Genomic DNA, 288,358 nt, shown 5'->3' with positions numbered 1-288,358 from the left:
CAAAATGGCTCAATGTTGATCTCATTTGTTTTTGTGTTGAGAGCAGTAGCGTACGCAGGGGGGGAGCAGGGGGAGCGGCCGCTCCCCCTCTGGCCATTTTCAGCAAAGTGGCGCCTTTTTGGAAACTTTTTAAACTCAAAGTTTTAAACAATGATATTTGTTAAAAAAATATTTTTGGTCGGCACATCGATGTAAATCACAAGATTTCTTTTCATGCAGCAATTAAGCATTATTGTACTAGTCTAGTAGTGTCTACGTTTACAACACGTATTAACAGCTACATCAGCTTGCCATTCTAAAAATAACCATTACGATACATTGCAATGTTTAAAAAACCTCTACGGTAGTACCACTTGGCAAGAGGGGTGTTAAGTTTAAGGCAACTGTATAATGTATTTGCTTACGAATAATTGAATTAGAAAATGTTATACATAAAACTTCACACATAATTACTTTATATATACAGTTTGAATCGTGTGATTAATTTTTAAAAAATTACAATACAGAAACAAATACAACTGATGTGGCACCTCTATTTAAATTTACTTATGAGCAAAATACGTAGTGGTGGGGACATTTTGACAAGGTCAAAAATGTCATCACGATGAAGTAGTAGTATTCTTACAGTTTGGGCGATAGTGATTATGATTACAAATTATATGAAACAATTACAACCCCCCCCCCCTCTCCCATGGACCCTTCTGTAAAAAAATATTGTCATAATACCACTGCTACTTATTTAAATCTATTTCTGTAATATATATGTGTGTAATATATATTTGTGTAATATATATGTATGTTTAGAACAGTCATCTAAAAACTGACGCTATGTTCACTCTGAGTTGGTGTAGAGCGACATTAATGTCACACCTAGGTATACGCTGGGTTGGATAATTGACCTAAAGTGAACGGACAGTGATGAATGAAGTTGAACCCCCCCCTCAACCCACCCTGAACTGATCTGTTAAGTACATGTAGAAAAACGCGTAATGATGTACCAACGTACCATGCCGCCAGAAAATTAGCTTTTAAACGTAAAACTCTGTGAATATTGTTTTTGCAATAACCAGTAAAAAGGTGTGTTATCAATACAGTGATCTAATTCATACCTATCACTATGTTAAAAAATGATCTTTAAAGTACACAAAGAAGCAGTAGTTAATTAAAAATATATTATCTGAACTAAAAGACCAATTACTAGTTAAATGCAGGATGTTATTCCGAATGTTTTTCTATTATCTTCTTCTTCTTGTTTGGGGTTTAAAGTCCGATTTCAAACTTACGATTATACGAAAAGCGTGGTTTTATACCAACTCTGAATTTAAAAACTGTTTTTATGCTGTAATACTTTAGCATTTATGATGACGATATATTAAATTTTGATTATAGACAAAAATATTTTGTAAACACGAATAGTGTTAAGCAATTTCATTATATACTAAAGTAATTATTTAATTTGTTGTGACATTTATAATTAAATGTGTAGATATATACATATTTATAGTAAGAGAGTGATAATTTCCCCTATTTCACTTGTCTTAATAATTTCCCAGGAATTATTATGTAAGAAATTTTTTTTACAAGAATTACAAAACAGATTATGGTACGTTCATTGTTTTTGGTTGTAATGTGTGAATATATTTATATATTATTTTTTGTTTAGATTGATACAATTTTTGTTTTGTCGGCCTACATTGTGTGTGTTTTCTTATTTCTTCAGAGTGCTACTTTCAATTTATTTTACATCATAGCGAAGTAATGACATACAGCTAGTAATATATATATATATATATATATATATATATATATATATATATATATATATATATATATATATATATATATATATATATATAATACACGTATATAGAATGTGTTAAAAATTCGGCGCCTTTTTTTGCTCTTTTCGCTCCCCCTACAACGAAAACCTGGATACGCCTCTGGTTGAGAGGATCTACTATGAACGTCAAAGTACATTTGTTTTGAATTGCTCAAATCTCAGTGAAACCATCCTTCATTTTGTTTATTGTAATGCTGAACTAATTAATGTTAATAGTTGCATTGGTTTCATCGCGGTATATATCCATGTTTTCATGAAAAAAGCAGGTAGTTATTTTCGAAACAAACCATTTCTTCAAGCAAGACATAGGCTGGGTTTAAATTTAGCTCGTTCCACATTTAGCTCGTTCAGTTCTTTGTGATATTCAACATGACGTTTAATGTTTTAATTCGGGATGGACTAATACTAGAAATGAAATAGGGAGTAACTAAATATTCTAATAGCATAACGGGTGTTTATTGTATATATTTATGTTCATTACCGACTGTTGCAGAACAATATTTTTATTAGTTTTAAAAATAATATAAAATATGTATTAATATTTGTGGATGGAGCTGAAGAGCCGCAACTTGGCATCAAAAGAGCCGTATGCGGCTCGCGAGCCGCAGGTTGCCGACCCCTGGACTAGATCAAAGTCTCTTAACAATATTTGTCTCTTTGTCCCTTGATTTCAAGGGATCCAAAATTTAAAAATGTTTGCAGTTTACTTAATTGTACATGATTTGCGGTGGTTTCATTCCTTACAAAAATTAGCAGGTCATTTACCTAAAGCTATCCTGAACGTTTTAAAGCAAATAAATTTTTCAAAATTAAAAAAAAAAATTACCAAGAGTGGACTTTGTCCTTCATTAAACCATATTAGTACTTGTGATTAGTATAATAATTTAAACTATTTTTTTTCAATTGCACTGTATATTAATTTTTGTTCTGTTGCAAAAAAAAAAAAAATTATTGTTGCGTCCCCTGTTTAAAAAGAATTTTTAATGGGAAACAACTAACGCAAAAAAATATTCTATGTAAATCGATACAATTTTTAACAATTCAATATATTATATATTATTTATTACACAGTGTTGTATTAAGCATATTATATTTATAACTATCGAGTTTGTTTATATGAACGTTTACTTTTACATTCTTGGTCGTCTTCTTTGTCGTCTTAAGTTTTTAATTTTAATTGTAATTGTGATTGTGATTTTGATTGTGATAAAGACACTTCATCAAACATTTTTTTATTAACATAAACCAGGGTATACTGCTAGTTATTATATAGCAATATAAAGAAAGTTTAATGGAGATCATTCCCGCTTTATATTTTTATTTTTATTTTCGCCTCGTTACTTTTAGCGTCAGTTAGCTAAAAGCGTTATTAGCTTTTGTATTGCTGTTTTCATCTAAGGCTTGTGAGGACTTCATTTATTTACAATAATATTTCTTTCTTTCTGACATAGACATATACATTCTTTCCCAAACATATATATTATACTTAATTGCTGAGTTTTGTCTGATGATGTTATTTCCTTGTTTGTTGTCATTTTTTTTGGCTGTCTGCCTTATGGCTGTCGGCCTTATGTCCTGTCGGCCTTTTTGCTGTCGGCCTTTTGTCCATGTCGGCCTTTTGTCCGTGTCGGCCTTTTGTCTTGTCGGCCTTTTGTCCTACACCCCATGAGACAGGCATCTATTAGATCTCGGTGAACTCAGAGATCCGAACTCGAGACGTTCTGGTTATTAGTTGAAAGCTCTTCGATTCGACCACACCGCCCCTTACTCTTAACTGAAGTAGAATATATACTCAAATGAATGGAATGCACTTACCTTTCTTAGCGTTTCTCTATAAAAATAGTTGTAACTGATCATGATGTGGCCATTTATGACATCTGTACATTACATTAGGAGAGTTTGTTATTTAATAAAACAGAAATTTTGCATATAGTGTTTACTATATTTTAAAAGGAGCTAGCGACACTCCAGCGGAGAGCTACGGAATGTAGGGAGAGGCAAAAAGTTTAACGTAAATGTTAACAATTTTTTTAGTTTTCGCATCCAATGTAGAAAAACGAATTAGTTTAAAAGTAACGTGTTTATGATTCCCCATTTAGAACTTTTATACAATTAAGGCAAATAACTTTTTATTGATTGGAGAAGTTAAAAGCCAACGGTAATAAAACAAAATTGTGAGTTATTTATTTTATTATTTTACAATACATGCGATTTAAAAATGTTTTATAATATGGTGTCAATATTTATGTTTAAAAAAAATCAAATTAATATTTATCTCAAATCTAAAAGTAAAAGGTGAGATGTTTTAAAAATGTTTTTTTTTTAATATGGAACGCTAAATGTTTATTAATGCAAATGTACATGCAATTGTAAAATTATTGTCTTAACGATATGTTCTTTTTCGGGAGGGATAAGGAGGGAACTCTAGCTTCCTACAGGGTTGGTAAGTAGGTCACCAACCAGTTCTATGGCTCAGGCAGGTTTTATTGACCGTAGAAGTTAGTAGAACTGGTTGGTGACCTACTTACCAGCTCTAAAGGACTTGTAGGTCTGCGGTCTCGAAATCCACTAGCTGGCAAGTACGAAAACGAAAAGTTGTGACCTACTTACAAGCCCTATAGCAGGCCTTGAGGTTCAATGAGTCCGACCTTATCGCGTCGGCCGCCCCTTGTCCTCACGTTACCTTGATATTACGGCAGACATAACATAAAACATATTTCAAAAACTCTACCCCCTTGTTTATGTGGTGGTAAATATTAACTTCTTTCATCGCTTTCAATGTCTCCGTGTTTTCTTTCTGTTAAATAAAATTAGATGGCCGCCGTAGCATGTGTTTGTAAATAGTGCTCTGTATATTTTCATTTTTAATGTGTTATTTGCGACAATTTTGTGATTTTTTTTTTTTTTTTTTTTGCATGCGGCTCTTTTGATGTCAATATGCGGCTTTCCAGATCATTGTACACATATTAATAGTTATATAATTTGATTTTCACAGGGCGGTGAGGTAGCCTACAAGTTTACCCTGCGTTCAGTAGGGTGGAATACAAGCCTAGTGAGAACCAAATGACAGAAGCGACCGATACACGGTAATCAAACCGATATTCAAGCCAGTTAGTCTGAGTTTGTCGTGTTGAGACCTTCCTAGCTAATGGGAGACACCTCCTGAGCCGGTGTTATTCATAAACAAAATTAAAAACAATAAACCGGGAGTGATCTCCTCTAAACTTTCTCGAATATTCTTATTTAAAACAACAGGGGATGGGAAATCGGGATAAAGACATGATTTTTAATCCATTTTAAATACTTAAACTTTTTAAAATAGAATGAAATCTCGTGGAAAAAGAATTGCACATCAAGTGAACGCCAAATAAAGATGTGCATAATAGTGCGCAATATTATTAGTATTATTAGTTATAAATTTACATGCGTTTTTTGAGAAATCGGAAATAGCGTAAATTAGTACTTCCGGTCAACGGAAATTACTCAAAATTTGTTAGAAGGTAGAGAATTAGATCTTTTACTAACATGTGAAATTTCATTTCTGATCTATGATTTTGATAAAATACTTATATTTGAAATTTCATTAACATAGCTGTAGCGGTACTCAAGTTATGGTGTTTACACACACACACACACACAGACACACATAAACACAGAGACACACAGACATACGGACAAGATTGCAAAATTATGTTTTTCCTTATCCGTGAGGCGTAAAACGTCGAGATTTGTAAAAATCTCGATTTTTTTTGGCACGATTACAAGACTTTCTCTATACTACGTATATACAGTATCTAAAGTGGATTGGGAATGGGATAGTATATTATTTGATTAATAATTTTTTTATTCTGGTGAAACATGTGTATGTTTTAAATGAATTATACATATATATATATATATATATATATATATATATATATATATATATATATATATATATATATATATATATATATATATATATATATATATATATATATATATATATATATATATATATATATATAAACGTAAGCAGTCTACAAATTAGCAAATCAGTAACTAATTAAGCCTAGTTTTCTATATAAGTTCCATTTCGTTCGGAGGTTGGAGGGGTGGTAAACTTTCTCCTTGGGGGGGGGGTGCGCCCCTGGAGGATGCCTGAAAGAATGGGCATTAGACCCAGCCCCACAACTGTGCTGTGTCCAACCCTGTGGCCATGGTCCCATGTTTTCCACTACCATAAAGCATACAAATGTCAGTGGCTATTACAATGTAGGAAATTTTGTATATTGTAACTTGGCTCGACCGTCTCAAAAAGGTTGCCGATCCCTGCTTTAGAATTACTTTCTCCTCAAATACTCAGACACTTTGTTGTTGTCCCTTGATTTCAAGGGATCCAAAATTTTTTTTTTTTTTTTTTAATACTTTTATTTGCAATTAAAACAAGTACATCAACATCACATTTTTTACATAGTTTCAAATGAAAACGAAAGGTTTTGAACATGTACATAATGGATATTTGCGTGATGTCATGTATATGATTATAACAAAAATTACAAAAGATGGCAGTAAAAGGGGTGAAGGTCAAATAAACGTGTCAGAAGTCTGGGTGGGGAGTGGAAAGGATATTTTTCCGAGAATGACAAAGGGCCAGTGGAGCATTTTCAATGTAGGGAAACAAATTAAGTTGACTAGTTAAAAGAGTGTTTATTTATGTACTGGTCGCATTGAGTTTTCAAAAGGTTGCTGTGTAAAACATGAGGGGAAAGAAACAAGATTTAGAACTTTAAAAAGTAAATGAATAGATATTCGAAATTGATGTTGGGGTGGGTGGTGGGGTCGTTGGAACAGTTAAAGGGAAAGTGGTGTTTTCATGTCTGAGGGTAAGTGGATAGAGGGGGAGAGGGGGGAGTGGGTAGCTGTGTCTGACGAGGCGTGGAGAGGGTGACTGCGTGTTTTAAGGCAAGCCAAGCGTCAAATTTTGTGCTGTGTTATCTGACTGCTGATGTGTTACCATTTGTAGTGTGTGTGGGTGGGGGGGGGGGAGGGTTTGACGAACAGATTGCTGTGTGAGCGAATTAGTGGGAGGGTGAAAGGTTGGTATGTTCAAGTCGGTGTTTATGTTTAGATGAATGTTAAGTACCGACAGGTTAGGGGTGGGTAGGCGTGTAGCTATCACGTGTAGGGATGCAGTGGAGTTTTATAGATAAAAAAAATTGGTGTTCACATAAAAGAGTTAGTAAAGTTAACGAAACAACTGTAAGTGTTAATTTGGTGATAATACAATGAATACAAAAGGAGTACGGGTCATTGGGGTCATTTGTACGTTGTGGACCAAAGTACCTTACATATATGATAATAGTAATATAGTAACAAATGATAGCTTTACAATGTTTGTAAGCTTTATAAATTAAACAATACACAAAAAGCAACAATAGGAAAATGAAATGCCAAATGATAAATGATGCGACACAGAGTGGGGACATGGGGGTTGAGGGGTGGGAGTTACATTGATGTTGTTAGGAATGTATTTGGATAATACATCATTGTCACTGTTTAACATAGTACTTCATCACAGGGGTGGTGGTGATGGGGACGAGGGGATGCAGTTTTGAGGGGAAATTTGATATTGGGATCATGAGGTTTAGGGGCGGGGGGGCGGAGAGGGTGTGATGAAAGGGGGATGTGTCAGTTCGATTAGGCGTTCCAGGTGGCAAAAGCAGTGTAATATGTTCTTTACGTTTTGGTGTTGTTAATTATGGTATATGTGTTTGAGTGCTGTCATTGTCGAGTCGTCTACGATAAATCAAGTCTAGTACGTGTCCCGTGAACTGTACCTTGTCGTGTTTTGCTTTTATTCTGCTGTTCCAAATAGTCTGTCTATATATAGCTACCGTCCTTGCTTTTTGCTCTAGGTCCGTCCTATCTCTTTGTATTGGGATTTTGTTTAGAGTTATGACTATATCGATATTGTAGGTCTCGTTTTTTATTATTTTGTTTTCTAGCGTCTTTTTCATGTTTTGTATGGTGGGGCATTCTAAATAGATGTGCGTTTCGGTTTCGGGTGTGTTTTGTCTGCATAGTGGGCAAAATGGTTTCTGTTGTTTTGCTAGGGGGGTTGAATTGTAGATGAGTCTGTAAGTTATTTCCCTGGCTTTGGGTGTGATGGTTTTGAGGTGTAGGTTTCTGAATGTGTCCATTGTGTCTGTTAGAGCGTATTTCCTACACCATTGAATTCTGTTGTATAGTGGAGTTGAGAGCTTTTGCACTAACTTTTTGTAAATGTTTTGTGACTTTTTGCTAACAAGTTTTTCGTTTTTTTTTTAATATTTGTAAACATTCTGTGTAAAAGGGACTGAGTTTTCCTCCTATGTAATGTGGAGTTGTATTATTGATTTTTGTAAGTTTGTTTAGCTGAATGCCTATATAGTAGTGAGCTAGAGGGTGAAAGTTTGGTTGGCTAATTATTCTGCTAATGTGTGTTAGTCTGAATGTATTGATTTTGGTCTGTATATCGTGCAAGTTTATTCCTCCATGAAGTTTGTTTTGTACTAAAGTGTTGTGGCTAATGTTTGAAATTGTGGTCTGAAATATGTACTCTCTAATGATTTTATTCAGATGTTTAATTGTTGGCTTTGGGATTGTTTTTGCCGTGGCTATATAGGTGATTTTTGGGATGACATACCTATTAATTATAGATGACCTAGCAAAAATTGTTGTTGAGCTAAATTTATAAAGTGCTATGGTGTTTTGGATTTTGCTTAAGACTTGTTTCCATTCATCATCGTTGTTGGTGTGTGTGTTACTATAGTGGGTTATGCCGTAAAGTTTTAGTTTGTTGGTACCTATCATGTTTAGTGGGTAATTGGGTTTGTTGATCCACCGTCCAAGTCCCATAATTTTGGTTTTCATTAGGTTAATTTTTGACCCGCTACCCAGCCCAAAGTCAAGGAACATGTCTGTTATTAGTATGATAGATTTTTCGGTTTGGAGCGTAAAGGCTGTATCATCAGCGTACGCTAGAATTTTTTTGTTTAATTGATTTGGGATGTCGATTCCTCTAATGTCTCTAGTGTTTCTAATGCATTCTAAAAGGGGTTCGAGTGTTAGTATATAAAGGATTGGAGATAGGGGACAGCCTTGTCTGACTGATTTATTTATTCTAAAGGGTTGGGAAATATTATGGTTTATCAGTAAGTGACTATGTGCATTAAAATAGATTATTTTTATCCATGTCGTAAAGTATTGTCCTAAATTGTTTGCTTCTAAGATTTTGTGAAGGTATTTGTGAGCTACCCGGTCGAAGGCTTTTTCTTGATCTAAACTGAGTATGCATTTATAGATTATAGATTCTATATATCTCTTAAACAGTCATAATATTATGCGTTTACTTCTCAATTTTAATAATTCAGGCAGTCAATAAACTAATGTTTTTATATATTTTAGAGCAAACAAATTATTTAAAATTCTAAAACATATCAAGAACGGACACAATACTACGGATAAACATATTAATTGCAGTATTATAATACAAAACTTAAAGCAATCATTTTAATTAATATTGTACAATTACTTTTTTTGTTTGCAACAATTGAAGAATATTTGTTGCTTCCCTTGGCTATTTTGAATTTTGAAATGGGAAACAATTAATACACATTAAATATATGTAAATCGATTCCATTTACAACAGTCAGCCATCGGTACCAGTTACAAGTAAATTACCTGTGTATTTTAATGATATTTGAGAAAAAATATTTTATTAAATAGTCATTGGCTAGGTCGGGTGTCACCCGGTGCGGAACTTTTTGGTGTCACCTCCACATTAGAACAATTAGAACAATTAAAATAAGATAATTCCTTGCCTTCATTACCAGTGCTGTATCAACCTCTGAATAAACGATGAAGACGTCGATTTTGGTTTGAACTTTTGAAATCTTTTGTGCTGAGAAAAAAACAATGCTACTAGATAGTATTCAACAAATAACTCATAAATATACATAACTTGTACTTAGTTTGAACACTCTTTTTAGCGGTAGGGAGCTAGATTGCTAACTCGAGAGTCTCGAGTTCGAATCCCGGTTCAAATAAGTGGAACGTCCTGAGTCGACCCAGCTCTGATAAGTACCTAACTCGAGTTAGGGAAACAAAGTTGAGCACATTATCCCCTTTAATTCCACGGTCATTGAAACAGAAAAAATGTACTTCATTTTACTTCTGTAAAGCTTTGCAAGGCAAATAGTCATCACACTTGGCTAATAGCTTGGTTACTGCTTGCCGTTACTAGCTACTGCAACATTATAATACTTTGCTCTGTCCGTGACTTAGTTCACTGATTACTATTTTACTTAACAATATTCCCGATAGAGAAGTGGCTCGGACCCTCCTACCGGTTGAATTCCATTATTTGAATATTTTATCAGTATTACGGTATTATTATTTTGACCCTTGACATCAGGGCTCTTAACCTTTTTACCGTTGACATCATCGTGTAAGATAGAATAGCGTCCCCATAATTAAATGCGATGTCTATCTCAATGTCTTGTTCATTGATCACTTTGATTTAATGAGTTTTAAATGCCGTGTTTCACGCTGTTGCCAATTATTTACCGCGTACAAAAGTTTCTTCAAATGTTCTGTTACTAATAATGTCTATATTAATTGACCTTTATAGCTTGACATTTTTTAATTAAAGCTAAACTTGGCCGTGTAGGCCATGCTGGTCTAGCAGTTTCTAGGGCAAAACAAAATAAAGCGGGAGTGATCTCCTTTAAACTTTCTCGTATATTCTTAAGTAACAATAAGGGTTCGGATGACAAAACTCTTTTTTTTAATATTTTATGCGAGTATGATATTTAGTTATCAAATATAATAATAAAAGTATCAAATTATGAAGTTTTTTTTAAGAAATCCGAAATACATAAGTATAATTTTGTCAACCAAACTTAAAAGGTACGCAAGATACATGCTTTTGATATAACGGACGTAAAGTAAGCAACTGTTACGCTAACTGGAAATCGTTTTAAAGCTCAGCGAAAACTACATATTTGCTATAACACTTATGTATGAAATTTTGACGAACTAACTGAAACGGACAGGATTGCAAAACTAAGTTTTTCAGGCTCCGTGTGGTTGTAAAACGTCGAAATTTGTACACATCTCGATTTACATTTTTTGTTCTTCATAATAGAAGATAAATACTGGTTGCAATTGAAAAATAGCAAATAATCTGCTTCGATTCCACTGCATTCTTATTCAGTGGCGGAACTAGAAAAAAATGGCCACCCCGCAAAAAAATTGTTTACCTCCCCATATATATATATATATATATATATATATATATATATATATATACATATATATATATATATATATATATATATATATATATATATATATATATATATATATATATATATATATATATATATATATATAAACACAAAATACGAACAGAGCATAGGATACTACTTACTGGCCTGTTCGGGTTTTGAAAAAGATGTTTTTTCTTAAATTAAAACAAATTACTACATCATGTCATGTGTGTAAGTGCATTAGTATGTTTTGAGAAAATTAGTTTTATTTTATCTGCTATAGGTTCTCTTAACATCAACCTGGCCAAAAGAATATAAAACATGAAATCTTTGTAGAAGTAATGGTGTCTCGTGTTATGATTATTTTTATGTTTTTATTGTATTTATATTATTAGTTTTAAACACATTTTCTATTTATACCAGGTCATTATTTAGTAAGTACTTTATGAAAAAATATTTTGTACAAGAAGTAATTACTTTTTAATTTGTTTAGTACAAATCTATTAAAAGGAGCCTATGAGCACCCCAATTTGACTATTTAAAAAAAGGGAAATAAGTCATTGAAGTGATTTGAACGTTTGCTTATCATTGTTAAGTTTAATTGTAGAAGAGAGCAGCGGCGTAGCGATGGGGGGGAGGGGGCAGGGGGGGACATATGTCCCCGGGCGCCGACCTCAGGGGGCGCCTAAATGGGTTGTAAAAACAAATTAAAGTGTCAATTTAGCAGCATTTTTGCAGTTTGAGAGGGGGGGGGGGGTGCAAATCGAAAATTTGCTCCCAAGGGGGGCGCCAAATTGAAAGTTTGTCCCCGGGCGCCGGGAAGGGTCGCTACGCCTCTGGAAGAGAGAGGACTTGGCTTTCACAGTGAAAAGAAAGGGAAAAAGAATATACAAGAATAAAGATAATCAAACCTCAGGTATGGTAATCGTTTTACAAAACAAACATCAAGTCAAAAATTGCAAGAAAATTAGATTTTTTAAAAACTATAATAAAAACTATTAGGGTCGGCCGTGGGCCCCTAAATGGCGTGCCCCCCCCCCCCCCCCCCCCGCATTGCGGGGTCTGGCGGCACTGTAGTTCCGCCCCTGGTCGTCATGTTTGTAATTGTAATGGAGATTGTGATTGTGATTGTGATTGCAATTGTAATTTTTTTTGTGATTTTGATTGTGTTAAAGACTTTTCGTTGAACATTTTTTTTATTTACAGAAAACTGGGTATGCTGCTACTTGTTATATTGCAAAGAAAATAATCGTATGGCGCCATGACATCTAAAATGAAGAATTCTACACATATCATGGATGTGTCTAGCAGTTATTCCTCTATCCTACAGTTGCTCGATAGCCACAATGTCTTCCTGTCTGTCGACAACTATGTGGATAAAGTGTGGCGGGTCTGCTACTCAGTTCTTTTGGTATCAGGACTATGGTGTAGGGGTTTTCATTTGTAGATTTTAAAACGTTTCGAACTGTGGCCGGCTCACAAAGTTCAGAGAGAGCGTCCTCTAATAGCTCCTTTAGTATATTTACGTACATCTACGAGTTCTTTGTATATAGTTGTTGTTTGCTGATATGTTTCACTTCAATGTTTAGCAATCTTTGCGCTTTAATTTTTGTTCTCAGTCGTTCTTACGGTAAAGACAGCTGCTTTGAGCAAATACTTTTTTAATATATTTTGTTTTAATTAACCATCTGTGACGGTAAAAAGTTATACCGCCATCGTGCCTTTGTCTATGACCCTTCCAGTTGCCCGCATTCTCATCTTCCCCCTCCCCCCACCCTCACCCCCACTTTTGATAAATTATTTCAGCACACAGATCGCTGGTCATGTTACATAGTGGCCCAAGTATGTCATAGGCTTGACCAACTCGTGTAAACATAAGACTTAAATTAATCATAGTATTAAATAATGATAATAAAAATAATTGGTGGCAAACTTCGAGTTCATCTACATGTCACACAATAACAACAACAGATAATTTTCATTTTCAACTTGTCCCTTGTTTTACAAGGGATCCAAAATTTCTTCTTCGTTCTTAACAAGGCAAAATGTGTAAGCGGTGGTTTCTCATCTGGACAAATGCAGCCAGTCATTGAGCTAATGCTTTTTCACATATTTTAGAGCAATTTTAATTTTCAGAAATCCAAAATTTGTCAAGAATAGATAGAACATTAGGTAAGAAAATATTAATAACGTTGTAATATATAATAAATAAAATAATCATTTTAGTTGATATTGTATTATTGCTTTTGTTCTCACATTCACATTTTTGATGTTTGTTACTTCCCCTGGATGGCATAAATTTTAATATGGGACACAACTCAGACAACAAAATATCCTTTTGTTTCTATTCTGTCCAGGGATGTGTTGCGATGTATTTCCCGTAAACTAATTGTATCCCGCCATGAAATCTAAAATGGATAATTCTACACTTGTCATGGAGCCGCATGCGGCTCTTTGGATGTCAATGTGCGGCTCTCCATTTTCATGCACACATTTTAATATTTATATTATTTCATTTCATTACTCTTAAAAAAGTATACTGTAAAAAAAAAAAAAAACAACTTTAACTTAAATAGAATAAACACACTAATGAGAGAAGATTGAGAATAGGTAAAATAGAAAGTATACGGACAGCTGACATCCGCTTGGGCAACAGGCCCAGCCCCACACCCGTGCTGTGTACAGCCCCGTGGCAACAATTCCATGCTTGTCACTGCCCGAGTGCCGACTTTTTCGAATAGCGTTAAATGGGGAATGTTATTCTATTCAGAATGCATTCCTCTACCTGTCAGTATGCATTAATTTGACCTGAGTGACGAAGTATTTTAGTTATTAGTTTCATACAGTTAAGACAGGTACTTGAATCTGGGTTCGTGTAGGGTGGAAGATAAGCCCAGTTAGAACCGAAGGACAGAAAATACCGATATACGGTAATCAAACCAATATCCAAGCCAGTTAGTCAAAGTTTGCCGTATTGAGGACTGCCTGGCTATAGGAGACACCTCCTGGGCCAGTGATGTCCGTAACTGGCTTGTAAAGTCGATTGGGATAGTCATATAGTTATATTATTTGATTACTAAATTTATCATAGCAGAGCTAGCTAAAACTGGGAAACATGTATGTATTTATATGCTTCAATATCAGTTCGTAATTAACGCTATTCATTTAAAATCATAAATCAAATTTATTTACCTAATGCTTCTCAACTATCATACGATTAAAAAAAAATAATGTAAGTGGCTCTTTAAAAACTAGGAAATTTTGTACATTGTAGCTTTCGGCTCTTCCGTCTCAAAAGGTTACTGATCCCTGGTCTAGCATTTGGGTACATTATTCCTCTATCTTACAGTAACAAGATAGCCATATTGTCTTCTTGTTTACCGATAATGATGTGGATGAGGTATGGCGTCTATGCCACAGAGTGCTTGGGTTTCACGATACTGATGTTGGAGTTTTCATTTGTAGATTTTAAAACGTTTCGGTCTGTGGCCAGCTTACAGTTCTAAGAGAGCGTTCATGAGTATATACACGTACATCTACGAGTTCCTTTTGTATAGTTGTTATTTTGTGATATGTTTTACTTCATAGTTTTGCAATCTTTGCTCGTTCTGAGGGCGACATAAGTTACTATAAGCAATTATTTTTTAATATTTTGTTTGACTTAATTATCTGGGACGTTAACCCATATTCTGCTAGCGTCCCACTTATGGGACGCTTGTAAAAAAAATTGCTAACATTTATTAATAACTAGTTAAAACACAAATTATGATTCATTGTATTTGAAAATGGTTAGACTATTTACTTTGTGTGTGTTTTGTGAAAAAAAAATTATTTAGAAAAATGTTATAGTGCCGGATTTGCAGGACTTGTCAAAATGGCGGAAAAAAGAAAACATGCGCACAGGAAAATGCATATCTTCTAAAATATTAATATTTTAAGTGCAAAATACATTTGAAACTTGTAGCAGTACCATATTTCTATCTGATAAAAATTTAAGAATAACAATTTTGTTTTACTACTTCGTTATATCAAGTGTACAACAAGCGTCCCATAAGTGGGACGCTAGCAACGAATGGCCCCATGTAGATTGTTACACAAACGTCACATTTATTTGACACTAGCGAGAAACACAGATGCAAATGTTTAGGTTAAATGGTTATTTATGGTGAAACAATTGCTGACTATGTTAACTGCTGACTTTAGGGTGTTAAGTAGTATTTATAAATATTTAAATATGACCTTGAGCTATATTTTCTTATATATTATTTTATTAAAAAAGTTCAAATATTGAAAAACTTACATTTTATTTTTAAGTTTTCAGAATTACACTTACTGAAGTATTTAATACCATTGAATACAAACTAATTTAGTATTGCTGTAAATTTACTAGCGCGTGATATTAAAATTATAACAAACCAGAATAATAACAATGGCCACGATTGAGGTGAAATGATTCAGTCAAGGGGGTTGGTTAACACACTTCATGTAAGAGAGCTCAAGCTACATATATCAGAAATGTGAATTATCTGTGTACAATTGTCATGCCCCAATAATATTCCCATCCAAAGGTTTCCGATACCAGTTTTACTTTGTTAACTTTTTAAGGAGATTCCTGGTGTTAGATTGGGAGCTGTTCGCATAGTGAGGTGCTTACATGGATGAGAGCCATGAACACTCAATACAAGCCCCCAGAGACAGATCCGTGCCCTAGAAATAAGATGTTTGATGTCCTAATGTACGCCCGTGAAGGGGGGGGGGGGGGAATAGCGAGGGTAACAAAAGAGAAGATGGCTGGATGACATCTGGGACTGGACCGGATCGTCTTTTGCAAATTCAATGAGGGCAGAGTTTCTTTCAGGCATCATTTCGGAGAGGGGTGGGGGGGGGGGGGGCTCTGCCCCCAGAACAAAATGGTATTGATATACAAAACATACTTTTACCAATGTCCACCCTTCCCCTGAAATTTAAGACCTCCCCCCCCCCTGAAAATTTCAAGTACGCCCCCCCAAAAAATCAATTATTTATATTTAATTATATTACATTTTCGATGAATAATAACAATATATGTGATCATGTGTGTATAATTAGATGTACTAGTCACAGCTTTACTTATTTCCAAGTGTTGTTCACTTTGATGGATGCTAGATTGAAAGAAAACTAGACTTTTGAACAAAATTTCTGCATTTTAGACCATGGTATGGCTAACCCAATTGATCATTATCTTTATTTTTAGTTGTCCTAAGCAATGTAATCATTGGTTTAACAATAAAAAATCAGTATAAAGCTTAATTTTCGCGTGATGAGCCATATTTCGTGATAAATGATTTTATTTTTCAATAAATGTACATGGGGCCGTTCGTTGCTAGCGTCCCATTTATGGGACGTTTTTTAAAAAATCGATATTTAAAAAAGTATTGATTTTAGAAAAAAATCCATAGTCATTCCTTCATTCAGTGCCCAAAAGCTAAACCATATAAAAAAATTATAAAAATTTGAGACCTTGGGATAATATGGGTTAAAAGTGTTAAGCCGCCATCTTGCCTTGCCTGTGCCCCCCACCAGATAACCGCATTCTTACCCCCCCCCCCCCACCTCACCCACACGTTTGGAAAGTTATGTCGGCACCCAGATCGTTGGTCATGTGACATAGCGACCAATCAAATGTTTGGGTTGACCATTACGCGTACACCTAACGTGATACGCAAAATGGAGGAAAACCTAAATCGCTTTTATTCTCTTTTTACTGGCTTTCGCACGCGGTGTGTAGGGCCATTATCGTGTAAGATAGTTAAGCGTCTCAAACACAAAAAATAAGATGTCTATCTCAATGTTTTGTTCATTGATCACATTACTTTACTGAGTTTTAAATTCCGTGCGTTATATTGTAGTCAATCATTACCGTGTACAAAAGTTACTTCATTCAACTGTTCTGTTACTAATGATGTTTATATTAAATTGACCATTATAGCTTGAGATATTTTAATTAAAGCTAAACTTGGCAGTGTCGGCCATGTTGGTCTAGCAGTTTCTGGGGCAAAACAAAATAAAGCGGGAGTTATCTCCTTTCAAATTTCAAAATAAAGCGGGAGTGATCTACGTTTGAACGTCAACATTTTCAAAATCTCTATTTAGATATTTTTGCGGGATTTGTATTACATCCTTTAAATTCCGTTAAAGTAGGGTGGTGTAAAAATGTCAAAATGTTATTACACGTGTGTGAACAATTACAATACTTTCTCTAGGCTCTGTATACGAGGAGGTACAATGGAACTTTCATTACAACCCACCTAGTGGATTTAACATTAAATGGAGAACGAAGGAGATGTCTAGAATAATGTACATAAGAAGAAAACAAGGTTTGTCGTTGAACCATGTAACATAAACGTTTTAAACAAGACTTAAATAAATTATTGTATTAAATAATGCTAATAAAAGAATTGTTTGCAAACTTCAAGTGCAGCTACATGCCACATAAGGACAGATAATTTTCATTTACATCTAGTCCCTTGGATTCTTTATTTTTAAAATCTTTATTGGCATTTTGAAACAAGTACATCCGTAGAAACATATAATACATAATTTGTACAATGTGGCATGTATATTTAATTATATGGAAAAGAAGACATAAGTAAATATGTTTAGAAAACAAGGTTTAACTTAATACAAATAATAACTTAAAAAGATTCAAATGTTAAGTTGATATTAAAATAAGATGAAATAGGGGTTAAAACAAAAAAGAAAATAGTGTATTAAAAAATATATGCACTAAAACAAAACTTCCAGCAAATTTAGAGAATAGTGCTCCAAATAAAATTTCGATTATAGGGTGACGTAAGGTCATGCCGAAAGGGGGTGGGGGGAGGGGGGATAGTTGCGTTGCTTGGAATTTTTGGCTGGGTGGAGTATTGTGTCAATTGCGTTGATTTAACTACACACGGAGCCAAGGGATATAACCTCTCCTAGTGTATAATGTGTTTATTTTATTTGTTGTTTCCCTTTGACCAGTCTTCTATCAGTCGCCGCATGTTTCCTAAGGTCATGTCCTCTGTAAGTCTTTAGTACATGTCGGTCGTTTACGCTCACCTTCCCATGGGTTGTCTGGCCTGTTGTTTAACTTTCCACACGTCCACTGTGCTGTGTCCTTCGTTCGTCCTTCCTTACCGTGTCGTCATCGTCGTCTCCTAAACTGTTGTGCTGTATTTGTTAGCAGTGTTTCTTCCAAACTTTTTTCTCCGGGGGGGGGGGGGGGGGGGCACTTGAAATTTTCGGGGGGGGGGGGGGGGCGGACACTGTTAAAAGTATATTTTCGTTCAGGGGGGGGGGGGGGCGAAGAGATGCCTGGAAGAAACTCTGTTTGTTAGGCTTCATGCTGTTTTCAGTTCCATTGTTTTAGGGTGGGGGATGGGGGAGGGGTTGTAGGGGTGAAAAAGTTTGTATATGTGTGTGGGTGGGTGTGGGTGGGTGTGGGGAGGGGTTAATAGGTATTACTTATACCGGCTTCCCGACAATTTAGTGAAGTTTTACGAGCTGAGCATTTTGTTCGAAATAGGGTTAAACAAGGTTATAAACATTATTTACTTCGGGGCGGGGGTGGAGGGGGGGATACTTGAAATTTTCGTGCGTGCGGTAGACTTTCTTCGGCGGGGTCCCCCCCCACCCCCCCTGGAAGAATCTCTGGTTATAAATATATAAAGAGCATTTCTGTGGTACACGACACATTTCCAACAAATTTGGTTCAATACAGAGATTGGATTAAAAAAAAAGAAATTTATAAAATAGGCTGAAACAAGGATCACCAAACATATACTAACAGAGCATTTTTTAAATACCTGTACGAAATGGGTGTGAGCTAACACAAATAAAATTTTGATGAGATTACTTTGAATACTTTTTTTAAAATGTAAAAACATGACAGTTCAATACATTTTCAAAATAGGTTTAGCTGGGAAAAAAAGCACATGAGTTGCGTAAACAAATAAAGAGCATTTTTGTGGTGTAGGAGTGCTTGTACATACCCCCACAAGATTGATTCAATACTAAAGTTTTTAAAACAGGGTGAACCAATCTCCCCTGATTTTCTTTTTTGTTTTCCTTTTTTTTTTTTTAAGTCGTCGTTGCTTCGTCAATTTCACAAATTAAAACAATTTATAGGTCGTTGAGCTAATGCTTTTGTATACAATTTAGAGCAGGGTAAATATTCTAAAATAAAACCAAAATTATCAAAAGTGACAAAATATTTCATAAAAATTATAAAATACATGTGATGAATATAAAAAATAAAGCAAACACTTTTGGTTGCATAGTATAATTATTTTTTTTTCTTCATCAAAAATTTAGCGTTTTAGTTGCTTCCCTTATTAAAAAATGAATAATTAAATGGGAAGCAACTGATACAAATAAATATTGCAAATAATTCAACAACGCAATATATTAGGGTTATTATTTTTAAACCGTGTTTTATTGCGCATCTTAAATTTATAACTTGCTGGTTTGTTTATTTACAAAGAATGAAACTAGAAGATCTTTTGTACTGATAATTGCATTGATATTAAATAAATGTAGTAGGCTTTTACGTAAGCAACATTTTTTTTTCTGATAATATGACAATCCATACGGAAATTATAAAAATCAAGATATACCAATTTATTCACAATGAGATTTTGTTTTTACTAAAGCTTCTAAATTATCAAACTTTTTTTAAAAGGTGAGAAATCAAAAAGTAATAGTATTTTACAGTTTTTCTAAACCGGTTGTAAAAATAACATGGCGGCTAGTTGTTGATACAACTCGCTTCACGTTTTTTTTTAAGATACCAAGAGTACCCACAAATCCAACATTTTACAAATAATATAATCAAATTAAGGACCTGTATGCTTCGGTAATTGAAATAACGTTTAAGACAACATGTTTCAAACTCGGATAAATTTTAACAGACGAACGCTCCTTTAAAAAACACAAATATATGTAAGCTACATTATATATATATATATATATATATATATATATATATATATATATATATATATATATATATATATATATATATATCTTTAAATAGAAATAATATCTATTCAAATAAATACAGACACATGTTTTGCAGAAAAAAAGTATTAACGTATTTTATCTAGCTCTGCTAGAATAATACAATCATTAATCAAAGCATATAACTTTAATAATTGAATACTATTTACAACAGTTTCGCCATGCATGCCTTTTAAAGTTTGGTTAGTTCTCATACCTTTATATCAGTTTCAAGCACTCCTATAGATTTGTATTTGTTAGGTGGCTTCTATACTTTGTACTATATTCATGCAAGAAAACGCTTGCTCCCATGAATATGTTGACCCGAAGATCGTCAGCACTCCAAATGCCAACTTCTTCACATTACTTTAGTATCCTGCAACAGTGGCGTAGCGAGGTCGGGTGTCACTCGGTGCGTCACTTAATGGTGTCACCCCCCCCCCCCCCCCCCAGAAGCGTTGCGACCCTTCCCGGGGACAAACTTTTTGCTATTTTTTGCCTTGGTGTCACCCCCCTAAATGGTGTCACCCGTGCGGTCCGCACCCCCGCCCTCCCCCCCCCCCCCCCCCCTCGCTACGCCCCTGTCCTGCAAGACTATTCCATGCGTCACATAATTTGGCCTCAAATTGCGGCATTATTTTTAGAGCTGTCCAGTTGTACAGTGAAAAGTGCTGATTTACTGGACCTCCAAATGATCTAACTTGCTCTTGAGATCTGTGAACTTACCGCTCCACAAATGTTTGGTTTTCAAATCTAGCAATTTAATTTGAAGCGAACCAGCATCAATTCCAAATAGCTCAAAGTTAATCTAATTTGTTTTTGTGTTGAGAGAATCTAATATGAACGTCAGAGTACTTGCATTTGTTTTGAATTGCTCAAATCTCTCAGTGAACACGTCCTTTATATTGTTTATAGTAATGCTGAAGTGATTCATGTTAATGGTAGCGTTGGTTTTATCATGATATTTTTTCAGGTTTTTCGAAATAAAGTAATTTACCGGTCTCCGTGTCTTCAACAAAATGAAGTAATTTTTTTTCGAAACAATCATCTTCTTTCCTTTCCATGCAGTTTTACATTTATTTCGTTTAGTTTCTTTGTGATATTCACCATGAAATTGAATGTTTCAATTTGGGATAGACAAGTTAATAGTAAGTACATTGAAATAAGGCGTAACTAAATATTCTAATGGAATAGCTAGTGTTTATTGTTTATGTTTATTTTTTTATCGTTTTTTCTCAGCGTTGCAGAACAATATTTTTATGAGTTTTGAAAATAAAATTATTAATTATTAAAATATTTTTTTGAGCCGCATGCGGCTCGCGAGCCGTAGTTTGCCGACACCTGCTCTTGTTCCGTCCTGTCAATTTGTCCCTTGATTTCAAGGGATCCAAAATTTGAAATTTTTCAACAATGGTATAATAGAATAGTCAGGTGGTGGTTTCATTCCTTAAAAAAATTCAGCAGGTCATTGAGCTAAATCTAAATTGAGCTAAAGCTAAATTGAGCTAAAGCATTCCTGCCTAATTTCTTAGGCAATAATCTGTCCATTCTTGATCATTTTGGATTTCTGAATAATCATTTGCTCTAAAATAAAAATAAAAGCATCAGTTCAATGACCTGCTGAAATTTTTAAGTTGGGTAATTACAGCTTTATCTCGTATTAAAAAATGTGGATCCCCAGAAATTAAGGGAGAATAGTAAAGTCTCTTCACAATTTTTGTCAATTTGTCCCTTGATTTCAAGGAATCCAAAATTTTAAATTTGTCTACGATTTAAGTGGTAGCAAGTGAGGCGGTGGTTTTATTTCTTAAAAAAATGAGTAGGTCATTTTCATAAAGCTATCCTGAACATTTTAAAGCAAATTATTTTTTTCAAAATTAAAAAAAATAATATCAAGAATGGATTATATCCTTAACTTAACCATATTAGTACTTTTGTATAGTATAATAATTTAAACTATTGTTTTCGATTGCAATGTATACTAATTTTTGTTAAGTTGCAAAAAAAAATATTGTTGCTTCCCCTGTTTTAAATGAATTTTTAAATGGGAAATAACTAACACAAAGAAATATTCTATGTAAATCGATAAAAATTTAAACAATTCAATATATTATATATTATTTATTACACAGTGTTGTATTAAGCATATTATATTTATAACTATCGAGTTTGTTTATATGATCGTTTACTTTTACATTCTTGGTCGTATTCGTTGTCGTCTTAATTTTTTAATTTTAGTTGTTATTGTGATTGTGATTTTGAATGTGATAAAGACATTTTATCAAACATTTAGAAAGTTTAGTGGAGATCTCTTCCGCTTTATAATGTATATTTTTATTTTTATTTTCGCCTAGTTACTTTTAGCGTCAGTTAGCTAAAAGCGTTTTTAGCTTTTGTATTACTGTTTTCATCTAAGGCTTGTGAGGACTTCATTTATTTACAATAATATTTCTTTCTTTCTGACATAGACATATACATTCATTCCCAAACATATATATTATACTTAATTGCTGAGTTTTGTCTGATGATGTTATTTCTTTGTTGTCATTTTTTGTTTGTTTATAAGTAGTTGAGATCACTACTGCTTTATGTTTTGAATTTTATTTTTACTTCAGACAAGTAATTCTTAGCGTCAGTTAGCTTATCACCTTGTTCGCATTTTTATTACTATTTTCTTCTTCAGCTTGTGAGGACTGACAATAATTTACAATAATATTTCTTTCTGACATATACTTTTATTCCCAATTATTTACCTAATATTTAATACAAAACGCCGCGGATTGCTAATTTTTTTACTGTTGATGTTTTTCCTAGTTTGTTTGCATTTTACTTTTTTTTTCCTTGTTTGAACTGAAATCGCCACTTTAGTTTTGATGCCGTCCAAAATTGTAAAGAACCCAATGTCTTGTCTCTATTCCGTCCAGGGGTCTGTCGCAATAAATTTTCCTTCAGCTAATTTTATGTTGCTATGAAATCTAAAATGGAGAATTTTACACATGTCATGGATTTGTCTAGCAGTTATTCAATGTCTTTTTGTCTGTCGATACTGTCTGTCGAAAAACGTTGGGACTCTGCCACTGAAAGCTTGGGTTTCACGATAATGATGTAGGAGTTTTCATCCGTAGATTTTAAAACGTTTCAATCTGTGGCTGGCTTATACAGTTCTGAGAGAGCGTCCTCTAACAGCTCCATGAGTATATCAACGTACATCTACAATTTTTTTTATACAGCTTTTATTTGCTGATTTGTTTCATTTAAATGTTTAGCAATTTCGTTCGATCTGAGGGCGACAAAATTTACAATAAGCAATTATTTTTTTTTATAAATATTTTTTGTTTGACTTAGTCATTTGTGACGGTAAAAGTGTTATGCCAACATCTTGCTTCGCCTGCGACCCCCACCAGTAAACCGCATTCTTATCCACCCCCCCCCCCCGTCACCCACACTTTTGGTAAGTTATGTCAGCACGCATATTGCTGTTCATGGACATAGCGACCAATCAAATCATTGGCTTCACCAACACGTGGACACCAAACGTTATACGTAAAGGGGAGGACAGCCTTAATCGATGTTATTATCTTTTTACTGGCTTTCGCACGCGCCGTTTAGGGCCAGTACAGTGTTTCTTCCAGGAATTTTTTTTCTCCGGGGGGGGGGGGGGGGGGTCGTACGATAAAGCGCAAGGTTAATAACTGAAAAGTTCGGTTCGAATCCTGCAATTCGTTTCATGTCATTGCGTCAGTCATGCTCTAATAATTGTCTGACTTAAGTCAATGAAAAAAGGCGGCAGAGCTTATCCGTTCAAATTCCAACGGTCAAAGTAAAAAAAAATAAATAAACTACTTCATATTTCTTATGAGCAGACTAGTTTAAAAATAACTACTCTATTCCTTTATTTTTTGATGTAATTAAACGATTTTAGATCCAATAATTCAGCACATGATCGTAGCATTGAGAGATTGATGATGATTATGTTTCACATTTTTTTAAAAAACAGAGAAAGTAATAAAACAAAATGTTTTCTTCCATTAACATTTTAACAAATCTGTTGATTTTTTTTATTAACAAAGCAATGACATAAAGTTATATTGCAATACTCTTAGTTTTATCTTTAGCAAAACAAATAAGATAGTGGTAGTCTCCCTTAGTTACATTGAATTTTGAATTTTGAGTCTCGTTTTCTCTCACTTAAAATTCGAAATCTCGTTAGCCAGTTAGAGATACAAAGTTTAAACTAAAATACTAGTTGTGAACATGATCTCCAAAAACATGGCAACTTAAAGATTTCAAAATACCAAGATAACCCAAATGTAACAATCATAAAATTTGTAATAATAATAAAATCAGAAAATACCGGTAGGTCGACATTAATAATTGTATTATTTTAATACTATAACTACGTTTAGGACAAGTTGTTGCAGGTTCGAATAAAGAATAACTAACTGGAAGCTGTTTAAAAAAAAAAACAATTTAACGTAAGCTATATTTTTTTCTAGGCTATCCTATATATTGTATTCTATTAAATATTATTGTTTACGATTTAAAATAACTTAACAACAGCGGAAGTAACTCGACTATTTATTTATGTTATCCGATGTAATAATAATATTCATGTTTAGTTTGAAAAATACTAGCCGTCAAGTACGAAAGCGAGAGGTTGAAGACCTACTTATAAGACGCACTAACTCAAACTATTTATTTATGGTAATAACAACAAAAAGTATTGGTATTACCACCAGCCTAAGGATGTTTTACTATTTTCCTGGATTCTACGTGAAGTGGACAATCCAGCATTTGCAGCTAAACTATGTAATTGGAAAAAAACAACGTTTGAAATGAGAATAAAACAAATCGTTTCATTTCATTTTGATAAAATAATTTTATTTGCAAACGGCTAAGTAATATAAACAATATGATCTTGTCCCTTGATTTCAAGAGAACCAAAATTTAATTATCGCTCACTCAGAAGACATAGCTATGATTATTCAGTAGTTTCATTTTTAAAATATTTAGCAAGTAATATAGGTAAATTTTTGTATACATTTTAAAGTACATTAATTATTCCAAAATCCAAAAAATAAACTAAAATGGACAAAATATTACCTTATATTATATTATTAGCTATGGTTATGTTATAATTAAAATAATTATTTTCGATTACATTGTATTATTATTTATGTCCGAATGCGAAAATGCATGTTATTGGTTGCTTCCCTTGGCTATTATAAATGTTTAAATGGGAAACAACTAACAAAATGAAATATTCTCTTACATCTATTCCTCTAAGGGAAATGCCGTGATAAATTGTCCGTCAGTTAATTTTACGTCGCAATTAGGGTTGCCAGATACCTTTTCCGAAAATACTGGACACCTTTCCATCATTCCTTTCTCATGTATGCCGCAAAGCAGAAGAAGGGGGGTAACAGAGTATTATTACATATACTTGTCCAGTATTTATATTTATTTTATCCTGGACAGTCTGCTCAAATACTGGACTGTCCAGTTCAAAACTGGACACCTGGCAATCCTAGTCGCAATGATATCTAAAACGGAGAATTTTAAGTTTGTCAAATATGCGTCTAGCAGTTAGGTCACATTATTCCTCTATTGTACAGTTAGAAGATAGTCACATTGTCGTCTTGTTTGTTGATAACGATATGGATGCTGTATGGCGTCTCTGCAACTGATGTAAGAAATGCTATCTATAGATTTTATGCATTATAAAAAAGTAATCTTAGAAAACGAATTTTGTTTCGCATTTTAGAAAACTGTTTTATAAATTGTAATAAAATACCCTATTTTGACAGAGTTCAGACACGATTTTGGAAAAATAATATCTATGTTTAAAAACAAATTCTACTGCAATTTTGAGGGGGGTTGTAAGCTGATGTGTGACGTCATTTTAGTGGGGTGGGTCTGGCTTTTTGTGACGATGTGTAACGGAGGGGAGGTTGGAGGAAAAAAATCGTCAAAAAGCGTTACGTCATTTATGGATGACCCCGAAATCAAAAAGAAAAAAGTTTTTTTTTGAGCTCCAATATTATTTAAAATGGATTTATTTTTGTTCCTTGATTTTCTCAAAGCAATGTATAAGATATAAAGAAACACGATTACTGAAGAAATCAACCTCTCGTTTAATATTTATATTTTCTTTTTAGTTTAATTAAACGCAGTTTTAAAAAAAAATCCTATTTGCACGAGATATTCTTTAGATAGCCGCCCCTTTTCTTCTTTCTTTTCAACTCACAGTGGAGTTAAGGCCAGTCACAACACCCCATCACGCCTTTTATGCTTTACTTTTTTTGTTTCGTTTCTATCCAAAACGTTTCCCTAATTTTTATATCTTTTACAGTTTTTCTAAACCGGTTGTTATTGGGACACCCACTTCTTCTTCATCCTTGTCGTTTTCATGGTTTGTATTGTCTGGATAGTCGCCACGCTTTTACTTTTTAAACACTTTGTAACAGACTGTACTTTTTATGTTGATGTTTGGAGTGATCTTTGAATAGCAGTAGAATGTCTGGCCAACGTAAAGGCATTCATGAGCGATTTACATAGCACTTACTCACGCCTCTCTTTTCACTAATCTGCGTCTCCCCTCGCACTATTCCACACTTCCACTAGACAACACCTTCCCCTAAGACTATTCAACACCTCCCCTGGTATTAGACCGCATCTCCCCTAGCACTCAGTTCCCGTCGATGTAGTAAAAAGCGCCTCTCAGATTGTAATGTGAAATGTCTGATTAGATAACAAGCTGGGTATTACTTAAATGTTTAGCAAGCTTTGAGGTTTTTAAACTTGCTAAACATTGACAACTACCTTCACGAGATACCCCATCCCCTCCCTACACGTATCCCGGCTAAAAAACAAAAGAAAACAAGAAAAACACGATAATGAAAGGTAACTACCTCATAACACATAGATGACGCAGGGTAAATGGAGGACATAAGAACATAAGACGTGACAAACTCAACTGATAGTTCAGATAAACTCGGGGAATGTCTGAGCTACAGTGGCCGAACTAAACTCATACACACAGATGACACGACCTTAGGGACAACGAGGCGACAACGACGAGCCTACGGCCAAGTTTACCCCCCCCCCCCACGGATAACAAGTCTGGAAGGAACACAGATGACAAGGCAGGGAACAAGCACGCAACACACCAAGCCAAACGACGACAAAGACATTATGTAGTTAAGGACTAATGAAGGACAACTACAAACACAACGTGACAGATTACATCAACAGTCTAGCAAAACCCGTGGAATGATGAGCTCCTGCGACCGACTTGTACCATCGACGTAGAGGACATGACCTTATGGACCACGAGACGACGAACACAAGACTGAAAGGGAAACAACAAGACGCAATACCACAAGCACTACAACAGTAAACATCTCAGAGCCATACCAAGTAGTCATGTAACCGCAAGTACTCCCCCTTCTTTGGGAAAAAAAAATGTTATACAGGGCCAGGTAAGGAGCCATGTCCGGCCACATTCTTTTGTTCTCCAACTGCACTTAAAACATAGGCACACAATTTGATTGTATTCTGTTGATTCATAAAGATCTTAAGAATTATTCATATGTAATTTACTCTGTCTTTATTCTATCTGCTTTGTTTCCGAAAAGGGGAAGCCATCAAGTAATTGCAGAGTCAGGCAGTAAGCCAGGACTGTCTCCCTTTATTCACTCCTTTACCATTTTATACCATTTATCACATTCTCTAAGTTTCTCTATGTTTTCTGTAATGCCTAATTTGAATTTTTTGTAATTATTTATGTTGATTTTCAAATATAAAATAATAGTAATAATATTATAAACAAAAAATAAAAAATAGAGGAGTGTGGTAGGTAGTAGGTGTAACTGAACAGTGTGAATTATACTTCTTCTTTTTAACAAAATAAAATTGTACATTATAATCATTGTCCCCCCTTCTTAAATACATGCTCTATTTCAGGGAATCCCAACCCCTACCTGAACCAGACCAACATTTTACACAGACAGCCTTTTTGTGTATTCCCTCCTCCCTACCGCCCCACACTCTCCCCTAAACACCCGATCTCACTGTGCCTTCGTTTTCTTTCAGGTAGAACAACTTGCTCCAGTAAACTTAATTAAAGACTCCCCAACATCCATAACACAATATTGTAGATGTATATTTATATACGAGAGTAAACAGGATTTCTAAAGATTACAAAACTATGCCTATACCAAACAACCGCTGACGAATAATGTATATTTAGAACTTGTCCTTTGTTTTCAAAGGATCCAAAATTATGTACTTCAAAACCATATTATGGAGAGTGAATTTTATAAGTGGGTTTACCTACTGAAACAATTCAACAAGTCATTAAACTAAGGCTTTTATCACCTTTTAGAGTCAACTATTTTTTTTTTACTCTACGAATTATCAAGAATAGATCATATTCTCCCTTCCATTATATAACTGTTTGTGTTTAATATTAAAGATGAGACAATCATTTTGGTTTTTTGTATTACTTTGTCCTTCTTTAGCTAAAAAAAAAAAGAGATGTTGGTTGTTTCCCCTGGTTTCAAAGACATTTTTCAAATGGGAAGCAACTAATACAAATAAATAACTAATGTTAATCGATTATATTTTTCAACAATACACTATATTAATGTAATATTTATTAAACAGTGTGTTATTTCGCATTTTATATTTATAACTAGCGAGTTTGTTTATTTACAAAATATACATCAAATCCCAGTACCATTTAGAGAATGAAGATCTTCTGTACTTTAAGTGGGTTGATACATTAAGGTATACAATTGATACATTCATATCTTCCCAAAACCCTCCAATCACAGTAACGTATTACTGTAAAAAATTTTAAGTTTCGTGAAGTAATACATGACTAAACGGTGCGTTTTATATATTTTGAATTGAATAAAATGAGACCTAACAGTCTATGTTTGTCGTCCACTGTCTAGGGATGTGTATTAATTTTATCCCGTCATTAAATTTAAAATGGTAAATTCTACACATGTAAGGGATGCAGGGGCGGAACTATAGTGCCGCCAGACCCGTAATGCGGGGGGTGGGTGGGGGCACGTAGTTTACTAGCCCACAGCTGACCATAATCTTTTTTTTAGTTAAAAAAAATAATATTCTTTTATTTTTGACTTGATGGTTGTTTTGTTAAAAGAATACTGTACCTGCGGTTGAATTATATTTATTCTATAGACTCCATCACACGCTCTTGTATAATTATTCTTTTTCCCTATGTTTTTAAACAATTGTGACTGATAGGCAATCGTTTAAACCCTTTCCATGACTTATTTCCCTTTTTAAAATTGTCAAACAGGTGTGCTCATAAGCACCTTTTCCACAATGATAAAATAACTAATGTTATTAGATTATTATAACTTAAACAGCAGCAACAGATCGATTAAACTCAAAGACTGAGTGAAAACGAACAATATGATCTTGCCCCTTAATTAAGGGATCCAAAATTGGAGTTTGATTTTTTAATGAGGTGGTTTCATTTCTAAAACATTCAGCAGGTCATTATTTTAAAGCAAATTAATTATTCAAAAAAATATAAAAATAAAATAATAGGAGAGGAGACAGTATGTTTCATAAAACATTATTATTACTATTGTTTAAGATAACAATTAAAACAATCGCTTTTCGTTTCCATTGTATTATAATTTTCGTTATGAAGCGAAAATCAGGAAATTGGTTGTTTCCCCTCCTTAAATTTAAAATTTACAAATGGGAAACAACCAAAACAAAGAAATATTTAATGAAAATCTATATAATTTTAAACAATTCAATATATTTTTTTATTATTTATTAAACGGTGATTCCTGATTATTTTTTTTTCTGAAGCTTCTTAAAGAATAGAAATGAAAAGGTAAATTGCTTTTCGAGCTTTAATATTCTATTTTATGGTTTAATTTGTGTTCCTTGTTTTTCCCAAATCAACGTTTCGGAAATAAAGAAACATGATTTAAGTTTCTAAAATGTTCTTTTTTTGTCAATTCGTTGATGTTCTTTAAATTTACAGAAGATTTTTTTTTATTGTGATAGAGACATTTCATAGAAAAAAAAATGTATTTCAAGAAACCCGGGTATGCTGCTAGCTGTTATATAGCAATATAAAGAAAACATGTTTTAATTAAAGCTAAATTTGGCCGTGTCGACCATGCTGGTCTAGCAGTTTCTTAGGCAAAACAAGATAAAGCGGGAGTGATTTCCTTTAAACTTTCTCGTATATTCTTAAAAAATAAGGGTTCGGATAACACTTAGAGTGCAGTCGGGCTATAGAAAATTAGTGACAAAACCCTCGTTTTTTATGCTGTATGTGAGTATGATATAAATTATCAAACGTGATAATAAAAGTATAAAACTATGAAGGTTTTTTTAAGAAATCCGAAATACAAAAGTATAATTTCGTTAACCAAACTTAAACTGTATGCAAGATATAGGCTTTTGATACACTAAAAGTAAAGTAATCACCTGTTACGCTTACCGAAAATCGTTCAAAAGTTTAGAAAAACATCAAATTTGCTATAATACGTGTACATGAAATTATGTCAAGCTAACTGAAACGGACATTATTGCAAAACTTTTTATTTGGGCTCCGGATGGTTGTAAAAATCCCAATATATCCCAATCCCGATTTAGATTTTTTAAATGAAATATCTTAATGCATCCTTTATATTCTGTATACGTTAAAGTAGGGATGTGTAAAACGGTACAAACTGTCAAAATTACATTGAAATTACAATATTTTCTCGATACTCTGTACACGAGAAGATACAAGAGTACTTGCATTACCACCCACCTAATTGATTCTTTATTTTAAATGGAGAACCGAGGAGAGTACTAGAATAACTTTACATAAGAGGTAAACAAGGTTTGCCGTTGAACAATTTATATAAGAAACGTTTTAAAACAGTCTTAAAAACAATCATTATATTAAACTTTTATTTTTAATTACATTTTCTGTTTGCAAACTTAAGGTGCAGCTACATGTCACCTAAACACAAGAGTGGATGATTTATATTTTGATATTGTCTCTTGATTTTTTATTTTTTTTTATTTTTATTTTACTAAATTTTATCATCTAATGAAACCATTTTTTTTTCAGATGAACGTATTAATAATAAGTATGTACATAGTTATCATATATGTTGTTATACACAACTTTAAGGGATAAGCAGTAAAAGGGATCAAGGTAAAATGAAAGTGTTGGAATCCGGATGAGGAGGGATTGACAAAACTCGTTTAAGGGGTGAGTACAACGTGTCATATTTGAAGAGTTATCATTCATTCTCGCTGTTTATGTTCTGTCGTCTGCATATATGTGAGAAATGGATCTGTCTGGGTTGAGGATGTAAAATATTTTATAATGGCAGAGGTCGTTGTCGGGGTGCTGGTCGTTGAGGTGTTTTTCTATTGTCGTATTTGGTGAATAAACTTGTTAGGCAGTATCCACACTGGAAGACGGCGTTGTCTGAGTATTTTAGTACGTATCTTGTCCCTTGATCTCAAAGGATCCAAAATTATTCTTTTTTATGTAAGGAATGTATACTCAAGCGCAGATTTTCTACTTTAAGCAAAACTGCAAGTCTTTAAGCTATTGCTTTTCATTACATTTAGAGACAAAAAAACATTATGAGAAATCCAAGTATTTTTAAAAAAAAAAAGGCAAAATATACCCTACATTTTTTAAATAAAACAATCCTTTATGTTTACATGGTTATTTTTATTGTCTTTCTTTTTTTCGCAAAAAAATGCATATTAGTTGTTTCCCTTGGTTTTTAAGACCTTTCTAAATGAGAAGCAACTACAAAATATATATATGGCGCAAATCTAATCATTATTCTTAAATGCATTATACTGAATGTCATGCATTAAAATTAAACCGTTTTTTATTTTTCTAAATCATATTTATAACTAGGGACTTTGTGTATTCACAAACAATGAATTAAATTTAGAGAATGAAACTCAAAGATCGTTTGTACTGTTAAGTGCGTTGATTTTAATATTACAAACTAATTTTAAGCAAAAATGTAGTATATTTCTTTTCAAAGTATGACGATGCTTGCACAAGAGATAAAAATCCATATATACAAATGTATTCACCCCAGTGGCGTAGCGAGGTCGGGTGTCACCCGGTGTGGCACTTAATGTTGTCATCCCCCCCCATCCCGTAACAAAAAAATATATTATATATGCTAGGCATACTGCCTTGCTTCGCTTGAGTTTTCAAAACACTTTTGAGAATTTGAATGGATACTTATTTGTTGATTGGCATTTATGTTGAGTGCTTAGGCCTAAGTATGAACAGTTTGAGTAATCTTCCGACGGGAATGATTTTTGTTACCCTCCAGTGTCAGTCTACGACCTCACATAATATCAAGGTGGGGGGAGGGGGTGGTTCGGCAAAAGTTTTTTCGTAATATAGCTCATATAAGGCGCCGGTCAGTCGAGGTAGGTTTTGACCCTCTCTTCGTGGACTTTGCGGCCAACCGGCACCGACCCCCGTGTTCTATTGCCCCAAGGCAGGTACCTGCCGAATTTGAAGCGCCTGCGGCGCCAGGAAGTGCCCTATGGCGCATCCGACCAATTTGCTATATATATATACATACATATATATGTATGTATGTATATTTATACATCAGTAAGTATGTATATACGCATATGTGTATATATATATATATATATATATATATATATATATATATATATATATATATATATATATATATATATATATATATATATAGTTGGTTATAAATACAGCTTGATGTAGCATGTTCTCTCTATCAATAGCAGGTTCACGTCTTGGTGTCACTCCCCCTCTCCACCCTTGTCGGGATTTGTCAAATTTGATCTTAAAAGACTATGTGACACTCTAATTAATCACTTAATTAAGTGGAATTATCATTTTTCTGTATACATTTTGCTATTTTGTGCCTTGGTGTCATCCCATCCCCTAAATGGTGTCACCCGGTGCGGTCCGCGCCCCCTTCACGCCCCCCCCCCCGATTTGTCGGGTCGTTTTGACGGGGCCGTTTTGTCATTGGCCGTTTTGACGCCGCACGTAATATTCCGCATTAAATTATGCACATTTTATTTGGCATTCACTTTGTGTGCAATTCCTTTTTTAAAGAAATTTTATTTTATTTTAAAAAGTTTAAGTATTAAAATGGATTAAAAATCATGTATATATCCCGAGTTGCCATCCCCTGCTGTTTCATATAAGAATATTCGAGAAAGTTTAGGGGAGATCACTCTCGGTTTATTTAAAATAATTATTTTTCAAACAATTTTATACTATTTTAAACATAAACAGAAAAAATTTAAATTGTAAATTAAAGTATGTATACTAATTAAACTGTAGAAATTAATTTTAAAAGTCAATGTAATATAAATTACGAGTTATACTGTTCAGGAAACCTCTGTAGTTGTAATTACCTTTTGATTTATATATAGCGAACACCCTTTCAATTTATCTAAAAACGAACTATAAACAACAAACAAAAACAATAAAAATTGCTCTAAAATGAGTCTAAAATTAGCATTACTGTTTAAACGTAAGCATTCCACAAATTAGCAAATTACTAATTAATTAAGCATTGAAATTGTCCCCGGAAGATGCCTGAAAGAATGGGCATTAGACCCAGCCCCACAACTGTGTCCAACCCTGTGACAATGGTTCCATGTTTTCCACTACCAAAGTGCATACACATGTCAGTGGCTATTTAAAATGTAGGAAATTTTGTATATTGTAACTTGGCTCGTCTGTCTCAAAAAGGTTGCCGACCCCTGCGATAGCATTACTTTCTCCTCAATTACTCAAACACTTTGTTGTTGTCCCTTGATTTCAAGGGATCCAAAATTTCAAAATATTATAGTTTCAATAGTAGTAAATGAAGCGGTTACTTCTCAATTTGAAAAATTCAGCCGGTCAATGATCTAATGCTTTTTATATATTTTAGAGCAAATAAATTATTTAAAAAACTAAAACATATCAAAAATAGACACAATATTACGGATTAACATATTATTTGCAGTATTAAAATTAATAACTAAAACAATCATTTTAATTTATAATGTATAATTCCTTTTTTTTGTGTGCAAAAATTTAAGATTATTTGTTGCCTCCCCTAGTTATTCTGAATTTTGAAATGGGAAACAACTAATACACATGAAATATATGTAAATCGATTCCATTTTCAACAGTCAACCATCGGTACCAGTTACACGTAAATTACCTGTGTATTTTAATGATATTTGAGAAAAAATATTTTATTAAATAGTCATTGGCTAGGTCGGGTGTCACCCGGTGCGGAACTTTTTGGTGTCACCTCCCCATTAGAACAATTAAAAAAAAAGATAATTCCTTGCCTTCATTACTAGTGCAGTATCAATCTCTGAATAAACGATGAAGACGTCGATTTTGGTTTGAACTTTTGAAATCTTTTATGCTGAGAAAAAAACAATGCCACTAGATAGTATTCAACAAATAACTCATAAATATACATAACTTCTACTTAGTTTGAACACTCTTTTTAGCGGTAAGGAGCTAGATTGCTAACCCGAGTCTTGAGTTCGAATCCCGTTTCGAATAAGTGGAACGTCATGAGTCGACCCAGGTCTGATAAGTACCTAACTCGTGTTAGGGAAACAAAGCTGACCACATTATCCATTTTTATTCCACGATCATTGGAACAGATAAAATGTACTTCATTTTACTTCTGTAAAGCTTTGCAAGGCAAATAGTCATCACACTTGGCTAATAGCTTGGTTACTGCTTGCCGTTACTAGCTACTGCAACATTATAATACTTTGCTCTGTCCGTGACTTAGTTCACGTGACAGTTGAATCAGATACTCACTGATTATTATTTTACTTTACAATATTCCCGGTAGAGAAGTGGCTCGGACCCTCCTACCTGTTAAATTCCATTATTTGAATATTTTATCAGTATTACTGTATTATTACTTTACCCTTGACATCAGGGCTCTTTTTATCGTTGACATCACCGTGTTCAATAGATTAACGTCCCCATAATTAAATGTGATGTCTATTTCAAGGTCTTGTTTATTGATCACTTTGTTTTATTCAGTTTTAAATGCCGTGTTTTACACATTGTAGTCAATCATTTACCGCGTACAAATGTTACTTCAACTGTTCTGTTACTAATGATGTCTATATAAAATTGACCATTATAGCTTGACATTTTTTAATTAAAGCTAAACGTGACCGTGTCGGCCATGCTGGTCTAGCAGTTTCTGGGGCAAAACAAAATAAAGCGGGAGTGATCTCCTTTAAAACTTTCTCGTATATTCTTAACAAACAATAAGTGTTCGGAATATAAAACCCTCGTTTTTTGTATCTTTTATGTGAGTATTAAATTTATTTATTAAATATGATAATAAAAGTATCTAATTATGAATGTTTTTTAAGAAATTTGAAATACATAAGTATTATTTCCTCAACCAAATTTAAACGATTAGCAAGATACAGGCTTTTGATAAACCGGAAGTAAAGTAAGCACTCTATACTCTATAAACGAGAGGGTACATTGGCACTTGCATTACCACCAAACTTGTGGATTCTCCATTTAATGGAGTACGAGGGAGAGTATTAGAATAATTTACATTAGAAGCAAACAAGGTTGACCGTTGAACCATGTAACGGAAACGTTTTAAACAAGGCTTAAAGAAATCATGGTATTATAGTATGCTAATAAAATAATTGTTTGCAAACTTCGAGTGTAGCTACATGTCACATAAGAACAACATCATATCATTTACATGTAGGCCGTGTTTCTTGTTTTTAAGTGTTTTTTTTTTTTTAGAAATTTTTATTAAGAGCAAGCTTGCATAGATACAAATAAAACATTATGTACACATTATCATGTCTTGTAACCAGTGTTACTTATATTACTATTACTTATATTACCTTTATACATTGTCATGTCTTATTACCAGTATTATTTTTATCATTTGCTAAAACAGCTTTGACAATAGGTAAAGTGCGTTTTGAATACATTGATTGATATGATTTCCTAGTGAGTGACAAATACAAAACGTCTAAACTAAACTGGTGTAGCAATTGATTAATGTTCATTGAGGGGTCTTCGGGTGGTGGTTCAATACGTTCATCTGGATGCCTTTTTCTAGTGGGAGGTTTATGTTGCAAATGCGGCAATCGTAAGTAGTCCGTCTTGTTGTTCTTGCCTGTAGTGCATTGTTATGTCGGTGTGTATTATTTTATCGTCACAGATGCTACACTGTTTGAGATTTGTTTTTGTCCCTTGATTTCAAGGTATCCAAAATTTGAAAGAGTTTTAACATATCCAGAATGTTACTATTAAAGCCGTGGTTTCATATGTTAAAAGAATCAGAAAGTCATTTAGCTGAAGCTTTCCTGCTAAATTTTAAAGAAAATTAACCCATATTATCCCAAGGTCTCAAATTTTTATAATTTTTTGATATGGTTTACCTTTTGGGCACTGAATAAAGGAATGACTATGGATTTTTTTTTAAAATCAATACTTTTTTAAATATCGATTTTTTAAAAAACGTCCCATAAATGGGACGCTAGCAACGAACGGCCCCATGTACATTTATTGAAAAATAAAATCATTTATCACGAAATATGGCTATTTACGCGAAAATTAAACTGTATACTGATTTTGTATTGTTAGACCAATGATTACATTGTTTAGGACAGCTAAAAATACTGATAATGATCAATTGGGTTAGCCATACCATGGTCTAAAATGCAAAAATTATGTTCAAAAGTCTAGTTTTCTTTCAATCTAGCATCCATCAAAGTGAATAACACTTGGAAATAAGTAAAACTGTGACTGGTGCTTATAATTAGACACACATGATCACAAATATTGTTATTATTCATCGAAACTGTAATATAATTAAATATAAATAATTGATTTTTTGGGGGGCGTACTTGAAATTGTCAGGGGGGTGACTTAAATTTCAGGGGAAGGGTGGACATTGGTAAAAGTATGTTTTGTATATAAATTCCATTTTGTTCTGGGGCAGAGCCCCCCTCCCCTCCTCCGAAATTATGCCTGAAAGAAACTCTGCCCTCAGTGAATTTGCAAAAGATGATCGGGTCCAGTCCCAGATGTCATCCAGCCATCTTCTCTTTTGTTACCATCGCTATCCCCCCCCCACCCCTCACAGGCGTACATTAGGACATCAGACATCTTATTTCTAGGGCACGGATCCGTCTCTGGGGGCTTGTATTGAGTGTTCATGGCTCTCATCCATGTATGCACCTCACTATGCGAACGGCTCCCAATCTAACACCAGGGATCTCCTTAAAAAGTAAAACTGGTATTGGGAACCTTTGGAGGAGAATATTATTGGGGCATGACAACTGTACACAGCTAATTCACATTTCTGCTATATGTAGCTTAAGCTCTCTGATATGAAGAGAGTTAACCAACCCCCATGACTGAATCATTTCACCTAAATTGTGGCATTGTTATTATTCTGGTTTGTTATAATTTTAATATCACGCGCTAGTAAATTTACAGCAATAGTAAATTAGTTTGTATTCAATGGTATTAAATACTTCAGTAAGTGTAATTCTGAAAACTTAAAAATAAAATGAAAGTTTTTCAATATTTGCAATGTTTTAATACAATAATATATAAGAAAATATAGCTCAAGGTCATAATTAAATATCTATAAATACTACTTAACACCCCAAAGTCAACAGTTAACAAAGTCAACAATTGTTTCACCATAAATAACCATTTAACATAAATATTTGCATCTGTGTTTCTCGCTAGTGTCCAATAAATGTGACGTTTGTGTAACAATCTGCATAAATATAGGTCAAGGTCATAATTAAATATCTATAAATACTACTTAACACCCCAAAGTCAGCAGTTAACAAAGTCAACAATTGTTTCACCATAAATAATCATTTAACATAAACATTTGCATCTGTGTTTATCGCTAGTGTTCAATAAATGTGACGTTTGTGTAACAATCTACATGGGGCCATTCGTTGCTAGCGTCCCACTTATGGGACGCTTGTTGTACACTTGATATAACGGAGTAGTAGAAAAAAATTGTTATTCTTAAATTTTTATCAGATAGAAATATGGTACTGCTACAAGTTTCAAATGTATGTTGCACTTAAAATGTTAATATTTTAGAAGATATGCATTTTCCTGTGCGCATGTTTTCTTTTTTCCGCCATTTTGACAAGTCCTGCAAATCCGGCACTATAACATTTTTCTAAATTAATTTTTTTCAAAAAACACACACACATTCAATAGTCTAGCCATTTTCAAATACAATGAAACATAATGTGTGTTTTAACTAGTTTTTAATAAATTTTAGCAATTTTTTTTACAAGCGTCCCATAAGTGGGACGCTAGCAGAATGTGGGTTAATTATTCAAAAGTAAAAAAAAAAATATCGAAATTGGACTTTGCTCTTCATAATAGCATATAAATACTGGTTGCAATTGAAAAATAGCAAATAATCTGCTACGATTCCACTGCATTCTTATTTTGTTCTGTAACAAAAAAAAACACGTTATTGGTTGCTTCCCTTGTTTACAACAAAAAGTTTAAAATGGGAAACAACAATAAAATAGTCTATGTAAAACGATACAATTTTTAACAATTCAATATATTTTATATTATTTATTACAGTGTTGCATTGAGCTCAGAGGCGTAGCGAGGGGGGGGGGGGGGCAGGGGGCGGGCAGGACATATGTCCCCGGTCGCCGACCTTAGAGGGGGGGGGGCGATAAAATTGGTTTGAAAAACAAATCGAAAGTTCGAGGGGGGGAGGGGAATGCAAATCGAAAGTTTGAGGGGTAGGGGGGGGGCGAGGGGGTGAAAATCAAAAGTTTGAGGGATGGGGGGGGCGAGGGGGGTGCAAATCGAAAGTTTGTCACCGGGCTCCGGGAAGGATCGCCTCTGATTGAGCATATTATATTTATAACTAGCGAGTTTGTTTATACGAACGTTTACTTTTACATTCTTGGTCGTCATCTTTGTAATTGTAATGGCGATTGTGATTGTGATAGTGATTCTGATTGTGATTGCAGTTGTAATTGTGTTTGTGATTTTGATTGTGATAAAGACTTTTCATTGAACATTTTTTTTTTATTTACAGAAAACTGGGTATGCTGCTACTTGTTATATTGCAAAGAAAATAATCGTATGGCGCCATGAAATCTAAAATGAAGAATTCTACACATGTCATGGATGTGTCTAGCAGTTATTCCTCTATCGTACAGTTTCTCGATAGCCACAATGTCTTCCTGTCTGTCGACAACTATGTGGATATAGTGTGGTGGGTCTGCAACTCAGTTATTTTGGTATCAGGACTATGGTGTAGGGGTTTTCATTTGTAGATTTTAAAACGTTTCGAACTGTGGCCGGCTCACAAAGTTCTGAGAGAGCGCCCTCTATTAGCTCCTTTAGTATATTTACGTACATCTACGAGTTCTTTGTATATAGTTGTTGTTTGCTGATATGTTTCACTTCAATGTTTAGCAATCTTTGCGCTTTAATTTTTGTTCTCAGTCGTTCTTACGGTAAAGACAGCTGCCTTGAGCAAATACTTTTTTAATATATTTTGTTTTAATTAACCATCTGTGACGGTAAAAACTTATACCGCCATTGTGCCTTTGTCTATGACCCTTCCAGTTGCCCGCATTCTCATCTTCCCCCTCCCCCCACCCTCACCCCCACTTTTGATAAATTATTTCAGCACACAGATCGCTGGTCATGTTACATAGTGGCCCAAGTATGTCATAGGCTTGACCAACTCGTGTACACATAAGACTTAAATTAATCATAGTATTAAAATAATGCTAATAAAAATAATTGTTGGCAAACTTCGAGTTCAGCTACATGTCACTCAATAATAACAGATAATTTTCATTTTCAACTTGTCCCTTGTTTTACAAGGGATCCAAAATTTCTTCTTCGTTCTTAAAAAGGCAGAATATGTAAAGCGGTGGTTTCTCATCTGGACAAATGCAGCCAGTCATTGAGCTAATGCTTTTTCACATATTTTAGAGCAATTTTAATTTTCAGAAATCCAAAATTTGTAAAGAATAGATAGAACATTAGGTAAGAAAATATTAATAACGTTGTCATATATAATAAATAAAATAATCATTTTAGTTGGTATTGTATTATTGCTTTTGTTCTCACGCACACATTTTTGATGTTTGTTACTTCCCCTGGATGCCATACATTTTAATATGGGACACAACTCAGACAACAAAATATTCTTTTGTTTCTATTCTGTCCAGGGATGTGCTGCGATGTATTTCCCGTAAACTAATTGTATCCCGCCATGAAATCTAAAATGGATAATTCTGCACTTTTCATGGAGCCGCATGCGGCTCTTTGGATGTCAATGTGCGGCTCTCCATTTTCATGCACACATTTTAATATTTATATTATTTCATTTCAAAACTCTTAAAAAAGTATACTGTAAAAAAACAAACAAAAAAACAACTTTAACTTAAATATAATAAACACATTAATGAGAGAAGATTGAGAATAGGTAAAATAGAAAGTATACGGACAGCTGACAGCCGCTTGGGCAACAGGTCCAGCACCACACCCGTGCTGTGTACAGCCCCGTGACAACAATTCCATGCTTGTCACTGCCCGAGTGCCGACTTTTTCGAATATCGTTAAATGAGGAATGTTATTCTATTCAGAATACATTCCTCTACCTGTCAGTATGCATTAATTTGACCTGAGTGACGAAGTATTTTAGTTATTAGTTTCATAAAGTTAAGACAGGTACTTGACTCTGGGTTCGTGTAGGGTGGAAGATAAGCCCAGTTAGAACCGAAGGACAGAAAATACCGATATACGGTAATCAAACCAATATCCAAGCCATTTAGTCGAAGTTTGCCGTATTGAGGACTGCCTGGCTATAGGAGACACCTCCTGGGCCAGTGATGTCCGTAACTCGCTTGTAAAGTCGATTGGGATAGTCATATTATTTGATTACTAAATTTATCATAGCAGAGCTAGCTAAAACTGGGAAACATGTATGTATTTATATGCTTCAATATCAGTTCGTAATTAACGCTATTCATTTAAAATCATAAATCAAATTTATTTACCTAATTCTTCTCAACTATCATACGATTAAAAAAAAAATAATGTAAGTGGCTCTTTAAAAACTAGGAAATTTTGAACATTGTAGCTTTCGGCTCTTCCGTCTCAAAAGGTTTCTGATCCCTGGTCTAGCATTTGGGTACATTATTCCTCTATCTTACAGTAACAAGACAGCCATATTGTCTTCTTGTTTACCGATAATGATGTGGATGAGGTATGGCGTCTATGCCACAGAGTGCGTGGGTTTCACGATACTGATGTTGGAGTTTTCGTTCGTAGATTTTAAAACGTTTCGGTCTGTGGCCAGCTTACAGTTCTAAGAGAGCGTTCATGAGTATATACACGTACATCTACGAGTTCCTTTTGTATAGTTGTTATTTTGTGATATGTTTTACTTCATCGTTTTGCAATCTTTGCTCGTTCTGAGGGCGACATAAGTTACTATAAGCAATTATTTTTTAATATTTTGTTTGACTTAATTTTCTGGGACGTTAAAAGTGTTAAGCCGCCATCTTGCCTTGCCTGTGCCCCCCACCAGATAACCGCATTCTTACCCCCCCCCCTCACCTCACCCACACGTTTGGAAAGTTATGTCGGCACCCAGATCGTTTGTCATGTGACATAGTGACCAATCAAATCATTGGGTTGACCAACACGCGTACACCTAACGTGATACGCAAAATGGAGGAAAACCTAAATCGCTTTTATTCTTTTTTTACTGGCTTTCGCACGCGGTGTGTAGGGCCATTATCGGGTAAGATAGATTAGCGTCCCAATAACATAAATGGGATGTCTATCTCAATGTTTTGTTCATTGATCACTTTGCTTTACTGAGTTTTAAATTATGTGCGTTATATTGTAGTCAATCATTACCGCGTACAAAGGTTACTTCAACTGTTCTGTTACTAATGATGTCTATATTACATTAACCATTATACCTTGACATTTTTTAATTAAAGCTAAACTTGGCAGTGTCGGCCATGTTGGTCTAGCAGTTTCTGGGGCAAAACAAAATAAAGCGGGAGTGATCTCCTTTCAAATTTCAAAATAAAGCGGGAGTGATCTACGTTTGAACGTCAACATTTTCAAAATCTCTATTTAGATATTTTTGCAAGATTTGTGATACATCCTTTAAATTCAGTTAAAGTAGGATGGTGTAAAAATGTCAAAATATTATTACATGTGTGTGCACAATTACAATACTTTCTCTATGCTCTGTATACGAGGAGGTACAATGGAACTTTCATAACAAACCACCTAGTGGATTTTACATTAAATGGAGAACGAAGGAGAGTTCTAGAATAATTAACATAAGAAGAAAACAAGGTTTATCGTTGAACCATGTAACAGAAACGTTTTAAACAAGACTTAAATAAATTATTGTATTAAATTATGCTAATAAAATAATTGTTTGCAAACTTCAAGTGCAGCTACATGCCACATAAGGACAGATAATTTTCATTTACATCTAGTCCCTTGGATTCTTTTTTTTTTAATCTTCGTTGGCATTTTGAAACAAGTACATCAGTAGAAACATATAATACATAATTTGTACAATGTGGCATGTATATTTAATTATATGGAAAAGAAGAAATAAGTAAATATGTTTAGAAAACGAGGTTTAACTTAATACAAATAATAACTTAAAAAGATTCAAATGTTAAGTTGATATTAAAATAAGATGAAATAGGGGTTAAAACAAAAAAGAAAATAGTGTATTAAAAAAATATATGCACTAAAACAAAACTTCCAGCAAATTTAGAGAATAGTGCTCCAAATAAAATTTCGATTATAGGGTGACGTAAGGTCATGCCGAAAGGGGGTGGGGGGAGGGGGGGGGGGGGATAGTTGCGTTGCTTGGAATTTTTGGCTGGGTGGAGTATTGTGTCAATTGCGTTGATTTAACTACACACGGAGCCAAGGGATATAACCACTCCTAGTGTATAATGTGTGTATTTTATTTGTTGTTTCCCTTTGACCAGTCTTCTATCAGTCGCCGCATGTTTCCTAAGGTCATGTCCTCTGTAAGTCTTTAGTACATGTCGGTCGTTGTCGCTCACCTTCTCATGGGTTGTCTGGCCTGTTGTTTAACTTTCCACACGTCCACTGTGCTGTGTCCTTCGTTCGTCCTTCCTTACCGAGTCGTCATCGTCGTCTCCTAAACTGTTGTGCTGTATTTGTTAGCAGTGTTTCTTCCACACTTTTTTCTCCGGGGGGGGGGGGGGGGGGGGCACTTGAAATTTTCGGGGGGGGGGGGGGTAAACTTTCTTCGGGGGGTGGGGGGCGGACACTGTTAAAAGTATATTTTCGTTCGGGGGGGGGGGGGCGAAGAGATGCCTGGAAGAAACTCTGTTTGTTAGGCTTCATGATGTCTTCAGTTCCATTGTTTTAGGGTGGGGGGATGGGGGAGGGGTTGTAGGGGTGAACAAGTTTGTATATGTGTGTGGGTGGGTGTGGGTGGGTGTGGGGAGGGGTTAATAGGTATTACTTATACCGGCTTCCAGACAATTTAGTGTTTTACGAGCTGAGCATTTTGTTCGAAATAGGATGTAACAAGGTTATAAACATTATTTTTTCTTCTTGGGGGGGGGATACTTGAAATTTTCGGGCGTGCGGTAGACTTTCTTCGGCGGGGCTTTCCCCCCCCCCCCCCCCCCCGAAGAGATGCCTGGAAGAATCTCTGGTTATAAATAAATAAAGAGCATTTCTGTGGTATACGACATATTTCCAACACATTTGGTTCAATACAGAAGTTGGATAAAAAAAAAGAATTGTTTAAAATAGCGTGAAACAAGGATCACCAAACATATATTAACAGAGCATTTTTCAAATACCTGTACGAAAGGGGTGTGAGCTAACACAAATAAAATTTTGATGAGATTACTCTGAATATTTTTTTTTTTTTTGTAAAAACATGACAATTCAATGCATTTTCAAAATAGGTTTAGCTGGGGGAAAAAAACACATGAGTTGCGTAAACAAATAAAGAGCATTTTTGTGGTATAGGAGTGCTTGTACATATTTCCCACTAGATTGATTCAATACTAAAGTTTCTAAAAAGGGTGAACCAATCTCCCCTGATTTCCAGGGATCCAAAATATTTTGCTTACAAATTAAAGAAGTCATTGATGCTGCGTCAATTTCACAAATTAAAAACATTTAGCAGGTCATTGAGCTAATGCTTTTGAATACAATTTAGAGCAGGGTAAATTTTCTAAAATAAAACAAAAACTATCAAAAGTGACATAATATTTCATAAAAATATATTAATACATGTGATGAATATAATAAATAAAGCAAACAATTTTGGTTACATAGTATAATTTTTTTTTTTCTTCATCAAAAACTTAGCGTTTTAGTTGCTTCCCCTAATTAAAATGAATGTTTAAATGGGAAGCAACTGATACAAATTAATATTGCAAATAATTCAACAACGCAATATATTAGGGTTATTATTTATTAAACCGTGTTTTATTGCGCATCTTAAATTTATAACTTACTAGTTTGTTTATTTACAAATATGCATCAAATCTCAGTGCCATCTAAAGAATGAAACTAGAAGATCTTTTGTACTGATAATTGCGATAATATTAAATAAATGTAGTAGGTCTATTACGTATGCCCCGTTTTTTTCTGATAATAAGACAATCCATACGGAAATTATGAAAATCCAGATAAACCAATTTATTCACGATGCGAGTTTTTTTTTTTTTTTACTTAAGCTTTTAAATTATCAAACATATGTACGTTCAAAGGCGAGAAATAAAAAAAAAATAGTCTTTTACTTTTTCTCTAAACCGGTTGTAAAACAACATGGCGGCTAGTTGTTGATACATCTCTCTTCAAGTTTTTTTAAGATACCAAGAGTACCCAAAATCCAACTTTTTACAAATAATAGAATCAAATTAAGGACCTGTTTGCTTCGATTATTGAACTTACGATTAAGACAACTTATTACAAACTCAGTGTTTCTTCTAGCCTTTTTTCTTGAAATTTTCGGGGGGGGGGGGGGGGGCGGTAAACTTTCTTCGGGGGGCGGACACTATTAAAAGTATATATTTTCTATATAAATTATATAAATTTCATTTCGTTCGGGGAGGGGGGGGGGGTGGGTACAAACTTGAATAAATTTTAACAAACGAACGCCCCTTAAAAAAACACAAATTTATGTAGGCTATATTTAGAGAAAACTACACATTTGCTGTAGTACTTATTATGAAATTTCGTCAAGCTAACTGAAACGGACAGCATTACAAAACTACGTTTCTCGGGTAACGGGTGGTTGTAAAAAGTCCAAATGTGTCCATATATCGATTTAGATTTTTTTTTCAAGATTTAATACATCCTTTATACGTTTGTTAAGGTAGGGTGTGAAAAACGGTACAAGCTGTCAACATTTATTTAAATTAGTGTGCACATTTACAATACTTTCTCTATACTCTATACGGTGAGGCAAAAGGGTACTTGCATTTGTGGATTCTCTATTAAATGGAGAACCGAGGAGAGTGCTAGAATATCTTTACATAAGAGGCAAACAAGGTTTGCCGTGGAACACTATATAAGAAACGTTTTAAATTAGGCTAAAACAAATCATGGTATTATTTTTTTAATTACATTCTTTGTTTGCAAACGTTAAGTGCAGCTACATGTTACCTAAAGAAGGGATCGGCAACCTAATACTATTTACTCATATAAAAACATACACATGTTTTGCACAAAACATAAAGTATTTAACTAGCTCTGCTAGGATGCTAGGATAACAAAATCAAATTATATGTAATTATAGCACTATTCCTACCCAATTTAGAAGATAATAACTAAAATACCATGTAACTAAAGTCAAAATAATGCACACTGACACATAAAAAAAATGTCTTCTGAATTAAATAGAATAAATACAATTGAAAATATTCGAAAAAAATGTGCACTTTGGAAGTGGAAAGTATGGAACTACAGCCACGGGGCTGGCTATATCAGTTGTGGAGGTGGGCCTAGTACCCACGCACCTTTCAGTACACACTCTACTCCACCAATTCGTAGTGTTTTTATCTTGTTTAAAGTTGTTTTTTTACAGCATCAAATTTTTATGAATTATGAAAAACAAAATAAGATAATTTTTTTTATGGAACTGGCGAGACGCATCCTGACATCAAAGGAGCCGTATGCTGCTCGTGTGCCGCAGGTTTCCGACCCCTAACCTGTTCAAAGAACTGATGATTTATACTTAGAAAATGTCCTTAGATTTTAAGGGATTAAAAAATTGTTCTTCGGAAATCATAACACCATCAGCTATTAAGCCGAAGTTTTTAAATATAAGCGAATCAGCAAGTCTTTAAGCTATTCGTTTTCAATACTATTTAGAGTCAAAAAACATTTTGTAATATCCAATCATTTTCCAAAATAGATAAACTATACCCAGCGACAATATTAATATTTATACTGAGATAAGTAAATGAAATAATCCTTTTTGTTTACATTGTATTATTATTTTCTTTCTTTATCAAAAACATACAATTTTTGTTGTTTCCCCTGAATACATCGACAATTCAAATGGAAAGCAACTATTACAAAAAAATAACTAATTCAAATCGAATCTATTTTTGTAATGCAATATATTTAATGTTATAATTTATTATTAAACAGTGTTTTATTTCACATATTATATTTAAAATTAGCGAATGTGTTTATTTACATATGCATCAAATCCACGTGCCATTTAAGGAATGAAACTCAAAGATCTTTTTGTAAGTGCGTTGATTTTAAAATAACAATCTAATTGTGTGCATAAATGTAGTATAATGTATGCACCATTTGATAGTATGACGATTCAAGCATAAGTGATGAAAATCAATATTCACCAATTTATTCACTGCCATTTTTTTACTAAAGTTTCTTAAGGATTAAAAATATGTAAGTTCAAAGGTAGAAAAAAAATGCTTTCCCAGCTTCAATACAGAGAAAAATATTCAGCACAAAAAAGAACGCATGCACGTTTCTGTCTAAAGACGTTACTTTTTAACCAACCACGGATCGGAACTTCTTTTCGAATCATTAAGTACATACAAATCATCGGACGGATCAAAAGTCATTACAGCACTAGTCTACACCTCCCCTAGCACTAGTCTACACCTCCCCTAGCACTAGTCTACTCCTCCCCTAGCACTAGTCTATACCTTCCCTAGCCCTAGCACTAGTCTATTCCTCCCCTAGCACTAGTCTACACCTCCCCTAGCACTAGTCTACACCTCCCCTAGCACTAGTCTACTCCTCCCCTAGCACTAGTCTACTCCTCCCCTAGCACTGGTCTACACCTCCCCTAGCACTAGTCTACACCTCCCCTAGCACTAGTCTACTCCTCCCCTAGCACTAGTCTATACCTTCCCTAGCCCTAGCACTAGTCTATTCCTCCCCTAGCACTAGTCTACACCTCCCCTAGCACTAGTCTACACCTCCCCTAGCACTAGTCTACTCCTCCCCTAGCACTAGTCTACACCTCCCCTAGCACTAGTCTACACCTCCCCTAGCACTAGTCTACTCCTCCCCTAGCACTAGTCTACTCCTCCCCTAGCACTAGTCTACTCCTCCCCTAGCACTAGTCTACACCTCCCCTAGCACTAGTCTATACCTTCCCTAGCCCTAGCACTAGTCTACACCTGCTATTCTGTTATAATATTTAGTTGCTTCCACTTTTAATGTACATTCTTGTATTCTAAAACTGAGTTATTTAATTCTCATCATGGTTTGCTTTGTCTGGATAGTCGTCACGCTTATACTTTTTAAACACTTTGTAACAGACTGTACTTTTTATTTTGATGTTTGGTGTGATCTTTGTATGGAAGTAGAATGTCTGGCCAACGGAAAGGCATGCATTAGCGATTTACTTAGCACTGTTTCGCACCTCGCTTATTACTAATCTGCGTCCCTCCTCGCAATATTCCACACTGCCACAAGACAGCACCTTCCCCTAAGACTATTCAACACCTCCCCTGGTATTAGACCGCATCTCCCCTAGCACTCGTTCCCGTCGATGCAGTAAAAGGCGCCTCTCAGTTTGTGAGGTGAAATGATTGATTAGATAACAAGCTGGGTATTACTTAAATGTTTAGCAAGCTTTGTGGTTTTTTAACTTACTAAACATTGACAACTACCTTCACGAGATCCCCTTTCCCCTCCCCACACATATCCAACTAAATAAAGAAACAAAAAACAAACAAAAAACACGACAAAGAAAGGTAATGACCTCATAACACATAGACGACGTAGTCGATACTGTAGCGAAGAGTAAATGAAAGGCATAATAACATAAGACGTGCCAAACTCAACTGATAGCTCAGATAAACTCGGGGAATGTCTGAGCTACGGCGACCGAACTAAACTCATACACACAGAGGTCACGACCGTAGGGACCGCGAGGCAACAGCGACGAGCCTAATGTAAGGACAACTACAAATAAAACGTGACAGATTACATCAACAGTCTAGCAAAACCCGTGAAATGATGAGCTCCTGCGACCGACTTGTACCATCGACGTAGAGGACATGACCTTATGGACCATGAGACGACGAACACAAGACTAAAAGGGAAACAACAAGACGCAATACCACAAGCACTACAACAGTAAACATCTCAGAGCCATACCAAGTATTAATGCAACCGCAAGTACTCCCTCTTCTTTGGGAAAATAAAATGTTATACAGAGCCAGGTACGGTGCCAAGTCGGCCCCGTTCTTTTGTTCACCAACTGCACTTAAAACACATACGTACACAATGTGCTTTTATTCTGTTGATGCATTAAAATCTTAAGGACCAGCGTGGCCTAGCGGTAGAGAGATGGACTTCTAAAACGTAAGTATCGAGTTTGAATCCGGGTTCAAGTCAGTAGACCCTCCCTGAGTCCACCCAACTATGATGGGTACCTAACTCACGTTAGGGAAAGTAAAGACGGCTGGGCTTAGTGCTGACCACACTATCTCTACAATTATGCCGAGGTCATATGAAACAAGTGAACTCTACTTCATTTGCCACATAGACCGTCAGGTTTGTAAGGGAATCTTTACTTTTACTTACTTTTATTAAAATCTTAAGAATTATTTAAATGAAATCTACTCTTTTTATTCTATCTGCTTTGTTCCCGAAAAGGGGAAGCCATCAAGTAATTGCAGAGCAGAGTCAGGCAGTAAGCCTGGACTGTCTTTCTTTATTCACTCCTTTACCTTTTTATACCATTTATCACATTCTCTACGTTTCCCATTGTTTCCTGTGATACCCAATTTGAATTCCTGTAATTATTTATGTTGATTTTCAAATATAAAATTATAATAATATTTTTTTTTAAAAGAGGACTGTGGTAGGTAGTAGGTGTAACTGAACAGGGTGAATGATGCTTCTTCTTTTAAAAAAATAAAACTGTACATTATAATCATTGTCCCGCCCTTCTAAAATACATGCTCTATTTTAGGGAATCCCAACCCCTACCTGAACCAGACCAACATTTTACACAGACAGCCTTTTTGTGTATTCCCTCCTCCCTACCGCCCCACACTCTCCCCTAAAAACCGGATCTCACTGTGCCCTCGTTTTCTTTCAGTTAGAACAACTTGCTCCAGTAAACGTAATTAAAAACTCACCAACATACATAACACAATATTGTGTATGTATATTTATGTACGAGAGAAAACATGATTGCTGAAAATTATAAAACTACACCAGTCCTCACATTTCGAATGATGAACAAAGTAATGTACGTTTAAGTGACCAGAATGAAGTGCAACGGAAAAGAGAGCAACGGAAAAAGTGAAAACCATTGCGCAACTATCAAATGAAGAACAAAGTAATGTACATTTATACTTTATCCCTTGCTTTCAAGGGATCCAAAATTAAGCTGAGAGTGTATATTTAACTTGGTTTAAAACGTAGGTTTAACTACTTAAACAATTTAGCATGTCTTTAAGCTAAACGTTTACAACACCTTTTTGAGTCCAATATTTTTTTTTAATTTCCAAGAATTTTCAAGAAAAGACAAAATTCTCCCTATCAATATATAAAACAGTTTGTTTAATATTAAAGATTAGACAATCGTTTTTGTTTTTATTGTAATCCTTTTTTCCTTCTTTAGCAAAAAAAAATATATATATATTGTTTTTTTTTCCCTTAGTTGTAAGACTTTTTAAATGGGAAGCAACTAATGCAAATACATAACTAATGTTATTAAATTATATTTTTCAACAATAGAATATATTTAATGTTAATATTTATAAAACAGTGTTTTATTTCGCATGTTATATTTATAACTAGCGAGTTTGTTTATTTATAAAATATACATCAAATCTCCATAGCACTTAGAAAATAAAGATCTGTACTAGTAAGTGCGTTGATTTTAAAATTACAAACTTATTTTGTGCATACATGTAGTATTACGCATGCGCCATTTCTTTTGATAGTGAGACGATTCATGCACACGAGATGAAAATCCATATTTACCAATGTATTCGCATTTCAATTTTTTTTTGCTAAAGTTTCTTAAATATTTAAAACCAGCCGACCCGCGGCGTAGTATACGCCGATATCTAGATGTTTTATTTTCTACATTTCAGTCATTCATTTTGCGAATTAGAAACTACTAGTCCTGCGACTGAAAGTATTTTTCTTTAAAACACTATCGGACGCTCGTTGAGGACGAATATCCTAACTCTCACTTTCCATACATTTCTCTTGTCCCTAGATTTCTAGGGATCCAAAATTATAACTAGAGTCAAAAAATAATATTGTAGAGCGGTATTTTTTACATCTTTAATAATTCGGTAGGTTTTTGAGCTAATGGTTGTCTACACATTTTAAGAGCAGAGTAATTATTCATAAATCTAAAATTCATCACAAAAAGACAGAATTTCACTTTAAATTATAATAATTACTCTTGATTTTAATAAATAAAGCAATCATTTTAATTTACATTCATTTATTGCTTTTGTGCTTATAAAATAAAATTCAGGATATTGGTTGCTTCCCCTGTTTGCTATGCACGTTAAAATGGGAAACAACTAAAAAAAAGGAAATATTCTCTTGTTGTATCTATTCCGTCCTTGGATGTGTATATCAACTTACATCTACGAGTTCCTTTTATATAGTTGTTCTGTCTGATAAGGTTCACTTAAATGTTTAACAATCTTTCCGTTTCTTCTCTCTCAGTCATTCTGGGGCGAAAACATCTACTATGAACAATTGTTTCCTCTATATTTTCTCTATACTCTGTATACGAGAAGGTAAAAATGTACTTGTATTACCACCCACCTAGTGGATTCTACATAAAATGGAGAACCGAGGAGAGTACTAGAATAACTTTAAATAAGAGGCAAACAAAATTGGTCGTTGAACAATATATAAGAAACGTTTGAAACAAGGCTAAAACAAATAATGGTGTTATTTATTATTTTTTAAGTACTTTGTTTTCAAACTTCCAGTGCAGCTGCGTGTCATCTAAACACAAGAACCGATGATTTACACGTTTAACTTGTCCCTTGATTTCAAGGGATCCAAAATTAATACCAAAAAGTTCAACCTTTGCAATATGGTCATACGGAGGTTTTTACACCTTGAGCAAATAAGCAAGTCTTTGTGCTAATGATTTTCAACACCATTTAGAGTCAAAAAACATTTTCTAAAATACAATCATTTTCATAAATGAAAAAAAAAAGCGATCAAAACATTAAAACCTGTGTCGATTGGAGTAATTATAACAATCATGTGTGGTTACATTTTATAATTAGTTTCTTTGTTTAGAAAAAAAAAAACAACTACTTAAGATATTGATTGTTTCACCTGGTTTGTTAGAAAGTTTAAATGGGAAGCAACTAATGCAAATGTATACATGTTACAAGTCGAATCTATTTTAACTATGCAATATATTTAAGATTTACTGTCATTATTTATTATATTTATAACTAGCGAGTTTTTTTTTTTTTTATTTACACAATATGCTTTAAATCAACGTGCCAATTAGAGAAAGAAACTCAAAGATTTTTTGTACTGGTAAGTGCGTTGATTTTAAAATAATCTAATTGTCTACATAAATGTAGTATTTCGTATTCACCACTTCCTTAGAAAGCATGATGATTCATGCGAAACTGATGGACATCCAGATTCATCAATTTATTCACACTGCGATTTATTTTACTAAAGCTTCTTAAATATTAAAAATAGGTAAGTGCAAAAAGTGGGGAAAAAAGTAAATTTGATTTCCGAGCTTCAATAATGGTTTAATTTTTGTTTCTTGAATTTCCCAAACCAATGTCTACGAAATAAAGAAACTTGATAACCGAAGAAATAGAAGAAATAGATCTCTTATTTATTTTTCAAAATTTTCTTCTTTGGCTAACTAGTTGTTGTTCATCAAATTTAAAGAAGACATTTTTATAATTTTACGAATGGTCTAATTTGCTTTTCGGAAACAGTGCGTTTTTTTAAATACTTTTTTCCTAGTCGTTTTTTTTTTGTTGTTGTCAACTCGTTTCTGTCCATTGATACGCGATACATAATCGTATAACTTCAGGTTTTGTTATTAAAAGCATTTTTCGTGTTAATGTGATCTTAACAATTAAAATCTATTTTATTCCATGGAACTTTTTCTATCCCGGTTCCTACACAGACACATATTTAGCAGAAAACGGAACGCTTGAACGTTTCTCTCTAAGGATTGTAGACTAAAGACGTTACTTTTTAACCAACTACGGATCGGAACTTCTTTTCGAATACATTAGTACATCTGACAGATCAAAAGTCATTAAATCTCTAACATTGCACAAATAGCCAGCTGAGATTAGCGATATGATCCTATCGTATGTTTTCGCGCTTATTCAGAGTTAGTCTACACCTACCCCGGCTTTAGTTCCCATCTTTCCTAGCCGTTAATCTTGTTTCTCTAAGTTCTAAACCAATATACTTGCCGTTAATCTTGTTTCTCTAAGTTCTAAACCTATATACTTGCCGTTAATCTTGTTTCTCTAAGTTCTAAACCTATATACTTGCCGTTAGTTTTGTTTCTCTAAGTTCTAAACCTATATACTTGCCGTTAATTTTGTTTCTCTAAGTTCTAAACCAATATACTTGCCGTTAATCTTGTTTCTCTAAGTTCTAAACCTATATACTTGCCGTTAATCTTGTTTCTCTAAGTTCTAAACCTATATACTTGCCGTTAGTTTTGTTTCTCTAAGTTCTAAACCTATATACTTGCCGTTAATTTTGTTTCTCTGATATCTTACCCTACCAGAGGCGTAGCGAGGGGGGGGTGTACATATGTCCCCGGGCGCCGACCTTAGGGGGGGGGGGGTGTGCAAATCGAAAGTTTGAGGGGGGTGCAAATGAAAAGTTCGAGGGGGGGGCGCAAATCGAAAGTTGGTCCCCGGGCGCCGGGATGGGTTCGCTACGCCTCTGTACCCTACACACATAATTAACTCATTGCAAATGTTTAATAATCGTTTAACTTTTTTAAACATGAAGGTTAACATAGAGTAATTTATTTGTGATATTAACCATGTAGTGGAATGTTTCAATTTGGGATAGACAAGTTAATAGGAATTACATTGAAATAGTAAATAGGGCATAACTAAATATTCTAATAGAATAGCGAATGTTTATTGTTTATGTTTCTTATTTTATCGTTCAATACCGAGTGTTGCAGAACAATATTTTTATGAGTTTTGAAAATAAAATAAAATAATTAATATTGGTGCATGGAGCTGAAGAGCCGCATCTCGGCTCACGAGCCATAGTTTGCCGACCCCTGCTCTTGGTCCGTCCTGTCAATTTGTCCCTTAATATCAAGGGATCCAAAATTTGAAAGATTTCAACCATTGTATAAGACATTTGTCCAGTGGTGGTTTCATTTCTTAAAAAAATATTAAGAGGTCATTTAGCTAAAGCTATAGTGCACGTTTTAAAGCAAATTAATTTTTCAAAATATAAAAAAAAATATAAAAAATGGACTTTTTCTTTCATTTAAATATATTATTTCTTGTGTTTAGTTTAAAAATTAAAACTATTGTTTTCGATTGCACCGTATATTAATTTTTGTTCTGTTGCAAAAGAAAGAATTATTGTTGTTTCCCCTGTTTTTTAATGCACTTTATAAATGGGAAACAACTAACACAAATACATATTCTATGTAAATCGATACAATTTTTAATAATTCACTATATTCTATATTATTTATTACACAGTGTTGTATTAAGCATATTATATTTATAACTATTGAGTTTGTTTATATGAACGTTTACTTTTTACATTCTTGGCCGTCTCTGTTGTCGTCTTCATGTTTATAATTTTAATTGTAATTGTCATTGTGATTTTGATTGTGATTTTGATTGTGATAAAGACATTTCATCAAACATTTTTTTATTTACATAAACACTGGTATGCTGTTAGCTGTTATATAGCAATATAAAGAAAGTTTAGTGGAGATAATTTCTTCTTTATATTTTTATTTTTATTTTCGCCTGAACCTCGTAACTTTTAGCGTCAGTTAGCTTATTGCGTTATTAGCTTTTGTATTACGATTTTCATCAACGGCCTGTGAGGACTTCATTAATTTACAATAATATTTCTTTCTGACATAGACATATACATTCATTCCCAAACATATATATTATACTTAATTGCTGATTTTTGTCTGATGATGTTATTTCTTTGTTTGTTGTCATTTTTGTTTTGTTTATACGTAGATGAGATCACTACTGCTTTATGTTTTTAATTCTATGTTTGCTTCAGACAAGTAATTCTTAGCGTCAGTTAGCTTATCACCTTGTTCGCAATGTTAATACTATTTTCTTCTTCAGCTTGTGAGGGCTGACAATTATTTACCATAATATTTCTTTCTGTTATATACTTTTATTCCCTATCATTTACATTATACTTAATACATGACTCCGCATATCGCTGATTTTTGAGTGGTGATGTTTTTCCTAGTTTGTTTTTAGCATCGTCAAGAGCCCCTCTATTTTTGTCAACTATGTCATGTTGTCTCTATTCAGTTCAGGGATGTGCCGCTATGTATTTCCTGTCATTTTATTTTACGCCGCTATGAAATTTAGAATGAAGAATTCTACACATGTCATAGATGTGTCTAGCAGTTAGGGCACATTATTCCTCTATCCTACAGTTGCTCTATAGCCACAATGTCTTCCTGTCTGTCGACAACTTTGTGGATAAAGTGTGGCGGGTCTGCTACTCAGTTCTTTGGTTTCAGGACTATGGTGTAGGGGTTTTCATTTGTAGATTTTTAAAACGTCTAGATATGTGACTGGCTCACGAAGTTCTTAGAGTGCGCCCTTTAACAGCTCAATGAGTATATCAAAGTACATCTACGAGTTCTTTGTATACAGTTGATATTTGCTGATGTTTTATTTCAATGTTTAGCAATCTTTGCGTTTTGTTTTTGTTCTCAGTTGTTCTTAGGGCGACACCAGCTGCTATGAGCAATTATTATTTTTTTTTTTTAATTGATTATCTGTGACGGTAAAAAGTTATACCGCCATCTTGCCTTTGTCTACGACCCTTCCAGTTACCCGCATTCTCATCTCCCCCTCCCCCCGTCACCCACACTTTTGCTAAGTTATTTCAGTGCACAAGTTGCTGGTCATGTGACATAGCGGCTAATTATATGATTGGCTTGACCAATTCGTGTATACATAACGCACTGTCTAAGACTTAAATAAATCATGGTATTAAATAATGCTGATAAAATTATTGTTGGCAAACTGATAAGTGCAGCTACATGTCGTATATGAACAACAACATATGATTTTCATTTTCATCTTGTCCCTTGTTTTCAAGGGATCCAAAATTTAATAATAGTTGTGTTTTTTGTGATCGTGTAAATCAATAGTGGTGGTTTTCCATCTGGAAAAATGCAGTCGGTCATTGAGCTAATGCTTTTCTACATATTTTAGAGTAACTTAATTATTCAGAAATCCAAAACTTATCAATAATAAACAAAACTGTAGGTGAGAAAATATTAATGTTTACGTTGTATATAATATTTAAAACAATCATTTTAGTTTATATTGTATTATTACTTTTAAACCCACAAATCTATTTTAAAATGTTTGTTGTTTCCCCTGGTAGCTTTACATTTTTATATGGGAAACAACTAAGATAACGAAATATTATTTTGTTTCTATTCTGTTCAGGGATGTGCCTCGATGTATTTTCCGTCAACTAATTTTAAGCCGCTATGAAATCTAAAATGGATAATTCTACACTTGTCACTGAGCCGCATGCGGCTCTTTGTATGTCAATGTGCGGCTCTCGATTTTCATGCACACAAATTAATACTAATAGTATTTCATTTCCAAAACTCATAAACAAGTATACTGTATAAAAGCAACTTTAACTTAACTAGAATAAACACACTAATCAGAGAAGATTGAGAATAGGTAAAATAGAAAGTATACGGACAGCTGACAGCCGCTTGGACAACAGGCCCAGCCCCACACCCGTGCTGTGTACAGCCCCGTGGCAACAATTCCATGCTTGTCACTGCCTGAGTGCCGACTTTTTCGAATATCGTTAAATGGGGAATGTTATTCTATTCAGAATGCATTCCTCTACCTGTCAGTATGCCTTAATTTGACCTGAGTGACGTAATATTTTAGTTATTAGATTCATACAGTTGAGCCAGGTACTGGACTCTGGGTTCGTGTAGGGTGGAAGATAAGCCTAGTGAGAACCGAAGGACAGAAAATACCGATATACGGTAGTCAATTCGATATCCAAGCCAGTTAGTCGGAGTTTGCCGTATTGAGGGTTGCCTGGCAATAGGAGACACCTCCTGGGCCAGTGGTGTCCGTAACTGGCTTCTAAAGTCGATTGGGATAGTCATATATTTATATTATTTGATTACTAAATTTATCATAGCAGAGCTAGTTAAAACCGAGAAACATGAATGTATTTATATGCATCAATATTAGTTCGTAATTAACGCTTTTAATTTCAAATCATAAATCAAATTTATTTACCTAATCCTTATCAACTATCATACGATTTAAAAAAAAAATAATGTAAGTGGCTCTTTAAAAACTAGAATGTGTGTGCATTGTAGCTTTTGGCTCTTCAGTCTTAAAAGGTTGCCGACTCCTGGTATAGCAGTTAGGTCACATTAGTCCTCTATCTTACAGCAGCAAGATAGCCACATTGTCTTCTTGTTTGCAGATAATGATGTGGATGAGGTATGGCGTCTATGCCACAGAGTGCTTGGGTTTCACGATACTGATGTTGGAGTTTTCATTCGTAGATTTTAAAACGTTTCGGTCTGTGGCCAGCTCACGGTTTTAATAAAGCGTTATTTAACATTTCCATGAGTATATACACGTACATCTACGAGTTTCTTTTGTATAGTTGTTATTTGGTGATATGTTTCACTTAAATGTTTAGTAATCTTTGTCTGTATTTTTTTTTCTCTGTCCGTGACTTAGTTCATGTGACAGTTGAATCAGATACTTACTGATTACTATTTTACTTTACAATATTCCCGGTAGAGAAGTGGCTCGGTCTCTCCTACCGGGGGAATTTCATTATTTGACATTTTTTTTTTATAATGGTATTATTATGTTTTCTTAACATGAGGGCTTTTTACCTTTACACCGTTGACATAATCGCTTGCAAAAGGTTAGCATCCCCATAAATAGATGTGATGTCTATCTCAATATCGTGTTCATTGGTCACTTTGATTTACTGAGTTTTGAATTCCGTGCTTCATATTGTTGTCAGTCGTCTGCCACGTACGGAGTTTTGACACGGTATCTTCCGGGGAGCGGAACCCCACAGATATAACGAAATGGAATTTATACCGAAAACATATACTTTTACCAGTGCCCACCCTCCTCCCCCCTAAACAAATGTTGTCTGCCCCCCCCCCCCCCTCCTACCCCGAAAATATCAAGTTCCTCCCCGAGAAAAAAAGTCTGGTAGAAACACTGGTACACAGTTTACTTCAACAGTTCTGTTACTAATGACGTCTATATTAAATTGTTCATGAGAGCTTGACATATTTTAATTAAAGCTAAACTTGGCCGTGTCGGCCATGCTTGTCTAGCAGTTTCTGGGGCAAAACAAAATAAAGCGGGAATGATCTCCTTTAAACTTTCTCGTATATTCATCAGTAACAATAAGGGTTTGGATTTAAAGTGCAATCGGGCTGTAGACACATAGATGTTTGCGACAAAGCATTCGTTTTTTAAGCTTAATGCGAGTATGAAATAAAATTATCAAATATGATAATAAAAGTATCAAATTATGAAGGTTTTTAAGACATCGGAAATACATAAGTTTAATTTCGTCAACCAAACTTAAACAGTACGCAAGATATAGATCTAGGTTTTTAATAAAATTGAAGTGAATTAAGTTCTGCTTACCGGAAGTAGTTCGTTTTTTTTTTTGCAAGACTGTAGTACATTCTTTATATTCCGTATACGTTAAGGTAGGGAGGTGTAAAACGGCGCAACCTATCAAAATATCATTTAAATTGTGTGCACAACTATAATACTTTCTCTATACTCTGTATACGAGAAGATAAAAAGGATCTTGCACTACCACCCACCTAGTGGATTATACATTATATGGAGAATCGAGGAGAGTACTAGCATAAAAACAGTGTTTCTTCCAGAATTTTTTTTCTAAAAAAAATAGGGGAGGGGGAGGGGGGGGGGGGGGGCGGTGGACACTATTAAAAGTAAATAATTTCCAATATAAATTCCTTGTTTTCGGGGGGCGGTAGACTTTCTTCGGGGGATGGGGTGGGGGGGGGGAGGTGGCTCCCGAAGTGATGCCTGGATGAAACTCTGATCCCGATATTTTTCTAAAAAAAATACATTTTTTTCTTGAAGACACGGAGAGCGGTAAATTACTTGATTAAGAAAAGTCTGAAAAAATATCGTGATGAAACCAATGCTACTATTAACAAGAATTACTTCCGCATTAAAATAAACAAAATGAAGGATGGATTCACTGAGAGATTTGAGCAATTAATAATAAATGCAAGTACTCTGACGTTCATAGTAGATTATCTCAACACAAAACCAAATTAGATTAACTTTGAGCTGTTTGGAATTGATGCTGGTTCCATTCAAATGTCGTTGCTGGATTTGAAAACGACACATTTGTGGAGCAGTAAATTCATAGAACTCAAGAGCAAGTAAACATAGTTGGAGGTCCAATAAAACATGCACGTTACGCTGCACAACTGGACAGCTCTAAAAGAAATTCCGCGAGTTGAGGCAATCAAACGTGACGCATGAAATAGTCTTGCAGGATGCTACAGTAAGGTGAAGAAGTTTGCATATGGAGTGCTGACGATTTTCGGTTCAACATATTCATGCGAGCAAAAAATTAAAGAAAGAAGGCAACTAACAAATAAAACGGATGCGTGATTGAAACTGTAAACAACAAGTTTTGAGCCAGATTTAACCGAACTTTCAAACGGCATGCAAGGCCACACCATTGTAAATATAATTTAATAATTACTTATATCATTTGATTACTGATTGTATTATCCTAGCTGAACTAGCTAAAATGCGAAACGTGTATGTTTTTATATGAATAAATATCTTTTCATATTTAAATCTACTTATTTTAAATTTATATATATATATATATATATATATATATATATATATATATATATATATATATATATATATATATATATATATATATATATATATATACAATCCTAATTAAATATTATAATTCATAATTTTGAAATAAAAATGATAGTGGCTCTTTAAAAACTGGGAAATTTTTAAAATTGTAGCTTTTGGCTCTTCCTCTCAAAAGGTTACCGACCCCTGACCTAGTGGATTCTACATTAAATTGAGAATCGAATAGAGTACTAAATAGTAGAATAGCTTTATATAGGAGGCAAACGAGGTTGGCCGTTGATCAATATATAATAAACGTTTTAAACAAGGCTAAAACAAATAATGGTATTAATTTTTTTTTTTAAATTACATTTTTTTTTTTGCAAATTTCGAGAGCAGTTACATGCCACCTTGATACACTCATGCACTTTAATCTTGTCCCTTGAGTTTCAAGGGATCCAAAATTTGTATATATGACCATGATATGTGCAATAATGAATAAAGTGGTGGTTTCACATCTTGAAAAATTCACCCTGTCATTAAGCTAATGCGTTTCTACATATTTTATAACAGATTGATTATTCAGAAATCCAAAAGTTATCAAAAATGGATAAAATATTAGGTAAAAATAAATAATACTTACGTAGATTATAATAAAAAATATAATAATTTAATGTATATTGTATTAGTGCCTTTGTTTTTACACAAAAATTTTAAGATGTTGGTTAGTTCCCCTGTTTTCAAAAATATAATATGGGAAATAAATAACAAAAACAAAATATACTGCTGTCTCTATTCCGTTCAGGGATGAGCCGCAATGTATTTCCCGTGAACTAATGTTACTAATTCTACAGATGTCAAAAATGTGTCTAGCAGTTATAGCGCATTTGATCTCTATCTTACAGTAGCAATATAGCCTCATCTTCCTTATTGTTTGTGGATAATGATGTGGATGAGGTATGGCGTCTATGCCACAGAGTGCTTGGGTTTCACGATACTGATGTTGGAGTTTTCATTCGTAGATTTTAAAATGTTTCGGTCTGTGGCCAGCTCACAGTTCTAAGAGAGCGTTCTCTAACAGCACCATGTGTCTATACACGTACATCTACGAGTTCCTTGTGTATAGTTGTTATTTGCTGAAATGTTTCACTTCAATGTTTAGCAATCTTTGCTCGTTCCGAGGGCGACAAAAGTTACTATACGCAATCATGTTTTAAATATTTTGACTTAATTATCTGAGACGTTAAAAGTGTTAAATCGCCGCCTTGCCTGCGACGCCCACCAGTTAACCGCAACTTTATCATGTACATAAAAAAAAAAGAAGTCACACCTCTTTTTATAATATTTTCTGAACTCGAACCTCATATAAATTATAAATGAATAGATTAATAAAGCTAACGTCAAACTAAAAATAATAGTGGATTAGAACCTATAGCGTGAGTGGATATTTCCCTTTTTACATTTTCAATGATGGAAATTACAAAAAAAATCACAATAATAACATTGGCTAGATGTGTTTCGAACTGGGTTGTATTCCTCGTTATTGGTAGATCTGTAGATCTCAGTATTTCTTCCAGACTTTTTTCTCCGGGGGGGGGGGGGGGGGGTACCTGAAAAATATTCGGAGGGGGGGGGGGGTAGACTTTCTTTGGGGGGGGGGGCGGACACTGTTAAAAAATATATTTTCTATATTAATTTCGTTTCGTCCGGGAGGTGGACTTTCTTGATAGTTAAACGAATAATCACTTTCATTTTAACAATGTATGTAATTGAATGAATGTGCCATACTATACTCAAGGAAGTTTGTTGGATGTTTTCAAAGCTATCCAGCTTGGAATTAGAAGGCGCTACTTAGGTCCGTTTGGAATCTAGCTACACCACTCTTTACCCCCTAGCCATTCTCACCGAAAGCCTGTCGTTTATCCATTAATTGTCAAAATTAGTACCGGTTATTTTTTTGGTCTAAATTCGTGAGCTTTTCTGTTCAACAATTAAATTATGATAATCCAACTGTAAGAGCTTTAAAGTAAAATTTTATCTCTTAGTGTTCTATGGATTACCTACTATCCCTAATGTAAAAAAAACACAATAGAGAATAATTAATGGTTTAATTTATTTGTACTTAATCATGTAACTTCTAAAGTTTTTGAAAATGCTGTAAATACCAAAAGATGCTCATCCTTTTCAATTGATGAAACTGAAAATATAATAATTACTCACTTTTATTATTACATACGTATAGTATAGTTATAATGAACTCATTTAAAATAATAATTATTCAATATGCTTAGGATATTTTAAAAAGTAACGAATTTTATAAATATAATCAATTTATTATATTTTCCCAAATCTGTTATGCTCGCAATTTTTTTTTTTAAATACATAGATTTTTGTTTAAAAAAACTGTACATAATGCTATGGTATTATGAATATATTATCTAACACAACATAGCGAAGCTTTTCGCTAAATCTAACCGAAAAAAAGCACATACCGTTATTTAATAATGCCATAGCCACTCACCATTCTGATTTTAATTCAATTCCTTGAAGACTGGTGGCTAACTTAATAACTAAGACACCTACACCACCCTCTTCCCGCCCAAACATGTCAAACTACATAGCTTGTATGGGCCTACTGCACTTATTTTAACTTATAACATAACATCTGGAAAATATATTTAAAACAAATTTCTCGTGTTTGGCTCAAAAGAACCTACCAAGGGAAATTAATTGGTTTCAGCTGTTAGATCCACATCCCAAAAGGGCGCTATACATCCCGTAAGGGCCAAACTCCCAAGCCATTTCGGACAACAAGTGTTCTACAGACTGACCACAGTCTTTTCGTACAGCATCTCTAAAGCATTGCTTGGCGTCTAGAAATATACTGGCGCACAGACACATTGTACACATATTAATTTGAGACAAAAAACTCATGATTCAAAATGCTTATTAAATACATATTTTAAAGCCAAATATAATTTAACAATTGACATTTTGGGTATCGGAAAAAATACTATTTTGGGAAAGATACTGAGAGATATAAACAGTTATCTCAGAGATAAGCACAAATATGCCAGTTTTAAAGAATTATAATTACATACATATAATTTAGGCTCCATGAAATTTAAAGATAACATGACAAAATTTACATTTTAAAAAATCGATAGACCAAGTCAGAGTTGGGTATAAGCAAAATGATATAAGCGTACGTCTACATCTGCACATAGTTATATACGTCAGTAAATTGAATATTATGTGAAAAAAGTGAGTAACATTTACACTGAAATTCGAAAGCTAAGCTCGTTATTATAATGTTTATACTTTATTAAAGAATTGAACGTTTTAATCACATAATACCCACAAAGCGTGTGTCTTACTTGCAGAATTCACCAATAGCCGAGTTAGAAAATTGATCACTGCACCTGTCGAGAGCACCAAAAATACGAAATGCCTTTTCCGGGTCAGATAGACAGATGAGATGATCAATCACTGGACACAGAAGTGGACAATTGCAAACTTTTAATTATTTATAACTTTGTAACTTATAACAGTCGACATTACAGCGGTGAGAGAGTTGGGGTGAGGAGTGTGTGGGGAAGAAAATACAGACAGTCCGTGGTCTCACTATATAATTATATTTTATAATATAAATACAATTTTGAAAAGCAAAAAACGAAAAAAAAAGAGAGCGTACGACGCTGATTGTGCTTCTTGTTTTTCATTTTAAAAAAAATGCACATTGCTTTGTTCATCATCTGAATTATCATGACTGGTAGAGGTCAGGAGTCTACAACCTTGTGCGACGAAAAAGCCAATAGTTACAAATCTTAAAATGTCCTTGATTTTGAAGAGACACTAACATTTTTAGTTCAATTTTTTTATATTTGATTAGAATTAGATAAATACTTTTGATTTTTTTTTTATTTGAAATATACTTAAATATGAAATATATATATATATATATATATATATATATATATATATATATATATATATATATATATATATATATATATATATATATATATAATTCTCTTCTGGGTGACGTTAGAAAACAAGCTGTAAGCGCGCCGAGCAGTCCCCTCTTTTCCTCTCTAGGCATATCGCAACCACCCCCACACCCACATGGTCTGGTGAGCTGTAGTTCACGCTAAATGTGTACATCGTAGAGCCGGGTTTAGTGACGGCTATTTAGTTGTTTTATTTTCTACTTTTCAGTAATTCATAATTTGTGAATTCGACAGTACCAATGCTGCCATTGAAAATATTTGCTTTAAAACACTAAAACCCTCCTTTCCCCTAACCCTTAAGCAACTAAGTCAAATAAAGAACTAATGTTATTTTTACATCTTTAATAATTTGGCATGTCATTGAGCTAATGCTTTTCTACACATTTTAGAGCAACTTAATAATTATTCAGATAACCTAAATTTATCAAGGATAGACAAAATAGTAACTAAGAACATAGTAATAGCTGTGTTGATTATAATTAATAAAACACTCATTTTATTGATACAGACATTTATCGTGTTAATGCGATATTAACTCTTAAGACCTATTTAAGACCTATTTCGTTCCATGTACCTTTATTTATGCCAGGCCCTACACACACACACACAAAATTCAGCACAAAACGGAACGCATGCACTTTTCTGTCTAAGGACTTAACTATTTATCGGAACTTCGTTCCGAATCACTAAGTACATAAAAATCATCTGACGGACAAAAGTCATTACAACGCTAACATTGTACATTGAGCCATTGGAGATAAGCGATATGATCCTATCGCACGTTTTCGCGATTATTCAGTACTAGTCTACACCTTCCCCATTACTAGTTCTCATCTTTCCTAGAACTAATCCGCACCTCCACGAGTCAACAACTCCTCTAGTCCACACCTCCACGAGTCCGCACCTCCACTATTCCACACCTCCACTAGTCCACACCTCCACTAGTCAACACCTCCACTAGTCCACACCTCCACTAGTCCACACCTCCACTAGTCCACACCTCCACTAGTCCACACATCCCCTAGCACTGTTTAAGATTGAGGAAATACATGACTAAACAGTGCTTTTTTGTCTTTTTTTTTTTTAAATGAAAAAACGAGCCCCAACAGTCTATGTCTGTCGTCCACCGTTTAAGCAACTGGATGTTGATGTTTCATTAGATTGATGAGTTTCTAGTAAAGTGTCCTCTAACAGCTATTTCTCTTTGTATGTGAATGTAAATTCTAAGTGTTTATTTTCCATAGTTCTTTTTGTTGATATGGGTTCATGTTATAGCAAATATCTTTTTTTTTTTAATTCTCAATAGTTTCTTAAGAGAAGAAATCATCAATTATTCTTATAATTATATTTTGTTTGACTTAATAACCGTGTGCCTTAGATTAGCGTCCCCATAATTCAATGAAACGACCGTGGGATAAGTGTCTCTGCAGTACACATAGTGATCTATCATTCCAAAACTTTCCATGACATAAAATTGACCCTTGGCAAAGAGGGCACGCTACCTTGAAAAATCCGCCAGTCCGGTTGAGTGGGGGGGAAGTGTGTGCGTGGGGGGGTGAGGTGTGTATCTCTTTATACCATTCAGGCTGTGCACTTTTAAAAACCTGGGATACAGAACACTGTTCTAATGTTAATTTACTTCAGGGCTGATCGAGTGATGTTTAGCTTGAGACTGTCGATATTAATTATGCATCTAGTTTATTTGCTTCTTCTGTAGTTCAAATGTTAGTTTCCTGTAAAAGTAGAATGTCAATATTGTGTTTATTTATTATGTTGTTTATATAATGTGTTTGTCCCTAGCCCCCCTGATGTTCAATGTTGCCAGAGTTAGCATGAATTATTTGGGGTTTTCTTTCGAACATCTGTTTCTGGAGGGCTGGATGGTGGTGGTCTTGTAACGCCAAACTTTCCAACCGCTGGTTTGCTATCCCGTTGGGCCCTGGTCACGACCCTTTGAGGTGGCTTTACTGTAGGTAATTGATTTTTACTTGAACTGATTGCTTGACTATATGACAGTTGACCTGATACCTTTGCTGCTGATATACTTTGTGAGCTTTTAATTTCCTTTAGCGGTTTCGTTATGTTTTCTGAACTAGTGTTATCTTGAAGAATATCCTTTATTGTTTCGTCGACAGCCTCCAAATTTTCTTGGTTTCCATCTTTTTGAGACCCCGTTACCTTGGAATTTCTGATCGCTATTGTCTCCATGGCTTCGGCCTCTATGGTGGTTTCTGTTACGCTTTCGTTAACTTGCTGTGATGCTGCAGTAGTATGATGTGTTTCAGTTTGACCATCTACTTCAAAGGCATCTTCTACCTCTCTATGCCTTGCTTCTCTAAGCATTTCATTTTGTAATTCAAAACTTATTAAACGTAGACAGAAGAAAAGGTAAAAAAATATTATTAACTACGTAATACATAATAATTTAAACAGTTATTTAGTTTATGTTGTATTTTTATTCTTATTTTCACGCAAAAATTTCAGAATTTTAGTTGTTTCCCCTGGTTAAACAAAAAATTGAATATGGGAAACAACTGAGAAAGATATAAATCTTTTGTTTCTATTCCGTTCAGGGATGTGCCGCTATGTATTTCCCGTCAACTAATTTTAGTTAGGGCACATTATTCCTATATCTTACAGTAACAAGATTGCCAGATTGCCTTCTGGTTAGCCGATAATGATGAGGATGAGGTATGGCGTCTATGCCACAGAGTGCTTGGGTTTCACGATACTGATGTTGGAGTTTTCATTTGTAGATTTTACAACGTTTGGTCTGTGGCCAGCTTACAGTTCTAAGAGAGCGTTCTCTAACAGCTCCATGAGTATATACACGTACATCTACGAGTTCCTTTTGTATAGCTGTTTTTCGGTGATATGTTTCAGTTCAATGTTTAGCAATCTTTGCCGCTTTTTTTTTCTTCCCAGTCGTTCTGAGGGCGACAAAACCTAATATAAGCAATTAATTTTAATATATTTTGTTTGACTTAGTCATGTGTGACGGTAAAAGTGTTATGCCGCCATCTTACCTTGCCTACGACACCCACCAGTTATCCGCATTCTTATACCCCCACCCCACTCACTTTTTGTATGTTATTTCAGCACCCAGATCGTTGGTCATCTGACATAGCGGCCAATCTTCTTCTTCTCTTCTTCTTCGTTCTTAATTTTTTAGTGTTGAAGGGGATCGAGATTTATCTGCCAGTGGGTTTGAACTTGAGACTTTTTCGAATTTATCAACCATGAGCTTTTTGCCGACTCGACCACGCCTCCAACACAATTAAGCGTTACGTGTCAACTGGTTATGCGCCATTGAGGCCATTGACTCCGATTTCAGCCTCCTTTTCTTTTTGGATTTGCTTCCATAGCCTTAGTCCAACCAAGAACAAGCTACACGGCAGCAGTTGTTTGATTTTGGAGTTGTCTCTCCTAGAAGAGTGGCTGTCCCCAGCTAACGAGCCTCATCTGCCCGAGGGTTCGAACTCGAGACTTTTCGGTTTAGCAACCATAAGCTTTACCGACTCGACAACGCCGACCCCATAGTGACCAATCATATCATTGGCTTGACCAACACATGGACACCTAAAGCACTGTCCAGTCAGGATGGAGGGACTAGCAACGTGATACACATAGTACAGTTGCATATTAAGGGAAAGTAATACATGATTTTTTGCTTTTACTCTCTTCTTACTGGCTTTTATACGTGGAGTTGAGGGCCGTCGTCCCTACTCCCACGTGCTCTTTGCTATTGTCTTATTTACTTAGTTCATTTTTATTTACTGTAAAACTTTTTATGTCATAAAATATTTATCAATCTTACTAAGTATTTGTTACAACTAATAAACGCACATGTAACCTACGCATGCAGTTAGCTTTGTGTTATATTGAGTAAACTGTGGACATTGGGTTGACCCAAGTCATCGGACCTGATTAATAATTTTAATTGCCGGCTGTAAACCCTTGCAAGACAAATGGTCATCAGACTTGGCTAATAGCTTTATAACTGCTTGCCGTTACTAGCTACTGCAACATTATAATACTTTGCTCTGTCCGTGACTTAGTTCACGTGACAGTTGAATCAGATACTTACTGATTACTATTTTACCTTACAATAGTCCCGGTACCTTCCTACCGGTTGAATTCAATTATTTGACTAATGTGTATCAGTATTTCGGTATAAATATTTTGACTCTTGACATGATGGCTCTTTACTTTTTACCGTTGACATCATCACTTTATCGGCTTTATAGGTATTTTGCTCGTTTGGGCCAAGTGTAATAAGAGTTTCTTCCAGGCATCTCTTCGGGGGAGGGGGGGGAAGGGGGTGAATAGAATTTATATAGAAAATATATACTTTTATCAGTGTTCGCCCTCCCCCCAGATTATTTTGTCCGCCCCCCCCACCCCCTTCCCCCCCCCCCCCCCCCCCCGAAAATATCTAGTGCACCCCCGGAGAAAAAAAAGTCTGGAAGAAACAGTGAGTGTAACAATTGTAAATAAACACAGTCCGTAAAGAGAATCTTTGAAATAATGTGGTTTTATAGCAGAAGGCATTATTTAACCACATAAGGCCAGCTTTAAGTAGACAAACATTCAATGTGTCAGAATAATTTTTTTATAAAGATAAAACTTTTAAAAGTTTCATTCAACTGATTATAATATCCCTTGCCATAATATTTATAAAACAGAAATGACTATAAAAGACTTTTCTTTATTCATGCATTCAGCAATATCTTCAGTTCTCCACTTTTATCTTTAGCAACAACATCATCTCCACCCCCAACTAATTTCTGATTGATAAACACTCTTGGTACCGATCTTGCGCCAGTAAGTTTTTGTAGGTAATCCTGAATATCAGAACAGTTGGTTAATTCGTTAATTTCAATAACTTCATAGTCATCATTCGAGAGAACGTTTCCTAAATATTTAGAAAACGTATTCTTCGCTTTGCTACAATACGGACAGCCCTGTTTAGAGAAAATCATTACTTTCTTGCTTGCAATTTTAGAATCCACAAATGATTTTGCATCACCCATTTTAAGCAGTTGATATAAAGCTTGCATCAGTTCTCAAGTGCCGAGTTCAGTCTCCGACCGCACCTATCATACATTTTGACCTTGTCCCTTGATTGCAAGGGATCCAAAATTTATACTTTAGATATATGATAATTATATCAATGAAGAGTTTTCCCACATTTTAACAAATGCAGCCGGTCATTAATTTAATGCTTTGCAATATATTATAGAGCGTATTAATTTTTCAGAAATCCAAATCTTATCAAGAATGGACAAAATATTAGGTAAGGAAATAGTAATAGCAGCTTTAAGTATAATAAATAAAACAATCATTTTAGTTTGTGGTGTATTATAACTGTTGTTCTCTTACAAAAATTTCCTGATGTTAGTTGCTTCCCCTGGTTACTGTACATTTATATATGGGAAACAACTAATAAACGGAAATACACTTGTGTTTCTATTCAGTTAAGGGATGTGCCGCGATTTATTTCCCGTAAACTAATTGTATGCCGCCATCAAATCTGAAATGTGGAATTCTACACATGTGACGGTATTTCTAGCATTTAGAGCACATTATTCCTCTATCTTACAGTAGCAAGATAGTCACATTGTCTTCTTATTTGCCGATAATGATGTGGATGAGGTATGGCTTCTATGCCACAGAGTGCTTGGGTTTCACATTACTGATGTTGGAGTTTTCATTCGTAGATTTTAAAATGTGGATCTGCCAATACTCTTTTTTAAGGTCGAACAGCTCCTTTGTATCTGGAATGGGTTCCGCGTCGTAGACTGTGACCGCGTTAAGTCTCTATAGATACACAGAATCTTGTCGACCCATCTTTTTTCTTAAATAGTACCACTGGTGCACCGAAGTCGGAGTCGTACCTCTCTATTATTCCCAGCCTCTCCATATCATCCATCTCTTTCTTCATAAGCTCTCTTGGGGCGTACGGTATGCAGTAGGGTTTCGTTCTTATCGCTCTGGTATTGGTCAGCTTTATTTTATGCTCTAGTAAATTTGTTTTTCCTGGTAAGTTGTGTACTCTTGGATAATTCTGTTTAGGTCCGTCCGTGGAGTTTTTGTCAGGGTGTCTACTATTTTGATATCACTTAACTTAGTTTCTTCCAGTATGTCGGGTGTTTTTATTGTGTCCTATGGGATACCCGGTTCCATGTCCTCCTCATCTCTTAGTGATTCTTGGTTTTCTTCTTCATCTTCGTTCTTAATTTTAGTGTTAGAAGGGATCCCCTAATCACAACTAATTATGCGTGCCAACTCGTTATGCGCCATTCAGGCCATTGACTTCGGTTTCAGCATGCTTTTCTTTTAGGATTTGCTTTCCATAGCGTTTGTCCGACCAAGATCAAACTACAATGAGTTGGCTCTCCTAGAAGAGTGGTTGTCACCAGCTAACGACCCTCATCTGCCGAGGGGTCGAACTCAAGATTTTCCGGTTTAGCAACCATGAGCTTTACCGACTCGACCACGCCGACCCTCTAATTCTAGATTATTCTAATCTTTTTCTATGTAACTTACAACTGCCCCATAACATCGTGTTTGGTTTAAAAGAACTTACCAAGGGGAATTAATTGGTTTCAGCTGTTAGATCCACATCCCAAAAGGGCGCTATACATCCCGTAAGGACCAAACTCCCAAGCCATTTCGGACAACAAGTGTTCTACAGACTGACCACAGTCTTTTCGTACAGCATCTCTAAAGCATTGCTTGGCGTCTAGAAATATACTGGCGCACAGACACATTGTACACATATTAATTTGAGACAAAAAACTGACGATTCAAAATGCTTATTAAATACCTATTTGAAAGCCAAATATAATTTAGCAATTAACATTTTGGGCTATCGGAAATAATACATTTTTGGGAAATATCTACTGAGGGTATAAACAGTTATCTCAAAGTTAAGCACACATATTCCATTTTGAGTGAATTATATTTACATACATATAATTCAGGCTCCGTGAAAATTAAAGCTAACAATGACAAAATTTATATTAAAAAATCGATAGACAAAGTCAGAGTTGGGTATAAGCAAAATGATATAAGCGTACGTTTACATCTGTACATAGTTATATACGTCAGTAAATTGAATACTATGTGAAAAAAGTGAGTCACATTTACACTGAAATGTGAAATGTAAGCTCGATATTATAATGTTTATGCTGTATCAAAGAATTGTACGTTTTAATCACATAATACACACAAAGCGTGTGTCTTACTTGCAGAATTCACCAATAGCCGAGTTAGAAAATTGATCACTGCACCTGTCGAGAGCACCAAAAATACGAAATGCCTTTTCCGGGTCAGATAGACAGATGAGATGATCAATCACTGGACACAGAAGTGACAATTGCAAACTTTTAATTATTTATAACTTTTTAACTTAAAACAGTCGACATTACAGCGGTGAGAGAGGTGGGGTGAGGAGTGTGTGGGGAAGAAAATAAAGACAGTCTTAAGTCTCACTATATAATTATATATTATATTATAATAAAATATTGAAAAGCAAAAAAACTAGAGTGTGCTACGATAATTGTGCTTCTTGTTTTTCAAAAAAAAAAAAAAAAAAAAAAAAAAAAAAAATTAAGCGTAATGTTAGTGTTTTTACCCAAGTATTTATGAAGGGGGTTCTACTTGCAACAGGAATTATTTAAAGAGGCGGTTTTAATCGTTACGGAACTGTGTTGTAGGGATCCAAAACGAAAAGAACTTATTTCTCCGGAGTCGTAAAGACGGGATTCGTTTTTGTACGGAATCACATTTTCGGGAGCCGGTTTATCGGTAGCCAAAATAACGGGGTCAATTTGGCAATGTTTTGTGTCCCTTTGGTGAAAGCCGTTTTAAAGGAATCGTTTTGTCAATGGCCAGTAAGTCGCCGCACGACCAAACCCTTACATTCACCTACACCATTTTGGTTAATATTTTTGAATTGTGCATGGGATTTGTTATTGCATTTATGAAAAGTTAAGACCAGATATGAAAAGTGCTTTTCTTAGCAGAAATATGTTAAATGTACGTGTACACCATTTTCTGGCACTTTATTGTCATTATATTTGTGTGATTTATTATATTTTTAAATGGGTATTCTATATATGAAGTTGCGATTTTGTCAATGTTTGTAACACCACTTCCCCTCCCTCCTCTAGATTTGCTGCAGCTGATGTGATGTTTTATAACAATTTACTCAACGTCTTCATTAGATGTGACATAACAGGAAAAGCGACTATAACGTGTTACCAGCAATTCTCCCTTTTTAAACCAACACAACCAAACTCATCCTTTAAGGTACCTACTTTTTTGTTCGTCGCAGGAACACACCAACGTACCCAGCCTCAAGTTTTTCTGAACTTGCAATTTTTCCACTGGATCTTGACAATCGCCGATGTTGTTACTAATACAGGCTTGATAATCACTGAGATTGCTACAGTCAGCAACGTTATGCAGATGAAGCAAGAAAATAAAATAAAAATGTATTAATAGTCATAGCTTTTAGCATGCAAGTGCTGTACACATTTTAAAAATAAACTGGGAGTGATCTCCCCTAAACTTTCACGAATATTCTTATATAAAACAACATGGGGTAGGAACTCGGGATATAGACATGATTTTTAATCAATTTCAAATACTTAAACTTTTTAAAACAGAATAAAATCTCGTAGTAAAAAGAATTGCACACCAAGTGAACGCCAAATAAAATGTGCAAAATAGTGCGGAATATTGTTAGTACTTTATAAATTCACATGCGTTTTTGAGAAATTGGAAATAGCGAAAATTACTACTTCCGGTCAAAGAAAATTACTAAAAAACTGCAAGAAGGCAGAGAAATAAACCTTTCACTTACATGTGGAATGTCATTTATCTATCTGAAATAGTACTCAATTTATAAGCTTTTGAAAATTCAAAGTAGAAAAAGTTCCACTTCCGATTATTGGAAATCGCTCAAAAGCTGATATGGATCTACGATTTTTATAAAATACTTATATATGAAAGTTCATCAACCTAGCTGTAACGGTACTCAAGTTATCGTGTTTACAGACACACATACGCACACACACATACACGAACACAGACATACGGAGAATATTGCAAAACTATGTTTTTCCCACTCAGGGAGCTATACAACATCGAGATTTACAAAAATCTCGATTTTTTTTTTTGCACGATTACAAGACTTTCTCTATATTTCGTATATACGAGAAAGTTAAAATTTAAAAATGTAATGCAAGTGTAAACATTATAGGCTACATTCGACCGATCCCTTATGCTGAATATAAATGTTGAGGACGAATTGAATGTGTCAACGGCATGTTTTAGCACGCAAATACTTATTCTAGGAATGGAAATAGCGTTTGAGAAGGATAGTACTTATTGCAACTATCCAGTTAGTCGGAGTTTGCCGAGTTGAGGCCTGCCTGGCTGTGTCCGTAAAGAAAGAAAGAAAAAAGTTATTGGCTTCTTAAGATGATAGGGATAGTCGTATACATATAATTATTTTATTACTAATTTTATCATAGCAGGGCTAGTTAAAACATTTTTTGTTCAAAACATTATGTATGTTTTTATATGAATCAATATTAATTCATAAATAATGTTATTTATTTCAAATCAAAATCAAATTTATTTACCTAATCTTTATCAAATACCGAAATATTGAAACAATGTTAGTGGCTCTTTAATTAAAAACGGATATTTTTTGGCTCTTCCGTCTTAAAAGTTTGGCAACTCCTTTCAAATACTCATACACTTTAGTCTTGTCCCTTGATTTTCAAGGGATCCAAAATTTCTATTTTTAATTCATTATTAACACGGATAGAGGGTTGATTTCCCATCTGATAAAATGCAGCCGGTCAATGAGCTAATGCTTTTTTACATATTTTAGAGTAAATTAATTATTCACAAATCCAAAAATTATTTAAAAAATTGACAGAATTTTAAGTAATATTTGGTAAAAAATATTATTAGCTAGGTGGTATATAATACATTACAATCATTTAGTTTCTATTGTATTATTAGTTTTATTTTTACAAAAAAAAATCCCTATATTAGTTGTTTCCCCTGCTTTCAATACATTTTAACATGGGAAACAACTAACAAAAAGAAATGTTCTCTTGTTATCTCAATTCCGTTCAGGGATGTGCCGCTATGTATTTCCCGTCAACTAATTTTACGCCGCCATGAAATCTAAAATGGAGAATTCTACACATGTCTTGGATGTGTCTAGCAGTTAGGGCACATTATTCCTCTATCTTACAGTAGCAAGATTGCCACATTGTCTTCTTGTTTGCCATTCTTTCCGTGTTTTTTGTAACCAGTCGTTCTGAGGGCGACAAAAGCTAATATAAGCAATTAATTTTAATATATTCTGTTTGACTTAGTCATGTGTGTCGGTAAAAGTGTTATGCCGCCATCTTATCTTACCTACGACATCCACCACCCTCATTCTTAAACCCCCCACCCAATCACACTCACTTTTTGTATGTTATTTCAGCGTTAGATAGTTGGTCAGCTGATACAGCCACCAATCATGTTATTGTTTTGACGGACACCTGAATCGCTTTTATTCTCTTATTACTGGCTTACACATGGAGTTGAGGGCTGTCGTCCCTACTCCCAGGTGGTATTTGCTATTGTTTTATTTACTTAGATCATTTTTATTTACTGGAAAACGTTTTAACTGATAAATAAATATGAATGTTACCAAGTATTTGTGAAAACTAACACAACGCTCATGTGGCCTACGCTAGCACTTAACTCAACCACGTAGCAAGGTACGATGTCACCCGTTTCGGTACCTAATTGTGTCATCCCCTCCCCCCTCTTACATAAAATATAGTCTATCCATATATATATATATATATATATATATATATATATATATATATATATATATATATATATATACATTGTATATATGCACATGGTTGATTTCACCCCCCCCCCTTTCTATTTTTTCAGGGGCAGGGGGTCGGGGTGCTACGGGGTGAGATGCCTTAAAGAAACTCTGACGGTCCGGCTAATTAACCTAATTTGGCCGCCTGGTCTGAAGAGCTAAATGTACCATATGAACTGACCTAATCTACAGTTGGTGCTGTACCATATGAACTGACCTAATCTACAGTTGATGCTGTACCATATGAACTGACCTAATCTACAGTTGGTGCTGTACCATATGAACTGACCTAATCTACAGTTGGTGCTGTACCATATGAACTGACCTAATCTACAGTTGGTGCTGTACCATATGAACTGACCTAATCTACAGTTGGTGTTGTACCATATGAACTGACCTAATCTACAGTTGGTGCTGTACCATATGAACTGACCTAATCTACAGTTGGTGCTGTACCATATGAACTGACCTAATCTACAGTTGGTGCTGTACCATATGAACTGACCTAATCTACAGTTGGTGCTGTACCATATGAACTGACCTAATCTACATTTGGTGCTGTACCATATGAACTGACCTAATCTACAGCTGTACCATATTAACTGACCTAATCTACAGTTGGTGCTGTACCATATGAACTGACCTAATCTACAGTTGGTGCTGTACCATATGAACTGACCTAATCTACAGTTGGTGCTGTAGCATTTGAACTGACCTAATATACAGTTGGTGCTGTACCATATGAACTGCCCTAATCTACAGTTGGTGCTGTACCATATGAACTGACCTAATCTACATTTGGTGCTGTACCATATGAACTGACCTAATCTACAGCTGTACCATATTAACTGACCTAATCTACAGTTGGTGCTGTACCATATGAACTGACCTAATCTACAGTTGGTGATGTACCATATGAACTGACCTAATCTACAGTTGGTGCTGTACCATATGAACTGACCTAATCTACAGTTGGTGCTGTACCATATGAACTGACCTAATATACAGTTGGTGCTGTACCATATGAACTGCCCTAATCTACAGTTGGTGCTTTACCATATGAACTGACCTAATCTACAGTTGGTGCTGTACCATATGAACTGACCTAATCTACAGTAGGTGCTGTACCATATGAACTGACCTAATCTACAGTAGGTGCTGTACCATATGGACTGACCTAATCTACATTTGGTGCTGTACCATATGAACTGACCTAATCTACAGTTGGTGCTGTCCATGTATTTCTTGGACATACAGATCAGGACAACATCAGAGCTCTCCACCGCCTTGGCCATAGCGTCCAGTGTCGAGCATTTGATGTCGTAGATGTCCATCCAGGTCCGATAACCCGCGGCTTTCAATGTGTCGTACACCTAGCAATGTAAAGGTTGCGGCCATGTTTAAATTGTATGGTTTGGATGCATGTGCAAAAACTAGTCCTTTTGTATACAGGAACATTTTACTTTAATAGAGTTATTGAAGTAGAAACAAGTTAATAAAAAGTCTAGTGACAATTTAAGCGCAATTTCCTTAATTATTTTTTTTTTAAATGTGAAAAAATGATTATGCCTAGCGAAACAAAACCTTGTAATTGTAACTCCCTATCACTCTCATATAAATTATAAATAAATTAATAGGGTACAAAAATAACTTTTGAATTAATAAGTAAAAAAAAAGACAACTATATTAACCTATATCAACAATAGTTTTATTTTAACGAGTAGGCCTACAAGATGCTCAGTTTTAAAAAGTATTAAATATCATCCTAGGCCTACACGATGCTCAGTTTAAATGTTCTTAATTATTTTTTTGAGACCGAACGAAAGGATATTTTTGAAAACTTTCTTCGGCAATATTGGTCTAAATTATGGCAAGAATCGATTGGTAAATGTTTTAAGTCGCTAAGTCGTCTTGTTGCCGAGATATGGACCAAAAACTGCAATAGGTCGAGGTTTTTTGGCTTTTCCGGGAAATCCAGGAAGGAATTCCGGGAATTTTTTTGGCCCACAATCATCCTTGGAACTTGCTTAACATATTTGCTTTCGGAACTAGTCCTCGATATTGCTTCGTTGAGGAGGAGATACGACTTAAAGCTGCGGACACACATCCATCCATCCATCCATCCATCCATCCATCCAGAAATGACGCTTTATTAAACGCAATTGCCAGTATGTAAAAAAGCGCTAAAAAATGAGTTGCAAAAATAATGTATTCTATTATCCAAGGGAAGTAAACATGAAAAATCTAAGGAGCTTATGAAATATGTTTGTATTCAAAGGAAGTTACAGATAAAAATATGTCAATCGAATAAAAATAGTTGCAGAAAAACATTTTAAAATGTCTACTGATACAAGAATTCCCTCAAACACAATTAAGCATATGTGTCAACTTTTTATGCGCCGTGTAGGCAGCTGAATCGGATTTCAGCGATGTTTCATATTTAAAAAGTCACAGATAGAATTTATACTGAATATTGTTAACATTTTAGTGTCAAAAAATTATTCCAGATCCCAAAAATTATTTTAAAAAAATCATTAAAAAAACGTTTTAATAACACACCGTTATGTAATAATGCACTAAAAAGTAGAAAATAAATTATAGACTACTATTTAAATAAATATAAAGAAAAGCGTGGTTCACTTTAGTATCTATTGGATACCTTTACTAATGTTAAGGAAGACACCCACGCTTTTCTTTATAGTTATTTAAATAGTAGTCTATAATTTATTTTCTACTTTTTAGTGCATTATTACATAAAAGCTTGTTATTAAAACGTTTTTTAATGAATTTTTGTCAGTACTTTACATGTTTTATTTACAATAGAGTTATATGACTTAAAACCATTGCGCGTCTACTGAACGTAATGACTCAGCCATTGAACGTAATGGCGCAGCTATTGAACGTTATGACGCGTGTGGTGTGGTTGGATAGACATGCCTACTTCTTCTTCTTCTTCGTTCTTAATTATTAGTGTTGAAGGGGATCGAGATTTATCTGCCAGTGGGTTTGAACTCGAGACTTTTTGTTCGAATTTATCAACCATGAGCTTTTTGCCGACTCGACCACGCATCCAACACAATTAAGCGTTACGTGTCAACTGGTTATGCGCCTTTGAGGCCATTGACTCCGATTCCAGCCTGCTTTTCTTTTTGGATTTGCTTCCATAGCCTTTGTCCAACCAAGAACAAACTACAAGGCAGCATTTGTTTAATTTTGGAGTTGTCTCTCCTAGAAGAGTGGCTGTCCCCAGCTAACGAGCCTAATCTGCCCGAGGGTTCGAACTCGAGACTTTTCGGTTTAGCAACCATGAGCTTTACCGACTCGACCACATGCCTACTAATTCGGTCCAAATTTTGATTAATTCATAAAAAAATAATTAGGCATCCAATTAAGTCAAATTTAATTTCAGATTGCATTGTCTTCTGGTCTTGACCCACGTGCCAAGTGCGAACCGTATCGGTCAAGTAGAAGCGTCCGAAATTTCGCTCCGGCGTTTCGATCTAGAAAGACAGACAGACAGACAGACAGAGGATGTGAGTTAAATAAAACCTTGTAAAAAAAGAGATTTTAACATCCATTATCGTTTTTAAAAAGTGAGATGATTTAATAAACACAGCAGTGACGTGAGTTTTTATGGCAACACTCTTAGTTTTATCATTAGCAAAACAAATAAGATAGTGTTAGCCTCCCTTAGTTACCTTGAATGTTTGAATGGTAATTAACTAAAACATATTGTGGGACGGCGTGGTCTAAGCGTTAGAGCGCTAGGGTGCTAACGCTGAGTGGAAAAAAACACTGAAGGGTTCCTAACTCGGCAAATGAAAAGATGGTGTGGTCAGCACTATATCCAACATCCTTTACTTCCCCTAACGTGATTTAGGTACCCATTAGACATGGGTCGACTCAGGGACGTTCTACATACTTGAACCTGGATTCGAAGTTTGAACTTTCAAATTAGCATTCGCATGCTCAGTTCCATGAATCAGCGATTATTATTCATGTACTTTCTTTAGTTCCGTGTTTCACACTGGTGTTAATCATTTACCGCTTACAATAGTTACGTCAACATTTCTATTACTAATGTTGTCTATATTGAATTGAATTGATCTTTATTGCTTGAGATTTTAAAAATTTAAAGCTAAACATGGCCATATTGGTCTACCAGTATTTGTGGTAACAACAACAAAAAAGTATTTGTATTAACACCAACCTAAGGATGTTTTACTATTTTACTGGGTTCTACGCTAAGCAGACAATCCAGGGAAATAGTAGAGTGGGTTTGCATAAGAAACACACTTGATATGCAGCTAAACCATGTATTTTAAAAAAAAAAGTTTGAGTATTAAATAAATCGTGTGATTTCATTTTTATAATAAAATTACTTACACTCAAAGATTAAGTGTGATAAACCATATGATCTTGTCCCTTGTTTTCAAGGGATCCAAAATTTGATACACGATAGTAAAAATTAGTGCTGAATGATATGTAGTTTCACTTTATAAATTATTTAGCATGTAATACAGGTAAAGTTTTCTATACATTTTAAAGAACATTAATTATTCAAAATCCAATAAATAAGCTAAAATAAACAAAATATTACCTTATAATATATTATTAGCTGTGTTAAAAGTAATAATTAAAACAATTATTTTCGATTACATTATATTATTACTTATGTATTAATGCAAAAATTCAGGTTGTTTGTTGCTTCCCTTGGCTACAATGAATATTTAAATGGGAAACAACTAACAAAATGAAATGTTCTCTTGCATCTATTCCTCTCAGGGAAATGCCGGGATAAATTGTCCGTCAGCTAATTTTATGCCGCAATGATATCTAAAACGGAGAATTTCAAGTTTGTCATGGTTTGTCATTGATGTGTCTAGCAGTTAGGGCACATTATTCCTCTATTGTACAGTTAAAAGATAGTCACATTGTCTTCTTGTTTGTTGATAACGATATGGATGAAGTATGGCGTCTCTGTAACTGAGTCCTTGTGTTACACGATAATGATGTAAGAAATTCTATCCATAGATTTTAAGACGTTTCGATCTGTGACTGGCTCACAAAGTTCTGAGAGAGGAGCGACCCCAAACAGCTCCGTGAGTATATTAAAGTACTTCTGTGAGTTTTTTTTTTTTTTCAATTTAGTTTTTATTTGCTGATATGATTCACTTAGATATTTGGAAACCTTTTTTTAGTTCTCAGTCGTTCTGAGGCCGACAAAAACTCTGAGCAATTGTTTGTTTTAATTTTTTTACTTAAATATCTGTAACGTAAATGCGTAAACCGCCATCTTGCCTTTATCTATTACCCAAGCAGTTACCTCATTATTAATTAGCACCCCCCCCCCTTCACATTATGTATATTATATCAGCACCCATTTCGTTGGTAGTCTGACATAGGTTTTTTTTTCAAATCCGAAAGATCTAAAAAAAATATTTAAGACTAAATTAAAACAACAGTTATTTAATGACTTCCTCACAGACTCATTTCAACATTTCTTATTCATGTACTATATTCTTATTTTATCTACTTTGTATTATAACGGTGTAATATTATTTCTTTATTTGTGCTATGTAACTGCTAAGTCTTTTCTACACAATTGTTTTTTTAAATGCTGTTGTTAGGTTTTTGTTTGCTTGTTTTTTGTAAAACGGCCAATGTGAAAAAGGCATCCGTGTCTACTATTGTTACCGTTATTGAATAAATAAATAGATAAATACTTAGTTGCATTATACTCCTGCCCTAGCAGTTTTTAAGCATGAAGAAATACATGATCAAACCGTGCTATTATCTTTTTTCAATTGAATAAAAATGAGCCCCAAAAGTCTATGTCTGTCGTTCACCGTCTAGATATGTGTATACTAATTGTATACCGTAATCAAAGATAAAACGGGGAATTATACACATGTTAGGGATATGTTTGTGGGTCTAACAGTTAGGGCACATTATTCATGTAACCTACATTTGCTAAATAGCCACACTATATTCTTGTTCGTCGCTAGATATGTGAATGTAGTGTAGCATTTCTGTCACCGGGTGTTTAGGTTTCATCATAATGTAAAAGTGTTCACCGTGTTTTTGAAATGTTAAAAGTATAGCAGCTAAGCCACCGGATGTTGATGTTTCATGATAGAGATGAGTTTCCTCCGAAGATTTTGAAAAATTTTAATCTGTGATCGGGTTCACAAAGTGCTGGTAGAGCGTCCTTTCTCTATGTATGTGTACGTGAATTCTAAGAGTTCTTTTTACATCGTTCTTTTTTTTTTTTATATGGTTCATTTTTAGCAAACTACTTTTTAAAAAAAAAAGCTTTTTATATGAGTATAAACTAAAACATTTCATTACATTATTGGTAGTTTAAGTTAATTGCAAGCTCAATTAACAGAAAAGGATCGACTTTCATCGACTGAGTGAATATTGCAAAATGATCTTGTCCCTTGTTTTCAAGGGATCCAAAATTTGATACACGATAGTAAAAATTAGTGCTGAATGATATGTAGTTTCATTTTATAAATTATTTAGCATGTAATACAGGTAAAGTTTTCTATACATTTTAAAGAACATTAATTATTCAAAATCCAATAAATAAGCTAAAATAAACAAAATATTACCTTATAATATATTATTAGCTATGTTAAAAGTAATAATTAAAACAATTATTTTCGATTACATTATATTATTACTTATGTATTAATGCAAAAATTCAGGTTGTTTGTTGCTTCCCTTGGCTACAATGAATATTTAAATGGGAAACAACTAACAAAATGAAATGTTCTCTTGCATCTATTCCTCTCAGGGAAATGCCGGGATAAATTGTCCGTCAGCTAATTTTATGCCGCAATGATATCTAAAACGGAGAATTTCAAGTTTGTCATGGTTTGTCATTGATGTGTCTAGCAGTTAGGGCACATTATTCCTCTATTGTACAGTTAAAAGATAGTCACATTGTCTTCTTGTTTGTTGATAACGATATGGATGAAGTATGGCGTCTCTGTAACTGAGTCCTTGTGTTACACGATAATGATGTAAGAAATTCTATCCATAGATTTTAAGACGTTTCGATCTGTGACTGGCTCACAAAGTTCTGAGAGAGGAGCGACCCCAAACAGCTCCGTGAGTATATTAAAGTACTTCTGTGAGTTTTTTTTTTTTTTCAATTTAGTTTTTATTTGCTGATATGATTCACTTAGATATTTGGAAACCTTTTTTTAGTTCTCAGTCGTTCTGAGGCCGACAAAAACTCTGAGCAATTGTTTGTTTTAATTTTTTTACTTAAATATCTGTAACGTAAATGCGTTAAACCGCCATCTTGCCTTTATCTATTACCCAAGCAGTTACCTCATTATTAATTAGCACCCCCCCCCCCTTCACATTATGTATATTATATCAGCACCCATTTCGTTGGTAGTCTGACATAGGTTTTTTTTTCAAATCCGAAAGATCTAAAAAAAAATATTTAAGACTAAATTAAAACAACAGTTATTTAATGACTTCCTCACAGACTCATTTCAACATTTCTTATTCATGTACTATATTCTTATTTTATCTACTTTGTATTATAACGGTGTAATATTATTTCTTTATTTGTGCTATGTAACTGCTAAGTCTTTTCTACACAATTGTTTTTTTAAATGCTGTTGTTAGGTTTTTGTTTGCTTGTTTTTTGTAAAACGGCCAATGTGAAAAAGGCATCCGTGTCTACTATTGTTACCGTTATTGAATAAATAAATAGATAAATACTTAGTTGCATTATACTCCTGCCCTAGCAGTTTTTAAGCATGAAGAAATACATGATCAAACCGTGCTATTATCTTTTTTCAATTGAATAAAAATGAGCCCCAAAAGTCTATGTCTGTCGTTCACCGTCTAGATATGTGTATACTAATTGTATACCGTAATCAAAGATAAAACGGGGAATTATACACATGTTAGGGATATGTTTGTGGGTCTAACAGTTAGGGCACATTATTCATGTAACCTACATTTGCTAAATAGCCACACTATATTCTTGTTCGTCGCTAGATATGTGAATGTAGTGTAGCATTTCTGTCACCGGGTGTTTAGGTTTCATCATAATGTAAAAGTGTTCACCGTGTTTTTGAAATGTTAAAAGTATAGCAGCTAAGCCACCGGATGTTGATGTTTCATGATAGAGATGAGTTTCCTCCGAAGATTTTGAAAAATTTTAATCTGTGATCGGGTTCACAAAGTGCTGGTAGAGCGTCCTTTCTCTATGTATGTGTACGTGAATTCTAAGAGTTCTTTTTACATCGTTCTTTTTTTTTTTATATGGTTCATTTTTAGCAAACTACTTTTTAAAAAAAAAGCTTTTTATATGAGTATTAACTAAAACATTTCATTACATTATTGGTAGTTTAAGTTAATTGCAAGCTCAATTAACAGAAAAGGATCGACTTTCATCGACTGAGTGAAAATTGCAAAATGATCTTGTCCCTTGTTTTCAAGGGATCCAAAATTTGATACGCGATAGTAAAAATTAGTGCTGAATGATATGTAGTTTCACTTTATAAATTATTTAGCATGTAATACAGGTAAAGTTTTCTATACATTTTAAAGAACATTAATTATTCAAAATCCAATAAATAAGCTAAAATAAACAAAATATTACCTTATAATATATTATTAGCTATGTTAAAAGTAATAATTAAAACAATTATTTTCGATTACATTATATTATTACTTATGTATTAATGCAAAAATTCAGGTTGTTTGTTGCTTCCCTTGGCTACAATGAATATTTAAATGGGAAACAACTAACAAAATGAAATGTTCTCTTGCATCTATTCCTCTCAGGGAAATGCCGGGATAAATTGTCCGTCAGCTAATTTTATGCCGCAATGATATCTAAAACGGAGAATTTCAAGTTTGTCATGGTTTGTCATTGATGTGTCTAGCAGTTAGGGCACATTATTCCTCTATTGTACAGTTAAAAGATAGTCACATTGTCTTCTTGTTTGTTGATAACGATATGGTTGAAGTATGGCGTCTCTGTAACTGAGTCCTTGTGTTACACGATAATGATGTAAGAAATTCTATCCATAGATTTTAAGACGTTTCGATCTGTGACTGGCTCACAAAGTTCTGAGAGAGGAGCGACCCCAAACAGCTCCGTGAGTATATTAAAGTACTTCTGTGAGTTTTTTTTTTTTTTTTCAATTTAGTTTTTATTTGCTGATATGATTCACTTAGATATTTGGAAACCTTTTTTTAGTTCTCAGTCGTTCTGAGGCCGACAAAAACTCTGAGCAATTGTTTGTTTTAATTTTTTTACTTAAATATCTGTAACGTAAATGCGTTAAACCGCCATCTTGCCTTTATCTATTACCCAAGCAGTTACCTCATTATTAATTAGCACCCCCCCCCCCCCTTCACATTATGTATATTATATCAGCACCCATTTCGTTGGTAGTCTGACATAGGTTTTTTTTTCAAATCCGAAAGATCTAAAAAAAAATATTTAAGACTAAATTAAAACAACAGTTATTTAATGACTTCCTCACAGACTCATTTCAACATTTCTTATTCATGTACTATATTCTTATTTTATCTACTTTGTATTATAACGGTGTAATATTATTTCTTTATTTGTGCTATGTAACTGCTAAGTCTTTTCTACACAATTGTTTTTTTAAATGCTGTTGTTAGGTTTTTGTTTGCTTGTTTTTTGTAAAACGGCCAATGTGAAAAAGGCATCCGTGTCTACTATTGTTACCGTTATTGAATAAATAAATAGATAAATACTTAGTTGCATTATACTCCTGCCCTAGCAGTTTTTAAGCATGAAGAAATACATGATCAAACCGTGCTATTATCTTTTTTCAATTGAATAAAAATGAGCCCCAAAAGTCTATGTCTGTCGTTCACCGTCTAGATATGTGTATACTAATTGTATACCGTAATCAAAGATAAAACGGGGAATTATACACATGTTAGGGATATGTTTGTGGGTCTAACAGTTAGGGCACATTATTCATGTAACCTACATTTGCTAAATAGCCACACTATATTCTTGTTCGTCGCTAGATATGTGAATGTAGTGTAGCATTTCTGTCACCGGGTGTTTAGGTTTCATCATAATGTAAAAGTGTTCACCGTGTTTTTGAAATGTTAAAAGTATAGCAGCTAAGCCACCGGATGTTGATGTTTCATGATAGAGATGAGTTTCCTCCGAAGATTTTGAAAAATTTTAATCTGTGATCGGGTTCACAAAGTGCTGGTAGAGCGTCCTTTCTCTATGTATGTGTACGTGAATTCTAAGAGTTCTTTTTACATCGTTCTTTTTTTTTTTATATGGTTCATTTTTAGCAAACTACTTTTTAAAAAAAAAGCTTTTTATATGAGTATTAACTAAAACATTTCATTACATTATTGGTAGTTTAAGTTAATTGCAAGCTCAATTAACAGAAAAGGATCGACTTTCATCGACTGAGTGAAAATTGCAAAATGATCTTGTCCCTTGTTTTCAAGGGATCCAAAATTTGATACGCGATAGTAAAAATTAGTGCTGAATGATATGTAGTTTCACTTTATAAATTATTTAGCATGTAATACAGGTAAAGTTTTCTATACATTTTAAAGAACATTAATTATTCAAAATCCAATAAATAAGCTAAAATAAACAAAATATTACCTTATAATATATTATTAGCTATGTTAAAAGTAATAATTAAAACAATTATTTTCGATTACATTATATTATTACTTATGTATTAATGCAAAAATTCAGGTTGTTTGTTGCTTCCCTTGGCTACAATGAATATTTAAATGGGAAACAACTAACAAAATGAAATGTTCTCTTGCATCTATTCCTCTCAGGGAAATGCCGGGATAAATTGTCCGTCAGCTAATTTTATGCCGCAATGATATCTAAAACGGAGAATTTCAAGTTTGTCATGGTTTGTCATTGATGTGTCTAGCAGTTAGGGCACATTATTCCTCTATTGTACAGTTAAAAGATAGTCACATTGTCTTCTTGTTTGTTGATAACGATATGGATGAAGTATGGCGTCTCTGTAACTGAGTCCTTGTGTTACACGATAATGATGTAAGAAATTCTATCCATAGATTTTAAGACGTTTCGATCTGTGACTGGCTCACAAAGTTCTGAGAGAGGAGCGACCCCAAACAGCTCCGTGAGTATATTAAAGTACTTCTGTGAGTTTTTTTTTTTTTTTCAATTTAGTTTTTATTTGCTGATATGATTCACTTAGATATTTGGAAACCTTTTTTTAGTTCTCAGTCGTTCTGAGGCCGACAAAAACTCTGAGCAATTGTTTGTTTTAATTTTTTTACTTAAATATCTGTAACGTAAATGCGTTAAACCGCCATCTTGCCTTTATCTATTACCCAAGCAGTTACCTCATTATTAATTAGCACCCCCCCCCCTTCACATTATGTATATTATATCAGCACCCATTTCGTTGGTAGTCTGACATAGGTTTTTTTTTCAAATCCGAAAGATCTAAAAAAAAATATTTAAGACTAAATTAAAACAACAGTTATTTAATGACTTCCTCACAGACTCATTTCAACATTTCTTATTCATGTACTATATTCTTATTTTATCTACTTTGTATTATAACGGTGTAATATTATTTCTTTATTTGTGCTATGTAACTGCTAAGTCTTTTCTACACAATTGTTTTTTTAAATGCTGTTGTTAGGTTTTTGTTTGCTTGTTTTTTGTAAAACGGCCAATGTGAAAAAGGCATCCGTGTCTACTATTGTTACCGTTATTGAATAAATAAATAGATAAATACTTAGTTGCATTATACTCCTGCCCTAGCAGTTTTTAAGCATGAAGAAATACATGATCAAACCGTGCTATTATCTTTTTTCAATTGAATAAAAATGAGCCCCAAAAGTCTATGTCTGTCGTTCACCGTCTAGATATGTGTATACTAATTGTATACCGTAATCAAAGATAAAACGGGGAATTATACACATGTTAGGGATATGTTTGTGGGTCTAACAGTTAGGGCACATTATTCATGTAACCTACATTTGCTAAATAGCCACACTATATTCTTGTTCGTCGCTAGATATGTGAATGTAGTGTAGCATTTCTGTCACCGGGTGTTTAGGTTTCATCATAATGTAAAAGTGTTCACCGTGTTTTTGAAATGTTAAAAGTATAGCAGCTAAGCCACCGGATGTTGATGTTTCATGATAGAGATGAGTTTCCTCCGAAGATTTTGAAAAATTTTAATCTGTGATCGGGTTCACAAAGTGCTGGTAGAGCGTCCTTTCTCTATGTATGTGTACGTGAATTCTAAGAGTTCTTTTTACATCGTTCTTTTTTTTTTTTATATGGTTCATTTTTAGCAAACTACTTTTTAAAAAAAAAAGCTTTTTATATGAGTATAAACTAAAACATTTCATTACATTATTGGTAGTTTAAGTTAATTGCAAGCTCAATTAACAGAAAAGGATCGACTTTCATCGACTGAGTGAAAATTGCAAAATGATCTTGTCCCTTGTTTTCATTTTTTTTTTTTTTTTTTTTTTTTTTTTTTTTTTTTTTTTTTTTTTTTTTTTAACTTTTTTTACAATAATTTATTAATTAAATAATTGTACAACAGATAAACCATTACACTAAAACCTTGCAAGGTTAAAATAGACGATTTATAATTACATCACAAGGATGAAAGGAATATAATTGAATATTTACAGATGGTTAATTACTTTTTTTTAAAAATAGCGTTAATTAGCTCTACGGGCGGAATGTTATGAAGTTTAGACAACTCTGTCTGACACGCATGTTATCAATTACTTTGTTCTTTAAAAACTTTTTAAAAAGTAAGTAAGTGAAAATAATCGATAAAAACTGACAGTGAATAGTAAATATTTTTAGCATTTTAAGAAACTTCTGTAATTATCTCTTTATAGATGAAACATAAATGTTTATCTTATTATAAATTGTACTGGTTTTTAAGACATATGGTAAGGCACTTTAATTTAAATTAAAAAAATATCGTAAATAAAGAATCCTGCAGTATCTAAGTAAAAATTATATTTGGTGTGTCTAAACACCACCATTTCATGGTGTCATGGTGGTAGGTCTTAAGGTGTTTCCACATGCGTCCTTCTGTACTTGTGGTTGACTTTAAAAAAAAATGAAGTTGATTTTTTCCTAATGAAGTTGAGCGTTACTTTGATGTCATCATTTTGACGAATTCGTCGTAATTAACTTGACCGTCCCCGTCCGTATCCGCCTCCCGGATCATCTCGTCCACCTCCTCGTCCGTCAGCTTCTCCCCCAAGTTGGTCATCACGTGACGCAGCTCCGCGGCGGAAATGAACCCGTTGCCGTCCTTGTCAAACACGCGGAATGCTTCGCGGAGCTCCTCCTCCGTGTCCGTGTCTTTCATCAAGGGATCCAAAATTAGAGCATAAATATAGTTTTAGTCTGGGAGCCAATAGGTTCATATTCATTTTTAATATAATTTAGCAGGTCAATGCGCTAAAGGTTTTTTGTACATATTTCAAGCAAAATAAGTATTCAAAAATCAAAATTTATCAAACTCTGAGAGTAAGTTAAATAAATTACTTTTTTACTTTGTTTACTGTAATAAAATAAACACTTGTTTTGGATTTTACTGTATTCTAATGTTTATGTTTTTTCTGCAGCTAAAAGAAGATATTGGTTGCTTCCCCTGCTAACTATGAATTTTAAATGGGAAACAGAGAACACAAAGAAGTACTCTATGTAATTCGATACAATTTTTAACAATCCAATGTATTTTATATTATTTATTACACACAGGGGCGGAACTACAGTGCCACCAGACCCCGCAATTCGGGGGGGGGGGGCACGCCATTTAGGGGCCCAGAGCCGACCATAATAAAAAAAAATTATAGTTAAAAAAAAAAAAAATTTCTTTCATTTTTGACTTGATGGTTGTTTTGTAAAAAATTACCGTAGCAGCGGTTGGATTATCTTTATTCTATAGACACCACCCCACGCTCTTGTATCTTCTTTTTCCCTTTGTTTTTAAACAACTTTGAAAGCCGAGTCCTCTTTCTCCTACAATGAAACTTATCAAAGATAAGCACATGTTCAAACCACTTCCATGACTTATTTCCCTTTTTTAAAAATAGTCAAATAGGGGTGATCATAAGCTCATTTTAACAGATTTGTACTAAACAAATTAAAAAGCAATTACTTCTCTTAATTATTATCCTGTCTATGTGGATAAAGTGTGGCGGGTCTGCTACTCAGTTCTTTTGTTTCAGGACTATGGTGTAGGGGTTTTCATTTGTAGATTTTAAAACATTTCAATCTGTGGCCGGCTCACAAAGTTCTGAGAGAGCTTCCTCTAACAGCTCCATGAGTATATCAACGTACATCTACGAGTTCTTTGTATATAGTTGTTGTTTGCTGATAGGTTTCACTTTATTTTTTGTTCTCACTCGTTCTTAGGGCGATAACAGCTGCTATGAGTAATTATTTTTTTGATAAATGTTGTTTGAATTAATTATCTGTGACGGTAAAAAGTAATCCCGCAATCTTGCCTTTGTCTACGACCCTTCCAGTTACCCGCATTCTCATCTCCCCCCCCCCTTTCCCAACCTCACTTTTGATAAGTTATTTCAGCACACAGATCGCTGGTCATATGACTTAGCTTCCAATTATATCATTGGCTTGACCAAGTCGTCTACACATAACGCATTGTCCAAGGCTTACATTATTCATGGTAATAAATAATGCTAATAAATTAAAAGTTTGCAAACTTCTAGTGCAGCTAAATCTCACTTAGGAACAACAGCAGATAATTTTCATTTTCATCTTGTCCCTTGTTTTTTTTTTTTTTAAATTTACTTTTTTTTTTTTTTTAAATTATATTTTTTTACGTCTCAGTGTTGTAGATTTGTCTTTCAGCGCGCCCAGCCAATGAGTGGTGGCAGTAGCTGATTTTTACTACGTTCATCTTGCGACATAAGAAGACTGGTGCAGATTTACAATTTCAACTATTCCTGAAACTTTCATTCTCAAAATTGTACATATTATTTACAGAATAAAATTTGTATTTTAATGGGGTGGTTGTGGGGGGGGGGGGGGGGGGTTATTTCATGGGCCAAAAGTACTATGCTGTATCTGAAAAGTTATAATTGGGACAATATTTGGCTATAATAAATGGAAGTGGTGGGTTATATTAGGTTTTATATTAACGGAATTTTCTTCAAAGGTTGTTCTGGGCTTCCTAGAGCAGGGGAGGGGTACAAATAGTTATAACTGAAATATGCAAGAAAACCATGATATATTATGTACAATAGTTATTTGCATTCACCCTTTCCATTTGTACCTATTTCTGCAGACAGTCTTCATTTTTTTTTTTTTTTTAATTGTTTACATAATCAAAATTTTAAAATAATTAAACTTCAAAACAAACTTATTAATTAATTAATTGAGTTGGTAATGTACAGAGATGATCGTTAAATCACATATGTTGAACGTATTTGAATTACATGAATGGACACATTTATAAGAGGGAAACGGTGGTGGGTCAGTGAGGGGGTTGCTACGCTGAGTGAACAAAATTCGTTCACTGGGAAGTTTGGTTGGGGGGTGGGGGTTAGTTGGTTGTGGCAGGCCAGGCGCTGGGACTCCGAGTGTTGTTGCGTGAAATAAACGCTGTGGTGTTCTATTTATAGCGTCATGTTGCGTGACATGACTGCTAAAAGGGGGGGGGGGGGATAAACTCTCCCAGTCTCACGATAAGAGTATAAAACTAGTAACATCTTACTTAAACATTCACAGTGAAACACTACCAGTGGGTGAATTTCCGTGTATGGCAAATTAAACGGGTAGTGTAGTTACAAAGATTTCAAGTAACAGATTTTTACATCTTACTAAGTGGTTGGGGTAAAGAGGTGGGGTTGCAAAGTTTATTTATAAGCACGGTAACAAATAATTTATTTAAGGGGAGGTTTGAGTAAGGGGAGGGGGGGGGGGGAAGTTGGCGGGCCATGCACTGGGAGCGGTGTTGCGTGACCTAACAGCTGTGGCGTCTTATTTATAGTGTGTGTGTTCGTGTGTTTTCCATGTCAAGTCGTCTGTTAAATATCAAGTCCAAAGTCTGTCTGTTAAACTCTGTCTCGTTGTATTTTGCCCTCTATCTGCAGTTCCAAATTATTTGTCTGTATATTGCTACTGTTCTTTTTTTTTATTTTTTGTTCCAATATAGTCCGGTCTTGCTGTCTTGCAGAGTTTCTTCCAGGCATCTCTTCGGGGGGGTCTTTGCCCCCCCCGAAAATTTTTTACCGCCCCCCCGAACGAAATGAAATTTATATAATTTATATAGAAAATATATACTTTTAACAGTGTCCGCCCCCCGAAGAAAGTCTACCGCCCCCCCGAAAATGTCAAGTGCCCCCCCGGAGAAAAAAGTCTGGAAGAAACACTGCTGTCTTGGTACTTTGTTTAGCGTTATCCCTATATCAACGTTGAAGGTCTCGTTCTTATTTCTTATTTTGTTTTCTAACGTTTTCTTCATGGTCTGGGTGGTTGGGCAGTCTAGGTAGATGTGTGTTTCTGTTTCTGGAGTGTCTTGTTTGCATAGATGACATAGGAATTTTTGTTTGCGTGTCGCTAGTGGTGTGTTGGTCTTGTGTTGGTGTCCGTGTCTCAGTGCTGTTGTGTTGTAAATCAGTCTGTATGTTATTTCCCTTTCTTTAGGTGTTATTGTTTTGAAGTGGAGGTTTCTAGCATTACTTTCTCCTCAAGTACTCAAACACTTTGTTGTTGTCCCTTGATTTCAAGGGATCCAAAATTTCAAAATGTTCCTGTTTTGAAGAATTAAAATAAAGCGTTAACTTTTCGATTTTAAAAGTTCAGCCGGTCAATAATCTAATGCGTTTTTAAATATTTTAGAGCAAATTAATTATTCAGAAAATCCAAAATATATCAAGAATAGACACAATATTACGGATTAGCATATTAATTGCAGTATTAAAATTTATATATAAAACAATAATTTTAATTTATTTTGTATTATTACCTGTTTTGTGCAAAAATTGAAGAGTATTTGTTGCCTCCCCTAGTTATTCTGAATTTTGAAATGGGAAACAAAACAAATGAAAAAAATATGTTATTAAATAGTCATTGGCTAGGTCGGGTTTCATCCGGTGCGGAACTTTTTGGTGTCACCTCCTCATTATAACAATTAACAAAAAAAGATAACTCCTTGCCTTCATTACTAGTGCAGTATCAACCTCTGAATAAACGATGAAGATGTCGATTTTGGTTTGAACTTTTGAAATCTTTTGTGCTGAGAAAATAACACAATGCTACTAGATCAGGGGTCGGCAACCTTTTGGGACAGAAGAGCCAAATGTTCCAATTTACCAAATATCCCAGTTTTTAAAGAGCCACTAACATTTTTATTTCAATATTATGATATTTGATTAGGATTATATATATATATATATATATATATATATATATATATATATATATATATATATATATATATATATATATATATATATATATATATATAGCTTTAAATATGAAAAAAAAAATTATTTAAAAAAAAACATACACATGTTTCGCAGAAAAAAGTATTAAAGTATTTTATCTAGCTCTGCTAGAATAAGAAAATTAGTGACCAAATTATATAACTGTATTACTATTTACAACGTGACTCATAAATTGTTTTTCACTTTCAAACACGTCTCTAGATTTTATTTGTTAGTTGGCTTCTATACTTTGTATTATATTCATGCAAGAAAACTCTTGCTTGCATAAATATGCTGACCCGAAGATCGTCAGCACTCCAAATGCCAACTTCTTCACATTACTGTAGCATCCTGCAAGACTATCCAATGTGTCACATGAGTGCCTCAACTCGCGATATTTCTTTTAGAGCTGTACACTTGTGAGTGAAACGTGCATGTTTTACTGGACCTCCAAATAATCTAACTTGCTCTTGAGATCTGTGAACTTACCGCTCCACAAATGTTTGGTTTTCAAATCCAGCAATTTAATTTGAAGCGAACCAGCATCAATTCCAAGTAGCTCAAAGTTAATCTCATTTGTTTTTGTGTTGAGAGAATCTAATATGAACGTCAGAGTACTTGCATTTCTTTTGAATTGCTCAAATCTCTCAGTGAACACATCCTTCATTTTGTTTATAGTAATGCTGAAGGATTCTTGTTAACAGTAGCGTTGGTTTTGTCATATTTTTTTCGAAATAAAGCAATTTAATGCTCTCCGTGTCTTCGACAACATGAAGTAATTTTTGTTCGAAACAATCATTTTCTTCAAGCAAGGCATAGGCTGGGTTTTCCTTTCCTTGCAGTTTTACATTTAGCTCGTTTAGTTTCTTTGTGATATCCACCATGAAGTTGAATGTTTCAATTTGGGATAGACAAGTTAATAGTAAGTACACTGAAATAGCGAGTAACCAAATATTCTAATAGAATAGCGTTTGTTTATTGTTTGTTATTTTATTGTTCATTACCGACTGTTTCAGAAAAAATATTTTTATGAGTTTTGAAAATAAAATCTATATATATAATTCTCTTCTGGGAGACATTAGAAAACAAGCTGCAAGCGCGCCTTACAGTCCCCTCTCTTACTCTCTATCGCTACCACCCCCACCCCCTCACATGGTCTGGTGAGTTGTGTTCACGCTAAATGTTTACATTTTACAATCGTAGAGCCGGGTTTGGTGACGGCTATTTGGGGCAGATAATTTAGTTTGAAACGATTTTAAACTTAGAGGAGGCAACTAAGAGGAGGCTGCTTTCACGGGGGGGGGGGGGGTGTTATTGTTTTAAAGCAAATATTTTCAGTGGCAGCATTGGTACTGTCGAATTCACAAGTTATGAATTACTAAAAAGTAGAAAAAAAAAACAACTAAATAGCGGCGTATTATACACCGCGGGTCGGCTCGTTATTAATATTTATGCAAGGAGCTGAAGGGCCGTATCTCGACATCAAATGAGCCGCATGCGGCTCGCGAGCCGCAGGTTGCCGACCCATGTACTAGATAGTATTCAACAAATAGCTCATAAATATACATACATTTTACCTAGTTTGAACACTCTTTTTAGCGGTAGGGAGCTAGATTGCTAACCCGAGAGTCTCGAGTTCGAATCCCGGTTCCAATAAGTGGAACGTCCTGAGTCGATCCAGCTCTGATAAGTACCTAACTCGTGTTAGGGAAACAAAGCTGACCACATTATCCCCTTTAATTCCACGGTCATTGAAACAGATGAAATGTACTTCATTTTACTTCTGTAAAGCTTTGCAAGGCAAATAGTCATCACACTTGGCTAATAGCTTGGAAACTGCTTGCCGTTACTAGCTACTGCAACATTATAATACTTTGCTCTGTCCGTGACTTAGTTCACGTGACAGTTGAATCAGATACTTACTGAATAGTATTTTACTTTACAATATTCCCGGTAGAGAAGTGGCTCGGACCCTCCTACCTGTTAAATTCCATTATTTGAATATTTTATCAGTATTACGTTATTATTATTTTGACCCTTGACATCAGGGCTCTTTACCTTTTTACCGTTGACGTCATCGTGTAAGATAGACTAGCGTCCCCATGATTAAATGTGATGTCTATCTCAATGTCTTGTTCATTGATCTCTTTGATTTACTGAGTTTTAAATGACGTGTTTCACACTGTAGTCAATCATTTACCGCGTACAAAAGCTACTTCAACTGTTCTGTTACTAATGATGTCTATATTAAATTGACCATTATAGCTTGACATTTTTTAATTAAAGCTAAACTTGGTCGTGTCGGCCATGTTGGTCTAGCAGTTTCTGGGGCAAAACAAAATAAAGCGGGAGTGATCTCCTTTAAACTTTCTCGTATATTCTTAAGTAACAATAAGGGTTCGGATAGCAAAACCCTCGGTTTTTTTTTTGCTTCAATTCGAGTATGATATTAAATTATCAAAAATGATACTGGGAATGGTTCCAAAGTTTAGAGAAAACTACATATTTGCTATAATACTTATATATGAACCGTTGTCAAGCTAACAATAAAGGACAGGATTACACAACTACGTTTTTTTTGTGCTCCGGGTTGTTGTAAAATGTCCAGATTCGTCCAGATCTTGATTTAGATTTTTTTGGATAGATTGTAATACATCCTTTATACTGCGTATACGTTAAATTAGAGAGGTGTAAAACGGTACAAACTGTCAAAATTGTATTAAATTAGTGTGCATAATTACAATATTTTCTCTATACTCTGTCTACGAGAAGGTACAATACTACTTGTATTGGCACACACCTAGTTTATTCTTCATTAAATGGAGAACGGAGGAGAGTACTAGAGTAATTTACATAAGAAGCAAACAAGCTGGCTGTTAAACAGAAACGTATTAAACAAGGCTTTAATAAATCATGGTATTAAAATATGCTAATAAAATAATAGTTTGCAAACATCGAGTGCAGCTACATGCCACATACGAACAACAACATATAATTTACATTTTGACTTTTTTTTTTCCTTTTTTTTCGCCTCAGACATGTCATTTACAGCGTCAGTTGTGTGTTCGCTTTAGTTTTACAGTTTTATTTACATTTTGACTTGTCCCTTGATTTCAAGGGATCCAAAATTTCTATTTTAGTTGAAAATACGACACATTTTTTGCTGTAGTTTCCCATCTTAACAAGTACAGCCGGTCATTTATCTAATACTTTTCTACATATTTTAGAGCAAATTAATTAATCAGAAATCCAAAACTTATCAAGAATGGACTAAATATTTGATAAAAAAATAGTAGTAGCGCCGATAAATTTAATAAATAAAACAATAATTTAAGTTTGTATTGTATTATTACCGTTGTTCTCTTACAAAACGTTTAGTTTGTGGGTTGTTTCCCCTGTTTGAAGTAAATTTTTAATATGGGAAACAAAAAATAAATAGAAATATTCTCTTATTGTCTTGATTCAGTTCAGGGTTGTTAAACTTATTTTATGCCGCCATGAAATCTAAAATGGAGAGTTCTACACATGTCATAGATGTGTCTAGCAGTTAGGGCACATTATTCCTCTATCTTACAGTAACAAGATAGCCACATTGTCTTCTTGTTTGCCGATAATGATGTGGATGAGGTATGGCGTCTATGCCACAGAGTGCTTGGGTTTCACGATACTGATGTATGTTGGAGTTTTCATGCGTAGATTTTAAAATCTACAATTCTAATACAGCGTTCTATTGTAGTCAATCATTACCGTGTACAAAGGTTACTTCATTTAACTGTTCTGTTACTAATCATGTCTATATTTAATTGACCATCATAGCTTGAGATATTTTAATTAAAGCTAAACTTGGCCGTGTCGGTCATGCTTGTCTAGCAGTTTCTGGGACAAAACAAAAAAAGCGGTAGTGATCTCCTTTCAACTTTCAAAATAGAGCGGGAGTGATCTACGTTTGAACATCAACTTTTTCAAAATCTCTATTTAGATATTTTTGCAAGATTTGTAATACATCCTTTAAATTCCCTTAATTTAGGATGGTGTAAACATGTCAAAATGTTATTACATGTGTGTGCACAATTACAATACTGTATCTATGCTCTGTATACGAGGAGGTACAATGGAACTTTAATTACAACCCACCTAGTGCAGGGGTCGGCAACCTTTTGAAACGGAAGAGCCATAAGTTATAATTTTCAAAATTTCCCTGGTTTTAAAGAGCCACTAACATTTTTTTATTTAAAATATTGTATTTCTTTATTAAGATTAGTAGTATTTGTGCAAGGAGCTGGAGAGCCGCATCTTAATATCAAAAGAGCCGCATGCGGCTCGCGAGCCGCAGGTTGCCGACCCCTGACCTAGTGGATTTAATATTAAATAGAGAACGAATGAGAGTACTAGAATAATTTACATAAGAAGAAAACAAGGTTTGTCGTTGAACCATGTAACAGAAACGTTTTAAACAAGGCTTAAAAAAATCATTGTATTAAAATATGCTAATAAAATAATTGTTTCCAAACTTCAAGTGCAGCTACATGCCACACAAGGACAGATAATTTTCATTTACATCTAGTCCCTTGGTTTCTTTTTTTAATCTTTATTGACACTTTGAAACAAGTACATTAGTAGAAACATATAATACATAATTTGTACAATGTGGCATGTATATAATTATATTGAAAAGAAGACATACGTAAAAATGTTTAGCAAACAAGGTTTAACTTAATACATATAATAACTTAGAATGATAAAAATTCCAATTTTTAACTAAAAATAAGATGAAATAAGGGTTACAACAAAAAAGAAAATAGTATATTTAATAAAAAAATATGCTCTAAAACAAAACTTCCAGCAAATTTAGAGAATAGTGCTCTAAATAAAATGTCGATTATAGAGTGACGTAAGGTCATGGCGAAAGGGGGTGGGGGAGGGGGGAGGATACAGAGGCGTATCCAGGTTTTTGTTGTAGGGGGAGCGAAAAGAGCAAAAAGAGGCGCCGAATTTTTAACACGTTCTATATACGTGTATTATATATATATATATATATATATATATATATATATATATATATATATATATATATATATATATATATATATATATATATATATATATATATATATATATATATATATATATATACTAGCTATATGTCATTACTTCGCTATGATGTAAAATAAATTGAAAGTAGCACTCTGAAGAAATAAGAAAAAACAAGGCCGACAAAACAAAAATTGTATTAATCTATACAAAAAATATATATATACACACTACAACCAAAAACAATTAACGTAACACAATCTGTTTTGTAATTCTTGTAAAAAAAATTCTCACATAATAATTCCTGGGAAATTATTTAAGACAAGTGAAATAGGGGAAATAATCACTCTCTTAATATAAATATGTATATATCTACACATTTAATTATAAATGTCATAACAAATAAATAATGACTTTAGAATATAATGAAATTGTTTAACACTATTCGTGTTAACAAAATGTTTTTGTCTATAATCATAATTTAATATATCGTCATCATAAATGCTAAAGTATTACAGCATAATAAAAGTTTTTAAAATCAGAGTTAGTATAAAAACACGCTTTTCGATATAATAGAAAAACATTCGGAATAACAGTCTATAGCCTATATTTAACTAACTATCGGTCTTTAAGTTAAGATCATATATTTTAAATAACAACTGCTTCTTTTTGTTCTTTAAAGATCATTTTTAACATAGTGATAGGTATGGGTTATATCACTGTATTGATCACACACCTTTTTACTGGTAATTGCAAAAACAATATTCATAGAGTTTTACGTTTAAAAAAGCTAATTTTCTGGCGGCCTGGTACTTTGGTACATCATTACGTGTTTTTCTACATGTACTTAAAATCCTTTCGGGATGGGTTGGGGGGGGGGGGGGGAATTCAACTTCATTCACCACTGTCCGTTCACTTTAGGTCAATTATCCAACCCAGTGTATACCTAGGTGTGACATTAATGTCGCTCTACACAATTGTGGTGGTGATTTGTATGGGGGGGGGGGGGGGGGGAGATAACCAACTCAAAGTGAACATAGCGTAAGTTTTTAGATGACTGTTCTAAACATACATATATATTACACAAATATATATTATACAAATATATATTACACAAATATATATTACAGAAATAGATTTAAATAATTAGCAGTGGTATTATGACAATATTTTTTTTACAGAGGGGTCCATGGGGGAAGGGGGTTGTAACTGTTTCATATAATTTGTAATCGTAATCTCTATCGCCCAAACTGTAAGAATACTACTACTTGTCAAAATTTCCCCACCACTACGCAGTTTGCTCATAAGTAAATTTAAATAGAGATGCCACATCAGTTGTATTTGTTTCTGTATTGTATTTTTTTTTATTAATCACACGATTCAAACTGTATATATAAAGTAATTAGGTGTGAAGTTTAATGTATAACATTTTCTAATCCAATTATTCGTAAGCAAATACATTATACAGTTGCCGTAAACTTAACACCCCTCTTGCCAAGTGGTACTACCGTAGAGGTTTTTTAAACATTGCAATGCATCGTAATGGTTATTTTTAGAATGGCAAACTGATGCAGCTGTTAATACGTGTTGTAAACGTAGACACTACTAGACTAGTACAATAATGCTTAATTGCTGCATGAAAAGAAATCTTGTGATTTACATAGATGTGCCGACCAAAAATATTTTTTTAACAAATATCATTGTTTAAAACTGTGAGTTTAAAAAGTTTCCAAAAAGGCGCCACTTTGCTGAAAATGGCCCGAGGGGGAGCGGCCGCTCCCCCTGCTCCCCCCCCCCCCCCCCCCCTGCGTACGCTACTGGGAGGATAGTTACGTTGCTTGGAAAGTTGGGCTGGGTGAAGTATTTTGTCAATAGCGTTGATTTAACTACCGAGGGGGCCAAGGGATGTAATCTCTCCTAGTGTATAATGTGTGTATTTTATTTTTTGTTTCCCTTTGACCAGTCTTCTATCAGTCGCCGCATGGTTCCTAAGGTCATGACCTTAGGAACCTTCCCATGGGTTGTCTGGCCTGTTGTTTAACTTTCCACACGTCCACTGTGCTGTGTCCTTCGTTCGTCCTTCCTTACCGTGTCGTCATCGTCGTCTCCTAACTTGTTGTGCTGTATTTGTTAGGCTTCATGCTGCATTCTGTTCTATAGTTTTAGAGTGGGAGGGGGAGGGAAAGGGGGGGGGGGAAGGGGTTGTGGTTAAGAAAAAGTGTGTACATGAGTGGGTGGGTGGGGGGGGGGGGGTTAGTGGGTATTACTTATACCGGCTTCCCGACAATTTAGTGAAGTTTTACGAGCTGAACATTTTGTTCGAAATAGGGTGAAACAAGGTTGTAAACAGTATTTTCTCCTAAGGGGGGGAGGGGGGGGGGGGGGTTGGGGGGTACTTGAAATTTTCGGGGCTTCCCTTCCCCCCCCCCCCCCCTCCCGAAGATATGCCTGGAAGAAACTCTAGTTATAAACAAATAAAGAGCATTTCTGTGGTATACGAGTGCTTGTTGATATTTCCAACAAGTTTGGTTCAATAGAGAAGCTGGATAAAAAAAAAATAGTGTGAAACAAGGATCACCAAACATATATTAACAGAGCATTTGCCAAATACCTGTTCAAAATGGGTGTGAGCTTGCACAAATAAAATTTGGATGAGATTACTTGAAATCCTTTTTTTTTTAAAGTAAAAACATGACAATTCAATGCATTTTCAAAATAGGTTTAGCTGAAAAAAAAGCACATTAGTTGCGTAAACAAATAAAAAGCATTTTTGTGGTATAGGAGTGCTTGTACATATTTCCCACAAGTTTGGTTCAATACAGAAGTATTTAAAACCGGGTAAAACAACATCCTTTTTTTTTTTTTGAAGCAAAATCCCTTGATTATTAGGGATCCTAAATTTTTAGTTCAAAGTCTATGAAACGATGAAGTAGGTAATTCAAGCGTCTATTTTAAACATTTAGCAGGTCGTTGAGCTAATGTTTTCTATACAAATTTAGAGCAGGTTAAATATTCTAAAATAAAATATAATTTATCAAAAGTGACATAATTGTTCATAACAACATATTAATACATGTGATGAATATAATAAATAAAGCAAACAATTTTGTATACATAGTTTAATTTCTTTTTATCTTCAGGAGAAACTTAATGGTTTAGTTGTTTCCCCTAGGTACTATGAACGTTTCAATGGGAAGCAACTGATACAAATAAATATTGCAAATAATTCAACAACGCAATATATTAGGGTTATTATTTATTAAACCGTGTTTTATTGCGCATCTTAAATTTATAACTTGCTAGTTTGTTTATTTACAAATACGCATGGACTCTCAGTGTTTTATTGAGCATCTTATATTAATAGCGAGCAAGTTTGTTTATTTAAAAATATGCATAAAATCTCCGTGCCATCTAAAGAATGTAACTAGAAGATCGTTTGTACTGATAATTGCGTTGATATTAAATAAATGTAGTAGGCCTATTACGTATGCATAATTTTCTTTCTCATAATATGACAATTCATACGGAAATTATGAAAATCCAGATATACCAATTTTTTTTTTTTTTTTATTTTTTTTTTTTTTTTTTACTAAAGCTTCTAACTTATCAAACATATGCACGTTCAAAGATGAGAAATCAAAAAGAAATAATCTTTTACAGTTTCTCTAAACCGGTTGTAAAAACAAAATTGCGGCTAGTTGTGAACCAAGAGTACCCAAAATTCAACGTTTTACAAATAATAGAATCAAATTAAGGACATGTATGCATCGGTAATTGAAATAACGTTTAAGACAACCTATTACAAATTTGTATACATTTTAACAAAACCAACCTTCCATTAAAAACACACATTTATATAGGCTATATCTGTCTTTAAGCAAGCCTACACCTTGTAATCTGTCAATACAAAATAAAAGCAGAGGTATATTTTCTGTTTTTGTCTTTTTTACCGATTTAAAACAAAATAGTTTAAAAAATACTAGCTGGCACGTAAATCAACGAGAACTTGGTGACCTATTTACATTCCCTATGCTGTGGAATGTGTTGTTAGATAACGGGTAGGTGTGATGACGCTAGTTATAAATAAGTCAGAGGTCAAGCAGGCGAGAGGTAGAATGGCGTCGGTCAGGTAGATCAGGTAGACATTGGTCAGTCAAGGAGAACCAATAGAATTGTAGCAGGAGATGACCGGTCACGTGCGACGGTCAGCTGACCATTGACGTGTCGGCAGTTGATGATAGGTAGCGTTAGGAAAGAGTAGAGTGTTAGCGATTAGGCGTGATTAGGAAACAGTCGTTGTTAGATAGGGACAAATGATAGAATAAAATATTTTTAGATAGGAGTAATGAATATAGTAAAGATTAGTTGGAGAGGAGTAAAGGATATAGTAAAGATTAGTTAGATAGGAGTAAAGAATATAGTAAAGATTAGTTAGATAGGAGTAAAGGATATAGTAAAGATTATTTGAATAGGAATAAAGGATATAGTAGAGATTAGTTAGATATGAGTAAAGTGTATTGTTAACAGAGGCGTAGCGAGAGGGGGGGGGGGGCCGAGGGGACATATCATACGACGGTGCACACACTCCAACATTATCATGAAAAATCAATATCCGGTTGCTTGGATCATATACTTTTAACAGTTCAAAAACAACAGTCGTTTTTGAACTGTTAAAAGTTTTTAAAGTAAAATAAAATAATTATTAATATTTGTGAATGGTGCCGAAGAGCCGCATCTAGACATCAAATGAGCCGCATGAGGCTCGAGAGCCGTTGTTTGCCTACCGCTGCATTCATGTCAAAGTGCCCCTTGATTTCAAAGGATCCAAAATTTGAAATTTTGCAATCGAATGAAATGGTATTAGTTAAGTGGTGGATTCATTCCCTAACAAAATTAAATTAGCAGGTCACTGAGCTACAGCTTTCCTGAAAGTTTTAAAGCAAATTTATTTTTCAAAATTCAAAAAAATATCAAGATTGGACTTTATCCTTCATTATATCATATTAGTACTTGTGTTTAGTGTAAGTATTTAAACTATTGTTTTCGATTGCACTGTATACTAATTTTTGCTCTGTAGCAAAAAAAAAAAGAAAAGAATTATTGTTGCTTCCCCTGTTTTCAATGAATTTTTAAATGGGAAACAACTAACACAAATAAATATTCTATGTCAGGGGTCGGCAACCTTTTGAAGCGGAAGAGCCAAAAGTTACAATTTTCAAAATTTCCCTGGTTTTAAAGAGCCACTAACATATTTTTTATTTCAAATATTTTATTTTTTTATTAAGATTATTAGTATTTGTTCAAGGAGCTGGAGAGCCGCATCTTGATATCAAAAGAGCCGCATGCGGCTCGCGAGCCGCAGGTTGCCGACCCCTGTTCTATGTACATCGATTCATTTTTTAACAATTCAATATATTATATATTATTTATTACACAGTGTTGTATTAAGCATATTATATTTATAACTATCGAGTTTGTTTATATGAACGTTTACTTTTACATTCTTGGTCGTCTTCGTTGTCGTCTTAAGTTTTTAATTGTAATAATAATTGTAATTGCAATTGTGATTGTGCTTTTGATTGTGATAAAGACATTTCATCAAACATTTTTTATTAACATAAACCAGGGTATACTGCTAGCTGTTATATAGCAATATAAAGAAAGTTTAGTGGAGATCACTTCCGCTTTATATTTTTATTTTTATTTTCGCCTGAACCTCGTAACTTTTAGCGTCAGTTAGCTTATCGCGTTATTAGCTTTTGTATTACGATTTTCATCAGCGGATTGCGAGGACTTCATTTATTTACAATAATATTTTTTTTCTGACAGGCCTATACATTCATTCCCAAACATATATATTATACTTAATTGTTGAGTTTTGTCTGATGTTATTTCTTTGTTTGTTGTCATTTTTTGTGTGTTTATACGTAGTGGAGATCACTACTGCTTTATTTTTTAAATTGTATGTTTGCTTCAGACAAATAATTCTTAGCGTCAGTTAGCTTATCACCTTGTTTGCATTTTATTACTATTTTCTTCTTGAGCTTGTGAGGACCGACACTTAATTACAATAATTTCTGACATATACTTTTTTCCAAATTATTTACATTATACTTAATACATGACGCTGCGAATTGCTGATTTTTGCCTGGTGATGTTTTTCCTTGTTTGTTTGCATTTTACTTTTTTTTCCTGTTTGAACGAAAATCGCCACTTTAGTTTTAATGCCGTCCAAAATCGTAAAGAACCCAATGTCTTGTCTCTATTCCGTCCAGGGGTCTGTCGCAATAAATTTTCCATCAGCTAATTTTATGTCGCCATGAAATCTAAAATGGAGAATTTTACACGTCATGGATGTGTCTAGCAGTTATTTAATGTCTTCTTGTCTCTCGATAACGATGTAGACAAATGTTGCGAATCTATGTAGGAGTTTTCATCCGTAGATTTTAAAACGTTTCGATCTGTGGCTGGCTCACACAGTTCTGTGAGAGCGTCCTTTAACAGCTCCATGAGTATATCAACTTACATCTACGAGTTCCTTTTATTCAGCTTTTGTTTGCTGATTTGTTAAATTTAAAGTTTAGCAATTTTTGCTCGATCTGTGGGCGACACAATTTACGATAAGCAAATCTTCTTTTTTTAAATATATTTTGTTTGATTTAGTTATTTGTGACTGCGACAACCACCAGTTAACCGCATTCCTATTCAACCCCCCCCCCCCTCACCCACACTTTTGGTAAGTTATGTCAGAACGTAGATCGCTGTTCATGTGACCTAGCGACCAATCAAATCATTGGCTTAACTAACACGTAGACACCTAACGTTATACGTAAAGGGTAGGAAAACCTTAATCGATTTTATTATCTTTTTAGTGGCTTTCGCACGCGCCGTTTAGGGCCAGTACTGTGTTTCTTCCAGATTTTTTTTTCTCCGTGGGGGGGGGGGGGCATTTAAATTTGTTTTTTTTTTGTGTGGTAGTGTGGACATACTGATAAAAGTTTATTTTTTCTATATAAATTCCATTTCGCTCTGGAGGAGGTGGGGGGGGGGGGAGTTCCCCGTCACACAGCACTTTTAGATGAAAATAAACAAAAATATCTTGTCTCTTTTTCAAGGGAACCAAAATTTGATGTATTTGAAAATTTGATAACCTAGTTTATATAACGCATTAAGCTAGATCCTATTAACCCAACTAGAAACTTGTATTTTAATTTTTAAAAAGAACAAACGGACGGTTAAAATTACATGTCTGAGGCAAGAAAAATTATTAAAGTACTTGTTCTTACCAAAATCCTTTGAAAAATTACCCTATGCGCGACCAAACTACCCCACCTATTTAAACATGTTCCCCCTGACAAGCCACGTCACAACACATATTCCCTCTCAATGTATGTGTCTCCTCACTTGTCTGAACATGTTCTTTCTGAATGTCCGTGTCACCTCATCTGTTCCCTCTGAATGTACGTGTCACCTCACTTATAGTGAGACATTTTAAACGTGAAATTCACATCAGTTTATGTATTAAATCTTTATCACGCTTAAAGTGAGACATTTTAAACATGAAATTAACATCAGTTTATGTATTAAATTTTGACCACGATTAAAGTGAGACATTTTAAAAGTGAAATTCACATCAGTTTATGTATTAAATCTTGATCACTTGAGAGTTTAACAAATAATTCTTAAATCTTAATTTACTGACAAATTCCTTTATTCTCTCGAGACTAGCAGTCAATAGGGCAGTTGAAGTAGATTTTATCTGTTTTCGTGACCTCGGCACATGAAAGAATAGTGTTGTCTGTTCTATGTCAAGCCGTCTTTACTTTCCCTAACGATAATCAATTACCCATCAACCTCGTATGGACTCAGGAACGTTCTACTCTATAGGCTAGGAATCCAAACTCTTCCAACCACGCCGTGAATTTACACATAGTCTTGGCTATGTGGGACGGCCTGGTCGTACGATAAAACGCAAGGTTAATAACTGAAACGTTCGGTTCGAATCCTGCAATTCGTTTCATGTCATTGCGTCTGTCATGCTCTAATGATTGTCTGACTTAAGTCGATAAAAAAAGGCGGCAGAGCTTATCCGTTCAAATTCCAAAGGTTAAATAAACTACTTCATATCTCTTATGAGCAGACTAGTTTAAAAATTAACTTTTTTCCTTTATTTCTTGATGTAATTAAACGATTTTAGATCCAATAATTCAGCAAATGATTGTAGCATTGAGAGATTGATGATGATGATGTTTCACATTTAAAAAACAAACAAACAGGAAGTAATAAAACAAAGTGTTTTCTTCCATTAAAATTTTAACAAATGTGTTGTTTTTTTATTAACAGAGCAATCACATAAAGTTTTATTGCAATACTCTTAGTTTTATCGTTAGCAAAACAAATAAGATAGTGGTAGTCTCCCCTAATTACATTGAATTACAAATGGTAATAGGGCTTGTAAGTCTCGTTCTCTCTCACTTAAAATTCGAAATCTCGTTAGCCAGTTAGAGATACAAAGTTTAAACTAAAATACTAGTTGTGAACACGATCTCCAAAAACATGGCAACTTCAAGATTTCAAAATACCAAGATAACCAAAAATGTAACAATCATAACATTTGTAATAATAATAAAATCAGAAAATACCGGTAGGTCGACATTTTAATAATTTTATTATTTTAATATTATAACTACGTTTAGGACAAATTGTTGTGAATTCGAATAAAGAATAACGAAATGGATGCTCTTTAAATAAAAACAAACAATTTAATGTAAGCTATATTTTTCTTTAGGCTATCCTACATACTGTAGTCTATCAAATATTATTGTTTACGATTTAAAATAACTTAACAACAGCGGAAGTAACTTTTCTATTTATTTATGTTATCCGATGTAATAATAATATTCATGTTTAGTTTGAAAAATACTAGCTGGCAAGTACGAAAGCGAGAGGTTGGTGACCTACTTACCAGCCCTATTAACTCAAACAAATTGTGGAACGGCGTGGTCTAAGCGATAGAGCGCTAGCGTGATAACCCTGAGTAGAAAAAAGAAATTTAACTTTCAAATTAGCATTCGCATGCTCTACCATTCGACTGCTCAGTTCCAGGAATCAGCGATTATTATTCATACGAGCCGACCCGCGGCATATCATACGCCGCTATTTAGTTGTTGTTTTTTTCTACTTTTCAGTAATTCATAATTTGTGAATTCGACAGTACCAACGCTGCCACTGAAAATATTTCTTTAAAACACTATATATGTAGCTCGTTAAGGACGATACCCCCCCCCCCCCTCCTCTCCCTCCGTTAAAGTAAACTCTACTTTGTTACCCCCCCCCCCCCTTTACCCCCTACGTTTAAAATCGTTTCACACTAAATTATCGGCCCCTAATAGTCGTCACCAAACCCGGCTCTGCTTATAAACATTTAGCGTTAACCACAGCTCACCAGACCATGTAGGGGTGGGGGTGGTAGGGAGCGCGCTTACAGCTTGTTTTCTAGCGTCTACCAGAAGAGAATTATATATATATATATATATATATATATATATATATATATATATATATATATATATATATATATATATATATATATATATATATATATATTGTTTAGTTCCGTGTTTCACACTGTTGTTAATCATTTACCGCTTACAATAGCTACATCAACATTTCTGTTACTAATGTTGTCTATATTGAATAGATCTTTATTGCTTGAGATTTTTAAAATTTAAAGCTAAACATGGCCATGTTGGTCTACCAGTATTTGTGGTAACAACAACAAAAAAGTATTTGTATTAACAGCAACCTAAGGATGTTTTACTAGTTTCGTTGATTCTACGTGAGGTGGACAATCCAGGGAAATAGTAGAGTGGGTTTACATAAGAAACATACAAGGTTTGCCGCTAAACCATGTATTTTGAAAACGTTTGAAAATAAAGCTTGTCATTTCATTTTTATAAGATAGTATTATTTGCAAACTCAACGATTAAGTGAGATATGCGATATGATCTTGTCCCTTGATTTTCAAGGGATCCAAAATTAAAATTTTAACATGTGATAAGCTGATCTAATTGATATGTAGTTTTACTTTTTAAAATATTTAGCAGGTAATACAGGTAATGTTTTCAATACATTTTAAAGCACATAATTTTTTTTTAATTCCAAAAATAACCAAAAATGGACAGAATAATACCTTATCACATATTATTAGCTATGTTAAAAGTAATAATTAAAACAATTATTTTTGATTACACTGTGATATTACTTATGTTCTAATGCAAAAATTCAGATTCTTGGTTAATTCCCTTGGCTGGAATATTTAAATGGGAAACAACTAACAAAATGAAATATTCTTTTGCATCCATTCCTCTCAGGGTAATGCCGGGATACATTGTCCGTCAGATAATTTTACGCCGCAATGATATCTAAAACGGAGAATTTAAAGTTTGTCATGGTTTGTCATGGATGTGTCTAGCAGTTAGGGCACATTATTCCTCTATTGTACAGTTAAAAGATAGTCACATTGTCGTCTTGTTTGTTGATAACGATATAGATGAAGTATGGCGTCTCTGCAACTGAGTCCTTGTGTTACACGATAATGATGTAAGAAATTATATCCATAGATTTTAAGACGTTTCGATCTGTGACTGGCTCACAAAGTTCTGAGAGAGGAGCGCCCTCCAACAGCTCCGTGAGTATATTAAAGTACTTCTGCGAGTTTTTTTTTTTTTTTTTTTTTTTTGTTTGCTGATATAATTCACTTAGATATTTGGAGAACTTTTTTTTAGTTCTCAGTCGTTCTGAGGCCGATAAAAACGGCTATGAGCTATTATTTGTCTTAATTTTTTAACTTAATTATCTGTAACGCCACCTTGCCTTTGTCTATAACCCCAGCAGTTACCTCATTTTTAATCAGCACGCTCTATCGCTTCACTTATGTTATTTCAGCACCCAGATCGTTGGTCATCTGACATGGTGGCCAATCAAACCATTGGCTTCATTAAATGGAGAACGGAGGAGAGTACTAGAATAATTTACATAAGAAGCAAACAAGGTTGGCTGTTGAACAGAAACGTTTAATCAAGGCTTAAATAAATCATGGTATCAAATTATGCTAATCAAATAATTGTTTGCAAATATCGAGTGCAGCCACATGTCGTATACGAACGACAACATATAATTTACATTTTGACCTTGTCCCCTGATTTCAAGGGATCCAAAATTTTCTATAGGATGTCAAAGAAGTATCTATAAATCTATTGTTCGATGGTTTCCCATCTGGACAAATGCAGCCAGTCATTTAGCTAATGCTTTTCTGCATATTTTAGAGCAAATTAGTTATTCAGAAATCCAAACATTATCAAGAATTGACAAAAAATTAGGTAAGAAAATAGTAATAGCCGCGTAAATATAATAAATAAAACAATCATTTTAGAATGTATTGTACTATTACTGTTGTTCTCTAACACACATTTGAGTATGTGGGTTGCTTCCCCTAGTTGCAATAAATTTGAATATGGGAAACAACAAATAAAAAGAAATAATATCTTTTTGTCTCGATTCCGCTCAAGGTAGTTTCGCGCTGTATCTAACGTCAACTTATGTTACGCCGCTATATAATTTAAATGGAGAATTACACATGTCATAGATATGTCTAGCAGTTAAGGCACATTATTCCTCTATCTTACAGTAACAAGATAGCCACATTGTCTTACTGTTTGCCGATAATGATGTGGATGAGGTATGGCGTCTATGCCACAGAGTGCTTGGGTTTCACGATACTGATGTTGGAGTTTTCATTCGTAGATTTTAAAACGTTTCGGTCTGTGGCCAGCTCACAGTTCTAAGAGAGCGTTCTCTAACAGCTCCATGAGTATATACTCGTACATCTACGAGTTCCTTTTGTATAGTTGTTATTTGGTGATATGTTTTACTTAAATGTTTTGCAATCTTTGCTCGTTCTGAGGGCTACATAAGTTACTATAAGCAATTATTTTTTAAAATATTTTGTTTGACTTAATTATCTGAGACGTTAAAAGTGTTAGGCCGCCATCTTGCCTTGACTGCGAACCCCCCACCCCCCACCTCACCCACACTTTTGGTAACTTATGACAGCACCCAGATAGTTGGTCATGTGACATAGCGACCAATCAAATCATTGGGTTGACCAGGGTCAGATAAGGCTCGTTAGCTGGGAACAGCCACTCTTCTAGGAGAGACAACTCCAAAATCAAACAACTGCTGCCTTGTAGTTTGTTCTTGGTTTGACAAAGGCTATGGAAGCAAATCCAAAAAGAAAAGCAGGCTGAAATCGGAGTCAATTGCCTCAATGGCGCATAACCAGTTGACACGTATCCTTAATTATGATGGAGGTGTGGTCGAGTCGGCAAAAAGCTCATGGTTGATAAAATTCGAAAAAGTCTCGAGTTCAAACCCTCTGGCAGATAAGGTTAGATCCCCTCAAACACTAAAAATTAAGAACGAAGAAGAAAATACGCGAAATGGAGGAAAATCTAAATCGCTTTTATTCTGTGTTTACTGGCTTTTGCACGCGGTGTGTAGGGCCATTATCGTGTAGGACAGATTAGCGTCCCAATAACATACATGGGATGTCTATCTCAATGTCTTGTTCATTGATCACTTTGTTTTACTGAGTTTTAAATTCCGTGCGTTATATTGTAGTCAATCATTACCGTGTACAAAGGTTACTTCATTCAACTGTTCTGTTACTAATCATGTCTATATTAAATTGACCATCATAGCTTGAGATATTTTAATTAAAGCTAAACTTGGCCGTGTCGGCCATGCTGGTCTAGCAGTTTCTGGGGCAAAACAAAATAAAGCGGGAGTGATCTCCTTTCAACTTTCAAAATAAAGCGAGAGTGATCTACGTTTGAACGGTAACTTTTTCAAAATCTCTATTTAGATATTTTTGCAAGATTTGTAATACATCCTTTAAAATTCCGTTAAAGTAGGATGGTGTAAAAATGTAAAAATGTTATTACATGTGTGTGCACAATTACAATACTTTCTCTATGCTTTGTATACGAGGAGGTACAATGGAAATTGCATTACAACCCACTTATGGATTTTACATTGAATGGAGAACGAAGGAGAGTTCTAAAATAATTTACATACGAAGAAAACAAGGTTTGTCATTGAACCATGTAACAGAAACGTGTTAAACAAGGCTTAAATAAATCATTGTATTAAAATATGCTAATAAAATAATTGTTTCCAAACTTCAAGTGCAGCTACATGCCACATAAGGACAGATAATTTTCCTTTACATCTAGTCCCTTGGTTTCTTTTTTTTTTTAAACTTTATTGACACTTTGAAACAAGTACATCAGTAGAAACATATAATACATAATGTGTACAGTGTCTAATGTTTATATAATTATAAAGAAGACATAAGTGAATACGTTTAGTAAACAAGGTTTAACTTAATACATAAAATAACTTAAAAAGATTCAAATGCTAAATTTAACTTAAAATAAAATGAAATAAGGGTTACAACAAAAAATAAAATATTATATTAAAAAAAATGCTCTTAAACAAAACTTCCATCAAATTTAGAGAATAATGCTCTAAATAAAATTTCGATTATAGGGTGACGTAAGGTCGTGGGGAAAGGGGTGGGGGAGGGGGGAGGATAGTTGCGTTGCTTGGAATGTTGGGCTGGGTGAGTGAAGTATTGTGTCAATTGCGTTGATTTAACTAAGGTGGCCAAGGGATATAACCTCTACTAGTGTACACTGTGTGTTTTTTATTTGTTGTTTCCTTTGAACAGTCTTCTATCAGTCGCCGCTTGGTTCCTAAGGTCATGCCCTCTGTAAGTCTTGAGTACATGTCGGTCGTTGTCGCTCACTTTCCCATGGGTTGTCTGGCCTGTTGTATAACTTTCCACACGTCCACTGTGCTGTGTCCTTCGTTCGTCCTTCCTTACCGTGTCGTCATCGTCGCCTCCTAAATTGGTGTGCTGTATTTGTTAGGCTTCATGCTGAATTTTGTTCTATAGTTTAAGGGGGGGGGGGGGGGGTTGGGGTGAAAAGTGTGTAATTGTGTGTGTGTGGGGGGGGGGGGTTAATGGGTATAACTTATACCAGCTTCCCGACAATTTAGGGAAGTTTAAGAGCTGAGTATTTTGTTCGAAATAGGGTGAAATAAAGTTATAAACAAACAAAGAGCACATTTGTGGTATATGAGTGCTTATACAAATTGAATAAAAAAAAGGTTTAAAATAGGGTGAAACAAGGATTACCAAACAAATAATAACAGAGCATTATCCAAATACCTATTCAGAATAAGTGTAGGATTACAAAAATGCTGCAACTAAATTTTGAATAAGATTACTGTTAATTTTCCCTCGATTTCCTTTTTTTTTTGCCTCAGACATGTAATTTACGGCGTCAGTTGTGTGTTCGCTTTAGTATTACAGTTTTCATCATCGGATTGTAAGGACTGATACAGATTTAAAATAGTAATATTTATTTCTTACTTTTAGCCTACTTCCATTCGTTTAAGATGGTTTACTTATACATAGATCGAATACAAAACGTCTAAATATATAAAAAAAAAAAAGAAAAAAAAAAAAAAAAACCCTGAAAATGAACATGCGTAATTAAATGATGATTCAAGGGATTTTCCTTGATTTCCAAGGATCCAAAATATTGAGTAAGACACACATTTAGAAACTATCTTTAATCGTCAGTTTCACACATTAAAAACATTAGCAAGTCATCACGCTAATGCTTTTCTTTACATTTTAGAGCGAGTTAAATATTCTAAAATAAAAGAAAAATTATCAAAATGGATAAAATAGTTCATAACAACATACAGCACATGTGATAATCTAATAAATAAATCAAACAATGTACAAAAGAAGCAAACAAGGTTTGCCGTTAAACCATGTAACAGAAACGTTTTAAACAAGGCTTAAACAAATCATGGTATTAAATTATGCTAATAAAATAGTTGTTTGCAAACTTCAAGTGCAGCTACATGTCCCATAAGAACAACAACAGATAATTTACATTTTGCACTTGTCCCTTGCTTTTAAGGGATCCAAAATTAAGTATTGACTACAAATTGAAATGTATGTGAAGTGTAGGTTTTCGAAATAAAACAATTTAGCAAATCTTTATTCTAAAGCTTTTCAACACAATTTACAGTCAAATAATTATTTTCAAAACACAATATTTTTTTTAGAATAGACATTATGCATTACCACTACATTAATGCTTGTGTTTATATTAAGGATTAGACCATATTTTTTTTTGTATACATTTACCAATGTTAGATAAAAAAACAAGTTATTGATTGTTTCCCCTGGTTTTGAAGACTTTTTAAATGGTAAGCAAACTATTTCTGTGCATACATGTAGTATCACGCATGCTCCATTTCTTTTGATAGTAAGACGATTCATGCACAAGAGACAACAATACTTATTCACCAATGTATTCACTTTTCGATGAGGTGAGGGAGGCGTAAAGTAGGCAAGACACTTGTCATGTTGCGTTGTTTTCGGGGTGATTTTTGTGTTGCTGTCTGAGTTTAACTTAGTTATAAGGTGTTGAGCCTAAAGTGGGGCCTCAAAGTCGAAATATGGTTAGTAGTGTTACCATAAAAGGAAGGAAAAAAAAGGTTATGGAAAGTGGAAATAAATAATTTTTAAAAACTATTAAAGCTAAGTTTACAGTTTTATGTAGGCCTCCTATATCTTAAAAAAATCTATTTGAACCATTTTACAAATCATATATATACCATGTAGTCAAGGGGATGGTAAGTAAATACTGGTCAAGTCCCATAGAAGCCTAGCAAAATGAGTGGATCTGGATAAAAATTAAAATGTAGGGTGAAGGGTAGGGGTGGTGTGTCAGTCAGTAATACGTGTCGATATTAAGTATTTTTAGTTAGTCCCTTGATTTCATTTTTTTTTTAAATAGTAATATAATTTATTATTACAAAAAATTATGCAACTTTGTACACAAATTCTCCATTTTCATCATACACACTATTTCCTACTTGAGATTTTCCAGTACTTTTGTGACCGATCAATTTAGGAATGTGGCCTTGTCTCAGTATTTTGTCTGCCTCAAACTGAATGATTTTGTGATTTTTACTTAGCTTGTAGTTCTCGTTTTGAAGTTCAGGTTGATTTTCTTTTGGTATAATATCAGTGCTAAAGCTTTCTGCACTGTCTGAACCCATTTTAAATTTTGGTGAAACTGCTGCTAAAATAGTAGAAAGTTTATCAAGTTTATTTGCCAATTCCATCTTATTTTCAGCTGTAGCCTCATTTTTTTCATAACAATCTCTAACAAGTTTCTTGAACAAATACTAATAATCTTAATAAAAAAATAAAATGTTAGAAATAAAAAAATGTTAGTGGCTCTTTAAAACCAGGGAAATCTTGAAAATTGTAACTTTTGGCTCGTCCGCTTCAATAGGTTGCCGACCCCTGCGCTATCCTCATTAACTCATACACTTTAATCTTGTCCCTTGATTTTAAAGGGATCCAAAATTTGTAAACTGTTTTTACTTTTTTTGCATGCAATGTTTTGGTGGTTTCCCATCTGGTAAAATGCAGCTGGTCATTAAGCTAATGCTTTTCTACATACTTTAGAGCAAATTTATTATTCAGAAATCCAAAATTTATCAAAAACTGCCAATATTTTAGGTAAGAAAATATTAACTGCTGCTAAGTATATAATAAATCAAACAATAGTTTTTGTATTTATTGTATTATAACTTTTGTTCTCATAGAAAAGATTATAGATGTAAGTTGCTTCCCCTGTTTTAATATGGGAAACAACTAACAAACGGAAATATACTTTGGTTTCTATTCAGTTCAGGGATGTGCCTCGATGTATTTCCAGTCAACTAAATTAACGCCGCCATGAAATTAAAATGGAGAATTCTACACATGTCATATATGTATCTAGCAGAGAGGGCACATTATTCCTTTATCATACAGTAGCAAGATAGCCATATTGTCATCTTGTTTGCCGATAATGATGTGGATGAGGTATGGCGTCTATGCCACAGAGTGCTTGGGTTTCACGATACTGATGTTGGAGTTTTCATTCGTAGATTTTAAAACGTTTCGGTCCGTGGATAGCTCACAGCTCAAAGAGAGCGTTCTGTAACAGCTCCATAAGTATATCCACTTACATCTACGAGTTCCTTGTGTATAGTTATTATTTGCTGAAATGTTTCACTTCAAAATTTAGCAATCTTTGCAGTTTTTTTTGTTCCCAGTCGTTCTGAGGCCGACAAAAGCTAATATAAGCAATTAATTTTAATATATTTTGTGTGACGGTAAAAGTGTTATGCCGCCATCTTGCCTTGCCTACGACACCCACCAGTTACCCGCATTCTTATACCCCCACCCCATCACACTCACTTTTTGTATGTTATTTCAGCACCCAGATCGTTGGTCATCTGATTTAAAAAAAAAAAGTTTCCCTTTCAAGCCTAACGGTCTATGGGGCAAGTGAAGTAGAGTTCATTTGTTTCTTTGACCTCAGCACTATTCCCAGCCACCTTTACTGTCCCTAACGTGAGTTAGGAACCCATCAGAGTTGGGTGGAATCAGGGACGGTCTACTGACTTGAACCCGGATTCGAACTCGAGACTGTGTCCGGTTTAGCAGTCCAGCTCTCTACCGCTAGACCACTTCGTCCGTCATTCCACCAGGCATAGCGGCCAGTCAAATCATTGGCTTGACGAACACGTGGACACCTAAAGCACTGTCCAGTCAGGATGTGAGCATAGTCACGTGATACACATAGTAGAGGTGTATATTAAGGTGGTCGGGGGGGGGGATATATCGTCTTTACTCTCATCTTAGGACTTTACACGTGGAGTTGAGGGCCGCCGTCCCTACTACCACCTTCTCTTTGCTATTGTATTATTTACTTTGTTCATTTTTATTTACTCTACAACTTTTTAATCTCATAAAATATTTATCAATGTTACCAAGTATTTGTGACAACTAATAAACGCACATGTAGTTTACGCTTACAGTTAACTTTGTGTTTATTGAGTAACATATAATTTTACTACAGGCCGTAAACTGCGGACATTGAGTTGACCCGAGTCATCGGACCTGATTATTAATTTTACTTGCCGGCTGTAAACCCTTGCAAGACAAATGGTCATCAGACTTGGCTAATAGCTTTGTTACTGCTTGCCGCTACTAGCTATTGCAACATTAAAATACTTTGCTCTGTCCGTGATTTAGTTCACGTGACAGTTGAATCAGCTACTTACTGATTACTATTTTACTTTACAATATACCCGGTAGAGAAGTGGCTAGGTCCCTCCTACTGGTTAAATTACAGTATTTAATTTTTTTATCAGTACTAACGGTATTATTATATTACCTTTTTACCGTTGACATCATCGCTAACAAAAGATTAGTGTCCCCATAATAAAATGTGATGTCTATGTGAATGTCTTTTTCATTGATCACTTTGATTTACTGATTTTTAAATGCCGTGTTTCACACTTTTGTCAATCATTTACTGCGTATAAGTGTTACTTAAACTAAAAAGTAGAAAATAAATTATACACTACTATTTAAATTACTATAAAGAAAAGCATGGGTCTCTTCTCAAATATTAGTAAAGGTATCCAATAGGTACTAAAGTACTAAAGTGACCCACGCTTTTCTTTATAGTAATTTAAATAGTAGTGTGTAATTTATTTTCTACTTTTAAGTGCAATAGTACATACAAGCTTTTAATTAAAACTTTTTTTTATGAATTTTTTTGTATTTTCGCTTCCGACAATAACGATGTTGATGAGTTATGCCGTCTCTGCTACTGAGAGCTTTGGTTTAAAGATAAAGATGTAGGAGTTTTCATCCGTAGATTTTAAAATCGTATCGATATGTGGCCTGTTCACAGAGTTTCTTTCAGGCATCTCTTCGCTCCCTGGCCACACCCCCCCCCCTCACACACACATCCCCTTGAAGCATGTCTGGAACAAATGTATATAGAAAATATATATACTTCAACCAGTTTCCCCCCTCCCCCCAATCAACTCTCTGGCGGTTCCATGACAAATGATCTCAGACAAAATATCTCACGGACAAATGATCTCAGAACAAATGATTTCAGGATAACTGATCTCAGGACAAATGATCTCAAGGACAAATGATCTCAAAGACAAAAGATACCAGGACAAAATATATCAGGACGAATGATCTCAGGACAAATGATCTCAGGACAAATGATCTCAGGAAAAATGATCTCAAGGACAAATTATCTCAAAGACAAACGATACCAGGACAAAATATATCAGGGCAAATGATATCATGGACAAATGATCTCAGACGAAATATCTCACAGCAACATTTTGATAATCAGCACAATGATTTTAGTTGATTTGAACTTTTTTTAATTGAGTGTCAATATGGTTTTATTTACTTTTTTACGCATCATACTTGTGATTTAAATGAATTTGTTAAACGTAACAAACCATCAATGGATTTATTAAACCTAATCTTTGTAATAGCATTTGATTTGGAAAGGTAAAAATTAAAACAAACTTACTTCTTTAGCCTGAAACGTATGATAAATGATAATGTATAAAACAAAGTATCGGTAGCTATACAACATTAATTTTCAAAACACGCGAAATATTTTTCAAATGTGTTAATTGGTCTTCAGGTTTGTAACATAAAAATATTGTTTTTTGGCATCTTTAAAAAAAATGTTTTAATGACCCGCTTTTATGTAATAATGCACTAAAAAGTAGAAAATAAATCATACACTACTATTTAAATTACTATTTAGAAAAGTGAGTGTCTCTTCCTAAATATTAGACACTACTAATTAAATTACTATAAAGAAAAGCGTGGGTCACTTTAGTATCTTTTGAATACCTTTACTAATATTTAGAAAGAGACCCGCGATTTTCATTATAGTAATTTGAATAGTAGTGTCTAATATTTAGGAAGAGACCCACGCTTTTCTTTATAGTAATTTGAATAGTAGTGTCTAATATTTAGGAAGAGACCCACGCTTTTCTTTATAGTAATTTGAATTGTAGTGTCTAATATTTAGGAAGAGACCCACGCTTTTCTTTATAGAAATTATAATTGTAGTGTCTAATATTTGGGAAGAGACCCACGCTTTTCTTTATAGTAATTTGAATAGTAGTGTCTAATACTTAGGAAGAGACCCACGCTTTTCTTTATAGTAATTTGAATAGTAGTGTCTAATATTTAGGAAGAGACTCACGCTTATACGAACCGTAGCTGTCTGGTAGAAGTGACTGACGAAAGACAGAGGAAGTGAGTTAAATAAAAGCTTGTAAAAACGGAAATTTTGGGTTATTCAATCTCAAAAGGTTGCCTTCCATTGTCATAAACTCATACACTTTATTCTGTGTCCCTTGATTTTCAAGAGATCCAAAATTAATAACATAGGAATAACTCAGAACATCTATAAAGCTGTGGTTTCCCATATGGAAAAATGTTGCCGGTCATTGAGCTAATGTTTTTCTATTTAATTTAGAGCAAATTAATTATTCAGAAATCAAAATCTTTTAAAAAATGGACAAAAGTTTAGATAATATAAGTTAAGAAAATATTAATAACTATGTAGTATATAATACATTTAAAACATCATTTTAGTTTATTTTTTATTTTTAATTTTGTTTGCACACACAAAAATTCCCTAAATTGTTGCTTCCCCTAGTTGCTATACATTTTATTATGGGAAATAACTAACAAAAGGAAATATTATCTTGTTATCTCTATTCCGTTCAGGGATGTGCCGCTATGTATTTCCTGTCAATTAATTTTACGCCACCATGAAATGAAATAGGGAGAATTCTACACATGTCATAGATGTGTCTAGCAATTAAAGCACATTATTCCTCTATCTTACAGTAGCAAGATAGCCACATTGTCTTCTTGTTGGCCGATAATGATGTGGATGAGGTATGGCGTCTATGCCACAGAGTGCTTGGGTTTCACGATACTGATGTCGGAGTTTTCATTCGTAGATTTTAAAACGTTTCGTTCTGTGGCCAGCTCACAGTTCTAAGAAAGTGTTATTTAACAGATCCATGAGTATATACACGTACATCTACGAGTTCCTTTTGTATAGTTGTTATTCAGTGATATGTTACACTTCAATGTTTAACAATCTTTGCGGCTTTTTGTTTCAAGTCGTTCTGAGGCCACAAAAACTAATATAAGGAATTAATTTTAATATATTTTGTTTGACTTAGTCATGTGTGACGGTAAAAGTGTTATGCCGCCATCTTACCTTGACTACAATATTCTCGATAGATCAGTGGCTCGGACCCTCCTACCGTCTTAATTCCATTATTTGACATTATTTTGACAAGGGAGCTTTTTACCTTTTTACCGTTGACATCATTCTGTCCCGATAATTAATTGTGATATCTATCTCAATGTATTGTTCATTGATCACTTTGCTTTACTGAGTTTTAAACGCCGTGTTTCACACTGTTGTCAATCATTTACCGCGTAAAAAGGTTACTTCAACTGATGTCTATATTAAATTGACCTTTATAGCTTGAAATCTTTTATTTAAAGCAAAACTTGGCCGTGTCGGCCATGCTGGTCTAACAGTTTCTGTGGCAAAACAAAATAAAGCGGGAATGATCTCCTTTAAACTTTCTCGTATATTCTAGAGTAACAATAAGGTTTCTGATGACAAAACCCTCGTTTTTCGAATCTTTTATGCGAATATATTTAATTATCAAATAGGATAATAAAAGTTTCAAATTATTATTTTTTTTTTTAATCCAAAATACATAAATATTATTTCGTAAACCAAACTGTAACGGTACGAAAAATATAGACTTTTGTCAAACCGGAATTAAAGTAAGCACCAGTTACGCTTATTTGAAACCGTTCCAAAGTTTAGAGAAAACTATATATTTGCTATAATACTTGACATGATTACAAAACTACGTTTTTTTGTGCTCCGGGTAGTTTTAAAATGTCCACGTTTGTCCAGATCTTGATTTAGATTTTTTTTCGCTAGATTGTAATAAATCCTTTATACTGCGTATACGTTAAAGTAGAGAGGTGTAAAACGGTTCGAACTGTCAAAATTGTATTACATTAGTGTGCACAATTACAATAGTTTCTCTATACTCTGTGTACGAGAAGGTACAATACTACTTGTATTAGCATACAAATAGTTTATTCTTCATTAAATGGAGAACGGAGGAGAGTACTAGAATAATTTACATAAGAAGCAAACAAGGTTGGCTCTTGAACAGAAACGTTTTAACCAAAGCTTAAATAAATCATGGAATTAAATTATGCTAGTAAAATAATTGTTTGCAAACATCTAGTGCAGCGATATGTCACATACGAACAACAACATATAATTTACATTTTAATCTTGTCCCTTGATTTCAAGGGATCCAAAATTTCCATTTTTTCTAATTTTTAGATAATGTCATTATGCTAGTAAAATAATTGTTTGCAAACATCTAGTGCAGCGATATGTCACATACGAACAACAACATATAATTTACATTTTAATCTTGTCCCTTGATTTCAAGGGATCCAAAATTTCCATTTTTTCTAATTTTTAGATAATGTCAATTTAGCTGTGGTTTCCCATCTGGACAAATGCAGCCGGTCATTGAGCTAATGCTTTTCTACATATTATAGAGCAAATTAATTATTAAAGTTCCAGAAAGTATCAAAACTGGACAAAAATCTAATTTAGAAAATAGTAGTAGCGGCGTTAAGTATAATAAATAAAACAAAATTTTTAGAATTTATTGTATTATTACAGTTGTTCTCTCACAAAAATGTTATTATGTGTATTACTTCCCTTGTTTGTTATAAATTTAAATATGGGGAAACAACAAACAAAGAAATATTCTCTTGGTGTCTCGATTCTGTTCAGGGTAGTTCCGCGATGTATCTAACGTCAACTTATTTTATGCCGCCCATGAAATCTAAAATGGAGAATTCTACACATGTCATAGATGTGTCTAGCAGTTAGTGCACATTATTCCTCTATCTTACAGTAACAAGATTGCCACATTGTCTTCTTGTTGGCCGATAATGATGTGGATGAGGTATGACGTCTATGCCACAGAGTGCTTGGGTTTCACGATACTGATGTCGGAGTTTTCATTCGTAGATTTTAAAACGTTTCGTTCTGTGGCCATCACGGGTGGAACTACAAGGCCGCCAGATCCCGCAATGCGGGGTGGGGGGGGGGGGGGGGAAACAACGATAACAGGTGAGTGTCTGACTTTTTGTAAGTCGTTAAAAACCTGACGTCATTTGTGGATGGCAACACCCTATATCAGAAGGTTATCCGACGCGTGAGCTGGCCACATACAGTTGTACATGTGAAAAACATGATTCTGCCTTTTATGCATTACTGCATCATTTACCCAATCGCCATGAAAAGTTAGGAACGTGTTGAGTACAGCCCCGCAAAGATTTCTGTCATAGGCCTAACATTTTTTTTTTACATATTGGAGTGATTTAGCGCCACGAGATCCAGCATAAGCGGATGGGGTTACTACTTGAATCTACCGGCGGCACTTGATAATTTCGGTGGGCCGACTAAGAGATGCCTGGAAGAAACACTGTGTTGCACCCATCACCCGTGCATTAATGTAACCGGTAGCTCACAAGAGCCCCATGACTCTCCTGACACCTGGGCCGTCGCCGAGGGACTTGGCGTGTCTCGTTGGTAGTGTGGACAAAGCCGCGCCCCAACAAATAAGATCCAAGAAATGAACTGCCGACATTGTTCACATTTAATTCAACTTCTGGAAAACAGGGCACACGTCTACATATACACGATTGGTAACGTTTTGATGTAAGCCTCATAAAAATCGGCGTCAGTTTGATGTTTTGGAGTATATTTAGAGCGTGTGCTCGCGTGTTGGAAAAAAAATTATGGTAGGGGGGGGGGGAAGCTTTTTTTCTAGTTCCGCCAGCTGGTGGCCAGTTCACAGTTCTAAGACAGCGTTCTCTAACAGCTCCATGAGTATATACACGTACATCTACGAGTTCCTTTTGTATAGTTGTTATTTGCTGATATGTTTCACTTCAATGTAAAAATGGAGAATTCTACATGTATCTAGCAGTTATGGCATATTATTCCTCTATCCTACAGTTGTTCTATAGCCACAATGTCTTCCTGTCTGTCGACAACTATGTGGATAAAGTGTGGCGGGTCTGCTACTCAGTTCTTTTGGTGTCAGGACTATGGTGTAGGGGTTTTCATTTGTAGATTTTTAAAACGTCTAGATATGTGACTGGCTCACAGTTCTGAGAGAGCGTCCTATAATAGCTCCATAAGTATATATTAACTTACATCTACGAGTTATTTGTATATATTTGTTATTTGCTAATATATTTCTCTCCAATGTTTAGCAATCTTTGCGCTTTATTTTTTTAGCAATTATTATTATTATTTTTATATATTTTGTTTTAATTAACCTTCTGTGACGGTAACATATTATATCGCAATGGTCACTTTGTCTACAACCCTTCCAGTTACCCACAATATTATCACCCACTTTTTGAAAAGTTATTTCAGTACACAGATCGCTGGTCATGTGACATAACTGCCAATTATATCATTGGCTTGACCAACTCGTGTACACATAACCCACTGTCTAAGACTTAAAGTAATCATGGTAATAAATAATGCTAATAAAATAATTGTTGGCAAACTTCAAGTGCAGCTACATGTCACATAAAAACAGAGTTTCTTCCAGGCATTACAATTTTTACCGCACCCCCCCCCCCCCGAACGAAATGAAATGTATATAATTTATATAGAAGATCTATAGTTGTAACAGTGTACGCCCCCGCCCCACCCGAAGAAAGTCTACCGCCTCCCCGAAAATTTCAAGTGCCCCCCCCCCCCCCCCCCGGAGAAAAAAGAAACACTGCATTAAAACAACAACAGATAATTTACATTTTTAACTTGTCCCTTGTTTTACAAGGGATCCAAAATTTATTTATTTATTGTAACTGTTTTCTTTAATGGGTAAATCGGTGGTTTCTCATCTGGACAAATGCAGCCAGTCATTGAGCTAAGGCATTTCCACATATTTTAGAGCAAATTTATGTTTTTAGAATTCCAAAACTTATCAAGAATAGATAGAACATTAGGTAAAAAAATATTAATAACTTTGTCGTAAATAATAAATAAAATAATCAGTTAGTGTATATTGTATTATTACTTTTGTTCTCACATACACATTTTGCCATGTTTGTTGCTTCCCCTGGATGCAATAAATTCAAATATGGGAAACAACTAAGAACTAAGACAACAAAATATTCTTTTTTAATTTATCGTATAGAGAAAGTCTTGTAATCGTGCAAAAAACAAAAAAATCGAGATTTTTACAAATCTCGACATTTTACACCTCAATGATACGGAAAAATATAATTTTGCAATCTTGTCCGTATATCTGTGTGTCTGTGTGTCTTGTTTGTCTGTGTTTAAACACGATAACTTGAGTACCTTTACAGCTAGGTTGATAAAATTTCATATATAAGTATTTTATCAAAATCGTAGATCCTGATCAACTTATTAGCGATTTCCGATAACCTGAAGTGGTACTTTTTCTACTTTGAATGTTTCAAAAGCCTATAACTTGAGTACTATTTCAGATAGATAAATGAAATGATCTAATTCTCTGCCTTCTGTCAAATTTTGAGTAATTTTCGTTGACCGGAAGTACTAATTTACGTTATTTACTAATAATTTACTACTAATAATAATTTTACTAATAATATTGCGCACTATTATGGACATTTTGTTTTGGCGTTCGCTTGGTGCGCAATTCTTTTTTCTATGATATTCTATTCTATTTTTAAAAGTTTAAGTAATTAAAAATCATGTCTATATTTCATGTTATATAAGAATATTCGAGAAAGTTTAGGGGAGATCACTCCCGGTTTATTTATATTCTGTTCAGTGATGTGCCGCGATGTATTTCCCGTCAACTCATTTTATGCCGCCATGAAATCTAAAATGGAGAATTCTACACTTGTCATGGAGCCGCATGCGGCTCTTTGGATGTCAATGTTCGGCTCTCAATTTTCGTGCACAAATATTAATATTTATATTATTTCATTTTCAAAACTCATAAAAATTATACTGTGAAAAAACAACTTTAACTTAAATAGAATAAACACACTAATCAGAGAAGATTGAGAATAGGTGAAATAGAAAGTATACGCACAGCTGACAGCCGCTTGGGCAACAGGCCCAGCCCCACACCCATGCTTGCCACTGCCACTGCCCAAGTGCCGACTTTTTCGAATTTCGTTAAATGCGGAATGTTATTCTATTCAGAATGCATTCCTCTACCAGTCAGTATGCGTTAATTTGACCTGAGTGACGTAGTATTTTAGTTATTAGTTTCATACAATTGAGCCAGGTACTGGACTCTGGGTTCGTGTAGGGTGGAAGATAAGCCCAGTGAGAACCCAAGGACAGAAAATACAGATATACGGTCATCAATCCGATATCCAGGCCAGTTAGTCGAAGTTTGCCGTATTGAGGGCTGCCTGGCTATGGGAGACACCTCCTGGGCCAGTGGTGTTCGTAACTGGCTTCTAAAGTCCATTGGGATAGTCATATTGTTATATTATTTGATTACTAAATTTATCATTGGAGAGCTAGCTAAAACCGAGAAACATATGTATGTATTTATTTGCTTCAATATAAGTTCGTAATTAACGCTATTCATTTAAAATCATAAATCAAATTTATTTACCTAATCCTTATCAACCATCATAAGATTTAAAAAAAAGTGTTATTGGCTTTTTAAAACTAGGAAATTTACATCGTAGCTTTTGGATCTTCCGTATAAAATGGTTGCCGACCACTGGTCTAGCTGTTAGGGCACATTATTCCTCTATCCTACAGTAGCAAGATAGCCACACTGTCTTCTTGTTTGCCGATAATGATGTGGATGAGGTATAGCGTCTATGCCACTGAATGTTTGGTTTCACTATAATGATGTGTTTTCATGTATACATTTTAAACAGTTCCGGACTGTGATTGTCCTCTAACATCTCATCTTCGTACATCTACGAGTTCCACATATATATGTGTATATATATATATATATATATATATATATATATATATATATATATATATATATATATATATATATATATATATATATATATATATATATATTCTGAAGGCGACAAAAGCTGCTATGAGCAATTATTGTTGATATATATTGTTTGACTTAATCACCGTGTACGATAGCATCCTAATTTAATTCGCTGTCCATATCAACGCTATCTTCATTGATCAATTTGCTTAATGGAACCAACCGAGAAAGACCTCGAAATTATTTGAAAGGCCTATTAATTATTTTAAAATCATATACGATGATTCTAATAAAAATGTGGTTAGAAAAATCTGACTGTTTGATTTTTCTTGAAATTTACTAAAGATTGGATGTGTTGGATATTTTTAGTATTTTTTTTCAGTATGTAATTAATTATTTTTTTTTAAAGCCAAATCAATTTGTTTGTGTACAATGTATAACTGAAAATAACAAAAAAACATGTTTGAACTAGGACATGGGTGTAAAAAAAAAAAATATGAAAACAAATTGAATCGGCAAAGTTTTGAACACAAATTACTATATGATTTTTATGACGTGACGTTTTGGGAATATCGATCTCGGAGATCTTGTACAGCCAATCGAAATTTGTCTTACGAAAGTGGAAAATTAGGGTTATAACTTAGCCTTGATGAAAATAAATAGAAATGTAGCCTTAAACTGAAAATACATATTTTTAAGTTCTCTGGATTTGCAAATTTTGTAACAATTCTAAAAATATTATTCTTAAGTTGTTATTACTTTCTCGTATATACAAAGTATAGAGAAAGTATTGTAATCGTGCAAAAAAAAATCGAGATTTTTACAAATCTCGACGTTTTACATCTCACTGCAATCTTGTCCGTATGTCTGTGTGTCTGTCTGTGTGTCTGTCTGTCTGTGTGTGTGTGTGTGTAAACACGATAACTTGAGTACCGTTACAGCTAGGTTGATGCAATTTCATATATAAGTATTTTATCAAAATCGTAGATCCGTATCAACTTATTAGCGAGTTTCGATAACCGGAAGTGGTACTTTTCCTACTTTGAAATTTTCAAAAGCCTATAACTTGAGTACTATTTCAGATAGATAAACGAAATTTCACATGTAAGTAAAAGATCTAATTCTCTACCTTCTGTTAAATTTTGAGTCATTTCCGTTGAACGGAAGTACTAATTTACGCTACTTCCGATTTCTCAAAAAACTAATGTAAATTTTAAAAGTACTAATAATATTGCGCACTATTATGCACTTTTTTATTTAGCGTTCACTTGGTGTGCAATTCTTTTGTCTACGAGATTTTATTCTATTTTTAAAACTTTAAGTATTTAAAATGGATTAAAAATCATGTCTATAGCCCGGTTGGGGTTGGGGGAAAGGAGGGGGATATCGTCCTTAACGACCATCTGATAGTGTTTTAAACAAATATTTTCAGTGGCAGCATTGGTACTGTCGATCTCACAAATTATGAATTACTGAAAAGTAGAAAAAAAAACAACAACTAAATAGAGGAGTATGATACGCCACGGGTCGGCTCGTTACGTTTTTTAAATTCCGTGTTTCGCACTGTTGTCAACCATCTACCGCGTACAATCGTTACCTCAACTTTTCTGATACTAATGTTGTCTATACTGAATTGATCTTTATTGCTTGTACATTTTTTAAACAAAAAGCTCAACTTTGCAATATCGGCTATGTTAATGTACCAGTATTTGTCAAAAAATAAAAAAAGTATTTGTATTACCACCAACTTAATGTTTTTTTACTATTTTCCTGAATTCTACGTCAAGTGGACAATTCAGGGAAATAGTAGAGTAGGTTTACGTAAGAAATATACAAGGTTTATCGCAAAACCATGTATTTAAAAAAAACGTTTAAACGAGTAAAAAATAAATCATGTTATTAGATTATTATTATAAAATATTATTTGCAAACTCAAACTGCAGAAACAGCTCGATTCAATTCAAAGACTGTGAACCTGAACAATTTGATCTTGTCCGATGATTTCAAGGGATCCAAATTTTTAATAATGTTTTTGCTACTGAACACAGTGAGAGTTAAGCGGTGGTTTCATATTTATTTTAAAATATCCAGAAGGTCATATAACTAAAGCTTTCCTGAACAAGTTTAAAGCAAATTAATTATTAAAAAACCAAACAATTATCAAGAATGGAAAGTATTTTTCATTACAGTATATAATATGTGTACAGTATAACAAATTAAACATTTTATTTTCGTTTCCATTGCATTATAATTTTTGTTCTGTAGCAAAAACAAAATATTGACGTATATCATTCGTTTCAGTAAAAAAATTAAATTGTAAATTAAATTATTTATACTAATTAAACTGTAGAAGTTAATTTTAAAAGTCAATGTAATATAAATTATGAGTTACACTGTTCATGAAACCTCTGTAGTTGTAATTACCTTTTGATTTATATATAGCGAACATCCTTTCAATTTCTCTGAAAACTAACTAGAAACAACAAACAACAACAATAACAATTGCTCTAAATTTTGTCATTACTGTTTAAACGTAAGCACTCCACAAATTAGCAAATCACTAATTAATTAAGCATTTAAATTCTCAAATAGAGGTGGGGGGGGGGGGTGGTAGACTTTCTCCTGGGGGGGGGGGGGGTGCGCGCCTGGAGGATGCCTGAAAGAATGGGCATTAGACCCAGCCCCACATCTGAGTCCAACTCTGGGGCCATGGTTCCACTAAAGAGTGCATACAAATGTCAGTGGCTATTTAAAATGTAGGAAGTGTATATTGTATCTTATTTTCTCCCCAAATGGTCAAGCACTTTGTTATTGTCCCTTGATTTAAAGGGATCCAAAATTTGACAATTCAACTAATCAGATGCTATATTTTTAAGCGGTAACTTCTCAATTTGAAAAATTCAGCCCGGTCAATGATTGAAGGTTTGTGTATATATTTTAGAGCAAACAAATTATTTAGAATTCCAAAATATATCAAGAATGGGCACAATATTACGAATAAAAATATTAATTGCAGTATTAAAATTAATAAATAAAACAATCATTTTAATTTATATTGTATAATTACTTTTTTTATGTGCAAAAATTGAAGATTATTTGTTGTTTCCCTTAGTTGTTCTGAATTTTGAAATGGGAAACAACTAATACAAATGAAATATATGTAAATCGATTCCATTTTTTTCCCACGTTTTCTTTAACTTGCTTTCTCTGTGTCTTTCTGTGTTTGTTTGTCTTTCCAATCAAATCTTGCGATCAAAATTTCTGGCACTTCCCAGTTAGCTAGCGCGCTGAAATTTTCAGGGAAGCTTTCTTTTGGATGACCATTGAATATTCAATTGTTATTATTACTAAATTGATCAATGGAAACATTTTATTGAGCATTTTAGACCGCTATATAATCTATATATATAATTCTCCTCTGCGAGCCATTAGAAAAAAAACGAGCGACGCGTACCTCGCGCGCAGTGAAGCGAACGATCCCACATCGCCACAGGCTTAGGGGCAGATAATTTAGTTTGAACCGAGTTTAAAGTTACAGGAGGTAGGCCAGGGGGAGACGATATGGTCGAGTGGTTGGGCACACGATTGCTATCCCACTCGACACGGGTTCAAATCTATGTGTTAACACAACGTGTTTTTTACGAGTTGTCTTTTTACGAGTTGTCTTTTTACGAGTTGTCTTCGTTTACCCAAAAAAAGTGAAAAGATAAAATCGATAGCAAGATTTTAATGCAAACAAACAAAGACTAAAAAGTAAAAAATAATAATCATTAAAAAAGTTTTTAAAAAACCCACGTTTTCTGATTGAACTAAAAAGTAGAAAATAAACGCTATACATGACAATAATGCAAGCGATCACTCTACTATAAGCGATCAAAAACGTGGGGCGCCGTGATTTTCTTACAGTTTCTAATACTGTTGACTCTCTACAAGCTCCCTAATAAAAGTCAATAGTATTATCTAATCAATAGTAATATAACTTTTACTTCGGCGCCCCACGTTTTTCATCGCTTATAGTAGAGTGATCGCTTGCATTATTGTCATGTATAGCGTTTATTTTCTACTTTTTAGTTCAATCAGAAAACGTGGGTTTTTTAAAACTTTTTTAATGATTATTATTCAACAGTCAGTCTTCGGTACCAGTTACACGAAAATTACCTGTGTATTTTAACTTTCGTTATTTTATTAAATAGTCATTGGCTAGGTCGGGTGTCACCCGATGCGGAACTTTTTGGTGTCACCTCCCAATTAGAACAATTTAAAAAAAGATAATTCCTTGCCTTCGTTACTAGTGCAGTATAAACCTCTGAATAAACGATGAAGACAGCAATTTTGGTTTGAACTTTTGAAATATTTTGTGCTGAGAAAAAACAATTTTACTAGATAGTATTCAACAAATAACTCATAAATATACATAACTTCTACTTTGTTTGAACACCCTTTTTAGCGGTAGGGAGCTAGATTGCTAATCCGAGAGTCTCGAGTTCGAATCCCGGTTCAAATAATGGAACGTCCTGAGTCGACCCAGCTCTGATAAGTACCTAACTCAAGTTAGGGAAACAGAGCTGACCACATTATCCCCTTTAATTCCACGGTCATTGAAATAGATGAAATGTACTTCATTTTACTTCTGTAAAGCTTTGCAAGGCAAATGGTCATCAGACTTGGCTAATAGCTTTGTTACTGCTTGCCATTACTAGCTACTGCAACATTAACATACTTTGCTCTGTCCGTGACTTAGTTCACGTGACAGTTAAATCAGATACTTACTGATTACTATTTTACTTTACAATATTCCTGGTAGAGAAGTGTCTCGGTCTCTCCTACTGATTAAATTCCATTATTTGAATATTTTATCAGTATTACGGTATTATTATTTTGACCCTTGACATCAGGGCTCTTTACCTTTTTATCGTTGACATCATCGTGTTCAATATATTAACGTCCCAATAATTAAATGTGATGTCTATTTCAAGGTCTTGTTTATTGATCACGTTGTTTTACTGAGTTTTAAATGCCGTGTTTTACACTGTTGTCAATCATTGACCGCGTACAAAGGTTACTTCAACTGTTCTGTTACTATTGATGTCTATATTAAATTAACCATTATAGCTTGACATTTTTTAATCAAAGCTAAACTTGACCGTGTCGGCCATGCTGGTCTAGCAGTTTCTGGGCCAAAACAAAAATAAAACGGGAGTGATCTCCTTTAAACTTTCTTGTATATTCTTAAACAAGAATAAGGGTTCGGATGACAAAGCCCCCGTTTTTATGCTGTATGCGAGTATGATATTAAATGATCAAATATGATAATAAAAGTATCAAATTATCAAGGTTTCGTTTAAGAAATCCGAAATACAAAAGTATAATTTCGTCAACCAAACTTAACCTGCTACTCACGAGCCGCATGCGGCTCTTTTGATGTCAAGAGGCGACTTTCCTGTTCCATGCACAAATATTAATTATATATATTATTTTATTTATAAAATATTAAAAATATAATGAAAATAAATAATTTTAAACGTGATAAAAACACTCATCAGAGAACAATGAGTAGGTGCGTTAGAAAGTATAAGGACAGCTGACCGCAGCTCTGGCACCAGGCCTAGCCGCACAGCCGTTGGTGACGGTTCGATTCTTGCCACTGCCCAAGTGCCCACATTTTAAAAATATCGTTAAATGGGGAATGTTATTTTATTCAAAATGCACTTAATTAAAACTTAGATGTTGCCCCTGGTTTTCAGGGGAGCCAAAATTATGTTTTATGTTCGTAAAAAGAGAAAATGATTAAATGTAGGTTTACCTACTTAAACTGTTCAGCAAGTTTTTGAGCTAAAGCTTTTCTACACCTTTAGAAGTCAAATAATTATTTTGAAATCCAATAATTTTTAAGAATAGAGAAAATACTCTCTAGCGTTATACAAGTGCTTGTTTTTTTTAAGATTATATAATTTTTTTTGTTTTTATTGTATTAATTTTTTTTTTCTTCTTTAGCTAAATAGAAAGATTTAAGTTGTTTCCCCTGATTACAAAGACTTTACAAATGGAAAGCAACTAATACAAATAACTAACTAAGGTGAATCGATTCTATTTTTCAACAATACAATATATTTAATGTTAATATTTATTAAACAGTGTTTTTTTTTCGCAGGTTTTATTTATAACTAGCGAGTTTGTTTATTTATAAAATATACATCAAAACCCGGGTACCACTTAGAAAATAGAGATCTTCTTTACAAGTCAAAGTGAGTTGATTTAAAAATTACAAACTAATTTTGAGCATACGTATAGTATTACGCATGCGCCATTTCTTTTGATAGTAAGACGAAACATGCACAAGAGATGAAAATCCATATTCACTAATGTATTCACATTTCGATTGTTTTTTACTAAAGCATCTTAAATTTAAAAAAAACCAGCCGACCCGAAGCGTAGAATAGGCCGGTATTTTGATGTATTATTTTCTACTTTTCAGTGAATCATAATTTGTGAATTCGACACTACCAATGCTGTGACAGAAATTTTTTTGCTTTGAAACACTATCAGTAGTTCGTGAAGGACGATTATCCTCACCCTGTTTCCAACCCCAGCCCACCCCCCCCCCCATCCGCCCCATAAAAGCAGCCGTCCGTGACGACAGTTTACCGACGACAATGAAAAGATCAAGCATAACTTGTTATAAGGTAGACATTGGTCAGTCAAGGAGAACCAATAGAATTGTAGCAGGAGATGACCGGTCACGTGCGACGGTCAGCTGACCATTGACTTGTGGACAGTTGGAGATAGGTTGTTAAGAAGGAGTTGACCTGTAGAGTGTTAGAGGTTAGGCGTGATGAGAAGCAGTCATACTTAGATAAGAGTAAAGGATATAGTAAAGCAGTGGCATAGCTACCGTAAAGCTAGCGTAAGAAAGGCATAGAGTCCCAAGGTAAATAGGTGCCGTTTTCCCTCTTAAATAAATCGAAAACTTTTACATTGAAATTTTAATATGTTTTTAATAAAAATAATTTTTAAAAAAAGGAAATCCAGTTGTTTTTTTCTATATTAGAAATAATCAAAAGTTCCAAAAAGGCCACCAGTCGTTTCTTACTGTACAGGCAGTAGTATTCAGTGGTATTGCGTGGGTGGGGAGGGGGGGGGGGGTCGGAAGTGCCCATCCGTATTAATAACATTGTCGTACACGCCATTTGGAGAATGGAGAATTAACCTATAAATAAACTTGAACCTTGAATGTTTGTAAGATTGGCATCCAGCACCCGCAATTTTTCAAGCATCGCTACAAACCTCAATTAACTGGGGAAATTTTCTACCCCACCCCCACAAACTTGCACCCCCCCCCCCTCTAAACTCGCTGCCCTCCCCAAAATTCCATCCATCCATGATTACAGATTTTTGTTTGTCTGTCTGCCTATCGTTTATGCATTAATACACTAATCATCCACATCGCCATGGAACATTGGGAAGTTGTTTAGAATACTCCAGATAAACCTCAACTGACCATGACATTTCCTACCCCACCTCCACATATGAGGAGCTGCGATTCCCCCTCGAAGAGAAGCCAGAAACAAACTCTGGCTCCTATAACGTTTTTTGTCATTAAATATTTTTATTTCGTTCGGAGGTCAGCGCCTGGTAGTAAGGCGGTTCGGTTTGCCATCCCGAGTTTCCCAACAGCTTTCTTAGTACCTGGGGTCAGTTGATTGGGCGTCATGCACAAGGGGTCAGGGTTACTGCTAGATTGAACTGTCAAACTGCATAAGCAGCGTGTCCCCCCCCCCCCCCCCCCCCCCGTGAGGACTACGGCGCATATACTTGTTTTAATGAGATATGCCCTTATGGTCAGTAACTTGACCAGCTAAAATGGACCTCAAGGTAAATATTAATCATTTTGCAAACTTTAAAAAAGGAAAAGAAACAAATCTAAATAAATCAAAAGCAGCTTTTTAAAATATTTTTGTATCACCCTGTGCGTTTAGTGTGAGTTTTTGTCAGGGATGTCACGCCTAAACTGTTTCACTTGCACCCCCCCCCCCTAACATTGTGATGGTTACTTACTAGTCCTACTACATAATAATACCCTATAAATACGCAATTAGTACGTATAAAATACACACTTTACGGATTGACGAAGGGGCCCAATGATAATTTTTGCATAGGGGCCCGAAAATTCTAGCTACGCCACTGTAGTAACGATTAGTTAGATCGGAGTAAAAGATATAGTAAAGGATATTATATAGGAAAACAGTTATAGATTAGTTAGATAGGAGCAAAGGATAAAGAACATTATAGTTTTACCTTGAATTGAACTTTTTGTGTTTGTTTCCATCACTAAACTGTGTCAGGCTACATTTTAAAGAAGGCGATAACACGGTACGATCCCCGGACTTGATGTGTATTAAAGTATACATTACAGTATACAATTGATACATTCACATCTTCCCAAAACCCTCCCATCAAAGAAGGGTATTACGGTTATATTTGCGTAAGCATGAAGAAATACATGACTAAACTGTGCTTATTATCTTTTTTTTGAGTTGAATAAAAGCGGGCCGAAACAGTCTATGTCGTCCACCGTCAAGGGATGCGTATAATTATTTTTTTTTGGTGTAATTAAATCTAAAATGGAGAATTTTACACATGTTAGGGATGTGTATGTAGGTCTAGCAGTTAGGGCACATTATTCCTCTAACCTACAGTTGCAAAATAACTATACGATATTCTCGTTCATCGCTAGAAATGAGAATGAAATATAGCATCTTCGCCAAGGGATGTTGATGTTTCATGATAGTGATGAGTGACATCCGAAGATTTAGAACACTTTTGATCTGTAATCGGGCTCACAATGTTATGTAGATCGTCCTCTAACAGTTCTTTCTCTTTGTATGTGTAGTATGTGAACGTGTACTGTAAGAGTTCCCGTTACACAGCTATTTTAAATAAAAATAAACGAAAATATATAGTACCTTTTTCAGGGTATAAAAAAATTGAGTTATTTTAAAGTTAATACAATAATTTATGAAAAGCTATTTCAAATCTCTAAAAATTCAACTGGTTAATGTAGTAATGCTTTTCTTCACAATTTAGATAAATTAATTTATTCAGAAATTTAAATCGTATCAAGAATGGACAGAATATATCCTAACAACATATTGATACTTGTGTTAAATATAACAAACTAAACCAGGGGTCTCCAAACTTTTCAGTCCGAGGGCCGCATTAACTATCAAATTTCAGTTCGGGGGCCAGTTTCTTCCAGGCAGGTCTTTGATTTTTCTGGGCAAACTTTCTCAGCCATCACCAACAAACGTTTTTTTTTTCCGTGGACAAAAAGATCTCCGCGGGCCGGATGAGAGAACCTTGCGGGCCGTATCCGGCCCGCGGGCCGTAGTTTGGAGACCCCTGAACTAAACAATTACTTTCTTTTGCATTGTATTATTTTTAATTTCTCTTGCAACAACTTAGGATATTAGTTGCTTTCCCTGTTTAGTATGATTTTTTTTTTAATCGGAAACAACACAAATACATTTTCTATGTAAATCGATTCAATTTTCAACAAAGCAATATATTTTATATTACTTATTATAAAAAGTTGTATTGAGCATATTATATTTAAATAGCGAGTTTTTTATTATTTTTTTTATCAAGAACTCGTCTATTAGTGTCCATTATGTCATTTTTCTATATTTCGTCCAGGGAGGTGTCGCATTAATTTTCCATTAACTTATTTTATGCCGCCATTAATTAAAATATAATGAAATAAGATAGGTTTTAGATCGGTAAATGTATTACGATAGCAATAGGGTAATTGAAATGGGATAAGAAAAAGATAACGAAACGGATATGTGTAAAATAGGGAAAGGGATAGCAATAGCCATATCCTTATAAAAAGGCATAAGGATAATGATAATGATAATAGGAAAAGGGATAAGAGACAATGGGTTAGAGGTTAAGGGATAAAGGATAATGGATTAGCGGTTTAGGACGACGCCCAACTGGAAGCAATCCAAGGTAGGATGATCCGTCACGACACCATCGAACTTACGATAATCTCGACAAACTATACTCCACGATCAACTCAACTACTCAAATTTCACAACCTCTGGATTATTCATGTCTCGACAACGTAAATAACATTATCCCAATAAACTATTCTAAAAAAAAAAAAACGCTACCACTCGACAATCTCAACATGCGATACTCCAACACAAGATTAATCGACCCCATCTACAACGAATAAACTAAAGGGATCCAAAATTTTATTTAAATGTAATAGGATACATCAGGGGTCGGCAACCTTTTGAAGCGGAAGAGCTAAAAGTTACAATTTTCAAAATTTCTCTGGTTTTAAAGAGCCACTAACATTTGTTTATTTCAAATATTTTATTTTTTTGATTAAGATTATTAGTATTTGAGCAAGGAGCTAGAGAGCCGCATCTTGATATCAAAAGAGCCGCATGCGGCTCGCGAGCCGCAGGTTGCCGACCCCTGGGATACACCATATATTAATAATGCAGTATTTTGACATCTTAAAAATTCAGCAGGTCATTTGGCTAAAGGTTTTATACACATTTTGGAAGTAATTAATTATTAAGAAATCCCAACATTTTAAAAAGTAGACACAATTTACCTAAAATTAAATTAAAAACTACATTGATAATAATATATATATACAATAATTTTAGTTTATATTGTATTCTTGCTTTTGTGCCTATGCAAACATTTAGGATGTTAGTTATTTCTCCTATTTGCTATAAGTGTTTACATGGGAAACAACTAACAAAATGAAATATTTTACATCTATTCCGTCCAGTGATGTGTAGGGCCTATATAAACGTACGAGTTCCTTTTATATGGATGTTCTGTCTAATAAGGTTCAATTAAATGTTTAACAATCTTTGCCTTTTTGTTCTCTCTCTCAGTCATTCTAGGGCGACAATATCTACTATAAGCAATTGTTTCCTATACACTTTCTCTATACTCTGTATACGAGAAGGTAAAACGTTACTTGCATTACCACCCCCTAATGGATTCTACATTAAATGGAAAACCGAAGAGAGTACTAGAATAGTTTTACATCAGAGGCAAACAAGGTTAGCCGTTGAACAATACATAAAAAACGTTTTAAACAAGGCTGAAACAAATCATTGACATTTTTTTTTTGAAAATTTTTGAAAATTTGGTAATTTTGTAAATTGAATATTTCGGCTCTTCCGTCACAAAGGGTTGCGGACCCCTTCGATATCCTCATAAACTTACACACTTTAATCCAGCCCTTGATTTCAATTGTTTTTTTTTTTAAATAACACTTTTTTTGCAATTAAAACAAGTACATCAACATCACATTTTTTTAACATAATTTTGAACACCAAATGAAATCGAAAGGTTTTGCAAATGTACATAATGAATATTTACATGATGTCATGTATTTGATTATAAAAAAAAAATTGCAAAGGATGACAGTAAAAGGGGCGAAGGTCAAATGAAAGTGTCAGAAGTCTGGGTGGGGAGAGGAAAGGAAATTTTTCAGAGTGGGTCAATGGGACAGTGAAGCATTTTCTATTATATATATGTATATATATAATACTAAACAAATATCTTAAAATTGACATTAAAATGTTAGTGGCTCATTGAAAACATTGGTAAACTGTACCTTTTGACTCTTCCGTCACAAAAATTTCACACTCCTTCGCTATCATCATTAACTACAACACTTTACTTCTTGTCCCTTGATTCTCAAGGGATCCAAAATTTTGTAATTGGTAAGTTATTAGAATGTAAAGAATAAAGCGGTAGTTTCCAATCTGGTAAAATACAGCCGGTCATTGAGCTAATGTTTTACTACATATTTTAGAGCAAATAAGTTATTCAGAAATCCAAACTTACTCAAAATTGGACAAGTATTAGGTAAAAAATATTAAAAAATTGTGAGGTACTAATAAATAAAAACAATTGTTTTTGTATATATTGTATTATTACTTTTGTTCTCACATAAAAATTTAAGGATAAAAGTTGCTGCCTCTGGTTTCAATAAATAATTATATATGGGAAACAACTATTAAACGGAAATATACTTTTGTTTCTATTCAGTTCAGTGATGTGCCGCGATGTGTTTTCCGTCAACTAAATTTACGAGGCCATGAAATCTAAAATAGAGAATTCTACATATGTCATGGATGTATTTAGCAGTTAGGGCACATTATTCCTTTAGCGTATAGTAGCAAGATAACCATATTGTCTTCTTGTTTGCCGATAATGATGTGGATGAGGTATGGCGTCTATGCCACAGAGTGTTTGGGTTTCACGATACTGATGTTGGAGTTTTCATTCGTAGATTTTAAAACGTTTCGGTCTGTAGCTAGCTCACAGTTCTAAGACAACGTTCTCTAACAGCTGAATGGGTATAAACATGTACATCTACGAGTTCCTTTTGTATAGTTGTTATTTGGTGATATGTTTCACTTCATTGTTTAGCAATCTTTGCGGGATTTTTTTTTTGTTAGATTTAATTTGAATATGTAATGAAAAGCGTGATTTTATACCAACTCATATTTAAAAAAAAACTTTCATTATGCTGTAAGATTTTAGCATTTATGATGACACATATTTAATTATCATTGTAGACAAAATATTTTTGTAAAAACGAATAAAATTATGCTTCCATACTTACAGTTCCGGCGACAGGTTATTTAGCGCCCTAGACAAATCAAGGAAACTTGATTATAATATGTGTAATTGTTTCCGGCGTTCTTTTTTTTTTTTTAATTATTATTTATTCTATTAATTTGGAATTAATTTCTTTTTAAAGCTTAGTCATTTTAAGTTTTAGTTGGCTTAGTAAAAAAAAATATTTTAATTTGTTTTAACAGCACCCCGATCCGACTATTTAAAGAAGAGAATACTGAATAATTCATGGTAGTTTTTTTAAAGATTTGCCTATTTTTCATACTACAACTTATGTAGTTTTTTTTTTCTCTACGCAACCTTGTGTTCAGTGGCGGAACTAGAAAAAAAAAAGGGCCACCCCGCAAAGATAATTTGTTGGGCCCCCTATATATATATATATATATATATATATATATATATATATATATATATATATATATATATATATATATATATATATATATATATATATATATATTCATATATATATATTCATATATATATAATTGTATATATATATATATATATATATATATATATATATATATATATATATATATATATATACAATTATATATATATATATATATATATATATATATATATATATATATATATATATATATATATAATTGTATATATATATATATATATATATATATATATATATATACGAAAATACCAACATAGATTAGAATACTCATTTCGGCGAAGTTCGAGTTTAATACAAAGAATAATTAATTGCATTAAAAAGTAAAAACAAGTTACAACACGTCATTTGTGTGATTGCTATTAGTCTGTTTTGAAAATCTTATTTTTAACATGTTTGCTATAATGCCTCCTGTGAATAAGTCGGTTTAAATAATATGAAGCATGAAAGCTGTGTATGTGTAATGGTTTCTCGCCCTATGTTTATTTTTATGTTTTTTTTGTGTATTTATATTATTAGTTTTAAATACTTTTCCTTTTTATGCTTTGTCTTTCTTTAATATGCTTTTTTTTTTAAATAATAATTAAGAAAAGTAATTGCTTTTTAATTTGTTTAGTGCAAATCTATTAAAACGAGAAAAATGGCCCGTTGAGGAAGGGTACAACGGGCGCTAGGCTGATAGTGCTGTCTCTTTTCTCTAAACTAAAACCAACTCACCCCCCCCCACACACACACCACCCCCACCCCCCCCACCCACCCCCCACCCCCCACACACCCCCCCCCCCCCACACCGCCCCCCCACCCCCCCCCCCCCCACACACACCTGATAGTGCTGTCTCTTTTCTCTAAACTAAAACCAACCCACCCACCCCCACACACCCCCGCCCCCGAAAATTTCAAGTACCCCACCCCTCTCCGTGGAGGAAAAAGTCTAAACTAAAACCACCCCACCCCACACACAAACCACCCCACCCCACCCCACACACACACCACCCCCCCCCCACACCACACCTCCACCCCCCCCCCCCCACACACACACACCCCCTCCCCCCCCCCCACCCCCCCAAAAAAAAATTTCTACCGTCCCATTCAACGAAATATAATTATATACTTTTTCCAGTGTCCGCTCCCCTCCCCGAAAATTCTACCCCCGCCACCGAAAATTTCAAGTACCCCCCACCCCTCTCCGGGGAGGAAAAAGTCTGAAAGAAACACTGGTGTCGCGCTTAGCCACTACCCGAAGAATTGCATTAAAGAAATTGCAAGAAAACCACTTTTTAGATTAGACACATTAATTAGGCGGTAATTTTATTATAGAGTATCGATGAAGAAATTTCTTTTGAGTTGGGGAGGGGGGGGGGGGGCTCAGACGTTCTTACGCGGGGGGTGGAGCTTCGCCCCTACACGAAGAACTGTATGCAAGAAACTCTTCACGCAAACCATTTAGATTAGACAACATTTCCTTTTTATTCAATGTTAGCGCGAAAATCAATGACGTCATATAACTGTGAGCACTCTCTGGGTTTGAGATTATTTTCTACTCTATGCTAAATGTGTCGACGTCATACTTCGTTTTTCGAATTACTATGCATGTTTTTAAATTGCTTGTCTTTTCTCTAGAGCGTTCTTGTCAGACAGATAGATAGATAGATAGATAGATAGATAGATAGATAGATAGATAGATAGATAGACAGACAGCGAAACTATTATATAGAATGTGCTTAAGAGCACACATATTTGACTATTTAAAAAAGGGAAATAAGTCATGGAAGTGGTTTGAACGTTTGCGTATCTTTCACGCGATGGATTTTTTTTCAAAATAATTTTGCCGACAACAGCGTGTGCTTGATTGTAGGAGAAAGATGACTTGAGGTGATGTCTATAGAATAAAGACAATCCAACCTCAGCTTCAGTATTCTTTTTACAAAACAACCATCAAGTAAAAAATGCAAGAAGATTATTTTTTTTAACTGTAAAAAAAACTTATTATGGTCGGCTGCAGGCACCTGAATGTCCCGCGGCACTGTAGTACCGCCCCTGATACGAGTAAGATATTTAATGATCAAATAGGATAATAAAAGTTTCAAATTATAAAGTTGTATTTTTTTTTTAAATTCCGAAATATATAAATGTTATTTCGTAAACCAAACTTAAACGTTACGATAAATATAGGCTTTTGATAAACCTGAATTAAAGTAAGCACTTGTTACGCTTACTTGAAATCGTTCCAAAGCTTAGAGAAAACTACATATTTTCTATAATACTTTTATATGAATTTGTGTCAAGCTAACAATAACGGACAGGATTACAAAACTACGTTTTTTTTGTGCTTCTGGTGGTTTTAAAATGTCCAAGTTTGTCCAAGTCTCGATTTTTTTTTTTTGCTAGATAGTAATACATCCTTTATGCGTATACGTTGAAGTAGAGAGTTGTAAAACGGTACAAACTGTTAAAATTGTATTACATTAATGTACACATTTACAATGTTTTTTGTATACTCTTTGTACGAGAAGGTACAATACAATACTACTTGCATTAGCACACACCTAGTTTGTTCTTCATTAAATGGAGAACGGAGGAGAGTACTAGAATAATTTACATAAGAAGCAAACAAGGTTGGCTGTTGAACAGAAACGTTTTAAACAAGGCTTAAATAAATCATGGTATTAAATTATGCAAGTAAAATAATTGTTTGCAAATATCGAGTGCAGCCACATGTCACATACGAACAACAACATATAATTTACTTTTAGACCTTGTCCCTTGATTTCAAGTGATCCAAAATTATTATATTCATTGAAATTCAATACAACCAGGAATAAGCGGTGGTTTCCCATCTTGACTTATGCAGCCGATCATTGCGCTAATGTTTTTCTTCATATTTAAGAGCACATTATTTATTCAGAAATGCAAACATTATCAAAAATAGACAAAAAAATTAGGTAAGAAAATAGTAATAGCGGCGTTTAATGTATTAAATAAAACAATCGTTTTAGTTTGTATTGTATTTTGACTGGTGTAATCTCAGAAAAATGTTATTACTTAGGTTGCTTCCCCTAGTTGCAATCAATTTGAATATGGGAAACAAGAAATAAAACTAAATATTATCTTGTTGTCTCGACTCCGCTCAGGGAAGTTCCGCGTTGTATTTAACGTCAACTTACTTTATGCCGCCATGAAATCTAAAATGGAGAATTCTACACATGTCATAGATATGTCTAGCAGTTAGGGCACATTATTCCTCTATCTTACAGTAGCAAGATAGCCGCATTGTCTTCTTGTTTGCCGATAATGATGTGGATGAGGTATGGCGTCTATGCCACAGAGTGCTTGGGTTTCACTATACTGATGTTGGAGTTTCCATTCGTAGTTTCGGTCTGTGGCCAGCTCACAGTTCTAAGAGAGCGTTCTGTAACAGCTCCATGAGTATATACACGTACAACTTCGAGTTGTAAGAAACACACAAGGTTGGTCGCTTAACTATGTATAAAAAAAAAAAAAAAAAAAAAAAAAAACTTTTTTAAACGAGGCTAAAATTATTCATGGTATTCGATTTATATAATACAATACTAATTTGCAAAATCAAAGAGCAGTACACGGTCGTTGCGCGTCTTCGTATTCTTGGGTCAATTCCGTGGGAAGTGGTTGATCATCGTTTGTAGCGGCACTTCTTGGTGTCACCCACTATGTATATAGGTGTGTGTGTGTGTCGGCCTAACTAAGTCTTAATTTAAATATAGGCTGCATATACGTACATGCACGTGTAAAAGCATTAATCACTACAGACTTAATAGTAATGAGTGAATCTAAAGTCTATTGAATATAAAGATTAATTTTGTACATTTTGCAATTTCTTGCCTTGGTGTCACCCCCCCCCCCCCCCCCCTAAATGGTGTCATTCGGTGCGGTCCGCACGCCCGCCCCGCCCTAGCTATGCCTCTGGTTATTGGTTAAAACACAATGTGCTTTGCTTCACGTAAAAATAATTAAATAGCTAAAATTCCGACACATTTAAAATAACAGGCTATAAATATATATTAGAAAAAAAAATTATATACATACTTATTAGTCTATACACCACCATATTGAATGCAAACATTCATTGAGAGACTTAAATGATTCCGTTGAAAACCCGGTTGTTCAATGGTATTGATGTTTTTTTTTTTTTTTTTTTTTTTTTTTTTTTTTTTTTTTTTTTTAGGTAATGTGTATAACTTTTGGCCTAAAAAATTGCATACATTCATAGAGTACGTCTTGATAATGAATTAGTTCATTTCTTTATATTCTGAAATTGGAAGATGACGCCATTAGTTTAGTGTACTTTCCGTACTTTAAAAATGTGCCTCCCCCGAAAATGTCAAGTGCCCCTGGAAAAAAAAGTCTGGAAGAAGCCCTGCATATATACACCGCCAGGAAAAGTAAAATGGAGAATTCCTCTATCGCATTATTGCTGGATAGCCACATTGTTTTCTTGTCTGTCGATAACGATGTAGATGTAATGTGGCGACTCTGCCACTGAGTGCTTGGGTTTCACGATAATGATGTAGGTGTTTTCATCCGTAGATTTTGTAACGTTTCAATCTGTGGCTGGCTCACAAAGTTCTGAGATAGCGTTTTGTAACAGCTCTATGAGTATATCAATGTACATCTACGAGTTTCTTTTATGCAGCTTATATTTGATAATATGTTTTACTTCAATGTTTAGTAATTTTTGCTCGTTCTGAGGGCGACAAAAGTTACTATAAGCACATATTTTTTTTATATATTTTGTTTGACTTAATTATCTGTGCCCGTAAATGTGTTATACCGCCATCTTGCTTTGCTTGCGACCCTCACCAGTTATCAGCTTTGGCAAAATCTCGATTTGATTTTTTGCAATATTGCAATCTATCCTTTAAGTTTCTTTTACGTTAAAGTTTGAAGGTGTAAAACGGATCAAGCTGTCAAAATTTCATTACATATGTGTACACAAATATAATACTTTCTCTATACTCTGCATACGAGAAGGAAAAACGGTACTTGCATTACCACCAACCTAGTGGATTCTCCATATAGAGAATCGAGAAGAGTACTAGAATCGCATTTACATAAGAGGCAAACAAGGTTAGCCGTTGAAAAATATATAAGAAACGTTTTATACAAGGCTAAAACAAATCAACGTATTCATTTTTTATTACATTCTTCGTTTGCAAAATTGGAGTGCAGCTGCATGTCACCTAAACAGCAGAGTTGATGATTTATACTTTTAAATTGTCCCTTTGTTTCAAGGGATCCAAAATTAAATAAAAAGCCTTGTGACATTCATATTGCTGAGGCGGAAGCTTTTAAACTTAAACAAACCAGCAAGTTATTCCGCTGCTGCTTTTAAATACTATTTAGAGTCTTAAATCTTGTCCAAAATTTCAAGATTTTTCAAAAGTAGGCAAAATTTACCCTACATTATTAACACCAGTTTCAAGTATAGTAAATAAATCAATCCTTTGGTTTACGTTGTATTATTGTTATCTTTCTTCATCAAAAAATATAAAATGTTGGTTGTTTCCCCTGATAACAATGAAATGTTAAATGGGAAGCAATCAAAACAAATAATTAGCTAATGCAAATCTAATCTATTTTTCAACAATGCAATATATTTAATGTTATTATTTATTAAACAGTGTTTTATTTCACATATAATATTCATACTTAGCGACTTTGATTATATACATATGTATCAAATCCACGTGCCAGTTAGAGAAAGAAACTCAAAGATCTATTGGTAAGTGCGTTTTTTTTTTTTAAGTAACCATCTAATTGTGTGGTTACATGTATTATTACGTGTGTAGCTTTGATAGTTTGGCGATGCATGCACACCTGATGAAAATCCATATTACACTGCGTTTTTTTTTCTTAATACAGTGGAAACAAACAAAAATAATTATTTTGCTTTCCGAGCTTCAATATAGGGACAAAATACTCATCACAAAAAGGAACGCTTGCCCATTTCTGTCTAAGGATTAGCGACAAAAGACGTTACTTTTTAACCAACCACGGATCGGAACTTCTTTTCGAATAAATTAGTACATACAAATCATCTGACGGACAAAAGTCATTACATCGCTAACATTGTACATTGAGCCAGCGGAGATAAGCGATATGATGCTATCGTACGTTTTCGCTCTTATTCAGTACTAGTCTACACCTCCCCTAGCACTAGTCTACACCTCCCCTAGCACTAGTCTACTCCTCCCCTAGCACTAGTCTACACCTCCCCTACATATCCCCTAGCACTAGTCTACACCTCCCGTAGCACTAGTCTACACCTCCCCAGCACTAGTCTACACCTCCCCAGCTCTAGACTACTCCTCCCCAGCACTAGTCTACATCTCCCCAGCACTAGTCTACTCCTCCCCTAGCACTAGTCTACACCTCCCCTAGAACTAGTCTACACCTCCCCTAGCACTAGTCTACACCTCCCCTAGCACTAGTCTACTTCTCTCCTAACACTAGTCTACACCTCCCCTAGCACTAGTCTACTCCTCCCCTAGCACTTGTCTACTCCACCAGTAGCACTAGTCTACTCCTCCCCTAGCACTAGTCTACACCTCCCCTACATATCCGCTAGCACTAGTCTACACCTCCCTTAGCACTAGTCTACAGCTCCCCTAGCACTAGTCTACTCCTCCCCTAGCACTAGTCTACTCCTCCCCTAGCACTAGTCTACTCCACCAGTAGCACTAGTCTACACCTCCCCTAGCACTAGTCTACACCTCCCCTAGCACTAGTCTACACCTCCCCTAGCACTAGTCTACACCTCCCCTAGCACTAGTCTACACCTCCCCTAGCACTAGTCTACACCTCCCCTAGCACTAGTCTACACCTCCCTTAGCACTAGTCTACACCTCCCCTAGCACTAGTCTACACCTCCCCTAGCACTAGTCTACACCTCCCTTAGCACTAGTCTACACCTCCCCTAGCACTAGTCTACTCCTCCCCTAGCACTAGTCTACTCCACCAGTAGCACTAGTCTACACCCCCCCTAGCACTAGTCTACACCTCCCCTAGCACTAGTCTACACCTTCCCTAGCACTAGTTTACACCTCCCCTAGCACTAGTCCACATCTCCTCTATTGCTTGTCCACAACTCACTAGTACACAATCCGCAACTCCACTTGTCCGCACCACGACTAGTCCGCACCTCTATTAATCCACACCTTGACTAAACGGTGCTTTTTATCTTTTTTTTTAATTGAATAAAAGACAATAAAAACAGTCTATTTCTGTCGTCAACCGTCTAGGGATGTGTATACTAATTTTATGTCGTCATGAAATCTAAAATGGAGAATTCTACACATGTAAGGGATGTGTATGTTGAATCTAGCAGATAGGGAACATGATTCCTCGAACCTACGATTGCAAGTTAGCCACAATGTGAATGAAGTGTACCATGTATGAATTGGATCGACATTTATTGCTTGTACATGTTTTAACAAAATGCTCCATAAGGTTGTGTCGCCCATGCTAGACTACCAGCATTGGTTGCAAAAACCATTACCACCCACCTAAAGCTGTTTGACTATATTCTCATTGATTCTACAATGGACAATCCAGGACAATACTAGAGTAGCTTTACATAAGTAGCACACAAGGTTGGCCGCTAAACTATGTATAAAAAATTCTTTTTTAAACGAGGCTAAAAGTATTTCAGTATTCGATTAATATTATACAATACTTATTTGCTAATTCAAATAGCAGTTACGGGTCGCTTAAGCTCAAAGACTGAAAATAAACACTTTGATCTAATCTAGTCCCTTGATTTCATATTTTTAAAAATACGTTCAATGTTCATTGTAAAAATAATCACATCAAATTGTTAATATATATATATATATATATATATATATATATGTATATATATGTATATATATATATATATGTATATATATATATATATATATATATATATATATATATATATATATATATATATATATATATATATATATATGTATATATATATGTATATATATATATATATATTCCAAAACAAACACGTTCAACAATGTTATACACACCACGAGTGGCAGATAGGGAGGAATTAATAATTAAAGAGGAATAAACATCAGCATCATGACATGAACAAAAGGTGATACAATGTTAGTAGCCATACAACAAGAAATTTAGTTGAAGTAGGATGGGGCTGGAGTGAATTCTTTTTTTGGGTTTTGCCCCTTTATGTGGACAGTTAGTGAGTCGATATTTTAGATGTATATTTTGTAATGGACTATAATATATTTTCTAATGGGAAGGTGGAAAATCTTTAAGCAGTTTTTTTTTACATTTTATCTTTCATTATTTTTCCTATCCATAGTGTTTACTGTGTAAGTGATTATTTAAAACTGAATGAGAGGGAGAGGCATAGCGAGGGGGGGGGGAGGGATGACTTGGTGGAAGTTACATCAACTCAACGTTATATCCAGAAGAAAAAAAATATTTGAATACATATCCACATGCGTATACACAAACTCACAAGTGTATATGGAATATATATATATATATATATATATATATATATATATATATATATATATATATATATATATATATATATATATATATATATATTTTTTTTTTTTTTCTTTTCTTACTGGGGTGGAGGGAGAGTGACACCATTAGGTTCCGCACCGGGTGACACCCGACCTCGCTTCGCCACTTGTGAGAGGGTAGGGGTGATGTGTCAGTCAGTGAATCGTGGCATTCCTATGTTTAATTTTGTAGCATTTGTGACAGTTGAGTACAGGGGATGGAAGGCGTAAAGTAGGCAAGACACTTGTCATGTCCCGTTGAAGCCGAGCAAAGAGAGTGGTTCTTGATAAAAATTAAAGGGAAGGGCGAAGGGTAGGGATTGTGTGTCATAGTCAGTTGACCGTGTCGTTATAAGTATTTTTAGATAGTCGCTTGATTGCAAAGGATCCAAAATAATACACCAAAAGAAGAGCAGGAGCGTTGATATAGAGTCAGTTTTATATCTTTAAATATTTAGCAGGTCGTTAAGTTAAAGGTTTTCCATACATTTTAGAGCTGGTTAAATTTTCTAAAATAAAATATAATTTATCATGGGACAAAAAAAATCAATTCATATTTATTAATACCTGTGTTAAATACAACAAATTCCATGCACAGATTATGAAAATCCAAATTAACCAATTTATTCACACTGCAAGGTTTTTACTAAAGCTTCTTAAATATTAAAAAGAAATACTTTGTTTGATTCCTGAGCTCCAATATTCTTTATAATGGATTACTTTTTGATCTTTGTTTTTCTCAAAGCAATGTATAAGAAATAAAGCATCATGATTACTGAAGAAATATAATATTTCATATAATATTTACAATTTTCTTTTCTTTGAGTTTAGTTAAACGCAATTTTAAAAATATCCTTTTTGCGCGAGATATTCTTTAGATAACCACCCCTTTTCTTCTTTCTTTTCAACTCACAGTGGAGTTAAGGCCAGTTACAACACCACATCACACCTTTTTGTACTTTACTATTATTGCTCGTTTCTATCCAAAACTTTTCCATCATTTTCATATATTTTACAGTTTCTCTAAACCGGTTGTTACTGGGGCACCCACTTCTTCATCATTGTCGTTTTCATGGTTTGTTTTGTCTGGATAGTCGCCAGGCTTATACTTTTTAAACACTTTGTAACAGACTGTACTTTTTATGTTGATGTTTGGAGTGACTTTTGTATGGCAGTAGAATGTCTGGCCAACGGAAAGGCATGCGTGAGCGAGTAACCTAGCACTACTTCGCACCTCTCTTTAGGATGGAGGGGCTAGCTACGTGGGGGGGCCTTAATTTGTACTACTCTCTTCTTACTGGCTTTTACACGGGGGTTGAAAGCCGGCTACCCTACTAACTCTGTGCTATTGTTTTATTTACTTAGTTCGTCTCTATTTACTGTACAACTTTGTAAGTCATAAAATAGGTATCAATGCTACCAAGTATTTGAAAAGAACACTAAATTTACATGTAGCCTAAGCTATCAGTTAACTTTGTCTTTTATTGAGTAGTTCCTATAATTTTTCTACAGGCCGTAAACTGTGGACATTGGGTTGACCCGAGTCATCGGACCTGATTATTAATTTTACTTGCCGGCTGTAAACCCTTACAAGACAAATGGTCATCAGGCTTGGCTAATAGCTTTGTTACTGCTTGCCGTTACTAGCTACTGCAACATTATAATACTTTGCTCTGTCCGTGGCTTAGTTCACGTGACAGTTGAATCAGATACTTACTGACTACTATTTTACTATACAATATTCCCGGTAGAGAAGTAGCTCGGACCCTCCTAGCAGTTGAATTCCATTCTTTGAATTTTTTTTTTTATCAGTATTACGGTATTATTATTTTGACCCTTGACATCAGCGCTCTTTACCTTTTTACCGTTGACAGCATCGGTTGCAAAAGATTGACGTCCCCACAACTTAATGTGATGTCTATCTCAATGTCTTGTTCATTGATCACTTTGCTTTACTAAGTTTTAAATGCCGTGTTTCACACTGTTGCCAATCATTTACCGCGTACAAATGTTACTTCAACTGTTCTGTTACTAATGATGTCTATATTAAATTGACCCTTATAGCTTGACATTTTTTAATTAAAGCTAAACTTGGCCGTGTAGGCCATTCTGGTTTAGCAGTTTCTTTGGTAAAACAAAATAAAGTGATCTTCCTTAATCTTTACAACTGAAGTGGAAGTTATCTCCTTAAAACTTTCTCGCATATTTTTAAATAACAATAAGGGTTCGGATGGCACTTAAAGTGCAATCGGGCATTAGAAATATAGAATTTTGTGACAAAACCTTGTAGTTTATGATTTATGCGAGTATGATATTAAATTATCAAATAAAATAATGAAAAGTATCAAAGTATGAAGGTGTTTAAGAAATCGGAAATACATCCGTATAATTCCGTCAACCAAACTTAAACAGTACGCAAGATTTTTGATAGGTTTTTGATAAACCGGAAGAGAAGTGAGTATCTGTTCCGCTTACCGGAAAATCGTTGTTTTTTTGTTTTTTTTGCAAGATTGTAATACACCCTTTATATTCCGTAAACGTTAAAGTAGGGAGATGTAAAACGGTGCAAGCTGTCAAAATTTTATTAAAATTGAGTGCACAACTACAATACTTTTTAACACGTTTTTATTAACTCAGCTTCGCGTGTGTTTGTTGTTAAAATTGACATCGAAAATTAGCCCACTTCTGATTGCTCTATAGATCTGAAATTTGGCATATAGGCTACTTTCGCCTAACAATTTCAGATGCAATCATAAAAACTAGCAATTAGAGACCGTACTTAGCTTAATTTAAATACGCCCCAAGGACCATAAAATTGAGGACATGATTTCTAAAGATACCGACAAGACTGGAGGCCTATTGACACAGTTAGAAAATAAACTATATAAAAAACTTTTTTAAAAACCACGTTTTTCATGTGTAGCAACGGACTAAAAAGGAGAAAATAAAATACTTAAAAAAAAATTTAAAAAAAAACACGTTTTTCTTGTGGACTAAAAAGTAGAAAATAAATTTTCATACATTTGATGACAAAAAACGTGGGTCGGGCAGATGGGTCGGGAAATTTGATGGTGAACGTACCCACGTTTTTTGTCATCAAATGTATGAAAATTTATTTTCTACCTTTTAGTCCACAAGAAAAACGTGGTTTTTTAAAATGTTTTTTTTTAAGTATTTTATTCTATACTCTGTATACCAGAAGGCAAAAAGGTTCTTGCATTAACACCCACCTTGTGGATTCTCCATTAAATGGAGAACCGAGGAGAGTATTAGAATAGCTTTAAATAAGAGGCAATCAAGGTTGTCTGTTGAACAATAAATAAGAAACTTTTTAAACAAGGCTAAAGCAAATCATGGTCTTTAATTTTTTTTTTAAATTGCATTCTTTGTTTGCATACTTCGAGCTCAGCTACATGTCGCCGTATTAAAAAACTGATGATTTATAATTTGAACTTGTCCCTTGATTACAAGGGATCCAAACTTAACCGATAAAGACGTCTGGAATGGAATATATTTCAAGCGGAGGTTTTGAACTTAAGCAAATCAGCAAGTCTTTGAGCTAATGGTTTTAAAAACTATTTAAAGTCAAAATACATATTTTTAAACTCAATAATTTTCAATAACATACAAAATATACTATACACTAGTATTATTACATATGATGACTCTATTAATTAAACAATATTTCTTGTTTACATTGTATTTTTGTTTTCTTGCTTTTTCAAAAACATAAGATATTGGTTGTTTCCCTTGATAACAATGCAAATTTAAATGGAAAGCAACTAATACAAATAAATAATTCATGCAAATCGAATCTGTTTTTAAACAATGCAATATATTTTACGTATTATTTATTAAACAGTGTTTTATTTCACAAATTATATTTATAATTAGCGATTGTGTTTATTTACATAAGCATCAAATCCACGTACCAATTAGAGAATGAAACTCAAAAGTCTTTTGGTAAGTGCATTTGTTTTAAAATAAGAATCTAATTGTGTGCTTTAAATGTAATATTACGTGTACACCGTTTGATAGCATGACGATGCATGCACAATTGATGAAAATCCATATTTACTCGCGATTTTTTTCTTACTAAATTGGAAACAAAAGAAAAATAATTTGCTTTCCGAGCTTCAATACCGGGACACATATTCAGCAAACAAAGGAACTCATGCCCTTTTCTGTCGAAGGTTGTCGACAAAAGAAGTTACTTTTTAACCAGCCACGGATTGGCACGTCTCCGAATCACTAATTACATACACATTATCTAGCGCAGGGGTCTCCAAACTACGGCCCGCGGGCCGGATGCGGCCCGCGTAGTCCTCTCATCCGGCCCGCAGAGATCTTTATGTCCACGGAAAAGATTTTTATTGGAGGTGGCTGAGGAACTTTGCCAAGACTATTCAACATAATTTGAAAATGTAGCATTGGTTGCAAATACCATTGCCCGCCGTGTTGCAGACATTGGTGAAAACATCGCTACTCAAATAGCGAAAAATGCAAGCGTTACGCCATTTTTCAATTGCAATGGACGAGTTGCTGGACAGCTGTTCCATCTCTCAACTGCTTGTGTTCCTTAGAGGTGTAGATGAAGACATTAACTTAACACAAGAGCTGGCTTCCCAACATAGCATGTATGGCACTGTTACCGGAGAGGAGATATTCAATAAGTTAAAAAAAAATTGCTGATTATAATTTGGAGTGGACTAGCCTCAGCTGAATGTTGATGGAGGAAAGTACATGAGTGGCATAACGAAATGCTTGGTTAGACAAGCGAATGAGAAAAATATTCTACAACTAGTGTTCCGGCACTGTATTATTCACCAGCAAGCTTTGTTTGCTAACTATATGGACATTACCGGTGTACCGAATCCTGTGGGCTCAACCATAGACGGATCAAAATCATGTTGAAAGATACAGACACGCAACATTTACCATATTATACAGTCGTAAGATGGCTAAATTGTGGGAAAGTTCTGAGCAGAGTATTTAAGTTAAGCAAGGAAATAGGTGACTTCCTGGAAAGTAAAGGGTATAGAAATTGGCCTTTGCTACAGTCATAACTAGTGATTTAAATGTTCTGAACCTAGAACTACAAGGAGAGTAAAATGTAGTTTCTGTTTTATACACCCATCTAAAGGCTTTCAGATCCAAACGTCTTGTTTTTGAAACAAGTACAGGCCATAACTTGACGCACTTTCAGCAGTGCAAGGTCTTCATGGCTGAAGCAACAGCTCAGTCATTTAATTGCAAAATCATCAAAGACCTCCAGTTGCAGTTTCAGTAGCGGTGTTTTGACTTGGATTTAAAGGCAGAAGAAATGAAACTGTTTCAAAACCAATTTGAAGTAAATTTCGCCAGTTGCCCAGATGAACTGCAGTTTAAGGTCATTAAATTGCAAGCAAATGACCTCCTTAGACACAAGTTAAAAGAAGGGTGGGTGGATTTTTATGAGGTTTTTAAAAAAAAGGTTTTTGCCCAAGGAAGACTTTCCTAATATTAAAACTTTAGCATCATAGTACCTTTCAAATTTCGGAACTACTTTTTCAAGAATGAAGTACATTAACAACAATTTGAGAACAAACTTGGATCTTGAGTGTGTTGTCGGCCCCCGAGAGTGTTTCTTTCAGAAATTTGTATGTATTTCTAAATCAATTATTCTTTGTTGGGGGGGGGGTGACGTTCTTTGGGGGGGGGGGGAGATTCGACAACTAGAAGAAATTCCTGGAAGAATCTCTGGCCCCCGAACTGATATTTTACAGTTAATGCGGCCCTCGGGCTGAAAAGTTTGGAGACCCCTGATCTAGCGAATCAAAAGTCATTACATCGCTAACATTGTACAATGAGCAGTGCCGGCACCAGGCTCACAAATTTCTGGTAGAGCGTCCTCTAACAGCTCTTTCTCTATGTATGTGAACGTGGATTATAAGAGTTCTTTTTGCATATTTCGTTTTGTTGATATGGTTCCTTTTTTAACGTCTTTTAAAATTCTCAATCGTTTCTGGGAAGAAAAAAATCATCAATGACTGTTAATATATTTTATTCGACTTAATCACCGTGTCAATAAATTACCGTCCCCATAATTAAATATGCTGACCATCTAAATGTTTTGTTCATTGATCTATTTGCTTAATTGCGTTTTGAATAAGAAAAATCTAATAAATTAGATACTTATATAATTTAAAATGGTGCTATAATAATAACGTGGTCGTTTCGCGTCTTTGTATTCTTGGGCCGATTCTTCCATTTGAACTATCTTCAGTGGGTAGTGGTTGATCTTTGTTGGTAGTTGTAGCTGGGTTGTTCTGAAGTCTTGAAGTGGTGTCATTTGGTTTGTAGTTTTGTGTGAAGTGGTAGTGTCTATTGAACTAGTGTCGCTGAGCTAGTATCGTAATGATGATGTAGCGGGCTGTTGAGGTATCGTAGATAGCTGTAGTCTTTGTCGTTGATGGTAGATTTGATCCTAGGAAGTGTAGCTTGGAACTATTTTCGATTTTTCAGCTAGACGACGCCTACCTGCAAGCAATCCTAGGTAGGATGATCCGTCACGACACCATTGAACTTACGATAATCTCGACGAACTATACTCAACGATCAACTCGACTAGTTAAATTTCACATCCTAAGATTATTCATCTCTCGACTACTCAAATAGCATTATCCAAATAAAATAAAGATAAAATAAACATTATTCAAAAAAAATAGATTTAAGACTATCCAACCCTCCACCATTACGCTATTCTCACATACTCAAACACTTTGAGCTAGTCCCTTGATTTTAAGGGATCCAAAATTTTACTTTTCGGAAAAACTATCTAAGATTACAATTGAGGTATTTTCACATCTTCAATAATTCAGCAGCTCATTGACCTAATACTTTATTACGTATTTTAGAGGTAATTAATTGTTTAGAAATCCAAAAACTACCAAGAGGCAAAAAAGGTTGACCGATGAACTATGAAAAAGAAACCCTAGGCTTAAATAAATAATGATATTAAATTATGTTAATTAAATAACTGTTTGCATTCTTCGAGTGTTGCTGTATTTCACATATAAAGAACAACAGATAGTATACATTTAGATTTTGCCCCTTGTTTTCAAGGGATCCAAAATTTAATTTGTTAACTATATTAATTATATAAAGCAATAATTTTTAAGAGGGTTAACTACTTAAGCGATTTAGCAAGTCTTTAATCTGCAGGTTTAGCCAACATATTTAGAGTCAAATAATTATTTTAAAATCCGAGAATTTTCGAAAATATACATTATTTTCCGTATAGTTTTAATAATTTTTGTGTTTGATTTAGAAGATAAAACAATTTTGTTTGTTTTTATTCTATTGTTTTTCTTTAATTAGAAACGAAAATAAGGTATTGTTTGTTTCCCCTGATATCAAAGACTTTAAAATGGGAAGCAACTAATACACATACATAACTAATCCAAATCGATTAGATTTTTCAACAATGCAATATATTTAATGTTATTATTTATTAAACAATGTTTTATTTCGCTTAATATATTTATATCTATCGCGTTTGTTTGATTAAAAAATAAGCATCAAATTCCCGTGACAATTAGTGAATAAAACTCATAGATCTTTTGTACTGGTGAGTGCATTAATTTTAAAATTATAAACTTATGCTGTGCATAATTGTACAATTACGTATGCACAATTTATTTTGATAGAAAGACGATTCATGCACAAGAGATAAAAATCCTTTTCACTAATCTATTCCCTCTTCGAGTTTTGTTTTGTTTTTTAATTTTTTTACTAAAGCTTCTTAAATACTAAAAATACTTAAATTCAAAACTGAAAAAGCTCCATAATTCTGTTTAATGAATGAAGTGATTTTTGTTCCTTGATTTTCCACGTGTCTACGAAAAAAAGAAACATGATTAGACATAAATAAACCTCATTTTAAGCTTTTAAAATGTTCTTTAAACTTAAAGATATTTTTTTTAATAATTTCCCGCATGTTCTAATTTACTTTTCTGTAATAGTGCAGGTTTAAAAAAAAAATATCTTTGTAGACCTTGTTTTCGTTAACTCGTTTCTCTCGATTGATACGTGCCGTACGATCGTGCTGTACGATCGTGCCGTACGATCACATGACTTCAGGTATTGTTCAGTGGCGGAACTAGAAAAAAAAGGCCCCCCCGCAGAATTTTTTTTTGGGCCCCTATATATATATATATATATATATATATATATATATATATATATATATATATATATATATGGAAAACAAAGGTCGCACTAAATTTAAAAAAAAAATGTATCCGGTACCCGAATAAATCAGAGGTTTTCCAACACACGAGCTGGCCCTATTCAGTTTTCCATGTGAGAAGCACGGACTCTCTAAATCTAGTCCAACACTCCAAACTGACGCCGGTTTTTATGAGGCTTTCATCAAAACGTTACCAACCGTGTGCCCTGTTTTCCAGAAGTTGAATTAAAAGTTAACAATGTCGGCAGTTCATTTCTTGGATCTTAGGGCGCGGGTTTGTCCACACTACCAACTAGACACGCCAAGGCATGCTGTAAGTCCCTCGGCGACGACCCAGGTGTCAGGGGAGTCACGGGGCTCTTGGAGCTACCGGTTACATTACGGCACGGGTGATGGGTGCAACACATTGTTTCTTCCGGCAGAGCTCCCCCTCCCCCACCCCTCCTCCGAAAACAGTCTACCCAGGAAGAAACATTGGTGCGACACCTAATTAGATGTAGTCATCGAGTGTTGTAGCGAGACTTATTCCTAGTGTTGTGGGAACTTTTAAACGACTGTCTGTGGGAGGCCAACTTGCTCATATGTGATGCGCTCAGGATGACACTGACGCCGGTTGTATTCAAGTAGTAACCTCATCCGTTTATGCAGGATCACGGGGCGCTAAATCACATATTTCCGTTAGGAGTCCCCACTCCAATATGTACAAATGTTAGGCCTATGACAGAAACTTTTGCGGGGCTGTACTCAACAGTTTCCCAAGTTTTCATGGCGATTGGGTGAATGATGCAGTAATGCAAAATAGACAGAAAAATGTTTTTCACATGTACAACTGTATGTGGCCAGGTCACGCGTTGGATAACCTTCTGATTTAGGGGAGGGGGGGGGGACTAACAAAAAGCCAGACCCTCACACACCCCCACCTCAATGACGTCATTTATAAATAGTAATTGACTATTAATAATGTTCAATTAATTCTAAACGTAATTAATTTCTAAATAATTATATAAAAATAATCTTACCTGCCCTGTTTTGTGAATTATATGTGCCTAATACTATGAAAGTAAATTAATATCTGTTGACTAGATCTAGATCTAGTGCTGTCTAGTGTCTGACAAAATGTGATGAAGTGTTGAATCGTACGGTTAGGAAGTAGTTCATAAACGATACATTCATCTCCTCGATACTTGTGAGGTTGAGAAAGAGGGGTGGGATAGGGGTCGGCTCGGGAAAAAAACTTGAAAGCGACATCAAAACGCCTTGATCTATGTACGTCAGCATTGCCCATTGTAAAACTTACTCAGGGGAGAATATTCCAAGTATAGACTTTAAAAGTTTACTATGATATTTCTCGTAAAAGCAAAAACAAGTAACCGTATATAAAACTGAAGTTTCTAGTATAGTATTATATTATTTTTTTTATTATTTGTAGGATGCAAGATACAAATTCAACCACTATCACAAACACATTAACATTGAAAAATGTACAAAGGATTTCGGGTCCCTTACCAATGCCGCAAAGACGAAAGCCCACTTCATATGTAGCGGCTTTTCGTGCTATGGACTTTGTTGTTTTTTAAAAAGAATTTAGCCGACGACAGCGTGTGTTTGATTGTAGGGAAATAGAACTCGGCCTTGACAATGGTTAAAAAATACAACTATATATAACTGTTTAAAATATGTAAAAAAAATTCGACAATTTTTGAACCCCCTTTTTGGTCCCCATCCCCTGCCTAATCCGCGACAGTACACTTTGGAGGATCGGTTAAACAGTTACGTGTCCTCTATTTAGCTATTAAAGAGGTGGGGGCAACGAGTCAAAGAAGTCATTCAAATTTGAAGAGTTGCCTATATTTTACACTGTAGTTTGTGTAATGGATTTTATCTGTTGCGGAAGAGCGTGGTATAGTGACTGTAAAATAAAGATAATCGTACCGCAGCTAGTGTTTTTCTTTTACAAACCAAATATTAAGGCAAAAATGCACGAAAATTAAATTCAAAATTTAAAAAAATATTAATTTTGGTCAGCCGTGGACCCCTAAACGGCGTGCCCCCCCCCCCCCCCCCCGCGCATTGCGGGGTCTGGCGGGACTGTAGTTCCGTCGCTGTTCATCAGGTAAATGAACAACTACTGACTAGTGTCTTTAACAAAATGTGCAGGAGTGGTCAGTTTACAGTTCAGTAGTTCATAGACGGTTCGTTAATCTATGCATTACATCTTATTGTAAGATTAAGGGTGTGGTGAGGGGTAGAGGTGAGGGGTAGGGGTGAGAGGGGGCAGGGGAGAGAGTTGGGAAGGTTCATTGGAAGGGGACAAGAAAGCGCCGATGAACATCTACATCAATAGTGCCGACTTTTTCCGGTCGTCTAGAAGACCAGGATAGTCGCCGCAACATTTCCCCAGCCCGATTTCAAAGTGTACCGGCACAGTCAAATTTCAGTTGCTTCGCTGAAGGGAGATAACTTAAACTTTTACAAGTTTATTGATACAGTTGTTAAAGTAAAAATGAACGCAATTATAAATGTACGAGATCGAAATAAATAATTATATTTTTTGTAGAATTCAGGCCAGTAGTTTAAACACACAATCATAGATATGTATTTTAATAATGTAAACAATATAACAATGCTTATTTGTTCTCCTAGTCGACGCCACTAAAAAGAACGGTAGGCTGCGTCTTTGAAGTTGACTTTATGTCTGGCGGTCTCTCGAGCTATATAGTCTGTGCATTTTTATCAAAGACGTTTGCCGACTATCGTGTTTGTTTGTAACTGTAGAAGAAAGATAACTTGACCTCCACCTAATTTTTTTTTTTAATTTTTTTTTAAATAATTTAGCCAGGATTTTTGGGCCCCCAATCGGTCTGGGCCCCCCCGCATTGCGGGGTCTGGCGGCACTGTAGTTCCGCCCCTGGTATTGTTAATAAAGACATAGCTCATGTGATGCGATATTAACTTTTAAGACCTATTTCGTTCTATGGACTTATTTTTATGCCAGTTTCTACACAGAAAAATATTCAGCACAAAACGGAACCCATGCACTTTTATGTCTAAGGACTTAACTTCGTATCGAAACTTCTTTCCGAATCACTAAGTACATACAAATCATCTGACGGACAAAAGTCATCACATCACTAACATTGTACATTGAGCCATTGGAGATAAGCGATATGATCCTATCGTACGTTTTCGCGATTATTCAGTCCTAGTCTACACCCTCACCATTACTAGTTCTCATCTTTCCTAGAACTAATCCGCACCTCCACGAGTCAACAACTCCTCTAGTCCACACCTCCATTAGTCCACAAATCCCCTAGCACTGATTAAGGGTGAATAATTACATGACTAAACGGTGCTTTTTATCTTTTTTTTTTTAATTGAAAAAAAAAACGTTTCTAGTAGAGTGTCCTCTAACACCTATTTCTCTGTGTTCGTGAATGTGAATTCTAAGACTTATTTTTACATAGTTATTTTTATTGATATGGTTCATTTTTTTGCAAACTGCACTTTATAAAAATTGTTTAAGTGTGAAGAATTACATAACTAAACGGTGCTTTTTATTATCTTTTTTTTTTAATTGAAAAAAAAAAACGTTTTTAGTAGAGCGTCCTCTAACAGCTCTTTCTCTATGTACGGGAATGTGAATTCTAAGAGTTGTTTTTACATAGTTCTTTTTGTTGATATGGTTCATTATTTTTATTGCAAACTGCATTTTTTTTACATTCTCAATAGTTTCTGGGGAGACGAAATCATCAATTATTCTTCATAATTATATATTTTTTTTTACTTAGTCACCGTGTAAGTTAGATTAACTTCCACATAATTCAATGTGCCGCCCATCAGAATGTCTTGTCCATTGATCAATTTACTTAATTGCGTTTTGAATTCCGTGGTTCCAACTTTTCTGTTACTAATGTTGTATTAGGGACGGAGAGGTCTAGTGATAGAGAGCTGGACTGCTAACCCGTAAGTCTCGAGTTCGAATCCGGGTTCAAGTCAGTAGACCGTTCCTGAGTCCACCCAACTCTGATGGGTACCTCACTCACCTTAGGGAAAGTAAAATCGGCTGGGCATAGTGTTGGGCATAGTGCAGACCACACTATCTCTTCATATGCCGAGGTCACAGAAACAGGTGAACTCTACTTCACTTGCCCTATTGACCGTCAGGTTTAAAAGGGAACTTTTTACTATTTGACTTTTCTCATTGATTCTACAATGGACAATTCAGGACAATATTAGAGTAGCTGTACATGAGAAGCATACAAGGTTAGCCGCTAAACTATGTATAAAAAAATATTTTTTTTTAAACGAGGCTAAAAGTATTTAAGTATTCGATTAATATTATTCAATACTTATTTGCTAATTCAAATAGTAGTTACGGGTCGTTTAAGCTCAATGACTGTAAATAAAAAAAAAAATGATCTAGTCCCTTGATTTTATATTTTTGAAAATACGTTCAATGTCAATTGTAAAAATAATCACATCAAAATTGTTAATATATATATTCCAAATCAAACACGTTCAACAATGTTATACACACCACGAATGGCAGATAGAGAGGAATTAATAATTAAAGAGGAATAATAAACATCAGCATCATGACATGAACAAAAGGTGATACAATGTTAGTAGCCATACAACAAGAAATTTAGTTGAAGTAGGATGGGGCTGGGATGAATTTTTCTTGGGTTTTGTCCCTTTACGTGGACAGAAAGTGTTTCGATATTTTAGATGTATATGTTGTAATGGCCTATAATATTTTGTCTAATGGGAAGGTGGAATATTTAACAAGTTTTTTTTTTCAATTTTATCTTACACTATTTTTCACTCCAGAGTGTTTACTGTGTAAGCGATTATTTAAAACTGAATGAGAGGGTAGGGGTGATATGCCAGTCAGTGAATCGTGACATTTCTATGTTTATTTTTGTAGCATTTGTGACTGTTGAGAACAGGGGAGGGGAGGCGTAAAGTAGGCAAGACACTTGTCATGTTGCGTTGTTTTCGGGATGATTTTTGTATTGTTGTCTGAGTTTAACTTAGTTATAAAGTGTTGGGCCTACAGTGGGGTCTCAAAGTCGAAATATGGTTAGAAGTGTTCCCATAAAAGGAAGGAAAAAAAAGGTTATGAAAAGTGGAAATAAACAAATTTTAAACCATTGAAGCTGAGTTTACAGTTTTATGTAGGCCCCCTATATCTAACAAAAATCTGTTTGAACCATTTTACAAAACATGTATATGCCATGTAGGCAAAGGGATAGTACGAAAGAGCTGGTCATGTTCCATCGAAGCCTAGCAAAGGGAATGGTTCTTGATAATATTAGAAGGAAGGGCGAAGGGTAGGGATGGTGTGTCAGAGTCAGTATACCGTGTATTTATTTTCATTAAGTATTTTAAGTTGGTCGCTTGATTTCAAAGGATTAAAAATAATTCTCGTAAAAGTGTGGTTAACGTATGTTAAAGTGTCAGTTTCACTTCTTCAAAAATGTAGCAGGTCATTAAGCTAAAGCTTTCCTATACATTTTAGAGCAAGTTAAATTTTCTAAAATAAAATATAATTTATCAGGTGACAAAAAAAATCAATTCTTACTTATTAATACCTGTCTAAATATAACAAATACAGTAATCAATTCAGTTTACTTAGTATTATTTTTTTTTCTTTAGCAAAAACTTAGCTTGTTAGTTGCTTCCCCTGGTGCAAAAAAATGTACAAATGGGAAGCAACTAATACAAATTAATATAGCAAATCTATTATATTTTTCAAACACGCAATAAAGTCAGTGTTATTATTTAATAAACAATGGTTTATTGTGCAACTTATATTTATAACTAGCGAGCTTGTTTATTTACAAATATGCATCAAACATACGTGCCAATTAAATAATGAAACTCGAAGATCTTTTGTACTGATAATTGCGTTGATATTAAATAAATGTAGTATTACGTATGCACCATCTTTTTTTGATAGTGAAATCAATGCACAAATTATGAAAATCCATATTCACACTGCGAGTTATTTACTAAAGCTTCTTAAATATTAAAATATGTAGGTCTAACTTCAAAAGTGAGAAATCAAAAAGAAACATTTGTTTGAGCTCCAATATTCTTTATAATGAATTAATTTTTGTTCCGTGATGTTTTCAAAGCAATGTATAAGATGTAAAGAAATATGATTACTGAAGAAATAAACCTCTCTATTAATATTTACATTTTTTAGCGCAATTTCCATTCTGGAGAATTGCGTTTATTAACCCGTCATTTCTGGATGTATGAATGTATGAATGAGTGGATGGATGTGTGTCCGCAGCTTTAAGTCGTATCTCCTCCTTAACGAAGCAATATCGATGACTAGTTCCAAAAGCAATTATGTTAAACAAGTTACGAGGATGAACATAGGCCATAAAAATTCCGGGTTTCTTTCATGTATTTCCCAGAAAAGCCAAAAAACCTTTTAAAAAAGCAGTTTTTGGCCCATATCTCGGCAACCAGACCACTTAGCGACTTGAAACATGTACCAATCGATTCCTGCCATAATTTAGAACAATATTGCCGAAGAAAGTTTTCAAAAATATCCTTTCGTTTGGTCACAAAAATTTTTTTTAATTAATTAAAATTTGGACCGAATTAGTAGGCATTTTTTCCAACCACACCACACGCGTCATCACGTTCAATAGCTGCGCCATCACGTTCAATGGCTGCGTCATCACGTTCAGTAGCTAGGCGCGCAATGGTTTTTAGTCATGTAACTCTATTGTAAATAAAACATGTAAAATACTGAATTATTTTTAATAAAAAACGTTTTAATAACTAACCAATGGTTTTACTAACCCTGCTCTTGATTTACGCTACGACAGAGCTATTTTTAGATAACATAAGGAAATTGCGCTAAAATTGTCACTAGACTTTTTAATTAACTTGTTTGTTTCTTTGAGTTTAATTAAACGCAGTTTTAAATAAAAATCCTATTTGCACGAGATATTCTTTAGATAGCCACCCCTTTTCTTCTTTCTTTTCAACTCACAGTGGAGTTAAGGCCAGTTACAACACCCCATCACGCCAATTGTGCTTTACTATTTTTTTTTCGTTTCTATCCAAAACTGTTCCCTAATTTTCATTTCTTTTACAGTTTCTCTAAACCGGTTGTTATTAGGACACCCACTTCTTCTTCATAATTGTCATCATGGTTTGCTTTGCCTGGATAGTCGCCACGCTTATACTTTTTAAACACTTTGTAACAGACTGTAATTTTTATGTTGATGTTTGGAGTGATCTTTGTATGGCAGTAGAATGTCTGGGCAACGGAATGGCATGCATGAGCGATTAACCTAGCACTACTTCGCACCTGTCTTTTTACTAATCTGCGTCTCACTCCGAACTATCCCACACTTCCACTTGACAGCACCTTCCCCTAAGACTATTCAACACCTCCCCTGGTATTAGACCGCATCTCCCCTAGCACTTGTTCCCGTCGATGCAGTAAAAGGCGCCTCTCAGTTTGTAAGGTGAAATGTTTGATTAGATAGCAAGCAGGGTTTTACTTAAATGTTAAGCAAGCTTTGAGGTTTTTAAACTTACTAAACATTGACAACTACCTTCACGAGATCCCCCTTTCCCTCCGTACATGTATCCCGACTAAAAAAACAAAAAAAAAAAAACAAGCAAAAAACAAAAACAAAACACGAAAATGAAAGGTAATGACCTCATAACACATAGACGACGAAAACGATACTGTAGCGAAGGGTAAATGAAGGACATAAAAACATAAGACGTGACAAACTCAACTGATAGCACAGATAAACTCGGGGAATGTCTGAGCTACGGTGACTACAGTCATACACACAGAGGCCACGACCTTAAGGACCACGAGGCGACAGCCACGAGCCTACCGCCAAGTTACAACCCTCCCCCCCATTTTAGACCACAAGCTGTGTTTCTTTCAGGCATCTCTTCGGGGGGGGGGGGTGGGGCTAAGATAATATATATATATATATATATATATATATATATATATATATATATATATATATACTTTTATCAGTGTTTGCCCCCCCTCCCCCGAAGATGTCAAGTCCCCACACTGCCCACCCCCCCCCCCCCCCCCGAAGAAAAAGTCTGGAAGAAACAATGACAGGCACACAACACACCAAGCCAAAATACGACCAAGACATTATGTAGTCAAGGACTAATGAAGGACAACTACAAATAAAACGTGACAGATTACATCAACAGTCTAGCAAAAACCCGTGGAATGATGAGCTCCTGCGACCGACTTGTACCATCGACGTAGAGGACATGACCTTATGGACCACGAGACGACGAACACAAGACTGAAAGGGAAACAACAAGACGCAATACCACAAGCACTACAACAGTAAACATCTCAGAGCCATACCAAGTAGTCATACAACCGCAAGTACTCACCCTTCTTTGGGAAAAAAAAATGTTATGCAGGGCCAGGTAAGGAGCCAAGTCCGGCCACATTCTGTTGTTCTCCAACTGCACTTAAAACATACGCACACAATTTGTTTGTATTCTGTTGATTCATAAAGATCTTAAGAATTATTCATACGGAATCTACTCTGTCTTTATTCTATCTGCTTTGTTTCCGAAAAGGGGAAGCCATCAAGTAATTGCAGAACAGAGTCAGGCAGTAAGCCAGGACTGTCTCCCTTTATTCACTCCTTTACCATTTTATAAAATTTATCACATTCTCTACGTTTCCCTTTGTTTCCTGTGATACCCAATTTGAATTCCAGTAAACGTAATTAAAAGCTCCCCAACATCCGTATAACACAATATTGCAGAGGCGTAGCGACCCTTCCAGGCGCCTGGGGACAAACTTTCGGTTTGCACCCCCTCGAACTGTTCATTTGCGCCCCCCCCCCCCCTTAAACTTTCAATTTGGCGCCCCCGCCCTCCCTCGCTACGCCTCTGCAATATTGTATATGTATATTTATATACAAGAAAAAACAGGATCAGTGTTCTATCAGACTTTTTTTCTCACGAGGGGGGGGGTTAAATTTACGGGAGGGGGGGGGGGGGCGTTCAACATTTTCCGGGGGGGGGGCGGACACAAGTAAAAGTGTATGTTTACTATATAAAATCCATCTCGTTCAGGGGGGGGGGGGTGGGGGCCCGAAGAGATGCCTGCAGGAAACTCTGAACAGGATAGCTATAGATAATAAACCTATACCAGTCAAACGCTGTCGAATGATGAAGAAAGATATTTATATTAGAACTTGTTCCTAATTATCAAGAGATTCAAATCTAAGTTCACAAAGTGAACAGTGCTGATTTTAAAAGGTTTACCTACTTAAACAATTCAACCCATCCTTAAACTAAGGTTTTTGAAGCCTTTACAGTCAATTTGTTTTAATCTACGAATTATTAAGAATAGACAATATTCTCCCTTCCATTATATGAATGATTGTATTTAATAATAAAGATAAGACAATCATTTTGTTTTTTGTATTACTTTGTCCTTCTTTAGCTAAAAAAAAGAGATATTGGTTGTTTCCCCTGGTTTAAAATATTAGTATCTAGTAGTGTCTAGTAGTTAGGGCACATTATTCCTCTCTTACAGTAGCAAGATAGCCACAATGTCTTCTTCTTTATCGATATCTACCGAAAGCTTGGGTTTCACAATCATCATGTGGGTGTTTTCATCCGTATATTTTAAAACGTTTCAATCAGTGGCCGGCTCACACAGTTCTGAGAGCGCGTTCTCTATCAGCTCCATGAGTATATCAACGTACATCTACGAGTTTCTTTTATTTGCTGAAATGTTGTACTTCAATGTTTAGCAATATTTGCATTTTTGTTATTTTCTTTTTCTCAGTTGTTCTTAGGGCGACAACAGCTGCTATGAGCAATTTTTTTTATACATATTTTGTTTGAATTAATTGTCTGTGACGGTAAAAAGTTATACCGCCATTTTGCTTTTGTCTACGACCCTTCCAGTTACCCGCATTCTCATCTCCCGTCCCCCCCCCCCACCACCCCTCACCCCCGCTTTCGATACGTTATTTCAGCACACTGATCGCTGGTCATGTAACTTAGCTTCCAACTAAATCATTGGCTTGACCAACTCGTGTACACATAACGCACTGTCTAAGGCTTAAATTAATCATGGTTTAAATGATGATGATAAAATACTTGTTGGCAAACTTCAAATGCAGCTACATGTCACATAAGAAGAACAACCGATTTTCATTTTCATCTTGTCCCTTGTTTTCAAGGGATCCAAAATTTAATATTAAACACAAGTGTAAAGGTAATCGATAAAGCTGTGGTTTCCCATCTGGAAAAATGCAGCGGGTCATTGAGCTAATGATTTTCTATTTATTTTAGAGCAACTTAATTATTCAGAAATCCAGAAATTATCAATAAAAAACAAAACATTAGGTAAGGAAATATTAATAACTACGTTGTATAAAATAAATAAATAATCATTTTAGTGTGTATTGTATTATTACTTTTGATTTTACACACTTATTTTACGATGTTTGTTGCTTCCCCTATTTGCAATACATTTTTATATGGGAAACAACTGATAAACGAAATATTCTTTTGTTTCTATTCAGTTCAGGGATGTGCCGCAATGTATTTCCCGTTAACTAATTTTATGCCGCCATGAAATCTAAAATGGATAATTCTACATTTGTCATGGAGCCGCATTGAGAATAGGTAAAATAGAAAGTATAATGACAGCTGACAGCCGCTTGGGCAACAGGCCCAGCCCCACTCCCGTGCTGTGTACAGCCCCGTGGCAACAATTCCATGCTTGTCACTGCCCGAGTGCCGACTTTTTCGAATATCGTTAAATAGGGAATGTTATTCTATTCAGAATGCATTCCTCTACCTGTCAGTATGCATTAATTTGACCTGACTGACGAAGTATTTTAGTTATTATTTTCATACAGTTGAGCCAGGCACTGGACTCTGGGTTCGTGTAGGGTGGAAGATAAGCCCGGTGAGAACCGAAGGACAGAAAATACCGATATACGGTAGTCAAACCGATATCCAAGCCAGTTAGTCGAAGTTTGCCGTATTGAGGGCTGCCTGGCTATGGGAGACAACTCCTGGGCCAGTGGTGTCCGTAACTGGCTTCTAAAGTCGATTGGGATAGTCCTATAGTTATGTTATTTGATTACTAAATTTATCATGCCAATGGTAGCTAAAACCGAGAAACATATGTATGTATTTATATGCATCAATATCAGTTCGTAATTAACGCTATTCATTTCAAATCATAAATCAAATTTATTTACCTAATCCTTATCAACTATCGTAATATTAAAAAAAAAAATAATGTAAGTGGCTCTTTAATAACTAGGAAATTTTGTAAATTGTAAAGTTTGGCTCTTCTATCTCAAAAGGTTGTCGACTCATGGTCTAGCATTGAGGGCACATTATTCCTCTTTCTTACAATAACAAGATAACCACATTGTCTTCTTGTTTGCCGATAATAATGCGGATGAAGTATGACGTCTATGCCACTAAGTGCTTGGGTATCACGATAATAATTTAGATGTTTTTTAGCTCACAAAGTTCTGAGAGAGCGTCGTATAACAGCACCATGAGTATATCAACCTATATCTACGAGTTCTTTGTATATAGTTGTTGTTAGCTGATATGTTGCATTTAAATGTTTAGCGATCTTTACGTATTTGTTGTTTTTTTTGTTCTCAGTCGTTCCTATGGCAACAACAGCTGTTATGAGCAATACTTTTTTTTTGGTATATTATTGTTGAATTAATCATCTGTTGCGGTAAGAAGTTATACCGCCATCTTGTCTTTGTCTACAACACTTCCAGTTACCCGCATTCTCACCCCCCCCCCCCCTCAACCACACTTTTGATAAGTTATTTCTGTACACAAGTCGCTGGTCATGTGACTTAGCTTCCAACTATATCATTGGCTTGACCAACTCGTCTACACATAACGCACTGTCTAAGGCTTAACTTAATCATGTTATTAAATAATGCTTAAGAGAGCCACTCTTCTAGGAGAGACAACTCCAAAATCAAACAACTGCTGCCTTGTAGTTTCTTTGGAAGCAAATCCAAAAAGAAAAGCAGGCTGAAATCGGAGTAAATGGCGCATAACCATTTGACACGTATCCTTAATTGTGATGGAGGCGTGGTCGAATCGGCAAAAGCTCATGGTTTATAAATTCGAAAAAGAGTCTAGAGTTCAAACCCTCTGGCAGACAATGCGGATGATGCGTTCGTTTCACATCTTTAAAAAATGCAGCAGGTAATTGAGCTAATGCTTTTCTACATATTTTAATTAATTGTTCAGAAATCCAAAACTTATCAAGAAATGACAAGATTTTAGGTAAGAAAATATTAATAACTACGAGTTATATAATAAATAAAACAATCCTTTTAGTTTATATTGTTTTATTACTTTTATTCTCATAAAAAAATTTCAGGAGGTTGGTTGCTTCCCTTGGTTGCAATAAATTAGAATAAGGGAAACAACTAACAAAACGAAATATTATTTTGTTTCTATTCCGTTCAGGGATGAGCCGCAATGTATTTTCCGTAACTAATTTTAGGCTACCATGAAATCTAAAATGGAGAATTCTACACATGTCATAGATGTATCTAGCAGTTAGGGCACAGTATTCATCTATCTTACAGTAACAAGATAGCCATATTGTCTTCTTGTTTGCCGACAATGATGTGGATGAGGTATGGCGTCTATGCCACAAAGTGCTTGGGTTTCACGATACTGATGTCTACACCTCCCCTAGCACTAGTCTACACCTCCCCTAGTACTAGTCTACTCCTCCCCTAGCACTATTCTACACCTCCCCTAGCACTAGTCTACTCCTCCCCTAGCACTAGTCTACACCTCCCCTAGCACTAGTCTACACCTCCCCTAGCACTAGTCTACACCTCCCCTAGCACTAGTCTACACCTCCCCTAGCACTAGTCTACTCCTCCCCTAGCACTAGTCTACTCCTCCCCTAGCACTAATCTACACCTCCCCTAGCACTAGTCGACACCTCCCCTAGCACTAGTCTACACCTCAACTAGCACTAGTCTACACCTCCCCTAGCACTAGTCTACACATCCCCTAGCACTTGTCCTTGCCTCCAAAAGTCCGAACCTACCCCGACACTAGTCCATACCTCCACTAGTCCCCATCTTTCCTTGCAGTTATCAACCTCCACTAGTCCATACCTCTACTAGCACTAGTCCGCACTTCATCTAACACTAATCCGCAACTCCCCTAGCACTAATACTAGTCCGGACTTCCTTATGCTCTAATCCGCACCTCCTCTAGCATTACTCCACAGATCCCCTAGCACTGTTGAAGCGTGAAGAAATACATGACGAAACGGTGCTTTTTATCTTTTTTTTTTAATTGAATAAAAATGAGCCCCAACAGTCTATGTCTGTCGTTCACCGTCTAAATATGTGTGTACTAATTTTATGCCGTCATGAAATCTAACATGGAGAATTCTACACATGTAAGGGATGTGTATGTCGGTCTAGCAGTTAGGGCACATTATTCCTCTAACCTACAGTTGCAAAATATCCACACTAAATTTTTATTAGTTGTAGATATATGAATGAAATGTAGCATTTTGGTCACCGGGTGTTACGTTTTTTTGAACTGTCGTTTTCGAACTGTAAGAAGTGTAGCATTTAAGCGAGCGGATAATGATATGTCTTGAAATGTAAAAGTGTTCACCGTGTTTTTGAACTGTTAAAAGAATAGGTTCTAAGCCACCGAATGTTGATGTTTCATGATAGAGATGAGTTTCCTCATTTTGAAAAAAAAAGAAAGATTTTTGATCGAGCTCACAATGTTCTGATAGAGATTCCTCTAACAGCTCTTTCTCTTTGTATGTGAAAGTGAATTCTAAGATTTCATTTTACAAAGTTCTTTCTGTTGATATGTTTTATTATTTAGCAAACCGCATTTAAAAAAAAAAAAATCTCAATATTTCATGTGTAGACTAAATCATCTATTATTATTCATATATTTCTTTGATTTAATAAACGTTAATGATAGAGTCCCCAAAGTTCAATATGTTGTCGATCTCCGTCTCTATCATTGATCAATTTGCTAAATTGCGTTTTAAATTCTGTGTTTCCCACTGTTGTCAAACCTCTATCGCGTACAACTTTTCTATTTTTACTGTTGTCTGAATTGAATTGACCTTAATAGCTTGAGTTTTTTTGCAATAAACCTCAACTTGACCGTGTCGGCCTTGCTGGTCTACTGTAGTCTTTGTCTTTGATGGTAGATTTGATCCTAGCAAATGTTGCTTGGAACTACTTTCGATTTTTCAGTTACACGACGCCTACCTAGGAGCAATCCTAGGTAGGATGATCCTTCACGACACTATCGAACTTACGATAATCTCGACAAACTATACTCAACGATCAACTCGACTACTCACATTTCAAGACCTACGATTATTCATCTCTCGACTACTCAAATAGATTTATCCAAATAAAATAAGAATAAAATAAACATTATAAAAAAAAAAGAAAAATTTAAGTCTATCCAACCCTCCACCATTACGCTATTCTCACATACTCAAACACTTTGATCTAGTCCAGGGGTCTCCAAACTACGGCCCGCGGGCCGGATGCGGCCCGCAAAGTCCTCTCATCCGGCCCGCGGAGATCTTTTTGTCCAAGGAAAAAACGTTTGTTGATTATGGCTGAGGAACTTTGCGCATAAAAATCAAAGACATGCCTGGAAAAAACTGGCCCCCGAACTGAAATTTGATAGTTAATGCGGCCCTCGGACTGAAAAGTTTGGAGACCCCTGATCTAGTCAATAGTAGTCCCTTGATTTTAAGGTATCCAAAATTTTACTTTTCGCAAAAGCTATCTAACATTACAATTGTAGTAGTTTCATATATATATATATATATATATAAATATATATATATATATATATATATATATATATATATATATATATATATATATATATATATATATATATATATATATATATATATAAATTGTCCCTTGGTGTCAAAGGATCCAAAATTAATGTAATAATATGGTGGTGATGTATTTTAAAAGAGGTTTAACTACTTAAGCGATTCAGCAAGTCTTTGATCTATAGCTTAAGCCAACGTTTTAGAGTCAAATATTTATTTAAAATTCCAAGAATTTTCAAAAATAGACATTATTTACCATATAAATGTAATAATTATTTTGTTAGATATAAAATGTGAAACAATTAACTTTGTTTTTATTCATTATTTTTCTCTTTTATTAGAAAAAAATAATTAACGTTTTGGTTGCTTCCCCTGGTATAAAAGACTTTAAATGGGAAGCAACTAATACAAATAAACTAATCCAAATCAAGATTTTTTCAACAATGCAATATGTTTAATGTTATTACTTATTAAACTATTTTTTTCGCGTATTAGATTTATATATATATCGAGTTTGTTTGATTAAAAAATATGCATCAAATTCCCGTCACCATTTGTGAATAAAACTCAAAGTTCTGTTGTACTGGTGAGTTCATTAATTTTAAAATTATAAACTAATGTTGTGCATAATTGTACAATTACGTATGCACAATTTCTTTTGTTAGTAAGACGATCCATGCACAAGAAATAAAAATCCTTTTTCACTTATCAATTCACACTTCGAGTTTTTTTTTTTTTTTTTTTTTTTTTTTCTAAAGCTTCTCAAATATTAAAAAATACTTTAATTTAAATTGAAAAAAGCTCCATTATTCTGTTTAATGAATTGATTTTTTGTTCCTTGATTTTCCCATGTCTACGAAATAAAGAAATATGATTAGACATTAATAGACCTCACTTTAAGCTTCTAAAATGTTCTTTAAACTTAAAGATATATTTTTTTAACAATATTCCGAATAGTCTAATTTGCTTTTCGGTAATAGTGTGGGTTTTTTTTAAAATATCTTTGTAGACCTTGTTTTCGTCGCCTCGTTTCTCTCCATTGATACGTGCCGTACGATCGTGCCGTACGATCGTGCCGTACGATCATATGACTTCAGGTATTGCTAACAAAGACATGTCTCGTGTGAATGGGATATTAACTATTTCGTTCTATGGACCTATTTTTATGCCAGTTTCTACACAGAAAAATATTCAGCACAAAACGGAACGCATGCACTTTTATGTCTAAGGACTTAACTACGTATCGGAACTTCTTTCCGAATCACTAGGTACATACAAATCATCTGACGGACAAAATTCATTACATCCAGTGTTTCTTCCAGACTTTTTTCTCCGGAGTGGGGGGGGGGGGGCACTTGAAATTTTCGGGTGGCGGTAGACTTTCTTCGGGGAGCGGACAATGTTAAACGTATATATTTTCTATTTTCTTTATAAATTTCATTTCGTTCGGGGGCGGAGGGGGGTAGACTTTATTCGGTGGGCCGTGCCCCCCGAAGCGATGCCTGGAAGAAACTCTTATTACATCGTTGACTTTGTACATGAAGCCACTTGAGATAAGCGATATGATCCTATCGTACGTTTTCGCGATTATTCAGTCCTAGTCTACACCTTCCCCATTACTAGTTCTCATCTTTCCTAGGACTAATCCGCACCTCCACGAGTCAACAACTCCTCTAGTCCGCACCTCCACGAGTCAACAACTCCTCTAGTCCGCACCTCCACGAGTCAACAGCTCCTCTAGTCCGCACCTCCACGAGTCAACAACTCCTCTAGTCCGCACCTCCACGAGTCAACAACTCCTCTAGTCCGCACCTCCACGAGTCAACAACTCCTCTACTCCGCACCTCCACGAGTCAACAACTCCTCTAGTCCGCACCTCCACGAGTCAACAACTCCTCTAGTCCACACCTCCACGAGTCAAAAACTCCTCTAGTCCGCACCTCCACGAGTCAACAACTCCTCTAGTCCGCACCTCCACGAGTCAACAACTCCTCTAGTCCACACCTCCATTAGTCCACACATCCCCTAGCACCGTTTAAGCATGAGGAGTTACATAACTAAACGGTGCTTTTTATCTTTTTTTTTTTAATTGAAAAAAAAAAGTTTCTAGTAGATCGTCCTATAACAGCTCTTTCTTTCTGTACGTGAATGTGAATTCTAAGAGTTGTTTTTATATAGTTATTTTTGTTGATATGGTTCATTTTTTTTCGCCATCAGCATTTTTTAACATTTCTTAATAGTTTTTGGGGAGACGAAATCATCAATTATTCTTCATAATTATATATTTTTTTACTTATTCATCGTGCAAGTTAGATTAGCGTCCCCATAATTCAATGTGCCGGCCATCAGAATGTCTTGTCCATTGACCAATTTACTTAGTAGCGTTTTGAATTCCGTTCTTGGGGTGATGTTGCAGCCAGTGAATCGTGACATTACTATGTTTATTTTTTTCTGCATGTGTTACTGTTGGGTACAGGGGAGGGGAGGCATAAAGTATATAAGCAGCATGGATGATTGATATGTAGAGTAAAATGAGACATAACTAGTCATATTTTTTCCCCTTTCAATTACCTATGTCCAGAACAGTCATCCTATGTTTATTTGGTAGTTTTGTCGGTTGCCAAGACACAATACCTTTTCTTTTAATAACTATTAAGTTCTATATAACTATTAGGTTCTATTATAAACAATACTTTTTTCCGTTTTATGTCCCTTGATCTCAAAGGATCCAAAATATTTATTTAGCGATATAGGGAGAACATTTTACAGCTTCAGTTTCACATCTTTAAAAAATTAGCAGGTCATTGAGCTAATGCTTTTCTATACATTTTAGAGCAAGTTAAATATTCCGAAGAAAAATATAATTTATCAGGTGACAAAAAGATGTATTTATACTTATTGATACCTGTGTTATATATATCAAATACAGTAAGCAATTCAGTTTACTTAGTTTTATGGGGTTTTTTTTTAGCAAAAACTAAGTGTGCTAGTTCCTTCCCCTGGTTACCATAAATGTTCAAATGGGAAGCAACTTATTCAAATTTATAATGAAAATCTGTTATATTTTTCAAAAACGCATTATATTAAGTGTTATTATTTAATAAACAATGGTTTATTGTGCATCTTATATTTAAAACTAGTGAGTTTATTTATTTACAAATATGCATCAAACATACGTGTAAATTAAAGAATGAAACTCGAAGATCTTTTGAACTGATAATTGTGTTGATATTAAATAAATGTAGTATTACGTATACACCATCTTTTTTGATAGTATGAAAATCAATTCACCAATGTATTCACACTGCGAGTTTTTTTATTTTTTTTATTTTTACTAAAGCTTCTTAAATAATAAAAGTATGTAGGTCTATGTTCAAAAGTGAGAAATCAAAAAGAAAAAGTTTGTTTGAACTCCAATATTCTTATAATGGATTAATTTTTGTTCCTTGATTTTCTCAAAACAATGTATACGATATAAAGAAACATGATTACTGAAGAAATAAACCTCTCGATTAATATTTACATTTTTTTTTCTTTGAGTTTAATTAAACGCAGTTTAAAAATAATCATTTTTGCACGAGATATTCTTTAGATAGCCGCCCCTTTTCTTCTTTCTTTTCAACCCACAGTGGAGTTAAGGCCAGTTACAACACCCCATCACGCCGTTTTGTGCTTTACTTTTTTTTTTCGTTTCTATCCAAAACTTTTCCTAATTTTCATTTCTTTTACAGTTTCTCTAAACCTGTTGTTATTGGGGCACCCACTTCTTCATCATTGTCGTGTTCATGGTTTGTTTTGTCTGGATAGTCGCCACGCTTATACTTTTTAAACACTTTGTATCAGACTGTACTTTTTATGTTGATGTTTGGAGTGATCTTTGTATGGCAGTAGAATGTCTGGCCAACGGAAAGGCATGAATGAGTGATTAACCTAGCACTACTTCTCACCTCTCTTTTTACTAATCTGCGTGTCTCTTCGCACTATTCCACACTTCCACTAGACAGCACCTTCCTATAAGACTATTCAACACTTCCCCTGGTATTAGACCGCATCTCCCCTAGCACTCGTTCCCGTCGATGCAGTAAAAGGCGCCTCTCAGATTGTAAGGTGAAATGTTTGATTAGATAACAAGCTGGGTATTACTTAAATGTTGAGCAAGCTTTTCAGTTTTTAAACTTACTAAACATTGACAACTACCTTCACGAGATCCCCCTTTCCCTCCGTACATGTATCCCGACTAAAAAAAAAAAAAAAAAAAAAAAAAAAAAAAAACACTAAAATGAAAGGTAATGACCTCATAACACATAGACGACGAAAACGATACTGTAGCGAAGGGTAAATGAAGGACATAAGACGTGACAAACTCAACTGATAGCTCAGATAAACTCGGGGAATGTCTGAGCTACGGTGACCGAACTAAACTCATACACACAGAGGTCACGACCTTAGGGACCACGAGGCGAAAGCGACGAGCCTACCGCCAAGTTACAACCCTCCCCCCCCCCCCCATTTTAGACCACAAGCTGAGATTCTTTCAGGCATCTCTTCGGGGGGGGGCAAAGATAATATATATATATATATATATATATATATATATATATATATATATATATATATATATATATATATATATATATATATATATATATATATATACTTTTATCAGTGTTCGCCCCCCCCCCCGAAGATGTCAAGTCCCCACACTGCCCCCCCCCCCCCCGGAGAAAAAGTCTGGAAGAAACAATGACGACAAGATTGGGAACAAGCACACAACACACCAAGCCAAAATACGACCAAGACATTATGTAGTCAAGGACTAATGAAGGACAACTACAAATAAAACGTGACAGATTACATCAACAGTCTAGCAAAACCCGTGGAATGATGAGCTCCTGCGACCGACTTGTACCATCGACGTAGAGGACATGACCTTATGGGCCACGAGACGACGAACACAAGACTGAAAGGGAAACAACAAGACGCAATACCACAAGTACTACAACAGTAAACATCTCAGAGCCATACCAAGTAGTCATACAACCGCAAGTACTCCCCCTTCTTTGGGAAAATAAATGATATGCAGGGCCAGGTAAGGAGCCAAGTCCGGCCACATTCTTTTGTTCTCCAACTGCACTTAAAACACATACGTACACAATTTGATTGTATTCTGTTGATTCATAAAGATCTTAAGAATTATTCATACGGAATCTACTCTGTCTTTATTCTATCTGCTTTGTTTCCGAAAAGGCAAAGTCATCAAGTAATTGCAGAGCAGAGTCAGGCAGTAAGCCAGGACTGTCTCCCTTGATTCACTCCTTTACCATTTTATAAAATTTATCACATTCTCTACGTTTCCCTTTGTTTCCTGTGATACCCAATTTGAATTCCAGTAAACGTAATTAAAAGCTCCCCAACATCCGTATAACACACTATTGCAGAGGCGTAGCGACCCTTCCAGGCGCCCGGGGACAAACTTTCGGTTTGCACCCCCCTCGAACTGTTCATTTGCGCCCCCCCCCCCTTAAACTTTCAATTTGGCGCCTCCGCCCTCCCTCGCTATGCCTCTGCAATATTGTATATGTATATTTATATACAAGAGAAAACAGGATCACTGTTCTATCAGACTTTTTTCTCACGGGGGGGGGGGGGGGGGGAAGGGGGGGGCGGGGCTTTGAATTTTTTTTTGGGGGGGGGGGGGCGATCAACATTTTCCGGGGGGGGGCGGACACAAGTAAAAGTGTATGTTTACTATATAAAATCCATCTCGTTCAGGGGGGGGGGGGGTGGGGGCCCGAAGAGATGCCTGCAGGAAACTCTGAACAGGATAGCTATAGATAATAAACCTATACCAGTCAAACGCTGTCGAATGATGAAGAAAGATATTTATATTTAGACCTTGTCCCTAATTATCAAGAGATTCAAATCTAAGTTTACAGACTGAACAGTGCTGATTTAAAAGTAGGTTTACCTACTTAAACAATTAAACACTTAAACAATTTTTTAATCTACGAATTCTTAAGAATAGACAATATTCTCCCTTCCATTATATGAATGATTGTATTTAATAATAAAGATAAGACAATCATTTTGTTTTTTGTATTACTTTGTCCTTCTTTAGCTAAAAAAAAGAGATATTGGTTGTTTCGCCTGGTTTAAAATATTAGTATCTGGTAGAGTCTAGTAGTTTGGGCACATTATTCCTCTCTTACAGTAGCAAGATAGCCACAATGTCTTCTTGTTTATCGATATCGACCGAAAGCTTGGGTTTCACAATCATCATGTGGGTGTTTTCATCCGTATATTTTAAAACGTTTCAATCAGTGGCCGGCTCACACAGTTCTGAGAGCGCGTCCTATATCAGCTCCATGAGTATATCAACGTACATCTACGAGTTTCTTTTATTTGCTGAAATGTTGTACTTCAATGTTTAGCAATATTTGCATTTTTGTTATTTTCTTTTTCTCAGTTGTTCTTAGGGCGACAACAGCTGCTATGAGCAATTTTTTTTTATATATATTTTGTTTGAATTAATTATCTGTGACGGTAAAAAGTTATAGGCCTACCGCCATCTTGCTTTTGTCTACGACCCTTCCAGTTACCCGCATTCTCATCTCCCGCCACCCCACCCCTTCCTCACCCCCACTTTTGACAAGTTATTTCAGCACACAGATCGCTGGTCATGTGACTTAGCTTCCAATTATATCATTGGCTTTACCAACTCGTGTACACATAACGCAGTGTCTAAGGTTTAAATTATTCCTGGTATTAAATAATGATAATAAAATACTTGTTGGCAAACTTCTAATGCAGCTACCTGTCGCATATGAACAACAACAGATTTTTCATTTTCATCTTCTCCCTTGTTTTCAAGGGATCCAAAATTTAGCCTTAGTTGTGATTGCTGAACATATCTATAATGAGGTGGTTTCACATCTGGAAAAATGCAGCCGGTCATTAATCGATTGCTTTTCTACATAGTTTAGAGCAATTTAATTATTCAGAAATCCAGAACTTATCAATAATAAACAAAATATTAGGTAAGAAAATATTAATAACTGCGTTGTATATAATAAATAAAACAATCATTTTAGTTTGTATTGTATCATTACTTTTGAACTCACACATCTGTTTTAAGATGTTTGTTGTTTCCCTTGTTGTAATAAATTTTAATATGGGAAACAACTAACAAAACGAAATATTATTTTGTTTCTATTCAATTCAGGGATGTGCCGCGATGTATTTCCCGTTGACTAATTTTAGGAAATCTAAAATGGAGAATTCTACACTTGTCATGGAGCCGCATGCAGCTCTTTGGATGTCAATGTGCTCTCGATTTTCATGCACACATATTAATATTAAAATATTTAATTTCCAAAACTTATAAAAAGGTATACTGTAAAAAACAACAACTTTAACTTAAATAGAATAAACAAACTAATCAGAGACGATTGAGAATAGGTAAAATAGAAAGTATACAGACAGCTGACAGCCGCTTGGGCAACAGGCCCAGCCCCACACCCGTGCTGTGTACAGCCCCGTGCCAACAATTCCATGCTTGTCACTGCCCGAGTGCCGACTTTTTCAAATATCGTTAAATGTGGAATGTTATTCTATTCAGAATGCATTCCTCTACCTGTCAGTATGCATTAATTTGACCTGAGTGACGTAGTATTTTAGTTATTAGTTTCATACAGTTGAGCCAGGTACTTGACTGTGGGTTCGTGTAGGGTGGAAGATAAGCCCAGTGAGAACCGAAGGACAGAAAATACCGATATACGGTAATCAAACCAATATCCAAGCCAGTTAGTGGTGTCCAGAACTGCCTTCTAAAGTCGATTGGGATAGTCCTATATTTATATTATTTGATTACTAAATTTATCATAGCAGAGCAAGCTAAATTTGCGATCAAGTTGTATTTATTTATATGCATCAATATTAGTTTGTATTTAACGCTATTCATTTCAAATCATAATTCAAATTTATTTACCTAATCCTTATCAATTATTATAATATTAAAAAAAATAATGTAAGTGGCTCTTTAAAAACTAGGACATTTTTTAAATTGTAACTTTTGGCTCTTCCGTCTAAAAAGGTTGTCGACCCCTCGTCTAGCAGTTCGGGCACATTATTCCTCTTGATGTGGATGAGGTATGGCGTCTATGCCACAGAGTGCTTGGGTTTCACGATACTGATGTTGGAGTTTTCATTCGTAGATTTTTAAAACGTTTCGGTCTGTGGTCAGCTCACAGTTCTAAGACAGCGTTCTCTAACAGCTCACCGAGTATATACACGTACATCTACGAATTCCTTTTGTATAGTTGTTATTTTGTGATATGTTTCACTTCAATGTTTAGCAATCTTTGCGGTTTTTTTTATCCCAGTCGTTCTGAGGGCGAAAAAAGCTAATATAAGCAATTAATTTTAATACATTTTGTTTTACTTAATTATGTGTGGCGGTTAAAGTGTTATGCCGCCATCTTTTCTTATCGCCATGAAATCTAAAATAAAGAATTGTACACATGTCATGGATGTGTCTAGCAGTTATTCAATGTCTTCTTGTCTGTCGATATCGATCTAGAAAAATGTTGCGACTCTGCCACTGAAAACTTGAGTTTCACGATAATGATGTAGGTGTTTTCATTCGTAGATTTTGTAACTTTTCAATCAGTGGCTGGCGTCCTTTAACAGCTCCATTAGTTTATCAACGTACATCTACGAGTTTCATTTTATACTGTTGTTATTTGCTGATATGTTGCACTTCAATTTTTAGCAATATTTGAGTTTTTTTGTTATTTGCTTGTTCTCAGACGTTCTTAGGCTGACAATAGCTGCTATGAGCAATTATTTAAAAAATATATATATATTTAGATTGAATTAATTATCTGTGACGGTAAAAAGTTATACCGCCATCTTGTCTTTGTCTATAACCCTTCCAGTTACCCACATTCTCATCTCCCCCCCCCCCCACCCACACTTTTGCTAAGTTATTTCAGTACACAAGTTGCTGGTCATGTGACAGCGGCCAACTATATCATTGGCTTGACCAGCTCATGTACACATAACGCACTGTCTAAGGCAGGGGTTCCCAACCTTTTTTTACTCTAGAGCACATTCTAAAATATCGGTAGGGTGGCGGGCACCACCTATTTTAAATCGACAAACTCCTTCCAGAGGCGTAGCGACCCTTCCCGTCACCCGGGGACAAAACTTTCGATTTGCACCCCCCCCCCCTCAAACTTTCGATTTGCACCCCCACGCCCGTTCGGCGGGCGCCATGGCGCCCGCGGGCACGAGGTTGGGAACCCCTGGTCTAAGGCTTAATTTAATCATGGTATTAAATAATGCTGATAAAATACTTGTTGGAAAACTTAAAATGCAGCTACATGTCACATATGATCAACAACAGATAACTTTCATTTTCATCTTGTCCCTTGTTTTCAAGGGATCCAAAATTTTAATAATGATTATATTTTTTTTTGCAAATTATAATGAGGTGGTTACCCATCTTGAAATATGCAGCCGGTCATTGAGCTAATGTTTTCCTACATATTTTAGAGCAACTTTTTTATTCAAAAATCCAAAGTTTACCAATAATAAACAAAACATTAAGTAAGAAAATATTAATAACTACGGCGTATTTACTAAATAAAACAATCATTTTATTTTGTATTGTATTATTACTTTTGATCTCACACAACTATTTTACGAAATTTGTTTTTTCCCCTTGTTGCTATTAATTTTAATATGGGAAACAACTAAACCAACGAAATATTATTTTGTTTTTATTCTGTTCAGGGGTGTGCCGCGATGTATTTTCAGTCAAGTAATTTTATGCCGCCATGAAATCTAAAATGGATAATTCTACACATGTTATAGAGCCGCATGCGGCTATGTGGATGTCAATGTGCGGCTCTCGATTTTCATGCACAAATATTAATATTTATATTATTTCATTTTCAAAACTCATAAAAAAGTATACTGTGAAAAAAACAACTTTAACTTAAATAGAATAAACACATTAATCAGAGAAGATTGAGAATATGTAAAATAGAAAGTATACGGACAGCATACGGACAGCAGACAGCCGCTTGGGCAACAGGCCCAGCCCCTACACCCGTGCTGTGTACAGCCCCGTGGCAACAATTCCATGCTTGCCACTCCCCGAGTGCCGACTTTTTCGAATATCGCTAAATGTGGAATGTTATTCTATTCAGAATGCATTCCTCTACCTGTCAGTATGCATTAATTTGACCTTAGTGACGATCTATTTTAGTTTCATACAGTTGATCCAGGTACTTGACTGTGGGTTCGTGTATAGTGGAAGATAAGCCAGTGAGAACCAAAGGACCAACACGTGGACACTTAAAGCACTGTCCAGCCAGGATGGAGGGACTAGCCACGTGATACACATAGTACAGGTGTATAATAAGGGGGATGAAAACCTGAATCGCTTTTACTCTCTTCTTACTGGCTTTTATACGTGGAGTTGAGGGCCGTAGTCCCTACTCCCACGTGCTCTTTGCTATTGTATTATTTATTTAGTTCATTTTTATTTACTGTAAAGCTTTTTATCTCATAAAATATGTATCAATGTTACCAAGTATTTGTGACAACTAATAAACGCACGTGTAACCTACGCTTGCAGTTAACTGTGTGTTATATTGAGCAACATAGAAGTTTACTCCATGCCGTAAACTGCGGACATTGGGTTGACCCGAGTCATCGGACCTGATTATTTCTTTTACTTGCCGGCTGTAAACCCTTGCAAGACAAATGGTCATCAGACTTGGCTAAAAGCTTTGTTACTCCTTGCCGTTACTAGCTACTGCATCATTATAATACTTTGCTCTGTCCGTGACTTAGTTCACGTGACAGTTGAATCAGATACTTACTGATTACTATTTTACTTTACAATATTCCCGGTAGAGAAGTGACTCGGTCCCTCCTACCGTTTAAATTCCATAATTTGAATATTTTTATGAATATTACGGTATTATTATTTTGGCCCTTGACATCAGGGCTCATAACCATTTTACCTTTGATATCATCGAGTACAAAAGATTATCGTCCCAATAACTTAATGTGATGTCTATCTCAATGTCGTGTTCATTGATCATTTTGATTTACAGAGTTTTAAATTCCGTGTTTCACACTGTTGTCAATCATTTACCGCGTACAAAGGTTACTTCAAATGTTCTGTTACTAATGCGGTCTATATTAAATTGACCATTATAGCTTGACATTTTTTAATTAAAGCTAAACTTGGCCGTGTAGGTCATGCTGGTCTAGCACTTTCTGGGGCAAAACAAAATAAAGCGGGAGTGATCTCCTTTAAACTTTCTCGTATATTCTTACGTAACAATAAGGATTCAGATGACAAAACGCTCCTGTTTAATGTTTTATGCGAGTATGATATTAAATTATCAAACTATGAAGGTTCTTTTTTTTAAATCCGAAAGATCTGAAAAAAAATATTTAAGACTAAATTAAAACAACAGTTATTTAATGACCTTCCTCACTGACTCATTGAAACATTTCTCATTCATCTACTATATTCTTATTTTATATAATTTGTATTATAACGGTGTAATATTATTTTTGTATTCCACATATTTGTGCTATGATACTGCTAAGTCTTTACTACACAATTGTTTTTGTAATGCTGTTGTTAGGTTTTTGTTTGCTTGTTTTTTGTAATACGACCAATGTGAAAAAAGGCATCAGTGTCTACTATTGTTACCGTTATTGAATAAATAAATAAATAAATACATAGTTGCATTATACTCCTCCCCTAGCAGTTTTTAAGCGTGAAGAAATACATGACTAAACGGTGCTTTTATCTTTTTTTTTTTTAATTGAATAAAAGCGAGCGCCAACAGTCTATGTCTGTCGTCCACCGTATATTAATTTCATGCCATCATGAAATCTAAAATAAAGAATTCTTCACATGTTAGGGATGTGTATGTCGGTCTAGCAGTTAGGGCACATTCCCGTAGCCTACATTCGCTAAATAGCCACACTACATTCTTGTTCGTCGCTAGATATGTAAATGTAGTGTATCATTTCTGTTACTGGGTGTTTATGTTTCATCATAATGTAGCAGTGTTCATCGTCGTTTTTGAACTGTTAAAAGTATACCAGCTAAGCCACAGGATGTTAATGTTTCATGATAGAGATGAGTTTCCTCCGAAGATTTTGAACATTTTTAATATGTGATCTGGCTCACAAAGTTCTGGTAGAGCGTCATTTAACAGTCCTTTCTCTTTGTATGTGAACGTGAATTCTAAGAGTTCTTTTTACATCTTTCTTTATGTTGACAAGGTTCATTTTTTAGCAGACTGCATTTTTAACAATTCCTAATTGTTTCTTGGGAGACGAAATCATTAATTACTCTTTATAATTATATTTTGTTTGAATTAATCACTGTATACGTTAAATTAGTGTCCCCGTCAATGACCTGCTGAAATTTTTTAAGTTGGGAAACTACAGCATTATCACGTACATCTGTTTAAAAATTCGAATTTTTGGATCTCTAGAAATCAAGGGACAAGATCAAAGTCTCTTAACAATTTTTGTCTATTTGTCCCTTGATTTCAAGGGATCCAAAATTGATAATTTCTTTTCCAGTAGTGTTGTGCAATAGTTAAGCGGTGGTTTCAATTTAAAAAAAAATAGAAGGTGATTTACCTCAAGCTATCCTGCACGTTTTAAAGCAAATTAATTTTTTCAAAATAAAAAAAAAAATTATCAAGAATGGACTTTGTCATTAAACCATATTAGTACCTGTGTATAGTATAATAATACAAACTATTGTTTTCGATTACACTGTATACTATTGTTTGTTCTGTTGCAAAAAAAGAATTATTGTTGCTTCCCCTGTTTACATTGAATTTTTAAATGGGAAACAACTAGCACAAATAAATATTCTATGTAAATCGACACAATTTTTAACAATTCAATATACTATATATTATTTATTACACAGTGTTGTATTAAGCATATTATATTTAAAACTATCGAGTTTGTTTATATGAACGTTTACTTTTACATTCTTCGTCGTCTGTGTTGTCGTCTGAAGTTTTTAATTGTGATTGTGATTTGCTCTGGGTATGGAGGAGTATGTTAGGTCAGAATTCCACAAACATCCATTAACTATATAATTACAGGGTACACAGTAGGGATGGACAGTAGGTGACACGTTCAAAGGAGACTGACCGCTATGACACGACAATAGTAGTCTTTATACTGACCAGTGGCGAGGGTTGTTTGCGCCAGGGGGGATAATTTGTTAGGTCACAAGTTTTGAGCCCATTGTCCCATGGGAATAGCTAGGGGGTTAAGACAGGGGTATAAATACAGGCAGGTTAGTTAGTCTCTCTATGTTTTCTTCTGCTTCTGCTAGTTTATTTTCAGCCCACTCTAATAGTTTACTCCCTTGGCTAATTTTATACTTCTGGCCCAATGCCAAGTAATAGCCAAGCGACAGCTTATCTTCACCGCTCATTGTGTTTCCCTACTTCACAGTCACAGTGGGCATGTCGGGTAGTTTTTATTGGTCGAACTCAAAGACGAAGAATGTCAAGTAGTGGTCAGTGAAAGTCCAGGCACGTAACTAAGCGGAAGGGTAAATTGCGGTCCGTGTAGCGTGACCAGCGGGGGTGTACGTCTGACACTGACATGTCTTATTTAAATGTACGATCTATAGAGTCCTTGCAAACACGTGACCTAAATCACGTGATGCCTGTTATGTAAAGAACAGCACCCGCGGAAAAGGAAAAATACGTTAAAAAACTTGAACACTTAGGAATTGAAGATCCTTATACTGTTATTGGCAGTTTTGTGGATAATATAAATATGTGGCCGAAATTTCTAAATAAAAATACTGTTAGTAATACTGTTTGCGTTTAGAGTTTAAGTAGACGAATCTGATCAAATGCAGTAAGTAATATATTATAGGTTATCTAGATCTGGTTAATGTAGATTCTAGATTCTCTGTTAAGTACAAGATTTAGTAGCAATATATCTAGTACAACTACACTACTGTAGCAAACGTGAGACCACTTAACTCCTACAAAACCCACACTACAACGGCTAATATAATTCATGGGTAATAACCACTGCTGTTCTTAGATCTCAGCCAATCTGGGTAGCATGTTATACAATTTAAGACCCTTATAATCCAGCAGGGAAGTGATCATACACATTAATACTGATGTTCAAACCTCATGATGGCCAGCCCCCAACTTTTTCTAGCCCACTATAAAACCAAAGAGGAGTCAGTACCACTGCCTTCCCCTGAAAATGTCTCACCTCCGTGATACCCAGCCCCACAGAGATAGTATCTCTTATAGGTCGAGCATATTTGTTTTATTAATAGTTATCTTTTATTATTAAAATGAAGTTTATTATTTTACTATCCTTACCGGAAACAAAGTGTCGAGAACAGATTCGCATATTAATTGCCGCTGCTTCACTCACACCGCTGCGATAAATATTGGCTAAAATTTGACGGCGTCTACGTTATGTTAACTGTCGATCTCTATCATCTTGGTTTAATATAACCCTTGGCGGTCGAAATAAAGGAATCCCTTTAGATCTGCCACTTCGAGTATCACAACCTTTCACCGCACAGATCACCATTTTGAATGTAGATCTGTACACCGAGATGGCGGATGTTTACATTTACGAACGGAAGTGACGTGATATGAAAGGACTCTATTGTAACTACTGCGGTTAGGTTTACGCCCTCTACTACGCTAGTAGGTAACAACTGTTTGTGACGCTTACGCCGAGACTGCCGTGTATGCTTTATGTTAACGAAAAATTCCCAACTAGCCTACCTAGAAACCCCAATAATGGGGGCTATGGTTCCATGTTTTCCACTTTACAAATGTCAGTGGCTATTTAAAATGTAAGAAATGTTGTAGATAATAACTTGACTCTCCCGTCTCAAAAGAGTTGCATTACTTTCTTCTCAAATACTCTAACACTTTGTTGTTGTCCCTTGATTTCAAGGGATCCAAAATTTCAAAATTTAAATCATGTAAGATATAAAAAAAAACGGTAACATCTCAATTTTAAAATTTCAGCCGGTCAATTTTTTTAACGGTTTTTTATATATTTTAGAGCAAATTAATTATTCAGATATCCAAAAAAATATCAAGAATGGACACACTATTACGAATCAGCATATTAATTAAAGTATTATAGTTAATAATTAAACCAATCATTTTAATGTATATTTTATAATTATTTTTTTTTGTGAGCGAAATTTGGAAATTATTTGTTGCTTCCCTTAGTTATTCTGAGTTTTGAAATGGGAAACAACTAATACACATGAAATATATGTAAATCGATTCCATTTTCAGCAGTCAGAAATCGGCACCAGTTACACGTAAATTACCTGTGTATTTTAATGATATTTGAGAAAAAAATATTTTATTAAATAGTCATTGGCTAGGTCGGGTGTCACCCGGTGCGGAACTTTTTGGTGTCACCTCCCCATTAGAACAATTTAAAAAAAAAAGCTAATTCCTTTGATACATTACTAGTGCAGTATCAACCTCTGAATAAACGATGAAGACGTCGATTTTGGTTTGAACTTTTGAAATCATTTGTGCTGAGAAAAAAACAATGCTACTAGATAGTATTCAACAAATAACTCATAAATACTTAGTTTGAACACTCTTTTTAGCGGTAGGGAGCTAGATTGCTAACCCGAGAGTCTCGAGTTCGAATCCCGGTTCAAATAAGTGGAACGTCCTGAGTCGACACAGCTCTGATAAGTGCCTAACTCGAGTTAGGGAAACAAAGCTGACCAGACCACATTATCTCCTTTAATTCCACGGTCATTGAAACAGATAAAATGTACTTCATTTTACTTCTGTAAAGCTTTGCAAGGCAAATGGTCATCAGACTTGGCTAATAGCTTGGTTACTGCTTGCCGTTACTAGCTACTGCAACATTAAAACTTTGCTCTGTGCGTGACGTAGTTCACGTGACAGTTGAATCAGATACTTACTGATTACTATTTTACTTTACAGTATTCCCGGTAGAGAAGTGGCTCGGACCCTCCCACCTGTTGAATTCCATTATTGGCTGGTTTTTATCAGTTTTACGGTATTATTATATTGACCCTTGACATCAGGGCTCTTTACCTTTTTTACCGTTGACATCATGGTGTACGATAGATTAGCGTCCCCATAATTAAATGTAATGTCTATTTCAATTTCTTGTTCATTGATCACTTTGATTTACTGAGTTTTAAATTCCGTGTTTCACACTGTTGTCAATCATTTACCGCGTACAAAGGTTACTTCACTGTTCTGTTACTAATGATGTCTATGTTAAATTAACCATTATAGCTTAACATTTTTAATTAAAGCTAAACTTGGCCGTGCAGGCCATGGCGGTCTTGCAGTTTCTGGGCCAAATCAAAATAAAACGGGAATGATCTCCTATAACTTTCTCGTACATTATTAAGTAACAATAAGGGTTCAAATAGTATTCAAGTGCAATCGGGCTATAGACATATAGACGTTAGTGACAAACCCCGTGTTTTTATGCTTAATGCGAGTATGATATTTAATTATCAAATATGATGTCAAGTATCAAATTCTGATTTTTTTTTATAAATCTGAAATATATTTCCTGAACCAAACTTAAACGGTTCGCAAGAAAGAGGCGTTTGAGAACCCGGTAGTGAAGTACGTACAAGTTTCGATTACCGGAAATTCTTCCAAAGTTTTTAGAAAACTACACATTTGATTCAAGAATATTGATATATGAAAATTCGTAAAGCTAACTAAACGAACAGGATTGCAAAACTACGTTTTTCGGGCTCCGGATAGTTGTAAAAAGTCAGTATTTGTCTAGATTTAGATTTTTTTTTGCAAGATTGTAATACATCCTTTATATTCCGTATACGTCAAAGTAGGGAGTGGTAAAACGGCGCTAACTATCAAAATGACATTAACATTGTGTGCACAATTACAATACTTTTTCTATACTATATATACGAGAAGGTAAAAGGTTACTTGCATTACCACCCACCTAGTGGATTCTACATTAGATGGAGAACCGAGAAGTGTACTAGAATAGCTTTACATAAGAGGTAAACAACGTTGTTCGTTGAGCAATACTAATATATGTAGAATGTTTTAAATTGTATAAACTAAATTTTATTTAAAGAAAGGAAATAAAAATAAAGACATATTCGAATGTAGTAAAACATTTTAAGTTATCCAAACAGAAAATTGTTTATTATTGTGACATCAGCGTGTGCAATTAATATGGTATTGTGTTGATAAATAATGCATGTAATTTGGTTTTATTTTTTCTTACAAGATTGGTAGCCTATGTTATTTCAATTGTGTCGGATTTTTAGCTATTTATTTTTCAACAATATCGTTCAACATGTAGTAAATTACGTTGCGTTTTGACCAATACATATTTTAATAAAATATTTGTCTCATAGAAGTATAAAAATAAAATATGTATACGCCTATAATTCACGTGTAACGGGTAGCGACGGCTAGTGTGTGGAAAACGTTTTAAAGGAGACAATAAAATAAAATATTAAATACTTTGTATTGTTAGCAAACTTTGAGCGCAGAAACTTGTCACCCAATCACAAGAGCTGATGATTTATATTTTGAGATTGTCCCTTGATTTCAAGGGATCCAAAATTTAGACAATAGTATTGTTGAGATGAAATGTATTAAAGAGGAGGTTTAACAGCTTAACCGATTCATTAAGTCTTTGAGCTAATGTTTTTAATCACCAATTAGAATAAAATAATTGTTTGAAAATCAAAGAATATTCAAAAATGGAAAAATACACCCTATCAGCATAATAATACATACTTTAACTATTGTAAATAAAACAACCATTTTTTGGTTTTTATAGTAGTGTTATTTTATTTTATTAGCAATAACATAAGATGTTGGTTATTTCCCCTGGTAACAATGAATTTATACATGGGAAGAAACTAATAAAAATAAATGACAAATGTAAATTGAATCTATTTTTAAAAAGATGCTTTATATTTATTGTTATTGTTTATTAAACCGTCTTTTATTCTGCGTATTATGTCTATAACTGCCGGGTTTGTGTATTCACAAAATATGCACCATATCCACGTGTTAATTAGAGAATGAAACTCATAAATATTTTGGTGCGTACGTTGATTTTAAAATTACAAACTAATTTTTTGCATACACGTAGTTTTACGTATGCACCAATTTCTTTTGATAGTAAGGCGATGCATGCACCCGTAATGAAAATCGATATTCACCAATGCATTCACGTTACGATATTTTTTTACTAAAGCTTCTTAAATATTTAAAATATTTAATTTCAATGATAAAAACAAAAACAAAAATTATTTCCAAATACCAATATTATTTTAAATGATTAATTTTCAGTCCTTCAGTTTCTCTGGGCTATGTCTACGAAATAAAGAAACTTGACTACCGAAGAATAGTCCTCTCGTTTTGTTTTTAAAATATTTTTCTGTGGTCAACTCGTTGATGTTTCATTAAACTTAGAGAACACGTATTTATAATTTTAAGGAATTTGCTTTTCGGTTATAGTTGCTTTGTCATTTCGTTTCTGTCCATCGATACGTGCCGCACTATAGTATAACTTCATGTATATTTACTAAAGACATTTCTCGTGGTAATGCGAACTTTACATTTAAGATCTATTTCATTCCATGGACCTAACCTTATTTATGCCACGTCCTAATAAGACAAATGTTTGGCACAACACCTCACACCTGAACGTTTCAGTCTAAAGATTGTCGACAAAGGACATTACTTTTTAACCAACTACTGATTGGAACTTCTTTCCAAATCACAAACTACATACACATCATATGACGAAGAAAAGTCAATAAATCGGGAAATGTACATTGAACCATCGGAGATACGCGATATAATGTGTGTGAGGTAGTGGTATCAATGGAACTAGAATTGCTGAGCTGGTATCCTAATGATGATATTGCGGGCTGTTGAGGTATCATAGATAGCTGTAGCCTTTGTCGTTGATGGTAGATTTGATCCTAGGAAGTGAAGCTAGACTACGCCTACCTGGAAGCAATCCTAGGTAGGATGATCCGTCACGAAACATCGAACTATATCGAACGATAATCTCGACGAACTATACTCAACAATCAACTCGACTACTCAAATTTCACAACCTACGATTATTCATCTCTCGACAACTTTAAATAATATTATCCCAATAAACTATTCTAAGAAAACGCTACTACTCGACATTCTCAAAATACGATTTCCAACACACGATTAGTTAACCCCATCTACCAATCAACAATGAATCAACTCTCGGCAACGCTAACAAAATTTACTTCTAACTGGTCATCCTAAACTCTAGACATTTAAGACTACCCAACCCTCCATGAATACGATATCCTCACATACTCAAACATTTTGATCTTGTCCTTTGATTTCAAAGGGATCCAAAAATTTAAAATTGACAATAAGAGTAATATTGTCAAATTTAAAACTTTGGATCACTTTGAAATTAAGGAAGACTACACGGCAGTGGATAAAGCGTTAGTTTCCCATCTTTAATAATTCATCAGGTCATTGGGCTAATGCTTTTCTGCACATATTAGAGCAAATACATTTTTCAGAAATCCAAAATGTATCAAGAATATTCAGAGTATTACCTAACAACATATTAATAGCTGTGTTGATTATAATAAATAAAACAATCATTCTAGTTTATATTGTATTATTGCTTTTGTGCTTTTGAAAAAAAAATCCGGATATTTGTTGCTTCACCAAGTTGCATTGAATGATTAAATGGGAAACAACAAAAAAAAAAGGAAATTTTCCCTTGTTGTGTCTATTCCGTTCAGTGATGTGTATATTAACGTACATTTACGAGTTCCTTTTATATCGTTGTTGTTTTCTGATAAGATTCACTTAAATGTTTAAGAATCTTTGCTTTTTTTCTGTCTCAATATACTATGAGCAACTATTTCCTCCATACTTTCTCTATACTCTATATACGAGTAAGTAAAAGGGTACTTGCATTACAACCAATCTTGTGGAGAATATAGAATGGAGGAGAGTACTAGAATAGCTTTACATAAGATGAAAACAAGTTTGGCCGTAGAACAATATATAAGAAACGTTTCAAATAAAGCTAAAGTAATTCATGGTCTTAATTTTTTTTTTAATAGAATTATTTGTTTGCAAACTTCGAGTGCAGCTGCAGCTACAAAGAACTGATAAACTTTAAGATTCTCCCTTGATTTAAAGGGAACCAAAATTTGACACGAGAAGATTTAGTCCTACACCATTAAAAGCGGAGGGTTTAGAAATTCAACAAGTCTTTGAGCTAATGCTCTTCAAAAACATTTAGGCCTATAGTCCAAAAAAGTTTAATATAATCCAAGAATTTTCAAAAATAGACAAAATATATCATACCAATATATTAAAACTGATGTTAAGAGTTGTAAATAAAACAACATTTTTTGTTTACATAGTTTTATTATTTTCTCTCTTTATCAAAAACATAAGATATTGGCTGTTTCTCTGGATGCAACGAATTTTAAGATGAGAAGCAATTTATACAAATACATAACTAGTGCACATACTTTTTTTTAATGAATTATTTTTAATAATATTATTTAATAAACCGTGTTTTATTTCGAATAGAGAATTGTAAGAAGCTTACAATGAACTAGTCGCGTCATTTCTTAATACAACTGGCTAGAGAAATTGTACATTATGCGCTAATACAATTGTTTTTTTTTTCTAAGTGTTTAAAGAGTCATCTGCTCACCAATCCAGTGCAAATAACTTGCGATTTTTGTTCGCGAAACCCCCCCCCCCCCCCACTCTACACACACCTACCAACTATATTAGGCACATTTTGTAGAGCGGGTTTAAACGTAACTAACTTTAGTACAATTAGTTTCTTTTCTAAGTGTTAAAGGTAGTTTACTCAGAATCCAGTGTGATTTTGCGATTTTAGTTAGCCTATAAGCCCCCCCCCCCCCCTTGCACCATCTTGATAAAAGTTACGGTTAAACAATCGTACAATACGTTTAAATACAATTGTTTTTATAAGTGGTAACGTTTATCGCCTCACCAATCTAGTATAAATATTCAGATTTTTGCCTCGAAAAGCCCCCCCCCCCCCCCCTCCCAACCCCACATCCAGGAAAAGCTGGAAAGCGGTTTTGCCGGTCACATTTTCTTAAGAGAATTTGTTTTACAGTTAATAATCAAGGTAGAAAACAATTAAATCAGTATGTAAAGGCGTGTAGCCATTACTCTTCTTAATTTTTTCCCCACCCCATTTGGCGCCCCCCCTAGGGTCGGCGCCCGGGGTGCCCCCCCCCCCCCCCCCAGCTACACCTTTTACACTAAAATGATTTACTTTCATCTCGTCAACGCAAACTCTAGAGATTTTAGACAATCCAACCCTCCAGCATTACGATATTCTCACATACTCAAACACTTTGATCTTGTCCCTATGCAATGAATTTTAAATGGGAAACAACTAAAAAAGAATATTCTCTTGTACCTATTTCGTCCAGAGATGTGTATATCATCGTACATCTACGAGTTTCTTTTATATAGTTGTTATTTTCTTATAAGATTCACTTACATGTTTAACAATCTTTGCGTTTTTTCTCCCTGAGTCATTCTGAGGCGAAACAAATCTACAATAAGTAATTATTTTCTCTATACTTTCTATATGCGAGAATGTAAAAGGGTACTAGCATTACCACCCACCTAGTGGATTCTCCATTAAATGGATGACCGAGGAGAGCACTAGAATAATTTTAAATAAGAGGCAAATAAGGTTGACTGTTGAAAAATATATAAGAAACTTTTTAAACAAGGCTTAAACAAATCATGGTATTTTTTTACTTTCTCGTATATACGTAGTATAGAGAAAGTATTGTAATCGTGCAAAAAAAAAAATCGAGATTTTTACAAATCTCGACGTTTTACACCTCACTGATACGGAAAAACATAATTTTGCAATCTTGTCCGTATGTCTGTGTGTGTGTGTGTGTGTGTGTCTGTGTGTCCGTGTGTAAACACGATAACTTGAGTACCGTTACAGCTAGGCTGGTGAAATTTCATATATAAGTATTTTATCAAAATCGTAGATCCGTATCAACTTTTGAGCGAATTCCGATAACCGGAAGTGGTACTTTTTCTACTCTGAATTTTTCAAAAGCCTATAACTTGAGTACTATTTCAGATAGATAAATGAAATTTGATATGTAAGTAAAAGAGCTAATTATCTACATTTTGTCAAATTTTGAGTAATTTCCGTTGACCGGAAGTACTTATTTACGCTATTTCCGATTTCTCAAAAAACGCATGTAAATGTATAAAGTACTAATAATATTGCGCACTATTATGCGCTTTTTTATTTAGCGTTCACTTGGTGTGCATTTCTTTTTTCTACGAGATTATATTCTATTTTAAGAAATGTGAGTATTTAAAATGGATTAAAATCATGTCTAGAAGTCTATATCCCGAGTTGACATCCCCTGTAGTGTTATATTAGGATATTCGAGAAAGTTTAGGGGAGATCACTCCTGGTTTATTTTTTTTTTATTGAATTCTTTTGAAGCTGCATATCACCTAAACACAAGAACTTATAATTTACACTTTCGTCCTGTCCCTTTATTTCAATTTTTTGATTAGTTTAGTAGAAAATTTTAACGAATATCTCACTAAACATAACGTAAATTATCATAGTTATGGAAAAACATGTTTTGACGAAACAATTATGTGTTATCTTCATGTATGCAGCGTGTCTTGATGTCATGTTGGGATTTGTCTGATTGCCCCTCCAGCACATAATCTGTAGCTGTGTTTCCAACCTTGAGAACAGATGACCACTTCTCATTGGGGAACTTAGTCACTGCCCATTCAGTCTCCTTGAACATGAATGGCTGCCATATGCCTTGTGTGCTGGAGTGTCTGTGTGATCATTTTTAAATATTCTAACAATCTGAACACCTGGCCGGGTTCTCTGGTGTTCAGTCCACTTACAAATTTCAGGGGCTAATTTAGATGACATTCCCAGGATCTGCTTGACACCATTTAAATATTGACGGTTATCTGTTTTGTCTTGGTTGTAAATAAACAACAACTTCCTGATTGTTCTGTGCAGTGTTTCTTCCAGACTTTTTTCTCGGGGGAGGGGGGGGGGGGGGGCACTTGAAATTTTCGGGGTGGCGGTAGACTTTCTTCGGGGGGGGGGGGGGGTGCGGACACTGTTAAAAGTGTATATTTTCTATATAAATTATATAAATTTCATTTCGTTTGGGGGGCGGTAAAATTTTTTCGGGGGGGGGGCTTTGTCTCTCCCCCGAAGAGATGCCTTGAAGAAACTCTGGTTCTGTGTGAAATCAAGCAAATGATTCTTAATAAATTCACTCATTTGCTTACTTCCACCACGTGACTTGCAAAATCTGAAGGTTATTCGCTTAAGTTGACAAATACAGCGTCCAACACCATTATGCAGTACATTTTTCAATAAAGGTTTTGAAATAGCTTTGTTTGACATTTCCTTTTGTTTGTTTTTCAACTTACATTTCAATAACAGATGTATTTCGTAATCTGTCTCTTGATTTCAATTTTTTTTCAAATTGTGTATTATATATTTGTTGCTACACTATATTGTCTTAACATGCGTATAACTCGTTAATACTAAAAAGTATAAAAATAATAAATACATAAAAACGTTTATAATCACAAGCTTTTATAAATGCACTAAAAAAAAGAAAATAATACACATTTTATTAAATATAAAATAATTTTTAAAAATGTAATAAATCTGCGGCCACACTAAATATATAAAAAAAAATATTTTCCTTAAATATATCAATGCACCACCACCCATATCACTATAAACCAAAGCGTGGGCCGCTATAGTAATAAGTATTTAAACAAGCGGCCCACGTTTTTATTTACAGTGATATAAACAGTAGTGCACCAATATATTTAAGGAAAGCATTTTTTAATATTTAAAGTAAACGCAGATTTATTATATTTTTTATTGGATTTTTTTCCATAACCCTTGTCCAACCAAGAACAAACTACAAGGCAGCAGTTGTTTAATTTTGGAGATGTCTTTCCAAGAAGAGTGGCTGTCCCCCAGCTCCAGACTTTTCGGTTTAGAAACCATGAGCTTTTCCGACTCGACCACACCAACCCCTTCCTCTTAATAATTTTTATTTATTTTTTTGCTCTTGATAATTTAAGCGTTTAAAATTAAAACACGTTTTGTAGTTTAAATCACAACTATTAACAGTAGACCAAACTAGCATAGATAATATGATGTTTACCAAGTTAATAAATTCAGCAAGTCTTTGAGCTAATCCTTTTAAACACATCATATAGTCAAATAATATTAAAAGTATAAAAAAAATTTCAAGATAATAAATAATATCCCATATTAAAATATTAAAACACGTGTTGTTATTAATAAATAAAACAAGTTTTTTTGTTCACGTTATACTATTATTTTCTTGTCTTTATCAGAAACATAAGATACTGGTTATTTCCCCTGGTTACAATGTTTTTTAAATGGGAAGCAATTTAATGCAAATAAAAAACTAAGGTAAATGGATTCTATTTTTCAACTATGCCAGGGGTCTGCAACCTTTTGAAGTGGGAGAGCCAAAAGTTACAATTTGCAAGATCACCCAGTGTTTAAGGAGACACTTTCTCATTTTTTTTCAATAATACGGTATTTGATTGGGTTTAGGTAAATACTTTTAAAATAAATTGGTTTAAAATAATATGAATTCATATAAAAACATACACTTGTTTCGCACACATCATAATAAATTATTTTAGCTAGCTCTGCTAGGATAATAAAATAACTATAGCACTATCTCTACCCAATTTAGAAACTAGTAACTAAAAAACTATGTCACTCAAGTCAAATAAATGCACACATACACATACAAAAATGATTTCTGAATAAAATAACAATTTCTATTGAAAATATTTGAAAAAAAATAAATACTATGTGCACTTTAGTAGTGGAAAGCATGGCCAAGGGGATGACCACAACACAGTTGTGGGGCTGGGCCTTGTGCCCAAGCAACTGTCAGCAAACAATCTACTTCACCTATTCTTAGTGTTTTTATCTTGTTTAAAGTATTTTTACGGTATAATATTTTTATGAGTTGAGAAAATAAAATAATATAATTTTTATGGAACTGGCGAGCCGCATCTTGACATCAAAAGAGCGCAGGTTGCCGACCCCTGAACTATGCGATATATTTAATATTATTATTTATTAAACATTGTTTTATTGCTCATATATTATTATATTTATACCTTGCTAGTTTGTTTATTTACAAAATATACATCAAATTCCCGTGCCAATTAGAGAATGAAACTCAAAGACCTTGTATACTGGTAAGTTCGTTGATTTTAAAATCACAAACTACAAAGACAAATATTTAGCACAAAACGAAACGCTTAAACAATTCTAACGTTTGTTAGACTAAAGACGTTAATTTTTAACCAGCTACAGATCACAACTTGTTGAGATCAGACCTACCTTTCCGAATCAGCAAGTACATACAACACATCTGATGATGTGAAAGTCGGTATATAGCTAACATTGTACATTTAGCCATCAGAGATAAGTGATAGGATCATGACGTTGTACGTTTTGTACTTATTCAGTTCTAGTCTACACCTCTAAAAGTTGACGCATACCATTAAACTAGTCTACATCTCCCCTAGCACTGGTCTACAACTCCCCTAGCACTAGTCTACACCTCCCCAGCACTAGTCTACACCTTCCCCGGCACTTGTCTACACATCCCCCAGCACTAGTCTACACCTCCCCCAGCACTAGTCTACACCTCCCCTAGCACTAGTCTACACCTCCCCCAGCACTAGTCTACACCTCCCCCAGCACTAGTCTACATCTCCCCAGCACTTGTCTACACCTCCCCTAGCACTAGTCTACACCTCCCCTGGCACTAGTCTACACCTCCCCTAGCACTAGTCTACACCTCCCTAGCACTAGTCTACATCTCCCCCCCCCCAGCACTAGTCTACATCTCCCCAGGACTAGTCTACACCTCCCCCAGTACTAGTCTACACCTCCCCAGCACTAGTCTACACCTCCCCAGCACTTGTCTACACCTCCCCCAGCACTAGTCTACACCTACGATTATTCATCTCTCGACTACTCAAACAGCATTATCCAAATAAAATAAAGATAAAATAAACATTTTCCAAAAAAATAAAAAAAATAAATAAGATATGTAAGACTATCCAACCCTCCACCATTACGCTATCCTCACATACTCAAACACTTTGATCTAGTCCCTTGATTTTAAGGGATCCAAAATTTTACTATTCGCAAAAAGCTTTCTAACATTACAATTGCGGTAGTTTGACATCTTCAATAATTCAGCAGGTCATTGACCTAATACTTTATTACATATTTATAGGTAATTAATCATTCAGAAATCCAAAAAATATTTAAGAGGCAAAAAAGGTTGACCGATGAACTATGTTAAAGAAATAATAGGCCTTAAATAAATGAAGGTAATAATTTTTTTTAAATAATATAATTGTTTGCATTCTTCTAGTGTTGCTGTATATCTCAAAAACACATAGATCTAGTATAGGGGTCGGCAACCTGCGGCTCGCGAGCCGCATGCGTCTCTTTTGATATCAAGATGCGGCTCTCCAGCTCCTTGAACAGATACTAATAATCTTAATAAAAAAATAAAATATTAGAAATAAAAAAAATGTTTGTGGCTCTTTAAAACCAGGGAAATTTTGAAAATTGTAACTTTTGCCTCTTCCGCTTCAAAAGGTTGCCGACCCCTGATATAATATACATTTAGATTTTGTCCCTTGTTTTCAATTTTTTTTTTTTTTTTTTTTTTGTGTTATATAATTTGTTGTGTTTATTCAAAGCTGGAAATTTGTAAGCATAAAATGCACAATGAACACGATTTTAAAAACAATAAGACCAATACTTTAAAATCTGGCGTCGCTCAGTGAACATATCAAGTTTGCGAATAGTATATACATTAGATTTCTCCATGGGTTAAGTCCAATTATATATAACATCTGACATTCTGCACGAGTGAGTAAGACTCAAATCTTCCGAGAATTTAAAAATAATTTAAGCTGGTCTGGATGATAAGTGATACATGACTTGGTAACTATACTCAAAAAAAAAGTAAAAAAAAAATGATGACATTGCAACTTGGATGAAAATCTTGTGAGTCCTTGATGCTTTTATCTGCTGAAAATAGTTGAATAAATCACCAACCACGGCCACGATCGTTTCCATTAACAATTTCAACTCCAGCATCTTGAATAAGCCTTTTTGCTTCAGAAATAGCGTTTTTGCTCCCAGATAACTCAACAGAACTTCTACCAGATGAGTCGCCATCACGTGACACCTTTATCCGACAACCACTGTCTGCTTCCATGTCTCGTATTCTGCTTCCACCACGACCGATGATTCTGCCTACTTCAGATGACTCAACATAAATTGTTTCAGATTCGCCACCACCATCACCTCCAAAGCCTCTACCACCGCCGCCACCACCACCACGGCTTCCCCATCCATCGCCGCTATCACGTTCTCTTCTGCCATATCCTCCTCCACCACGTCCTCCACGCCCCCCGCCATATCCACCACGTCTACCTCCACCACCATTATAATCACCACCACTAAGGCATTTTTCAATTAGTCTCTTGGCATTTTCAATCTCTTCCGTTGTTCCACTGATTTCAACAGATTTCATTCCATCCTCATCCTCATCTCTGGATATTTTGATTCTGGCATTACTGTCTTGTTCTAGATCTCTGATTTTACTTCCACCACGACCTATGATCTTTCCCACATTTGAAGACTCAACCATCATTGTTGTTGAACTTACGCCGCCACCACGGCCTCCGCCAAAAGATCCGCTAAATGACATTTTGTCTAGATGTGTTTTGAACGCTACAACTCTGGAACTGCAATTCAAGGGATCCAAAAATTCTTAATTAATGTTGTTAAAATAATGATGGTATTCGGTAAATAGGTGGTTTCCCATCTGGTAAAATGAAGCCGGTCATTAAGCTAATACTTTTCTACATACTTTAGAGCAAATTAGTTATTCAGAAGTTCAAAACTTATGAAAATCGGTCAAAACATTAGATAAGAAAATATTAATATCTAAGTAGTATATACTTATCAAAACAATTGTTTTGTAATTATTGTATTATTACTTTTGATCTCACACACATTTTTAAAGATTTAAGTTGCTTCCCTTTGTTTCAATTAAAATGTTATATGGGAAACAACTACCAAACGAAAATAAACTTTAGTTTCTATTCAGTTCAGGGATGTGCCGCGATGTATTTTCCGTCAACTAAATTTACGCTGCCATAAAATCTAAAATGGAGAATTCTACACATGTCATAGATGTGTCTAGCAGTTAAGGCACATTATTCCTCTATCTTACAGTAACAAGATAGCCATATTTCTTCTTGTTTGCCGATAATGATGTGGATGAGGTATGGCGTCTATGCCACAGAGTGCTTGGGTTTCACGATACTGATGTTGGAGTTTTCATTTGTAGATTTTAAAACGTTTCGGTCTGTGGCCAGCTCACAGTTCTAAGACAGCGTTCTCTAACAGCTCCATGAGTATATACACGTACATCTACGAGTTCCCTTTGTATAATTGTTATTTGCTGATATGTTTCACTTGAATGTTTAGCAATCTTTGCGGCTTTTTTTTTGTTCCCAATCGTTCTGAGTGCGACAAAAGCTAATATAAGCAATTAATTTTAATATATTAAGTTTGACTTAGTCATGTGTGGCGGTAAAAGTGTTATGCCGCCATCTTACCTTGTCTACGACACCCACCAGTTACCCGCATTCTTATACCCCCACCCCATCACACTCAGTTTTTGTATGTTATTTCAACACCCAGATCGTTGGTCATCTGACATAGCGGCCAATCATATCATTGGCTTGACCAACACGTGGACACCTACATCACTGTCCAGTATTATTTACTTAGTTCATTTTTATTTCCTGTAAAGCTTTTTATCTCATAAAATATGTATCAATGTTACCAAGTATTTGTGACAAATAATAAACGCACATGTAGCCTACGCTTGCAGATAACTGTGTGTTATATTGAGCAACATAGAAGTTTACTCCATGCCGTAAACTGCGGACATTGGGTTGACCCGAGTCATCGGACCTGATTATTAATTTTACTTGTCGGCTGTAAACCCTTGCAAGACAAATGGTCATCAGACTTGGCTAATAGCTTTGTGACTGCTTGCCGTTACTAGCTACTGCAACGTTATAACACTTTGCTCTGTCCCTGACTTAGTTCACGTGACAGTTGAATCAGATACTTACTGATTACTATTTTACTTTACAATATTCCCGGCAGAGAAGTGGCTCGGACTGTATAAAACTGTATTACTGTATAAAAAGTTTTGCCCATGACATGGGGACTCTTTATCTTTTTACTGTTGACATCATGGTGTTCGATAGAATAACGTCTTCATAACTAAACGTGATGTCTATCTCAATATCTTGTTCATTGATCACTTTGTTTTATTGAGTTTTAAATGCCGTGTTTCACACTGTTGTCAATCATTTACAGCGTACAAAGGTTACTTCAACTGTTCTGTTTCTAATGATGTCTATATTACATTAACCATTATAACTTGACATTTTTTAATTAAAACTAAACTTGGCCGTGTAGGTCATGCTGGTATAGCAGTTTCTGGGCCAAAACAAAATAAAGCGGGAGTGATCTACGTTTGAACGTCAACTTTTTCAAAATCTCTATTTAGATTTTTTTTTTAAATTTGTAATACATCCTTTAAATTCCGTTAAAGTAGGATGGTGTAAAAAAAAAAGTCAAAAGGTTATTACATTTGTGAGCACAATTACAATACTTTCGCTATGCTCTGTATACGAGGAGGTACAATGGAACTAGCATTACAACCCACCTAGTGGATTTTACATTAAATGGAGAACGAAGGAGAGTTCTAGAATAATTTACATAAGAAGAAAAAAAGGTTTGTCGTTGAACCGTGTGACAGAAACGTTTTAAACAAGGCTTAAATAAATCATTGAATTAAATTATGCTAATAAAATAATTGTTTGCAAACGTCAAGTGCAGCTACATGCCACATAAGGACAGACAATTTTCATTTACATCTAGTCCCTTGGTTTCTTTTTTTTTTAAATCTTTATTGACACTTTGAAACACGTACATCAGTAGAGACATATAATACATAATGTGTACAATGTGGAATGTATATTTAATTATATAGAAAAGAAGACATAAGTAAATATGTTTAGCAAACAAGGTTTAACTTAATACATATACAAATTCAAATGCTAAATTCAACTTAAAATAAGATGAAATAAGGGTTACAACAAAAAAGAAAATAGTATATTAAAAAAAAATATGCTCTAAAACAAAACTTCCAGCAAATTTAGAGAATAGTGCTCTAAATAAAATTTCGATTATAGGGTGACGTAAGGTCATGGCGAAAAGGGGTGGGGGGAGGGGGAGGATAGTTGCGTTGCTTTTAATGTTGGGCTGGATGACGTATTGTGTCAATTGCGTTGTTTTAACTACCAAAGGGGCCAAGGAATATAACCTCTACTAGTGTAGAATGTGTGTATTTAATTTGTTGTTTCCCTTCGACCGGTCTTCTATCGGTTAACTATTTGTTAGGCTTCATGCTGCATTCTGTTCTTTAGTTTAGGAAGGGGGGGGGGGGGGGGGGGGGTTGGGTAGTTGGGGTGAAAAGTGTGTATGTGTGTGTGTGTGGGGGGGGGGGGGGTTAATGGGTATAACTTATACCAGCTTCCCGACAATTTAGGGAAGTTAAAGAGCTGAGTACTTTGTTAGAAACAGGGTGAAATAAGGTTATAAACAAACAAAGAGCATGAATATATGAGTGCTCATACATATTTCTAACAAATTGAATAAAAAAGTTTTAAATAGTGTGAAACAAGGATCACCAAACAAATAATAACAGAACATTTTCAAAATACCTATTCAAAGCAAATGTGAGCTTACACAAAGCCTCTAACACAAGTTTGGATGGGATTACTGTAAATAATTTTTAAATGTAAAGGCATAACAATTTTATGCGTTTTCAAAGTAGGTTTAGTTAAAAAGAGCATTAGTTGTGTATAGAGTTTAAGAGCTGAGCACTCCGTTTGAAACAGGGTAAAATAAGGTTATAAACAAAAAAGGGCATTTTTGTAGAATATAAGTGCTTGTACATATGTCTAATAAATTTAGTCCAGTACAAAAGTTGAATTTTTTATTTTTTTTTTAAATATGGTGAAACAAGGATCACCAAACAAACAATAACAGAGCATTATCTAAATATCTATTCAGAGTAAGTGTAGGATTACACAAATGCTGCAACTAAATTTTGAATAAGATTACTGTTCATTTTCCCTTGATTTCCTTTTTTTGCCTCAGACATGTAATTTACCGCGTCAGTTGTGTGTTCGCTTTAGTATTACAGTTTTCATCATTGGCTTGTGAGGACTGATACAGATTTACAATAGTAATATTTCTTTCTTACTTGTAGCCTACTTTCATTCAAGGTGGTTTACTTATACATAGCTCTAATACAAAACGTCTTAATATAAAAAAAAATAAAAAATATAAAAATAAAACAACCTGAAAATGCAAACGTGTAATTAAATGGTGATTCAATGGATTTTCCTTGATTTTCAAAGATTCAAAAGTTTTATTAAGACACTTACCCAAAATATATCATTTGGCGTCAGTTTCACCAATAAAAAAAATTAGCAAGTCATCAAGCTAATGGTTTTCTTTTACATTTTAGAGCAAGTTAAATATTCTAAAAGAAAAGAAAAATTATCAAAATGGACAAAATAGTTCATAACAACATACACTACATGTGGTAATACAATAAATAAATCAAACAATTTCGTTATGTAGTGTAATTATTTTTGTTATTGTTCAGCAAAACTGTGTGTATTAGTTGCTTCCCCTACTTAAAATAAATATAAAAATGGTAAGCAAATGGGAAGCAACTAATAGAAATAAATAATGCAAATAATTCAACAACGCAATATCTTTAAGGTTATTATTTATTAAACAGTGTTTAATAAACAGGGTTTGTCCCCCCCCCCCCACCCGAAAATTCAAGAATAGACAAAAATGCCCAATAATTGTATAATTGATTGTGTGTATATTGAAGATTAGACACTCGTTGTTTTTTTTGTTTTTTTTTTTTTTGTATTACTTGTTTCCTTCTTTAGCTAAAAAGAGATATTGTAGTTGTTTTCCTTGGTTCAAAGACTTTTCCACTGACATCATATGCAAGGACTCTATAACAATAGACAATAGCATTAACCTAGGCCTAAACAGCCATTCCCAGTCATTTACATTGTACTTAATTTCAGAGTTTTGTGTGGTATTGCTATTGCATTGTTTGTCTTCATATTTTTTGTTTATTCCCTCTGTGAGCTGAAACTTACGACGTGTGTTCAGCTGCCGACCAAAATCGTCAAGAACCCGTCGTTTAGTCTCCTCTATGTCATGTCGTCTATGTTCCGTCGAGGGATGCGTCGCATAAATTTTCCGTCAACTAGATTTACAGAGATTGTGATGGATGAGTCTAGCAGTTATTCTTCTATCCTACAGGTATAAGATAGCCTCATTGTCTACTTGTTTGCCGATAACGATAAGGGTGAAGTGTGGAGATTCTGCCACGGAGTGCTTTGGTCTCACGAGAATGATGCAGGCGTTTTTTTTTTGTCACACAATATCTAAGAGAGCGTCCTCTAATAGCGCTTTGAGTATATTATTATCAACGTACAGTAACGAGTTCCTTTTAAATAGTTGTTATTTGCTGATATGTTTAACTTACATGTTTAGCAATCTTTGCTGTTTTTTTCTTCTCGGTCATTCTAATGGCGATAACTAGTAATATAATCATTTTTTTTTTAAATATATTATGTTTAACAAAATCGTCTTTGACGGTAAAAGTGTTAAACCACAATCTTGCCTTGCCTTTGACTCCACAAGTTACCAGTATTCTTATTATTAAGTACCTGTTACGCTTACCTGAAATCGTTGTAAAGTTGAGAGAAACTACTAATGTGATATAATTTAATGATATTTCGTCAAGCTAACTGAAACGGACAGGAATACAAAACTACGTTTTTCGTGCTCTGGATGGTTATAAAAAAGTCCAAATTTGCCCAAATCTCGATTTAGATGTTTTCTATTTTTTTATATGTATATGTATATATATATATATATATATATATATATATATATATATATATATATATATATATATATATATATATATATATATATATATAAATATGTATATATATATATATATATATATATATATATATATATATATATATATATATATATATATATATATATATATATATTTATATATATATATATATATATATATATATATATATATATATATATACATACATACATACACACATATATGTATATATATATATATATATATATATATATATATATATATATATATATATATATATATATATATATATAAGTAGCCCGCTCGTCTAAATTTTAAATAGTGTATTACCTGAGTATTTTAATCAATTTTATAGCAATGTATAACCACTCTGAGATAACGAGCCAGACAACAAAGTCAACAATAAGTCCGAACTCATTTCGAGCCCGTAATAATCGTGTTTTACAAATGATTGTATTACGCCAGGGGTCGGCAACCTTTTGAAGCGGGAGAGCCAAAAGTTACAATTTTCAAAATTTCCCTGGTTTTAAAGAGCCACAAACATTTTTTTAATTTCAAATATTTTATCTTTTTATTAAGATTATTAGTATTTGTTCAAGGAGCTGGAGAGCCGCATCTTGATATCAAAAGAGCCGCATGCGGCTCGCGAGCCGCAGGTTGCCGACCCCTGTATTACGCCTATGGTTACCGAAATATGCCAAATAATGTTGGCTGGTCAAAATTATATAAACACGTAAGCTTGATTTTGCAATGGTTTCTCGCGTTATGTTTATTTTTATGATTTTTTGTATTTATATTATTAGTTTTGAATACATTCATTTTTATAGCTATAGAATTCTTTAGTATGCCTCATTTAAATAATAAATAAGAGAATAAATGGCTCTTTAATTTACATAGTACAAAACTATTTAAATGAGCTTTATGGGCACTTGTGTTTTAATGAAGGGCAGTAAGTTATGGAAGTAGTGTGAACGTCTGCCTATCTTTCAAAGCAGAGCTCTTGTAGATTTTATATTTTTCTACGCATCAGTGTGTGTTAGTTACTGTAGAACAATCACTGCTATAGTAGACCTGTTTGTTTTTTACGAAACCACTATCAAGGTGCACGAAAAACATTATTTATGAAAAGAAAATTCATTGTTTTTTTTTGTCGGAATTGGGCCCCTAAACGTCGTGCCCCCCCCCCCCCCCCGCATTGCGGGGTCTGGCGGCACTGTAGTTCCGCCCCTGGTTTTGTCCCTTTATTTGGACAGAAAGTTTTTCGATATTTTAGATGTATATTTTGTAATGGCCTATAATATTTTTTTCTAAAGGAAAGTTGGCATATTAAAGCAGTTTTTTTTTTCCATTTATCGTACACTATTTTTCTCTCCAGAGTGTTTGCTGTTTAAGCGATTATTTAAAACTGAATAAGAGGGAGAGGGTAGGGGTGATGTGTCAGTCAGTGAATCGTGACATTTCTATGTTTAGTTTTGCAGCATTTGTGACTGTTGAGTACAGGGGAGGGGAGGCATAAAGTAGGCGAGACACTTGTCATGTTGTGTTGTTTTCGGGGTGATGTTTGTGTTGTTGTCTGAGTTTAACTTGGTTATAAAGTGTTGGGCCTACAGTGGGGTCTCAAAGTCGAAATATTGTTAGAAGTGTTCCCATAAAAGGAAGAAAAGAAAGGTTATGGAAAGTGGAAATAAATAAATTTTAAACCATTGAAGCTGAGTTTACAGTTTTATGTAGACCCCCTATATCTAACAAAAAAAATATGTTTGAACCATTTTACAAAACATTTAAATGCCATGTAGGCAAAGGGATAGTACGTAAATATTAGTCATGTCCCGTCGAAGCCGAGCAAAGGGAGTGGCTCTTGATGAAATTAAAGGGAAGAGTTAAGGGTAGGGATTGTGTGTCATAGTCGGTAGACCGTGTCGTTATAAGTATTTTTAGATGGTCGCTTGATTGCAAAAAATCCAAAATAATGCACGAGAAGAAGCGCTGCAACGTCGTAAAGGTGTCAGTTTTATCTCTTTTAATATTTAGCAGGTCATTAAGCTAAAGGTTTTCTATATATTTTAGAGCAGAATAAATTTTCTAAAATAAAACATAATTTATCAGGTGACAAAAAAACAATTTATATTTATTAATACATGTGCTAAGTATAACAAATACAGTAATCAATTCAGTTTACTTAGTATTATTTTTTTTTCTTTAGCAAAAACTTAGTTTGTTAGTTGCTTCCCTTGGTAACAATAAATGTACAAATGGGAAGCAGCTAATACAAATTAATATTGCAAATCTATTATATTTTTCAAAAACGCAATAAACTCAGTGTTATTGTTTAATAAACAATGGTTTATTGCGCAACTTATATTTATAACTAGCGAGCTTATTTATTTACAAATATGGATGAAACATACGTGCCAATTAAAGAATGAAAATCGAAGATCTTTTGTACTGATAATTTTCGCTGATATTAAATAAATGTAGTATTACGTATGCACCATCTTTTTTTTTGATAGTATGAAAATCAATGCACAAATTATGAAACTCCATATTCACTCATTTATTCACACTGCGAGTTATTTACTAAATCAAATAAGTAGGTGCTAACTTCAAAAGTGAGAAATCGAAAACAAAAAGTTGTTTGAGCTCCAATATTCTTTATAATGAATTATTTTTTGTTCCGTGATGTTTTCAAAGCAGTGTATAAGATGTAAAGAAATATGATTACTGAAGAAATAAAGCTCTCGTTTAATATTTACATTTTTTTTTCTTTGAGTTTTATTAAACGCAGTTTTAAAAAATCCTATTTGCACGAGCTATTCTTTAGATAGCCACCCCTTTTCTTCTTTCTTTTCAACCCACAGTGGAGTTAAGGCCAGTTACAACACCCCATCACGCCTTTTATGCTTTACTATTTTTTGTTTCGTTTCTATCCAAAACGTTTCCCTAATTTGTATGTATTTTACAGTTTCTCTAAACCGGTTGTTATCGGGACACCCACTTCTTCATCATTGACTTTTTCATGGTTTGCTTTGTCTGGGTAGTCGCCACGCTTTTACTTTTTAAACACGTTGTAACAGACTGTACTATTTATGTTGCTGTTTGGAGTGATCTTTGTATGGCAGGAGAATGTCTGGCCAACGTAAAGTCATGCATGAGTGATTCACCTAGCACTACTTCGCACCTCGCTTTTTACTAATCTGCGTCTCTCCTCGCACTATTCCACACTTCCACTAGACAGCACCTTCCCCTAAGACTATTCAACACCTCCCCTGGTATTAGACCGCATCTCCCCTAGCACTCGTTCCCGTCGATGCAGTAAAAGTCGCCTCTCAATTCAAAAGGTAAAATATCTGATTAGATAACAAGCTGGGTACGACTTAAATGTTTAGCAAGCTTTGAGGTTTTTAAAATTACAAAACATTGACTACTACCTCCACGAGATCCCCCATTCCCAACCCACACGTATCCCGGCTAAAAGAAAATCAAAACAAAAAACAACACGATAATAAAAGGTAATGACCTGATAACACATAGACGACGAAGACGATATTGTAGTGAAGGGTAAATGAAGGACATAAGAACATAGGACGTGACAAACTCAACTGATAGCACAGATAAACTCGGGGAATGTCTGAGCTACGGTGACCGAACTAAACTCATACACACAGAGGACACGACCTTAGGGACCACGAGGCGACAACGACGAGCCTACGGCCAAGTTACAACCCCCCCCCCTCATTGTAGATGACAAGGCAGGGAACAAGCACACAACACATCAAGCCAAACGACGACCAAGACATTATGTAGTTAAGGACTAATGAGGGACAACTACAAACAGAACGTGACAGACTACATCAACAGTCTAGCAAAACCCGTGGAATGATGAGCTCCTGCGACAGACTTGTACCATCGACGTAGAGGACATGACCTTATGGACCACGAGACGACGAACACAAGACTGAAAGGGAAACAACAAGACGCAATACCGCAAGTACTACAACAGTAAACATCTCAGAGCCATGCCAAGTAGTCATACAACCGCAAGTACTCACCCTTCTTTGGGAAAAAAATGTTATACAGGGCCAGGTAAGGAGCCAAGTCCGGCCACATTCTTTTGTTCTCCAACTGCACTTCAAACACTTACGCACACAATTTGAGTTTTATTCTGTTAATAAATTAAGAACTTAAGTATTATCTATATGGAATCACTCTTTATTCTAGCTATTTTGTTCTTGTGAAGGGGAAGCCATCAAGTAATTGCAGAGCAGAGTCAGGACTGTCTCCCTTTATTCTGTGGTAGGTAGTAGGTGTGACTGAACAGGGCAGGGGTCGGCAACCTTTTAAAGCGGAAGAGCCAAAAGTTACAATTTTCACAATTTCCCTGGTTTTAAAGAGCCACTAACATTTTTTAAAATTTCAAATATTTTATTTTTTGTATTAAGATTATTAGTATTTGTTCAAGAAGCTGGAGAGCCGAATCTTTATATCAAAAGAGCCGCATGCGGCTCGCGAGCCGCAGGTTGCCGACCCCTGGAACAGGGTGATTTATACTTCTTTTTTTTAACAAAATAAAAATGTACATTATAATCATTGTCCCGTCCTTCTTAAATACATGCTCTATTTTAGGGAATCCCAACCCCTACCTGAACCAGACCAACATTTTACACAGACAGCCTTTTTGTGTATTCCCTCCTCCATACCGCCCCACACTCTCCCCTAAAAACCCGATCTCACTGTGCCTTCGTTTTCTTTCAAGTAGAACAACTTGCTCCAGTAAACGAAATTAAAAACTCCGCAACATTCATAACACAATATTGTATATGTATATTTATATACGAGAGAAGGCAGGATATCTAAAGATTATAAGCCTGTACCAGTCGACACTATCGAATGATGAACAAAGATGTTTTTTTTTTTATACCTTGTCCCTTATTTTCAAGGGATTTAAAATTAAGTTCCTAAAAGAGTTCACCTAATTGATTATTTAAAGTAGGTTTACCTAGTTAAACAATTCAACAAGTCTTTAAGCTATGGCTTTTAACACCTTTTAGCGCCAAATAGTTATTTTTTAAATCTACGAATTTTCAAGAATAGACACATCTCTCCCTTTCATTATATAAATGCGTGTGTTTAATATTAACGTTAAGAATATCATTTTGTTTTTTTTTATATTGCTTTGTCCTTCTTTGGCAAACAAAAAAGATATTGGTTGTTTCCCTTGGTTTCAAAGAATTTTTTTTTCAAATGGGAAGCAACTAATACAAATAAATAACTAATGTTAATGGATTCTATTTTTCAACATTACACTATATTTAATACTAATATTTATTAAGCAATGTTTTATTTCGCATTTCATATTTATAACTAGCGAGTTTGTTTGTTTACAAAATATACATCAAATCACAGTACCATTTAGAAAATGATCTTCTGTACTGTAAGTGAGTTGATACATTAAGGTATACAATTGATACATTAATAAATACCCAAAACCCTCTAATCACAGTAAGGTATTACTGTTAAATTTGCTTAAGTTTCGTGAAGTAATACATGACTAAACGGTGCGTTTTAAATATTTTGAATGGAATAAAATGAGACCTAACAGTCTATGTCTGTCGTCCACTGTCTATGGATGTGTACTAATTTTATGCCGTCATTAAATCTAAAATGGTAAATTCTACACATGTAAGGGATGCAGGGGCGAACTATAGTGCCGCCAGACCCCGTAATGCGGGAGGGGGGGGGCGTCGTTTAGAGGCCCCAAAGCCGACCATAATCTTTTTTTTTAGTTAAAAAAAAAAATTCTTTTATTTTATACTTGATGGTTGTTTTGTTAAAAGAATACTGTAGCTGCGGTTGGATTATATTTATTCTATATACTCCATCACACGCTCTTGTATAATTATTCTTTTTCCCTATGTTTTTAAACAATTGTGATAGATAGGCAAACGTTAAAACCCCTTCCATGAGTTATTTTTCTTTTTAAAATAGTCAAACAGGGGTGCTCATAAGCACATTTTCAGTTATGATAAAATAAGGCATGTTATTAGATTATTATATACAATATTATTTGCAAACTTAAACAGCAGAAACTGATCGGTTAAACTCAAAGACTGAGTGAAAACGAACAATATGATCTTGTCCCTTCATTAAGGAATCCAACATTTTTTGTTGATTTTATAATGTGTTATTTAAATATGCGGTGGTTTCATTTCTAAAAACATTGAGCAGGTCATTGTGCTTAGCTTTCCTATATATGTTAAAGCAAATTCATTATTAATTAATAAATCAAAATAAAAAAAAATAAGAAGAAGCTTAAATATTCTATTTTATGGTTTCATGTGTGTTCCATGTTTTTCCTAAATCAAAGTTTCGGAAAAACAGAAACATGGTTGCCTATAAATAGAACTCTTTTTAAGTTTTTTAAAATGTTCTGTTTTGGTCAATTCGTTGATGTTCTTTAAACTTACAGAAGATTTTATGTTATTGTGATAGAGACATTGCATCGAAACAAAAATGTATGTAAAGAAACCCGGGTATGCTGCTAGCTGTTATATAGCAATATAAAGAAAACATGTTTTAATTAAAGCTAAATTTGGCCGTGTCGGCCATGCTGGTTTAGCAGTTTCTGAGGCAAAACAAAATAAAGCGGGAGTGATCTCCTTTAAACTTTCTCGTATATTCTTATATAACAATAAGGGTTCGGATGACAAAGCTCCCGGTTTTTATGCTGTATGCTAGTATGATATTAAATGATCAAATATAATAATAAAAGTATCAAATTATTAAGGTTTCTTTTAAGAAATCCGAAATACAAAAGTATAATTTCGTCAACCAAACTTAACCTGCTACTCACGAGCCGCATGCGGCTCTTTTGATGTCAAGAGGCGGCTTTCCTGTTCCATGCACAAATATTAATTATATATATATTATTTTATTTTTAAAACATTAAAAATTTAATGAAAATAAATAACTTTAAACGTGATAAAAACACTCATCAGAGAACAATGAGTAGGTGCGTTAGAAAGTATACGGACAGCTGACCGCAGCTTGGGCACCAGGCCTAGCCGCACAGCCGTTGACGACGGTTCCATTCTTACAACTGCCCAAGTGCCGACTTTTTAAAAATATCGTTAAATGGGAAATGTTATTTTATTCAAAATGCATTTCTCTATCCGTCAGTAATCATTAATTTGACGTGAGTGACGTAGTTTGTTTTGGTTATTAACTTCCTACTTTTGAGCCGGGTACTGGACGGTGTGGTACGAGTTTACCCTGCGTTCAGAGGGGTGGAAGCCTGGTGAGAACCAAAGGACAAAAGCGACAGGTACACGGTAATCAAACCGATATCCAAGCCAGTTAGTCAGAGTTTGTCGTCTTGAGGCTTCCTGGCAAGTTATTGGCTTGTAAAGTGGATTGGGGTAATCCTATAGTTATATTATTTGATTACTAATTTCATCATAGCGGAGCTAGATAACATTCTTTAACATGTTTTGTGCGAAATATTAATGGGTTTTTTTAATATAAATATTCTTTCATATTTAAAGCAATTTATTTCGAATCAAAAATCATATTTAAATGTCTAATCCTAATCAAATGCCAAAATATTGAAAAAAAATGTTAGTGGCTCTCTAAAACTGGGAACTTTTGTAAATTGTAATTTTTGGCTCTTCCGACTCAAAAGGTTGCCGATCCCTGGCGTAGTAACTACGCCGTAGTTATTAAGTTTTTTTAGTCCCCTGATTTCGAGGGATCCAAAATATGTAGTTAGAGATACCAATCAAAACGTTGTTTTATTGTCAGTTTCACGACTTAAAAATGTATTAGGTCATTGAGCTAATGCTTTTCTAAACATTTTAGAGCAAGTTAAATATTCTAAAATAAAATAAAATTATCAGAATTGGACAGAATAATACATAAAAACATATTAATACATGTGTTGTATATAAAAAATAAAATAAGTAATATCGTTCACATAGTATTATTATTTTGGTTCTTCAGCAACAACTTAGTGTACAAGTTGCTTCCCCTACTTACATTGAATGTTTAAATTGGAAGCATCTAATAGAAATAAATAATGAACATCTTTTATATCTTTCAAAAATACAATACATTTAGGTTATTATTTATTAAAACGTGTTCTATTGCGCATCTTATCTTATATTTATAACTAGCGAGTTTGTTTATTTATAAATATGCATCAAATCTACGTGCCAATTAAATAATGAAACTCGAAGATATGTTGTACTGATAATTGCGTTGATATTTAAAAAAATGTAGTATTACGTATGCACCATCTTTTTTGATAGTATGAAAATCAATGCACAAATTATGAAAATCCATATTCTCCAATTTATTCACACTGCGATTTATTTACTAATGCTTCTTAAATATTGAAATATGTAGGTCTAAGTTCAAAAGTGAGAAATCAAAAAGAAAAAGTTTGTGTGAGCTCCAATATTCTTTCTAATGAATTAATTTTTGTTCCATGATTTTCTCAAAGCAATGTATAAGATATACAGAAACACGATTACTGCAGAAATAAACCTCTCGATTAATATTTACATTTTTTTTTCTTTAAGTTTAATTAAACGCAGTTTTTAAAACAAAATTCTATTTGCACGAGCTATTCTTTAGATAGCCACCCCTTTTCTTCTTTCTTTTCAACTCACAGTGGAGTTAAGGCCAGTCACAACACCACATCACGCCTTTTTTTGCTTGACCTTTTTTATTGTTTCTATCCAAAACGTTTCCCGAATGTTCATATATTTTACAGTTTCTCTAAACCGGCTATTATTGGGACACCCACTTCTTCTTCATCATTGTCGTTTTCATGGTTTGTTTTGTCTGGATAGTCGCCACGCTTATACTTTTTAAACACTTTGTAACAGACTGTACTATTTATGTTGCTGTTTGGGGTGACTTTTGTATGGCAGGAGAATGTCTGGCCAACGTAAAGGCATGCATGAGCGATTTACCTAGCACTACTTAGCACCTCGCTTATTACTAAATGGAGGCGAGCGAGTTGACGAGATTCCTTCCATAATGTTGTTGTCATGGAATAAAAACGTGCTTTTTAGATTTAGACCGTAAAAAAAATAAATAAATAAAAACTTAAGCCTAAAATTAATTTAGAAATTTTATATTTTTAGAATAAATGCTATAAAAGTTGCAAATCCAGAGAACTTGAAAATAATTTGTTGAGTTTAAGGCTACATTTCTATTTATTTTCATCAAGCCTAAGTTATAACCGGATGTTTCACTTTCGTAAGACAAATATTGATTGGCTGTACAGTAACTTAGTGATCGATAACTATTTGTTTACAAAACTTTGCAGATCAAGTTTTTAAATAAATATGCAAATTTAAAACCCATGACCTAGTTTTCTATTTTTAGCTTACAATGTGTACAATAAAATCAATGGCGGCCTATCCAATAGCAGGATGCCATTGTTTATGTCGCCATTACACGTGAAAACCAAATTGTTTTTGCTTTTTTTTTAATTTTTATTTAGTTACCGAAAATATTATAAACATCAAATACATCCAATCTTTAGTAAAGTCCGAAAAAAACCAGACAGACAGGATTTTATAACCATATTAATTGTAACTACGCTGTGCATGATTTTTAAATGAATTTATACACCTCTCAAATACCTTTGAGACTTTTCTCGCTCGTGTCCATTGCGTCTCCCCTAGCACTATTCCACACTTCCACTAGACAGCACCTTCTCCTAAGACTATTCAACACTGTTATAACTGGGTTTTATATGTGTAGCACAGTTAAGCAGTGAGAGGGTAGAACTACTTGATCCAATATTATAGTCCGATACCACTACCATTTTATTATGTCTATCCGGTTACTAGCTCATCTTGAAACCCGACGACATCAACGCATACAAATGACTCGACAGAATGACATTATTTACTGCTTCTATTTATTGCACTATAAGAAAAAAAACATCAGGCGACTTGAACAATCGATACTAAGACTGGACAACCTAAACCTAACATAACACGAACGGCAACAACGAACTCACACTAAAACGTCACTTTCTTGCGTACCGCGTCACACTTTCACTCGTTCAATATTATCGCTTCGCACCAGCATGCATGCGCACCAATTAATCTAGTCAAACATACATCATAACAAACACCTCCCCTGGTATTAAACCGCATCTCTCCTAGCACACGTTCCCGTCCTTGCAGTAAAATGCAGTAAAATATAGAAAATACATACTTTTGACAGTGTCCGCCCCCCCCCCCCACTCCTCCCCTCCCCCCGAAAATTTCAAGTGCACCCACGGAGAAAAAAGTCTGGAAGAAACACTGCAAGCCAAACGACGACCAAGACATTATGTAGTCAAGGACTAATGAAGGACAACTACAAATAAAACGTGACCGATTACATCAACAGTCTAGCAAAACCCGTGGAATGATGAGCTCCTGCGACCGACTTGTACCATCGGCGTAGAGGACATGACCTTATGGACCACGAGACGACGAACACAAGACTGAAAGGGAAACAACAAGACGCAATACCACAAGCACTACAACAGTAAACATCTCAGAACCATACCAAGTAGTCATGCAACCGCAAGTACTCCAACTTCTTTGGAAAACAAAATGTTATGCAGGGCCAGGTAAGGAGCCAAGTCCGGCCACATTCTTTCGTTCTCCAACTGCACTTAAAACACATACGCACACAAAAATTCGTTTTCTTTCAGGTAGAACAACTTGCTCCAGTAAACGTATTTAAAAATCTCTCAACATCCATAATACAATATTGTATATTTATATTTATATACGAAACAAAATAGGATATGTAAAGATTATAAGCCTCTACCAGTCAAGCGCTGTGGAATGAAGAGGAAGGATATGTATATTTCAGGGGTCGGCAACCTTTTGAGACGGAAGAGCCAAAAGTAACAATTTTCAAAATTTCACAGTTTTTAAAGAGCCACTACCTTTTCATTTCAATATTTTATTATTTTGATTAGGACTAGGTAGCATAAATAAATGTGATTTGTTATTTAAAATAAATAGCTTTAAATATGAAATAATATTTATTCATATAAAATCATACACATGTTTCGCCAGAATAATAAACTTAGTAATCAAATATAATTATAGGACTATCCATCACTATCCCAATCCACTTTAGAAGCTGTTAAATTTTCCCCTTCTTTATGGATATCACCGGCTCAGGAGGTGTCTGCCATTAGCCAGGCAGGCCTCAACACGGCGAACTCCGGCTAACTGTCCTTTAGTATAGGTTCTATTACAGTGTATCTGTCGCTTCTGTTCTTTGGCTCTCACTAGGCTTATCTTCCACCCCACTGAACACAGGGTAAACTAGTACCCCACTGTCCAGCACCCGGCTCAACAGTAGTAAGCTTATAGCTAAAAAAACAACTACGTCACTCATATCAAATTAATTATTACTGATATATAGAGAAATGCATTCTGAATAAAATAACATTCCCCATTTAAAGACATTTGAAAAAGTCGGCACTTGGGCAGTGGCAAGCATGGAATAGTTACCACGACGGGGCTGTGAGGCTGGGCCTTGTGCCCAAGCTGCTGTCAGCTGTCCGTATACTTTCTACTGCACATATAATAACTGATCTCTGTTTAGTGTTTTAATTCTGTTTAAAGTTGTTTTTCTTTACAGTATGATATTTGATATGAATTTTGAAATTGAAATAATTTAACTAATAACTATCAAATAACAAGGAGATGGATGGCCGCATCTTGCTGCAAAAGAGCCGTATGCGGCTCGCGAGCCGCAGGTTGCCGACCCCTGGTATATTTAGATCATGCCCCTTGTTTTCAAGGGATTAAAAATTAATTCTTTCAATATCATTTGAAAAGTAAATGTTTAGAGTAGGTTTACCTACTCAAGCAATTCAACAAGTTCTTAAGCTAAGGCTTTTACCACTTTTTAGAGTCAGCAATTTTTTTTTTTATTTCTACGAATTTTCAAGAATAGACACATTTTTCCCTTCCATTATACACATGATTGTGTTTAATTATAAAGATGAGACAATCATTTTTTTGTTATATTACTTTGTCCTACTGGATCTAAAAAATAAAAAGGGATATTGGTTGTTTCCCCTGATTTCAAAGACTTTACAAATGGGATGCAACTAATACAAATAAATAACTAATGCTAATCGATTCTATTTTTCAACAATGAAATATATATAATGTTAATATTTATTAAACAGTGTTTTATCTCGCATTTTATATTTATAACTAGCGAGTTTGTTTATTTACAAAATATACATCAAATCCCAGTACCATTTAGAGAATGAAGATCTTCTGTACTGTAAGTGAGTTGATACATTAAGGTATACAATTGATACATTCATATCTTTCCAAAACCCTCCAATCACAGTAAGGTATTACTGTTAAATTTGTTTAAGTTTCGTGAAGTAATACATGACTAAACGGTGCGTTTTATATATTTTGAATGGAATAAAATGAGACCTAACAGTCTATGTCTGTCGTCCACTGTCTAGGGATGTGTACTAATTTTATGCCGTCATTACATCTAAAATGGTAAATTCTACACATGTAAGGGATGCAGGGGTGGAACTATAGTGCCGCCGGACCCCGCAATGCGGGGGGTGGGTGGGGGGCACGCCGTTTAGGAGCTCACAGCCGACCATAATCTTTTTTTTTAGTTAAAAAAAATATTCTTTTATTTTTTACTTGATGGTTGTTTTGTTAAAAGAATACTGTACCTGCGGTTGGATTATCTTTATTCTATAGACACCATCACACGCTCTTGTATAATTATTCTTTTTCCCTATGTTTTTAAACAATTGTGAAAGATAGGCATACGTTTAAACCCTTTCCATGACTTATTTCCCTTTTTAAAATTGTCAAACAGGTGTGCTCATAAGCACCTTTTCCACCATGATAAAATAACTAATGTTATTAGATTATTAGAACTTAAACAGCAGAAACTGATCGATTAAACTCAACGACTGGGTGAAAACGAACAATATGATCTTGTCCCTTAATTAAGGGATCCAAAATTTGATATTATTTTTTTAATGAGGTGGTTTCATTTCTAAAACATTCAGCAGGTCATTGTGCTAAGCTTTCCTATATATTTTAAAGCAAATTAATTATTAAAAAAAAATAAAAATAAAATAAGAGGAGAGGAGACATTATGTTTCATAAAACATTATTTGTATTGTTTAAGATAACAATTTAAACAATCGTTTTTCGTTTCCATTGTATTATAATTTTCGTTATGAAGCAAAAATCAGGAATGTGTTGTTTTTTTCCCTTATTAAATTTAAAATTTACAAATGGGAAACAACCAAAACAAAGAAATATTTAATGCAAATCTATATACTTTTTAACAATTCAATATATTTATTTTTATTCTTTATTAAACGGTGATTCCTGTTTTTTTCTTTCTAAAGCTTCTTAAAGAATAGAAATGAAAAGATAAATTGCTTTTCGGGCTTACCTATTCTATTTTATGGTTTAATTTGTGTTCCTTGTTTTTCCCAAACCAGCGTTTCGGAAATAAAGAAACATGATTACACATAAGTAGACCTCTTTTTAAGTTTCTAAATAAACTTACAGAAGATTTTGTTTTTTATTGTGATAGAGACATTTAATAGAAACATTTTTTTTTAAAGAAACCCGGGTATGCTGCTAGCTGTTATATAGCAATATAAAGAAAACATGTTTTAATTAAAGCTAAATTTGGCCGTGTCGGCCATGCTGGTCTAGCAATTTCTGAGGCAAAAGAAAATAAAAGGGAGTGATCCCCTTTAAACTTTCTCGTATATTCTTAAAAAAATAAGTGTTCGGATAACACTTAAAGTGCAGTCGGGCTATAGAAAATTAGTGACAAAACCCTCGTTTTTTATGCTGTATGTGAGTATGATATTAAATTATCAAAAACGATTATAAAAGTATAAAAATTAAGAAGTTTTTTTTAAGAAATCCGAAATACAAAAGTATAATTTCGTCAACCAAACTTAAACGGTTCACAAGATATAGGCTTTTGATAAACCGGAAGTAAAGTAAGCACCTGTTACGCTTACCGGAAATCGTTCAAAATTTTAGAAAAACATCAAATTTGCTATAATACTTATACATGAAATTATGTCAAGCTAACTGAAACCAACATTATTGCAAAACTTTTTTTTGGGCTCCGGATGGTTGTAAAAACCCAATTTATCCCAATCTTGATTTAGATTTTTTTAATGAAATATTTTAATACATCCTTTATATTCTGTATACGTTAAAGTAGGGAGGTATAAAACGGTACAAACTGTCATTACATTAAAATTAGTGTGCTATATTACAATACTTTCTCTGTATACGAGAAGGTACACGAGTACTTGCATTACCACCCACCTAATCGATTCTTCATTTTAAATGGAGAACCGAGGAGAGTGCTAGAATTGCTTTACATAAGAGGTAAACAAGGTTTGCCGTTGAACAATTTATATAAGAAACGTTTTAAAACAGTCTTAAAAACAATCATTATATTAAATTTTTATTTTTTATTACATTTTCTGTTTGCAAACTTGAGGTGCAGCTACATGTCACCTAAACACAAGAGTTGATGATTTATATTTTGATATTGTCCCTTGATTATTTTTACTTTCTCGTATATACGTAGTATAGAGAAAGTATTGTAATCGTGCAAAAAAAAAAAATCGAGATTTTTGCAAATCTCGACGTTTTACACCTCACTGATACGGAAAAACATAATTTTGCAATCTTGTCCGTATGTCTGTGTGTGTGTGTGTCTGTCTGTCTGTCTGTCTGTCCGTGTGTAAACACGATAACTTGAGTACCGTTACAGCTAGGTTGATGAAATTTCATATATAAGTATTTTATCAAAATCGTAGATCCGTATCAACTTTTGAGCGATTTCCGATAACCGGAAGTGGTACTTTTCCTACTTTGAATTTTTCAAAAGCCTATAACTTGAGTACTATTTCAGATAGATAAATGAAATTTCACATGTAAGTAAAAGATCTAATTCTCTACCTTCTGTTAAATTTTGAGTAATTTCCGTTGACTGGAAGTAGTAATTTACGCTACTTCCGATTTCTCAAAAAACTAATGTAAATTTTTAAAGTACTAATAATATTGCGCACTATTATACGCGTTTTTATTCGGCGTTTGCTTGGTGCGCAATGTTTTTTTTATGAGATTCTATTCTATTTTTAAAAGTTTAAGTATTTAAAATGGATTAAAAATCACAACTATATCCCCAGTTACCACCCCCTGTTGTTTTATATAAGAATATTCGAGAAAGTTTAGGGGAGATCACTACCGGTTTATTTTTTAAATTTTTTTTTTACTAAATTGTATCATCTAATGCAGGGGTCTCAAAACTTTTCAATCCGAGGGCCGCATTAACTATCAAATTTCAGTTCGGGGGCCAATTTCTTCATGCACAAGAGATGAAAATCCATATATACAAGTGTATTCACCCCACTGGCGTAGCGAGGTCGGGTATCACCCGGTGCGGCACTTAATTGTGCCCCCCCCCCCCCACCGTAACAAAAAATAAATTAAAAAAAAAATAATAATAATTTATAATATATATATATATATATATATATATATATATATATATATATATATATATATATATATATATATATATATATATATGTGTGTGTGTGTGTGTGTGTGTGCTAGGCATACTGCCTTGCTTCGCTTGAGTTTTCAAAACACTTTTGAGAATTTGAATGAATAATTACTTGTGGATTGGCATTTATGTGGAGTGCTTAGGGCCTGAGTATGAACAGTTTGAGTAATCTTCCAACAGGAATGTTTTTTTGTTACCCTCTAGGGTCAGTCTACGACCTCACATAATATCAAGGTGAGGGGAGGGGGGTGGTTCGGCAAAAGTTTTTTTCGTAATATAGCTCATATAAGGCGCCGGTCAGTCGAGGTAGGTTTTGACCCTCTCTTCGTGGACTTTGCGGTCAACCGGCACCGACCCCCGTGTTCTATTGCCCCAATGCGGCGCCGGGAAGTGCCCTATGGCGCATCCGACCAATTTCCTATATAAATAAATAAATAAATAAATAAATATATATATATATATATATATATATATATATATATATATATATATATATATATATATATATATATATATATATATATATATATATTATTAGCAGGTTCACGTTATGGTGTCACCCCCCCCCCCCCCCCCTCTCCACCCTTGTCGGGATTTGTCAAATTTGCTCTTAAAAGATTATGTAACACTCTAATTAATCACTTACTTAAGTGGAATTATCATTTTTCTTTATACATTTTGCTATTTTGTGCCTTGGTGTCGTCCCTAAATGGTGTCACGCGGTGCGGTCCGCGCCCCCTTCCCGCCCCCCTCCCCCATTCGCTTACGCCACTGGTTCACCCTACGATTTTTTTTCTTACTAAATTTCTTAAATATTACAATATGTAAGTTCAAAAGGGGAAAGAAGAAAAATGTAAATTTGATTTGCGAGCTTCAATATTTGTTTAATGGATTTATTTTTGGTCCTTGACTTTCTCAAAGCAATGTCTCCAAAATAAAGAAACATGATTAGACATATATAGAGCTCTTTTTAAGCTTCTAAAATGTTCTGTCCATTGATACGTGTCGCACAACAGTATAACTTCGGGTATTGTTAATTAAGTGATCCAAAATAAAGCAGTAGATATGGGGTCAATCATTTATGACGTCCACAAAATTGGAACTTGGATAAGCGTGAAAACATACCGTGTGAATGAGAATGTGCTTAGACTATCTAAAATTGTTCTTTATTGAAAGAGTTATCGCGCTGGGACACTATACTGCTTCTAGCTTTTAAAGGCTTTTTTACCCACTATTTTTTTCATAAAGAGTCAGAGCTTTGCAGGTAGTCAACATTTGTTTTTTTTTTATTAAAGAAATTTCTAGTGTCATTTTTGGCTGCCTAACTATCAACGATTAAATGGGTTCGGGTAAATTTGGCTAATCAATATGACGTCATTATATTACTTATACCCATATTTACGCTACATGTGTTTCCATAACAAACCGCTTCTCCCCCTTTTTGAGGTCGCGCTGACCGTTCGACCTACACACCTGACCAAACGAACACATTATACACTCGCTGATATTTAAATATTTAATTGTAACGTTGTCTGGTGATGTTTTTTCTAGTTTGTTTGCATTTTACTTTTTTCAATCTTTGAACTGACATCGCCACTTGTGTTCTGCTGCCGTCCAAAATCGTCAAGATCCCGTCTATTTATGTCCAATATGTCTTATTGTCACTATTCCGTCCAAATGTGTCGCAATGAATTTCCCGTCATCTAATTGTACGCCGCAATGAAATCAAAAAAGGAGAATTCTACACATGTCATGGATGTATCTAGCAGTTAGGGCATATTATTCCTCTATCCTACTGTTGCTCTATAGCCACAATGTCTTCTTGTCTGTCGATAACTATGTGAATAAAGTGTGGCGGGTCTGCTACTCAGTTCTTTGGCTTTAACAGCTTTAACAGCTCAATGAGTATATCAAAGTACATCTACGAGTTCTTTGTATACAGTTGATATTTGCTGATGTTTTATTTCAATGTTTAGCAATCTTTGCGTTTTGTTTTTGTTCTCAGTTGTTCTTAGGGCGACACCAGCTGCTATGAGCAGTTATTTATTTTTATTTTTTTTTATTTTGATTGAATTAATTATCTGTGACGGTAAAAAGTTATAACGTACTGTCTAAGACTTAAATTAATCATAGTATTAAATAATGCTGTTAGAATTATTGTTGGCAAACTTAAAGTGCAGCTACATGTCGCATATGAACAACAACATATGATTTTCATTTTCATCTTGTCCCTTGTTTTCAAGGGATCCAAAATTTAATAAAAGTTGTATGCATTATGATCCAGTAAATCAATTGTGGTGGTTTCCCATCTAGAAAAATGCAGTCGGTCATTGAGCTAATGCTTTTCTACATATTTTAGAGTAACTTAATTATTCAGAAATCCAAAACTTATCAATAATGAACAAAACTATAGGTGAGAAATTATTAATAACTACTTTGTATATAATAATTAAAACAATCATTTTAGTTTCTATTGTATTATTACTTTTAAACTCACAAACCTATTTTAAAATGTTTGTTGTTTCCCCTCGTAACTTTACTTTTATATATGGGAAACAACTAAGATAACGAAATATTATTTTGTTCAGTCTGGATGGAGTAGCCACGTGATACACATAGTACAGGTGCATATTAAGGGGGGGGGGGGTCTACTATGAACGTCAGAGTACTTGCATTTGTTTTGAATTTCTCAAATCTCTCAGTGAATCCATCCTTCGTTTTGTTTGTTGTAATGCTGGAGCAATTCATGCAAATAGTTGCATTGGTTTGTAGATATTTTTTTTCAGATTTTCGAAATTACTGCTCTCCGTGTCTTCAACAAAAAAAAAGTATTTTTTGTTTCGAAACCTTCACTTCTCAAGCAAGGCAATAGGCATAGGCAGAGGCGTAGCGATGGGTGGAAGGGGGGTACATATGTCCCCGGTCGCCGACCTTGCGGGGCGCCAAAAATTGAAAATTTGCTCCCGAGGGGTGCGCCAAATTGAAAGTTTGTCCCCGGGCGCCGGGAAGGGTCGCTATACCTCTGGGCATAGGCTGAGTTTTCCTTTCCTTGCAGTTTTACATTTAGCTCATTTAGTTTATTTGTGATATCCACCATGAAGTTGAGTGTTTCAATTCGGGATGAACAATTTAGTAGGAAGTACATTGAAAATAGGGAGTACCTAAATATTTTAATAGAATAGCGAGTGTTTATTGTTTATGTTTATTATTATATAACTCATTACCGACTTTTGCAGTACAATACTTTTATGAGTTTTGAAAATAACATAAAACCATTATAAATATTTGTGCATGGAACCAGGGAGCCGCATCTTAACATCAAGGGAGCCGCATGCGGCGAGCCGAAGGTTGCCGACCCCTGGTGTAGGCCCACTTCAGCGATAGTTGAGCTTTTTTAAAAAAAATATATTAGCAGGTCATTGAACTAATGCTTTTCTACAAATTTTAGAGCTAATTATTTATTCAGAAATCCAAAACTTAGCAAGACTGGAAAGAATATTACCTAAAAACATATTATTAGCTGTGTTGAATATAATAATTCAACAATTGTTTTCGTTTACATTGTATTATTACTTTAGTTCTTATGTAAAAATTCAGGATAATGGTAGCTTCCCCTTGTTGCTATGAATGTTTAAATCTGAAACAACAAAAAAACTACTCAGTCTAGGGATGTGGATATCAACGTACATCTACGAGTTTCTTTAATGTATTTGTTATTTTCTGATAAGGTTCACTTAAATGTTTAACAATCTTTTGCGATTTTTCTCTCTAAGTCATTCTGGGCGACAATATCTACCATGAGTAATTATATTGTTAATACTTTCTTTATACTCGGTATATACGAGTAGGTTAAAGGGTGCTTGCATTACCACCCACCTAGTGGATTCTCCATTAAATGAAGAATCGAGGAGAGTACTAGAATAGCTTTACATAGGAGGCAAACAAAGCTGACTGTTGAACAGTATAAAAGAAACGTTTTAAACAAGACTAAAACAAAGAGGGGGTATTAATTTTTTAAATTACATACTTTGTTTGCAAACTACGATAGCAGCTACATGTAACCTACATAAACTCATACACTTTAATCGTGTCCCTTTAATTACAAGCGATCCAAAATGTCTACATTAATCCATAATCACAAACACTCGTGTAAGCGGTGGTTTCCCGTCTTGAAAAATGCACCCGGTCATTGAGCTAATGCTTTTCTACATATTGTATAACAGATTAATTATTCAGAAATCCAAAACTTATCAAAAACGACATAAAGTTAGGTAAGGAAATATTAATAGCTACGTAGTATATAATAAATGAAACAATCATTTAATTTATATTGTATTATTAATTTTGCTTTTACACCACAATTGCAGGATGTTAGTTGTTTCCCTGTCTATAATAAATTACAATATGGGAAACAACAAACAAAAGGGAATCTGCTTTTGTTTCTAATCCGTTCAAAGATGTGTCTAGTTTATTTCCCGTCAACTAAATTTATTCCGCAATGAAATCTAAAATGGAGAATTCTACACCATGTCGTAGATGTGTCTAGCAGTTAAGGCACATTATTCCTCTATCCTACAGTTTCTCGATAGCCGTAATGTCTTCCTGTCTGTCGACAACTATGTGGATAAAGTGTGGCGGGTCTGCTACTCAGTTCTTTGGTTTCAGGACTATGGTGTAGGGGTTTTCATTTGTAGATTTTTAAAATTTCGAACTGTGGCCGGCTCACAAAGTTCTGAGAGAGCTTCCTATAACAGCTCCATGAGTATATCAACGTACATCTACGAGTTCTTTGGATATAGTTGTTATTTGCTGATGTTTTATTTCAATATTTAGTAATCTTTGCGTTTTTTTTTTGTTCTCGGTTGTTCCTAGGTCGACACCAGCTGCTATGAGCAATTATTTTTTTTTAAATATTTTGTTTGATTTGATTATCTGTGACGGTAAAAAGTTATACCGCCATCTTGCCTTTGTCTACGACCCTTCCAGTTTCCCGCATTCTCATCTCCCCCTCCCCCGTCACCCACACTTTTGCTAAGTTATTTCAGTACACAAGTTGCTGGTCATGTGACATAGCGGCTAATTATATAATTGGCTTGACCAACTCGTTTACACATAACGCACTGTCTACGGCTTAAATTAATCATGGTTTTAAATAATACTAATAAATAAATGTTGGCAAACTTAAAGTGCAGCTACATGTCATATGAACAACAGATAACTTTCCTTTTCATCTTGTCCCTTGATGTCAAGGGATCCAAAATTTAATGTTTAAGTGGTGTTTGCGCCGGTGATTGAACTAATGCTTTTCTACATATTTTAGAGCAAATTATTTATTCAGATTCCAAAACTTATCAAAAATGGACCAAACTATTAGGTAAAAACTGTTAATAACTGCGTTGTATATAATAAATAAAACAATCATTTTAGATTTTTGTATATTATTACTTTTGTTCTCATCATCTCTTTTAGGATGTTTGTTGCTTCCCCTGGATTCAATAAATTTTTATATGGGAAACAACTGATAAACGAATTATTCTTTTGTTTTTATTCCGTTCAGGGATGTGCCGCGATGTATTTCCCGTCGACTTATTTTATGCCGTCATGAAATCTCAAATGGAAAATTCTACACATGTCATGTATGTAAAAAGTATATTGTAAAAAAATAACTTAAATAGAATAAATACACTAATCAGCGAAGATTGAGAATAGGTAAAATAGAAAGTATACGACAAGCTGACAGCAACTTTTGCAACAGGCCCAGCCCCACACCCGTGCTGTGTACAGCCCCGTGGCAACAATTCCATGCTTGTCAGTGCCTCAGTGCCGACTTTTTCATATATTGTTAAATGGGGAATGTTATTCTATTCAGGATGCATTCCTCTACCTATCAGTATGCATTAATTTGACCTGAATGACGAAGTATTTTAGTTATTAGTTTCATACAGTTGAGCCAGGTAATGGACTCTGGGTTCGTGCAGAATGGAAGATAAGCCCAGTGAGAGAAAATACCGATATACGGTAATCAAACCAATATCCAAGCCAGTTAGTCGAAGTTTGCCGTATTGAGGGCTGCCTGGCTATAGGAGACACTTCCTGGGCCAGTGGTGTCCGTAACTGGCTTCTAAATTTGATTTGGATCGTCATATAGTTAAATTATTTGATTACTAAATTTATCATAGCAGAGCTAGCTAAAACTGAGAAACATAAGCATGTAGCCTATTTATATGCACCAATATTAGTTCGTAATTAACGCTATTCATTTCAAATCATAAATCAAATTCATTTACCTAATCTTTATCAACTATCATAATATTAAAAAAAAAATGTAAGTGATTCTTTAAAAACTAGGAAATTTTGTAAATTTTAGCTTTTGGCTCTTCTGTCTCAAAAGGTTGTCGACCTCATGTCTAGCTTTTAGAGCACATTATTCCTCTATCTTACAGTAACAAGATAGCCTCATTGTCTTCTTGTTTGCCGATAATGATGTGGATGAGGTATGGCGTCTATGCCACTGAGTGCTTGGGTTTCACGATACTGATGTTGGAGTTTTCATTCGTAGATTTTAAAACGTTTCGGTCTGTGGCCAGATCACAGTTCTAAGAGAGCGTTCTCTAACAGCTCCATGAGTATACATACGTACAACTTTGAGTTCCTTTTGTTTAGTTGTTATTTGCTGATATGTTTCACTTCAATGTTTAGCAATCTTTGCCCCATTGTTTTTGTTCCCAGTCGTTCTGGGGGCGACAAAAGCTAATATAATCAATTAATTTTAATATATTTCATTTGACTTAGTCATGTGTGGCGATAAAAGTGTTATGCCGTCATCTTACCTTGCCTTACTTCCACCAGTTACCCGCATTCCTATAGCCCCACCCCATCACACTCACTTTTTGTATGTTATTTCAGCACTCCGATCGTTGGTCATCTGACATAGCTGCCAATCAAATTATTAGCTTGACCAACACGTGGACACCTAACGCACTGTACAGTCAGGATGGAGGGACTAGCCACGTGATTCACATAGTACTGGTGTATATTAAGGGGATGGAAAACCTAAAGATGGTGCGATATTTCTCTATATATTGTATATAAAAATAAAATTCAATTGCGGTTTCACATTGGTCATCCGATCGCCTTCAAAATTTAGGGAGTTGATTAAAACACTCCAGGTGAGGTTTCTGTAATAAAATATTTTTTTTATTTATTTTGCAAGTGTGTCGCCCCTGAGGAATTCTTCTATATATATAATGTATTAAAAAATGTCGGATGTTGTTCGACACCGTTTAGCTGAGTGTCATAAAAGTTTAGGTAGATGATGAATATTCCCGAGAAGGTCTCTAGGTGGCAAGGGGGGGGGGGGGTGGATTTAATTTCGCACTGGCGGCTCCCGGCAGGATGCGATTTGGCGCATGGGCCCCTGAAGGTCCTTTAAAACATTTTTTTTTTATAATCAGAAAAATTAACTAAGGTTAGATTATTAACTTGATTGTTTCCTTTTATCCGTAAAAAAATCCAAACAGTTTCGTCCCTTTGTAAATTATGCAATTAGCATCTATTTTTAGACGATCCAACCAGAAATTAAGATTGAGCTTCTAATAATACACCATTAGTACTGCTAACAAGATGCATTGTTTACATTTACATAACTCTGTTTTAGAACACAAGTTCAGGCTTCTAGGAATGTATGATTGGTAACGCATTGATAAAACCCTTCTTATGTATTTCGACAGAGTTTCTTCTATTCCCGCGGCAACGCGAGCGGGGATGGGTACCTACGCTAGTATGATATAAAAGTATTACAGTATGAAGGTTTTTTAAAGAAATCTAAAATGTATATTTGAAATTTTGTCAACCAATTTTAAACGGTAAGCAAGATGCAGGCTTTTGAGAACCCGGAAGTGGAGTATGTATATGTTCCTTTTACCGGAAATCGTTCCAAAGTTATAAGAAAACTGCACATTAGATTTAATACTTAAATATGAAATTTCGATAAGCTAACTGAAACGGACAAGATGTAACAAATTTCGTTTTTCGAGCTCAGGGTGGTTATAAAAAGTCAAAATTTGTCCACATTTTGATTTGGATATAAAGACCTGCAGCAGAATTGTTCTGCAGTGGATCCCGGGCCACTGCCAGATCCAGGGTAACGAGATTGCAGACCAGCTGGCAAAAATTGGGGGAAAGAAACCACAACCGGAAATTTCGCTACACCCAAAAGAAATAAAAAGAATAATAAAAAACAAACAAACGCAAATGTGGTCTGACACACACCCTCACTGCAATAAAGATGATGGCTATTATAACCTGACACGAAAACAACAATACATAATCTTTCGACTTAGAACAGGCCACAACAGACTAAATCAACACATGCACAAAAACTGAAGGTTGGGTGTGGCGAAATGTGCCCTTGTGGCAAGGCCCCGGAAAATACGGAGCACGTACTTCAGGAATGTACTTTGTATAGCCAGGCAAGAGGCAGACACTGGCCCCAGCGCACCCCACTCAGGGAAAAATTATATGGGGCACCTGCCAAACTGGAGACCACAGTCCGGTTTGTTCACGAAGTTGGACTTGTTGTCTGAATCCTCCACCATATTCTCAATTAAGAACGAAGAATGAAGAAGAAGAAGATGTGGATATTTTTTTTGCAATGTTATAATACATCCTTTATACTGCGTATACGTTAACATAGAAATGTATAAAACGGCGCAAGCAGCCAAAATTTCATGAAAATTGTGTGCACAATTACAATACTTTCTCTATATTCTGTATACGAGAAGGTAAAAGGGAACTTGCAGCACCACCAATCTAGTTGATGTTCCATTAAATGGAGAACGGAAGAGAGTAGTAGAATAATATACATAAGAGGTAAATGAGGTTCGCAGTAAAACAATAAATAAAATAAAAGTTGTTGACAAGTCTAAAACGAATATTCTTCCTAATATTTTTAAAAATTACACTCTATGTTTGAAAACTTCGAGTGCAGCTCCATGTAACCTACAGATTTGAGCTGATGACTTATACCAGGGGTCGGCAACCTTTTGATACGCAGAAGCCAAAAGTTACAATTTACAAACTTTCCCAGTTTTTAAAGAGCCACACCATTTTAGTTCAATGTTCGGTATTTAATTAGGATTGGTAAATAAAGTTGATTTGTTATTTAAAATAAATAGCTTTAAATATGAAACAATATTTATTCATGTAAAAACATAGACATGTTTCGCCAGAATAGTAAAATTAGTAATCAAATAATATTATTCTAGGACTATCTCAATCCACTTTAGAAGCTGTTAATTTTTATTTTATATTTTTCTTTACAGATATCGGCTCAGGAGGTGTCTACCATTAGCCAGTCCGGCCTCAACACGGCAAACGCCGACTAACTGGCTTGGATATCGGTTCTAATAATGTGCAGTGTTCGCTTCTATCCTTTGGTTCTCACCAGGCTTATTTCTCATCCCACTGAACGCAGGGTAAATTCGTCGTCCACCGTCCAGTAAACATGAAATTATATAAAACTATTATTATTTATGCAAGGAGCTGGAGAGCCGCATCTGTGCGTCAAAAGAGCCGCATGCGGCTCACGAGCCGCAGGTTGCCGACTTCTGTCTTATACATTTAAGTTGTCCCTTGATTTCAAGGGATCCAAAATTTATTATTAGGGATGTCTGAGGAGTTATTTAAGTAAGTGGAAGTTTTAAAATCTTAACCAAATCTGCAAGTCTATGAGGTATTGTCTTTCGATTTAGAGTCAAACACATTTTTTTTGTAAAATTAAAGAATTTTCAAAATTAGACAAAATATACACTACAAAAATAATAATACATGTGTTATCTATGGTATAAAAAGCAATGCTTTTTTGTTTACATTGTATTATTATTTTCACGCTTTATCAAAAACATAATATGTAAGTTATTTCCCTTTATAACATTGACATTTTAAAAGGAAAGCTATTATTATTAGAAAATGTTTCAAGCTTAATACTTTTTTATGGCCTCTATGATGTTAAAAATAACAACAAATTACCTTTATCCATAAGTACAATAATTATGTAGTTGATTCTCGTCAACTCGTCGATGTACATCAAACTCAATTAAAGAACACATTTTACAATTTTAACAAATGTAATAATTTGCTTTTCGGTAATAATGTGATTTGCCGCTACTGTGTAACGGTATGCGACATCTACTAATCAACAACGAATCAACTCTCGGCCACGCTAAAATGATTTACTTTAAACGTATCATCCCAAACTTAAGAGATCTAAGACTACCCAACACTCCAGCATTATTCTCTCCTCAAACATACTCAAACACTTTGATAATTTGATATTTTTCTTTGATCAAATGGGAGCCAAAATGTTATGGTTATTCTATAACTTTTAGGTGTAGGCCAGGGGTCGGCAACCTTTTGAGACGAAAGAGCCAAAAGTTGCAATTTACTAAATTTCCCAGTTTTTAAAGAGCCACATACATATTTATTTCAATATTATATTTTATTAGGAATATATATATATATATATATATATATATATATATATATATATATATATATATATATATATATATATAAATATAAATATATATATATATATATATATATATATATATATATATATATATATATGTATATATATATATATATATATATATATATATATATATATATATATATATATATATATATATATATAGGCCTATATATAATTTAAAATAAATAGCTTCTAAAATGAAATAATATTTATTCCTATAAAAACATACACATGAATAGCACAAAACATTTTAAGGTAAAATATCTAGCTCTGCTAGAATAATAAAATCAGTAATCAAATTATATAACAATAATTATTGATACTATTTACTCTGTGTCTTCAACAACAAAAAAAAAGTATTTTTTTTCTCGAAACAATCATCTTTTTCAAGCAAGGCATAGGCTGGGTTTTACTTTCCTTGCAGTTTACATTTAGCTCTTTTATTTTCTTTGTAATATCCACCATGAAGTCGAATGTTTCGATTCGGGATGGACAATTTAAAAAAAGTACATTGAAATAGGGAGTAACTAAATATTCTAATAGAATAACGAGTGTTGATTGTTTATATTTATTATTATATCGTCCATGTTGCAGAACAATATTTTTAAGAGTTTCGAAAATAAAGTGATATTTGTGCATGGAGCTGAAGAGCCGCATCTTGACATCAAAAGAGCCGCATGCGGCTCGCGAGCCGCAGGTTGCCGACCCCTGTGATATAACATTGATTAAGAAAAATGTCATTCACAACCTAATGATTTTAGTTAGTCCCTTGATTTCAAAGGATCCAAAATTTGTATTTACTGACATAATCAAATTAATTTTATAGTGTTAGTTTCAAATCTTTAAAAAAGTTAGCAGGTAATTGAGCTATTGGTTTTCTATGCATTTTAGAGCAAGTTGAATATTTTAAAATAAAACATAATTTATCATAATAAGTACAATAAATCATTCTTACTAATTAACAAATGTGTTTTATATATCAAATACAGTAATCAATTTAGTTTAATAAGTTTTTTTTTTTTTTTTGCTTCAGAAAAAAACGTAATGTGTTAGTTGCTTCCCGTGTTTAAAATAAATTATTAAATGGGAAGCAACTAATACAAATTAATAATGCAAAGCTGTTATATTTTTCAAAAATGCAAAATATTGAGTGTTATTATTTCATAAACAATGATCTTACAATGCGCATCTTAAATTTATAACTAGCGAGTTTGTTTATTTACAAATATACATCAAACATACTTGCCAATTAAAGAATGAAACTCGAAGATCTTTTGTACTGATAATTGCGTTGATATTAAGTAAATGTAGTATTACGTATGCACCATCTTTTTTTGATAGTATGAAAATCAATGCACAAATTATGAAAATCCATATTCACCGATTTATTCACACTGCGAGTTATTTACTAAAGCTTTTAAATATTTATATATGTAAATCTGAATTCAAAAGTGAGAAATCAAAAAGAAAAAGTTTGTTTGAGCTCCAATATTCTTTTTTACAAGCTTTTATTTAACTTGCTTCCTCTGTCGTCAGTCTAGACCGAAACGCAGGAGTGAAAATTCGGAAACTGGCTACTTGACCGATACAATTGACATTTGGCACGTAGGTCAAGACATCAAGACAATGCAATCTGAAACTAAATTTGACTTAATTGGATGCCTAATTAATTTGTTATGAATTAATTAAAATTTGGACCGAATTAGTAGGCATGTCTATCCAACCACACCACACGCGTCATCACGTTCCATAGCTGCGCCATCAGGTTTAATAGCTGCGCCATCAAGTTCAATAGACGCGCAATGGTTTTTAGCCATGTAACACTATTGTAAATAAAACATGTAAAGTACTGAAAAAAAAAATCATAAAAAAAACGTTTTAATAACAAGCTTTTATGTACTAATGCACTAAAAAGTAGAAAATAAAGTATAGACTACTATTTAAATAACTATAAAGAAAAGCGTGGGTCTCTTCTCAAATATTAGTAAAGGTATAAAATAGGTATTAAAGTACTAAAGTGACCCACGCTTTTCTTTATAGTTATTTAAATAGTAGTCTATAATTTATTTTCTACTTTTTAGTGCATTAGTACATAAAAGCTTGTTATTAAAACGTTTTTTTTTATGAAATTTTTTTAATGAATTAATTTTTTTCCTTGATTTTCTCAAAGAAATGTATAAGATATTTTTTTTTCATTTCTACGCAAAACTTTTCCCTAATTTTCATATCTTTTACAGTTTCTCTAAACCTGTTGTTATTGGGGCACACACTTCTTCATCATCGTTGTCATTGTCATGGTTTGCTTTGTCTGGATAGTCGCCACGCTTATACTTTTTAAACACTTTTTAACAGACTACTTTTTATGTTGATATTTGCAGCAGAGGCGTAGCGTGGGGGTGGAGCGGGGGTGCAGACACCATTTAGGGGGGAAACAACAAGGCAAATAAATAGCAAAATATATAGAGAAAAATTATAATTCCACTTATTAGTTTCAGAGGGGGGGGGGGGTGCAAATCGAAAACTGAAAGTTTGTTCTCGGGAAGGGTTGTTACGCCTCTGGGGGGTACACCATTAAGTGCCGCACCGGGTGACACCCGCCCTCGCTACGCCTCTGGTTTGGAGTGATCTTTGATTGGCAGTAGAATGCCTGGCTAACGGAAAGGCATACATGAGCGAGTAACCTAGCAGTACTTCACACCTCTCTTTTCACTAATCTGCGTCCCTCCTTGTACTATTCCACCCTTACACTAGACAGCACCTTCCCCTAAGACTATTCAACACCTCCCCTGGTATTAGACCGCATCTCCCCTTGCACACGTTCCCGTCGATGCAGTAAAAGGCGCCTCTCAGATTGTAAAGTGAAATGTTTGATTAGATAACAATGAAAGGTAATGACCTCATTACACATAGACGACAAAGACGATACTGTAGGGAAGGGTAAATGAAGGACATAAGAACATAAGACGTGACAAACTCAACTGATAGCTCAGATAAACTCGGGGAATGTCTGAGCTACAGTGACCGAACTAAACTCACACACACAGATTACACGACCTTAGGGACCACGAGGCGAAAGCGACGAGCCTACCGCCATGTTACAATCCCCCCCCCCCATTGTAGACGACAAGCTGAGCTTCCTCCAGGCATATCTTCGGGAGGGGGGGTAGGGGGAAGAAAATATATACTTTTACCTGTGTCCGCCACCCCCCTCCCCCAGAAAATGTTGACCGCCCTTCCCCCCCCCCCCGGAAATATCAAGCCCCCCCCCCGGACAAAAAGTCTGGAAGAAACACTGACGACAAGGCAGGGAACAAGCACACAACTCACCAAGCCAAACGACGACCAAGACATTATGTAGTTAAGGACTAATGAAGGACAACTACAAATAAAACGTGACAGATTACATCAACAGCAAAACCCGTGGAATGATGAGCTCCTGCGACCGGCTTGTACCATCGGCGTAGAGGACATGGCCTTATGGACCACGAGACGACGAACACAAGACTGAAAGGGAAACAACAAGATGCAATACCACAAGCACTACAACAGTAAACATCTCAGAGCCATACCAAGTAGTCATGCAACCGCAAGTACTCCCCCATCTTTGGGAAAAAAGTATTATGCAGGGCCAGGTAAGGAGCCAAATCCGGCCACATCCTTTTGTTCTCCAACTGCACTTAAAACATACGCACACAAAAATTAGTTTTCTTTCAGGTAGAACAACTTGCTCCAGTAAACGTAATTAAAGACTCCCCAACATCCATAGTACAATATTGTATATTTATATTTATATACGAGAGAAGGCAGGATATCTAAAGATTATAAACCTCTACCAGTCAACCGCTGTCGAATGAAGAGGAAGGATATGTATATTTCAGGGGTCGGCAACCTGCGGCCCACTTGTGGGACGCTTGTAAAAAAAATTGCTAAAATGTATTAAAAACTAGTTAAAACACAAATTATGTTTCATTGTATTTGAAAATGGTTAGACTATTGAATTGTGTGTGTTTTGTGAAAAAAAATAATTTAGAAAAATGTTATAGTGCCGGATTTGCAGGACTTGTCAAAATGGCGGAAAAAAGAAAACATGCGCACAGGAAAATGCATATCTTCTAAAATATTAACATTTTAAGTGCAAAATACATTTGAAACTTGTAGCAGTACCATATTTCTATCTGATAAAAATTTAAGAATAATAATTTTTGTTTACTACTTCGTTATATCAAGTGTACAACAAGCGTCCCATAAGTGGGACACTAGCAACGAATGGCCCATTTAGATTGTTACACAAACGTCACATGTATTTGACACTAGCGAGAAACACATATGCACATTTTTATGTTAAAATGTTTATTTATGGTGAAACAATTGTTGACTATGTTAACTGCTGACTTTGGGGCGTTAAGTACTATTTATAGATATTTAATTATGACCTTGACCTATATTTATGCAGATTGTTACACAAACGTCACATTCATTGGGCACTAGCGAGAAACACAGATGCCCATATTTATGTTAAATGGTTAATTATGGTGAAACAATTATTGACTTTGTTAACTGTTGACTTTAGGGTGTTAAGTAGCATTTATAGATATATATAATTATGACATTGAGCTATATTTTCTTATATATTATTGTATTTAAAAAATGCAAATATTGAAAAACTTATATTTTATTTTTAAGTTTTCAAAATTACGCTTACTGAAGTATTTAATACCATTGAATACAAACTAATTTAGTATTGCTGTACATTTACTAGCGCGTGATATTAAAATTATAACAAACCATAATAATAATGGCCACGATTTAGGTGAAATGATTCAGTCATGGGGGTTGGTTAACTCTCTTCATATAAGAGCTCAAGCTACATATAGAAGAAATGTGAATTAGCTGTGTACTAGTGTCATGCCCCAATAATATTCCCATCCAAAGCTTCCCGATACCAGTTTTACTTTGTTAACTTTTTAAGGAGATTCCTGGTGTTAGATTCGGAGCTGTTCGCATAGTGAGGTGCATACATGGATGAGAGCCATGACCACTCAATACAAGCCCCCAGAAATAGATCCGTGCCCTAGACATAAAATGTCTGATGTCCTAATGTACGCCTTTGAGAGGGGGGGGGGGATAGCGAGGGTAACAAAAGAGAAGATGGCTGGATGACATTTGGGACTGACCGGATCGTCTTTTGCAAATTCACTGAGGGCAGAGTTTCTTTCAGGCATCATTTCGAAGAGGGGGGAGGGGTGGGGCTCTGCCCCCAGAACAAAATGGAATTTATATACAAAACATACTTTTACCAATGTCCACCCTTCCCCTAAAATTTAAGCCCCCCCCCCCCTGAAAATTTCAAGTACGCCCGCCAAAAAATCAATTATTTATATTTAATTATATTACAGTTTCGATGAATAATAACAATATCTGTGATCATATGTGTATAATTAGATGTACTAGTCACAGCTTTACTTATTTCCAAGTGTTGTTCACTTTGATAGATGCTAGATTGAAAGAAGACTAGACTTTTGAACAAAATTTCTGCATTTTAGACCATGGTATGGCTAACCCATTTAAAAAAAAAATGATATTTAAAAAAAAATATTGATTTAAAAAAAAAATCTATAGTCATTCCTTCATTCAGTGCCCAAAAGCTAAACCATATCAAAAAAATATAAAAATTTGAGACCTTGGGATAATATGGGTTAAGGTATACAATTGATACATTCATATCTTTCCAAAACCCTCCAATCACAGTAAGGTATTACTGTTACATTTGTTTAAGTTTCGTGAAGTAATACATGACTAAACGGTGCGTTTTATATATTTTGAATGGAATAAAATGAGACCTAACAGTCTATGTCTGTCGTCCACTGTCTAGGGATGTGTATTAAATTTTATGCCGCATTAAATCTAAAATGGTGAATTCTACACATGTTAGGGATGTGTATGTCAGTCTATACAGTTTGGATATTATTCCTCTAAACAACAGTTGCAAAATAGCCACACTATATTCTTGTTCGTCGCTAAAGATGTGAATAAAGTGTAGTAATTCCGTTTACCGGGTGGTTAGGTTTCATCAAAATGTAGTAGTGTTCACTGTCGTTTTGAACTGTAAGAAGTGGAGCATTTAAGCGACCTGATCAGTGGCGGAACTAGAAAAAAATGGCCACCCCGCAAAATAATTTTTTTAGCCCCCCCCCCCCTATATATATATATATATATATATACACAAAATACGAACATAGGATACTCATTGCAGGCCTGTTCGGGTTTTAATTAAAAAAAAAAAATTTTTAAATAAAACAAATTACGACAACATGTCATGTGTGTAAGTGCATTAGTGTGTTCTGTGACAATCGGTTTTATTTTATCTCTGCTATAAGACCTCTAAACCTCTATAGTCGGTCAATAGAATATAAACCATGAAAGCTTTGTATAAGTAATGGTGTCTCGTGTTATGTTTATTTTTATTTTTTTGTTATTTATATTATTAATATTAATTACATTTCCTTTTTATACAGTGTCATTCTTTAAGTACTTTATAAAAAAAAATAATAATTCAGAGAAATAATTGCTTTTTAATTTGTTTAGTACAAATCTATTACAAGGAGCTTATGAGCTCGCCTATTTGACTATTTAGAAAAGGGAAATAAGTAATGGAAGTGGCGTGAACGTTTGCTTATCTTTGATAAGTTTGATTGTAGGAGAAAGAGGACGGCTTTCAGAGTGGTTTAAAAACAAAGGGAAAGAGAATATACAAGAGCGTGGGGTGGTGTCTATAGAATAAAGATAATCCAACCACAGCTACGGTAATCTTTTTTACAAAACAACCATCAAGTCAAAAATGCATGAACATTAATTTTTTTAACAATACAAAATTGATTATGGTCGGTTGTGGGCCCCTAAATGGCTTGCCCCCCCCCCCCCCCCCCCCGCATTGCGGGGTCTGGGGGCACTGTAGTTCCGCCCCTGGACCTGATATTGATGTGTTATGATAATGTAAAAGTGTTCACCGTGTTTTTGAACTGTTAAAAGTATAGGATCTAAGTTACTGATGTTGATGTTTCATGATAGATATGAGTTTGCTCCAAAAATTTTGAACATTTATTTTAATTGTGATCGGGCTCACAATGTATGTGAACGTGAATTCTAAGAGTTCTTTTTACATATTTCATTTTGTTGATATGGTTCATTTTGTTTTTAAAATTCTCAATAGTTCCAGGGGAGACGTAAATAATCTATTATTGTTCATACAATGTCTTTGACTTTATAACTGTTAATGATAGATTAATTCCCCAAAATTCAATTTCCGTCTTTATCATTGATACATTTGCTTAATTGCGTTTCAAATTCCGTGTTTCGCACTGTTGTCAAACATCTACCGCTTACAAAATGTTACTTCAACTTTTCTGTTACTAAATTTGTCTATTTTGATTTGCCTTTTATGGCTTGTTATTTTTTTATTTTCAGCTAAACTTGGACTATGTTGATGTACCAGTATATGACAATAAATGTTTTTTGCATTACCACCAACCTAAGGTTGTTTTACTATTTCCCTGTATTCTACTATTGTTTAAGATAACAATTTAAACAATCGTTTTTCGTTTCCATTGTATTATAATTTTCGTTCTGTAGCGAAAATCAGGAAAGTGGTTGTTTCCCCTTATTAAATTTAAACTTTAGAAATGGGAAACAACCAAAACAAAGAAATGTTAATCGCAAATCTATACAATTTTTAACAATTCAATTTATTTATTATTAATTATTAAACGGGGATTCCTGATTTTTTTGTTCTAAAGCTTCTTAAAGAATAGAAAAGAAAAGGTAAATTGCTTTCGAGCTTTAGTATTCTATTTTATGGTGTAATTTGTGTTCCTTGTTTTTCCCAAATCAATGTTTCGGAAATAAAGAAACATGATTACACATAAAAAGACCTCTTTTTAAGTTTCTAAAATGTTCTTTTTTGGTCAATTCGTTGATTTTCTTTAAACTTACAGAAGATTTTTTTTTATTGTGATAGAGACATTTCATCGAAACAAAAAAGATGTAAAGAAACCCGGGTATGCTGCTAGCTGTTATATAGCAATATAAAGAAAACATGTTTTAATTAAAGCTAAACTTGGCCGTGTCGGCCATGCTGGTCTAGATGTTTCTGGGACTAAAAAAAATAAAGCGGGAGTGATCGCCTTTAATTTTCAAAATAAAGCAGGATTGATCTCCTTTAAACTTTTTTTAAAAAAATGGTACAATTTGCCAAATCTCGATTTGATTTTGTTTGTAAGATTGCAATATATTCTTTGAATTCCCTTTACGTTAAAGTAGGGAGGTGTAAAACGGCTCAAGCTATCAAAATTTCATTAAAATTGTGTGCACAATTATAATACTTTCTCTTTACGAGAATGTAAAAGGGTACTTGCATTACCACCCACCAGGTGGATTCTCCATTAAATGGAAAACCGTGGAGAGTACTAGAATAGCTTTACATAAGAGAAAAACAAGGTAAGCCCTTGAACAATAAGGCTAAAATAAATAATGGTCTTATTTTTTCTTTTTAAATTTAATTACATTATTTGTTTGCAAACGTCGAGTGCAGCTTTGTGTTACCTACTCAAAACACTGATAATGTATACTTTAAAACTGTCCCTTGATTTAAAGGGATCCAAAATTAAACTCTAGGCGTTTTAAAGGCAGCACATGATAAGAGCGGAGGTTTTACATCTTAAGCAATTCAGCAAGTCTTTGAAGTAATGCTTTTCATTAGAATCAAAACAGTTTCCTAAAATTCAAGAATTTTCCAAAATAGACAAAATATACGCTATCAATATATTAATACTTAATGTGAGTGAATCAGCGGCAAAAAAAAAATCGAATATGTTCACGACACTTTGTTTTTGGTAGGGACAGTAAACAATACACTTCATTTTAATTAACAAACAACTGTTAATAAAACGGGTCTACGACAAATTCCCGAAATACACTTGCCCGAATGCCGTTTGCCCGAAGGCCGATTTCCCGAATGGACACTTGCCCGAATGCGACAAATGCCCGAATGGACACTTGCCCGAATGGGACAAATGCCCGAATGGACACTTGCCCGAATGCGACAAATGCCCGAATGGACACTTGCCCGAATGGGACAAATGCCCGAATGGACACTTGCCCGAATGCGACAAATGCCCGAATGCCACTTGCCCGAAGGCCGTTTGCCCGAAAAATGTTAACATTATATATTACTAAATAATCATTCGTAATCAATTTAAATTTAAAATGTTGGTAAACAAAACACATCTACGCAAAAAGAAAGTGAAATGATATAATTTCTTTGAGAAAACTATTTTATTAAATAGTTGTTGGTTAAACCGCAATGGGTTTTACTACACGTGAAAATAACTTAATAGTTAAGAATCCAACGCATTTAAAATAACATTTAGCTAGATCATATTAACTCAACTAGAAACTCGTATTTCAATTTATAAAAAAAAAAATAGAACAAACGGACGCTTGAAACTACATGTCTGAGACAAGAAAAAAATATTAAAGTACTTGTTCATACCAAAATCCTTTGAAAAATTACCCTATGCGCGACCAAACTACCCCACCTATTTAAACATGTTCCCCCTGACAAGCCACGTCACAACACATGTTCCCTCTCAATGTATGTGTCTCCTCACCTGTATGAACATGTTCCCTCTCAATGTATGTGTCTCCTCACCTGTCTGAACATATTCTTTCTGAATGTCGGTGTCACCTCACTTAAAGTGAGACATTTTAAACGTGAAATTCACATCAGTTTATGTATTAAATCTTGATCACTTCAGAGTTTAACAAATAATTCTTAAATCTTAATTGACACTTTCCTTTATTGTCTCGAGACTAGCAGTCAATAGGGCAGTTGAAGTAGAGTTATCTGTTTTCGTGACCTCGGCACATAAAAGGATAGTTTTGTCAGTTCTATGTCAAGCCGTCTTTACTTTCCCTAACGTTAATCAGCGGCCCATCAAACTCGTACGGACTCAGGAACGTTCTACTCTATAGGCTTATAGGAATCCAAACTCACAACTTTGAGTTATAATATGTGCTCTCTATCTTCCAACCACGCCGTGAATTTATACGTAGTCTTGGCTATGTGGTACGGCCTGGTCGTACGATAAAGCGCAAGGTTTGTAACTGAAAAGTTCGGTTCGAATCCTGCAATTCGTTTCATGTCATTGCTTCCGTCATGCTCTAATGATTGTCTGTACTAAGTCAATGAAAAAAAGACGGCAGAGTTTATCCGTTCAAATTCCAATGGTCAAGGTAACAAATAAATAAACTACTTCATATTTCTTATGAGCAGAGTGGATTAAAAATGAACTTACTCTATTCCTTTATTTTGTGCTGTAATTAAACGATTTTAGATCCAATAATTCAGCACATGATTGTAGCATTGAGAGATTGATGATGATGATGTTTCACATTTAAAAAAAAAACAGAGAATTTAATAAAACAAAATGCTTTCTTCCATTAACATTTTTACAAATGTGTTGATTTTTTATTAACAAAGCAATGACATAAAGTTATAATGCAATACTCTTAGTTTTATCTTTAGCAAAACAAATAAGATAGTGTTAGCCTCCCTTAGGTACATTGAATGTTTGAATGGTAATTAACTCAAACGTATTGTGGGACGGCGTGGTCTAAGCGATAGAGCGCTAGGGTGCTAGCCCGGAGTAGAAAAAAGCTCTGAAGGGTGCCCAACTCGGCATATGAAGAGATGGTGTGGTCAGCACTGTGCCCAACAGCCTTTACTTCCCCTAACGTGATTTAAGTACCCATCAGACCTGGGTCGACTCAGGGACGTTCTACATTCTTGAACCTGGATTCGAAGTTTGAACTTTCAAATTAGCATTCGTATGCTCTACCATTCGACTGCTCAGTTCCATGAATCAGCGATTATTATTCATATACTTTCTTTAGTTCCGTGTTTCACACTGTTGTTAATCATTTACCGCTTACAATAGCTACATCAACATTTCTGTTACTAATGTTGTCTATATTGAATTGATCTTTATTGCTTGAGATTTTTAAAATTTAAAACTTGGCCATGTTGGTCTACCAGTATTTGTGGTAACAACAACAACAAAGTATTTGTATTAACACCAACCTAAGGATGTTTTACTATTTTCGTGGATTCTACGTGAAGTAGACAATCCAGGAAAATAGTAGAGTAGGTTTGCATAAAAATATACAAGGTTTGCAGCTAAACCATGTATTTAAAAAAAATGATTGAAAATACATCGTATCATTTCATTTTTTATAAAATAATATTATTTACAAACTCAACGACTAAGTGAGATATACCATATGACAGGGGTCGGCAACCTTTTGAGACCGAAGAGCCAAAAGTTACAATTTATAAAATTTCCCAGTTTTTAAAGAGCCGCCAACATTTTTTTTTAATATTATGATCTTTATTTAGGATTTGGTATATATATATATATATATATATATATATATATATATATATATATATATATATATATATATATATATATATATATATATATATATATATATATATATATCAATGTTTGTGTGTGCGTGTGTGTCTGTTTTTCTTTTATGCATTACTACATCTTTCATCCGATCGCCATGAAACTTTGGGAAGTTGCTAAGAATGCACATGGAAAGGTTTCTGCGAAAAAAGTTTTTCAAACTCGCAGGATTGCCCCTCCCCCCCCCCCCCCACCCCCGGCAGCGCGCTATTCGTTTCTTCTCTATATTCTGTATATAAAAGTAAAGTCGTTTGCGGTTTGACACCGTTCATCCGATCGTCATGAAACCTTCCGGAGTTGACTAAAACACTCCAGGGGAGGTTTGTACAAAAAAAGAAAAAAAAATCATTTTAATTTTTTTATGGGCGGCGCCCGGGTGGTGTATTTTTTGTCAATACACCTTTTGGCGCCCAGAGTTCCGGAGCGGCTATGTTAGTACTTGGCATCCGTTTATCTTGCGTTCTGCATATCGGGTAAGGGGTACTACTATATTCAGAGGCAAAACTGCAACAGGTGCAACCACCGGCGCCTCGTCGATTGCGCGATCCGAAGCGCCCCGGGCTCACCTGCGAGCACTATGTCGCCTACGTTCATTTTAAAAAATAGGCTATACACTATAGACACGCGTTGATTTAGTCGCTTACAAAATCGAATCAGGCTCATCCTCCTGCTTCTCTGCAGGGTGCGATTTGGCGCCCAGGGCTATCCTGCGAGCACCAAGCGCCTTTCTTAGTTTTAAGGAGCACCCTACAATACGACATACGATGATTAAACCGAGCTAGGGGCCGCCACTGCGGTAGTGTAATCGGGTTCACGAGAGCGTCACTTTCCGTCCTCGACAATTAGGCGGTGAGTGATTAACTTACACTCAAGTCTTTCATACAGCACGCCATGGTGGTAGGCGGTAGTGTATGTAACCAGTGCCTCGATAAATAAAATAGCGAGTGTTTATTGTTTATATTTGTTATTATATCGTTCATTACCGAGTGTTGCAGACTAATAATTTTATGAGTTTTAAAAATAAAATAAAACGATTATTAATAATTGTGCACCGAGCTGAAGAGCCGCACCTTGAGACCAAAGGAGCCGCATGCGGCTCGCGAGCCGCAGGTTGCCGACCCCTGCCATATGATCTTGTCCCTTGATTTTCAAGGGATCCAAAATTTTATTTTCATTGTGAAACATGAAGCCCTGATTATCCTGTAGTTTCACGTTATAAAAAATTTAGCAAGTAATACAGGTAAAGTTTTGTATTCATTTTAAAGCACCTAATTTTTTTTTATTCCAAAAATAACCAAAAATGGACAGAATAATTCCTTATCACATATTATTAACTATGTTAAAAATAATATTTAAAACAATTATTTTCGATTACATTGTATTTATACTATTGTTCTAATGCAAAAATTCAGTTTCTTGGTTATTTCCCTTGTCTAGAATATTTAAATGGGAAACAACTAACAAAATGAAATATTCTCTTGCATCCATTCCACTCAGGGTAATGCCGGGATAAATTGTCCGTCAGCTAATTCTACGCCGAATTGCATCAAAACACTGTGCCAATTAGGAAATGAAACTCAATTATCTTTTGTACTGATTAGTGCGTTGATTTTAAAATTACAAACTAATTTTGAGCATGCATGTAGTATTACGTATGCACCATTTCTTTTTGATAGGGACAGTATACAATAAACTTCATTTTAATTAACATACAACTGTTAATTAAACAAATATGCTCAGCCTTTTTGATTGCTAATAGCATTAGACCTTTTTAATATGATAGATCAGTACGTGATTACAGAGACCCTTCTCCTACAGTCGTTTCTATTTCTGTCCATGGGTGGCTACAGTATGAACTTTTGACTCCGCAGCACACTAAACTAAGCAGTGAAGAGAAACCTAGTTTGCCCACCTTATTTTAATCTAGTTCTTATGCCATTTTATTTTTTCCCTTTGATTATTATATATGCAATTGATGTTAATTGTTCATGTCTTTGATGCTATGTAAAATCTATCAAATATATTATTATTACTGATTTAAATGTTTAAAACAATTGAATTAATAAAAATAAAAATAAATAAAAAATCTACCCCCTCCTCTCTCCCCCTCTATCCACTTTACCCCCAGACATGATAACCCCACAATCCCTTTAACTGTTCCAACGACCCCACCACCCACCGCAACATCAATATCCAGAACTTATTTAAAGTTCTAAATCTTGTCTCTTTCCCCTCATCATTAACACTGCAACCTTTTGAAAACTCAATGCGACCACTACAACACCCTTTCAACTAGTCAACTTAAGTTGTTTCCCTACATAGAAAATGCTTCACTGTCCCATTGACCCTCTCTGAAAAATTTCATTTCCTCTCCCCACCCAGACTTCTGACACTTTCATTTGACCTTCACCCCTTTTACTGTCATCCTTTGCAATTTTTTTTTATAATCAAATACATGACATCATGTAAATATTCATTATGTACATTTGCAAAACCTTTCGTTTTCATTTGGTGTTCAAAATTATGTTAAAAAATTTGATGTTGATGTACTTGTTTTAATTGCAAATAAAAGTATTAAAAAAAAAATAGCATTAGACCAATAACAAAAGTAATAATAAAATGTAATTGGAAGATTTTTAAAAATATTTCGATCAAGAATCTAGCTCTAAATTTAAATATGTTGTAAACGAAATTCTCAATCGTTTCTGTGGAGACAAAAATCAAAAATTAGTGTTTATATATTTTGTTTGAATTAATCACCGTGTACGATAGATTAGCGTCCCCTTAATTTAGTATGCTGTCAATCTGAATGTCTTGACCGTTGGTCAGTATTCTTTATTGCGTTTTGAATTCCATGTTTCGAACTGTTGTCAACCATTTACTGCGTACACTCGTTATTTCAGCTTTTCTGTTATTTATGTTGTACGTTTGTCTTACATTTCCTATAAAGTCATAACATCACTAAACAGTACATGGTCGTTTCGCGTCTTTGTATTCTTGGGTCAATTCTTGCATTTGAACAATCTTCAGTGGGTAGCGGTTGATCTTCGTTGGTAGTTGTAGCTGGGTTGTTCTGAAGTCTTGAAGTGGTGTTATTTGGTTTGTAGTTTTGTGTGAGGTGAGGGAGGGGGGTTTATGGAACTAGTGTTGCTGAGCTGGTATCGTAATAATGAAGTAGCAGGTTGTTGAGGTATCTTAGATAGCTGTAGTCTTTGTCGTTGATGGTAGATTTGATCCTAAGAAGTGTAGCTTTGAACTATTTTCGATTTTTTAGCTAGACGACGCCTACCTAGGAGCAATCCTAGGTAGGATGATCCATCACGACACCATCGAACTTACGATAATCTCGACGAACTATATCCAACGATCAACTCGACTACTCAAATTTCACAACCTACGATTATTCCTCTCTCGACTACTTAAATAACATTATCCCAATCAACTATTCTGAAAAACGCTACTACTAGACATTCTCAACACACGATTACTCAACCCCATCTACCAATCAACAACGAATCAACTCTCGGCCACGCTAAAATGATTTACTTTCAACTCGTCATCCCAAACTCAAGAGATTTAAGACTACCCAACCCTCCAGCATTACGCTATCCCAGGGGTCGGCAACCTGCGGCTCTCTAGTTCCATACAACATTTTAATAATTATAATATTTCATTTTCAAAACTCATACAAATATTATATTGTAAAAAAAAAAACAACTTCAACATAAACAGGACTAAAACACTCATCTGCGAATAGTGAGAATAGGTGCAGTAGAAAGTATACGGACAGCTGAGAGCTTTTTCGAATACCGTTACTGAACAGTGGGGTACGAGTAGGGTGGAAGAATAGCCTTGTGTGAACCGGAAGTGACCGATACAGTAATCAAACCGATACCAAAGCCATTTAGTCGGAGTTTGCCGAGTTGAGGTCTGCCTGGCTGTGTCCGTAAAGAAAGAAAGAAAAAGAATTAGCTTATAAAGGGGATAGGGATAGTCGTATAGTTATAATTATTTTATTACTAATTTTATAATAGTAGAGCTTGCTAAAACATTTCTGTGCGAAACATTATGTATGTTTTTATATGAATTGACGAGAAAAATGGCCCGTTGAGGAAGGATACACCGGGCGCTAGGTTGATAGTGCTGTCTCTTTTCTCTAAACTAAAACCAACCCACCCCCCCCACACACACACCACCACCCCCCCACCCCCCCCCACCCCACACCCCCCACACCACCCCCACCCCCCCCCCCCCCACACCCCCCACCCCCCGAAAAACATGTATACCGTCCCATTCAACGAAATATAATTATATACTTTTTCCAGTGTCCGCCCCCTCCCCGAAAATTCTACCCCCACCCCCGAAAATTTCAAGTACCCCCACCACTCTCCGGGGAGGAAAAAGTCTAAATTAAAACCACCCCCCCCCACTCACCCCCCTACCCCCCCCCCCCCCCCCTCTAAAAAAACATGTCTACCGTCCCATTCAACGAAATATAATTATATACTTTTTCCAGTGTCCGCCCCCTCCCCGAAAATTCTACCCCCGCCCCCGAAAATTTCAAGTACCCCCACCCCTCTCCGGGGAGGAAAAAGTCTGAAAGAAACACTGGTGTCGCGCTTAGCCACTACGCGAAGAATTGCATTAAAGAAATTGCGAGAAAACCACTTTTTAGATTAGACACATTAATTAGGCGGTAATTTTATTATAGAGTATCGATGAGGAAATTTCTTTTGAGTTGGGGAGGGGGGGGGGGGCTCAGACGTTCTTACGCGGGGGGTGGGGCTTCGCCCCTACTCGAAGAATTCTATGCAAGAAACTCTTCACGCAAACCATTTAGATTAGACAACATTTCCTTTTTGTCAATGTTTCAATGACGTCATTACATTACTGTGTGCACTCTCTGGTTTGAGATTATGTTCTACTCTACGCTAAATGTGTCGACGTCATATTTCGTTTTTCGAATTACTGTGCAGGTTTTTAAATTCCTTGTGTTTTCTCTAGAGCGTTCTTGTCAGACAGATAGATAGATAGATAGACAGACAGCGAAACTATTATTATAGACGAGAAAAATGGCCCGTTGAGGAAGGATACACCGGGCGCTAGGTTGATAGTGCTGTCTCTTTTCTCTAAACTAAAACCAACCCATCCCCCAAACACACCTACCCCCAACCACCAACCCCACCCCCCACCCACCCCACCCACCCCACCCCCACCCCCCAAAAAAACATGTCTACCGTCCCATTCAACGAAATATAATTATATACTTTTTCCAGTGTCCGCCCCCTCCCCGAAAATTCTACCCCCGCCCCCGAAAATTTCAAGTACCCCCCACCCCTCTCCGGGGAGGAAAAAGTCTGAAAGAAACACTGGTGTTGCGCTTAGCCACTACGCGAAGAATTGCATTAAAGAAATTGCGAGAAAACCACTTTTTAGATTATACACATTAATTAGGCGGTAATTTTATTATAGAGTATCGATGAGGAAACCACCCCACCCCACCCCCCCCCCCCCCACACACACACCACCCCCACCCCCCACCCCCACCCCCCACTCCCAAATAAAAAATGTCTACCGTCCCATTCAACGAAATATAATTATATACTTTTTCCAGTGTACGCCCCCCCTCCCCGAAAATTCTACCCCCGCCCCCGAAAATTTCAATTACCCCCACCCCTCTCCGGGGAGGAAAAAGTCTGAAAGAAACACTGGTGTCGCGCTTAGCCACTACCCGAAGAATTGCATTAAAGAAATTGCAAGAAAACCACTTTTTAGATTAGACACATTAATTAGGCGGTAATTTTATTATAGAGTATCGATGAGGAAATTTCTTTTGAGTTGTGGAGGGGGGGTGGGGGGGGGCTCAGACGTTCTTACGCGGGGGGTGGGGCTTCGCCCCTACCCGAAGAATTGTATGCAAGAAACTCTTCACGCAAACCATTTAGATTAGACAACATTTCCTTTTTTTCAATGTTTACGCGATAATCAATGACGTCATTTTACTGTGTGCACTCTCTGGTTTGAGATTATGTTCTACTCTACGCTAAATGTGTCGACGTCATATTTCGTTTTTCGAATTACTGTGCATGTTTTTATTTTGCTTGTGTTTTCTCTAGAGCGTTCTTGTCAGACAAAGCGTTCTTGTCAGACAGAGCGTTCTTGTCAGATAGACAGACAGCGAAACTATTAGTATTAATATTAATTCATAACTAACGTTATTTATTTCAAATCCAAAATCAAATTTATTTACCTAATCCTTATCAAATACCAACATATTGAACAATGTTAGTGGCTCGTTAATAAAAAACGTTTTAATAAAAAGCTTTTATGTAATAATGCACTAAAAAGTTGAAAATAAATTATTCACTACTATTTAAATTATTATAAAGAAAAGCGTGGCTCTCTTTCTAAATATTAGAAACTACTATTTAAATTACTATAAAGAAAAGCGTGGGTCACTTTAGTATCTATTGAATACCTTTACTAATATTTAGGAAGAAACCCACGCTTTTCTTTATAGTAATTTAAATAGTAGTGTCTAATATTTAGGAAGAGACCCACGCTTATGCGAACCGTACCTGTCAGATATAATTGCCTACAATTTCGTTTGGCCGTTTCGATCTAGACTGACGACAGACAGAGGAAATCAGTTAAAAGCTTGTAAAAACGGAAATTTTGGGCTCTTCTGTCTCAAAAGGTTGCCATCCCCTGTCATATACGTATACACTTTAATCTTGTCCCTTGATTTTCAAGGGATCTAAAATTTCTAACATAACTAATGTAAGGACATCGACAGAGCGGTGGTTTCCAATCTGGAAAAATGCAGCCGGCCATTGAGCTAATGTTTATCTGCATCTTTTAGAGCAAATCATTTATTCGGAAATCCAAAACTTATCAAAAATGGACAGAATTTTAGGTAGAATTATGTAAGACAATATTAGCAAAAGCGTAGTATATAATACATTTAAAAATGATTTTAGTTTATATTGTATTATAAGTTTTGCTCTCACACAAAAAAATCTAAAAATTATTGCTTCCCCTGGTAGCAATTCATTTTAATATGGGAAATAACTAACAAAAGGAGATATTTTCTTGTTATCTCTATTCCGTTCAGGGATGTGCCGCTATGCATTTCCCGTCAAATATGTTTACGCCACCATGAAATCTAAAATGGAGAATTCTACACATGTCATAGATGTGTCTAGCATTTAAGGCACATTATTCCTCTATCTTACACTAGCAAGATAGCCACATTGTCTTCTTGTTGGCCGATAATGATGTGGATGAGGTATGGCGTCTATGCCACAGAGTGCTTGGGTTTCACGATACTGATGTTGGAGTTTTCATTCGTAGATTTTAAAACGTTTCGGTCTGTGGCCAGCTTAAAGTTCTAAGAGAGCGTTCTGAAACAGCGCCATGAGTATAGCCTATACACGTACATCTACGAGTTAATTTGGTACATTTGTTATTTTGTGATATGTGTTACTTAAATGTTTTGCTATCTTTGCTCGTTCTGAGGGCGACATAAGTTACTCTAAGCAATTATTTCTTAAATATTTTGTTTGACTTAATTGGGACCCCTACCAGATAACCGCATTCTTACACACGGTGTGTAGGGCCATTATCGTGTAGGAAAGATTAGCGTCCCGATAACAAAAATTGGATGCCTATCTTAATGTCTTGTTCATTGATCACTTTGCTTTACTGAGTTTTAAATTCCGTGCGTTATATTGTAGTCAATCATTACCGTGTACAAAGGTTACTTCATTCAACTCTTCTGTTACTAATCATGTCTATATTAAATTGACCATCATAGCTTGAGATATTTTAATTAAAGCTAAACTTGGCGGTGTCGGCCATGCTTGTCTAGCAATTTCTGGGGCAAAACAAAATAAAGCGGGAGTGATCTCCTTTCAACTTTCTAAATAAAGCGGGAGTGATCTACGTTTGAACGTCAACTTTTTCAAAATCTCTATTTAGATATTTTTGCAAGATTTGTAATACATCCTTTGAATTCCGTTAAAGTAGGATGGTGTAAAAATGTCAAAATGTTATTACATGTGTGTGCACAATTACAATACTTTCTCTATGCTCTGTATACGAGGAGATACAATGGAACTAGCATTACAACCCACCTAGTGGATTTTACATTAAATGGAGAGAGTTCTAGAATAATTTACATAAGAAGAAAACAAGGTTTGTCGTTGAACCATGTAACAGAAACGTTTTAAACAAGGCTTAAATAAATCATGGTATAAAATTATGCTAATAAGATAATTGTTTGCAAACTTCAAGTGCAGCTACATACCACATAAGGACAGATAATTTTCATTTACATCAAGTCCCTTGGTTTCTTTTTTTTTTAAATCTTTATTGACACTTTGAAACAAGTACATCAGTAGAAACATATAATACATAATTTGTACAATGTGGCATTGTGGCATAACTTAGAAAGATTCAAATGCTAAATTTAACTTAAAATAAAATGAAATAAGGGTTACAACAAAAAAGAAAATAGTATATTAAAAAACAATATGCTCTAAAACAAAACTTCCAGCAAATTTAGAGAATAGTGCTCTAAATAACATTTTGATTATAGGGTGACGTAAGGTCATGGCGAAAGGGGATGGGGGGGGGGGGGAGGGAAGGGGGATAGTTGCGTTGCTTGGAATGTTGGGCTGGGTGAAGTATTGTGTCAATTGCGTTGATTTAACTACCGAGGGGACCAAGGGATGTAACCTCTCTAGTGTACCATGTGTGTATTTTATTTGTTGTTTCCCTTTGACGAGTCTTCTATCACCTTCCCATGGGTTGTCTGGCCTGTTGTTTAACTTTCCACACGTCCACTGTGCTGTGTCCTTCGTTCGTCCTTCTTTACCGTGTCGTCATTGTCGTCTCCGGCATTGGGGTGCTGTATTTGTTAGGCTGCATGCTGTCTTCAGCTCTATAGTTTTAGAGTGGGGGGGGGGTTGTTTGGGTGAAAAAAGTGTGTATATGTGTGTGTGGGTGGTGGGGTGTTAGTGGGCAGAAGCGGAACTACAGTGCCGCCAGACCCCGCAATGCTGGGGGGGGGGGGGAACATCGTTTAGGGGCCCACAGCCGACCATAATCAATTTTGTTTTTAGTTAAGAAAGTTAATTTTCTTTCATTTTTGACTTGATGGTTGTTTTGTTAAAAGAATACTGTAGATGCGGTTGGATTATCTTTACTCTATTGACACCAGCCCACGATTTTGCTCATTCTTTTTTCCTTCCGTCTCAAACAGGCCGCCGACCCCTGCTATAGCATTTCTTTTTCCTCATATACTGAAACACTTTGTTGATGTCCCTTGCTTTCAAGGGATCCAAAATTTCTAAAAGTCGAGATGATGTACCGTAAACTAAAATGGAAACTTCTCAATTTAAAAAATTCAGCCGGTCAATGACTTAATGCTTTCGTATAAATTTTAGAGCAAATTAATTTTTCAACAATCCAAAAATATCAAGAATGGACACAATATTACAGATAAAAATATTAATTGCAATATAAATATTAATAACTAAAACAATCATTTCAATTTATATTGTATAATTTCTTCTTTTGTTTGCAAAAATTGACGAATATTTGTTGCTTCCCCTAGTTGTTCTGAATTTTGAAATGGGAAACAACTAATACACATGAAATATATGTAAATCGATTCCATTTTCAACAGTCAGCCATCGGTACCAGTTACACGTAAATTACCTGTGTATTTTAATGATATTTGAGAAAAAATATTTTATTAAATAGTCATTGGCTAGGTCGGGTGTCACCCGGTGCGGAACTTTTTGGTGTCACCTCCCCATTAGAACAATTTAAAAAAAAAGATAATTCCTTGCCTTCATTACTTGTGCAGTATCAACCTCTGAATAAACGATGAAGACGTCGATTTTGGTTTGAACTTTTGAAATATTCTGTGCTGAGAAAAAACAATGCTACTAGAATGTATTCAACAAATAACTCATAAATATACATAACTTCTACTTAGTTTGAACACTCTTTTTAGCGGTAGGGAGCTAGATTGCTAACCCGAGAGTCTCGAGTTCAAATCCCGGTTCAAATAAGTGGAACGTCCTGCGTCGACCCAGCTCTGATAAGTACCTAACTCGAGTTAGGGAAACAAAGCTGACCACATTATCCCCTTTTGTTCCACGGTCATTGAAACACTTTACTTCTGTAAAGCTTTGGAATGCAAATGGTCATCAGACTTGGCTAATAGCTTGGTTACTGCTTGCCGTTACGAGCTACTACAACATTATAATACTTTGCTCTGTCCGTGACTTAGTTCACGTGACAGTTGAATCAGATACTTACTGATTACTATTTTACTTTACAATATTCCCGGTAGAGAAGTGGCTCGGACCCTCCTACCAGTTGAATTCCATTATTTGAATATTTTATCAGTATTACGGTATTATTATTAGCTTGACCATGGACATCAGGGTTCATAACCTTTTTTACCGTTGACGTCATCGTTTTCGATAGATTAGCGTCCCCATAATTAAATGTGATGTCTATATCAATGTCTTGTTCATTGATCACTTTGTTTTGCGGAGTTTTAAATGCCGTGTTTCACACTGTTGTCAATCATTTACCGCGTACAAAGGTTACTTCAATTGTTCTGTTACTAATAATGTCTATATTAAATTGACCATTATAGCTTGACATTTTTTAATTAAAGCTAAACTTGGCCGTGTCGGCCATGCTGGTCTAGCAGTTTCTGGGGCAAAACAAAATAAAGCGGGAGTGATCTCCTTTAAACTTTCTCGTATATTCTTAAATAAATATAATAGTTCATACGTCACTTAAAGTGCAATCGGGCTATAGAAATTTAGAAGTTAGTGACAAAGTCCTCTTTTTTATGCTGTGTGTGAGTATGATATTAAACTATCAAATATGTTAATAAAAGTATCATATTATGAAGGTTTTTTTTTAAGAAATTCAAAATACAAAAGTATATTTTCGTCAACCAAACTTAAACTGTACACAAGATATAGGCTTTTGAGAAAACATCTTATTTGTTATAATATTTATAAATTTTTATATATTCATTTTTTTCAAGCTAACTGAAACGGACAGAGTTACAAAACTATGTTTTTTGGGCTCCGGATGGTTGTAAAAAGTCCAAATTTGTTCAAATCTCGGTTTGGATTTTTTTTTTGCATGATTCTAATACATCTTTTATATTCAGTATACGTTAAAGTAGGGAGGTGTAAAACGGCACAATCTCTTAAATTAAATTAATATGAGCAATTACAATACTTTCTCTATATTCTGTAAGCGAGAAGGTAAAACGATAATTGCAGTACCACCCACCTAGTTGATTCTACATTAAATGGAGAACCGAGGAGAGTACTAGAATAGCTTTACATATGAGGCAAACGAGGTAGGCCGTTGAACAATGCATTAGAAACGTTTTAAACAAGGCTAAAACAAATAATGGTCCTAATTTTTTTATTACATTCTTTGTTTGCATGCCACCCTAATAAAGGAACTGATGATTTATACTTTAAACTTGTCCCTTGATTTCAAGGGATCCAAAATTAAAAGCAAAAATTATATACCACACCAAATTGTATAAGTGGAGGTTTTAATTCTTATGGAAATCAGCACGTCTTTGCGCTATAGCTTTTCTATACCATTTAGAGTTAAAAAAAAAGTGTTCTAAAATTAAAACATTTTCTTTATTAAACAAAATATACACTAAAAAATATTAGTACATGTGTGGAGCATAGCAATTAAAACAATCTTTTTTGTTTACATTTTTCTATTATTTTTTGCTTTATCAAAAGCATAAGGTATTGGTTGTTTCCCTTGAAAGCGATGCAATTTTAAATGGACAGCAACTAATACAAATGAATAACTAATGCAAATCAAATCTATTTTAAAACAATGCGATATATTAAACGTATTGTTTATTAAACAGTGTTTTATTTCATATATTATATTTATAATTAGCGAATTTGTTTATTTACATAAGCATTAAATCTACGTGCCAATAAGAGAATGAAACTCAAAGGTCTTTTGGTAAGTGCTATTTTTTTTAAATAACAATCTAACTGTGTGCTTACATCTAATATTACGTGTACACCGTTTGACAGCATGACGATGCATGTACAAGTGATGAAAATCCATATTTACTCGCGATTTTTTTCTTATTAAATTGGAAACAAAAGAAAAGTAATTTGTGTTCCGAGCTTTAATACCGGGACAAATATTCAGCAAACAAAGTAACGCATGCCCTTTTCTGTCGAAGGGTTGTCGACAAAAGAAGTTACTTTTTAACAATTCACGGATCGCCACGTTTCCGAATCACTAATTACATACAAATTATCTAGCGTATCAAAAGTCATTACATCGCTAACATTGTACAATGAGCAGCAGAGGCGTAGCGACCCTTCCCGGCGCCCGGGGAAAAACTTTTCGATTTGCACCCCCTCCCCTCAAACTTTCAATTTGCACCACCCTCCCCCCTCAACCTTTCAATTTATTTTTCCAACCCATTTTGGCGCCCTCTAAGCTTGGCGCCCGGGGACATATGTCCCCCCCCCCCCCCCCCGCTACGCTACTGATGAGCACCAGGCTCACAAATTTCTGGTAGAGCGTCCTCTAACAGCTCTTTCTCTATGTATGTAAACTTGGATTATAACAGTTCTTTTTGCATATTTCGTTTTGTTGATATGGTTCCTTTTTAGCGTCTTTTAAAATTCTCAATCGTTCCTGGGTAGAAAAAATCATCAATTACTTTTCATATATTTTGTTTGACATAATCACCGTGTAAATAAATTAGCGTCCCCCATAATTAAATATTCTGACTATCTAAATGTCCTGTTCATTGATAAATTTCCTTAATTTCGTTTTGAAAATAAAAATCTAATAAATTAGATACTTGTATAATTCATAATGGTGATATAATAATAACGCGGTCTTTTCGCGTCTTTGTATTCTTGGACTGATTCTTTCATTTGAACAATCTTCAGTTGGGTAGTAGTTAATCTTTGTTGGTAGTTGTAGCTGGGTTGTTCTGAAGTCTTGAAGTGGTGTCATTTGGTTTGTTGTTTTATTTGAAGTGGTAGCGTCTATGGAACTAGAGTTGCTGAGCTAGTATCGTAATGATGATGTAACGGGTTGTTGAGGTATCGTAGATAGCTGTAGTCTTCGCCGTTGACGGTAGATTTGATCCAAGGAAGTTTAGCTTGGAACTATTTTCGATTTTTCAGCTAAACGATGGCTACCTAGGAACAATCTCAGGTAGGATGATCCGTCACGACACCATCGAACTTACGATAATCTTGACGATCAACTCTACTACTCAAATTTCACAACCTATGATTATTCATCTCTTGACTACTCAAATAGCATTATCCAAATAAAATAAAGATAAAATAAACAGTATCCAAAAAAATAAAATAAATAAGAGATTTAAGACTATCCAACCCTCCACCATTACGCTATCCTCACATACTCAAACACTTTGATCTAGTCCCTTGATTTTAAAGGATCCAAAATTTTAATTTTCGCAAAATCTAAATAACATTGCGGTAGTTTGACAACTTCAATATTTCAGCAGGTCATTGACCTAATGCTTTATTACATATTTTAGAGGTAATTAATTATTCAGAAAATCCAAAAATTACCAATAGGCAAACAAGATTGACCGACGAACTATGTAAAAGAAACATTTGCACAAGGCTTTAAAAACAAATGATGATATTAATTGTGTTAATAAAATAACTGTTTGCACTCTTCGAGTGTTGCTGAATGTCACATACAAACAACAACAGATAGATCTAGATCTAGTACATATTTAAATTTTGTCCCTTGTTTCTTTTTTTTTTTTTTTTTTTTTTTTTTTTTTTTTTTTTTTTCAGTAATAATAATTTATTTGATAGATTTTACACGGCATCAAAGACATGAACATCAATTGCATATATAATAAGGGAGAAATAAAATGGCATAAGACCTAGACTAAAATAAGATGTGCAAACTAGGTTCCTCTTGACTGCTTAGGTTACTGTGCTCAGTCCTTAGCTGCGGTTTTCAAAAGTTCACATTGTAGCCACCCATGGACAGAAATAGAAACGACCATGGGAGAAGTGTCTCTGTAATACACATACTGATCTATCATTCCAAAACTTTCCATGACATAAAATTGACCCTGGGCAAATAGGGCACGCTACCTTGAAATATCCGCCAGTCCGGTTGAGTGGGGGGAAGTGTGTGTGTGTGTGTGTGTGTGGGTGTGGGGGGTTGAGGTGTGTATCTCTTTCTACCATTCAGGTTGTGCACTTTAAAAACCTGGGAAACAGAAGACTGTTCTAATGTTAATTTACTTGGGGGCTGATCGAGTGATGTTTGGCTCGAGACTGTATAAATTAAAATTAATACTTTATTTATTTCTTTCCTGTACATGGTTTTTTTTTTTTTTTTTTTTTTTTTTTTATATTCGAGTCTTTTATTTGCAATTAAAACAAGTACATCAACATCAAATTTTTTAACGTAATTTTGAACACCAAATGACAACGAAAGGTTTGCAAATGTACATAATGAATATTTACATGATGTCATGTATTTGATTATAAAAAAAAATTGCAAAGGATGACAGTAAAAGGGGTGAAGGTCAAATGAAAGTGTCAGAAGTCTGGGTGGGGAGAGGAAAGGAAATTTTTCAGAGAGGGTCAATGGGACAGTGAAGCATTTTCTATGTAGGGAAACAACTTAAGTTGACTAGTTGAAAGGGTGTTGTAGTGGTCGCATTGAGTTTTCAAAAGGTTGCAGTGTGAAAGATGAGGGGAAAGAGACAAGATTTAGAACTTTTAATAAGTTCTGGATATTGATGTTGCGGTGGGTGGTGGGGTCGTTGGAACAGTTAAAGAGATTGTGGGGTTATCATGTCTGGGGGTAAAGTGGATAGAGGGGGAGAGAGGAGGGGGTAGATTTTTTTTTTTTTTTTTTTTATTAATTCAATTGTTTTAAACATTTAAATCAGTAATAATAATATATTTGATAGATTTTACATAGCATCAAAGACATGAACAATGAACATCAATTGCATATATAGTAATCAAAGGGAAAAAAATAAAATGGCATAAGAACTAGATTAAAATAAGGTGTGCAAACTAGGTTTCTCTTTACTGCTTAGTTTAGTGTGCTGCAGGTCCATTTTTTTTTTTTTTTTTTTTTTTTTTTTTTTTCCCTGTAATAATAATTTATTTGATAGATTTTACACAGCATCAAAGACATGAACATCAATTGCATATATAATAATCAAATGGAGAAAATAAAATGGCATAAGAACTAGACTAAAATAAGGTGTGCAAACTAGGCCTCTCCTGACTGCTTAGTTTACTGTGCTCGGTCCTTAGCTGAGGAGTCAAAAGTTCACATTGTAGACAGAAATAGAAACCACCGTGGGAGAAGTGTCTCTGTAATACACATTACTGATCTATCATTCCAAAACTTTCCATGACACAAAATTGACCCCTGGCAAAGAGGGCACGCCACCCTGAAAAATCCGCCAGTCCGGCTGAGTGGAGGGAAGTGTGTGTGTGGGGGGGGGGGGGGGGGGGGGGAAGGGTGAGGTGTGTATCTCTTTCTACCATTCAGGTTGTGCACTTTTAAAAACCTGGGAAACAGAAGACTGTTCTAATGTTAAATTACTTGGGGGCCGATCGAGTGATGTTTAGCTTGAGACTGTCGATATTAATTATGCATCTAGTTTATTTGCTTCTTCTGTAGTTCCAATTTTAGTTTCCTGTAAAAGTAGGATGTCAATATTGTGTTTATTTATTCTGTTGTTTATATAATGTGTTTTGTTCCTAGCCCCCCTGATGTTCAATGTTGCCAGATTTAGCATGAATTATTTGGGGTTTTCTTTCGAACATCTGTTTATGGAGGGCTGGATGGTGGTGGTATTTTAATTCCAAACCTTCCAGCCGTTGGTTTGCTATCCCGTTGGGCCCTGGTCACGAACCTTTGAGGTGGCTTTACTGTAGGTAATTGATTTTTACTTGAACTGATTGCTTGACTATATGACAGTTGACCTGATACCTTTGTTGCCGATATACTTTGTGAGCTTTTAATTTCCTTTAGCGGTTTCGTTATGTTTTCTGAACTAGAGTTATCTTGAAGAATATTAGTTATTGTTTCGTCGACAGCCTCCAAATTTTCGTGATTCCCATCTTTTTGAGACCCGGTTACTATGGAATTCCTGGTTGCTATTGTCTCCATGGCTTCGGCCTCTATGGTGGTTTCTGTTTCGCTTTCGTTAACTTGCTGCGGTGCTACAGTAGTATGATGTGCTTCAGTTTGGCCATCTACTTCAAAGGCATCTTGTACCTCTCTGTGCCTTGCTTCTCTAAGCATTTCATTTTGTCTTTCTCCGTCAACATCATAACTGTCCCAATGCTTTAAGAAATTTCTATTGTTACTTAGATGCTCCCTAACTTCTTCTTTATCATTTGCATCCCAAGGCTCAATTGCCCTGTACTGTCCATCTACTAGCTGGACGCCGTCAAGAGCGCGAGTCCTCAAATGCTCACACATTTTAGGCAGGTGCCTGTCTGTGTTGCAGTGGCAACATTGCATCCTCCTCCCATTGAGGATTATAAGGACTCTGCTCTCCTTGTTGGCCTCATTTGTAAGTATAATATAGTGTGGGACACTCTCCACATCTTCTTTCTCCAGAGAGATGGTGAATTGAACCACATTTGATTGGTCTATTCTCTTAAATGTTGGTGTTGAGTCCTGACTGCTTATAGATTTCAGAATCGCCATTATATCATCGTCACTTGTCTTGGAAGGCAGCCATTTCAGCATGCCCCTTTGCCCAGATTTATCGGCGTGGGTTATTGATATTCTCTGCACTCTGTATCTGGATGTTACTCCAGGTGGCAAATCTCTGTGAAATTCTTTTAGGTGCATTTTCTCATATAATTCCTTTGATCTAATGGTGACATACCATTTACGCAGTGTCCCATAGTTATACAGACCTTCAAATTCAGCTGGTGATAGGCTACATAACATACATAGCTCTCTTTTTAGTTCGTCAGCTTTGAGAGTAGCTAAAGAAAACCCCTCTTCTATGAAAATCTCTAGAGTTTTTGGCGCATGTCCTGCCATGCCGAACTTAGGCAGGAATAGCCGTTTGATGTATTTTTCCGACATAGTTGTGCGTGAGGCCCACCCGGGGCCAGGCAACACACACACGAAATAAAAAAGAATAAAAAGTACTTAAAATGTATAAAATGTGAAGAAAAAAAAATAACACACACACAATGTTCCAAATGGAAATACACACGAGTTTAAATAAGTAGAGATGAAATTAATCCAAATGATATTGTCCCTTGTTTTCAATGGATCCAAAATTAGATTATAAATAAAGCTAATAGACCTGATTAAAGTTCGTATTCATTTTTGAAATAATTTAGCAGGTCAATGCGCTAAAGGTTTTTCGTACATATTTCAAGTAAAATAAGTATTCAAAAATCAAAATTTATCAAAAATTTACAGTAAGTTAAATAAATTACATTTTTTCTTTAGTTTCCTGTAATAAATCAACACTTGTTTTGAATGACTACTGTATACTAATTTTTTTTAGTGCAGCTAAAAACATATATTGGTTGCTTCCCCTGTTAACTATGAATTTTTAATGGGAAACAAAGAACACAAAGAAGTACTCTATGAATGTAATTCGATACAATTTTAAAAATCCAATGTATTTTATATTATTTATTACACAGTGTTGTATTGAGCATATTATATTCTTAACTATCGAGTTTGTTTATATGAAAGTTTACTTTAACATTCTTGGTCGTTATTGTGGTCATGGTCATGTTTGTAATTGTGATTGTGATTGTAATTGTGATTGCGATTTTGACTTAAATAAAGACATTTCATCGAACATTTTATTTATTTACAGAAACCCGGATATGCTGCTAGCTTTTATTTAGCAATATAAAAGAAAGTACAGTGGAGATCACTTCCGCTTTATATTCACATTTTTATTTTCGCCTCAACCACGTACATTTTAGCGTCAGTTAGCTTAGCACGTTATTTGCTTTTGAAATACGATTTTCATCAACGGCTTGTGAGGACTGACATTGATTTACAATAGTATTTCTTTCTCACACATTATTTTACTTCTTTCCCAATCATTAACATTATACTTAATCGCTGAGTTTTGTCGGGTGATGTTACTTCCTTGTTTGTTATCATTTTTTTTGTTTATTCGTAGTAAAGATCACAACCGCTATATATTTTTCTTTTCGCATCAGACGTGTTTTTTTATTTTAATCAACTTATTAACTTCTTCACTTTTGTATTAACATGTTCATCTTTGGCTTGTGAGGACAGAAAATTATTTACAATACTATTTCTTTATAACTTACACTTTTATTCTCAATCATTGTTACAGGACTCCGCGGATTGCTGATTTTTGACTGGTGATGTGTTTCCTAGTTTGTTTGCATTTTACTTGTTCTCCCTCTTTGAACTGAAATCGCCACTTGTGTTTTACTGCCGTCAATAATCGTCAAAAACCCGTCGATTGGTGTTCCAAATGTCTTGTTGTCTCTATTCCGTACATGGTTCTATCACAATAAATTTTCCTACAGCTAATTTTATGCCGCCATGAAATCTAAAATGGAGATTTCTACGCATGTCATAGATGTGTCTAGCAGTTAGGGCACATTATTCCTCTATCTTACAGTAGCAAGATAGTCACAATGTCCTCTTGTCTGTCGATAACGATGTAGAAAAAAGTTGCGACTCTGCCACTGAAAGCTTGGGTTTCACGATAATGATGTAGGTGTTTTCATCCGTAGATTTTGTAACGTTTAAATCTGTGGCTGGCTCACACAGTTCTGAGAGAGCGTCATTTAACAGCTCCATGAGTATATCAACGTACATCTTCGAGTTCCTTTTATACAGCTTTTATTTGCTGATATGTTTCACTGAAATGTTAGGCAATTTTTGCTCGATGTGAGGGCGACAAAATTTACGATAAGCAATTTCTGTTTAATATTTTTTTTTAATTAATTATATGTAACGGTAAAAGTGTTATGCCGCCATCTCACTTTGTCTACGACACCCACCAGTTAACCGCATTCTTACCCCCCCCCCCCACCTCACCCACACTTTTAGTAAGTTATGTCAGCACCCAGATCGCTGGTCATGTGACATAGCGACTAATCAAATCATTGGCTTAACTAACACGTAGACACCTAACGTGATACGCAAAGGGGAGGAAAACCTTAATCGATTTTATTCTATTTTTACTGGCTTTTGCACGCGCTGTGTAGGGTCAGTACAGTGTTTCTTCCAGACTTTTTTTCCGGGGGGGGGGGCATTTAAAATTGTTTTTTGTGGGGGGGGGGGGACTCTGGTAAAAGTATATATTTTCTATATAAATTCTATTTCGCTGTGGAGGAGGGGGGAGGCGGTAGATGTTCTTCGGGGGCGGGGGGGGGACGTTCCCCGTTACACAGCTCTTTTAGATGAAAACAAACGAAAATATCTTGTCTCTTTTTCAAGGGACCCACAATTTGATGTATTTGAAACTTTGATAACCTAGATTATATTTCGCATTTAGGTAGAAACTAGAAACTAGTATTTTATTTAAAAAAATAATAGAACAAACGGACGCTTGAAACTACATGTCTGAGGCAAGCAAAAAATATTAAAGTACTTGTTCCTACCGAATTTCTTTGAAAAATTACCCTTTGAGCGACCAAACTACCCCACCTATTTAAACATGCTCCCTCTGACAAGCCACTTCACAACACCTTTTCCCTCTGAATGTCCGTGTCACCTCACTTAAAGTGAGACATTTTAAAAGTAAAATTCAGAACAGTTTATGTGTTACATTTTTATCACGCTTAAAGACAGACATTTTAGAAGTGAAATTCACATCAGTTTATGTATTACATCTTTATCACGCTTAAAATGAGATATTCATTCTAAGTCAAGCCGTCTGTACTTTCCTTAACGATAATCAGTTACCCATCAACCTCGTATGGACTCAGGAACGTTCTACTCTATAGGCTAGGAATCCAAACTCACAACTTCGAGTTATAAATCGTGCTCTCTATCTTCCAACCACGCCGTGAATTTACACATAGGCTTGGCTATGTTGGACCGCCTGGTCGTACGATAAAGCGCAAGGTTAATAACTGAAAAGTTCGGTTCGATTCTTGCAATTCGTTTCATGTCATTGCGTCCGTCATGCTCTAATGATTGTCTGTACTAAGTCAATGAAAAAAGACGGCAGAGTTTATCCGTTCAAATTCCAACAATCAAAGTAACAAATAAATAAACTACTTCATATCTCTTATGAGCAGACTGGTTTAACAATGAACTTACTCTATTCCTTTATTTTGTTATGTAATTAAACGATTTTAGATCCAATAATTCAGCAAATGATTGTAGCATTGAGAGATTGATGATGATGATGTTTCACATTTTAAAAAAAAACGGAGAAAGTAATAAAAAGAAATGTTTTTTTCCATTAACATTTAAACAAAAGTGTTAATTTTTTATTATTAACAAAGCAATGACATAAAGTTATATTGCAACACTCTTAGTTTTATCTTTAGCAAAACAAATAAGATAGTGGTAGTCTCCCCTAGTTAAATTTAATTTTGAATGGTAATAGGGCTTGTAAGTCTTGTTGTCTCTCACTTAAAATTCGAAATCTCGTTAGCCAGTTAGAGATACACAGTTTAAACTAAAATACTAGTTGTGAACATGATCTCCAAAAACATGGCAACTTCAAGATTTCAAAATACCAAGATAACCCAAAAAATAACAATCATAAAAAATGTAATAATAATAAAATCAGAAAATACCGGTAGTTCGACATTAATAATTGTATTATTTTAATATTATAACTACGTTTAGGACACGTTATTGCGGATTCGAATAAAGAATAACTAATTAATTGATGCTCTTAAAAAAAAAAAAACAATTTAACGTTATCTTTATTTTTCTTTAAGCTATCCTACATATTGTAGTCTATCATATATTATTGTTTACGATTTAAAATAACTTAACAACAGCGGAAGTAACTTGTCTATTTATTTATGTTATCCGATGTAATAATAATATTCATGTTTAGTTTGAAAAATACTAGCTGGCAAGTACGCAAGCGAGAGATTGGTGACCTACTTATAAGACGCATTAACTCAAACAATTTATTTATGGCAATAACAACAACAACAAAATATTTGTATTAATACCAACCTAAGAATGCTTTACTATTTTCCTGGATTCTACGTGAAGTGGACAATCCAGGGAAATAGTTGAGTAGGTTTACATAGGAAACATACAGGATTTGCAGCTAAACTATGTATTTGAAAAAACGTTTGAAACGATAATAAAATAAATCGTATCGTTTCATTTTGATAACATATTTTATTTGCAAAGTTAGATAAACAATATGAACTTGTCCCTTGATTTCAAGGGATCCAAAATTTAAGTTTTTGCTTATTATGTTGAGAGTACATTATGAATAGGTATTTTTTTTTTTTTTTTAATATTTAGCAGGTAATACTGTTAAAGTTTTCTACTTATGTTAAAGCACACTATTTATGCAAAAATTCAAAAATAACCTAAATTGGACAATATTACCATATATAATTTTTATTAGCTGAGTTCACGTAAGATTTAAAACAATTTTTTTATTACATTGTATTATTACTTATGTCCTAATGCAAAGATTTAGGTTATATGTTGTTTCCCTTGGCTACAATAAATATTTAAATGGGAAGCAACCTACAAAATGAAATGTTCTCTTGCATCTTTTCGTCTCAGGTAAATGACGAGATAAATTGTCCGTCAGCTAATTTTATGCCTCAATGATATCTAAAACGGAGAATTTAAAGTTTGTCATGGTTTATCATGGATGTATCTTGCAGTTAGGGCACATTATTCCTCTATTGTACAGTTAAAAGATAGCCACATTGTCTTCTTGTCTGTCGATAACGATATGGATGAGGTATGGCGTCTCTGCTACTGAGTCATTGTGATACAAGATAATGATGTTAGAAATTCTATCTATAGATTTTAGGACGTTTCTATCTCTGACGAGCTCACAAAGTTCTGAGATAGGAGCGCCCTCAAACAGCTCCGTGAGTATATTAAAGTACTTCTGTGAGTTGTTTTTTTTTTTCAATTTAGTTTTTTTTTTTTTCACTTCAGCATTAATATAAACAAAATGAAGAATGATTTCATTGAGGGATTTGAGCTATTCAAAAAAATGCAAGTACTCTGACTTACATAGTAGATCCTCTCAACACAATTTCAAATGAGAATATCTCATATATTCAAAGCTATTTATTTTAAATTGTACACATATATATAGGATTATATACATACTACTAAACAAATATACTAGTGACATAAAATGTTAGTGGCTCTTTATAAACCGTGTAATGTTGTAAATTGACACTTTTAGCTCTTTCGTCTCTAGTGGTTGCAGAGCCCTGACTAAATGAGATAAACAATATGATCTTGTCCCTTGATTTCAAAGGATACAAAATATGAGCTCGCTGGTAGTACCAAACAGACTTAAAACTGTAGTTTCATTTTATAAAATATTTTTCAGGTAATGCAGGTAAAGTTTTCTATACATTTTAAAGCAAAATTAATTATTCAGAAATCCCAAAAAATTACCAAAATTGGAGCAAATATTACCTTATAACATATTTTAAACTGTATTAAATATTATAATTTAAAAAATTATTGTCGTTTACATTGTAATATTACTTTAGATCTTATGCACAATTTACTATATTTGTTGCTTCCCCTGACTATGAGGAATATAAAAATGGGAAACAACTAAAAAATGACATATTCTCTTTCATCTTCTATTCCTCTCAGGGAAATGCCGTGATAAATTGTCCTTCAATTAATTTTACGCCGCAATGATATAAAACGGAGAATTTAAAGTTTGTCATAGATGTGTCTAGTAGTTAGGGCAAATTATCCTCTATTGTAAAATAAAAAGATAGCCACATTGTCTTCTTGTTTGTTGATAACGATATGGATGAAGTATGGCGTCTCTGCAACTGAGTGCTAATGTTACACGATAATGATGTAAGAAATTCTATCTATAGATTTTAAGACGTTTCGATCTGTGACTGGCTCACAAAGTTCTGAGAGAGGAGCGCCCTCCAACAGCTCCGTGAGTATATTAAAGTACTTCTGCGCGTTGTTGTTTTTTTTTTTTCAATTTAGTTTTTATTTGCTGAAATAATTCACTTCGATATTTGGAAAAGTTTTTTTTAGTTCTCAGTCGTTCTGAGGCCGACAAAACCAGCCATGAGCAATTTTTTGTCTAAATTTATCTGTAACGGTAAAAGTGTTAAACCGCCATCTTTATCACGTACATCTGTTTTAAAATTTAATATTGTAGGATCACTAGAAATCAAAGGACAAGATCAAAGTCCCTTAACATTTTTTGTCTATTTGTCCCTTGATTTCAAGGGATCCAAAATTAAAACTTTTTTTAACAACTATGCAGAATAAAAGTTCAGTGGTGGTTTCATTACTTAAAAAAAATTAGTAAGTCATTTACCTAAAGCTATCCTAAACGTTTTAAAGCAAATTATTTTTTTCAAAACAAAACAAAAATAAAAATAAACCAAAAATGGACTTTGTCCTTCATTAAACCATATTAGTAGTTGTGTATAGTATAATAAAATAAACTATTGTTTTCGATTTCACTGTATACTAACTTTTGTTCTGTTGCAAAAAAAAAAATATTGTTGTTTCCCCTGATTCAAATGAATGTGTATATGGGAAACAACTAATGCAAATAAATATTCTATGTAAATCGATACAATTTTTAACGATTCAATATATTATATATTATTTATTACACAGTGTTGCATGAAGCATATTATATTTATAACTATTGAGTTTGTTTATATGAACGTTTACTTTTACATTCTTGGTAGTCTTCGTTGTCGTCTTAAGTTTTTAATCGTAATTGTGATTATGATTGTGATTATGATTTTGATTGTGATAAAGATATTTCATCAAACATTTTTTTTTATTAACAGAAACCCGGGTATACTGCTAGCTGTTATATAGCAATATAAAGAAAGTTTAGTGGAGATCACTTTCGCTCTATATTTTTATTTTTATTTTCGCCTGAATTTCGTAGCTTTTAGCGTCAGTTAGCTTATCGCGTTATTTGCTTTTGTATTACGATTTTCATCAACGACCTGTGAGGACTTCATTTATTTACAATAATATTTCTTTCTGACATAGGCCTATACATTCATTCCCAAACATATATATTATACTTAATTGCTGAGTTTTGTCTGATGATGTTATTTCTTTGTTTGTTGTCATTTTTTGTTTGTTTATACGCAGTGAAGATCACTATTGCTTTATTTTTAAAATTGTACTAGCCGTCCCGGCCAGGCCCTGCTCTGGCTTCTGTTTAAAACCTTTCTGTTAAAGACCATTATCTGTATGTTTAGCAATCATCATAAATCAGGTATTTCCCATCCAAACCACAACCAACCAAAACCAAAACAATAAAACGCAAACATAACGCTAACACAATAACAAATACAAACGAAAACAAAAACCTAACAACAAACACAACCACAACCACAAACACCAATACAAACACAAAGAAAAAACAAACAAAAAAGCAAACGAAAACAAAAACCTAACAACAAACCCAACCACAACCACAAACACCAATACCAACACAAAAAAAAAAACGAAAAAGCAAACGAAAACAAACCAAATCCAATCGCAAAACCAACCAAAAACACAAATACAAAGAAAAAAAAACACAAACAAAAACGAAAAACGAAAGAACAAAAACGAACCAAATCAAACCGCAACCACTAACGCAAACCTTACCTTAACACAACGAAAACACTAACGCGAACATAAACGCAAAGTGCTCACAGTCTAGCCCGGGGCGGAATCACCTGTTTTAGCTTAATGAACGACTATAGTACCCCAACTTATTCAAAGTCTTTTGCACTCACTTAAACGAACGCGCCTGTTTCAATTTAATGAACAATTTTAATACTCCAAGCTTATCCGTAAAAACTTCAACATTTGCACTTGATCAATCCCCGCTAATTATGTAATTATTTTTTTTTCCCAACACCAAAACAAAGTAATAAAAAGTAAATTCTTTTCCACTAATGCAATGGTTTTATAAAGGGAAGTAATTGTGTTTTCCTAATTTATCAAAGGGAAGTAAATGCTATAGAACTAAATAAAGACATAATTAGAATTTTTGTAAAAGATAATATTTTTTTAAAATTTGTGTTTAATGAACATGCCGAAAAGTATTACTTTCAGTTTGATAAATGAAAATTATTTCCCAAAACTTTCAATATAAATTTTTTAACTCATAAATTTAGACAAATGCGCACGATAATATTCTAACACTTTAATCCATCGAAGTATGTCAACGACAAACCTATTTATTTTTACATACAGAATTGAGCTTTATTTATTAGATGTTTGCTTCAGATAAAAACAAGATGGCCGAAACCAGACAGACACGACTTTCAAAAAACCTTAGCTGGCCTTCGCTCTGTCCTGTAGATAACACGGACACGTCGCAAACTACCAGCTGGCCTGTGTCAACACCCGTAACGGATACATATCCAAATGAAACTGTAAATGTTCTTGAAAGTGGAAGAAAAATCGGAGATGTGTTACAAAGGAGAGAACTGTCCCTGTACCTGTAAGTACACTCTTCAAAAAAATTACGCTTACGGGGTCCGCACCTGGGCGGCATCCCAAAAACACGCTACGTGTGTTGATTAAAGGAAAAAAAGAACGTCGACTCGATGAATTTATCTTAGAAGACTTGTTTACTTGTGAATTGAACATTAACCGTTCACAAATTATTAATGTCTACAACTTAGGTAAACCAAGCGAATGGTATATCTCACTGAAATCTGATGAAATCTATAACTCTCTACATCTGGTAGTAATATGCGAACACTCAGATTATTGTAGCAGCATGTTGCTGTTACATGTTGACAAAAATGGTCAGAGGGGTCACCTGAAATGGGTACCCCCTACCATTACTCAGAATATGATCAACAAAATTATGATTGAAATATCTGAGCCAGATACAATCGTGTCATCTTTAAAAATTGGCAAAAGCGACAAGTGGGCAGTCGATTTTTGCCCAAACGCTCCCCTAAAGGACCTACCCCACTATATTGATCTTGAAATTGGTGGAGAAACTTACACCCTGCTATTACAACTAAACGGCAGGAGATCGATATGCCCCCTTTGTGGCACGACCAAACATGGACCGGCCGCCTGCCGAAGCCCCTATGTAAGGGAGAGAGACAATATATATATAGACAACGATGGAAATTATTACGACAATGATCTACTTATTGACGACAGCGAAGATGTGTCTGACGACGCCGCTGAAATTGAACCAGCCCAAGAACCAGCTACAACTACTGCCCCTACCACAGAAGGTGAATGGACAAAAGTTCAGGGAAAAAGAAATAAGCTTTCACGGAAAAAAAAGAAAGATAGTTTACGAAGCAAAGAAAACGAACACATCATTGAAACCGACACCATACAGAGCCCTACACGACCAACCCCAACACGCCCAACCGCAAAAGACAGGACCACAACAAAAAGGAAAACTTTCACACCCCCTCCACTAATCCCAAAACAGACTAAGGCGGACCAGGTTTTAAAGGCAGTGTAAGTAACCACACAATTATAACCCTCAACATACAAAGTACAAGATACAAAGACAAGTATTTAAGACAATTAATCGACAAACATAAACCTGACTTCATTTTATTACAAGAAACAAATTTCAAAAATAAATACACAGCAGACAAATTCACTTACAACTTAGGGTTAACTCAAGCACACCACAGCTACAGCTCACTAATCACGGGAAGCGGGTCAACAATTTTTAACACATCAAACAGGTTCAACATAACAGACACGCACGCCGACTCTGAGGGAAAATTAGCAATAGTTACAATCGAGGGACAAGAGGGAAAACTAAGCATAGTCAATGTACACGGACCACATAGACCAAAAGACAGTAAATTTTATGAAAACCTGGAACATTTATTAACTAACAGATACAACCAACATGACATCATTTTGGCCGGGGACTTCAATTTCGTGGAAGACGGATTAGACATTTTAGGACCAAAAGACATAATTCGAAACCGTTTAACCGCAGACAAACCACACGCCAACTCAATCAACAACATTAAAACATATTTCAATTTAGTCGACACATACAGAGCGCAATATCCACACACCATACAAACCACCCACGGAAGTAACACATCTGGGAATAGATTCCGTCTAGACAGAATTTACGCCCCATCGAACATGAAAATCAACAAAGTAGAACACCTATTCTCAACACTACAGTTTAGCGACCATACAGCAGTTCTGACAACTTTAAAAAACGAACAAACACAAAACAAACCCAAACACAACACATATTGGAAATTCAATAATACACTCTTACTAGACGAGCGCTACATTAACACTATAAAAGACTTAATAAAATTTTACACGCAGTCATCACCAAAATTTAACAAAATCCAACATTGGGAAGATTTAAAACAAGACATTAAGCGGGTATCTATCCAACATGCATGTAGCATTAATAGCGTAAGGGCCCACATAGAAACTAAATTAGAAAAACAACTAAGTATACTGAAAGGATTCAATAATAACAAAGAACAAATAGACGCAACAGAAACAGAACTTTTTAAAATACAAGAGCACAAATATAGAGGGGCGCAAATTAGAAGTAGAATCGAACAAATAGGCTCGGAAAATCCCACACACCACACCTTAATTTTAGAACAAAGCTTTCAGAGGGCAAAACAAATCACACATCTCATAGATAACAACAACCAAGAGACGACTGACCCTGAAAAAATTCAATCAATATTTAGAGACTATTATATGCAACTGTATAAGTTCGAAGAGACAAATACAGACATACAAGACAAATACCTTAAGTTTATTAAACCTTTACATGACAGCGACAAAATTAATATTGACACCCCCTTTCAGCCAGTCGACATAACCAAAGCCATACTGAAATTAAATTCAAATAAATCGCCAGGGCCGGACGGCCTGACAAGCGAATTTTTTAAAGCCTTTTCAACCGACCTAATTTCTCTCCTTTTAGCTACCTTTAGAGAAATGTTTCTGCTAGAACAGTGGTTCCCAACCTTTTTCGAGTGGTGACCCCCTTTTATAAAAAGCAAGTGACCCGCGACCCAAATAGAATTAAAAAGCCGAAATTAGTATGGAAATGAATAAGCACTAAAATAAGATTTTCTAGTAGACTTTCAATATGAACTACTCTTGATAACTGTTTTAATACTGTGAGTAAAATTGCATACTATTCACTAAACCTTCGTGGTTAAGTTTTTAATTTAAAAAAAAAATTGTTAACGCCAACCTATGTCATTATAATTATCTTAATTTTGTTTTTAATCGAAGAATAGTGTTGAAAATATATTCTCGAAAAGTCAATCAATTTTACGTGTGGGTATGAATACTGTGTCTGCAGTATTTCATCTTACTCGGAATCATTTTGCAAATCAAAGAATTCATCTTGTAATTCATCGGGAATGCTGGCAACATCAAGGGAAGAAGAGAATGGGTAATGCGTAAATCCAGATTCTTCCTTTTTCAGCTCAGAGATGCAGTTCGTTTTCAAGAGATTCAAGATGCCCAGTAATCGCGTATTTCAAAATTTTAATTATCTCACAATCAGATTCATCTACCACACCGCAGAGTTTCTCAAATTTACAATATTTCCAAGATTTATTTTCTTTACAGATAAAAATGCCCCGAGATTATCATGGAAAGTTATAATATTCGTTCATTTTCCCTGAAGCTTCAGGTTAAGCTTATCTTGATGTTCGAACACATCTGCTAGGTATGATACTCTCTCCACCCACTCTACGTCGTTTTAAGTATACCAAAAAGTCTTGTTTCCTTTGCACTTCCAAGAACAATTTGATTTCAGATTTCAATTCAAAAACACAATTTACAACATTTCGCTTGACAGCCAGCGTACTGTAGTGTAGAAGAGCAGAACTTCGTGATCTATATTAATGTTTTGCTCAGTTCTTTGAAGGCTCCAGATTTTATATACTTTACGACTTATACTAGCAATGGACTCTTGATGTCGATTGGTTACGGCAGTGGTTAGGGAGCTAAATCTTTTCTGTTTTCTGAAAGCCCGATTTTGAGCTAAACATATATGGCGCCTGGCGCACCATCCGTACAAACCCCCACAGCCGTTCTAAACCATTTTAATCATCCAGTTTCAAAAAAGGTATTTATATTCTCCATGCTATCTTCACAAAAGAGCAACTCTTCTTTGCTATCATCCGCATGAATATAGACACAGACCAGCAACTGCGAACACGAACTCACGCCTGTTGATTTATCAACTTGAAAAGCAAACAATGGTAAAAGCTTAATTTCAATACAAATGTGTTATTTAACATTTACGTTCATGCAGCGTTTGATGACATTTTCTTGCTTGGCATTTTCTATCGCGACTTCACTTGATGCTTGTACTAATGCTGGTGAAAACTTCCTGTTCGATCAAGTCTCTGGCGTTTGCAACTAGCATCTTACCGACGAAAGAATTCCATATATTTTTTGGTGTGTTCTGAATGACTCGTCTCAAATGACGTTTTAGTTTTGAAGATTTCATAGATTTGTGACTCAGAACAACTTTGTATAGTGCGCTTTGTTTCTTCTCTATTTACATTTCCAGTAATGCCAATGAAGCCGAATTTTAAAAATTCTTCTAAATATTTATGTTTTGTTTCAAATTACTAAGGTTTAGTATACCAGTTGGCGACCCCCCAGAAAGACCTTCGCGACCCCCCTGGGGGTCGCGACCCCTAGGTTGGGAACCCGTGTGCTAGAACAATGCCACGAAAATTTCAACAGATCATACATAACATTAATACGCAAACCCAAAACCGATCCTAAACAAACCCAAAACTATAGACCTATTTCTCTCCTAAACACTGATTACAAAATCCTATCCAAAGCTCTAGTCTCCAAAATTGAACCGCACTTGCATAAAATTATAAATGTAGACCAACAATGCAACATCACAGGTAGGAACATACAAAATCACAATCACTTAATTAGAGACATCATCCACTACACACATGAGAAAAACACACAAGCATGCATACTCAGTTTAGATCAAGAAAAAGCCTTCGACCGGGTAGCTCACAAATACCTTCACAAAATCTTAGAAGCAAACAATTTAGGACAATACTTTACGACATGGATAAAAATAATCTATTTTAATGCACATAGTCACTTACTGATAAACCATAATATTTCCCAACCCTTTAGAATAAATAAATCAGTCAGACAAGGCTGTCCCCTATCTCCAATCCTTTATATACTAACACTCGAACCCCTTTTAGAATGCATTAGAAACACTAGAGACATTAGAGGAATCGACATCCCAAATCAATTAAACAAAAAAATTCTAGCGTACGTTGATGATACAGCTTTTACGCTCCAAACCGAAAAATCTATCATACTAATAACAGACATGTTCCTTGACTTTGGACTGGGTAGCGGGTCAAAAATTAACCTAATGAAAACCAAAATTATGGGACTTGGACGGTGGATCAACAAACCCAATTACCCACTAAACATGCTAGGTACCAACAAACTAAAACTTTACGGCATAACCCACTATAGTAACCCACACACCAACAACGATGATGAATGGAAACAAGTCTTAAGCAAAATCCAAAACACCATAGCACTTTATAAATTTAGCTCAACAACAATTTTTGCTAGGTCATCTATAATTAATAGGTATGTCATCCCAAAAATCACCTATATAGCCACGACTAAAACAATCCCAAAGCCAACAATTAAACATCTGAATAAAAGCATTAGAGAGTACATATTTCAGACCACAATTTCAAACATTAGCCACAACACTTTAGTACAAAACAAACTTCATGGAGGAATAAACCTGCACGATATACAGACCAAAATCAATACATTGAGACTAACACACATTAGCAGAATAATTAGCCAACCAAACTTTCACCCTCTAGCTCACTACTATAAAGGCATTCAGCTAAACAAACTTACAAAAATCAATAATACAACTCCACATTACATAGGAGGAAAACTCAGTCCCTTTTACACAGAATGTTTACAAATATTAAAAAAAAAACGAAAAACTTGTTCACAAAAAGTCACAACACATTTACAAAAAGTTAGTGCAAAAGCTCTCAACTCCACTATACAACAGAATTCAATGGTGTAGGAAATACGCTCTAACAGATACAATGGACACCTTCAGAAACCTACACCTCAAAACCATCACACCCAAAGCCAGGGAAATAACTTACAGACTCATCTACAATTCAACACCCCTAGCAAAACAACAGAAACCATTTTGCCCACTATGCAGACAAAACACACCCGAAACCGAAACGCACATCTATTTAGAATGCCCCACCATACAAAACATGAAAAAGACGCTAGAAAACAAAATAATAAAAAACGAGACCTACAATATCGATATATTCATAACTCTAAACAAAATCCCATTACAAAGAGATAGGACGGACCTAGAGCAAAAAGCAAGGACGGTAGCTATATATAGACAGACTATTTGGAACAGCAGAATAAAAGCAAAACACGACAAGGTACAGTTCACGGGACACGTACTAGACTTGATTTATCGTAGACGACTCGACAATGACAGCACTCAAACACATATACCATAATTAACAACACCAAAACGTAAAGAACATATTACACTGCTTTTGCCACCTGGAACGCCTAATCGAACTGACACATCCCCCTTTCATCACACCCTCTCCGCCCCCCCGCCCCTAAACCTCATGATCCCAATATCAAATTTCCCCTCAAAACTGCATCCCCTCGTCCCCATCACCACCACCCCTGTGATGAAGTACTATGTTAAACAGGGACAATGATGTATTATCCAAATACATTTCTAACAACATCAATGTAACTCCCACCCCTTAACCCTTATGTCCCCACTCTGTGTCGCATCATTTATCATTTGGCATTTCATTTTCCTATTGTTGCTTTTTGTGTATTGTTTAATTTATAAAGCTTACAAACATTGTAAAGCTATCATTTGTTACTATATTACTATTATCATATATGTAAGGTACTTTGGTCCACAACGTACAAATGACCCCAATGACCCGTACTCCTTTTGTATTCATTGTATTATCACCAAATTAACACTTACAGTTGTTTCGTTAACTTTACTAACTCTTTTATGTGAACACCAATTTGTTTGATCTATAAAACTCCACTGTATCCCTACACGTGATAGCTACACGCCTACCCACCCCTAACCTGTCGGTACTTAACATTCATCTAAACATAAACACCGACTTGAACATACCAACCTTTCACCCTCCCACTAATTCGCTCACACAGCAATCTGTTCGTCAAACCCTCCCCCCCCCCCCCACCCACACACACTACAAATGGTAACACATCAGCAGTCAGATAACACAGCACAAAATTTGACGCTTGGCTTGCCTTAAAACACGCAGTCACCCTCTCCACGCCTCGTCAGACACAGCTACCCACTCCCCCCTCTCCCCCTGTATCCACTTACCCTCAGACATGAAAACACCACTTTCCCTTTAACTGTTCCAACGACCCCACCACCCACCCCAACATCAATTTCGAATATCTATTCATTTACTTTTTAAAGTTCTAAATCTTGTTTCTTTCCCCTCAGTTTTTACACAGCAACCTTTTGAAAACTCAATGCGACCAGTACATAAATAAACACTCTTTTAACTAGTCAACTTAATTTGTTTCCCTACATTGAAAATGCTCCACTGGCCCTTTGTCATTCTCGGAAAAATATCCTTTCCACTCCCCACCCAGACTTCTGACACGTTTATTTGACCTTCACCCCTTTTACTGCCATCTTTTGTAATTTTTGTTATAATCATATACATGACATCACGCAAATATTCATTATGTACATGTTCAAAACCTTTCGTTTTCATTTGAAACTATGTAAAAATTGTGATGTTGATGTACTTGTTTTAATTGCAAATAAAAGTATTATAAAAAAAAAAAAAAAAAAAAAAAAAGTTTGCTTCAGACAAGTAAATCTTAGCGTCAGTTAGCTTATCAACTTGTTTGCTTTTTATTACTATTTTCTTCTTGAGCTTGTGAGGACCGACACTTATTTACAATAATTTCTGACATATACTTTTTCCCCCAATCATTTACATTATACTTAATACATGACGCTGCGAATTGCTGATTTTTTGCCTCATGATGTTTTTCCTTGTTTGTTTGCATTTTACTTTTTTTTTCCTGTTTGAACTGAAATCGCCACTTTAGTTTTGATGCCGTCCAAAATCGTAAAGAACCCAATGTCTTGTCTCTATTCCGTCCAGGGGTCTGTCGCAATTAATTTTCCTTCAGCTAATTTTATGTCGCCATGAAATCTAAAATGGAGAATTTTACACATGTCATGGATGTGTCTCGCAGTTAATGTCTTTTTGTTTGTCGGTAGCGATGTAGAAAAAAGTTGCGACTCTGCCACTGAAAGCTTGGGTTTCACGATAATGATGTGTAGGTTTTCATCCGTAGATTTTAAAACGTTTCAATCAGTGACTGGCTCACAAAATTCTGAGAGAGCGTCCTTTAACAGTTCCATGAGTAATTCAACATACATCTACGAGTTACTTTTATACTGTTGTTATTTGCTGATATGTTGCACTTCAATGTTTAGCAATTTTTGCTCGATCTGAGGGCGACACAATTTACGATAAGCAATTTTTTTATATATATTTTGTTTGACTTAATTATTTGTGACGGTAAAAGTGTTATGCCAACATCTTGCTTCGCCTGCGGCCCACACCAGTTAACCGCATTCTTATCCACCCCCCCCCCCCCCGTCACCCACACTTTTTATAAGTTATGTCAGCACGCATATCGCTGTTCATGTGACATATCGACCAATCAAATCATTGGCTTCACCAACACGTGGACACCTAACGTTATACGCAAAGGGGAGGAAAACCTTAATCGATTTTTATTCTCTTTTTACTGGCTTTTGCACGCGCTGTGTTTGGCCTGTACCATATTTCTTCCAGACTTTTTTCTCCGGGGGGCACTTGAAATTTTCTTGGGAGGGGGGGGGGGGGTACACTGGTAAAATATATATTTTCTATATAATTTCAAATTCCTTCTGGGGGGAGGGGGGGGTGGCGGTATACGTTCTTCCGGGGTGGGGGGTTCTCTGTTACGCAGCTCTTTTAGATGATAATAAACGAAAATTCAAATAAATATATATCTCCGATCTAAAATTTAAAAGCTTAGCCGTATTAAGAATCTATTTTGTAAGTAAATGTGGAACGCTTCAATTGTTTAATGATAGCTGTATTTAATTAGACATCCTATTATCACTAGTAGAAACAACCCCCACCTACATCTCCCCGCCCATCCAATAACCCCCAGCTACACTATATATATATATATATATATATATATATATATATATATATATATATATATAATTCTCTTTATGTGGACCTTACGAGACACCACGCAGCCTAGCCACCACCCTCATCCCCACCTGTCAGGTGAGCTGTAGTTCACTTCTAATGTTTACAATAGTAGGGGACCATGTGGGACACTGCCACGTACGCGCACGTCTAGCGTTTCTTTCATGCATCTTTTTGGGGTGTTGGGTTAGGGGTGGGGGGGGAGATACCCCACCAAAAGAACGAAATTGAATTAATTTACCAGTGCCCACTATACTTCGTATATACGAGAAAGTAAAAATTCACAGAAAGTAATAAAACTAAATGTTTTCTTAACATTTTAGCGTCAAAAGATTATTACAGATCCCAAAAATTATCAAGAAGAGATTTTAACGTCCATTATCATTTTAAAAGTTGTGTTGATTTTAATAAACAAAGCAATGACGTGAGTTTTTATGACAACACTCTTAGTTTTATCTTTAGCAAAACAAATAAGATAGTTGTAGCCTCCCTTAGCTACATTGAATGTTTGAATGGTAATTAGCTCAAGCAAATTGTGGGACGGCGTGTTCTAAGCGATAGAGCTCTAGGGTGCTAACCCTGAGTAGAAAAAAAAAGCTCTGAAGGGTGCCTAACTCGGCATATGAAGAGATGGTGTGGTCAGCACTATATCCAACATCATTTACTTCCCCTAAAGTGATTTAGGTACCCATCAGAGTTGGGTCGACTCAGGGACGTTCTACATTCTTGAACCTGGATTCGAAGTTTGAACTTTCAAATTAGCATTAGTATGCTCTACCGTTCGATTGCTCAGTTCCATGAATCAGCGATTATTATTCATATATTTTCTTTAGTTCCGTGTTTCACACTGTTGTTAATCATTTGCCGCTTAAAATAGCTAAATCAACATTTCTGTTACTAATGTTGTCTATATTGAATTTATCTTTATTGCTTGAGATTTTTAAAATTTAAGCTAAACTTGGCCATGACATCTACCAGTATTTGTGGTAACAACAACAACAAAGTATTTGCATTAACGCCAACCTAAGGATGTTCTACTATTTTACTGGATTCTACGTGAAGTGGACAATCCAGGGAAATAGTAGAGTATGTTTGCATAAGAAACATATTTGATATGCAGCGAAACCATGTATTTAAAAAAAAACGTTTGAAACGAGTATTAAATACATCGCGTGATTTCATTTTTATAAAATAATGTTATATGCAATCTCAACGACTAAGTGAGATAAATAATACGAGCCGACCCGCTGCGTATCATACGCCGCTATTTAGTTGTTTTTTTTTTTCTACTTTTCAGTAATTTATAATTTGTGAATTCGACAGTACCAATGCTGCCACTGAAAAAAAAATTGCTTAAAAACACTAAACCCCCTGCCCTTGTGGCAAGGCCCCGGAAAACACGGAGCACGTACTCCAGGAATGTACTCTGTATAGCCAGGCAAGAGGCAGACACTGGCCCCAGCCCACCCCACTCAGGGAAAAATTATATGGGACACCTGACAAACTGGAAACCACAGTCCGGTTTGTCCACGAAGTTGGACTTGTTGTCTGAATCCTCCACCATATTCAAAAATTAAGAACGAAGAAGAAGACTAAACCCCCCCTCCCCCCCCCCCACGTGAAAGCAGCCTCCACTTAGTTATCTCCTTTAAGTTTAAAATCGTTTCAAACTAAAATATTTGCCCCTAATAGCCGTCACCAAACAGCTTGAACCACAGCTCACCAGGCCATGTGAGGGGGTGGGGGGTGGTAGCGATAGAGAGGAAGGGAGGGGAATGTAAGGTGCTCTTGCAGCTTGTTTTCTAAAGGCTCCCAGAAGAGAATTATATATACGAGCCGACCCGCGGCATATCATACGCCGCTATTTAGTTGTTATTTTTTCTACTTTTCAGTTATTCATAATTTGTGAATTCGACACTACCAACGCTGCCACTGAAAATATTTCTTTAAAACACTATAAGTAGCTCGGTAAGGACGATAAACACCCCCCCCCCTTTTCACCACCACCCCTCCGTTAAAGTAAACTCCACTTAGTTACCCCCCCCCCTACGTTTAAAATCGTTTCAAACTAAATTATCTGCCCCTAATAGTCGTCACTAAACCCGTCTGTGTTTGTAATGTTTGTAAACACAAAGAGTGAACCACAGCTCACCAGACCATGTAGTGGTGGGAACGGTAGGGAACGCGTTTGCAGCTTGTTTTCTAGCGGCTCCCATAAGAGAATTATATATATGGATAGATGATATTGTCCCTTGATTTCATGGGATCCAAAATTTGATTTAACAGTCATACCTGAAAGCTGCTGATCGATAAGTCGTTTCATATTTTAAAATATTTAGCATGTAATACAGATAAAGTTTTCTATACATTTTAAAACACATTAATTATTCTAAATCCAATAAATAACCTAAAATAAATCAAAATATTACCTTAAAATATATTATTAACTATGTTAAAAGTAATAATTAAAACAATTATTTTCGGTTACATTATATTATTACTTATGTTATAATGCAAAAATTAAGGTTATTTGTTGCTTCCCTTAGCTAAAATGAATAATTAAATGGGAAACAACTAACAAAATGAAATGTTCTCTTGCATCTATTCCTCTCAGGGAAATGCCGGGATAAATTGTCCGTTAGCTAATTTTATGCTGCAATGATAACTAAAACGGAGAATTTCAAGTTTGTCATGGCTTGTCATGGATGTGTCTTGCAGTTAGGGCACATTATTCCTCTATTGTACAGTTAAAATATAGTCACATTGTCTTCTTGTTTGTTGATAACGATATATATGAAGTATGGCGTCTCTGCAACTGAGTCCTTGTGTTACACGATAACGATGTAAGAAATTCTATCCATAGATTTTAAGACGTTTAGATCTGTGACTGGCTCACAAAGTTCTGAGAGAGGAGCGCCCTCCAACAGCTCCGTGAGTATATTAAAGTACTTCTGTGAGTTTTTTTTTTTTTTTAATTTAGTTTTTATTTGCTGATATAATTCACTTAGATATTTAGAAAACTTGTTTTTTTAGTTCTCAGTTGTTCTGAGGCGACAAAAGCTGCGATGAGCAATTATTTGTCATATTTTTTTTACTTAATTATCAATAACGGTAAAAGTATTAAAACCGCCATCTTGCCTTTGTCTATTACCCCAGCAATTACCTCATTATTAATCAGCACCCACTTTGGTCATCTGATATAGCGGCTTGACCAACACATGGACACCTAAAGCACTGTCCAGTCAGGATGGAGGGGCTAACCACGTGATCGGCAAAGTACAGGTGTATATTAAGATTGGGGGGGGGGGGGGGTTGAATAGCCTTTACTCTCTTCTTACTGGCTTTTACACGTGGAGTTGAGGGCCGTCGTCCCTACTCCCTCGTGCTACTTGGAATTGGATTTTTTCATTTGTTATTTTTATTTACTGTAAAACTTATTATCTCATAAAATAATTATCTATGTACCAAGTATTTATGAAAACAAATAAATGCACATGTAGCCTATGCAGGGGCGTAGCGAGGGGGGGGGCGGGGGGTGCGGAACGCACCGGGTGACACCATTTAGGGGGGTGACACCAAGGCAAAAAATAGCAAAATATATAGAGAAAAACTCGAGGGGGGGGTGCAAATCGAAAATCGAGGGGGGGGGGGGGTGCAAATCGAAAATTTGAAAGTTTGTCCCTGGGAAGGGTCTCTATGCCTCTGGGGGGGTGACACCATTAAGTGCCGCACCGGGTGACACCCGACCTCGCTACGCCACTGAGCCTATGAATGTAGTTAACTGTGTTTATTGAGTAACTTATGTAATTTTACTACAGGCCGTAAACTGTGGACATTGGGTTGACCCTGATTATTAATTTTACTTGCCGGCTGTAAACTCTTGCAAGACAAATGGTCATCAGACTTGGCTAATAGCTTTGTTACTGCTTGCCGTTACTAGCTACTGCAACATTATAATACTTTGCTCTGTCCGTGACTTAGTTCACGTAACAGTTGAATCAGATACTTACTGATTACTATTTTACTTAACAATATTCTTGATAGGTGGCTTGGTCCTTCCTACCGGTCGAATTGCATTATTTGAATATTTTTATCAATATTACGGTAATATTTTTTCTATCCTTGACATGGGGACTCATAACTTTTTTTTTTTACTTTTGATATCATCGCTTACAAAAGATTAGCGTCCCCATAATTAAATGTGATGTCTATCTAAATGTCTTTTTCAATGATCACTTTGATTTACTGAGTTTTAAATTCCGTGTTTCACACTGTTGTCAATCATTTACCGCGTACAAATGTTACTTCAACTGTTCTGTTACTAATGATGTCTATATTAAATTGATCATTATAACTTGACATTTTTTAATTAAAGCTAAACTTTGACGTGTCTGCCATGCTGGTCTAGCAGTTTCTGGGGCAAAACAAAATAAAGCGGGAGTGATCTCTTTTACATTTCAAAATAAAGCGGAAGTGATCTCATAATTTATATTGTGACCTTGTCCCTTGCTTGCAAGGGATCCAAAATTTGTTATACTCTTTTCAAATCAAATAAACAATTCAACGATGGTTTCCCATCTGGTAAAATGCACCGGTCATTGAGCTAATGTTTTTCTATATATTATAGAGCAAATTAACTATTCAGAAATCCAAACTTATCAATATTGGACAAAATATTAGGTAAGAAAACAGTAGTAGCGGCGTCAAATGTAATAAAAAAAAACAATCATTTTAGTTTGTATTGTATTATTACTATTGTTTTCTCACAAACTTGTCAGTATGTGGGTTGATTCCCCTGTTTGCTATATATTTAAATATGGGAAACAATTAAACAACATAAATATTCTTTTGTTATCTATTCCGTTAAGAGATGTGCGTCAACTAATTTTATGACGCCATGCAATCTAAAATTGAGATTCTACACATGTCATGGATGTGTCTAGCAGTTAGGGCACATTATTCCTCTATCTTACAGCAATAAGATAACCACATTGTCTTCTTGTTTGCCGATAATGATGTGGATGAGGTATGGCATCTATGCCACAGAGTGCTTGGGTGTCACGATACTGATGTTGGAGTTTTCATTCGTAGATTTTAAAACGTTTCGGTCTGTGGCCAGCTCACAGTTCTAAGAGAGCGTTCTCTAACAGCTCCATATGTATATACACGTAGGCTACATCTACGAGTTCTTTTTGTATAGTTGTTATTCTGTGATATCACTTCAATGTTTATCAGTGGTCATCAGACTTGGCTAATAGCTTTGTTACTGCTTGCCGTTACTAGCTACTGCAACATTATAATACTTTGCTCTGTCCGTGACTTAGTTCACGTGACAGTCAGAAGCGTAGCGAGGATTGGGGGGGGGAGGGGGCGTTGCTCTTTACATTTTTACGGTTGACATCATCTCTTACAAAAGATTAGCGTCCCAATAATTAAATGTAATGTCTATCTCAATGTCTTGTTCATTGATCATTTTGTTTTACTAAGTTTTAAATGTTGTTTTTCACACTGTTGTCAATCATTTACCGCGTACAATAGTTACTTCAACTGTTCTGTTACTAATGATGTCTATATTAAAGTAACCATTATAGCTTGACATTTTTTAATTAAAGCTAAACTTGGCCGTGTCGGCCATGCTGGTCCAGCAGTTTCTGGGGCAAAAAAAAAATAAAGTGGGAGTGATCTCCTTTAAACTTTCTCGTATATTCTTAAATAACAATAAGGGTTCGAATAGCAAAACCCTCAATGTGTATGCTTCAATTCGAGTATGATATTGAATTATCAAATATGATATAAAAGTATCAAATTATGAAGGTTTATTATTAAGAAATCCGACATACAAAAGTATAATTTCGTCAACCAAACTTAAACTGTATGCAAGATATAGGATTTTGATAAACCGGACGTAAAGTAAGCACCATTTTATGCTTACTAGAAATCGTTCCAAAGTTTAGAGAAACTACATATTTGCTATAATACTTATACATGAATGTTTGTCAAGCTCACAACAACGGACAGGATTACAAAACTACGTTTTTTTTGTGCTCCGGGTGGTTGTAAAATGTCCAAAGTTTGTCCAGATCTCGATTTAATTTTTTGTATCGATTGTAATACATCCTTTATACTGAGTATACGTTAAAGTACAGAGGTGTAAAACGGTACAAACTGTCAAAATTGTATTAAATTAGTGTGCACAATTACAATAGTTTCTCTATACTCTGTGTACAAGAAAGTACAATACTACTTGCATTAGCACACACCAAGTTTATTCTTCATTAAATGGAGAACGGAGGAGATTACTAGAATAATTTACATAAGAAGCAAACAAGGTTGGCTGTTGAACAGAAATGTTTTAAACAAGGCTAAAATAAATCATAATATTAAATTATGCTAATAAAATAATTGCTTGCAAACTCGAGTACAGCCACATGTTACATACGAACAACAACATATAATTTACATTTTGACCTTGTCCCTTGATTTCAAGTTGTTTTTTTTTTTTTTTTTTTTTTTTTTTTTTTTTCAAGTTTAATAGTCTTCCTTCCACATGTGGATATGTTGCATGTACATGATAAAATAGATACAATACATAGCTTTGCATAAAGAGACAAATGTACAATGTGATTTCCTTGATTTCCTTCTGTTTTCTTGGTTCCATTTTTCCATGTTCTTCTGATTTCTTGTTTTTCATTTCCGGTTTCTTTACATGTAACATAGAGTACAGGACAATACATGATCGCTTCTCCGTTTTTGGCCTTGCTTCTTGCGATTAATACAATCTTGGTTGGGTAGTGGTTGATTCTTAGTTGGTAGTTGTAGTTTGAGAATGTCAATGAGAGATATTCTGTTGTTGAAAGGGCGAGCCTGTGTCTTGTCGTTTACGGTAGAGTTGATCGAATGTTGTAGAACTTGGAGAGGGTTGACGAGAGTTTAGGGATGATTACACGTGAGATGTTTTGAGTATTTGATCGTTGAGGGATGACGAGATGACTTGGTACTGGATGTCGTTAATGGATGGTGGCGTTGATCGAATGGAGTGAAGCTTAAAGTGGGCGAGATGACGTAGAGGAATGATTATTTGGTATTTGACGGAACCTCCCACCTAAGACGTCTCCTAGGTGGGTGTCGCCAAAGTAGTTAGTAGCGATGTGTTTTCGTGGTTGATAGGTTGATTGGCTGGCGATCGTGACGGACCTCCCACCTAAGATTTCTCCTAGATGGGTGTCGTCAGGCTGAAAAATAGAAAATTGAAAGTTAGCCACTCGTACATTTGAAGCCACCCAATACAAGTACTGGGTGACTCATCTCGAGGGCATGTGCACTTCGAGGGATGTGTGGGCGCAACCCCACAGCGGTCGTTGGCGATAGTTGCAATAGCGTGAGTAATTGGGTTATCGAATGTTCTCGAACGTTATCGAATGACCGCCTCTCGGCCCCGGCAGCCAGCCCTAAAGAGGGCTGACCAACCAAATGGCTAAGATCCATGTAGATCCATAACAGATACTACACTTTGATCTTGTTGTCAAGGGATCCAAAATTAAATATCCTTCACCATAAGGTGTAATTACATTAAGCGGTAGTTTCCCATCTGGACAATTGCAGCCGGTCATTGAGCTAATGCTTTTCTACATATTTTAGAGCAAATTATTTATTCAGAAATCCAAAACTTATCAAAAATTGACAACATATTAGGTAAAAAACTGTTAATTGCTACGTTGTATATAATAAATAAAACAATCATTTTTGATTTTTTTTGCATTATTACTTTTGTTCTTATCATCTCTATTATGATGTTTGTTGTTTCCCCTGGACGCAAAAAATTTGTATATGGGAAACAACTAACAAACGAAATATTATTTTGTTTTTATTCCGTTCGGGGATGTGCCGCGATGTATTTCCCGTCGACTTATTTTATGCCGTCATGAAATCTAAAATGGAAAATTCTACACATGTCATGTATGTAAAAAAGTATATTGTAAAAAAAAATAACTTAAATAGAATAAAAACACTAATCAGAGAAGATTGAGAATAGGTAAAATAGAAAGTATACGGACAGCTGACAGCCGCTTGGGCAACAGGCCCAGCCCCACACCCGTGCTGTGTACAACCCGTGGCAACAATTCCATGTTTGCCACTGCCCTAGTGCCGACTTTTTCGAATATCGTTAAATGGGGAATGTTATTCTATTCAGAATGCATTCCTCTACCTGTCAGTATGAATTAATTGGACCTGAGTGACGAAGTATTTTAGTTATTAGTTTCATACAGTTGAGCCAGGTACTGGACTCTGGGTTCGTGTAGAGTGGAAGATAAGCCCAGTGAGATCCGAAAGACAGAACATACCTATATACGGTAATCAAACCAATATCCAAGTCCAGTAGCACCAAAATACGTAGGCCCCTATAATGTTATAATGGCAAGTGCCTTAGCACGAAAAAACTACACCATCGAACTCACGATAATCTCGACGAAATCAACGGTCAACTTGACTACTCAAATTTCACAACCTACGATTATTCATCTCTTGACTGCTGTAATAACATTATCCCAATAAACTATTCTAAAAAAACGCTACTATTCGACATTCTCACCATGCGATTTCCAACACACGATTACTCAACTCATTCTACCAATCAACAACGAATCAACTCTCGGCCACGCTAAAATGATTTACTTTCAACAGTTCATCCAAGCTCAAGAGATTAAAGACTTCCCAACCTTTCAGCATTCCGCTCTTCTCTAATAATCAAACATTTTGATATTGTCCCTTGATTTCAAGGGATCCACAATTTTAAAACTGGACAAAGGATAGTGTTGCGTTGGATTATAGCGGTAGTTTACCATCTTTAATAATTCAGCCGGTCATTGATCTAATGTTTTTTTGCACATATTAGAGCAAATTATTTTTTTAGAAACCCAAAAATGTATCAAGAATATTCAGAGTATTACCTAACAACATGTTAATTGCTATGTCGATTATAATAAATAAAACAATCATTGTAGTTTATGTTGTATTATTCCTTTTGTGCTTTTGAAAAAAATCAGTATATTGGTTGCTTCCCTTAGTTGCTTTGAATGATTAAATGGGAAACAACAAAAAAAAAGGAAATATTCTCTTGCAGTATCTATTCCGTTCAGTGATGTGTATATCAACGTACATCTACGAGTTCCTTTTATATAGTTGTTATTTTCTGATACGGGTCACTTTTAAGAATATTTGCTTTTTTTTTGTCTCAGTCGTTCTGGGGCCACATAATATACTACGAGCAACTATTTCCTCCATACTTTCTCTATATTCTATATACGAGTAAGTAAAAGGGTACTTGCATTACGACCAATGTTTTGGAGAATATAGAATGAAGGAGAGTACTAGAATAGCTTTACATAAGAGGCAAACAAGTTTGGCCGTAGAACAATATATAAGAAACGTTTCAAATAAAGCTAAAGTAATTCATGGTCTTAATTTTTTTTTTAATAGCATTATTTGTTTGTAAACTTCGAGTAAAGCTGCAGCTACAAAGAACTGATAAACTTTAAGATTGTCCTTTGATTTAAAGGGAACCAACATTTGACACGAGAAGATTTAGTCCTACACCATTAAAAGCGGAGGGTTTACTTCTAAGAAATTCAGCAAGTCTTTGAGATAATGCTTTTCAAAAACTTTTATAGTCAAAAAACGTTTAATATAATCAGAGAATTTTCAAAAATAGACAAAATATAGCATACGAATATATTAAAACGGGTGTTAAGATTTGTAAATAAAACATTTTTTGTTTACATAGTTTATTATTTTCTCTCTTTATCAAAAACATAAGATATTGGCTGTTTCTCTGGATGAAATGAATTTTACGATGGGAAGCAACTTATACAAATACATAACTAATGCACATACTTTTTTTTAATGAATTATATTTAATAATATTATTTAATAAACCGTGTTTTATTTCGCATGTTAGAGAATAGAGAATCGTAAGAAGCATACAAAGAACTAGTCGCGTCATTTCTTAATACAACTGGCTAGAGAAATTGTACATTACGCGCTAATACAATTGTTTTTTTTTTCTATGTGTTTAAAGAGTTATCTACTCACCAATCCAGTGCAAATAACTTGCGATTTTTGTTCGCAAAAAAGTCCCCCCACCCTTTCCACACACACCTACCAACTATATTGGGCACATTTTGTAAAGCGGGTTTAAACGTAACTAACTTTCTAATTTAAAAAAAAAACAACAAAAAAAAAGCATGCACTTTAGTACAATTATTTTTTTTTCTAAGTGCTGAAGGTAGTTTACTCAATATCCGGTGTGATTTTGCGATTTTAGTTAGCCTATAAGTGCCCCCCCCCCCCCTTGCACCATCTTGATAAAAGTTACGGTTAAACAATATCGTACAATACGTTTAAATACAACTGTTTTTATAAGTGGTAACGCTTATCGCCTCACCAATCTAGTATAAATTCTTCCGATTTTAGTCTCGAAAAAGAGCCACCCCCACCCCCACATCTAGGAAAAGCTGGAAAGCGGTTTTGCCGGTCACATTTTCTTAAGAGAATTTGTTTTACAGTTAATAATCAAGGTAGAAAACAATTAAATCAGTATGTAAAGGCGTGTAGCCATTACTTTTCTTAACTTAGATTGTTTATAAATTCAAATCTGCAGCATACAATCAGTTTTTAATTTTTTCATCACCCCATTATAATAGCTTGGTTACTGCTTGCCGTTACTAGCTACTGCAACATTATAATACTTTGCTCTGTCCTTAACTTAGTTCACGTGACAGTTGAATCAGATACTTACAGATTACTATTTTACTTTACAATATTCCCGGTAGAGAAGTGGCTCGGTCCTTCCTACCGGTTGAATTCCATTATTTGAATATTTTATTCATGAATATTACGGTATTATTGTTTTACCCTTGATATGTGGGCTCTTTTCCTTTTTACCGTTAACATCATCGCTTAAAAAAGATTAGCGTCCCCATAATTAAATGTGATGTCTATCTCAATGTCTTGTTCATTGATCACTTTGATTTACTGAGTTTTAAATGCCGTGTTTCACACTTTTGCCAATCATTTACCGCGTACAAATGTTACTTTAACTGTTCTGTTACTAATGAAGTCTATATTACATTGACAATTATAGCTTGAGAATTTTTAATTAAAGCTAAACTCGGCCGTGTAGGTCATGCTAGTCAAGCAGTTTCTGGGGCAAACCAAAATAAAGCGGGAGTGATCTCCTTTAAACTTTCTCGTATATTCTTAAATAACAATAAGGGTTCGGATGACAAAACTCTCGTTTTTATACTGTATGCGAGTATGATATTAAATTATCAAATATGATAATAAAAGTATCAAATTATGAAGGTTCGTTTAAGAAGTCCGAAGTACAAAATGATCATTTTGTTTTACTAAGTTTTAAATGTTGTTTTTCACACTGTTGTCAATCATTTACCGCGTACAAAGGTTACTTCAACTGTTCTGTTACTAATGATGTCTATATTAAATTGACCATTATAACTTGACATTTTTTTAATTAAAGCTAAACTTGGCCGTGTCGGCCATGCTGGTCTAGCAGTTTCTGGGGCAAAACAAAATAAAGTGGGAGTGATCTCCTTTAAACTTTCTCGTATATTCTTAAATAACAATAAGGGTTCGAATAGCAAAACCCTCAATTTGTATGCTTCAATTCGAGTATGATATTGAATTATCAAATATGATATAAAAGTTTCAAATTATGAAGGTTTATTATTAAGAAATCCGACATACAAAAGTATAATTTCGTCAACCAAACTTAAACTGTATGCAAGATATAGGCTTTTGATAAGCCGGAAGTAAAGTAAGCACCATTTTATGCTTACTAGAAATCGTTCCAAAGTTTAGAGAAACTACATATTTGCTATAATACTTATACATGAATGTTTGTCAAGCTCACAACAACGGACAGGATTACAATACTACGTTTTTTTTTGTGCTCCGGGTGGTTGTAAAATGTCCAAAGTTTGTCCAGATCTCGATTTAATTTTTTGTATCGATTGTAATACATCCTTTATACTGAGTATACGTTAAAGTACAGAGGTGTAAAACGGTACAAACTGTCAAAATTGTATTAAATTAGTGTGCACAATTACAATATTTTCTCTATAGTCTGTGTACGAGAAGGTACAATACTACTTGCATTAGCACACACCTAGTTTATTCTTCATTAAATGGAGAACGGAGGAGAGTACTAGAATAATTTACATAAGAAGCAAACAAGGTTGGCTGTTGAACAGAAACGTTTAAACAAGGCTTGAATAAATCATTGTATTAAATTATGCTAATAAAATAATTGTTTGCAAACATGAGTACAGCTACATGTCACATACGAACAACAACATATAATTTACATTTTGACCTCGTCCCTTGATTTCAAGGGATCCAAAATTTATTATACAATGTGGTTAACACATTATCGATGATGCGGTGGTTTCCAAGCTGGATAAAATGCAGCCGGTCATTTAGCTAATGCTTTTGTACATATTTTAGAGCACATTGGTTATTCAAAAATCCAAAAATTATCAAGAATTGACACAAATCTAGATAAGAAAATAGTAATAGCTGTGTTAAATATAATAAATAAAACAATCCTTTTAGTTTATATTGTATTAATACTGTTGTTCTATCGTAAAAAGTAGAGTATGTTTGTTGTTTCCCCTGTATTCTATAAATTTACATATGGGAAACAACAAACAAAAAGATATATTCTCCTATTGTCTTGATTCCGCACAGGGTAGTTCCGCGATGTATCTAACGTCAACTTATTTTACGCCGCCATGAAATCTAAAATGGAGAATTCTACACATGTCAAGGATGTGTCTAGCAGTTAGGGCACATTATTCCTCTATCTTACAGTAAAAAGATATCCATATTGTCTTCTTGTTTGCCGATAATGATGTAGATTAGGTATGGCGTCTATCCACAGAGTACTTGGGTTTTACGATATTGCTCGTTCTATATAAGATACTATAAGCACTATTTTTTTTTAAATATTTTTTTTTGACTTAATTATCTCAGACGTTAAAAGTGTTAAGCCGCCATCTTGCCTCGCGAACCCACATAAATCCACGATGCTTGACCAAATTTAATTAGGTGTGATGGCCCAACGGCTGCGATCAATGTAACAGGTGTGGCTGATCGTTATCTTTAATGAATGTTCTATGTTTGTATACTTTAGCGTTGTGGTGGAGAATTTAACCTGTTTTTTGTACACGGTCGTTGTGTTGGAGAATATAAAAATTAAAATTACGTAACTCGTTAATAAAAATTACACAATATAAACAAAGTAATTAAATTAAACAACAAGTAAACAAATAAACAAATATAAAATTTAAAATTAAAAAAAAAAAAAAAAAAAAAAAAAAAAAAATAATTTAAAAAATTTAAAA

At 34.7% G+C, this 288,358-nt stretch overlaps 1 protein-coding gene and 1 pseudogene across 2 annotated transcripts; both read right to left on the bottom strand.

The window, feature by feature from the left end:
- Positions 1-192,078: 192,078 nt before the first annotated feature.
- Positions 192,079-192,863, bottom strand: LOC131935200 (large ribosomal subunit protein mL43-like; annotated as a pseudogene).
- Positions 192,864-196,235: 3,372 nt separating this feature from the next.
- LOC131935201 (uncharacterized) lies at positions 196,236-197,284 on the bottom strand. Of its 2 annotated transcripts, XM_059291574.1 has the most exons (2): positions 196,989-197,284; positions 196,236-196,952 (listed from the first exon to the last, which is right to left on the bottom strand). In XM_059291574.1, the coding sequence occupies exons 1-2, from the start codon at positions 197,272-197,274 to the stop codon at positions 196,609-196,611; spliced, it is 630 nt and encodes a 209-aa protein (XP_059147557.1). In that variant the 5' UTR covers positions 197,275-197,284; the 3' UTR covers positions 196,236-196,608. The 2 variants fall into 2 exon arrangements, with proteins under 2 accessions (XP_059147557.1, XP_059147556.1); XM_059291573.1 differs by having other exon boundaries at positions 196,236-197,284.
- Positions 197,285-288,358: the final 91,074 nt, after the last annotated feature.

This window comes from Physella acuta, unplaced genomic scaffold, assembly GCF_028476545.2.
Source record: "Physella acuta isolate Inbredline_101_S28 unplaced genomic scaffold, ASM2847654v3 ptg000136l, whole genome shotgun sequence".
NCBI classification, from domain to species: domain Eukaryota; kingdom Metazoa; phylum Mollusca; class Gastropoda; family Physidae; genus Physella; species Physella acuta.
This window is presented reverse-complemented; position numbering and strand designations above follow the sequence as displayed.

Bases quoted from the DNA above. Each gene is read 5' to 3' on its own strand.
- LOC131935201 (XM_059291573.1), bottom strand. From the start codon at position 197,274: ATGTCATTTAGCGGATCTTTTGGCGGAGGCCGTGGTGGCGGCGTAAGT.